Source organism: Sturnus vulgaris, chromosome 10, assembly GCF_052056855.1.
Source record: "Sturnus vulgaris isolate bStuVul1 chromosome 10, bStuVul1.hap1, whole genome shotgun sequence".
Taxonomy (NCBI): Eukaryota; Metazoa; Chordata; class Aves; order Passeriformes; family Sturnidae; genus Sturnus; species Sturnus vulgaris.
The window spans coordinates 22003343-22291700 of record NC_142252.1 but is presented as its reverse complement, the minus strand read 5'-3'; the positions used below and the strand labels follow the sequence as shown (position 1 = coordinate 22291700).

The 288358-nt window shown below is 42.9% G+C and overlaps 3 protein-coding genes across 6 annotated transcripts in view; 2 read left to right on the top strand and 1 right to left on the bottom strand.

Moving 5' to 3' along the window:
- LOC106858077 (uncharacterized) overlaps nt 1–4713 on the top strand; it is a 12929-nt gene extending 8216 nt beyond the window's left edge. The window contains exons 4-8 of one of the 3 annotated variants that reach the window (XM_088171054.1): nt 39–132; nt 1115–1233; nt 1791–1933; nt 2545–2742; nt 4121–4713. In XM_088171054.1, coding sequence (XP_088027180.1) covers nt 39–132; nt 1115–1233; nt 1791–1933; nt 2545–2742; nt 4121–4232 — 666 coding nt within the window. In that variant the 3' untranslated portion in view covers nt 4233–4713. The remainder of the gene's footprint in view (nt 1–38; nt 133–1114; nt 1234–1790; nt 1934–2544; nt 2743–4120) is intronic. The other 2 variants (XM_088171055.1, XM_088171056.1) reach the window with 2 other exon arrangements.
- Nucleotides 4714–21291: 16578 nt separating this feature from the next.
- On the bottom strand, nt 21292–49867 carry GOLIM4 (golgi integral membrane protein 4). 2 transcript variants are annotated; one of them, XM_088171045.1, is made up of 16 exons: nt 49610–49867; nt 37726–37800; nt 36475–36524; nt 35687–35740; nt 35062–35212; nt 33797–33879; nt 33160–33243; nt 30492–30671; nt 29333–29656; nt 27921–28147; nt 27418–27497; nt 26718–26830; nt 25454–25621; nt 24975–25043; nt 23464–23544; nt 21292–23131 (listed from the first exon to the last, which is right to left on the bottom strand). In XM_088171045.1, exons 1-16 carry the CDS (start codon nt 49794–49796, stop codon nt 22970–22972), a joined length of 2088 nt encoding a protein of 695 aa, XP_088027171.1. In that variant the 5' UTR covers nt 49797–49867; the 3' UTR covers nt 21292–22969. The 2 variants fall into 2 exon arrangements, with proteins under 2 accessions (XP_088027171.1, XP_088027172.1); XM_088171046.1 differs by lacking the exon at nt 33160–33243 and having other exon boundaries at nt 49610–49864.
- Nucleotides 49868–89810: 39943 nt separating this feature from the next.
- Nucleotides 89811–271389, top strand: LOC106858078 (uncharacterized). The gene is made up of 38 exons (XM_088171044.1): nt 89811–91134; nt 93015–93149; nt 93783–93892; nt 95321–95425; nt 182547–182669; nt 201689–201811; nt 208037–208162; nt 212311–212433; nt 214833–214955; nt 217552–217689; nt 219912–220034; nt 220899–221021; nt 221958–222116; nt 224366–224497; nt 226984–227112; nt 227791–227919; nt 229044–229178; nt 230103–230237; nt 230685–230810; nt 231132–231263; nt 232129–232257; nt 233992–234123; nt 237017–237145; nt 242897–243025; nt 248120–248248; nt 249833–249961; nt 250466–250591; nt 251541–251669; nt 251878–252006; nt 253463–253594; nt 258477–258605; nt 259453–259578; nt 260004–260132; nt 262277–262405; nt 262696–262824; nt 263499–263624; nt 266130–266258; nt 266669–271389. Exons 1-38 carry the CDS (start codon nt 91127–91129, stop codon nt 266746–266748), a joined length of 4707 nt encoding a protein of 1568 aa, XP_088027170.1. The 5' UTR covers nt 89811–91126; the 3' UTR covers nt 266749–271389.
- The last annotated feature ends 16969 nt before the right edge of the window (nt 271390–288358 follow it).

Genomic DNA, 288358 nt, shown 5'->3' with positions numbered 1-288358 from the left:
ACTGACTCTTTTATGTCTTTATTTTGCCTTTTTTAAAGCTTCCTTCTGACTCCTTCAAGTACCTTGGCTGGTGTGACATAGAGGAACATGATGTTCGAGGGAATCAGCTCCACTGCCCCCGAGTGAGGGAAGGTAAAGATCAAAAAGACACTTTGACATTTCAGCCCTAACTCAATAGAGTCACAGAGTGCATCCTTCAAAAGGATGAGCTCAAATCATGGAGTTTGCCATTCTTTTGAAAAGAGGTAGGATTTCATCTCATAGTGCCCATGCTTGCCTTTTATTTTTTTTTTCATCATTAGGAAATTACCCAAAATGAAAAACAACGGCCTGATCTGCAAATTGAGAATTTTTAGTATAAATGTGGTGCTGATTACTTCTCTCAAAAGTTCATTAACATTTGACTGCTCAGAATGCAGTGGCCATGTGCCAAACAGCCAAACAAGAAACCCAGTCCTGCAAACAGTGGCACATATATTGTGTTTTAAGGCTGAATTGGCTCAATTACAATCTATAGACACACTCAGGAACAGATGGGTTTTAAAATCCAGTGTTTGCATGTTTGGGAGTAAACAGTGGAAAATTTCCAGCCTGTCCTTGCTTCGATCAGGAATTTGAAGATATCCATAGCTCTAAACATTTCATCGAGCCTTTAAGTCTCCAGTGTGTGTCTGTGTCAACACAAATGAGCTTTGGAGTGGGGCTGCTGGTCCTTGTCACTGCTCTGGGAGCTGCAAACATTTTCCTTTCTCAGGACAGTCAAAGGCAAACTCACAGCATGGCAAGGAACAAGAAAGATTTTAGAACCCAGGTCCTCATGAACAACCCTTCAGAAATGGTTTTCATTCTGAGCTGTAGCAGATCTGTCATTTACCAGCCATGCACAAAATCCTCACGACTGTAGGCTGCTGGCTGAATTATGGGCCTGGCAATGGTAGAAAAATCTTCCCATTAATTTATATCTCAGAAGCCTGGAAACTTACACACCTATAATATTATATATATTTCTTCATTACAGAATCTTCCCAGCAATATGTAGATATATTCTTCCAGCAAGTGACTGAGTGCCAGTTCTGTATCACATCCTCACCTGTAAATCTTTTTCTCTGACCAGGGCCCTCAGAAGAAGAGCTGTTTTTCAGAAAGGAAGAACATACTCTGAAAAAAAGAAAACAAGTAACTGACACAGAGAAATGGGAAAAGAGGCTGCAAGAGAACTGGGAAAACTGTGCTGTAAAACTTTCTCATTAACACTTTGGACTGTAGCTGTAAAGAAGCCAAATAATGATGTGCTGGCTGCTCACTGCATTTAATAGGTTTAAACCTGGTACAAAGAAGGTGTCCCTGGCTATGGCAGGGGGTGGAATTGGGTGAATTTTAAATTCCCTGCCAACCCAGACCATTCTGTGAGGACTCTATGAATATTTATATCTGGCTGCTGCACAGCACTTTGGTGCCAGATGAGTTTAGAAGCCAAAGCAATAAGCCAGGACCACGTAGTCCTGCTCCCTCCCCACACACTGGTAACCCCACTCATGGAGAAGGAGGAGATGGACACTAAAATTCTTGCCTGAGAGATGTTTTTTTTTTTTTCCCTTCAAAGAATTAAGGAGTCCATCACTGTGATTCTGAGGTGAATTTGGCACTTGGTGCCACCAATAAGAGCAGCAGCATAAAATGTATTCTCATTTTAACTACTTCTGACTAATTCTATATTTAATGATACAACTATTAGAAAGCAAGGAAAAAAAACCAAAAAACAGTGATTTCTCTTATTTTTCCCTTCCCAGGAGTTGAACCTTTCCTTCCAGGACCTGGGTGATCTTTACCAGGTGGAAAACTTCAAAAGAATCCTCCGAAGATTAATTCGGGTGGAAAAGCTTTGGTTGGTGGACAATTCTTTGACAGACCTAAGTGCCATAAGGTTGCCAAGGTAGACAGAATGTCCTGTTTCTATTTTCATGTCATATCACAGAAATCGAAATTTTCCTGAGGTGGGAGCTGGAGCAGGCTCTTGGGAACTGCCAGAGCTGCTCTTGGGGGTGTTGGATTGAGAAGCCATCAGTTTATTGCTGTTCTGAGTCCATGTCATCATCCCCAGGCTGAAAACACCCAGTGGGATCAGATGGTGTCCCCTTTACTCCTGGGGAATAATCAATGAGTCTTGTCAGCTTCAGGGAGATCTGTGCCAACAGGGGAAGTTGTTGAGCACAGAAGGAATCTCTGGGAAGAGATGGTGGAACACAACCCAAGCAGAGAGGCCAAGCATGACCATGACAGCTATAAATTTATTTTATCATCCACCTGTTGCTACTCTGCTGTTGTGTATTTAGGTGTATGGGGAGTTGTAGTATTGAGAACAGAAATAATGATGCATCTGTTGTACAATATAAAGGAATTAGGGAATATAAAGTGTAGGGATCTCATCTGCAGTCCATGAATAGGCAAAACCAGCATAAATGTAAAACCAATGTGTAAAACCCATCCCTGCTGCAGAGTCTGTCCCAGATGTGATAGTGATGCCATACACTTTGTACTTTACAGATGCAGAGAGCTAAATGCAAATAAAAACCACTTTACATCCTTCAAACAGCTGCCAAAGATCCCTCAGATTCAGCACTTATCTCTTGCTGAAAATAACATCACGACCCTAAGTGGGATTTCAGACTTGAGACACACTCCACTAGAATCCCTCATCCTCAAGAGGAATCCCTGTGAGTTCCAGGAAAGATACAGACAACTGTAAGTCTGAGCCTCTCATGCCTAACAAAAGTGAAAAAAATTAAAAAAGAAATGTTTGTCAGAGTTTCAAAGGAATAGGATCTCAATCCAACAAGCTTTCTAAAGAAGCTTTTCATTTTCCCATAGTTTCAATGCTCTGAAATGCACCAGGAATGTGAGTTAGTGACCTATTATGTGATAAAAGCCCCAAAATATTCAGAAACTGCCTATGATGCTTTTTAATAGCATGACTGGCAGTTCTGGAGCTGAACTAAGCCCGTGGATCAGGTTTAGAGACAGCGAGCAGGGCAGATAAATTAAATTCCCTTTTATTAATAGAAACTATATTACTCAATCTCTCTTCAGTCTCATTGTATCCTTGGTGGGCTCTGCAAGGAGCCTGAATTGCATTACATGTCAGAGATGGAATCAGGAGCGTGTCTGGAAAGACAGGAGCAACAGCAGGGGAAAATTAAGTTCTCTTCATTTGATTTTTCTGGATTCCCCCCATCCCTGTGGAAGCTGCTCTGCCTTGAGCAGCCCCTCAGTGAAAGTTGTGCTGCAGGCTTTGAGATGTGCTGGAGATTTAACAGAGCAGCCTCAGGCACTGGAAATGGAAATTCTAATCCAAGACATTACAATCCAAGAAAATCCAGAGGAATATAATCTATTCTAAGTCTCAGTCCTAGAAAATCTGCATGGTTGCATGTTTTTTTTTTCCCCACTACAAACGCAGCCAGGTGTTGATATTTTAAATATAAACCTGGCAGAGTGTGTCTGAAATTGGACACATCTCCTCCCATTGCTTCCTGAGAGTGGGAAAAAAGAAAGGAGAAATGTAAAAGAAGTTTAATGGAAACCCTTCTGAGTTTTCAGCATGTTTTCCCTTCAGTCCTGCACCCTTTGGCAGTGTGGTGCTGATGCTGATCCTGGGGGCCAGGGAGGCAGATATCAGCATGGAAGGGGAAAAGTAAACTGTAAATGATGGATCTCACTTTTATTTGCTTATCTACAAGTCCAGGAGAACAAAAGCAGAAAACCACCTATTAACAATTCCTAATTGTGTTTCTTCTCTCAATCTTAAGGCAATTAAATACAGGTACTTTTTGGTATAACTCTGGGATTATGTTCCTTCTCAGTGCTGGAAGATAAATTCTTGAAGTGCTTTATTGAGTCTGATTATATAAAAGTGGTACAATAGAGTGAAATCTGAGAGTTTTAATTAGCTCTTTATCAGATAAATTCTGCAACAAATGACAAATCAAGATTTCCAAAAACCCCAATCCATTTTAGATATGTTTGAATCCACTGTTTCTTTTTTATCAGTGTCTGTTTTGTTTTCAACACTGCCCAAGATTATTTTTCTCAATTTCAATTTTTTCTTTTCTCTCTCTTTAAGGGTGTTTTCCAATTTGCCAAACCTGAAAATACTGGATGGTATCCCAAAACTGCCAGAGGACTATTCACCCCCTGATGTCAGGTTTTTTTACAGAATCTGCACTATACTCTAGCACTGTATTTTTGAAGGATCACAACTGTGCTTGCTTAAAAGAGACAATAAATCCTGCTTATGGAAGTTCTATTTTTTTTTTCTTTTACTGGTCAAAGAGACATTGAAACAGAAATAAAACATTTTTGAGTGCATTTGTGATACCAAGTATGGATGAATAATACATTATGTTATACTGAATATCATGAATTTGGTGTATTAAAAATAGTGTGTGATTTTCTCATCTAGGAACTCTGTGTCGACAACAACTCACAATTATTGACTCCCACTGCATTTAATTAAAACATATCCAATCTCAGACCCCAAGTTCATTGTGGGAAATGACACAGGGATGAACATCCAAAGAAAACGAAAACAAATCCCACAGCTGAATAAAAAGCCCCACCAATGTCCAAGTGCTGTTTAATGAGTTTTATACATGGGAAAAGCTGAGCCACCCCAATCATTCTGACCCTTAGAAATAAAAAAAAAATTAAAAAAGATCTTGCTCTGGAGTTTGGTGTGGTCAGAGAGCACTGGGGAGGTAAATCATGAAAAGGAAAGGAGTCTTTTGTCTCTCTGCTGGCATTATTTGGGGATGTCCTGTTGCTTAATTGAGGCTCCTGAAAGCAAAGCCACAGGAGGGAGAGAGCTGTGGGAGCCGACAAGGGAATTGTAAAGGCTCTCAGAATTTCTGGATGCAATTACCTTTGAGAGGTGTCTGTCCTTGGCTTTGATTGATTTGCTGCCCAATCTTGGGGGTTTTTATCCCAACCAGCACACAAATAGCTGTGCCACCAACAGAGCAGGGGGGGAATGACAGAGCCCTGAAAATGAAGCCAGTTAAGAGAATTGCCTGATTCCAGAGGCAGTCAGTAAATCCTCTGCTGTGTGCTGGCTGCAGGGGGGTTCAGCTGCAGGGAGGAGGAATCAGAGCTCAGCCCTGCAGGGTCTGCAGTGCCATGGCTCAGCAGCACAAAGGTCACAGCACCTCTGGTCAACATCTGTACTGCATCCAGGCAAGAGAAATCACCAGCTTGGAAAGTTCCCAGGCTCTCCCTTAGGGCTGTCCTTGCCTCTCCCACAGCTTAGCAGCCAAAACAGGTGATAAAAATACTGCACTAATGAAATAATAAAGTTTTAAATGTATTGCAGGATCTGGCTCAGAGGATTTTCTACAGCAGTAACAGGAAAAGGCAGTGGAGCACTGCAAAGAGGTATCAGCTTGTTAGTCATCCTCAGGAAATAATCTTGAAATTCAGAGCAGCAGAGCAGTATTTACATGCTCCAAGGTCCACCCCAGCCCTGGGAACAGAGCAGACTGTGACAAACCCCTCCATAAACACACCCCAGGATCAGGAGGGAAATTCAACAACACACAGCAAAGAGCTTTTACAGGTTCAGAGAGAGATTGTGGTTTACTCAGAAACAACAACACAAACAGGGCTTTGAAACAGGGAAACAGAACATTGTGTGCTCTACATGGCAAACTGGTCCAGAACCTTTGCTGTGGAGGGGGTAGGAACATGAAAGCTTTCTATGGGCTGAGGATAGTGATCTACCTCAGGTCTAGAAATGACTCCAGAGCACATTATCATTATAAAGAACCCCTGTTGTGCCTGGGAGGGGAAGGTTGAACACAAAGCATTAAATATATTCTTTTCAGCTGAGAACAGGTGTGAGAAAACGCCGTGTTCGTGGGAATGAGGCAGGGAGCTAGAGCAGGGGGGAAACAGAGCCTGAGGGACCAGCCTTGCTGACCACCTTACCTTACTGACCACCTGTCCTAGATTACAATGTAAAGATGTGCCCAAAGTATTTATTCTATCACCATCTGTTGGAATCAGCTGGGGCAGTGATCCTGATCTCTGTGGGAGAGACCCTCTGCTGATGGGCCACCTGTTAAACCAGTTGGGGCAGTGTTCTTTATCTTTTCCACATCCCATCCTCCCTCCAGGAGATATCTCCTGTTAATGGCCATGGAGTCTCACTGCATGACTGATAAAATTCCATCATCCCATTGGGAGATGCTCCACCCAGGGGGAGGAGCCAAGCCTTTCCTACCCAGATAAAATCTGAGATTTGGAACACCAAGGCAGCCCTTACCCACTGGTTTCCAGAGGACAAGAGTTACCAGATCTTTCTACAGGATCACTACTACAACAAGAACACTTCATCTGGACTGCCACCACCACCCTACCTAGCGGGGTGTCAGCTTGTATTCTGACTCTATCAGTGCTTTTCTTTTGTATTATTGCATGTATTTTATTTTTTTCCCTATTAAATTGTATTTCTGACTTGCTGTCACTCACTGGCTTTGCTTTCAAACCAGTACACCACCTCACCCTGGACTGACCACCTCACCCTGACTGACCACCCTACTGACCTTACCTGGCCAAGCCAAGAGCAGAGAGCAGCTGGACACTGCAGTGGGTCTGTGACTGGAAATAGGAAAGGGGAACAGGCTTTTCCCAAAGTGCCAGACCCCAAGGGGCATTCAAACCAGCACTGCTGAAATCACAGCACAAAGCACTCAAGGACTGGGCTCTGTTTCCAGAATTCAGCATCAGAAAGGGAGGCTGAGATGGGAAATTGCTCCAGACCCATGGGCAGATGTTTCAGCGACCAGCTCCTGGTAAAGTCACCCCCACCTCTTGCAGATTCAATTAGGAGCTGCTCCAGTCTCTCCTGGGAGCAGGGGCTCTGCTCCTTGGACCTGAGTGCTGGGTCAGTCACGAGAGAAAGGCACAGACACTGATTTATTCTTTCCAAACAGGAAGTTGGTTCTGCTCTCATAATTTTTCATTCCATTATTTTAATGCTCTGGCATCCCAGGGAAATATGAAGTAATTCTGGGGAGCCTTTCTGATTTTATTTAAAGTGCATCCAGGTACAAGAATGTGCTGGTGATGTTTGAGTCATTTTGCTGTGGAGAGATTTAAAGGAGATCAGAGAAGCACAGAATAGTTTGGGTTGGAAGGGACAGGAAAGCCCATCCAACTCAACCTCCTGCCATGGGTTACTCCAAGCCCCATCCAGCCTGGCCTTGGGCACTTCCAGGGATCCAGGGGCAGCCACAGCTGCTCTGGGCACCCTGTGCCAGGGCATCCCCCAACCTCACAGGGAAGAATTTCTTCCAACCACTCTGAAATGTAAAATAACAGCTGCCACCGGTGAGCCCAGTATCAGAGTGGCATGAAATCAATTTCCAATTACTTACAAAGATTCCTTTAAACCTGACATTTCATGAAAACTTAGCTAAGTGTTCCCAAAGTCCTGCTTAACATCCTAGGGCAGGTCCAGGGCTGATGAGCTCGAAACTGTCTCATTCAGCTGTCTCTTCACTTCTCATTATGTCTAAACCTCTCAATACAAATTAGAAGATTGAATAGAAAAATTTGAGCAATATCAAATAAAAAAACAGATTAACTAAATGAATAGAAAGAAAATAAGGTTTTTCATTCAATCATTTATTATGATCCCAGGAGTTTCAGAGCAGGATTTAAAAGATCTGTAATTATTCCAGTTCATGGGTCATGGAAGCAAAGTTGTACCAGAGAAGAAATCATCAAGTACTGATAAGCAGTTCAAAATCCATCTGCTCACTCACACTTCACTTTGCAGGATGTGAAGGACAAACACCCCATGCTCTTACTGGTCCAAATTATTTAAATCACTCAGGAAAGAAAGGCTTTGAGGCAATATCCTTCCCCAGGAGTGTTCATTGCAGCCCTGACTGGGTGTGAACACAGCAAAGAGGAAAGTTGGGGATTCCCAGGAGAAATTAATTCTTTTAGTGCCTCACACTGGGCTTCAGGAGCTGGAGAGTGCACCAGAGGCAAAGCAGAGCTGATCAACCCAGCCTGTAATTCATCCTCAGGAATTTCAATGCAAATCATTCCACCCCAAATTTCCACACTGCTGTGGATTAAATAACTTGTTGGTGAATCCCTTGAGCTCAGCCTGGCAGTGCTGGGACACAGAGCAGTCCTAAGGACAGCACAAGAGACTGCCTGAGGTCCTTGTCAGCTCTCAGGTTGTTGTATCCATGAGAAATGTGCCTGGCACACCCTTTGGGATGTGCTGTGGTCAGTGCCAGCTGTCCCCCCAGGGCCACCTGCACATTCCCATGGCCAGGAAGGGATTTTTCCTTTCCTTGTCCTTCCCTGGCTCCTGTCCATGGCATTGGAGTGCTGGCAATGCCAGGACAGGGGGGACTTGGGGTTGTGGGTTTTTTTTCTGTGACCCAGCACGAGTGAGGACCCAATTCCTGCCCAGGTTGGATCCACCAGCACAACTTCCAGGATTTCAGAGCTGCAGGAGCACATCTCCATTCTGCTGCAGGGATGGAAGGGAGGGAGGCACTCCCAAAGCAGGGACCAGGTCACCAACAAGGGCACTGTGAGCTGTTAACCTTGGAGGAGCAGAACACTCTCCCCTTCCCCAGAGAGCCTTAATCTGAATATATCAGACTCTGTTCATTCATTTCACCATTTCCTTCCTGTCTGATTAAAATCAAATACCTCCTGGTTTGTTAAGCAGCTTTCAATCATCACCACTTAATTTTTGCTGTCCAATAAAGCATTTTCAGCATTTTTGATTATTTCCTTGCTATCAATACCAAAAGGAAAAATGAATTTGTTGAATATGCTAACTGACACTTTGATCCATTTGGATACATGTATGAGACATGCAGAGGCACATGGCAGGAAGCAGGGTGGAAATAAGCTATTAAGATATCCCAGATCACTCATTTTTCATTTGTAATCTTTCATTCCAGACAGATTTGTTTTGGAATTGCCAGGTACACACTACATTATGCAATTGAAAGCCCTGAAGGAAAGGAAAGAAAGCCGTCAGCAACAAATGTTTTGGATAAAAACAGCCTTAAAAATAAATGTGATAATCTAAACAGGGATGAGAGAAGCTTGGACAGTAATGAACTGGGAATGAGCAGAGGATTGATGATTAGTCAAGTTGCAGGAAATGGTCCAGTCAGCCTTGGAGAGTGAAATCCTAGCCAGGGTTTGTTTTTGTTTTTTTCTGATTCTTTTTCATATTGATTATTTTATTTTTACTGTGTGATAACATATTGCCCATTCCTATTCTACACAAAATCTATTTTTTTCTAGAATTGTTATAATTTAATATATAATAGGTTGCTATAGAATATAATAGCTTGCTACAATTACTCTTTATAATCTGAGCACTGAACCAATTTAGGGGTGCTCCTATTAAGAGGTGTGGATGATGAAGTCAGAGTTTCTTTGAGGCACTTTTAATTTTCAGTATAAAATGTACATTTTTTCCATTTCCATTTATCTGAGCCCAAGGACACTCAAACAAGACAAGTGTCTGTTCTCAGGGCTCCCAGCCCTTCCTCAGCCACTCCCTGGCTCTCAGCATCACCCACCTTTGAGCCCTGCTCTGCCAGCCTTTGTCCTGCTGCTGTTTGTGTGCCAGCTCAGTCCCTCCTGTGGCTGCACAGCCCTTCCCCACCTGGGCTGGTGCTTCCCACCAGCCTCACACTCCATCCCAGGCTGGCTCTGGGTGCTGCAGGACCAGCATTTCTCTCCTTGTCCCTCCCTTGGTCCTGCCTGCAGCTCCCTCCAGGGCCACCACAGCGTTTGGGATTTCTGCTGCTGGAAACTGGTGGTGGAGCAAGTTCTGTGGGATTAAACAAACCAGGCAAACATCATCCTGTCTGTACAAGCTATCCCTGTTTACCTTTCAAAGGCAGAATTCCAGGTGAGGACAGGTGTCTGAAGCAGGGCACATTCTACAGCAGCGTGCTCAGCTCGGGGGATATTTGGAATCTAAAAGACAAAGAACAAGTTGCTCAGCCCCTCTGCATTTTTGGTACACAAAGTTGAATATTTTACCACTGGCTCCCACTCAAAGTATCAGCAGTTTGCTCTCCTCTGCTATTTTATTTTATTGTCTTCCTTTCAGCATTGCAGCAAATACAACCATAAAATCAGAGCTGAAGCTCCAAAGGGTAGATGAATGCCTGAGGAGAAAATGGAAAATAATTTAAATTCTACAGAGGAAAGTGCTCAGAGTGCTTGCCATGTCCCATGTCACAAATGTCCCAAGCTTTTTACTGTGACAGTATCACACTCAAGCACTCTGAACCTAGAACCTCACAGTATCAGAGTGCCTAATTATTCTATTTGGTGCCTAATACTTGTCAGCTGGAATGTGCCAGAATAAATCCAGGATGAAATTCCCTGCAGATATAATCCCATTTATTCTAGCTGGGTTTATTTACACCACAGATGTCTCAGTTATTGAAGAGGCCCTAATTCAGTCTTCCTTAACTCTGCCTTTAATTCTGGACCTTCACACCCTGGTTTAGTGCCATGCCTGGGTGTCTGAAGCAGTTTTGGTGCTGGATGCAGCACTCACCTGGAGGGAGCAGTTTGCAGGAGGAATTGTGCCCAGCTTTGTTCAAGTTCCAGCACAATTATCTGGCTCTGCAGAGCCCTGTGCAGCACTCTCTGGGGAATACACAATCATAAAATAATGGAATGGTCTGGGTTGGAACAGACCCCAAAGCTCATCCAGTCCCACCCCTCAGCCATGGGCAGGGACACCTTCCACCTTCCCAGGTGCATCCAGCCTGGCCTGGAACAATTTCAGGGATGGGGAGTCCAAAACAACTCTGGGGCCTCACCACCTTCACTTCCTCCTAATATCTCATCTAAACCTGCTCTCTTTTAGCTGGGATCCAGCCCTCCTTGTCCTGTCACTCCAGCCCCTTGCCCAAAGTCCCTCTCCACCTTTCTTGTAGCTCCCTTCAGGTACTGGAATGTCCCAAAGCCTTTCTTTTCCAGCCATTCTCAGCCTTTCCTTGCAGGAGAGATGCAGCACAAGGTAATCTGGTTATTACTCACTTTTTTCAGGCCATAAACGTTGGGTTATTAATTACTGAATGTGACTTTGCTGTTGAGAAGCAGCTGCTAACCAAGTTCTTTGAGATTTGCTGTAGGCTGACACTCTCCTTGCTTTTATCCCCTTTCCAGGAGCTCTGTCTGCTTCCAGCATGGACCTTTGTGCTGGGATTTATCCCCCAGTGCTGGGCTGGGGGTCAGGGGTGCCTTTCCTCCCCTGTGAGTAGCACACTGTGTTCCCTCTGCTGCCACTGAAATGTCCCAGGAGCTGTTGCTGCTCTGTTCCCATCCAACATCTCTCCCTTTTTTCTTTGTTTCTGATACAGGCTGGCTTTGGAGTGAGCGAATTCTGTGTGCTGTGGGGAAAAAGTGTCTTTGTGAAGGCTGAGGAGAGCTGTTCCCCCTGGGAATACCTGATGGAAATTCCTGTGCTCTTGATGCATGGAACCCAAAACTCTTCTTTCTGCCAGGACTGTGGGGCTGCCTGAGGACTGAGCTGAATCCAGCCTTCCTCCTCATGCTGTTTTAATTTAGTTGCAATTCATCTCTTTCTTTCCAACAGTTTTCCTCATCTACCTGGAGGTGCATCCTTTAATTCGTGCTGGGGCTGCAGTGTTGTGCTGCTTGCAGGAGAGCCAAGGTGCAGTTCCAGAGAGGAGGAATCACATCCCAGATATCCTCAGCTCCTGTCCTGTCCTAGGGGTGAGCTCTGCTGGCACCAGCTGGGACAAGGCTCATTCTGAACCATTTGCAACTCCCTCAGTACCAATTTCAGCCACTCCCTCCTCTCCTTTTCTTCATTTCACTGTGTAATCGTGTTTGAACAAACCCCATTATTGGAAGATATTCAAGAATTAGGGGCTCATCTATTTGATAGATGTGTGTCTGAGCACTGGGAGCTGTCACAGCCATTAATATTGTCTTGGGTGAAATAATCTGACCTGAACTATCCAGCAATGAGAACTGGAGAGAGCAGAGCAGCCACGAAACCCTGGCCAGTGAACTGAAGTGCAGCTGCCAGAAGTTCAAATGAATTCGATAAAAAAAAAGTGTTTTATTCAGTGGAATGAACTACAGCCAAGAGAAATACAGATTTCACAGAGAAATGCTGAACTTTTTGACAATAAGAACCAGCTGCAATTTGCCACTCTTTCTTCCTTAAGCCATTCTGGGTCTCTTGGTTGTTGAGTTTTTGCTGGAAGTTGTACCCAGCACGGCTGAAAGAGCCCCCCTGAGGGAGCTGGCACTAGGTCTTGGCTTTAAAGTGCCTTTTTTCCTCTTCGTGCTAATTTTTTGGGTTGTGCAAATTACTCTCCAGTGCCTCAAAGAATTCCATTTCATAGGATTTCTAAAAGGATAACATCCTCTTATTATGGAGCCCCTTAAAATTGCCCAGATGTTGGTGTGAAAAGTCTCTTTTGGAGTCACAATGTGCTGGTTCTGTGCAGAGGGACTCCCAAAATCCTCTGTGGGGCTGAGCACCCCACATATCCCTCCCAGGCTGTTTCTGCTGGGCATTGTTTAACCATTTCTTCCCAAGAATGATGAAATTCGAGGTTTACCACCTGGAATTTCACCTCCAGGTGAAGCCCAATGGATATTTTCACTCACTCAACAGGTATTTATTTACCCAGCGTTTTTCCCAGATGGAATAATGTCCAGCACAGCGTTTTTCATCCCCTCATCTCAATTTCAGCCCTTCATCCCAGGCTGTTATATACAGAGGAAAATTGTTCTCATAATCAGTTTTTGAGGGCTTTTGTTGCTAAGATTTTGTTATATGATGGACAGTCTATGCTGCTTTAACATTACACAATGTCTCAGCTCTTAATCCTTTCACAATAAAGCAAATATATTTTACTGTCCTGAGAGATAACAGAAATCCTGCTTAAAACACAAAGCAAAGCCAAACAACAAGAACAAAATTCTTGTACAATGAAATTGCATGAGCAGCACTGAGGAAGAATTTCAAAGGTAACTCCACAAAGGTAACTCCAGCCAGCAACCACTGCCTGCAGGAATGGTTTTAAAGTATTTCCACGTTTTTCATGCTCTTTTCTTTGACCTTTAGTGCAAGGCCATCTGTGCTGAGCAGCTGATTCTTGTGGTCCCTTGAGTGGCTGCCACAGATAGGCTCAGAGTGTATAATAAGGACTAAAACCTGTTGGAAGAACACATTTTTAAACCTTCCCCCTTGCAGATAAAGTTTGCAATAACTTATTTAGCCCCTGAAGGAACAAGTCTATTAGCCCTTTGATAGCTAATTTAATTCCTGATAATTTATTGTGCTGGGTGGGTTGGGAAAACAGATTCAAACGCCTTTTGGAGGATAATAAGAAATCATCAGGGAAACTAAAGCACTATGGAAAAGGAAAATAGGTGAAAAATGAGGCTGAGAGAGCTGGAAGTGCCTCCCTGGTGTGGGTTGTGTGAGGAAATTGGCAGCTTGAAGGGGGATCTGGAGGCAAGTGCAGTGTCTGGGGAGAGGATAAGGTGAAGGACCTGGCTTGAGGGAAAATAAAGTTTTTTAGGCTGGTTTGTCCTCTCAGTGCTTTGGCAGTTCCTGCTTTTCACTGTTAGATAAAAAGGTGTGTGATGAAGTAGGGGGCAGTGGTTAAATCTGAGGGGTTTTTCCATGACCTCAGGGATTTATGTCACTTACTTGATTTTTATCTGCTGTTCCCACAGACCTTTGTCTCCAGGTAAGGCCACGAGGTGCTGATTTGTGCAGATCCCCTGGTGGCGTCTGTTGCTGGCTCTGGAGCTGGCACTGTGCTCCCCAAGTGCCAGGAGGAATTGCCAGCATCAAAACAAGTTCTGGGAGTGGAAATCCAAAAGGAGATCGCTCATTATTACAGGAACTTTGCTGTGTTTGTGGCACACCAGGCTGGGGAAAGGCTCTGCCAGGGAGCTCAGGGAGAACCAAAGCTGCTCCATCCTGCATTTTAACCTGCAGCCATCCCACCTCAGCAGGCACAGCACACCTCCACCTCACCAAAATCCACCAAAATCTGTGTCTGTTCCTCCCCTGCTGGGTTTTTAGCAGCACAGCTGCTGCCAGCCTGGTTTGATGCCTGCCATGTGTGAGCAATTTCCCTGCCATGAGCCCAGCTGGAAACACTGCAGCCTCCTGCTCTGGTTAGGTCTGGAGCAGGACAAAATGTCAAGGCTTGTGCAAACCCCTCTCCTGTTTCCTCCTGTAGCCTTGTCACAGGGTTTTGTGTCCGTTTTCAGGCAGGGAAAGTTTTTCTCTCTGCCCCTCCTTAAGATACACCCACAGCATTATTAGGGAATAGCTGGGGAATAATTATTAGGGAATAACTTGTGTGCCTGGAGCAGAAGGTGCTTGGAGAGCAGAACACACAGAAACAAACCCAACATTTTAAAGGAGTTTTGGCACAGCTCAGCCGCTCCAGCAGTGTTGAGATTTCAGAGGGAAGAGCCCTGAGAGGTTTTCTGTCACCTGAATGCACTGAATGATCCCTGGTGGGGATATCCCTTCCCCTGGATGATTCTCCCTGTTGGAGAGGAGTGCTACCCACAGGAGCAGGTCCAGGGGATGGAGGCAGCCCCCAAAACCCAGTTCCTTGCACAGCTGTCAGGGCTGACAGGTTATTAGAGATTCATGTTCACTTATGAGCCATGAAATAAAGCTCATCTCCCCTGCAATTTACTGCTTTGCAGTGCCATTGATTTTTATGGGAGCTGCCTGGTGTTTCATAGCAGAGTGTAATTCTGCTCCTTTTTTCTTGGACATTTCCAATTTGCCCATCGTTCACTTAATGGCTCAGTCAAGAGCCCACTGAGCTTTTTATAGTATTTAAATGGGAGACATTAGCATAGCATGGATGCTTTAATACACCTATGTATGAATCTTTAATACATTCTTATTGATCAAGCCCTTCTATGATAACAGAGGACTGTGCTCCCTGTTTACACAGGCAGAAAACTCAGGCACAGAAGAGAAAATTATTGCAAATATCATGTGCAGGATTTAGCAACAGAGCACTCAAACCCACTTATTCTAAATTGTAGAATCACAGGATGGTTTGGGCTGAAAGGGAGCTTAAACATCATCCAGTTCCAACACCTTCCACTATCCCAGGTTGTTCCAAACCCTGTCCAGCCTGGACACTGCCAGGGATCCAGGGGCAGCCACAGCTGCTCTGGGCACCCTGTGCCAGGGCCTGCCCATCCTGCCAGGGAACAATTCCTGCCCAAAATCCCACCTAACCCTGCCCTCTGTCAGTTTAAAGCCATTCCCATTGTCCTGTCACTCCAGTCCCCCCTAAACAGTCCCTGCCCATCTTTCTTGAAGCTCCCCTCAGGTCCTGGAAGGTCACAACTGGGTCACCCCAAACCCTTTTCCAGGCTGAACAGCCTCATTTCTCCCAGCCTTTCCTCACAGCAGCCGTGCTCCCTCCCTCTGAGCTCACCCCTGCATCCTCTGGGAAGGTTTTTGTTGCTGTTTGTGTTGGAGTTTTTGTGCCCAGGAGCAGCCTCGTGTCTCTGCCTCTGTTTCTGGTTTTGCACAGCTCTGTCTGGGCTGGTGAGGTTTAACCCTGAGCCTTGATTTACAGTTAAATGAGAATTGTTGCAAAGGAGCTAAAACAGGTCCTAGGGTTTAAAAGGCCTTAAAGGAAATAATTAATTTACGAGGGTAAATTGTTGGTAAGATGATGTGAGCGTGTGGAAACAGCTCTCGAGGTCATTAAAAACCAAGAACAGATTTATTGACTGATCAGATGTCAATAAGCTTCCCTTACAAGCGTGGACATTGTATCCTGTGAGGGAGCTGGAGCAGGCAGGGAAGGGATCTATATTGCTAATACAATATTAAACAGAATTCCTCTCTACTTAATCCTCTTATTAGGTATTGCATTTCTTGGGCTGTCAGAGCTGGCTGCCTGGTGGGGAGGGTGAGGAAGGTGGTGAGCTGCCCCTTTCTGAGCACATTTAAATGGTTTGGGCACAAAGGGATGATGCAGAAATCCATTTGTGTCAGTGCTGTGCAGGAGGAGACACCCAAATCGGCTCAGAGCTGGTGAGGAACCGGGAAAATTCACTGGAGGTTTGCAATTCCCCACTCCAGACAGTGGGATGGGTGGCCTGCCCTGCAGAGGATGGATGTGATAACACAAAATGAGAATTTCCCTCCCTACCCACAAGGGACCGAACAAACCAAGCTCTTCCTGCCATGCCTGAACCCTCAATTTCTTGTTTTTTTTTTTTTCTGTGTTTCCCTTGCCTGCATTCTCTGAGATGAGTTCTGTGGGGTTGGGAGGATCCAAAGCCACTGCCCACCCCAGAGGGGTCAATGTGTGGCTGAAGGATCAGTCAGCACAAACAGGGAGGGGAATTCTGCAGCTCCCCTGGAACCTGACCTGGTGACACCTCCTTTGGGTCTGAGCACAATTATGCCGAGAAAACACCACCAGAAGGAGAAATGCAGCTTTGTGGGGGCCAGGAAACAAAACTGGGAGCTGGCTCTGTACTTTTACCCAAACTGGACGCTGGTTTCCACAAGAGGCACTTTTAGCAAAGCCCAGCTGCTGGGAACAGGAAGAGCTGATGTGGGGTAAGCAAATCACAGATCAGGTTATTCACCAACAGAATTGAGAGTTGTGAGATTGCCCTGTAAGGGAAGAAAATATTGATTTTTTTTTTTTTTTTTTTTTTTTTTTTTTGCCCTGTGCTGCTTAAAATGCCAGCAGCCCAAGCTAGAGCTCAATCTGTGATGCTGTACCTGCAATGGAAAACACCACATCTGCTGCACACCAAAGAGATTTAAGGCACCTTTCAAAAAGCCAGGGCTCTCTGAAATATTCATGAATCTTTAGCAGTTTGCTAAGATACAGAGGAATGTCAAATAATCTCCTTTTTCCACACTGTAACATTCAATAGCTTGAGCTGTGAAACCTTTGCTGCCCAGCAAGATGGAAATGCCCCTTTCCTTCTCTCCTCCCCACAGTGGCTGCAATTCCTGGGATGTCCCCTCAGGATGGGGACAGCTCAGCTGTGGAGCTGAGGTTCATTTGATGGGGATGTCACCTGCAAAGCCTTCAATCCACCAGGCTCAATAAAGCAGATTTTGGTGGCAAGGGGAACAGCCGAGGTGTCAGTGCCATTCACGGGGATCCCCTGGAAAGCCAGAACAGCTGCTGGAGGCAGGAAAGCTGAACAGGAGGAATAAAACAGGGTGGGAGAGGCTGGAACTGGGCTTTGTGCTGCATGCAGGCAGTGCCAGAGCAGAGCAGAGGCTTCCTTGAGGCAATGTGACAGGGAGCTTTGGATGGGGAATGCAGCAGGCACCGAGGTAAATTGTAAATTACAGATGTAGTGATGTTTGCTGTGAGGACAAGCCCTGAGGGGGTGTCTGACAGCGTGGAAACACCATGCAGAGTAACCTGGAGAGCTGCTAATTACAGCACAGCCCAAATCCATGTGGAAAGAGAGGCAGGATAAAAGTTATGGCTGCTCTTTCCTCATCCTTGCTTTGCTGAGTCCCCTTGCTTTGCAACACAGCCCCCAAAAACCCACAGAAATTCAGATTTTTGGGCTTTGGAGATCTCCTATTTGGATTCCTGAGGCTCTACACAAAAACACCATTCTGAACAACTTCCCAGTTTTGCAACTGCTGAAAAATTTTCCGGTATTCTAATTTTAAACTTTCTCCAGAATGAATCTCAATGTCTCTTCAGGAACAACATGGGTTGAGGCTTTGCAGATCTGTCACTGTGAATTATAACACTTCCACAAAGACTTTCTTCGAATCACAGCATTATTTTCAACAAATTTATTTTAAAACTCATCAAAATATTGATTTTTGAGGTTGGAAGCATCTCAACATTTTTCATTATTGCACCACATCCCTTCATTTCACAACCAAATCGATCCATTAGCACGACCATCTGGCATGGCATGAAACAGGGAGGGAACCATTTCCAATTTGCCTTTGTTTCCCAGAGCATTTGGCAGCTCAAGTTGGCTCTTGTGTGCCACATGATGCTCATGCTCCTCAGGGAAACAGGTCAGTGGGATACAGACATTCATAAAGGGCTGTCCTGGGTTGCAGGGGAGTCTGGAAACTCAGAACTGAGCTCATCCACAAGAGCCTTTTGCCCAAGGCTCAGGTAAACACAATTCTGCACAAATTACTTCATGTAATAGATGTTTCTGTATAGCTGTATGTTCACAGATTTAGAATTTCAGGATGGTTTGGGTTGGAAGAGACCTTAAAGTTCATCCAGTTCCATTCCCTACCATGGGCAGGGACATCTTCCACTATTCCAGGGTGCTCAAGGTCTTATCCAACCTGGCCTGGGACACTTCCAGGGAGTCCACAACCTCCCTGGGACTCCAATTTTCTTCACAGTGAAGAATTTCTTTTAATAACCAACCTAAATTTTCCCTCTTCCAGTTTGTACCCATTATATATATTTATATGAGTGTATATGTATGTATATTAAACCATCTCAGCTTAATGCATGGGAGCTGTCACATTCCTCACGTGTCACAACAAATGACTGGAAAATTGGCTGCCTGAAATGCAGGAATTCCACTGGAATGTGTGCTGTACACAAACAGCTCCAGGATTCTGCAGCCAGGAGTGCCCTGGGCCCCTCACCACAATTGCAGCTTTCCAGGGGTACTTTGCATTTCCTGCAGGGAAAGATTGAGCTTGGCTTTTCTGCAGGTCAGGAAGACCCTGCAGGTCTTGCCCTTCTCTCTGACACCAGTGGATAATGGATCCCACACAGGCTGGGAATTAATTCCATAATCTCCTTTTCACAGAACTGATCACTTTGTTCTGCTGAGCACCCAGCAGTAGCATTTGTTCATTAATTAAGGCTGCTGCCTTTTCCAAAGTGCCATCTAGGACTATTTTTTTATTCTCTTGGTACAAGACTGTGGATAAAACTCCCTGGGAGATTTAACCTCTCATTAAAGCTCACCTTTGTATAGTGTATACTTACCCTCATAACTGCACCAAAGGCAGCTCTCTGATCCTGTGGCAGCTTTTCCAGGCTCTGGGATGGGCATTCCCTGCAGCTCCCAGGGCACCAGGAGCGTGTTCCAGATATTTTTGGGGTGCTGTGGTCACGTACGTGGCTGACAGATTGAGCATTTGTGATGGAAAAACTGTCCTGATAGTTCTGCCACATCTGAAGTTTGGGTGGAGCATTAATTTGTGCAGTGGAAATGCAGATGTGGAGCTGAGGAAACACAGCTGGCAGCAGAGGGGAGGTGGGGAAAGGCCAGGAGCTTGTGCATGCAAGGGATGGGGATTAAAACAGTGAGAGATCACCCCAGGCCAAAACTCTGCTGCAAAATAGTTTTTTTGAACTGACAAAACCATTTTCTGTGTGGTTGAAAACTACAGAAGATGCAGTTTTATATTGGTGAGCATGATCAGAAGGTTCAGCAGGACTCTGGACCAGGACTCTGGGCCCCTAAATTTGGGCTCAGTCTGGAGGTTTCCTCTAAAAAAATCCTTGTCCAAATCCCTGTGCTGGGTTCTCTCTGCACCTCTCACTGCAATAGATCTCACTTCCTTAAAATGGTTTGAGAACAAAACATGCATTAAAGTCCAATGATTGTGTTTCAAGGAATGGTAAGTTATTGATGAGAATGCCTGTGGATTTTCTGGGGTGTGTTTCAGCACACAGGAACAAGTAAAGCTGTTCTTCTCATCATCTGACTGTAACACAGCTGATGGACACCTAGAATATGCTGAACTTCTAAGGAAAAAAACCCCAACTTTACCAGCAGATGCAGCAAAATTATTTGGGCTTTTATTCTCTTTAGTTGTGATGATAATGAAGAGTTCTGCATTTGAACCAGCAGGAAGGGAACTCTGGGGGCTGCTGCTATGTCAGATGTACCAAATGCAACTTTCTACCGTGGTGTGGATGCAGAGCTTTGTTTCCTCCCTGCCTCACCCTGCAGGTGCTGTGTGTGTCCATTTATCCCTGGTGCAGCAGAGCAGAGAGCAGCTCTGAGCTCTGTAAACACCGAATTTACGTGCTCAGACTCGCAAAGCTCAGGCAAGGTCGTTTGGAGCAGGGAGTGCCCCGAGGCTCCTTCCCTTGGAAACCGGAGCAGAGGTGGGTACGATGTGTCAGCCCCGAATTTGTGCTTCGGTGACAAACGGATTGACGGGCTGTGTTCCCAACCACAGCATTCCCTGTCTGCTTTTCACGGAGCAGCCTCACCCAGGTGAGCTCTGGAGCCACGCAACGAATTCCACTGGGTTTGGTTTTTTTGCATTGTGATATTTTTTCGTGTGTTCATGAGCTCTTACCATCCTCCCGATTGACCTTTCAACTTGTGGTGGGCAGATTTATCTCGTGGTGCCCCAGCTGGGGCTGAACCAGAGAAGATTTTCAAATATGTCTCGTGATGAAAAATTCATTGCAGCCTTTAAATTGATTGCTGCAATGACTAATTCACTCCATGAGCAAACACATTATTTCTGGTGAATTTTATGGTGGGTTTTTGTTTTGTGTTTCAGTGGGTTTCTGCCTCACTGGGTGTTTCCCTGTGTGTTCTCAGCCAAGGCACCAGGACTCTCCTGAGCTGGCTGTAGAGTGGATTTTCCTGCCAGCAGCAGAGTTTTCCCAGTGCTCTCCCCCTGCTCCCTGAACTGTCTCCAGTATTCTGAGGAGTCCCTGCCAGCTCTGGTCATGGGATGCCCACGGCTGCTCTGCTGCTGCCAAATCCCAAAGTGATGGAACATTTCCCTTCGAATTCCAACTTCCCCTCCCGTTAGTCCTAAACCAGAGCATCACGCTGGGATCACACTCTGAGCTGGAAAAATGAACAATTCCCCTGTGCTGCTCATGCTCTGCTCCAAGGCTGGGGCTGTGGCCCAGCTCCACCTGTTTTCAGGGCACTGAAACTCATTAAATTCTTGATTTAACATTCCCTGAATTCCAGGGATCCTATAGCAATAAGGACCAGTTCAGCTCCCCCATGGTCTCCCTGGGTCTGGCACTCTGACCCTCAGCAGGCCCTGAGATGGGAATTTCACTGACAAAAATATTCCACTTCCCTGAAAATGCTGCCAGGGCTCCATCCCTTCCCCTGCCTCTCCCTACTTCCTCTTTTAAAATGAAATCCAAACACCTCATTAGGAAAACTGACACAAACCCTCATGCTTGTGAAAGATCAGTAACTACATTCCAGTTTATTGACTGCAGTCAAGTTTTATTATGCCTCAAATAATTAAATACTGCAACCATGACATTAAAAATACAGGCCAATTTACCAAAATAATTGTATTCTGAAGATTATGTACATATTATACATTTTACAGTCTCATGTAAACTTTTTTTTTATACATAAGGTAAATCTGATTTATGGTAACTAGAAAACCCAAAATACTCACTGACAAAAATCTTCCTATGAAACATAAGCACTGGATCTGGGACAATTAGGAAAATTGCAATGAATGGAAACCAACTATAAAACATAATATAATCAAGTTAGTAGAAAAATGAATTAAATTACATTCATATAAAAAATTAAACTAAAAACATTGCTATGCATCATTATTTAAAAAAAAAAAAAAAAAAGGAAAAAAAACAACCCACTCCCTCTCCCTTTATATATTAACACAGCCTTTGATGGGGAGCTCCCCTGTGCCTCATTTCCAGCAATGGGGCATAGCCTGGGAAATCCAGATTCCCATTCTCCTTTAACATATATTAAATAACTAGTGTCTGTACCAATACAAATATTGTATAATTCATGCACTGGGATTATGTTCAGGGTAGCCCACACCAAGGCACCATTTTTGTGTCATTTCCCTCCCCCCCCTCAGGTTTCAGCATGCAGTGCTGGAGATGTTTCCTGGGCTAAACAACTTCTGTGGGCTTTGCCTCGAGTCTGAGTCTCACCCCGGGGCACACAGAAATCCTTCCAGCAGATTTTTGTAAATAAATAAGGAAAAGAAGGCAAAGGCCTTAAGTTCAATATCTTGCACCAACAGTGTCAGCTCAGCCACCACACCCTCCAGAAAACATGGCACTGAGGCAACATCACTCTGCTTCTGGTCAAATATTTTATACATCAGCTAGGACAAGGAAATTGCTGCTGCTGTAAATCTTCATCCCTGTGACAGCTGTAGTGTTTTGATTTGGCATAATGGAGCTTTCCAAGTCTAAATTGGTTTTTAGCTCCCAGCTTCTCTCAGCACAGCCCCATTTACATCAGCAGCCAGGTAGTGAATGTAATTGAAGTACCTGGGAATGCTCATTAAAATAAATGCATAATTGAACCGTATCTAAACAGCTGCCAAAATTAACAGTTGGTAACTTGGCTGCATGCTGAAGGCTTGTAAAATTTGCATATTTTATAACTGTTCTGCACCTAGAAAAGGCCTGGTCCTGCAAAGGGCTCAGCCCGTGCCTGACTTTGTGAGGTTACATGGAATAAGCAGCCCTTGGTCAGAATAAATCCATGGAAGACAACGAGCTGGAGTGACTGAAGTCACCTGGATTTAGGCACTAGGAATACTCCTTCAGTGTTGAGTGCACCTGACATGACACCAAACATTCTGTCAGGCCTGGACAAGGTGAAAGTGTATCCAAAATGGCCTCTATAAACCGTGCCCAGAGTTAGAAAAAATTCAGCCTAGAGGATGTCTGGTTATGTACAGCCTGGATAGAAAAGAAATCCTAATCTAGAGTATCAAAATATTGTATTCATATAAACACAGGACAGCACCTAATAGAAAAGTAAAAAGTGGAAAACACAAGCCTTTTTTTTTGAAATTAAATATCCTAAAAAAAGTTGTTTTTTTTTAAAAAAAAAAAACACAACAGGAATTTGTGTAATGGAAAAAGAAAAATGAAGGGAGGAACTACATCTCCCCTCGTCTGCGAGTTTTTGCTGCAATAGCTCTGCCTTCCTCTTCCTCCTCCTCCTCTTCCTCCTCATAATTTTCTTCATGAATTTCTTTCTGGTTGTTGTCTTCTTGCATTTCTTGCTCTTGGTCTGTCCCTCTGTTATTCTTTTCATCTGCCTGATTGGGGAAAACAAAACAAACTTACAATAGATTCAGTGCCAGCTTCCTTACAGCTTATTTTAGGGCAATGAAATGATTTGCAGCTGGAGTTGTGAGAGCTGATGGGCAGAAACAGAAAAAAAAAAAAAAAGATTTTTCCAAAGCCTCCAGGGAGCAAGAATTGATATAGAGATGGAAGGGTGAGCTAAAGGAAGTTGGGACAGCATGAAACGTTAAGCTCTGTGATCCAAAGCAAGCTAGAACAATTATTATGTCCCATCCCTGTGCCATGAGCAGTTGTGATCAGGGTTTGATGCTGTTCCTGACCCCTGGGCTTGCACAGGACTCACATTTTCCTCGTTTTCCCCATAGGGCTCCTCAGCATTGTGCTCCAGCTCTCGCTTCTTCTCTTCAGTCAGATCTTCCTGCACCTGCAAAGCACAAGAGATGTTCTGTATGGTTTAATTGCCTTTCAAAGAGTGGCCTGTGGCACAGCTGGGCACATTCTCACAGTGGTATTTTTACAGAATGAAGATTCTAAAGAAGGGAGAAGAGAGCAGGGAGAGGTTAAAGGAGGATAAAAAGAACCATAACCACCCAACAATCAGGAAACTCACTTCCTCTGAGAGCAACTAACTTTCAAAGACAATTCTCACAGACAATCTCTTCCAATGCTCTCCTTGGAGAGAGGAGATCATGCTCAATCTGTGTCCCTAATGTTCAGCTTTTGGATCTCTCATTCCTTTCTGTTCTGTCAGCACTCTCCCTCCACTCCATGCCCCACTTCCCACGTTAGGTGCAAATCTGAAAGAGGAATGTTTTGAAGTAAACTTGATTTCCTTTTGGGAAGTGCTGCTGAGCTTGTCTGCTCCAAACAGTGTCCTGTGAGCTGGGTCAGAGGCACCCATCACACCAGGATCACTGTGGCAAAGAACTGAACAGCAATGGATAATATCTGAGTTCACATACTAAAAAAAACTGACACCCACTGCAGCATCTTCTTTTCTCTCTTAATTGCTCACTCAGTCCCTGCTCCCTCTTCCCTACTTCCAGGTCAGCACAGTGGGCACATCCTTTAGGAGATGTGTATAAATTGCTTCCTGTAAGCCAAGGAGCAGCTGCCAAAGGTCAGCTCTGCCCAATTCCCAGTGCTCTGCTTAGATGTGAGCAGCAGCATTTTGCACTGGTGAATGCTAAGTGCAACCCAGATAATCCAAAGTGCTCCCCATGAGGGAGTGACAGCAGCCAATTTCAGGGCTTCTTTTTGAAAGGGATTTTGTGGGAAGCAGAAATAGGAATTAATCAGGTACTACTGAGGGGCTGTGGGGTGGCTCAGGGTGGTGCCTGCACAATGAGCATGACATGAAGGAAAAAGTCCCTTCCCTGCCTCTCTCCTCCAGCTCCACGTGCTGTCAGCTTCCTGAGCAACTCCATGAACTGCAGCTTGGATTGCTCAGGAGGAGCACAGATAAATCAAAGTCAGAGCTAAAGAGTAAGTAAGTGGCCAAGGAAGCAGTTTGCTCAGAACTGCAGTGTGTGATTAGAGATTAATGAGGTTTTCTGTGACCTTGAGGTTTCCAGGAAATTTTCCTTGTGTTGTGAAAGGCTTAATCTTTTCAATTATTGCACAATTAATGCTGTGTGGCATGGAAGAGTAATGGATTGCAGCACAGGAGCATGAGTAACCCTGAGTGTATCCAGAAGGGGACAGCAGAGTAATGGCAAAGACTTCCCAGGTTTGCTAAAGTCAGACAAAGTGATTTGGGTTCATCCTGCAGTTCTAGAAGACACCAAGGTTAGGTGTTAATGCAGTTGTGCTCTGCTGCCTGAGCCTACACCTGCCTTGGGTCTGTGTTCTTACCTCCTCTTCTCCCTCCTCCTGGTATTGTTCATCCACATTATCCTCCTGCTGGTCAGGATTTCCTGCCATCTGCACAAAGATCACATAAAAATTCAGTTCTATGAGCTTGCCTAATAACCAGAGGGCTGAAGATTAAAGCTTCTTGTTCTGGAACTAAAGCTCTCTGTAAGGCTAAAGTAACAATAATGGCAGGAGAAGTTTTAGTGCATTCATTAGCAGTGGTGAGAGCCCAGCTCTGTGATTTAAAATTGCCCTCAATTAAAAAATAGCAGGATGAATATAAGAAAAATCACTTCACAGAATAAAGCAAGACTTTCCATACTAAGCAGGAAGACAATGGAATATTCACTCCATTGAAGACCAATGCCATAAAAATTCAGACTCTCTGCCTGGAGGAGTTTACAGCTCCAACACAGCTGAAATGTGCAGCTTTAACCTCCTGAAGGAGCCCTAGAGGTGCCTCTTTTGCCTTTACCCACCACCAAGTGCTCCTCCATTCCTGGATGTCCTTGTTTCTGACCCGTTTCCTTGTGCTTTTCATTTTCATCAGGCAGGTTTTCTTCTCTCTCTTGCTCAGCTTCTTCAAATTCATCTTCTCCCTGATTATTGGGGTCATCAGCAGGATTCACATCTTCCATGGCTGCCTTCTGTAATTTACAGGAATGAGTGTTAAATACTTCTAGCTCATGGTCCAGCTGCATTTCCCTTGAAAGAACAGCAGCAGGGGCTGTCAGAGGCAGCTCCATGTCCACTGGCACCAGCTGGAATCTCTGCAGGATCAGGGCTCACTGAGGTACCCCAGCATGAGCAGGGACAGAGGTGCAGGTACCTGTCTGCTGAAGCTCACACAAAATCTGAGCACTTCTGGGCCAGAGGCTACTGAACAAGCTGTGTTTACTGACTAGCTGCCAGTGCCTGATAAGGCCATGTGAGCAAAGATAAGAGTTTAATGCTCACAGCTCCACACAGAGCTGATGGCATCATTCAGTATCAGCCTGTCCTGCTCTGTTGACCTTGGCTATGTCTACAAGAAAACAGAACACTTTTCACCTTTGCCATGCAGAAAAGGAGCATTTTCTGCTTATCATTCAATAAAAGCAGTTTTATATCGTTATAGACAACAAATTAAAGATCCATTAGAAATATTCTCCATACATCTTAATTTGCTGAATGGGAGGCAAGGAAGGAAGATGCACTTGATGTTGACAGCAGCAGGTAAGCTGGAGTTTGGCAGAAGGCATGGGGGGATTGTCCTGCCCCAGATCTCTGTGCAGTCGATATCAGGGCTCAGTTCAGTGCAGACCTACATCCTCTTTCAGGACCTCACACCTCTGCACTGACTCCAGCTGGTTACACTGGCTTTTGAGCTGGCCTTTAATTAATGACAGCATGAAAAATACCATCCCCTCTCATTTTGACTGGGCACTGCTGGTATTTTTTGAAGCCAAATGTACCTGTTCAAGTCCCAGCTAAAACCAAGTCCTTTATTCCACCAAAAGCACAGATCAAAGGAACGTGGAAATAAACACCTTGCTTCCAACAAGGAAGCTTTTTCCTTTTATTTCTTCCCAAATGAGCAAGGACACCTTTAAATGGATTTTAGACGTTGCTTTCAACTGCCAAGCCTGTCTCCCTAGCAGACCTCTGCTTCTCTCATTTCTAGAGGTGCAATTATGTCAGACAAGACCTGTGGGTTCTCACTTCAGTAACACTGCAACTCGCAGCATCTCAATTCATACTTACTGATTCATCAGCCTGCTGATTTTCTGCCTGATGTTCTGCTTCTTGCTGTTCATTTGCATTATTCTGATCATCATCTTCACCTTCATCCTGGTGCTGGTTGTCATGTTCATAAGCTGAGGAATTTTTGAGGGGATTATTGTTTTACAGCAGTTTTTAGTTATCCTTTTAAGAGTCTCCCACAGACAAGGTTCCACATGTGCTTTTAGCAGTGGGAAGCCTCTACATAAACAGATAATGGTCACATAATTGATTTACTCCTAATAGGAAATAGAAATTAAAAGACCAGGCCAGGCTGGATGGGGCTTGAACAACCTGGGCTAGTAGAAGCTGTCCCTGTCCATAGCAGGGGTGTGGAATGAGACGGGTGCCTTCCAACCCAAACAATTCCATGATTCTGTAATTTAAAGAGATCAAACAAACCCCTAGACAGAGCCAGGAACATAACCAAGCTCCTCAGAGCCTGGTAATAACAGCTCAATCAAAAGGACACTTCTCCTTTCAGGAATGTGGATATGATCTTCAGTAATCCCTCTATTTCAATCAGTCAGTTCAGCCATGGTTATTTGAGCTTCTGGTTTTAAATTGCAAGTTTATGTTTCACTTGAATCCAATCTGGATATGAAATGAATATTAAAGTCTCCCATGCAAGGCAGTACACAAGGAGCCTGTGAGCATGGCAGGGACAGAAATTCTCTCTTACCTCCTTCCTCTTCCTGAATACCTTGCTCTTCCTCCCCTTGTACAATGTCCTGGTCCATGTTATCATAATGAGCCTGTTGGCTGAGAACATTAAAAGCCAAGCATCATTTCAGTTTCAAAAGTGTGTTTTCTGCTTTAATAAACAAACCCCCCACCTGCAGCTCTGCCTCTCTCAGCAGCTGCCAGAGCAGGCCCCAGTTTCATGCTCTATTATCTCATATTTTCTCACATCACCTTTCCTGAGAAATGCTTGATAGAACAGAGACACTTGTGCTGCTACATTGACTTTGTGTTGTGTGTCTCTGTATGAGGAGTCTGCAGTCCTGAAGGATATGGGCCAGGCAAAGAGTAAAGTCAGGACTCTGAATTTCAGGGAACAAACCTCCAGCTCTTCAAGGAATTAGCCAACAGGACCCCCTGGAAATCTGCCCTCGGGGACAAGGGAGCAGAACAAAGCTGACAACACAAAACAGAGCACGACAAACTCATGAGGAAGAGTTGAACCTGAGGCGGTTTTTGTAGAGTTTCTCCCCTTGCTCTGCCTGTCTCTGCAGCTGGAGCTCTCTCTCCTGGAGCTGCTGCTGCCTCAGGAGCTGTCCTTGCAGCCTCTGCTGGTGCAGGGATTCCTGCTGCTGCTGGAGCTTCTTGGCCTCCTCTGCTCTCTGGGCTCCAAGGTGCTGCTGCTCCAGCTGCTGCTCGTAAGCTGCTTTCTGTCTCTCTGTTGGCATTACCTGTCACAGAAACGTGTTAGTCACACATTAATCATCGTCTCAGGGATCAGAAACAAGCAAGGAGAAACCTGCCCAGAGGGAAAAACAAGCTCCATGCAATTACAGCGAAGTTACTTTTAAGTTTTTGTGTCCCTGCTTGAAGTTAAAACATTTTTTGGACACAGACTGGAAGTGTTGGGGTGTTTGTGGAGTACACAGGGAAGAAAGAGGAGATTCTGGGCTAAGGAAAGCCATGCTTTTCCTATAGATAATAATAAAACCTCCCAACATATTACACACCAAAAGGAGGTTTTGATGACTGGTAAGACAGCAAAAGTTTCCATTGATTTAAGTGGTACTCTCAGGGGGAGTTGCTTTCAGCCTTAAGTGAGACACTGCACATCTTTTTATACTCAGCAATAACTCCAGTTTCACAGCTTAACCCATTGCTGCTGTTCTGACCCTCTGCACTCCTCTGCTCTTCTGCAACAGCTCCTCATTACACCAGAGTGACACAATTAATCTGCCAGGACAGAAAGTGTTTACAGAGCCTAAAGTGAGACCAGTGAAATATATTTCCACTGCAGATCCAATCGAAGATGCAAATCCAGGATTTGCTGGTTTTATTTAGAGCTGCACACTGATTTCTCCTGGCTATTTTAGTCATGTTTGTCTGGCAGTTAAAATTCCCTGTCAAACAACAGTGAGCACTGAGCTGGCAATGTGTTTGCAGAAGGCAGGTACCTCTGACAAGGAAACACTCTGCAATTTGCTGAGATGCATCAAGTTACCAAAGCAGAGCAGTTCTCCATCCCAGCCTCCCTCTCACCTGCTGAGTTCTTCATCAGCTACCACGGGCCTCAGGTTTGAAGTGGGAGACAGGATTCAGTCTGCTGCTCTTTTTTTTCTTTTCCATCTGCTGCTTTTTATCAGCAGAATTAATGTTCATTAAGATCTGGCCAGCACTGCAGTACAAGTGTGCTCAAGTTGAGCCTGAATCCTATTGCATCCAAGTGCTCTGAATCCCTAATTTTCTATAAATATGACAGTAATTTTATCTAAAACACAGTGAGTGCTCTGAATCCCAAACTCCCTATAAAAACTTTATTTTGCTTAGATATAGGTGACTGCAATACAAGGCCAGCAGTGATAAGAGAAGCCTCCATTCACACAGCAGATTGAATCAATTAGAAAAGAGCTCCCTACCTCTGACTGCAGGTGATCACCCAACATGTTGGTTTCTTCTTCCTTCTGTTCCTGCTTTTTCCATTCGTGCTCTTCTGGGACTTGGTCCTGTTCCTCCTCCAGGTGCTCAGGCTGCCCTGCCTGCTCCATTTCTTCCTCTTCGAGTTCCTTTTTGCGTTCTTCTTCCATCTGCTCTGCCCGTTGCTCCTCATCCTCTCCAGCTTCTTGCTGCTGCTGGATGTTCAGCTCCTTGGCATCCTCATGAGCCCTTCCCTGCACATGGAAAGGCTCAGCCCTGTCCTGTTCCTGGCTATTTGTTTCTTCTCTCTCCCTTGGCTTCTCATTCTGCAAAACAGACACAGGATTATGTGTGTACAACACATTTATGGGTTTCAGTTTCGACAGAGCCAAGGACAGACTTGGATCCTTTATGCCAGCCTGGAGCTGTTGTCAGGAGGGCCAAATGCCTGGTTTGGAATGAGCTCCTCCTGCCAAATGGGGTCATTACCTGGTTTGTGGCTGCACAGCTACACAAGGTGTTGTACAGCTCCACCATTGAGTAACTTAAGCCTCATTTTAGCTGAAGTGGAATAAAAACTCTTACAATTCTACAAAGCCAGCTTTGTGTTTTAGAGACACAGTTTAGTGCTGGCTTTGGCAGACCTGGGTTCACAGCTGGACTCAAAGATCTTAAAGTTCCTTTCCACCCTAACTGATTCCATGATTTTTATTTCTTGTCAGTTCTGCTGGCCAAAAATTCTTATAAAGCAAAATCACAACGGGTTTAACTTCTAGATTACACGTTTTCTGCTTGGACCTTGATGTGCCAATTTTAAATCCACTGATTTCAATGTGCCACTGGAACTTTATAAAATAAAAATTTCTTCAGAACTTCTAAAAACTTTCTGTAACACTTGAGATAGCTAAAATTTTAGATTTCTTATTTTAAAAAATTATATTTGGAGCAACTTCTTAAAACAGCTGGCATAAATACACTTAAAACTGGCCTGGTCATGTGAGAAAAGATCATCGTGAATAGATTCTTACTCAACAATTAAACCACTCCTCAGCGTTTTCCTGCAGAACTGACAAAGGTGCACAGTCAAACACACACTCCTAAGAGACATTCAGCACGTTTTGCTGGATCAGAACCATTCCAGGGATGTCTGAAGCCTTTTACCTGCTCCTGCTGCTGCTGCTGCTGCTCAGCCCCAGCTCCGTGGAGCTCCGGGGTGTGGCTGTTGGGGGATGGGCCCCGCACCTCGGGCTGCTCATTCCCTCCTTCCACCTTCTCTGTATCTTGGAAACTTGGGATTTTCTTGAGTGTGTCCTTCAGCTGTTTGTATTCCTCCACCTGAGTCTAAAGCCAACACGTTAATTACAGTGTGTCCAGATTAATTTATTAAATGTAGTCACCTTGGAGTGAAGTTGCTGGCAAGGGCACGTGGTAGAAAACTTGATATTCCAGGGAAGGGAGCTTTTAAAATATAAATTTTTCCTCCAAACATTAGATGACACTGATCCATCAGGATCTTTTCAAAGTGCACATGCATACAAAGTGTATTAAAAACATCTCTGTGGGACAAAGAGGAGGAGTTGTTTTATTCATGCCAAGCAGAAGTGTCAGAAGGGGATGATGCAGCTTTCCTGGCAGACTGAAGCGAGGGAAGTCGAGAGCACCACAACTTCTCCTTTGCTGGTAGAAAGAAGTGCAGTTCTTTCAGAAGTAGAAGTTTTAAAGTACATCTACACGACGTGAAAATGCCAAGTCCTCAACATTTAGACAGGTGTTAGACAAGACAACAGCCAACATACGGAACTGAGGCAAAGAAAGTCACAGTGGTGAAGAGTAAGGGGAAAAACAGAAGGAAAAAAAAAGAAAAGAAGTAGAAGGAAAATGTAAATTTCTAAAGGCTTCCTGAAATGCAACAGTAAAATGTTGGAATTTGATTTGCTGATTATCTTTGGACAGGATCAGGAAGCTTTAAAAGAAAATCCAGCAGGGTTGGTACCCCAATCCCTGGCTCTGCAGCAGCAGATTTCCAATTCAAGTGGATTTTTTGGGGTGGGCAGGGAGTATAAAAGCTGACCAGCTGCATACACAACAGGTGCCACACCTGAGAGTTTCCCTGCTGCTCTCCAGGGCAGGTGTGGGTGTGTTTAAGAACCTCCACAAGCCTATGGACCCCTAAAACAGAACAGCCTAAAGGGAAAGCAGAGTGCACAGTGATTACTCGTGGCAGTCCAGGGGGAAGCCTCTGCTCCCTGATTAACTGCTGGAGAGGACAAACCTCAGAGCAAAAAACTGGCAGAAAACAGAGTTTATTAAAATATATAATTAATCTGCCTGGCTGGGAAAAAGCACAAAGACTAAAATGCTTTAAAAATTCAGGTTAGTGCAGTATTGACTACTGGTGTTCAATGCCTAGAATACACCTAGAAATAGAGGGATCACTTATGGAGCTGGGAAAGAATCCCTTGGGGACTTTCTGCAGCTGGTTTGCAGGAGAAACTACACCTAAGTGTGAAATGCCCTCTGTTCTCAAGGCATGTGCAAGACCCTTCTCTGGAGGGTCCCCACAGGACAAATGGCACACCCTGCCTGCAGACAGAGAGCCTTTGTGTGACACAGGCTTCCTAATTAAAGAACTGAATCAAAGCCAGGAGTGTGGGGAGCTTCCCTTTGGGTTTGGTGAACCTTAAATCAGCCCCTCCACGTGGCCTTGTGGAATTTCAGATGTTATCAGCACATACCACACAGTCAACTGCAGCCAGTGGGAGAAGAGCTCAAAATTAGCTGCCAGTGTGGTTTAGTACTGCAGATTATGATTCTTCAGATATTCAGTCTATGAGGGACCTTCCTGATCTTATCCTATTTTTTGAATATCGACACATATTGACAGACACAACAAGCAGAACTGAGGAAAAAAATAAAAAAAAGATTCATTGCTTTTCATGCTGCTAACGATTTTGTGGACTGTGAAAATGCCTAAATGAAGAGAATCAGTCAGGAATAAAAATAACTTCACACTGCCTCATTGCCTTTCCCTCTGATCTTTCACCAAAAGTCTTCCTCTGCTCCAACATCACTCCCACTTTCAGATTCCCCGTGGTCTCCACAGCTTGAACTGGCACAGCTGACTGAACCTGCAACAGTTTGTGCTTCATGGATAGTTCACTTGAAAATGGCATTTAAGAAACTTAATGCTGCTGCCTCTTCTAAGAAATAATTTGAGTTCCACCTGGAGTTTACATGCCTCCATACACATCTCCATCTTTGTTCTGCTGCTGCTCACTGATCTGTATTGCCCAGAGCAGCTGTGGCTGCCCCAGGACCCCTGCAAGTGTCCAGGGCCACGCTGGATGGGGCTTGGAGCAGCCTGGGACAGTGGAAGGTGTCCCTAACCATGGCAGGGGGTGGCACTGGATGAGCTTTTTCCAAACCACTCTGGGATTCCATGAAATCCTCACCACCTTTCCAGTCACACACAAGAAGAGGTTTTAGACCAGCATCCAGGTCTAAGAGATAAATGTGAAGGTCAGAGTGCAGGATGCTCACAGCAGTTCCATCAGAGAGGACAGAGACAGAAAGGCACTGGCAGCTCCCAGGGAAGCAGAGTCTTTTCCCAGAACACATGCACTGCTGGGCTGGCCCCCAGCCTGCTCTGCTCCCTGAGCCCCGGGAGCTGCTGCTGCAGCCTCTCAGGAGCAGCCCCTCCGTGCCATGCACTTGTGGCACCCCCATGCCAAAGGCACATGCAGCACCCTGCAGCCAGCCGGGCCACGAGAGACTGGGGAGACAGAGATTTGGGGAGCTGAGAGCCGGCAGGAGCTGCCTTCCTTCTGACCTGAGCAGCAGCTAGTGCACTCTTGTGGTCTTCCAATGTCACCACAAGCTCGTTGTGCTGGGACAGTAAGTCCTTATGCTGTTGCTACACAAAAAAGAAGAACACCACATGTTTCACATAAAGTTCATTCTAAAGATCAGTTAGGGAGGCTGGGGGTGTTTGAACTAGGAAGATAATTCAATTTATTTTGAAAAGGAAATCCTTAGCTGGAATGACAGCACTTATTTATTTCACATGGAATGCATATTAAACAGGCAGAGGAAGCAAGCACACCAGGGAAGGCAATTTGGAGGCCAGGATTTGTGTAACCAAAATAAAATTAAAAGTAGGAGTAGATGCTGATGAACATTTAAAAAAAAACAGAGCTGGAAATCATCAGGCACTGAGTTTTGCCAAAACCCAATTTTAAACTTGTAAAACCAAATTCTGATTTCTATTCTAAATACTTTTTTTTTTTTTAATAGGCATATACCTGAAGTGCAGGTGGCCAGAGACAAATTCCAGTTTAGTCTATTCTTCTCCTTTTTCCCACATAACAGAAACTACTAGTTTACAGCACTGCTTGCTTTGGGCTTGGGAAAACTTGGGAAAATTCTTTCCTAATGATCTTGAAAGTTCTCCTCAGAGCAAAGCCTACCTTGACATCCTGGAGCTGGGTGTGAATGTCCTGGTGAGCTTTTCTCAGCTGCCTGTTCTCCTCCCGTAAGTTATACAGGGATTCTGTTGCAAAGAAATGAGAAGAAATACAGAGTTTAAACCTGGCTGGATTTATAACACCAGGCTAAGCACCAAAATTAAAACTATAACACAATCTGCATAAAATCCCACAGGAGTGCTATAGTAAAAATTAGGTAGAATAATTGTAAGGTTTGTTTTTCTTACCTTTCTCCCCAGCCCCATTAAAAGCTTTCCATTTTCAAGCAGAAAATAATAACATTTGGTGAAATTTTCTATCAGTGCACCCAACCTGCACCTGGAATTCTGCATCACTGCTCCTGCTGAGTGCTGCAGATGGCAAAATTCCCTATGGAAATCTGAATCCTGGAAAGGCAGAGAGGAAGGCACCCTCCTCTCTTTCCCCACATCACATCTGATGAGTGAGAATTTTCTGTCACAGGACCCAGCTATCGCTTTGGAAAGGATGCCCAGATGGCTCCAAAAGCTTCTGGGACCAGGGACAGAGGCTTCTATTCCCACTTTCCACATGATATTGATGTGGAGCTAAGAAACAACCTCTGCCTGCAGTACACACAAAGCTGCAAACAGCTCCAGAACCAACCCCTGTGCTAGGGACAGGTGGCAGAGAAGGCTCTGATGGACACAGCCCCATCCTTTTGCTCTTGGAACTGTGTAATGAAGATGGAAGAGGCCTGAAAACTGCCCAGGATCTCAAACAGGAAACTGGATGCCAAGAGTAAAAACTGAATTCATCACCTAAGTGTACAGGTGCAACGTGCTCCAGAGGAGCTGGTACAGAGAGGGAAAAAGGAGGTATAAAATGTAAATAAAGCCACTTCAGAAAGAGGCACAATTACATCTCTGCTAGCAGTGGCAAATATTCTTAGATTGTCTTTCAGTTACAAAAAAGAAGAGGCAAACCTTTTTTTTTCCAGGGTTATATCAGTCTTAGAATTACAAATTAAAGACTGATTCAACAACCTCTGACACTCAACAGGCTTTTAAGTGGATTTTTTGCTATTTCTGTAACCCAGACAGAAACACAGAGCACATATGAACAGATTTCAGAGAGAGGCCTCAGAAAATCATCAATAAATGTAACTTGTCAGAAGATGCATGAAGGACCTGTGAGTGAGAACAGAGGAAATGCCTCTCTCACACCACACAAAACACAATGCCAAACACCCAGTTTAATGTGGGCAGCCAGACAGAGGTTAAATTTACCCTTCAGCTTGGAGATCTCCTGCTCCTTTTCCTGCTGCAGCTGTAGGTATCTCTCCTTGTGATCACTGAATGTCCTGCTAAACTCTTCTCCCTGTTTTCGGTGATCTTCCTCAAGGTCAGCGTGCTGCTTCTTCAGCTCCTCGTGTTGACTCTGCAAATACCAAGTTGGGACACTGGAACAGCTCTGTATCTGCAGATCTGGCTAATATTGTCTTTGGCAATTTTGTTTGATGAATAGGAAGCATTCATAACAGGAAGGTTATTATTCAAAGCATGCACATTGCAGCTCCTTCCAAGCACAAAATGATCTCTGTGATGAGCAGGCTCCTGTTCCAGGGCTGTGTCACCTCACCCCAGAGCTGCACTGTCCCCTGGGAGCTGCTGAATGTGCCTCAGAAAATCCCTACGTGCCAAACTACATGGGGGCTGATAAGTCAGCATTCCCTACAATTAATTGAATCTGATAAGATTAAATTACCCACTAGAAACCCTGACTAGGAAAAACTGCAGAAAACCATCTTTTAAAAGTCAGAGGAAGGCACTGTCCACCCCCTGACACCCTGCAGTGATGGCAGCAGCCAGCCAGGCCATGTGTCCCCAGTGCTCTGCTGTCCCAGTCACCCACCTTCAGCATCTGGTGCTGCACGCTCAGAGCGCTGTATCTGCTGTTGGAGTCTTGCTGGAAAACAAAAGCATTGGTGTGAAACCCCCTGACACTGCCCCGAGCCCTGCACAGCAATTTTGGGAGTCACAGCCAAGGGATGCAGCTCCCCAGGACACAAACCCAGCTGTCCCCTGGCTCTGGAGCACAGCAAGCTCCCACACTCTGCACCTACTGCAGCAACAACTGATTTTAACTCCTGCTCCTCAGCTCCCAAACTGCTCCCCAGTTTCAACATAAAATAGCCATAAAATCCTAATTTACTTGCTTTATAAAGAGTTCTCTACAGGTCTCTGGGTCCTCTGCCAGATAGAGCTTTCCTTCTGGCACTTGGTATATAAAACAAAGTTTCTTGATGTTTTTATGCTTTCCAGTTCAAAGCCCATGTGTTAGAAAGCTGTCACTGTTCTTTTCCCTGGGGGCTAAGCTACAAAAAGATTTCTAACACCTTCTTTTTCTACTTTCCCCTTAAATAAAACAACATTACATTTGAACTACCATAATATAAACAGGGGATTATTTTCTAAATTAATTTTCTGGAGAGGTATTAGCATCTCCCACTATAGCTCAAATAATTAGGAATTGGAGAGCACTTATGAATGCAGAGTAGAACTGGGATAAGTGAGAGCTCTTTCAATTAGTATTTTGCAAGATCTCTTCCTTTGAACAGTCATAATTGCAAAGTATTTCCTTTTCCTTGCAACTCAAATAGCATCAGCTATTAAAAACTTGTACTAGGAATGATGACTTACCCTTCCTTTATTTAGTGTTTCCTGTGCTTCTAGTTTATAAACAAGAAAATCTGCAACATAAAAGGGAAAGTACTGATGAAAAAAAAACCATCAGGAAGATGAGAATCTGTGCTTGAATAACTTGACTGTTGAATACACAAATTCTCTTTAAGAGCTGAACATTCATGCAAGAAAGCATTTTCAAAGGATCTTAAAAAAAAAAAAGAAAGGAAAACAATCTATGGAGAATTGGACAAAATGTGCAAATTTTAAAATGCACAAACTTTAAAAAGTTTCATAAAATATTTTCACTTAAAGGTTTCACACTACAGTGAGAGATGCAGAGTTCAGGCTCAAATCTACAGATGGGTAATTAAATCTGATAAATGAACTCTCTCAGCAGAAGCCCAAGAGCATCATTCAAAAGGAAAGGGGCGTTTATAAATCGTGTATCCTTGGAAATAATAAAACATTTCCTCGTTTATTTCTCAACCTCTCTTTGCAGGGTTTGAAACCCCTCGGGTAGCAGCAGGACCATTCTACACTAGATGGCACCAGAAACCCACTGAGACCTGCACGGGGAGAATCATTTCAGCTTGTCAGCTTTGCTAAAGGCATATTTTAACTCAGCAGCTGACTCCTCAGTTTAAGAAAGAACAGAGGCTCTACCCTGAAAATTGCAGAGAATTTAGAGGCTGAGGAAACTCAGAGGATTGAATCCTGCTGAACTTCCTCAGAGGGCACACAGAGGTGTAAGAAATACAATTAGTGTTTGCCTCACACACACACCTAGAATTTAGTTTTAATCAAGAAAAGGTGTATAAGCATGTGCTCACCCTACAGCACATGTAAAAGTACTGATTTCCAAGTTTAATTTCCAGTTGATGGAATGCAGGAAAAGATGCCATGGTTTTGGTACAAGTTTTGAATTTTTGGCATGCCAGGACAGGATTTAAAGTGCCCATACCCCACATACATGTTGGGTTTGTTACATACCTGGATATAAGCATATTCTCTGTGTATATTACTTCATATTGCAGTCATCTAAATAGTGTTAAAAAGATGATTGCTTTTAAAAACATCTGATTAAAAAAGATTAAATAGAAAAGAACTACTAGAAAGAGCAGCACAGCTCTACCAGGTGGATTCTAATATATTCCTAATATATATTGCTTATATATTACCCACGTCATTTAAAATTGAAGAATAACCACTTGAAATTACTCTCTATTCTAATCAAGTTAAATGTCAAAGTGAAAAGTACATTTTTACCTTCTTTTGCTTTCTTATGTTCTAGCCTTTCCTTCTGCAATGACTTTTCTAATCTTGACCGGTGCTCATACACAACTGAAAAGGAAAATTTTGTACACAACTCATTTACAAAGTAACATACACAAACCTCACTATCCACCCCAACACACCCAGGGAATGTTGGCACAGAATGCACCAGGAAAATACAAGTGGAATGAGGTCATGGGATAAAGGGCTGTTTGTAACTCTTGTGGCAGTAACTTTTTCCCTTTTTGCATCCTTTATGGATCCCAAATCCTGGCTTGTTTGCATTGCCAAACACAGAATGTGATAACCAGGTGAGGGAATGGTTTGTGGAGGCAGAAAGCTGCGGTGGAGCTACCAAACCCTCTTTGCTTCTCAGGAATGCAGGGACGTTTTCCACGTTTCCACCCTCCCCTGCCTTGTTTGCACAGAGACAAGGAAATAAGAGAGGACAGCCCTACTGCCAGAGAATTCCTGGCAGCACACGAAGTGTGCCAGGGAGGGAAGGGAGATGCCCGAGGGCAGGACAGCTCAGGGAGGTGCAGCAGGGCACTGCTGCTCCAGCTGGGCAACAGAGAACCTGGGAACACCCTAAATTCTTCCAGGAACTGGGAACACAGGATTCCTCTGCACTGTCTCCCAGCAAAAAATGACTCCCAAACACTGTCCAAGCTGCCTACGATTGCTTTGCAGACACCATCCCAAAATGGGGTTTACATTTATGACTTTCTTGTATCCAGGTGTGTACCCAGCCAGCCCCATTTGGCTGCCAGTAAAGCAGGATTTCATCCAGCCCGTGCTTTGGACATGGAGTTTGGGATGTGGCACATCAGTCCCTATTTACCCTTTCCTCACCTCTCATCTGAAACAGCCAAGTTTGCAGCTAAGATATCAATTAAAACTCATGGGAATGTACAATTATACGTGTTTAACCTCAGTTTAACACAAGTATCTTTCACTGTCCAAATTACAGTTTGAATTCTTCTAATGAGTTACTAATTTTTATTAAAACAATGAGTGATATTTCCATCAAAACCAGGAAAGTCATTTTCTGAGAATAAACCATTGGTGAATGCAAGCCTTCAACAAGAAGCATCAAATAAAGATTTGCATCTTGGCAGCCACAGAAAACTTCTCTTGCACCTTAAAACATGTTCTTAATTCCACCAAGGTGCATTCTGCAGCCTTATCTACAAGTGTTTATGTTTTAGCTCTGAAGTTGGATTGCTAATCAATCCCTGGCTCCTATCTCCACTTTGCTATTTATCTGCTAAAGTCAAGGGCATCAGTCAAGATGAGCCAATGTATCAACACCCTCTGGAAGAAAACAAGCAGACAATGAATATTGAAAAAATCACCAGCAGGCTTGGAGAAGAGAAAAACAAAAGGCAACAATACACAGCACTACAGCAACGGTTTTATTCAGGCCCTGAAGGTGGTGAATGCTGAATTATTGTGCAAAAGGAACAGTGGTTGCAGCACAGCAGCTCAGGAGAGCAAAGAAAATCCATAATGGGCTTCCCCTCCCATGCAATCAGGGTGGAAAAGGGTTCCTGGCAAACACACCAAACCACAAATGCATTTGGAGGGAACATTTTCCATTCCACTTCTCCATCTGCAAGTGCACCTTCCACAGCTCCTCCCCGTGCTTTAACCAGCGTGGGGGGAACTCTGCACAGCAAACCCACCACAGGGGCAGGGGCAAAAGGGGCAGGGGGAGGCAGGATTTGGGGTTTAGGGACCTCTCAGACAATCCCTGCCAAGCTCCGGGTTTCACCCTGCACTTGCAGGGTCTGAACACGGCAGTGCATCCTCCCCTCCACCTGCTGAGTGCTAATCCTTGAAACACTGGGACAAAGCAGAAGTCCTAAAACAGCTCCTCAGTTTCTTTTTCCTCAGGAGGAAAAACCTCCTCCCTCACCTCTGCCCTTTGAGCCCAGTTTCTGCTTGGCCTACCACCTTTCTCTCTGATGAAAGTCCAGAAAGTGCAATGTACTGAAGGTGTTGATTAAAAATAATTATTAACAAAGCACAGCTCTTTGGGGAGTAGGTTGCAGGTCAGATTTTATAAATACATATTGGAGATTATCTCCCATAAATCTGAATTATTTCTACCAGTTAGGAATTTTAGGAAGAGCCCAGACAAAGGGCTTGTTACTACAGCAGGAATTTCTCCTTCTTCACTGCCAGCCTGCACATAAGATGTCTGAGCAAGAATCTGAAAGAAATAAACACACTGAAAAACAGGTTTTATAGAAAATCCACCCCAGTAGGGAGTGGAACCTATATAAGGAATCTGACAAAATCCCACTGCTGGGATGCACAAATCATTTTTCCTAGGGTAAGCTTTTAATTTTGCACTGATCTTTGCACAAAAAATTGAACTTTATTTCTACATTGTATTTAATAGAATGGTAAAAAAAGGGGGGGGGGGGGAATGTTGCTATTTAATGGCTAATAGGCATTATTCCAAAAGTGGAATTACTGCAGGTGTCAGCTTATTTCTTGAAATTACCTATAGAATGTAACCTACACAAATGAACAAAGACCCACAAACCCAGAGAGCCCAGAAACTCAACTGGTAACCTCACAAATGAATAAAGGACCTTTCACCTTCAACAAGGAAACACTGAAATCCCTGGAACTCCTCTCAATAAAATCAAGTCCTCAAGATTTTCCCCATGAAGAAAAAGAAGGGAGGTGTGAAATGCCCAGCGTGTTCCCACATTGCACCACTTCCACCAGTGCTGAACGTTAATTACAACACAGGAGTCAGGGAGGTGATGAAATGGAGATTATTTAACATTCAAGGTTCCTTCTCTTATCTTTGCCTCTCTAAGCAATAAAGCTATTATTAAGCAAAATAAGCCATTATTGTACATTTACAAGAAAGCATTTCCTAGTTTACATTATCAGCAATTTCGTGCCTGTGTTACTTCAGCTATTTGGTCTGTCAGAAGGATGATCCAGTGCCCCAGCTCCCTGGAAAATTAAGATTACATTGGGATTTAAACATACATGATACAATAAATTTTACTAATTTCAACATGACTGCTTTTTACACAATTCTGAAATCTTTCTCTGAGCTTACAGTAATACCTTTCATTTAAAACCAGCAGATTTCAGTAGTCTTGGCAACACTCAGTGTTGTTTTCCCTCACACTGTGGCAGAGTTGAAGTGAACCAGCAGCATGGGGTAACCCACACTGGCACCTCTCTAGTGACACTGTGAAGGTCTGCACAACACAAACTTCCTATAAAAATAGTTAATTCCCCATTCCTGTCCCTGCAAATAGAACCATTTAAAATGTGAAGCCATGGAAAAAGCTTTCCTGCTGAGAGTAAAGCACTTCCATGAGTCAAAGAGGAATCCCTTCAACATGGAGTGTAGGGTAAATTCTCTAATCCAACTACAATAATTAAAATTTTGACCTCAGATGACATTTCATGACTCCTCTGACACATTCCATGCTGGGAGGAGATATTATTATTGTAACAAGACCTGCTCCCCAAGCTTCCAGCCCTGTATTTAAACCAGTGAATCTGCTTTCAAACAAGATCCACTGATTTCACTACTGATAATCTTATCAGCAACAGATTATCAAACTGCAGCAGCAGGATTCCCCACCATGGTACAAACCATGCTGGCCTCAGCATCACAGTGTGAGCTCCATCTATTTCAGACACCCAACTGAGGGTTTAGCAATAAATGGATATTCCAGTGACACTGCAAATATCTTGGAAAAAATGGAAGTATTCTCACAATAAAGACTAGGAAATCTCTGTTTTAAGTACAGAGCAAGAAAACAACATTACAAAAAACATCTACTTATCACAGAGTGGTTTGGCTTGGAAAAGACCTTAAAGCTCAGCTTGTTTCACCCCTCTGCCATGGGCAGGGACACCTTCACTTCCACTAGAGCAGGTTGCCCCAAACCACAATATTTACAATATATTGAACAAAATATCGAAGCCATTTAATAATTTATGTCCTTGAAGTTTTCTGGTTTGAATTTCCACAAAAAGGGCAGAAATAGAAGCCAAGGTCAGGTGAAACTGATTGTGTGTGAGGCTTCACTGTGGAACATCCAGGCAGGGATGGACTGCTCTCATTCTGCTCTCTGCAAAGCACAGCTGGCACTGCGTGGACTATGAGAATTACTTTTACTTCCAAACAAACTCCTACACTTTGCAGTTTACTCACATGATCAAGTAATGGTTTTGTCTAATTACAACCAGTCATGTCAAATCCTCCTGGAAAACCACACCATGCATTGGCAGTTGTGCTTAAAAATGATCACTGCTATGACTGAATTCCTTAATCATTTATTTTGCTCAGAGTAGAAATAATTTGAAAAGTTTGTATTTAATATCTGGATCTTTACATTCAGGTGGGGTTTTTTTTTAAGAGAACACATAATGTGCTTTCAGAGATCCTGCAACAAAAATGAGCTATCAATTAAAATAAACCTGTTCCTCTGAATTACTCAGTATTCCAGGAAGAAGTTCAAACTAAAAAGTTCCAGTAAGCAGTTCTAGTTTTGCCTTCACTGCAGTTCTGAAAAATGAGAAATTCTGGAGAATTTGGCACATTAATGCACTTTACCCCAGAAACACACACTTGTATTTCTAAGAGATCATTGTGGCCTCTATTCAATTTTAAGGATGACAGGAAAATTAATTTCTAAACTGGAGCAAACATCTACATTTAATAGAATCCTTTTACTGCACCCAGTCTCACATTCTGCCTTTCTCAGAAGTTAATAACACCTCCAGGAAACAACAGATTTAAGATAAGTTGGGACAGAAGGAAGGATTTATCATGTTCCAGGAGTAAACTATAATAGCTGCTGCTAAATATAAGTTGGAGAAGGGGTATTAAATGTGATTAAATATTTAATCCCTCACAGATAGAATTCAGAGCTGACTTTTATCAGGAAGGAGATCATGTTTTCCAGAAATGATTTCCAGTACTCCACAAAAGGTTTCTTCCAAACCTTAGTACCATGGGTGGGATCAGCATCCCACCTGGCATTGCTGTTTTCTATACACCAGTAGATGATAAAGAGATTTTTTGCTTTTTTTGAGTGAAGATAAATGCAAATAGTGCAAAGAAAACCTGTGTAGTGATTTTAGACTAAAATTAGCAGAAAAACACATAAACATTGATAAAAGCTGCAGAGACAACAGTTTTCTTCTCACATCACCTCTGAATCTCTGGGTTTGCTCAATCCTCAGCTCCAGGAAAGAGGGGCCTGTTCTTTCTCTCAAAAAGTGTTTTACACTTTTTTCAATTTTATGGAGGTCTAGGGATTGCATTTACACGGTGTCAGGATGAATATAAATATCTATATTCAGAAATTAGTAAAAAACACAGCTTGGAAAAAAATGCCCAACCTATAGATGCACAAACTGCATCCAGAAATCAAGAGTATGTGATTGATTTTTTGACTGGAAATGGCTTTGTTGAGTGTGGTGGTGTGGAAAGCAGCAGGCTCCTTACTCTGCCCTCCAGGAGCTCAGGCAGCCCATACCTCTCTCATCATCTCTGGAATTAAGCCCTGGAAATGACTGCCAAACTGTGGGATCTGAGTCACCCCAGGAAAATAAGATAGCAGGCTAATTTCAGATACCTTAGGGGAGGGGGGAAACATAGAGGACGAGTGGAACAATTGCAGTTGCTTTTATTGATTAATTAAAAATACATAGTAGAACATTTCAAGAGGTTTGGGTACATGACCACAAAAAGATCAGAAATGCATTCAGCTCCCAAGACCATTCCTTAAACAAGGACAGCATCTGAACAGCTTGAATTCCTCAAGTGCTCACCCCAGGCTCTGACATGACTAGAAATTCATGCCCCTGAATCCTGAAAATCCCAAAAAAATCACCCAACGAAGGATTCAGCTTTAATTACTTGCCCTCTAGAGCTCATTTTTTTTCCAGTAATCTGATTTATTTAGCTTTCATTACCACCAAACCTCAAAGCAGCACCTGACTTTCAGCAGGGCAGATTAAATGACTTTTTCCCTGCAAGGATCCCATTCCAAAAGGAGCAAAGTGAACTCTGTTAGCCACAAATTGCTGGCAATATCCTCACCAGCACATCAGAGATGCTATAATGGGCACTCAAATCTCTGGCAGGGTGGAAGCCTTACTCATAAGGTGCCCCACCCAAAGTCACAGGCTGACAAGCAAACAGCCAGCCCAGTGAAACAATGTGCTTGGAACGTCATTTTTAAGGCTTAGGAATTCAGTGAGGCAGGAATATGTGGCAGGGGATGACTGTCCAAGAAGCCAGAATGCAAACTCACCACCATGAACCCATCCTGCCTCCCTCCTGCTGTCCCAGCTCTGAAGTGTCCACTCAGCTCCATCACTGACAAGCTTTAGGAGGCTTAAATCATCATCAGTAACAAATATTTGCATCTATTTTGCATCACTTTGGCCTTGTGTCAAACTGGGGAGGGGGAACAAACCCACCCCATTACCTCATTCTGCTCAATATTCCTTCAGACTGCCCCGAGATCCTCAGTCCAGCTGGGTGCAGAGGGAATGCTGCAGCACTGGGAGAAATTTATCCTGGAACTGCTATGCCCACGAGGAAAGGGCACTTGGGCATGGATCACAACAATGAAAAAATATAAATATGAGCACGTGCTCAATTTATCTTTCAAGTCAGAATTCAGCTGCTGGGCATGGAAATTCTGCTATGGACCTGGAAACAAATTTCCCTGAGTTAACTGCTCTGAACAGAGCTCCAGCTCCTTTTCTGTACTTGGGTTATGAGAAAAAGCTGGATAATTCCTGATAACCCAAAATCGTGAGGTTGAGCTGCAAAACAGACACATATCTACTTAGTTTATACATACTTACAGTACATGCAAATGCATATTTATATATAAATATACATTACACCACATAACTCTTCCATACTAAAATTCTGCACAATTTCAAGCATTTCATGGGTTTTAAGTATTTAGAACATTAAATACCCATTGAAAATGTGAATGGAGGTGCAACAGCCAGGTGCTCAGAGGAGGCTACAAACCAAAGCTTTCCAGTTCAGGAAGCCAGGTAGCAGGATTTGGGATGCTGCACTTGCCACTTCAAGGGAAGTACACACAGAACAAATCTCTCCTCCAACAATGCTACCATGGATCTCTGAGGCAGCAACACAACACTATCAAAGTGCTGCAGTGTTATGTGCAACCTGAAAGTCACAGGAATGAGGGGAATTCAGGATTCTGTTATTAGGAAGAACAACTAAACACACAGGAGCTGCAGCAGATGCAGCTCTACTTGTCTGAGGCACGTGAAAAAGAAGCCATTAAAAGCAGTGCTGCTTCTTCCCAGCTCTGCCAACTCAAGGTACAAGTTTAAGGCACTGTAAAAGAGAGTTGTAATAGCAAAGTACACCCAGAATGGTGTGATTTCAGCAGCTTTGGCATCTGTGCACTTTGCATATAGGTATGATAAATATTAACCACTAAAGTGACACAGAACTGTGTTCTAGATCAGTGCATTGTGCAATTCCACACACATAAAGTTACCATAGATCTGACCAGCTCCCAGCAGGCCACCCCCTCAGCGAGCCTTGATTTAGGACAATTGGCACAACAGGCACAGAGGAATCTGCATTTGCTCTACAAGTGGTGCTTCCTAGCACTGGATCAGAAAGCTCTGAGGAAATCCACACCTTGTCCACAGTAGGGAAAACTCTCAAGTCCAGAGTCCTTGCTGGGCTTGCTGCCAAGATCACAGGACAGTCTCAGGCCACACAGAGATTGCACAAAGCCATCAGACACGTTAAGACTCACAGGAAGAGCAGAAAAAATCCAGGTAGTAAGAGGCACTAACTGCAGCTTGTTATTAGGATTAGGGATTAAAAGAGATTAAACAGATTAAAATAGTACACGAGGGGTTACTTAACACCCAGAGGATGAGAAGAGAGAAGCTACAAGGGCTAAGAAGACGTTTGTAGATACTTTCAATCCTGCAGCAGTCACAGATACAACCAGGCTCACCTGCAGCTCTCAGTGTGGTTCTTTTCTAGCAACTGAAGCCTGTTCCTGCATGGCCAATAGCTCAAGACTTAGTTTGACAGTTTCAAAGAAGGCAAAGAGCATCAAGTTTTGCTTTTATCACTTTAAGAAATACTAAGTAAGATTATCTCCATGTTTCAAATGTATATAGTGCTCAAAGAATGAGACTTGAATATAATCAGCTTACTGGGAAGATCAGCTTCTCTATGAAAGACCTCAGAGATAACAATGACTTGAGGTTTTCTCAGCAGTCAAAAATTTTTGTGTCATCTCTAAATTTTGCCCCTGGTATTCCCTTTGTGGATTACAAAAGCAGCCCTACTTTCTCCATGCCCAGAAGAACTTTGTTAGAGAAAAATGCCAAAGTTTGATATTCTTCTACAAAATCCTCTCCAATCTCATCCTCTAAAGAGGCTGACTTTAAGAGCCCAGCCTTTCTAACCCAGTTATTGTGTTTCCCAGGTCTGCCATCCTTCCCTTTGTACCCTGGGCTTATTCCAAGGGGCACAAACACTTCTCAGCAGAGTGGCTGAAGCTGTGAACACGAGGGAGAGCTCCAAAAGCATGGCCACGTGCAGCTCTCTTCAGATCAGGTGTTTAATGATTCTGAGATTCTTCCTGCACCATGCCCCAGTGATCTGGGCTATTTCCACATGTACTCCTATTTCCACATGTATTCCCAGGAGACTGAGCCTCCTTCATGTGTTGCTATGCATGAGCAAAATAAGGCAATGAAAAAGAAAAAAATCTAAGACAGCTGGCTTTTCATGGAAAAACAGAAAGAACAGCTCATTCGGGCATGAAGAACTGGCAAGTACCAAAAAGAAGGTTGTTACTACCTACATGGATGAAAAAAACCCCATAAAAACATGAAAAATAGTAGAGGGGACAGCAGGGAGTGAAAGGAGCTGCACTCTGAGCTGCAGCTGAGGATCTTGATTCAGATTTTGGGCAGACCAAAGGCATACAGGTCCTAAACTGCCACTGTGTCCATAAACTCAGGAGTGCCCATAAACCTCAGGCATTTCACAAATGGACTCAAGTTGCACTCCCAAGCCCCTCTGTGTGCAATCAGGCAAGCAACTGCCTTTGTAGGCTCCAGCAGTCACAACAAAACCCTGTAAGAGTCAGACAACAGATGATACTTCACTGTCCTCCAAGAGATTCACTCCAGTCAGACTTCCAGGGGCACAGCCAGCCTGCCACAATACAGCCTCAGCATTCTCAAAAACACCACTTTCAGAAGTTCCCTTTTATTCTTGTAGTTTACATTTAAACCTGTAAAAGCCTTCTGATGAAATGGTTGTTCAGGAAATGTAAGTCCAGGGTATCCTGTTCTGCCCAGCTTTAAAGTCTTATTCAATCACCCAGGAGAGCTGTGAACACCAAGAAATCAATCCTTGTTGCTGCAGCACTCTTCTTTAACTTTCCCCTTTAACTGGTTTCTTTTAAAAAGATTTCATAGTGCTTCCATCATATTTCAGGCCCTCAAGTTATCTCTAGACCAGGATCTATAGAGAAACTGGTTATGCCACATGGGAAAGATAAGTTGCATTACTTTAACAACACAATACTTTAATTTTATTGTTCTCATATAGCAATAAACTCAAAGAATAATCTCTGGACAGCCAAGAGATGTAGATCAGATATTCACAGAGTTTGTTTTTTTTTTCTGGCAACAGGAACATTGTTGATTTAAAATCCAGGTCATTTAAAATCAAAAAAAGTTCAAAGTGCAGTCAGATACTGCACCTGCAAACTGGATTTGCTGTCAGCATTTTATGTTGTTTCCAAGTCTCTGCTTAAAGAAAACTCCTTCCTGTTTTTCCATAAGAAAGAGTTAAATAGGACAGGTTCAGGAATGGGTTTGGTGGTGGATATCAGACTCAGCTTGTGTCCCTCTAGGTGAGCTGGGTTTAGACACAGGCTCTGAATTCCCTGTGTTCTCCTTATTAACAAACTCCTACTGCAAAAACCCAGGTGATTGTGCAGGGGAGGCCATTGCAGAAAGGCAGGGAAGAAAAGTTTATTTCCCAGATCCTCTGGGGTCCTCAGGAATAACTTCCCTTTACTTTAGTGGGACATTAGGCAGCTAGGGGCTGCTGCTGCATTTAGTATTTCTCTGGGCTCTCACTCTCTTTTAGGTGTAACAGCTGCTTCCAGAACACAGGAAAATTTAAAGGACTGTTTTTTATTGTTACATTTTACTTTTCCTTCTATTCTGTGACTTAATTGCCAGTGATTATTTTTTTAAACAGGGTTTACTTCTACTGTACTTGCCATAGATAAATTCTCCTGCTTAATGGGCTTGATACACTGGCATGGATCCCAGAACCATGTGAGCTTATTGCATGGATCATCAAATTTATTAATGTTATCAGATCCTAGCCCATATTTCACATTTCTCATTGATGCACTCAAACAAGCAAGAGAATTACAGAAAACGCAGCTCCCACAATTGCCTGCTGCTTCCATGAACATGCTGGGATAGATGATGGCTACTCAAAATCATGCTTCAAGCATGGAAAGTTCAAACCAACATTCTAGACTTCACATACCTGATCCAGAGAATCTCTCCTCTGTGTCAGGATAAAGTTAGTTGCACACTCCTCTTTGGCAAAGCCGGAGCAACAGAAAAAGCCAACTTGTCAAATTTGAGCCTGAGAACAAGATGTTCCTGTGTCCTGTGTTGGCAGATGCACAGCCTAGCAAGAGTAGCCCTTTAGCCATCTGCCACACACTCCCTTCCCAGCCAAACATTTACACCTTTTCTGTGACTAAAATGAAGGTTTTTGGCAAAGAGCTCCCTGGTATTACCTGGAAACGGTGTGAAATTGAAATACTAAGTAAGGATGGTGTCAGCTGGTGACTAAACACATTGAAGGAAGGAATCACTGTAAGGATCTAACAGCATAAACCCAACTCTGTGCTCTCTGCACACAAACTGTGTGCTGCCAGGCATGCTTTGATGGATGCTTCCACAGGGAAAAGGATGCCTGAGGATTACTCTGAAGTTTAGTGCTGCTACAGCAGATTCCTCTGATTCTTCTTTCAAGCTATTTTGAGAAAGAAAACTTGACTTGGCTCTGGGCTTTGCCTGTGCTGACCTGATAACCTCACATTTAACAATTAGAGAGGTGCTGAGGTCTTTCACTTCCCAGGCCACTGATGTCTCAGGTACATCCCTGCTGCTTTGCTTCTGATTTTCTTGACATGCAGATGTCAGACGGGTGCAACTTTTCCTCTTCAACTACAGGACACCCACATTTGCTGCATCCTTAAACCAAGATACACAAGGATCTGTATTGATGTGGCACCTTTAAGCCAAGAAATTCAAAGTTATTCCAAAAGCAATAGAACAGTCTTACTCAAATAACTTACTTGAACTTTACTTTTAAATCACCCTTTAAAACCACTTTATTAGAATACTCTCCTCCTGGAGCTATTTAAGGTTTATGCTGCCCAGGAGCTGCAGATGGATGCTCAACATAAAACCCTGCAGGACAACAGAGAAGCCCACAAAAATCCCAGACTGGACACGGTCTGCAGTGCACGCCTGCCTTTCCCATTTATGCCAGGAATTGCCAAGTGATGTGCAGTCCTTTGGGAATAGGAGTCACTACAGGATGTGAGGGCAGGAGAGCTCTCTAGGAATGCAGGACAAAAACCTCACCCTGAACTCGGCGGGGCTGGGATCCCAGCGCGGGGGGACCCCAAAACCCCACAGGCTGGAGGAGAAGGGGGAGAACTTTGATAGAGGTTGGACAACCGGAGGAGGAGGAGGGTGTTCTGCAAGCCTTGGGGAAGGGCAGCAGAGGCTCCTGCCGAGGGAGTACCTTGTAACTGAGCCGAGAGCGACTCCTGATGCTGCTGGTACTTGAGCGCCGTGGCCTCAGCCTTCCTCAGCTGGCCCTGCAGCTCGTAGTAGAGCATCGCCCCGTACAGGAACCCGAACACCACGGTCAGCAGCAGCAGCGTCTGGAAAATCCGCTTCTGTTTCCGGGAGCACATCCCGTTGCCCATGTCCCCGGCGGGGTCCCGAGGGCCCCCGCCCGTCACGGCTCAGCAGCGGGCTGGAGGCGGCGGCATCGGAGGCCCCGGGAGGAGCAGGAGCAGGAGGAGGAGGAGGAGGAAGGGAAGGAGGAGCGGTGGAGGCGGGGCTGGGCCAGCGTTTCAGCCCCTGGGCACGGCCGCGGCGCCCGGGGCGGTCTCAGCGGTGCGGGCAGCAGCGGGGCTCATACCGGGGATGCTCCGTGTCCCTGTGGCCCGGGGAGAGCTGCAGGGCCGGAGCTGCGGGGAACAAAGGCAGGTCCCGGCCCCGAACTGACGTGTCCCCGCTCGGCCGCGGCTCCCCCGCCGTGGGATCCCCGAAGGAAGTCCCGCTCCGGGCGCGGCCTCATTGGGTCGGGCCGCGGGGCTCTGCCCTCCCTCCGGAGCGCATTGGGTGCCCGCCGCGTCCGTCCGCAGCGGGCCGCGCTTCCCGCCCGCCCCTCAGCCTCCAGCTGCGGCCCCGCAGCCCCTGAGCCCCGCATTGAGCCCCGCATCCTCTGAGCCCCGCATCCCAGCATCCCCATAGCCCCTGAGCCCCGCATCCTCTGAGCCCCGCAGCTCCGCATCCCCATAGCCCCTGAGCCCCGCAGCCCCTGAGCCCCGCAGCCCCTGAGCCCCGCATCGAGCCCCGCGTCCTCTGAGCCCCGCATCCCCTGAGCTCCGCATCCCCTGAGTTCTGCATCGAGCCCCGCATCCCCTGAGCCCCGCATCGCCTGAGTCCCGCATCCGCTGAGCCCCTGAGCCCCGCATCCTCTGAGCCCCGCATCCCTCATCTCCTCATCTCCTCCTCCCTTCATCCCCGCATTCCCCGGTGCGGGGCTGCCTCGGGAAGGGGCCTCCTGTGGTGATGAACGGGAGCTGTGACAGCGGGGCTGTGACATCGGGGGCTGACACAGGGCTGTGACAGCGGGGCTGTGACAGCGGGGCTGTGACAGCGGGGCTGACACGGGGGGTGACACACAGCTCGTGCCCCAGTGGCACCGCCGGGACCGTCTGGGCTCGGGGGCACCGGGAAGGCCCCGAAGAGCCGCTCGTAGCCAAACACCCGATGTGTCCATGGGCTCACAGGATGGTTTGGGTTGGGAGGGACCTTAAAGGTCATCCAGTGCCACCCCTGCCATGGCAGGGACACCTTCCACTGTCCCAGGCTGCTCCAATCCCAATGTCCAGCCTGGCCTTGGGCACTGCCAGGGATCCAGGGGCAGCTACAGCTGCTCTGGGAATTTCAGCCGCTCCCCACCCTCACAAGGAAGAATTGCCATTACCCCATCTAAACCTACTCATCACATTAATCTATTTATTTCATAGCTTGTTGGCTGCACTTTGTTTTGGGTGTTGATTGTCACAGCCTTCGCTGTCCTTGGTGTTTTCTTCCCCCATAGCCCATCCCAGGCCTCTGGTGCACCTCAGTTCAGGCTCCCAAAATTGTGCCATCCTAACTCAGTGCTCCCCAATCCCTGTGTGATGCTGAAAAACATGAGACAGGGCACATATACTTCATCAGCATAAATTCAGATTTAGCCTAAATACAGCTCCCTCTCCTAGTGTATTTTATTACACGGCAAACAAAACCCAACCAACTCTTGAGCTAAACTAAAAGAATAAGCAAAGAACTCAAATTAATATGCCAAAGTTATTTTTTTTCCTCAATATGTTTAACTCATAAATCTGTGTTTTGCATAGACATTATTCTGGCCTGAATAGAAAAACAACATCAAAGAAGCTTAAGAAATTTTTATTCAAATATTCTGCATATTCCAGTAATTAATAGCAGCCAGTACCTCAAGCTAATATGATTTCTACATGCATTTCAAATATCTGTTTGATATATTTTCATTTAATGGAATCCCTTGCTCTCAGTTTGAGAACCACAGTGTTTGAAATTATGAGTTAGACACCCCGGAAGGAACTGTAATTGCTTTGAAACAGTGATGATTTAAAAAAAAAAAAAATCATGACCTCCCTTGTCTTTAGGAAGCTTCCTGGGCTTCCTGGCTTTAAAACGATTTAAAATCTTCCATGTTCCAACCATGGGTGTTTCAAGTTGAGGTATTTTCACGCTGGTTTAGAGCATCCATTTTTTTTCACAAAAGTGTTTCTAGGAAGTTTCTTAATCACCCAATCTCCATCTCCCCTCCCTCTATCAAACTCCGTTGGAGCTGTCCTGTGCTTTTTCCATTTCCAGGCTCTTCAGGCTGAGCTCTGCTGAGTAAAATGAGATAATTCTTTATTTTTGGATGAGACTTTCAAATCACTGGGGGTGATTTATACTTCAGTATTACAGCTCTTCAAATAATTTAATTTTTTATGTTTCCACTTGTTGCTTACATCACCACTCATAAAACCAGTCTGTATCTCTAGTTTTGATTACTTTGCACTAGAGAACAATTGGCTGACATTTTAAAATGTTTAAAATGATAAAATGTAAATTTAAAAGGATGCTGAACCCACAGTGTTATTTAATATCTATTCCAAATACATTTAATTGATTATGGTGTAAATATACTTTAACTGCTAGTAGAAATTGGCAATATCATTAGCAAATACTAGGGGAAAAAAAGCAAATTACTATCTCATTTGGTTTAATCAAATATTACTTATATTCAGTAGCTGCTAGTGATAGATCTCTTCAGCTCGTGTAAATTGTGATTCTCCATGAACAAACCAATTAAAGTTGAAATGAGGAATTTATTGGGAGCAAGGGACCACTATACGAAGCTATTAGGCAAATTTGAATTGGAAGTCCCAAAATAGAAAGGTTTGGACCTAAAAGATGCTGTAATATCTTAAAAAGCATTAAATTAGTTGCTGGGAGAGAAATGTTACTTGGCCTAATCTCTGGATACATTACTGCTCGAATCAGGAGAGATGAGGGATGAGTGGTTTCCGAGCCGTGGGGAGCTGGGAGGCTGCAGAGGGAATTGGTGGCAGGAATTTACACAGAGCCATTTGTCAGCTCTGGTTTCATTTCCCAGGCAAAGGAAGCTTGTGCAACCCAACTGCCTGTGAGTTTGTGCTGCTCAGCACCAGCCCTTGGCCAATTCCATCAGATCTGACCAAGAAACGTTGAGCAAAGTGAAGTTCCTCTAAGTTTTGAGAAATGTGTAAATTATAACCCTGCAAGTTCCATGTTCCTAGACCTGGATAACTGAGAACCTGAGAAGTGGAGAGATGTCAGAAAAGTCCCATTTCCTTCAGACACAGGTTCTCATCTGGGACGTGCATCCCTCTGGAATTTGGACACCACAGAACTACATTTTTTGGTTTGCTTGTTTCCTTTGTTTATTTTCCTTCTCATAAGGTAATTTTCTTGTATTTTCTGTTATTTAGTTTTAATAAACTCAATCCCACAATTGTTACATCTCTAATAAAAATGATCACTGAGCAGCTTGGAGTTTTTCCAGAATGGTGCAATGAGCACAGCAGCTGAACAGATAAGGCAGAAAGTCTTTTATTTATTTTTACTTTATTTTAATCTTCCTAACCAATGTATCAGGGATCCCAAGCGATGGAAATGCACAGTGAGAGTTGTCCCACACAAGTCACAGCCCATTCCTTTGGCTGCCAGAAGTTAAGGAATGTCCTGGCAAGGAATCTATCATTACCTTTCCAGCTACAAAATACATTCCAGCTGCAGATGTTGAACCTTTTTGTCCAGTGGCTAAAGCTTACTAAGATGTACAAGGATTATTTTAACATGCAGTATCATCTATTAGTGATCAGGAATAAAAAGATTGGACTCGAAGAGGTGAATGCTCCTGAGAAAATTTAATTTACCCCTGCTTGAGGTCATAATTTTTGTGACATTGGGGGAAGTCAGGATTTTTATAGCTGAGCTATGTCTGAGTGATCAGTTGCACTCTTGTTTGCTGATGTCCAGAGTGGAGGTGAGAACAGGAGGGCTGTGTTTTAATATAGAAAGTTCTATGCTATTTAATTTTCTGGGGGAAAAATTAATCAAATATAAGGCATCCCAAACTGGACAGTCCAAGTTATCAGAGCTTTGACATTTATGTTCTGGTGCCCCCAGTTCTGGATGTGGAATAGGACATGATGATTGACTTTTACTTCATGGATGCACATAAGGACACCTTTCTGTAAATCCTTCAGCTTCATCGTGGGAATGGGGATGAAACATTGATGTGAGAATTCTGTGAGGTACAAAGAGTAATTTAAACAAGTCCCCACTGAGGTGAGAAATGTGGCTCTTGGTGGAGAGGACTGAGAAGGCTACACTGTGACTTTATCTTATTTCTGGTGCTTCCTGACTTAAAACAGTCTTGTCATTTTACTGGCTCGAAACCATTATCCTTAGTGAATAATTCATGCAGGTAAGTAGATGCATTCAAATGTACAGCTGTTGTAGCAGGGCTTGGAAGTAGTGTCACTGTATTTGCCACAGAGCTACAAATTCACTTTACACATGCAGGATGCACTGGAATGGCCATATGTGACTTTGTGTCACTGCCATGCAGTCCCCACAGCTGAACTTCAGAGTATCCTGTGCTGGAGCCTGTCAAAGCAGAACAACTTCTAAGAAACACTGAAATTTGATCAGCCTTTTGTTGCAATCCCCAGAGGAAAAAAAAACCTCATGCCATTACATGCTCCATTGTCCTTAACATGACATCTTCCATTAAAACAGTAGTAGCACCTAAAATAAAGAGTAGGATCCTATATATTTTAAACAGTGAATTGACTTTAAAGTGGTCAGGTCATTCACCTGATGAGAAATTCTCAATTGGAAACTCCTGTTCCCGAAGAACAAAAAAGAAAAATAGTAATGAATGAGTACTAATGATAATCTGGATACTCCTATAATTAAGGGGCAGGATATTTGAGCCTTCGGCACTGACCATATTTTGTGCATTTTCACAGGGATCTGTTTGTATTTTGCTTCTGTGTGGTTTTCTGCTGCTGCAGATCCCTCTGAACCAGTGGGTGAAATACAAACAACAGCTCGGGCTGCCCCGAGGATGAACAACTGCACATCAGAGCCCTGGGGCTGTGCCTGCAGCCAGGTAGGAATGGGGGGGAAAAATCGGAAATGGGTGAAAAATCCCCTGACTCCCGGGGGAGCACCAGGCAGGTGTAAGGACACGGACACGGGAGCCTGGTGGGTTCTCTGTGCCTGGAATTTTGGGGAATTCTCTGTCCTATCTGCCGGGGAAGGAGGCTTCCACACCTTGCTGTTTCAAAGGACAGCAGTTGCATTCCGCTTTTTATGAGTTGGAGGAAATTGTTGAGCTTGGGAAGGCTGACTGCAGACATTGCTACTGTCTCATACATGGGATAATCTCCAGTGATTGCTTTTTCCTGGTGCATTTCCCGTTGGGCTGTCCAGACTGGAGGCCATGGCAGATGCAGGAGTAAATAGGTCAGTGAGTTTTGAATTACTCCATCTCCTGCTTTTTCCAGGCTTGTCACACTTATCCACTTTTTTTTCCCCACAATCTTTGTTTTCCCAGCACCTGAATAAAAGCCAGGGTCTGATATCCCACAGCTGTAAAGCTGCCTGGCCTTCCAGAAATCCCATCTTCATAATTGTTTACATTATCATTGCACTGTAAGATAGTGAGTGATGAACTAATGTACATTCCTTGATGTTTATGTCTGGGATATCCTCGTGAATTTTAAAGGATCTGAAATGGAGACTTTCAAATGGAGTTTGGAAACTCTTACTCTGTAAAGTCAGTTTGAGGAGAGAAAAACAACCACTCTGGAATTTATGTTCAAAATCTGAAGAAATGTAGATAAAGAATTTTAAATGAGCTTAAAATGAACTCAGGACTTCAACAGCCATATCCACATTCATTTTCATGGGACTGTTATCTCTGTTAATGATATTATCATGGCCTGGCAGACTCAGAACCAGAAGCTGTTTTTCCAGTCAGTTACAGACTTATCCCCAAATAGTAATTTTAATTTAATTGGAGTTATTGACTTCTAGCTTCTTCCTATTCACCACGAATAGGCTGCTTTTTTTTTTTTTTTTTTTTTTTTTTTTTTTTTTTTTTTTTTTTTTTGTGTGTGTGTGTGTGTGTGTGTGTGTGTGTGTGTGTGCAGGCTTTTTTCCCAAAACATAGCTATCTTTCCTAATTGTTAGTCTTGGAAAGACTTTGCTGTTACATTACAAACTAAAATTAGTTCCAGTCCAAAGAAATTCTACATATTTTTTGGGGAACGTATAAGAGTATGGAGGAGTGGAGAAAAGGGCTGAATTTGAGAAAGACCTGCTGAAAAACCACAGTCTCTTCTGAAAGATATCCAAAATTACTTCAGTCCTATTAGTGAGAATTACTCTTTGACTACTTCCTGTTGAAATAATTATTGTGTTTTATTTGCTACCAAAGCCTCATTTGAGGCATTCTCTTATTTCCTGGAAGATGAATGGCTGCTGGCAGCTCTCAGTCACTGCTCCATCAGTTTTCCTCACAGCTTTCCCTGTTTCCCAGCTCCCTGCTCTGCCTGGGATCAGGGTGCTCCTGCAGAGGTCAGGTTTATTATGCACATGAGTGAGGATGACAAAGTAAAGATCCTCTAAGAATTCCAATGATGAAGGTCCTAAAAGAAATAATTAATGGCTATGCCAGTCAGACTCCCGAACCAGCTGTAGAAACCACACTGGAAATTGATCTTTTTTGTCTGGGAAAAAACATAAGTTGGCTTTTGGCTTGGATCCCTCCAGCACTGTAAGAACAGGAAAAAAGATCCCAGGAGCTGTTTGTTTTTGTAGTTATTAAAACCGATGAGCTCAGAGTTTGGAAATGCTGAAAAAAATAAAAAAATATAGAAGGGGAGAGAAGACCTGGAGCAAAGCAAGGGGAATTCACACGCGGGGTGGAGAGGGAATGTTGGATATCGGTGCCACCTAGTGGGAATTCTCCAGAAGATCAAGGAGAGCCAGGCTGCTGCTTTTCACCCTAAAAAAAATCTCTTAGAGCAATAAAGAAATCATTGATGATAGTGTGGGTGCTCCATAAATAAGGCCGGGAGTGTGTGAGATGGAGGCCACAGGTGGTGTATGGAAAAAGTAAAGTTAATTAAATCTTTGGTACAGCTCCTTATAAGGGGACCGTGTCTTTTAGAGCTGGGTAACAAAAACCCCCTAACACTGCTCAGTGGGTGCAGGGGAGCTCTTTGCTTGTGGAATATTGCCCTGGAAGGTTGGGGAGGGGTTTGAGACAGTGCACATGCAGGATTTATTAACCATACCTGGGCTGGAAGTACTTGGAGGCAATGGAGCTCATAAAGTTTTACAAGCATTTACACAGCACATTTACATTGTGAATAAAGAAGTGCTACAGCTGCTGGTAAGAACCTCTGTACAGAGTTACTGCCTTGTAAATAATGAGCCTTGAGAGCAAAATCTACTCACCTACAGTATCAGATATTCTTGTGCTCTGGCCATGATGATGAACAGTCCCTGAGAGCCATGAAGTCCAGCTCAGTGCATGCCTTTTCTTGCTTGAGTGAAAAAAAAAAAAAAAAATCATTTCCTTAGGAAATGATGTTGCAATCAGACAAGGGTGTTTTGTTTGTGTGTCGTTCACTTTCAAACCTTGCAAGCCGTTGTCTAACTCAAGCAGAGCTACCAGAGAGCAGCAATCTCAGATATGACATTCCTGAAAGTTTCATAAAAATAAGTGTCCAGATAGAGGAGAGTCAGCCAGGAGGAAAAGTGCCATCAACTGGCTCCTAATAACATGGAAAAATACTTAATACATACTGCTAGCACAGAAAAAAATCTACTATTACTTTTCATAATAAACTATAAACCACAAGATTTTCAAAGATAAGCTTCTGCTGGAAGCATTTGTTTAGGCAAAAGCAAGGGAAACGTGGTAATAAAACAGGAATGTGAGTGGGATCGAGGCACTGAGCAGCATCAGGGTTTTACTCCTGATTCCACCCTGCAGTGGGATGCCAGCACACAGCCTGGCACCCTGGCACCACTGAATGCCACGGGGATTCTCAGCTGGAATGCATTTAGATCCTGCCAGAAACCCCAAGTGTTTGCCTTACCTGGATGGCTCTTGCTGTTTCATATCAGAGAAGCCTGGTGCACTCTGAACACGTTCTTGCTGTTTGCCACTCGTTCTGCTTTAAATGTGAGATCACCTTGTGTCCAGGTAGGGCTCAGAACTGCAAGGTGTGGCTGCCAGAAGGGGCTGGTTTAAAAGGGGATGGCAATTCACAGAGTCCCAGGGAAAACAAAAAGGAGTGGCATGGACTCCTGATGTCTGTGCTGCCCCTGGGACACCTTTGCCTCTCTTGTCTCTGGGCTCAAAGGGGCCCTCCCTTCCTCCCCATTTGATGTGGAAAGAAGAGGATTTGTTTCATGGGCAGTTGGCCTTGCATCCCTAGGGGTCAAAGATGTGTTTGCAGCAGGTCAGGGCAATCCTTGAGGAGGAGAGGGAGAGAGGAAGAGATCCCAGAAGCCTGGTGATGCAGATCACAGGATCCCAGAATGGTTTGGGTTGGAAAGGACCTTCAAACCCATCCAGTCCCACCCCCTGCAAGGGGCAGGGACACATTCCACCATCCCAGGTTGCTCCAAGCCCCCTCCAACCTGGCCTGGAACAGTGCCAGGGCATCCATGATCAATGGGGACAGTCCACATGTTTCAGCAAATAATTCAAAACCCCAGGCTGTGGAAATGTGATTCTCTGTGGCTTCTCTTTGGATATTTTATGCTTTTTGGAGTGTCACTTTTGCTGACCTGCTCCAGGGCTGGGACACGAGACTTTGGAGAGGAGCTGCAAATGGTATTTCTTGCATGTTGTTTATCTTCAAAAGGAATCTCCTTCTCAAACAGCCCCACGGAAGTTCCTGTATTTAAAAATAGCAACCCTAAAGGGCTTGAATTTTCCTTTGGGCTTAGCTTCTTCCAGATTGCATGAGTCAAGGAAAAGCCTGAACATACAGAGAGGAAGTGACATAGACATATTGCTCATGATGAGAGTGCCCAGAGAATGGGAAACAGAAATTTGGCAGGGGCAGTAAGGAAGATTAAAATACATCTGGAGTAGAGCTGTGGTATTCCAAGGGGTGAAATAACCAAAACAACTGGAAATCAAAATGCATTATTGGATATTTTACCATTCAAATGCCAGCAATGAGGAGAGGGAATTTGCCAAATTTTGATAAAATAGTATTTTATTATGGTGAGCTTTCTGCAGTGGCTCAGGTAAACTTCCTGCTTGCTAAAAATTAACTTATTTTATCTCTAAAGAGACTCAAAGAATAGAGAAAGCTGCTGCAGCAAAGCAATAGAGTTTTTGAGTTCATGTAGCACATGTAGAAGAAACCTACTGTTAGGAAGAGCTGACGATTTTTCTCCAGTTTCAGATGGCAGAAATCTCCAGATCTAACAGTAAAATAATTGCTGACCTCTTACCCTGAAGAACGATTGGTTAAAAGTGCAATTCCTAATCAAATCAAATAAGAACTATGTTTACCTAAGGGCTGCACTTCTCAGAAGTGCTATTTAATGTGTATTGTGTGCATAAAACAAAGACTGGAATTCCTACAGACCCTTTTCTGGGTGACACCCTCCTTCTGGTAAAGCCAACGTCAGGTTATTGACTACAGCATACTCCAAATTTCACTTTTACTTTCTTTTCCCTTCACAATTTAAGAGGTGATTGCTTTATTTTGACTTGACTCATAACCTGAGGCATGACTAACGCTGATGTGCAACGATAAAACTTCCTGTTAGGGTAAATCCCAAGAAACTCGAGCAACTTTATTGTCAATTTGGACTCCTACCAATGCTACAGTGGAGGATTTTTTTCATTTTTATTTCCACAGTAAAAGTAAGAGGCCCCAGCTGAAAGATGACAGCCAGGCTGCATGTTAGAGCAGTTTAGGTCCAGGGCCAGACCTGTATTCTGCAGCCTGAACCTTTTTCTAATTAAAATACACTTGATCTACTGTTACAGTGCTTGAGAGCTTTTGAAGTCAGACTCTCCCTTTTCCACTTTTGCAGGGTATTTTGAGAAAAGAAGGTTGTCTCTGCTTTGGGACACATAAATGGAGCTTGGTTAATAGATGAGAGCAAGCATAGGGTAGATGAGGTTGTAAAATTCTTTTTCCTCTTTGATGTGTCCATCCTAAACCCTCGAAATTTTTGGTGATATATCAGGTTTAAGAGTGGGCTTGCTGTCTTTTTTTTCCCCCCTCAGCTCAGTGTCGACTGTCTTTTTAGAGCTCTCTTCATGTGTTTCATTGCAAATTTTGAAACTTGTTTAAGAAGGAGGTTTTATATGATTTTCTCAAGACGTGAAGCCTCAGAATCAGTCAGGATTACCCATCCTCTTTGTCACTCATAACCAAATTTGCCAGCATTCCTCTATAAATACCAAAGGCACTTGGCCTCATCTGAAGCAAAAGTTTTTTTAGATGGAAGATAAATTTCCATTTTTTCCCCATAGGAATTACAGTATCTAGGACATTTTTCTTGAAACAGATTTCTTCCCTTATTTGAAGGGAAGAGCTAAAGCCCTGAGTTTAACAAGTCTCACGCTGTTAGCAATGTGCTTTTTAGAGCTCACTCCAAAGCCCATGCAGATATAACATGATATTTAATATATTCATGTGAATGCAACACACAGCTGAAAAGTTCAGGTTCTCAGAGGCTGGATGACACTCCTGAGTGTCCCTTCTTGGGAAAACAGTTGTTCCAGAAGAGCAAGAATTGGTTTACACTTGATGTTTGGCATATGAACCTCAGAGGATGCTCTACATCAGCCTCACTTGGGTTGAGGGCTCCCCTGGATCCCTGGAAGTGTCCAAATCCAAGTTGGACAGGGCTTGGAGCCTGAGACAGTGAAAAGTGTCCCTGCCCATGGCAGGGGTGGAACTGGATGTGCTTTAAGGTGTCTTCCAACCCAAACCATTCTGGGATTCTGTGATAAACCTATAACACTTGGTTATGCAGGATTTCCTCTGGCAATAACAAACATTCTTTAAGGTACCAAAGCTGTTACCACTGGTCACAACTTCTGCATGTAAACATAAAAAACTGCAGAGTGCAAAGCCACAGACTGATGATCATCCTTGGGGCTTTTTTCACTCACGAATCTGTGCAGTTCAACCTGGATAGAGCAGTCCCATATGACAGGAAACTTCACCCAAGAGATCTTGAAATCCCTGGAAATCTTTTTAGTACTGCCTGGGCCCCAAACCCTCTCATTATAAACCAGATCCAGAATGTGCATCCAAGCCTTCTATCCTGTTTCCATGCCATAGTGCTTTGTTGGGACACAATTTAAATTCCTTTCACCTCAAATTCTCCTTGACTACAAGAAACATTGACTGGGACCCTGCCTTTAAAAACAGCCAAGCAGAGGAGGCTCTGTGCTCAATCCCAGCCAGGTGTTTGTGACCTGAGCTGCTTTCCACACCAACATCTACGGGAAAAGTGCATGGATAACACTTTCCTCAGAGGTGACACATGGAAGTTAGCTGCCCCTGGATCCCTGGAAGTGTCCAAGGCCAGGCTGATGGAGCTTGGATCAACCTGGGATGGTGGAAGGTGTCCCTGCCCACGGCAGGGGATGGAATGAGATCTTTAAGCCCTTCCAACTCAAACCATTCTGTGATTCTTTTCTATGGTTCTAAGACCAAAGTATTCCAGACCCTGGGACTGTTTTGGATCTCTTGTTGAAAAGTCTTGTTGTCATCCCAAGCCAGGTGGGGACTGCACTGTAAATCTCCATTTCTTTTAGGTTGGGAGAAGAGTTTCTTCCTTCAAATAATGAGCTGCTTTCACTGAAAAAAACCAACCAGGAATGTGCTCCTGCCAATTTAAGTTCTTTTTCTTTGCACCTAAAGATTGAACCTGGAAAAAATGGGGTTTTTTTGATGTTTTACTTTGATCATGCTGCTTCTCTGTCCAATATCTTATAAATTCCTTTTGCCTTGAAGTTTATATGGACTTCACTTCGAGACCATATTTACCCCTGAGATCCGGACTCTGTAGCTGAATGAAACTTGGAAAAGGGATTAGAAAATACAGGGTATGAGCACATGTGTAAAATGTGCAGTAAAGAGCTTTTAACTGGTGTCTCTCCATCCCTAGAGCCCCTCCAGGAGAGGCCAAGAATGCTGATAGCACTGAAGAGAATGATGAGGGGGACAAAGAGAGAAACAAAAGGAAGAGGCAAAGAGGCTGATTGATGATCCTCAGCTCATTAGAAAACTTTTTAAAAGGAGGGAAACACACCAAAAATTCCTCACTCCTGGTTCCCTGGTGTGTCCTGTTTTTTAAGTTCCTCCCACAATGCAGCTGCCTTCTGGACAAAGGCCACCTATGCTTTGCCACATTTTAGAGCTCTGATTCCTATTCATCAGCAAGAAGCTTATCCAAGCTTTTTTAGGAACCTCCGTGTGGATTGAGGGCTGTGTGACCTTTAACTTCATCTTTCCATGACAATAAGCACCACAAAAGTAAACGACTGGAGTACATTTGTGACAGTATTTGCAGAAACAAATCCAGCAAATCCTTCTGGGGCTCTTACTAACCTCTCAAATGCTGAATAATAAATAAGTCCTTTGAAGTGAGTACATAATCCTTTTTGGGGGTTTTTCAATGAAATATGACTTCATGTTTTAGACGTGGCAGGGAAGCCTCTGTATGCAAATCACCTTGTGCTGATGAGGTTTTGTTTTACTTTTTAATGAGGGGAGAAATGCTGACTGAAGTGCAGCCGTGTTCTACATTAAAAACGAGCAGTATATTTGTTAGCCAAATTTGACACCTTGTAACAAGAACATCCAGTGACAGAAATATTTCTTGCTAGTGCAGCCTGGTGGGAAATTGCTGAGGTGTTCTGGCTCTCAATTTGCACAGCACAGTTCTGCTTTCTTCGGGTATGGATGGGGTGGTTGCTCCTAAAACTATTCAGGTGTGGTCCCAATGTTCATTTTACGTTATTTTTATCCATTGCAGTCTAGGAATGGCACTGGCACCTGAACTTCTCTGCAAACACAGGGGCTGGAGCCAAGTGGGAGTTGATCTCCCAACAAGTGACAGGATGAGATGAAACAGCTTCAAGTTGCACGAGGGGAGGTTTAAACTCGATATTAGGGAAAATTTCTTCGTGGAAAGGGTTGCCAAGTGCCCAGAGAAGTGGTGGAATCGCCATCCCTGGAAATGTTCGAAGACTGTGTGGATGTGGCACTGGAGGACAGGGTTTAATGGCGAGTACAGTGGTGGTGCTGGGTTGGCACTGGACTTAATGACCTCAGAGTCATTTTCCAACCTTAAAGAGTCCATGGCTTTGTGATTCCTGGCTGGAAGAATCTTCTCCAGTCCATCTGGTGCTTCTCTCTGACACAATGGGGTTTTTTTTACACAGTTAATCTCTTCTCTACCATTCAGGCAGGGTCAGTTCGAGATTCTTTTTCTTCCTCTTCTTCTCTCCTTTTTCGGTGATCTTTAAGCCCGAATTATTTAAATTTCTCTTCTATTTACACTCTAATATTCCTCAGCAGCACCAGCCCGTGTTGGGTAACCCTGAGAATTTTATGTGCCTGTTCAGTCAATGACATTTCGGACCTAATGCAGGGCCAGGACCTTGGATGTTGTTCCTGCGAGGAACAGGAGCCCCACAGACGCCCTCCAGTCAAAATTCCAATTCCAGAGGAGGTGGGAAGGTGGGACCAGGCGCTTTCCTGGCATCCCGCGCTCCCGGTGCCTTTTCGGGATGCGACCGCCAGGTGACAGCAGATCCCTGATGCTGGGGGACATCCCGGCAATTCCCGCTTTTCCCGGGCATTCGCTGCTTTCCTGAGATTCCCGCACCTCCCGAGCATCCCCGCATCTCCCGAGCATCCCCGCATCTCCCGACAATTCCCGCACCTCCCGGCTATTCCTGTATTACCCGAATATTCCCGCACCTCCGGGCAATTCCCGCACTCCCGCACCTCCCGAGCATCCCCGCAGCTCCCGGCTGTTCCTGTATCACCCGGATATTCCCGCATCTCCCGACCATTCCTGCACAGCCTGGGAGAGCTGGGTCTGGCCCGGAGAGGGAACGCTGGGCTGAGCACGGAGAGCTTTGGCTCCACCTTTGTCTCCTTTTTGTCTGGCCAAACGAAGCCCCGGGAAGGTAAAACCACTTTGGTTTCGCTTTTCAGACTTAATAAAATGAACATTCCCCTACAGAGATTGAACTAAACTCCAAATATTAAACTTGAGTTCCCTAAGCCAGCACATTTGTTGAAGTGCTGGCTCCCGAAAATCTCCTGGTCTGAAGGGTCTTTGTGAGAGGCTCTTTGAACCCATCTGCCTTCCATATTCCAGAACACCTTTGTGGAAAAACCTTTTGCTCTCATCCTCCTATCCCTGGCTTCCTTGGCTTTTTGTGCCACAGAATTCCTTCAGAATTCCATGCAGCTGGATGGATTCTTCTCCTCAGGTGTTTGAGCTACTGCTGGTTTCCTGTTCCTCTCTCCACACACCTCCTGCTCCTGTGCATTCCAGGTGTTTGAGGAACATCTGGAATTTTACAGGGCCTACAGAACTTGGCTACTGAAAGAAACAGTATTTCCTCCTCCACAAATAGTAAATATTACACTGACCCTCTTCTGCTCTCTTCAGTGAGAGTAGAATCTATTCAAGGAAAAGTTAGTTGGGAACACCTGTCACGCTTTATTTCAAAGGGGTCTTTTTGTTCACCAGTTTTATCTCAGAGCCAAAAAATAATTGCAAAATAGAAAATAGGATAAAAAAAATCCTTGCCCAGTTTGTGACAGTTTCTTCACTGAGCTCAGAGATATTAATTATGTCACAAAACATCAAACTCTCTTTGATAATGTTCACCTAAGCTTCCCAGGATCTGCTGCATTGGCGTGGCACTCAGGATAACTGCTCTGAGCAGCCCATCTCATTGGGATGTTCACTCTGGACATGTCACAGGTTGTCTTTTCCTCCCCTGGGAATTCGGGATGGTGATTTTCTTCTTCCAACGTGGGGTTTATTTAAACTATAAAAATGTAATCTCCCACCGTATTTTTTACAACTGATCTCGTTTCAGTGGACATCCCTCAACATTAATATAATGGAAAAATATTTGCTGTGATTTTTTTTAAGTTGATTTTTTTTTTCTTTCTGTCTATGAATTGTTGCTAACATTCAGGAAAACTTTTTCCAGAACTTTTAGGCAGACTCTGCTGGAGGTTTGTAAAGTGTTTTGAGATCTGCAGTCTGAACACTCAAAAGTGCCAAGTAAGATGATTAACAGTGCATGTTTCTTACCTTGAAACAATCAACATAGTTTCATTGTAAACAAGAATAAAGTGTTTGTACTCAGCTGATGGAAACTAGGGGCTTAAAAAAACATTTTAATTCCCTTCTTCCCCCCTCTGCAGCTCTCATCCTGCTTTTCCTTGACCTGCTGTTCTCAGGGTGCTGTGAGTTGCTTATTTTCAGTGCAAATTTCATTCACACAGCCCAAAGTCTGCACTGGAAGTGAAGCACTTTGGCTCATGTATCCTCATTATTTTTCTCCTGGCACAAAGGGGGTTTTGCAAAGCTTAAATGAAACCAACAGGTACCTGTCTTGCCTGCTTTTGTTATAAATGCATACCTGGTACTGAGTTTGTGTACTTGGGCTTGTACAAAAATATTGATGGTAAATTGGTTTCAAACTTATTGTAACAGGGTTGCTGTGGCATCATAGGATTGTTTATGTCTCAGAATTTCGCCCCTGAAGGTCCAGGTTTTAGTTCACAACTAAAAATGCATCTGTTCATCTCTGCTAAATGGGCTTTTTACCACTGCACAGCCCCACAATCACTGGGAACTGCTCAAACTGGAGGCCTCAGTCAGGGCCCTAAGAGGAGAGGAAAGTGGAAATTTGTGTAAATGGGATTCTTCAGGGCAGCTCCAAATGGGGCTTTGGGTCACTCGCTTTTCTCAGGAACAGCTTTTATAGGAGATGTTTGTAGAGAGAAAATCCTGGCAATCTTAAAAGCATTGGAAACATGTTTTTCTTTTCAATGGACATCTGTTGTGCTGAAGGCAAAACAGGGTTAGAAAATAATGATGACTCTGTGGCTCCAGATCATCTTCACTGCTTGTCCATCCCCAGAACAAACCAGATTTGTCAAAAACCTCGCTGAGCATTAGTTAAGTGTTGATGAAAGTACAACAGTGTGAAGTGCGCTTGGAGAAATCCCATCACAACTCAGGGAAACGTGAGCCAAAGGCAGAGCATCCCCAGCAGCCTGGAGTTCACCCTGCTAGAGGGGAGCTCCAAATTCTTAGGAGAAATTATAAATGTTCCTGGAATGCAACTTCTGCAGCTTTAGTTTGTCATCTCTGAGCACGTGGGCTCTGCTTGATTGGCAATGAGAAGAAAGTCGAATGTGCTGGACAAGGTCAAAGCATTTTAAGGCAGCAATTTCTTTCCTTGGTAACATGAGGCAGAGATGTTTCACCAGCAAAGTGGAGGTCAGGATGATTCAGGGTCAGACTTAAAAGTGCCAGCCTTGAAAGAGTGATAAACACAGAATTTTCCACCGTTCAACTGGTTTTACAGCTGATTACTCCACAGTGAGCACAGGTAGTCAGTAATCATAAAAAACCCTGCTACTTTTACACCTGAGGGGAGGAGAACGTGCTGAAAGTTTCTTTGAACACCCATTTTTTTTGGTATGCTGTAAACATGTCAGGAAAGCTCTTTGCAGGGTGATATTTTCCCTCTGGGGTGCACGAGTTGTAAACTGGCTGGGCTGGGTAGTGACAGTCGTCTTAGAGCTTCAGCACAAGTTGGACACGGTCCCTTATTCCAGATAAGAAGATAACATTGTGGGCATTTTGTTTGTTAGAAGCAGGAGATTCACTGAGTGAGAATAATTCATGTTTCCACATTTCTTTAATATGCTTTTTCTACAGGCAAAATGTGTCTGTGTCCTGTCCATCATCTGTCCAAGAAATGGGAAAATGAGTGACAGAAACTATTTGTTAAAAATGGTTTAAATTGTTCCACAAATGCTACAGGAAAGAAACATTCTTTATGTAGTTACACTGTGATCTATGCTTAAAGTGAAATGTACTGGGGGAAAAAACGTGGTCAATGGGCTTAAACGTGTTAAAGGGCTTTTGTTTGCATGGATGATTCACTTTGCCAGCTCTCATTTATAAATCTGTGGATTCTGACTAAATATCCATTTGAATAGTATTTCCCCCTCATAACCACATACTAGAGCTGGAGTTTGCTCAGCAAAACTGTCACCCTCCAGCTCCAAAGATCAAATCTTTCTCAGCATCCTGATCTGTCTGGGGCTTAATGGGAAGAAATTTGTTTTACATATCTAGGGATAATAAAACAAAATCACTGCAGAAGGGAACAGGTGGAAACATTCATGTTCTCTGATGTTTAGACTTGTATATCACAACAGCTAGTGATTTCTAGAGACTGATGGTTTATTATTAGTTTATTTCTCATAATTAGGCTGTCTGTGTGCTCACACGGACTTTGTGAGTCACATCTCAGCTCATTATCTTGGGAAACAGACCTATTATTTTTGAAAGCCATCCAGTCAATAAATTAGCTTGGAAGAAATGATAGTCCAAAACACCTTTTCAATAGATTGCTGTCATGCTTGGTTCCTATCAAAGAGAAGGCTGGATTTTTTGTCATGACATATGGATTAACTGAGCCTTTCCTGCTGTGAGAAAACAAAAGGCAATTGGTGATGCATGGAGCAAAAAAAGATCTTAAAACAGAGACATCAACAAAGAAACACGACAGCATGAAAAGACAGAGTACAGTCTGCTGTCCACATTTACAAAGTCATCCTGCCTGCAGCTCCAACTCTCAGCTTTTGCCTGGTTTTGCCTCAAACGAAGTGACAGTGTTCCTTCACTCCAGCATCTCAAACCCTGCATCCCAGACAGGAGGGGGGAGATGTTCACCAGAGTTTTTTTGGCCTTGATGGTGCTTTCATGCTTGCTGTCGAGCCACAAGAAGCTCACCCAGAGTCAACAAGGAATAATTCTCCAGGCACAGCTCCTTTCTTTGCTCTGGCTTCCATTTGCTCTTCCACACAGCCGGGGCCATATGGAAATTTCAGTGGGATACAAGGGAACAAGCTGACTGCCGTATTTCCCCCTCATTATTTATGCATGAATATGGCTTTTACCTGATATAATTGTTTTCCTTGTGTTTTATGCAGTCCTGATGTATTTAAATAGCTCATTACATAATGCTTAATGTGACTTTGTAATTGCCAATTACATCTTGATGCTGGATGTAGATATAATGCAGAGATTTAACACAGCTGGTTCTCATCTGCTGTAAGACAAAGGCTCTGTGCTGGATCAGCTCACATCCTCACCAGATCATAAAATCACAGAATATCTTGAGTTGGAAGGGACTCACAAGGATCATCCAGTCCAGCTCCTTGCCCTGCACAGACATCCCAACAATCCCACCCTGTGCATCCCTGAGAGCATTGTCCAAAAACTCCTGGAGCTCCCAGGGGCTGTGCCCATTTCCTGGGGAGCCTGGGCAGTGCCCAGCACCCTCTGGGGAAAGAAACTTTTCCTAATACCCAACCTAAACCTGCCCTGGCACATCCTCATGCCAGATCCTGAGGCTCAGGGGTTGTTATACTGTGGGTGAAGAAAAGCCCTTGTTTGACAGGAGGATTTTCTTCCTGAGTGCAGCTTCAGGAATTTTGTACTTCCTGACGTGACATTCAAAAGTGAATCAAGTGAATCTTGATCATTATCTCATGTCCTTGCTCAGGTGTTCCGAATTTATATTTTGGTTTTTACCCCTTAAGGATTTAAGCATTTTTGTTTCAGTGTCTTTAGTAATAAATGCTTAGTATTTTCTTAGTTTTCAGAGAGGCAGATATTTTATCTACTATCTCTTTAAAAGTGTGTCACTTCTCTGAAATTCGGGCTATTTGTGTGAAAAATTATTCATCTATTGTGCAGTTGCTGTCTTTTTGACTATTGCTTTTAAGTGTGATTGATTCTTAAAGAACAGCTAATAGAGCTCTTTGCCCACTATCCTCTTGTCATTGCTGGTGATAGAAAGAACCCTTTCAGTGAGAGAAACTATTGATTTTGTAACACCTGGTACAGACTGCCATCAAAACAGAACCAGGGAGCTTGATCCTTCCCTTTCTTTTCCCTGTTTTACATTGGTAATTCCTCCAGCTCGTTTCTGTGAGACACGAGAGAGGCTCCCACAACCTCTGCAGATGGCAGGCTTGGAGCTGCCATCCCTTCAAACACTGTCCCTTGACATTACTCAGAAGAAAAGCGTAAGGACTGGGGGGCTTGCACAGAAACCCTGAGAAGGCAGAGGAAAATGGTCACGTCTCTACTTTACCCACAGAGCCTTTAATTATTGATGAGCTCTACCTGCTTACATAACTCCCATAATGTAAACAGACCTGCACATCACACAGATTAATGGATTTGTCCTTAGGCCACCTTGGCAAGGCAGGGAGAACTTAAAGGGAAATTTGAAATTAAAGCACAACCCCCCCTGTGCCTTAAGACGTGGAGGTGAAATACAAGTGCTTTAATCCTGGCAGTGCAGTGAGAATTGCCAGCCCAAAGCTCACAATGGCCGTGATTTTGATCGTGATGTTTCCCTGATGCTTTTAACAATCTGTTCCAGCTTGTGTTCAGAACTGCCTCTGTCAGAGCAGGGCTTTGCCTGCCCCTTGCTGACACCCCTCTGTGCTGCCTGAGATAACCTCTCCAGAAGTCATGGAGCCAGTATTTATCCTCAACAGGAATTATGCTGGAGGATACAGGTCTCTATTCTTGCCCAACAGTTCAGAAGTTCACATCCTTCAGTGCTTCCTGTACTTCTGCCAGTCTTCACCTTCAGAGGCACCTGGCAAAGGAGAAATTGGGATGAGAAATTGCTTATTTCTGGAAAAATGCTGAGAGGAAGAGGAAGGCAAGACAGGGATGGGAATGGGTGGAGATGCTCAGAGCAAGAGCAGAAGAAGGCACTGAGATGAAAAGGAGGTAACTTGGCCTTGACCCCTCATCTAAAGATCGCTAAATTATCAGTGATCACTCAACATAAAGATCAGGCTGCAGAGCCCAAACAGACAGGAATTTGTTCATAGTTCAGGATTTAAGGCTAGAGGAAAGTGAGATTTAGGACACATCTTTGTCCCTTATGTTTTCCTATGGGATAATTTACATGGCTTCCTTGTGGTGATGCTGTGCATCCATTTCTCCTCTGCTCCAAGTTTAGAAACTGCAGCTCTGCTTTAGGGGCTAAACAGCCTGAAGTTATCTTTTTTTGTACAACTTTACAACTCTTCTCATGACTCATGTCAGGTCACCTATGAGCTTTGGGAGCAAGCAAACAGACCAAATTCCTATAAACTTTTAATTCCTAAGCTGTCAAATTCTGGTTCCCACGCTGCGTTTGCTGACCTTTCAGTAAATAAAACCAAGCCCTAAGAAGGACAGAGTGATTTATCAGTAAATAATGTATATCTGAATGATATCACTGCTGTGCTCAACACTTAAACAGACAAAATACAAAAAACACCTTAAGTTTAAAGATTTTGGCTGCAACGGCCAAAATACATCCCAGCAGTTGGGAAGCAAATCCCATTTTCACTGAATATAATGTACACAAAGAGAAACTGCTTTCAAACTGAGTGTCAGTACAATTTGATGCAATTCCCAGTAACAGGAGCAGTGTCCTGTGGGGCTGCTGCTTGGTTCAACACACACAGAGTGAAGTGACAGGGGAGGAGCACCTCAGCTGCAGAGGCATCCCCCTTTATCCACAGGGCATCCCCTTTATCCATATCATGCCCACACCAAGCTCCGCCTGTCAATTTTGTATTGCCCTGGCCCAAATTAGCAGCTATAACACTAATTGATGTTAAGTGAATGTTGTCTGCCACACCAGCTTTATGAAATTAAATGTTTCTGTTGATTTTTCCTCTCACGACTTCAGTACCAAAGTGGGGGCAATGATGTTGCACAAAATGTTCTGCAGTTGTTCAGAACCACAAAATCAACTTTATAATAGCTGATCAATCCACAGCCTTTTTTTCCTGCATGCATCATTGCTGAGGATAAAGAAAATTTAGGAGGCAACTCGCTGATGTGATAAAGATGTGATAAAGCCTCTGACAGCCCTGCAGTGATAACCTTGAGCAGTAAATATGTGGGGAAAAAAGAAAGTGCTGCTACACTGAAAAGAAAGTTGGCACGTATTATTTTCTAATTCTAACTAAATTATAAAAACTGATAAATTTCCAATTTCAAGAACACTGCAAACAAGCTCAGCCAGCAGGTTTGGACTGCCTTAGCACCTCTGCTTTAGTCACCCCTGCTATCATGGTATGGGTGCATGCAAATTTACCTTTGCAAATTGCAGCTGTTTTTTGCATTTATTCAGCCTCTGGGTGTTCTTCTGTGATCTAAAAGACAAACACATTTCTCTGCTTAGAGAAAACATCATGGCATGCTCTAATGCTATCTATTTTTTGGTTATTATCTAGATTAGCACAAGGCTGACCATCCCCAAGCAAGGTGCAGGATTCTCTTGCACCCAGACACAAACCAAAAGGATTATTCTCATTTCAAGGAGCAAAAGGCTTAATTCTTGGTAGTCACTGAAAGTTAGTTAAATTTGCTTCTTCCAAAGCTATTTCCTGCAGTTACTTGAGGCACAGACCTGTTTTGAGCACAGGAGTTACCAGATCAGTGTTGTTCTTGTACCTGAGGCTGCAGCACACTTTGGTGATGTTGATAGGTTCAAAATTAAACAGCTGAAACACAGCAAGGAGGGAGGGCTTGAAAGGCCCTGCCTGGTGACCAAATCCAGTTCCCTCTTATCACACAAAAACATATTTTAGAATTCCTTTAATGAATTTACAAATTTCCTCCACGCTATTTCCTAATTTTGCTGCTATTGCTTGCATTAGGCTCTCCCAGACACTCAGTGCTCAAATATTTGTGGGGCTGCTTGGGGCTGGCTTGTTCTCATGCCAGCCTTGTCTTTTACTGTGCCAACATTCCTGGGTGTCCCTGACATTTATCCTGTCCCACGTCCCCTTCCACAGTGTGCTTTAAGACAGCAATCCCTATTTCCTCCCTCACCTTCATCCTGCTAGTTTAAACAAGGCTTAGTTTTCCTCTAAACAGATCAAATTCTTCTCTTTTCCTGGCTGTTGGGCTCATCCTAATAGTCCTGATCTACATCTGCATCGTGTTGAATTTTCTTCTCCAGCTCCTGAATAGTCAAAATTGGATGAGGTAGCTCAGAAGACCCCCCAGTAGAAGAAATTATTCTTAGCCCCCAAGTGTGTCATCCAGCTTTTCATGGCTTCAGATTCCATCCATGTTGTCCATAGACTTCAGCCTCAAAGTAATCTTGTTTTTCCAGCAGCAGATTCTCAGCAGATTCTCTTTTCCACAGCAAACTCCACTAGGCTGGGTCTATCTCTTATGCCAAGGGTAAATATATTGCTAATTTTTGCCTTGAGACTCATCACTGGAAGTTCATTAATGAGCTTCCCACGACTGAACAATTCCCCTTTTGACACAACTCACCATTATATCCTCCTTAGCTTTTCCTGCACAGAGAACTGCTCGAGGTTAGACAAGTAATTTTCCACATCTAAGGAATGCTTTGCTGAAGTCTGTGTAGATCAGAATTTGCATCTAAAAAGTCAATAATAGAAGAAAAATGTTGGGTTCGTTTGGGAAGGTTTAGCTTCATAAACTTTTCAGAACTTTACAGCATTTCTATTAATCTTTAATTATAGTTAACTTCAGAAATATTTTTGATTTTTGCACAAATTAGGAGGTCAAGTCTAAAAAGCCTGTAACTGCTGACATTGCCTTTTCCCCCTGTATATCTAGGTACTTAATTTATTGTTGTCTTGATACTTGAATTAATAAAACATGCTCAGTTTGCAGTACTCAGCTCAGCCAATGCTGATTTTCTTGGAGGGCAGGCTGCTTTTTTGGACTGCTGTATTTCTTTTTGTGTAATTCTTTATAGAAACGTGGGTTTCTCAGACACTTCTTGTGTAAGCCTTTGTAGGAAATGGGTTTCTCCACGAGTTAATCACAGAATTATGAGTTGGGGATTCCATCCCAACACCATTAATTGTTGCTGGATGTGGCCATGGTGCTGCAGATAAAGAGCCACGCAGGCATGTGTGAAATATTTAATTGCCACTTGCTTGCTGCAGCCCTGTGCTCGCTGCTTCCTGGAGCATGGGCAGCACAATTCCCACATGCACCATGATTTTATTTGCATTTAGCAACAAATACTGCTGATGCTAATATCTGCCTCCCTGAAGAATTTTAAGAGAAAGCTTATTAAACCATTTTCGGTTCATCAGCTCCCTGTGGACAGCACTGTTTAAATCCTGCTGTAGAATATGTAAATACCCATCTCTGTGTGCATGGCAGTATGGGGTTAACTCTGTGGATTAAAAGAGCTGTTCCAGGGCATGTAGAATTCCTTGAGAATAAAGGAAATTAAATACCTTTTCACGTATCAGAGTTATTACAATGACAAGAATACTCTATGCTGCTTAGATATCCAGGATGAGGAAAATGGGATCTGGGTACTGCTAACTTTTAAACAGTTCATTTATTCTTTTAGGAGAACTTGGTCATTAACATTTGAATGTTTATATTTCTTTTAAATCATGGACCCTGATGAGTACTTTTGGAATACAAATTTCAGCATGGAGCATTCCAGAGAAGCTGTGGCTGTCCCACCTCTGGAAGTGCTCAAGGCCAGGTTGGATTGGGCTTGGAGCAGCCTGGGATAGTGGAAAGTGTGGGACTGGATGATCTTTAAGGTTTCTTTCAACCCAAACTGTTCTGTGATTCCCTTTTCTCACATCCTTTGTCTCAGACTAAAGCCAAACTAACTGGTGGTGTTCAAATCATGTGTTCAGGCACCTGAGCTTGACTCATTTTGGTTAGGAATGAGTCTGGATAAATTTTGGGGATTGCAGATCATACAGATCATTCTTGTCTATGGAGAACAGACACAGTAAGAAGGAAGGAAAGAAAAAAATTCCTTCTTTTTATATCAAATATAGCAAAGTTTTCTTAATATTAAAACATCTGTTTTGTTCTAAAACCATCTGAAAATCTGGGTCAGGTCTTGCAGTTGCCACTCGCTCTGAATACACTTCAGTATGTGAGTGTCAGTAGGGGAAAAACAAATACAAAATCTTAGATTTCTTTTTTTCTTAGATTTCTGTATCACCATTCCCATGAAATTCTCCTGGTTTCTGTTAATAGTTGAGGAATAGATTTATAGTAGGTGAACTGACAGGAGGAAAAAGCCCAGACAAATGCTCCTTTATGCTACGGATAAAGCACCTTTCAAAGGCAATAAAAACATCAAGAATAAGGGAAAAAAAGCTCCTTTTTCATTTCATCCTTCCCTCCAAGCCACTACATTAATTAGCTCTCTGACTGATTACTCAGTCAAGGACTTAAAAGATCAATGGTGACAGTAGCCAGGCAGGTAATTTGGAGGAAAAACCAGTAAAGTAATGCTCTAATGTCTTTGGGAGAATGAAGGGTGGTCTAGTTGTGTCAGCAGAACAGACAGAGGGGGAAGTTACACACAGGAACACACTATTGAGTTTCAGTTCTGTGACAAATCACCTGGAAGTGTATTCCTGGGATTTCATTAGCTCCTAATTGGAGGCAAACAAACAAAGCATTTATTCCTTTGAATTTTAATATTTTAAGTCCCAGTGATGTGCTGTGTATGAGACAAAGGAGGAAGCTCAGGCAGCTCACATCAGATCCACGAGCAATTCCAAAGGGACGGGGAAACCCTGAGGAGAACCCGACTTCTGAGCCCTTTTTTTTCTTTGATTTATTTTGTGACTGCATTTTCAGTGATGTAGATGAAAATTACCAGCTTGAACATCTAAAACCCAAATTTTGAGGGGGCTGCCTACCCCGGAGGATAAATTAGAATGATTGAAGTATCAGTGCAGGCTGAGGTTGCTGGAGTGTTGTTACTGCCTGGTTTGTGTGATTGACTTCATCCCTTTAGTGTTGCCCTGGCACTCACTGAACTGTGCTATGAACCAACTGAAAAATTCATCAGGGGCAGCAAACTTCTTTTATCACATCTTTTTTGTGGGTTTTTTGTTGTTTTTGGTGGGGATTTTTTTCCATTTATTTGTTTCAATTTTCTTAGAGGATAACTCTTGGAAATTTCCTGTTCTCTGGATGGATCAGGAATATTTGATAAGCAGATTGTGTTGCTTACCTCTGACTGGCCAAGTCTCCAAGGGCTCTTTTATCTCCTGACTTGATGAGCCTTTAAACACTCCTAGCATAAATACCCCAAATTTGATTTCTCTGAATGCACAAGCATGAAAATACTCTGCTAAATTTTTGAATGAGTTGCTCCTTCAGCTTCTTGCAGGTGATGCTTTTTGTAGCCAAAAGAAGACCACTGGGAGAAAAAAAATTGTTAAAAACCAAATAAAATAGTTCCTCCTAGAAATTATTTAGTAATACACTGCTCTGCCAAAAAAATGGATTACTCTAAAGTTTCTAAACCCTAATTCTTTCCTTTGTGTTGTAATGAGGCTGGAATATCTGCATTAAATTTAGACTTACATCTGGTTCTCACCTGTGTAGGTCAGAGAAGATGTGACTTGCCCCCTAATGTGTGATTTTAATTTGAATGTACACAAGCACACCAGATTAGCCACTCATTGGAGTGTCGTTATCCCAAATCCAGAAATAGATGAAAGCACTCCCAGTTGGTATTGCCTGCCAACATAAAACTTATTTTAGGATTATATTGTCAAGAGCCTGCTCTTACCAGAGTTTTGGTTAACTAATGCTAAAGAGAAAAGCTCAGGAATGAGATCAGTGGTCTTTACAGAAGTAATTGTGGATGTGGGTAACGTTTTATTTTCCCAATCAGATGTAATAGGTCCCTACAGAAATATCCTCCTGACTTGAATATCAATGGGCTTCTCCTAATCATGTCAAAAAGAAATACTTTGTTTGAACATTTCTTCTGTTTGGAGAGACTGAGTGGAGTGAGGGGACACCTTATTGCCCTCCAAATCTACCTGAAGGGAGTGTCCCAGACACAGGACAAGAGGAAAAGCTCTTAAGTTTTGCCAGGGGAAGTTTAGAGTTGATATTAGGGAAAATTTCTTCATGGAAAGAAAGGGTTATAAGCATTGGAACAAACTTCTCAAGGCAGTGGTGGGGTCATTGTCCCTGGAAATGTTCAAAAAGCACCTGAGGACATGGTTTAGTGGTGAATGGAGTGGTGGTTCACAGTTGATTCTGATGATCTTAAAGGATTTTTCCAACCTTACCAACTCTGTCCTTCTATGATTCTACTGCTCTGAAGTTGAATCGTTCAGACCTTTTCTATTTTCCCTCCCTTCCAACTCCTCTTGCCCTCTCCTCTTGAGGAACGTGAACGAAAACCAAAATTCCTGTCACACTGGGAGAGTGCAGCTGGTGACTTGGGCTGGCAGGGAGGAGGTGCTGGGGAAGGAGCTGACAGAAAATTCCCACAGAATTTCCCCCTGCCCCTCACCATCCCTGTGCTGGCACTGCCAAGCAGTGTCCCAGTCCCCAGTCCCCAGTTTGCTCAGACCCAGAACTCCCTCCTTACTCTTGGTGTCTGTGGATGACTCTGCTGCTCCCAAGCAATGGGAGAGAGGGTCAGAGGGCAGGAATGCTCAGAAAGATAGAAATGAAGCAGGAATTTCAATTCAAAGCTAATGGATGGGGTTCGGAGGCTGCTATTAGCAGAAATTATCACTGTGTTAATGTACTCCGGGCAGCATTTTTTACAGTTGAATATGGTGTTATTTTCCTAGTTATCCATTCCCTGACAAGTGGATATAATCAAAGCTGTCTGTGAGCACTATTATCAGAAACTTACTATTATGTGCTGGAGGAAAAAATATCACAGGACGTTGCAGTGCCAGAAAACTACTGTAGGTTTTAAAGATCTACTGCAACACCAAGTATTTATTTATGTACTGCTTTTATCTCCTGTGGAAGAAAATAATTTTAACTTAATTTTCTTGTCTCCCCCAACTACTTTAGAAAATGCACCTCCCAAAATAAGTCCATAATTATGATTAACAACACGGGCTGGATCCTCAGTTGCTGTAAATTAGCATTCCCCCATTCCTTGCAGTGGAGCAAAGCCAATTCCTTGCAACAGAGAAAGCTTCCCATGCCCTTGGCATGCTGCTTTACATCTTTAAGGGTATCAACAAACCTCCTTTAATGTAGCATTGTACAGAATTTGCTCTGGCCAGAACAAACTTTTTTTTTTTTTTTAAAGGATAAATCTGGCATCATGGTCCTAAAAGTCTTGAAAATTATCTTGTAAATAAAATGAATCCTTTCAATATATTCTGTTGATGAATTAAATCAATGAAACTGCTACTGCTCTGTCATGTGACCTGGCTTCAGAGAACTTTATTTTCTTCTTAATTTTCAGGTTGGCCATATACTTAATAATATTACTGTAATTCTGGCACAGCTCTGAGAAGGAAGGAGCTCCAGTGAGACAGCACAGAAAGGAAGCAATTAACAACAAATGTTTATAACTATATCGTTGACTACAAAACATGAAGGAAAAAATCCCCTACCATAGGGATTTTGGGGTTTAAGGATATGAATAGGCAATGAAAATTTCTGCACTTTTCATTTAATAAATCCTCAATAATGATCAGATTAATTTGAGCATCTGACTAATCATTTCTGAAAACACTCTCTGTTTCAGGCTGCTCTGCCATGCTTGGTGCTGATGAAAATGATGGTCCAAGGCTAAGATTAGTAAAGAAAAATCCAGAATTCCTGAGGATACACTGATAGATACTTCACATCTGAAACAGGTACTATCCCTGCAACTCGTTCTTCCCAGATCTCCCCTCCTCAGCTTCCCCTCTTTTTCATCTTACACCTGGGAATTGAACAAACAGAGTCCAAAAAGGGTTTTGGAACAATCCTAAATCAGGGATACTGTGAAGACAAATGGTAAATGTCTGTTACCCCAGCTGCTAACTTAATTACTGTAATGGGAAACATCTTGACAGAAGCATTGCATATGGTTATTAGCAATTAACCCACCACTCCAAAAATCACAATTCTGCTAATAACAGAACAGAGCTCAGCCTTCCTAATTACAATCTCTGCACGAAAATTTCTTTATATCAGAAGGGACTGTTAAATCCTGTAACTAGCTACAATTTAAAAAGACTGGCAATGGAGATACCAAGAATTAGACAAATGAAAATAGAACAGGATGGTGTGACACTGACTCAAAGTTTTGGGCAACACTCGTTCATGCTTGGGGATACACAACAACTGTCACAGCCTGATTGTAGGAAATTACACATCAAAATTAAAATGCTAATGAGGGGGGAAATATGTTTTAAAGTGGAGAGGATGGGATGGAACATTGTGAGAGATAGCAAATCTTTTACAGAATTCATGATCTGGACAGTGTTGTAAATAATGTGCTGAATTTGGATTGCACTGGAATCTGACAGAACAATTTTCTGATCAACAAGAGAGGAGAATAATGCAATTTCCATGCCTTAGAAAGTCCTTCAGAACTATATGGAGGGCACGAGCTGGCTTTTTTCCCTAACCACTTGTACTCTAGGCAATTGCATCCCATTATAACTGCACAAAGCCACCAAGGGGAATTGGCACTTTACCTGCTCTGTTCAAAAGCTGGTTTAGCTGAGCAAGATGCAATTTAATTTATTCCTTTTCCCAGTCAGGAAGGAAGCTTTGGTCAATGTGTCCAGTGACTGCTTTGGTAGTGGTCAGGGTGTTGTTTGTAGGTGCTGAGGTCAAGGATGCAGAATTTATAGCAAATGAATTTCAGGACAGCAGGAACGTGCCTGGTTGGTCATAGCAAGGATGTGGAATATAAAGAACTCCCTTATGCTGTTTCCAGTGCCTTTTCTACCAGAGCCCAGTGTAAGAACTGGAATAGATGAGTCAGCTTCTACCTCTGTGTCAGGTCTGCAGGTTTAACTGGCTTGGGATCCCAGCAGATCAATTATCTCAGGAGGCTTTGAAACTCCTTCCACCAATGCTGCAACTCTACCCATGGGAATCATCCCATTAAAATCAACAGCTCTGCAGGATATTCTCAATTAAAACACAGCCGAGGAGAAAACATTAGATAATATTTGTGAGAAGAACACATTACACTGACTGGGTTGGTTTTGGAGCTCAGGGCAATGTCAAGGACACAGCAGCTAAAGCCTCCTGCCTGGAAAGCAGGGATTTTTTACTCCAAAGTTTGGCTGCAGCTGCATTTTGCTGTGTGGCCCCCAGGCAAAGGTCTCATCTATTAAGTGGCCTTCACTCTGCATTTCTGTGCCTCCCAGTCTGCATGTTGCTGGTCCATTACTCTTAACAACTGGGTATAATAAACGTTGTGTATGGTTTATAATGATCACATGCAGCTTTGAAGAACAACGTTGGATAGTTTAAGTTCCTTAAGATGGAAAAAATTAAAGTATTTTTAAAGACTAATTTACCTCTCCTGAGGTAACAACTGAGGAATGAGATCTTTTGCTATTTTGCCATGATGTGATCCTGAAAATAATCCAGGCTGGGATGACATCACAGGACATAATGAACACTCAGCCTTGACATAATGAACGTCTATTATTTTATGAAGAAAGATTTTCTGGGGTTTAAGAAATAAAATGATTAAAAAGTATGTGCTCTGTGGGAGGTAATGAGATTAGCTCAACACAAGGTCCTGTAGAGTTAAAACTACTCCAGACACAAGAAAGACTCAGCCATTCATTGGAAATTTCAGGGCACAATTATTCTGCTCTAAGGCCAGATAAGGGCTGTGTGTTTTCTTCCCCATGAAAAAGAAATCAGTTGATAAAATCTCAAAGGGATCATGTCCATTCAAGCTTCAAAGCAATGAACAATATAAAACCAGTTTTCTTGTTATGAATGGTAAATGTTTACCTACTTCAGCAAAGGCCTTGGAAAATAAAAACCATACAGGAAACCACTTGTAAAGCGTGTGTAAAATGAGAAGCGGGTGTATCGTGTTACAGGGCTGAAAGGGAGATAAATTATTGCTCTGTGAAACAGAGGCTGGCTCCTGACTGGTGGGGATGCTGGTACACCCATCCAGTTGTGTCTGTCACAAATTGGTGCAGGAGAATACTTCAGAGCAAGTGGAGACCAAGCCCATGCCATTGGAGTGGAAAGGAATCGCTGCTTTTAGCACTGGCTGGCTCAGGGCCCATCTGCTGTTCACAGCCCAGTGCCTGGTTAGTCACAGCTCTCTGGAGAGAGGGAAACCGTGCTGTAATGGACACGGAGACCTGCATTAGATCATAAAACGCTTAAGGTGTGTTTCTCTCATTTTTTTATTCGCTACTATGCACCGTTCCCTTTCCAGGTCAGTTGGTCTCCCTTCTCTCAGCAGCAAAGGGGAAGGAGTTGTGTTTTGACAGCAGTAAAGGTCTGGAGAGATCATAAAGGTGAGAGGATGGTCTAGAGGACGGCAGGCAGATCTGGGATTTAAAAACCGCTCCTCAGTTCCCAGTTTTATGCTCTTGCTGTCACTAACTCTCAGCAGTAGCGGTGTTATCCCTCCCTCAAGATGTTAAACGCGTTTATTTCACAGTTACCTCTCGGAAGTGCTCAGATATGATTGCAGTGGGCATCCTGCACAGAACAAAGAAGGACCAGAGGAAATAAAGAGCAGCCAAGATACGTCTCTGTCAGCGCAGCAGAACGCGCTTGGCATCCCGGCAGCGAAGGCAGAGCAGGGCTGGGGCTGGAGGATGCACATCCCTGCGCACGGACACTGCAAACACCCGCCCGCCCGCCTATCTCCTCCGCTCATCTCCTCCTGGAGCTGCTCCCAGCGGGGATGCGAGCAGGAGGAGCTCCCTCAGCAGCGGGAACACAGCGCTGTTCCCGAGGGGAGCTCCCGGGACCCGGCAGCGCTCTGCGCTCCCCGCTGCGGGCGGGGCGGGCGCGGCTCTGCCCGGCGGGGCGGGGATGGGGCCGGGCCGGGGATGGGGCCGGGCAGCGCGGCTGTGCCGCCGCTTTAAATGATTTGGGGGCTGCAGCTGCTGTTGCTGGTGATGTTGCTGCTGCTGCTGCTTCAGCCGGCTCTCCATCCTCCATCCCCCGGCAGCGCCATGCGAGCCGGCCCGGCGCTGCTCTCCGTGCTGCTGGGCTGCGCTCTGGCCGCGGAGCCGCGGCTGCAGCGGGGCATGTGAGTGTGCGGGGCTGGACGGGGACAGCACGGCCGGGACACACCGCCTGTGGCCCTGCAGGGAGGGTCCTGCCCCCCTCGGGCTCCCGGGGCGGCGGGGAAAGTTTGGGTGGGTGCGCCGTAACTCCGCGCGTCCCGCAGCGCTGTCCTGGATGGAGCTCCCGGCGGGCACGGAGCGCTCGGCTTGGCTTTGCCGCGGGAGGGGAAGGCACCTCTGGGGCTGCTGTGCCCTCGCCTTCAACCACAGGAGCATGGGGAGCTGAGTTTGAGCAGGACAAAGATCGGGGCAGCAGCTGGGAATCCATGGGAAGGGCAGGGCAGGGAGCGCGGAGCATCCTCCGGCCGGGAGCGCGCACAAAGAGCGGGGCCGCACGTGTGCGGCTGCTGCGCTGCCGGGCAACTTTCTCCGAGGGGTTCTGCACGAGCAACAAATGCCTTTTGTTGGAAACGCGCTGGAATGCTTGCGTCCGGAGGTAGTTTTCTGGTCGTGTTCTAAAAGAGAGTAGCTGGCCGCATGCATAAAATCTGTGGTTAAAGTTTTCGCGTGTTGAAATGGAATGTTGCTGGAGACTGTTTCCTGCCTTGTGTACCTTTCTCGTCTTGTGTTTTAAGGAATGTTGTGCCCCCCTGCTCCCTCCTCTCAAAGCAACCTGACAATAGCCTTTTCAAATGTCTGTGTGTACCCTAATTTCTAACCTCTTTTATCTTCATCAACTTCATCCCACTCTTTCATAATTAATGTCTTGTATTTGCTTTCAGTTTAGTTTTTCTTCTGTCTGAAAATTGAGATTTCCAAGCCTATTGCTCCCTGGCTTTCTATGCAATACATATTTACACGGTATTTACCAGAAGTGCTTTTAAGGTGGTTTATATTACTCCATTTTGCTGGAGCACGAAGTATCCATCACAGTGCTTAGAGAAGTTAAGCTCATTCTGTGGTAAACATTTTCCTTTGTTAAAAGTGCTCTGTGTTTCTCTCAGGCACGCTTTGTGCTTTCTTTCTGAGCAATTACTCTATCAGGAGGAGGAATAGCATTGGCCTACATTAATCTGTTTGCATTTGACATCAGTAATAACTATGATTCTGCACTTTTGAAGCTGGAGGTGCTGTTAACTGTGAATTGCCTCCAAACAGTTTTTGGTTGCTTTTACCTTTTTAAAGATTGTGTCACTGAATGACTCGAGGAAACATTCCCTTCTGGAAATGATGCTGTGTGAGGATGTTGCTGCTGGGCTGGAGTCCCTGGGAGCAGCAGTGCACTGTCAGCCAGCAGCAATCAGGAACAGCCACCCAAACCCCCAGAGCTGGGTCAGAGCCTTGAGTGCTTTTCCCAAGAGTCATATTCCTCAAATTACTGCCATTCTTCCTGCTTTTCCTGAGCTGGGGAAAGTAGAAGTATTACTCCAAACTTTCTTGCTATTTAGGGACTTTACCTTTGATGTTAAGCAGAAATGCAAGATGTCACCACCTTTTAGGAGTGAGTCTGCCAGCTTTCACCAAGAAACAGTGAAGTGTCCAGGAGAATTCTTTTCATAAATCACATTTTTCTAACAATTCTGGTTTGTTCTTTTGACGTTGGTCATCTGCAGTCAATGAAATCAGAACAGCAAATGTATCCCTTGGATCACACCATGCTGAGTGTGTTCTTTGCTGTTGTTTTGATTGAGATCTTATGTGGCTGAGGTTATACAGGATATTCTTCATAATTGTTTTCATTCCGTTGCTAACTTGAGCATTTTCTCCTAGCTAGAAATGTGAGGGATCTCTGTGGATGTTGGTGTTCTGCTTCCAAGCCCCCTGAGGAGATTTAATGTAGAACAGATTACAGAATGATGAGATACTTCTATCAACTGCTTTTCCATACAATTAGCCCTTGATGATCTCCTTGATGATGATAGAACTTCAGAGAGCTCTGGAATGACCAGAGAACAGATATGTCATTTTCATTGTAAAGCATATTTGGGCCTCTAAATGTGGATTTAACCATGTCTCATGATAAAAGGCACATTTTTAACACTTTGTAGTGAGCTCTCTAGCCCAGAACTGGGGTGTGTAGGACAATGCAGGTGTGATGTGTGGTTATCTAGCATTGGGCTTCACAGAAATCTGGGGGTAGTCATGGGACAGTGCAGAAAAGGGAACTAAGAGAAGAGGATTTGATTTGCTGTCAGAAGTGGTAAATCCTCTCCTAGAGAAACATTCCCCTGGGAGTTTGAGCAGTGCAGATGTCTGCTCGTAGTCAGTGATGCAGGACAGAGCAGAGGCAGGAGTGGTTATGAGGTATGTGCTGGGAACCCCCTTTGTGCAATAAATATCACCTTTCAGAGTCAGGACTGGGACAGGGCTCAAGAATGGATTCTTCTGTTCCCAGGTGAGACGAGTGAGGACTTCTTTGAAAGAGCCAGGAGATAATTTTTGTTCCTGTCAGCATTAAGCCCCTTGACTTACTCCGTGGGTTTGCAGGTCCAGGATGACCTCTAAAGGGGCTGGTTTGCTTTTAGAGGATCCAGTCTCAGTCTTGCAATAAAACTCTTTTGCTTAGGGTTTTTCTTTACTGCTCACATGTTGTATCTGCATATTTTCACTTTTTATCCATAAGCAATCTGGCCTCATTCCAAGGAACACCTGGATGTAGAGCTGGATTCCTGGCTCAGTAACTGTTTTCCAGCTTCTTCAATTCTATGGGGCACTATCAGCTTTCTTGGGCTCCTCCTGATAAATCACATTCCCAAAAGTGAAATCTAGCATCCACATGTCGTCTGCATTTGCAAACCTGGAGTAAACTTGGCCCTTCAGCTGTACCAGCTGTTGGTGCAATGACACAGGGCTGGTTTTGCACCACTGCAAACAGATGTGGCAGCAAATGCCATTTTCAAGTGGCATAAATAAAAACTCTTTTTAAGGTATAATTAAAAAAGGCAAAGTCCACTTTTTTTTTTTTTTAATGGAATGCATTTCAAGAATTAACTGCTGTTGTGCAAAGCATTTCCATATGAGGAGATGCCTCCGAGTTGTGATTGTTACAGTGGAATAAATTGCATGTCAGTTTGAATATTTGGAATGCAATGCAGAAAACAAAATGAGAAATGCTTTTAGAAAGTATATGGAGATACAACTTAAACTTGGAGCCTGGAAGTTTGTTATAATACTGTCCAAATGATGTGAAAAGTAGATTGTGTAATAATTTCTTGGTGAGAAATTGTCTCAATGTATTGGCTGTTTAGCCAATATACTTTATTTTCACCTCCAGTGATGTCAATTTGCAGGTGTGAGGACAACTTGTCTTCCTAGCATTAAATAAGGGCTTAAAGTACATTTACTTTTTTGAGCTGAACTGAATAATGTAGTGGAATCTCTTTCCATTTCTTTGGATGTGTTATCTTATGCTTGGAGGTTTTCTAGTTAAAAAAATTTGCAGGTTTTTCTGGTGAAAATAAGGTCTTGGTTGGCTAGTGGTGCATTTAAATTTGTACCATAGCTTAATTTTGTATTAAATTTGTACATCGAGTGAGATTAAGTATTTCTCTTTAAACCTTGGTTGAAGTGATGCTGGCAACTGAGAGAGTCATTGACAAATTTTGATTTAGGCTGCTGAATTTTACCTGTCTTGCTTTCAGCTGAAACCTCAAACCCTTCTTCCCATTCCTGCCTGCTCAGAATCCATAGGGTTGCAGTAAACCCCCACAACTGAACTGCAGCTACTCCAGCCTTTGAGGCTTGGATAATGTGATTTTAGTAAGCATGGTTTAAGTTTATGGTGGTTTCATCCCCTCATTTCCCCATCCCTGTCCCCCCAATCCTTTAATTTGCAGTTGAAGGCTGAGATGTTTCTCATCTTTGTGAATGTGAACATCACACTCACAAAAATAGTCTTTTTTTTTGCCTTGTGCACTACAGGATGTTGCCACCAGATAGAGCTCATGCTGGTCAGCACTACAGCACAGAATCCCATTTCTCAAGGCTTTGCACTAAAAGCTTCTGTTTCACAGTTCCTAGAGGAATATTAATTTTGAATTTAGTCTTTTAACAGATGGCAAAGCGCTCTTTTCCTCTTTTTCTGCCCCAGTATATTCACTGTCAGGAGACTTAAAGATAATGAATGAGTGTCATGGTGGTACTGTACTTTTCCTGATTTATGACATTTTCCTGCTCTTCAGGAGAAAAATGAGATCAAGACTTTCTCCTAAACCCTGAAATAGCTGTAAGACAGGATAATAAAATCTGATAGCCTGAAATTGTTGTATTTATCAAAGATGAACTGTAAATATTTTCCAGTTTTAGAAATTCCTGGGTTTCTATAAGACACATCATAAAATGGTTCAAAATCTCACAAGAGGTTTAGAAATTTCCTGCTCATAACCACAGTAGCTTACACATACTGTATTATTCTTAAATCTGGGAAGAAAGTGGGATCCCACTTTTAATGGGATTTGACTTCTCCCATTAAATCTCCAAAAATACACTCTAAGAGGAAAAAACTTGTCAGGCTTCCGTTTCTTTAGGTGTAATTGTTTTGGAATGTTGCTATAATTTAGTTATTGATGCAATAGTTTAATGTGCTTGAAATGTGTTTTTGCAGTATTTCTTGGGAAAATTGCCTGGGTTTTGCTTCCACTTTTCTTCTGCATTGTTTATATCCAGCACTGCCTGTTTTTCCTAGTTCTAGGCATGCCATGATCTAGGTATGACACACTGTGGAATATTTTTAATAAATTTGAAGAAACTTCCTGGTGAGGAGGGATGAGATGATCTGAGGTGACAGACCTGGTCTGGAGCTGACTTTTTAGCAAAACTTTGATGGAAGTGATGCTTTGGCTCCCAGAGAGTTAACAGCCCATATTGCAGATTTGTGTTATTCACCAATTAAATACCTTCTCTCTTTGAACACAGTTAATAGATTTCCTTCCTCTGAAATTCAAGCCTGTTATTGCTTACGTTCCCTCTCAAATCTATTGCTTTTAATTTATTTCTGAGGAGAAAGAAATTTCCTTTCATTACTGCGAAATCAAAGCATTCTAAAATGATGTACTGAACATATGTAGTTTGTGCTTTGGATCCCAGGCTAGTCTTGGTTTAAAACTAATCATTAATTGTTCCGGAGGGGAACTTGATATTTCTGCCTTTGGTGTGAGATGATTTGGGCTTTAATGTGTGCACTGAGCTCCATGTCAGTGCCTTTGACCTGTGGATGAACATTTGTGTGTGGAAAGGGGAATGTTTTTTTTAAATCAGAGTGCTGACACTTGTTTTTGTGTTCTTTCATAGAAACACCTTCCTGTCTTCCCTTTCTAAGTCAGAGCAGAACTTGGCACAAAATCTTCTTTAGAAGAGAATGCCATGCCCAGGCCATGTTCTTATGTACACAACCCAATTCAATATTGACAATTTAGCATAATATCTCAGGATGTGCCTGCGAAGAGACTTTGTAGGGTGTTCTGTACTGTTTTTTAACAAAGAAATCCCCCAAAATTATGAAACAATTGAGTGTTTTGGGCCTGGTCTTCTCAGGTTGGAATATTCCTCTATAGGAAATGAGTTTTTATACACCTCAATACTTAGGAGACTCTTCAGTGGTTCCCTTCTGTTTTATTGAAGGGAATTGCTGATGCTTTCCCTGCCTGACCAGTGCACCATCAATGGTGAAAAATACAGCTGTATAAACATATCTCTCATCTTTCTATTACTTCTATCTTATAATTGTGAGTCAAAGCCTGTCCAATTCTCTCTGTAGAGTAACACTAGGAGCTGTGGGTTATTTTGAACCTCACCATAAGTTTCTAATCCAAAAGATACAAATTGAGATTTTTCCCCCTTCTAGTTTGTCACTGCTGAACACTAATCCACTAATGCATGCATGTTATTTTTTCTGTGGTTAAAATCAATTAAATATTTAGCTTAACCAAGTTTTCTTAATGTTAAAACAAACAAATGAAAACCCCAAACCAAACAAAAGCCTTCAAAAACCAGACATTGGTATCACTGATATCATGCTAAGGATTTATAGGGGAGTTAAAGACTTGGAATATTTTAACACCTAAAATGTTGGCATGTAGGGGTTTTTCTTACATATATTGCATACATTTTTTATGTAATCCTGTTTGTTTCAGTTTGACTGGAAGTTATATATTACATGTTATTTTGAAAGTAAGCTCTGTTATTTTAAAAGTTCTGCTTTGAAACTGTTAAAATCTGGCAACCACCAAAAAAGCAGTTAACAATTCCTGGATAGGGTTGCTGAAATAGAGCTGAGGATTTCAGTACCTTCTAGCTCATTTAATTGTCAAGCAGCGTGGCACTTGCTGTAAAGAGTGAGCTTTCTCTCCTTTTGACAAAGTGGTGTGACACTTGGAATGATTTTTATGTAAATATTTTAAGATCAGGTCCCTTTGTGGCTTCCTGCTGAAAGAAGCTCAGGTGTGTGCACCTGGCAGATTTACTGGGGGTCCTGAGTTCCACACTCCTCTGCAGGGGAATGGGGATGGCAATGGGTGTAGTTAATGTGAAATTACACCTAGAGGTGGCTGCTGCCACTCAGGGCTTTCCTCTCTGATTTCACGCTTTTACATCCTCGGTTTAGTCTGGATTTTGGACCCTTATCTGCTTTGTCTTAACTATGAGTGCATGCCAGCTATTTCTTAGCCTCCTTTATGTGCTATCCTGTAGGGTTTTCTAATTAAGAGAGAGATCCTTGGGACAAGGGTCCTTATGTTTGTAAAGCAAAATTGGGGCTTTGCAGGCCTGGTCACTGGAGTGATGCTGGTGCTCTCCTGGATGTAGTAGACAAAACTATAAAACTGGATGTAGATTGAATCTAGATGACACTAAAAGAAAAAAAAAATCACTCCCTGGTTTTTAAAATGGAAAGAAAAAAAAGTGGCTCAGCTAATCATGGTTAAATGATCTGGATGTGCATGTTTATCTTGTGCTTTTCTTGCCAACCAAAATAGATTGTTGTGTCCTGGGGGAGGGAGGAGGATGGTTAAGTAGAAGGTAAACGACAGGCGCTGCACTTTGATAGCAGCAAGAACTAAAATTCTTATTGTTGTTATAATAGCTGAGTGTGTAATTAATCATCTCCTATTGATTTGCTCTTCATCTGGATGCAGGGCACAAAGGCTGAAGGAACTCTCATGTTATTTAGCTGCCCCATCTAATCAAAGAGAGGATGTGAGTAAGACACAGCAGTGCATTAGTAACCTGTGGGATGAGGGCAGCCTTGTGTGGTGGACCTTCATCCACAGAGCCAGGGAGCAGCAGTGATAATGAGACCTAATCTAAATGAGCTTGGTGCTTACAATCCATGTCCCAGAGGGGCTGTAAACATCACAAATATTGATACAGGATCAGGAGAGAGCAGGGATTGATTAGTGGTCAAGGGAGCAGGATGTCCTAATCGTCTCTGGTAGTGCTGATTAATTTTATCAGGGAAATGAGCCTTAAAATAGATTAAGGGTAGAAAGGGGAGCTTGGCAGTTGAAAAAATAAAAGCCTTTTCTGTCATTGTGGCCTTTGTGAATTATTGAGCAATATGTATCGAGAGACAAAATGTATGTATATAAATTATATGTAACTTGTTCTTTGGACTTTTCATTTCTGTAGCCTATTTCCTGATTTGACTTTTCTTTTTCTATGTTAAAATAAGATTTGTTTTTTTTCTCCTTTCCAGTTGAGATCATATAGATTAAAAACTTTTAATCAATATCTCTGTTGCATACAACATCATGCTGCTGGCTTTTTCTCCTCTACAGTGGCACATGTTTCCTCAGGGTGCCACCTTGTCTTTCTAGAGGTCTTTTTTATAAGACAATGGTGATGTTTTGCTGGGATGTTGGAGGTGTGAGGGGATTCAGACAGTTAACCCGAACAGTTTCTAACTAAATCCTTTGTAGCAGTGTACAACTATTTTCAGATCAGCATCAGTGTATCTCTAGTGAAAAACCAGTTATCATCACAGCAGTGGAGAGTTTAGCCCTGCCTGTAATCTTGATTCCCTTAAGGAAACTCTTATTTGATCTTTTCAAACCAAAACTGAATAAGCAGGCTGGGATTTTCTAAACTTTTAGTAGCAGCATAAGGAGAAGGAGCAGCAACCAATTAGTGTTTTGAAAATACAGAATTCCAGCAAGTTGCTCCTTGTGACAGGTTTCATCTATTGACTGATTTATGGGAAGATCAATAGTGTTCAGGCTGCAGATTCATCAGCTGAGGCAACTCAGGCTGCAACATCTCATTTTTAGGGAGATGTTAACAGCCATCTGACTTAGTGTAGAAGGTGGTGTCATTCACAGAGTCTGTCTGGAAAGACCCAAAATCAGACAGCCAAATTCATATTTGTAAATGTTTTGATTTAAAGTTTGTGCTGTTGAAAGAAATCTTTAGGGATATCTTGATGTGTGTTTGCTCTCTTGCTGCTGTTAAATCTACCTGCCTTTAGTTTCTTGTACTGAGCTGTGGAAAAAAGTATGTGGGTGGAATGAGAGATTTACTTTGGCATTCCAGGTGTTGGGCAGGAAAAGAAAGTATCCCTATCACAGAGATATGATGGACCTTTACAAATGGAAGTGTCCAAGGCCAGGCTGGACAGGGCTTGGGGAACCTGGGATAGTGGAAAGTGTCTCTGCCCATGACAGGGGGTTGGAACTGATCTTTGAGGTCCTTTCCAACTTAAACCATTCTGTGACTTTGTGGTAGATCTATTCCTTTTCTTTTTAAAATTCCAAACACAGGAACGAACTACATCCCGCCTGGAGATGCTTTTAATTTTCTCTGAACTTTTCCCATTGTGCAGTGGTTCACAGGCACCACAGCCATATGATTAGCCCAGGCTGCTCTTGCTCCGTGTTGGTCTAATTATCTGTTCATTAGCATCTCAAGTCTTGAGCTGGAAGTGTGTAGGGTGTCTTTGTTTAAAGGGCAGTCTCCTAATGCAAATATTAAGAGAGCTTTCTGCCTTGCCTGAGTCAGACTGACAAGCTAATAATAGCCTTGGTGTTAGCCTTGGCTAGCACAGAGCACCAGTGCAAAAAGGTTTTAAGGGACCGGTGTATCAATCAAATCGTGGCCCATAATATGCCTTTGAGTCTTTTGCTTGTTTTAACGCTTAAACTCCCATTAAGAAATAACTTCTGAATGCAAAGGGCATGGCAGTAAAATAGGAGCTGGTCTCTAATACACCACTACATCCACGTGGGGCTTCAGCTTAGTCCTGGATGGCCTCTCATTAGCAGAGTCCCACGGTGCTAAATTGTACCTTCACTAGCTGTAGCCTTGTTCCAGAAGCTGTTCTGAAGTTTAGAGGTACCAAGTGAGTCAGATGGCTTAAAAACTGCTGTGTTGACTGTGGGTGTGTGGGGAGCTGTGAAGATGCTGAATTGTTGGAGAGGGCATGTTTGATTCCCAGCTTTGCCAGCACAGGATTACATGTTATGCAATTGCTGCAATTTAATTATAGTGTTTCAGCAGTTTTGATATCTGCCTTTAAATTATCCCAAGGGCATCAAGGAGGAATGGCTTACTTTGAATAAATCTTCATAAACATATGAGTCTGCTGCTGGCTTGTTTTGTTCTGTGAACGTCATTTGTTCCCATTAACCATATCCTAGAAGTCAATACTGCTATTCCTGGAAACATGGCAATATCACATGAGGAGGAACTTGTGGGATGGGCTCAGTGTGTCATTACAACAATTGTCAGCTCCTCTCTTTTATTTATGGAAGAGCGATGCATATGAATGTACCTTTATCTGGAAAGTTTTAGGCAATTCTAATAAAAGGAGATATGCATGAATTATCAGAACATGATGTTCTATTCACTGGAGGGAGAATCATTTTAAAAAGCCTGCTAAGTGAGGCATGGTTGCTAAGTAAGGCAGGGGTTTTATTAGACCGACTGACGTAATGGAAAGGAAAAAAAAAGATTTTGGGCACACGAAGATCATCTTTGGATGGGAAACAAATGGCAGACTTTGTGTTAAGGATGGCTTGGGAACAATGGCTCTGAACTTCAGCTAAATATGTTAAATGGAGAGGTAATTCTGGAGGGAAGAGGTAGCTAGCACGCATGGGAAGGATTGCTAAGTAATGGAGATGGCATTGGGAGTGTGGGGGAAGGCTGGTTTCTTGAGGAATTTAAGGCAACCTGAAACTGGGCTGGGACCATCTCCTATTCTGCTTTGAGTGTTGGCACCCAGGGCAGAGCTGAGGAATGGGAAATGCAGAGCAATTTTGAGTCTGGACTGTGCATTAGAGGAGGAAGGACATGGAGGGATGTCCACTGGCAGTGTGGCTTAGGAGGATGGAGATGATTGCTCTAATTGCTCTAAAGCCTGGGAGAAGCAGATATTCTAGTTCAGGAAAATAACTTCTGTCAAGGTCAAGTGTTGCAGTAGAAATGGACTCTTTACTTTTTTTTTCCATGGTGATACAGGACCAGAGCTTACAGCTGTGGGCTTTCTTCTCCTAACTTCCTTTACATGGGCTACCTGAATTCCTGAGGGCTCTTTGGATTGAGTTTAAATCTGCTCTGTTCCTCCTCCTGAAGAGTCCTCGTTGGGCAAAGCTCCTCTACCCTGAGATGATGTCCCAGGTATTCCCTTGGGAGCTGTGGTGCCTTTGGGAGCCTGGCTGGATGTCCCATTCTCCAGGGGATAATGACAGTGTTCTGCACAGCACTGGGACTATTGTGCATTTGATCCAGGCAGGGCTTCTGCCAAGTGTTCAGCTCAGCAGTAAAACTGATCATGATTACAGTATTTTCTTGTTCTGCACAGGCTTAATTTAATGATATTTGTAAACTACTTGCAGACCTGTGGATGAAAGATGTTCTCTTACCTTGTGTGGTGTTCAGGCTTAATAGGGAGCCTGAGAGATGAAAAGCACCATAAATCCTGAATGAGATATTAACAATACCCAGTGTCAGTGATGATGACCAGCTGCCAGGCAGCTCTTGGGCTGGAACTGCTCTCTTATTAGTGCCACCCCCAGCTTTTCTGGCACAGGGTCTCTACCTGTGAGGAGTGACAGAGGAAACAAGTGTTGATCACTCTCTAGCTTGGAGAGGGCTCAGACTGAAATTTGGGGAAGGACTTGTCTGCTGGCTGGTGGTGTTGCCACAGTGGGTATAGAAAGTCCCTGTTCTCGCTGTGTTTGAATTATTGAGGGAAAAAGCCTCACCAGGGTGTCTTGGGGAATTGGTGATTAAATTATTGCACTAACGATCTATAAACTACTCCAGAAAAATCAGTGAGTTAATTTCATTCGTGTCACAACAGGTTCCTGCCTTAAAAGATGACAAAACCCCTCTTGCTTTATGGTTTTAGTTAGACCCTGGATGTTTGATGCTGTTTGTTTTCTGTCATGCAGAATTTCCTGATTTATACCAGGGCAAAGAAATCGGGATAAGGCAGACAAAATCTCTGCAAAACCATCAGCATGTAACCTTTTTTTTGACCCTCCATACCTCCTGCATTCCTGCTATTTTTGTAACTCTGGCTAGGTAGCAGGATGAAGATCACATATCATCCTCCAAAGCAGCGCTTTTATTTTGGTCTTGTTATTTTAGGAATAATCAGCAGAGAACAAGGATACTTCCTCTTATGAATTTTGTGTGTTTCCCTGAGGGGACTGATAGCGAGGGGGGCTCTCACAGAATATACAATTTCCCTGGAAATGGTTTAGATAAATCTCATCTGCCCTTGAATCTGTGCTGAATCTTTCATTGACTTGCATGGAGCCTGAATTTCAGCACATTGTTCACATGCTGCCTTCTAAGGCTTGGAGCTGCAGTGTGTTCAAACACCAGTAAAAATTCTGTTTCAAAATGTTACACACAACACAGCTTCATGCATATTTCTCTAGATGTCTAAATTTGGTGTTGGAAATAAAAATTACCTTTTTTCTTTCCCCTCAGGCCAAATGTGTGCCCAGTGCTGGAGCTGGTACTGGTGGGACACCAGGAGCCCTGCATTCAGTCCTTCAGTAGGATGGTCAAGATGTGGAAACAAGGCTGCCCAAAGAGGAGGTGGTGTGTGAGCTATGAGAGAAGGTAATCTATTATCTAGTGTTCTAAATGGCTTTCGTTGCTAATCTTTGTGCAAGTTCTTCAGCTTTTTTGAATTTTTCATTTGAAATGTGTGGTTATGGACATGGTGTCCTCCTGAGATTTGACTTGAAATCTGTTATTACTGAGTAGAAAATGTGACTTTTTAAATGTGTTTTGGGTTGCTCATGAGCTTCGTGGCTGGCTTTAGATTCAGAATTTTACACTGTCTGAAAATGTTCCTGTCTTATTCTTGTTCAGGTGAAGCCCAGCTGTCAAGTCATTGACTTTGAAAAATTGAACTTCTTTCTATTTCTGTCACATGCTTAGAACTGATGGGAGATCTGACTGCCCCAACAGCTAAACCCAAAATGGATTGGGAAAAAAAATAAAATTACTCACCATTGGCTAGCCTGAATACAAATTCTTCAAAATAATATGTGGACATAGCATATCAGAGCTATTGGATGTTATCAGGATGCAGTTTGCTATATTTGCTTCGTTTTTAATGAGAACTCCTGATGGAGGCTGAAAAAATGTCTCATAAATGTGAGATATGAGTACAGTGTGCTGCTGGTGAGGGGGCAGTGAGTGCAACAGGAGTTGTGATTGCTCTCTTAAACTTCCCTTTCCCCACAGGTCTGGCTACTACACAATTTACAAGCAGGTGTACAGGATGGAGCAGCAGACTGTCTATAAGTGCTGCCCTGGCTGGGCCCAGCAGGACAATGAACCTGGCTGTCTGCACTGTGAGTTGGGACAAAAACTGTGACAAACCAAGAGCTGACATCCCCAGGCCTTGCCTTCCCACTCAATCCCCACTTCTGGATACGTGGATTTTGTTTCTTGTGGTTTATAACTGGGATTTCTCCAGCGATGGGGGAATAAATGTCCTTTAAAAATACAAAAAGCACTCAGTAAAAGTAGAAAATAGTTCTAATTTTAATGCACACGGTGAAACAGTTTAGATTAACAGTCTAAACTCTAATTGGAGTTGTTGCAGCATTTTTGTGCCAGCCTGGTTTTGACAGGCCAACCAAATTTATTGCTGTTGCCCAAATTATGCAGAAAATCTGCACTTGTTTCTTGGGTGTAGAACTTGCTGTGGAGTCTGACTGGTTTTGGCATTTTCCCTTCTTCTGTTGCCACTGAAGCAGCTTTATTTCTACCCTGTGGTTCTCCATCTGATGAGAACCCGTTTCTGTCACTAATTTCTAATCATGATTGGATGTTTTCCTAAAAGATGGAATTTAATTTAAATGATAAGGCAGCACTTCAGCCGCTGTTAACAAGACATCAGTAGAAGATGGCAACCTACTCAGTGTTTAGTTTTGTTACTGTTTAGTCAGTAATTGCATTTTCTATATGAAAGTTAGCATCTGTTCTTATTTATTTTTTAATCTTCATACCAACTTCAGGGCTGCGTTCAGAGAGCTTGCTTTTATGGTTGTCTCTTTGTAGTTAAAAAACAGAAACAAGCCTGAGAGGTATTCCTGTTAGTTTCAGCCTGAATCTACATATTTAGTGTGCACCTGTTTAGTTGTAAGAAGTCAAAAATATGTTTACAGTCTGTATTTTAATCTCTGGTGTAAAGGAGTTTAAGGTATGTGAGCATCAGTGGCAAAATGAAAGTTTCTTCCTGAAAGAGCAGTGCAGACTTGCTTTGAATTCTTTAAGGCACCAAAGTGGTTGAATTACTCTTTTATTGATACTCTTTGCAAGTTTGGCTCAAACATGTGGAATTTAAGTTATTGTAAATAAAACTGTTCTGTGTTAGAGGAAGGGAAGAACTGTAATTCCCTCCACATATGTAATATCTCCCAGTGCATCAGTGGTTTTTAACCATTCCTGCATTATTGTCTGGCAGTTTTTCTTATTTTATTTTGGATTCAGGCAGTGCTTTGAGTCCTGTCTTCTGCCTCTGAAGCCACCTTCAAGTTAAACTGCAATATCTAAGTCTTATTTTTATTAAATTTCTTCATATCAGCAAGGTAGTTACACCTATGATACCAAGTCCTACTGCAGTCCAGCCTTTGCACTTAAATAAAAATCTGGGTTTCTTCTCATTTGGAAGGTCATGTTGCAACAGGAATATGTCAGAAAGGCAGCTCTGGAGGATCCTTGGCACAAAATCAGCTAAAATACCCATTTTGTCCCATTCTGTTTGTGTGCTCTAGTGCTCTGCACTGCTGGCACTTGCTTCAATGGAGGGAAATGCTCTGAAGGAGGATCCCAGGTGTGCCAGTGTCCTGCAGGATTCCAGGGCCCTCGCTGCCAGTATGGTGAGTCCAGTGGAAATTGTCTCAAGTGCATCTTGTGTTCAGATAAAATGCATCTTCAACAATAATTATTAATACAAGAATATTTTATTAGCGTTGACTTAAAATTAAGGATGCCTTTGCTGCACTTTTAAGTGGTTATTTGATCGTTCTCTTATTTTTCCAGATTTTTTTTTTTAATTGGCACTGGATTTTAACAAAGCAAGATGAAAATCAAATTTGATTTCTATCAGATGAGTGTCCATGGTGGATAATAATATCACTGAATATCAGCAGTGGTGTCCAGTGGAATATCTGTCTGTTGCCTCTCAGCTTGAATGTTCCTGTGGTGCTCTTACTACATTTCTCAGCCTTGCTTTTACCTTTGTGAGAGGAAATTCTGAGTCAAAGCAGGTGGGAAGCAGGTGAAGAACGCAGCAAATCAACCACTGTATTTGTTCATGTTTTGTTTTTTTTTTTTTTTATGCATCTCAAAATAGGAAGGTTTTATAGCTCACTACCAAATATTTCATAGTATTCCTGGAATAATATATGCACTAATCTTTCATTTCACTGTGTTCTAGCATACTATAGACTGAATTCTGTGTGACTTAGACTCTATCACCCACTCACAATGAGAATCTTTTTTGTCTCACACACTGGCTCACAATTTGATAAACCCACAATGGGTTGTCTTGCAATTTAACACACTGTGTAAAGCTCTCCAAAATTACAGAACTGCATCCATTTGGCTTCTTAAGGGAGGGAAGAAAGTCATTCCTTCAGAGTAGGCTGTGATTGGGACAAAGGATTTCTTTTGTATTAGGCAAATGATAATTTCCTTTTCAACTGAAGCATATTGTGCTTTGTTCAAAGGAAGGCAGATTTTTTAAGTGTTTCGTTTTTTCCCTTTTAAATTCTAATATGTTCGTGTCCTCACCTGGCTTGTCTGTCAGGCAGTGTGAGTGAGAAGGACTATAACAATAAATAAAACGCAGAGCTGTTTACAATGGAGCTGGTGCTGCCTGCAGACAATATTAGTTCAGTGGAGCTGTGATTGGGCATTTCTTTACTGCCCACAGAAACAAGTTTGTGTGGGTGAGCTGAGATGAGCCAGAGTGACACCAAGGCAGGTTGGTTGTGATTAACTTGCAGAGCAGCTGCTGTTCCAAGGTAAGCAGGATCACAATCTCCGAGAAGGCTTTATAATAAGCTTTTACCAAATACAATGTATCCCAGCAAATTATAAACTGTCCTTGCAGTTATAAATTGTCTTTTGAGACTCCTTTTTCTTGGAAATACCTGTGGAACTGAGGCATTCCCAGCAGGCAGGTTGTGTGGCTGCAGTGTGTGGACAGCACAGGTCAGATTTCCGAGCAGAAATGAGATTGTGCAGTCTCTATTTCACAGGTTGGTGACTGCAGCCCCTGTAAAAACAATGAGAGGTGTCCTGCAGTCCTTGCTCTTTGCACTTGGGTGGAACTTTTATCTTTGGTCGTTTGTCTGCTTTCTATTGATTCCTGAGGTTTGAATGGAATTCCAGTAGTCATCATTTTCAGGTTTATACAGCAGCTGCTATCGCAGCCTGGCAGGAGGAAGTTTATAAATTGAATTCTGAAGGGAAAAACCTTCTTTCAGGAAGAATGCTATGGACCATTCACCTGCCTAACAAAAGCAAGGTAATTTAGAGTGTAAGGCCTCTTAACTGTTGCAGGTGCCTCCAGTCAGGTTCTTCTGAGGTTTGTATGGTATTTGTGCAAGCAAAAGGAAGAAGAAATGTACTGTGGGACTAACAGCCATAGCCTCTGGTTTTCCTGGCTGATGTTGGAATATTGCTCTTAAAGTAGCTTGGATTTAATGTGCCTGCATTAATCAATACATTCTGGGCTTAAATGATCATTAAGCTTGGTCTGTCCCCTCCTCCCTACTTGTCTGTAAATTGGACAGGTTTCCTTCCATAGCCCGAAAGAAAAAGGGAATCTCTTCCACCAGCATCTTTTCCTTTGGGGATTCAGTGGCAGGGAGGGATGCCATAAATCCAGTTTGGCTTTGGAGCACGTGCTGTGAACTGTCAGTGTGTTAGCTGGCACTGAGATGTGACGGTGCTGTGTCACAGGGGCCGTGTCCCTGTGCCTGGGGACTGTCCCCAGCTGCCAGCAGTGCCCAGGTGCCCCTCTCAGGGGGAGGGAGGCTCCAGCTGGGTGTGAGCCCACGAGCTGCTGGCAGAAAGGTGCCCCTTGCCCGTTCTGGGTTGTCGTCTTGGCTTCTGTCACTTCTGGTATTGTGGCCTCCTGTCAGTCTCCTGACACAGGAGGAACCACAGGCATTTCAGAGCTGCACTTCAACTCATTTGAGCAAAATTGCTTCATGTATCCCATTTTATATCTGCCTCTCTCCAAGCTTTTTGCTTTTCTTCTCTGTTTCTGTCATCAGTGTTGACAGTTGATTCCAAAGTTTTATTTGTGCAGCAGCTCTCATGATCTCCTTGCTGGGTCCTGTGAACTACAAACAATAGACAAGAAATTAGTACACAAATATTACTAAATTCAATTACTCTAAGAAGTGAATGAGAATGTGCATCTCAAGACTCTTCTAATAGTTCCTCTTTTTATGGAGTTTATATTTGCCATTTAATTGGGAAGTAGGTCAGTGTCCTGGAAATGAAGTTTTGTCCTGAAGAAAGTTTGTGATGGATCCTCCAGAATGACTGGAGACAGCCCAGTGATCAGTGATCTCAGCAGAGATGATTATTCACAATTGGCATGATGGCAGCTAATGACTTTTTAAAGGAATCATGGGGTGTTTTTGCAGCCTGGGACACGATTTATTCCTGATGAGACGCTGAAAGGGTCAGGGCTCCTGATGTAATTGTGTTTAGAAATGTGTTACTGCATCCCTTGTACACGTCACTCCATAGTTTTATTATTTTACCCACACAAGCAGCAATGAAAACTTAGAGAAAGATTTATGAGTGAAATGTTCGAGTTCTTCATGCAGCCATTGCAGGGACTGGGTAACAGATTGAGCTGTCTCTTGCATTGTCTGCTGCAATTTGTCTTGTAATAATAGACTTATATCAATTACAATGTAAACTTGCAAGCTGGATTTCTTTCCATTTTTTTTAAACTTGTTTGGAAGTTGTGATCCCCATTTGTCCCAGTGTAAGGGAGGGAAAACCTGTAATAAAAAAGAGAGAAGGTAAAACTCAGTGCCAAGAATAAATTCTGCTGCAGTGCTGGTGTCATTGATATTCACTAGTTGTCCTGGTAATCTTGTTCAAGGTCTGGTAACCACCTGAGCTGGACATGGAAGTAAATTAATTTCATTTAGCTTGTTTAATTAATCCATGAGACTTTTACTTGGACATGCAGCCAGTGAAAACATTCCAAATTCTACAAACAAGGGTGTATTTATTTACTCCTCATGTACCTAGAATTGCTCAATGGAAAATGAGGGGTTAGTTTTGACTCTTAAGTGTTTTGTCATCAAATCTCAAATTGTTGCTGGTTTCACTGAGTGCCTCCTGATGGGTTTTAAAACAAAGTAAAAAACCAGAGTGAGAACTGAACAGGCTTTATAATTTCTTGACTGATACAAAATCCGAGCATGGTTAATGTTTTGCAAGAGGCTCCCATAATTAAGAAAGAATAAGTACAATTCAGTCTGAGACAATGGGTGCAATTGGAAGATGTTTAAAAATAGGTGAGGAAAGACTCTCAGGAAAGTCATCTCATGCTGACATGGTGTTTGTCCTCTTTAAAGAAGGCTGAATACAATAGTCCCGTGTTTAGCAGACAAAGTGTCAATAGATTCAATTTTTACACTGATGTTTGCTGTCCCACAAGTGGAATTTTAAGTTCTTTTGCAGTGCCTGATGCAGATCATTAAAGCCTGCAGTAAGTGCTTCCCAGGCACACATCTTGAGAGGCAGTGTGCTCTGCTGAGTGCAGTGCTCACCTGATAAAAGCTTTCTTTTCCACCTGCCACTGACCTTGGCTATTTAGTGCAGTAACTTTTAGCAAATTACCCCACTCTGCCTGGGCTTTGTTGTACATGAAATGTTGATAATGGTGGCTCATTCCTTTGTCAGGTGCTTTGAGACCCGAGTAATTAAGTGCAAGATAATAGCATTGGAATGTGTATATAAAGGCAAAATGCACACTGCATGGGTAGCTAAATGAAATGCTTATGAGGGAGATATTCATCAGTTCATTGACTAGCTGTCAATCTCTGCCTTCACTCTGGTCACACACTATTAAGATATTGAACTATATAAAGATTCTGGTAAACAAAAATGTCAGCACCTCCTAGACCAGGTAGATCAGAGTTTACACTATAAAACTGCTTCAAACAAAGGTAGAGGTTTTTTGTTTTTTTTTTTGAAGCCACTGATTAAAATGGCAGAAATTCTGATATATCTTCTTGCAAATAAAAATACTCTTTTCTTTCACTGAAATTTTCTTCCATATTCCTAGGAAATATTTCTTCCTGCAAAGAGCTGTTTGATTCAACTTCTGATTAATGTCCTGTCTGCCATCCTGGTTTCTTGTAGAGATGAAGATTTTCTTCTTTGAGGCAGAAGATCTACACAAACATAACAGAGCAGTGTAAATCCAGTGAACCAGTGCTACAAATTTTCCTTCTTTAAAATAGCAAATGGCAAGCTGAAAGCTCCCATGGATCTGTTGCCCATAGGGATGGCTTCAGTTTTCTGTCCCACTGAAACCATAAAATGTTTAAATATTTGTGGGGGTAAATTAGTTCTGATAGCTGGGCCCTCATTGTGCCAGGGGTTTTGGCATTTTGTTTTCATATTTTGGCTATGAGTTCTCTGAAGTCTGACCTAAGATAACCTTTTTAACTTGAAAATTTGCCATTAGCCCATAGGGAGAGTGGAAGAGGGTGGCACAAAAGATAATTTATGCTCAGATTGCTGTAGTTTGGTGCACATAATACCTTAAAGATACCAGGTTTGGCTTTTTTTCGTTTTAGCACAGTCATTCTCCTGCTCCAAATGACTCAGTCTCATTAGTAAAATGCCAGCCTGTCATGGCAAGGGAAGCAGAGATGACTGAGGCTGCTCAGGGTAGGAAGGTACCTGTCCTCTGGCAGCAGGAAACCTTGTGATCACCCCCTGTCCTCGTGGGACCCTCGCTTCTGTTCTTCCTCTGCTTCTTTTTGACTCCCAGGAGCAGAGATCCATCAATCCTGTGGCTATTTTTTTTTTTTGGGTACCATGCTCTTCCTGTGATGGAGAATTGCTGGCAGGCAGCACATGGGGAGGTGGGGACGCTTTTGGGCCCTTCCTGCAGCACTGAAGGAGCCCCAGTGAGCTCCTGACAGCTTGAGAGCATCCTGTGGGCTGGGAATGTGCTGCAATCACTTGTTCCTGCATTAGGGACTGTGGTAATGAGCCCTTTCTTAGCACTTGTCAAGGTAATAACAGTGCTGTGTGCTTGGAGCGTCCAAAACCCTTCCAAGGGAGTAAAATTTGAAAACACGAGTGTGTTTTGAACAGCCAGCAGAGCTAACAGGGTGTGTTGGTGTGTTCCATCTCATCAGAAGTTCAGAGTAGATTGTGGCACTTCCTTTCTGTCCGTCATGTGTGGAGCACACAGGAAACACGAGCAGAGTGAGGCAGTTTTGGATGATGGTGCTTAAACATCTTCACCTTGTACGTGGCAGGTGGGTTGTGGCCAGCAAGCAATGCTTGATCCTCTATTAGAGATGTAGCCACTGCTCTAAGCTCAGCCAGTTCTAGAGCAAATTGGTTTAATTCAGTGAAAAGAAACAGGCAGTGTAGCTTTTAAAGCTTAATATTAATTGGTTGTATTGCAAATGCAGAAGCCCTCGATTTCGATGAAGTGATGTGAGAGCCAAGTAAATATTTACCTCTTTGATATAATTCTTTCCTATGCTGAAGCTTTCAGACATTTAAAGCTGTTTCAGGTAACTTTTATTCAGTGTTTAAGAGTGTTCTACTGCCCAGCATGCATTTGAAAAATGCCCCTTCTATAACTTCAGGTGGTTTTGGATATAAAGCCTCACTTCAGTTGTCTGGACTACTCTGCCCTTGACTAAAACCAATGTAAAATAAGGATGACCTTTTCAAATTTCCCCTCTCAGTATCTCATTTCACATGCAAACATTGCTGTTTTCCCTGTATTGGCCCCCCCAGCCTGCATCTCTTCCTTTCCCAGGTGTATCTGGAGCTCACTGCCACCGGGTGAGCTCCCAGCAAATGCAGCTCAGTGTAACCCTCAGGGTGTCCCCAGCCTCTGTCAGGGGCTGGCAGGGCTGAATTGCTGTCCTGCTGTCACTGCTGCCTTCACTTGGATGCTTTTCCTGCAATTCTCCTCTTGCTGACCTTGGAGCTGCTGCCACAGCCTTTCATTGCCCCAGGTGGGACAGCAAAGCCTTTCCAAAGCCAGCTTGGGCCCTTCCAGGGGCACAGAGAGAAGGGGGAAAACCTGATATCTTTTTCTTTTAGTTTATAAGTAGTTTATCCAATTTATGGAAAGTTTAGATGTAATAAGGTCCTAAATTGCAGCCTTTTAGCTGATTCTGGCCTCACTGGAGAATTAGTCCTTCAGCACTCCAGTGACCTAATTGCCTCGAAATCCTGAGAAACAAAAAGACACTGCTTGGTATTTTTTTTTTTTAACCCCTAAACCTTAATGAAACCTATAAATTTCACATTAGATTTTTAAAATCATTTAAAGAGAAGAAAAAAAAAGATTTTAAGAAAAAAAATATTTTAAGAAAAAAATCTGTTTCTAATCTACAAGATCATCCCCATCATGTAGGTCAATCAAAAGAGTTATCTCCTCTTGGGTTTGGTCTCATGGTGACATACCTTTCTGTAATCTGTCTCCTGTACTCTGGTGACAACTGACAGCTATCCTGACACTTAAAACATAATAGGATTTCTGTATTTAAATTATAGACCTATATAGCTACAAATCAATAGGAAGGTAACGTTGGACCTCAATATAAAGTGTCACAAGTGTGGAGCTGATTAGAAGCCCATGAGAAAGATGAGTTTGGTTGTTCTTTTGGGCAGAGATTTGCAGAAGACAAATGTAGTGCACAGACCACTGCAGGAGGCCCAAGCTATCTGTAATATCGCAAAGAAAAAAGTTATGGTTGAGATAAAAATGACATTATCTGTTCTGGTGATAGATAACAATTGATTCAGAGATTAATTCCAGTTGTGAGCAAGGCAGGATTCAAAAAACTTGAGAGCGTGGCTTCCTCCAAACTTTCCATTCTTTCTTCTTTGCTTCCCTCCTCACACCCACCTGCTCTTTGCCAATATTGGCCATAGAAACACCTTTCATCACCAGTAAGACACGAACCTCTCCAGATGAAAAGCCCTTTAAAGCAGCCACTGAAAAGCTGCGAGGAATAAAAGCTTTGCCTTTCTAAAACAGGAAGGGTAGAAACGCTGATTGAAAAATCATGCCTGGCTCTCTCCTAGGTATGACAGGATATAATCATCAGCCCATCCTGCTGAAAGGCTCTGCAGTGCCTGGGCTCCTCTGCCATTAGCAGGGAGCGACAGGTAGACAGACAGCAGAGCTGGAGCTGCAAACAAATATGTCAGGAGTAAATGAACCTCGGAATAACCACTCGAGAGAGAATTCACCCCCGTTGTCTTTGCCACAAAAGGCTGTTTACTCTGGGCTTGCTGCAAAAGGGAAAAGCAAAAAATCACGGGGGAAGAGCTGCCTGGCTGCTGGCATTTGTTTGCTGTTGGGTGCGGGTCACAGCAGAGCTGGGTGCTGTGCAGAGCTGCTCTGCAGGTCCATTCCTCCACACACACGAACAGAAGGTGAATGAGCAGACGTGGAGTCTCTAGGAACATCTGGGTTCGATTTCATGACACCTGCATGGCCTCTGTGTGGCTGGGGGCAGATGTATTTGGGTTTCCAGCTTGCTTCAGGGATTCACAGTGGATTTGATCAGGTAATGCAGATGAATTTAATTAGCCCAAGGTACCATGGCCAAGCTCTGCCAACACCCAGTTCACACAGTGCTTATGTAGCTCTGGATGCAACCCCTGGATTAATAAAGCATCTAGACAGCATGGAATTTTAACTGATTTGGCAGAATATCCAGCAGATTGTTATGTCTTTAAGAATCTTTTTTTAGTGTTTTGGTAGCTTTTCAGAGTGAAGTTGGAGGTGGTTACTGTGCATTTCATTGTCCTGTCTGCAGAGAGCTCTGCCCTTTTCCAGCCTTCCAGTGCTCCGAGTTAGAGGTCAAACACTTCTGCTGCACTTTCCTTCCCATCCTCAAAAATCTTTGGACTGATGTGTGTTTCCAAAGAGGTACAAATAGCAGGAGAACCCTTCACAAACAAAGCTTGGCTGGCTGTTGTTTTCTACTTCAGTGGCATTAATGCAGTGTGTCACTGCTGATTGCTGCTCCTGCCATGAGATGTTCTTGAGGCATTGTCACTGCAGTGTTTCCTGTGGAAGGGAGGGAGAGGAGCTGCCTTGAGCAGCACTGCAAGGACTGTGACTGACAAAGTCAAATTTGGGTAGCTAATTATTTTTGCTGACCTAAACCCTTTGACACACGGATATGGACAGATTTGCACTGTAAAAGGAAAAAAGGGATACCTCTAGAAATGTGTTCAGTCAGGACTGTGTCATAGGTTTGGAAGAGAGAAATCTTTTTACCTTCCACTGCACCAGGTTGCTCCAAGCCCTGTCCTTGAACACTCCCAGGAAGGGGGATCCAAAACTTCTCTGGTCTGGTACCTCTAATCTATTTTAAGCCAGGAACAATGGCCTTTAAAAATTATTTTAGCATCACAGGAAAGCCTGTGGTGCCTGTCCTGGTTCCTTTCCAGCCCTTGTCTGCAGTTCTCTCAAGCTGGGTCTGGGTATGTGCTTTATGCCAGAGGCTGTGTTTTAAGGCTTTGGAGTAGATGTGTTAATGTGTATCCTGTCACTTTTCCTACAGCAGACTCCTTCCATCCTGTGCCTTGTGTCTCCTTGGGTGTCCTCTCAGTGCTTTTAAGGAAACAGCTATTTGTTATCAGCCATCACCCACCTAGAAATTTGTTTTCTCAGGTGTAATGACTGCAGCGGAATTCTTCAGCATAAATACTATTTTACAGTCATTTAACAGCATTTTCAGTGCTGATGTTTATTTCATCTAAAAGGGGCAAAAGAGTTAATTACATTGTCTAGAAAGGGAGGCAGAATCTTGCCAGCAACCACGAGGCACTGCTGCTCACTTCGATAGAACTGAACTCACAGTAGTGGCAGCTGGATTTAATTATAAGTTTGCAACCCTGTGGTTTCAGCAGCAGCTGCTGAAGAATGGATAATGCAAGTAGCCTTCGAAGCCATTCACATTAGAGATAAAACCTTGTCATTCACCGAGACAGCTGACTGAACAAGTATTAAAATGAATAAAGATTTCCCCAGGGAGGTTGCAGGATGAGGTTTGTTTTTTGTCTCGCTGGCTCTTGCTCAGATTTGTCAGGCATGCAGGGTTTTGCTCTGCTTCCACCCAAAAATATGAGACTACTCACAAATAAAAGTCTTAGATTATCTAATCTAAGCACTGGTTGTGTGATTAACCTCAACAAGCTAGGAAGGAAATACTACTTACTGGACTTTTGTGTACTTCTTTAGCAATCTTAAGAAAGGAATATCCCTGCCTGGAACAGGAATGTGCTAAAGATACCTTAAAAATTCACTTTATTTGTCATTTTATTCAATGATACGTCAGTAATAGACTACAGTAGCTGAAATGCTACGGAAAAGTAAGTGACTACTGAAGTAATATTTACATTATTTTGTTGTTGATATAGTTCAGCTTTTGTAATATGGAAAATCAAAAGTTTTAAAGTGAATTTGAGCCTTGTAAAACTAAAACTAATAGCTAGAACCTCCACAGGCAAATTAAAATATTCTCCAAGTCAGGCTGGAACAAGAACTTGGTCTAAATGATTTTTCCAGCATCATTGGTCAGTTGCTTCCTAAAATTACTTCCCATGCTCTTAAGTCTTGAGGTGATTTGGAGTATTGGAAACCTTTTTCTGTTTTCTCTACCATAAGATTTGGTATCCTCTGAAAATCCTGTTTGAGATAGATTTTGTTGGTCACATAAAAAGCTATGAAGGTTGGGTAAATTTCAGATTTGACTTTGAAAATTGAGTCTTTCTTAAGTGTCCTCTTAGGGATTTCCTTTTTTCCCCAGTAATAATGAAAGCACTGACTTACTCTGCTTAAAGGAAGTGCAGTTTTTACTTGTCTAGGCAGATATTCAACTTCTGCTTTTTCACATCTCCCATGGAAGAAGAGGCAGCTATGGATGAAGTGGTCCCTGGAGGCACTGGCCCTGTGATTCTTATTTCTTTCTTTTGTTTTTGAGTGTCTTTATAATTCTTTTTCCTTTTCCCTCTTCATTTTTTTTCAATTCTTGCTACTTTCCAAACCTCAAGTTGTGACTTCAAACTTAAAGTTCTTAAACTTTAGATCCAGTTATTTCAAGATTGTTTTCTGCTTCTTCAGGTACTTTGTAATAATCTAAGTATGCCAAAAGTTGAAAAGGCCAAATCTATTTCGTGACCACTTGGAATAAAAGTGGCTGCTCCTGTTTTTCAGACGTTTGAGAGATTCTCATGGTGGTGCTGAAGTGGGGGAATTGGTGTCTGTGCTATCCTTTTAAAGAAAACTTATTTCTTACTGTTTCCTTTTTTGTAAAATCTAATTGCTTTTGCTTCACCAAGAATTCACAGGCAATTGCTTTTCTCGCTGTTATCCATACTGCAAGGGGAGCTTTTGTGTGCAGGGTTGCTGACCTGAATCTGTTTTTTCTCTCTGTAATCTCACTGTTTGGGAGCTCAGAGAGCTGACAGGAGTTAGGGGAGGCAGTGCTGATCTGCTGCATGTCTGACATCGTTTCCTTCACATGTGAGCACTGGAAATCCTGTTAGTATTAACATAATGTAACATGAGGGGAGAAATAGCTCATTCCTTGGAAATTTTTATGGCTAGATTTTCACTTGTCCATCCATCTCTTCTTCCTACACCTGCTCCAATCTGGATGTACCTGCAATGTGACTTTTATCCTTCCCCACTGACCCTTTGCAGCTCTTAATGAGTCCTCTAGACCTGTGTGCTGCATTTTGTTGTCAATAATCTGGAAACTGTAAATGTAACTTTTTGGGGGTTGGGGAAAAAACATCAGCTCAAAATGATGATAAACTTCCTGAACATTCCCTCATTTTTCGTCTTGGTATCTTATGGAACATAGCCTTGAAATTGTGTGTAAGTCTGGTTTAACTGAATATCCTTATTTGCTTGTTGTGCTGCTGCTATAAATAGGGGCTGTTTATGTAAGTGATGTTTGCCAAGCTGAATCTGCAGTGTATCCTTTCTGGATCCTTGTACAGCCAAAGAAATCAAGAGTTCAGTTAAATCCTCTCTTCCCTGATTTCTGTGTTTTGTGGTTAAAATCTTTCATGCACTGGAAGGTGGTACTGTACGAATAGACCTGGGAACTGCATTTGGAATGATTTTCACACACAGTCTCCACTTGTAATAATCTTTCTTTGGTTTTATGTGTTGTGGGAAGCAACAGGAGGGAGAATGTGCTAACAGAGTAGATAAGAGAGAGATGTTCATCAGAGGGCAGACTTAATAACTGTGAAATAAGTGAATACATTACAATGCTTGCTAAATTCCTTGCATGGAGAGCAAATTCATCTGTGGCATGACTGTGCAATTATACATTGATTGCAGCAGAGTTGTGCTTCACATCTCTAGAGAATTTTGCCACAATTTGTTTCACATTCCACCTTTGTTCCAGCCAAGTAAACTCGAGACAGAAGAAAATTGCACAATACATGGGGAAAAATGGAAAAGGAGAAACTGTAGGTGTAGCTCTGAGCGTTGTTCTCGTCATCATCTTTGTATTGCAGAGAGCTTTGTGTGAGGATCCATTTATCCTGGCAGTTGTTCATTATCCTGCCAGCCCCTTGGCATTATCATTCATCCTGACAAGCACATAATAAAGCCAGGAGTTTCAGAGCTGATGAACAACTGTATCTGTGAATAAATACTTCAGGATTTTTGGGTTGAGCAACTAATTCAGTTTCACTGAAAACATTCTCTTGGTTATGTCTCATTCTGCATGGAAATGGGATGGCAAATAAGTTCACCAAAACCTGAAATGCCATCATTCCTCTCATGGCCTATGGACAGCTTGCTGGAGGTGAAGGATAAAGCTAACTTGCAATTTAGACAAGTGTTTGAAAAGTAGCATAACTCATTAAAATATCACAGAAAGTTATAGTTATCCATTCAGAGCAGTTCAAACTGAGGTTTGGATGGTACCTGCCTCGTCTCATTTTTCTCAAAATTTCTGTGTATTCTTAGATAAGTATTTGTAATGTAAGGGTACTGTTTTATTTTAAAAACCAAACAAAACCTTAAAAAAACCCCAGAAAAACAAGAAAGTGTTGTGCTACAAGCATGTTGTGTCAAAGCCTGGTCAGGTAATTTGTGAGCTCAGCACTTCAGAATTGTAACTGCATCCCAGAAATGGCTCTTTTCATTTCATTGAGTCTTAAAATAAGGGAGACTGTCTAAAGAGAAACAATTGAAATGCCCCAAATTATCCAGACACCTATATTTGTGAAGTTTCAGGTGCATCTGAATGCTTAGAAAAGGGAAATGCACAGGTTGGAGGGAGGGAGAATGCATGGGAGAAGAACTGAGTGAGGTTAAATGTGCTCTGACATGGTCTTGGTTAAGCAGCATTTTTTGAACCAGGACTATTAGTGCAACTTCTCTTTATTAATTGATATATTGCTCTCATGGCCTCTTCATAAATGCTCATTTACGTAGGCTTCCAAAAATGCAAATTCAATGCCACTATCTCTTTCTCTTATTTTTAACAGATATATCAATGCATCAAGATGAAAGTGTGTATGGCAACAGCACATTCCACCTTACAAATATCAAAATAGATTTAAAATATGCTCTCTGGGTAGCAGTGTGCCTTGGCATTCAGAAGCAGAACATGCCTGAAGTGTGGCTGATCCCAGAGTGTGTTCCCTCGCACCCACAGCCCTGGCTGGCTGCACTGCAGTTCATTCTGTCTGTACAGTGCTCTGGATATGATGCTGTGGGTTTTGTTTGCCCTTTACCCTGACACAGGTACTTAGTAACTATCACCTGATTTATTTTATTGGGCTTGTTCCCATCCAATATCAAATTTCCTGACTTAGGAGTTTTAAGCAGGCCATATTTTTTGCTCTGTTGGGAGGCCCATATTTCTGTCACCATTTCAAAGGTTTTCTGTGTGGTCATTATTAACCTTGTTCAGTGCTAACAGCAAACCTTGTGAGATTTTTAACTAGTGATGGTGAGGATCTCTTGCCTGCAAAACACACTGGCTTGACAGATGTGCCAGTCTCTTCCTAATGATACTCTGATGGCTGTGTTTCAGTGGCTACCTTCTTTTCCCCTCTGCCTTCACTCAGAGCTGAGATTGAAGCATGAGAGATGAATTTTTGTGTTGGGACTCATTGTTTATTAATTATTATCTATAGTACAGTGAGTGCTACAGCACTTCTAGATAACAAGCTAAAAGCAAAAAAATGGAGGGGTATCTCACTTGCTACAAGGTTTTTTAAGGCTTAACTATCCAATTAAAAGCTAACATCTGTATTATTTATACTTTTGACCCAATGACCAAACACCTGTGACCCACACTGCAGGATTTTCTATCCAGTCAAAAACTGCTACCTACAATCATGAAGAAGGAGCAAGAAGGAAAAAGCCAATGCCCAAAACCTCCATCTTGTCCCATACCTATTACTATATTGTAAAACCCCAAATTCCAAACCCTTCACCATGTGAAATCACACACTTCTATTCTAACTACACACCCGTGATTCTAACTCCATCACTCAAATTTGTAAGCCTTCTCCAAGGCCTCAGGTCAGAAGCAGTGTTCTTTTGAGGGTCAGTTCCAAAAAGCACAGAAAACTCAAAACTCCCAGGCTTCAGGGTTCCAACAGCTGTGGGCTAAATTAATTGGTGACCTACAAAGCTTTGCTGCACTGAAGCTGGAGGACAAAGTACGGGGATTGTACTCATCCAGAAACCACATCAGTGTCCATGTCTGAGAGTGTACACAGTCCTGGGGAAAAGAAAATAAATCTGGCCTTGCTGTTTGAGGGCAGAGTGACTGGAGGTTCCTCTCGTGCTGCTGTGTCATCCCATTGAGGGACAGAGGGGTCCTGCTTTATCCAGCACTGTCCTCAAGTCCCTTTCCTTCAGTGCAATTCGTGCTCACGTTTCATCCACTGCAGTGTTGTTTCTCAGTTCCCTTCTGTGTTTAGTGCTGCAGGATGTCAGTGTGAGCTGTGGGGCTCAGGGTGGGTGGCTGTGTGTGCTGCTCCCTGGGACAAGGATGTTGCAATCTCCTGGGAAGAATTCCTTGTGTTCATTGCACTGGAGTGTGAGTGCAGCTGGTGCACAACTTCTGCAGAGCTTTGTGAAGCACCTGGTCTGCTCCCCAAGCCAGGAAGAACCTGTTACCTTGCTGTAGGTCTCCAGGTCTTAAGGATTATCCCCAGCCCTTGGGGTGGAAGTGATGGCTTTAGGTTGTACCCCACACAACCAGAGGTGTGTTCCTCAGGAGCACTCGCCCCATCCCTGCTGCTGCCCAGCCCAGCAGGAGCTCTTTGTGTTGGCTTTGGCCTCTCACACCCTCTCTCTGAAGGTTTGCTGTGGCAGGTGTTTTGCCAGGTTTAAACTCGGCATCAGGCTCATTTTACCTTTCTAGAGAAAATGAACTCTCAACCCCACTACCATGGGTCTGTCCTTGGCTTGTTCTGTGTCTGGGGCAAGCAGCTTTCAGGCTTTCTCATCTTGCCCATCTGTGAAGTACATATTAGAAATGTCGATGGTTTATTTATCTTAATAATTGCAAAGCCTTTTGAAGCCCTTACAGAGAATTTCATCTGTACGGAGAAACACTCATTAAAAGCCTATTCAGGTCACAATGAAGGAAGTGAGATTCTGTGGTTTAAAAAAACACTCATTTCAAAATTCTCTTTAAAGTATTGCAGCAACTACATTAAAACTGAGGAGGGCTATTGATTTAATGCACACAATATGATATTGTGCTGTTAGGTTTTTCTTTTGGTAGAAATTTGCTATTGATTGTTTTCACTTTGACCAGATAGTAATGAATAGTGAAGTAAGTCTAGAAAAGTTGCCAATATAAGAAAAGATTTGAAAAGTTTCTTGCCATTTTTGATGTAGTGTACTTGTAATGATCTCATTCTTTCTCATACTTAAGTAAATCATTGTCTTCATTTTCTTGAGAATAGATTTAAGCTTAAAATGCAAGTTTATATAAATGGCAGTGTTTCGTGACTTGCTGTTGCAATTCATAGGCAGGAAAATGTGAATGTTGCAGATGCTTGAAGGGACTTTGGCTGAAATTACCCTGACTTAGACTCTTTTCAGCCCTGCTGACTTTGAGGGAGGGATATGAGGCAGCAGAAGACTTGATACACCATTAACCACACTAAAATAGAGGACCTTCCTGACTTAGGTACTTGCAGCTCAGACTGAAATCACTGGGAGGTTTAAATGTGAAACAATGCAAGTTGGGGTTGAGATGGGTGAACCTGAAACAAACTGCCCCAGCAGAATTTGGGAGAGAGCAGGGGCAAAGTGTAAAATAGCACTTTATATACAATGGCTTTGTCTGGCAGGGTCCCTCCTGACTGCACACACCCTAAGCATATTTAGAAGCTTCGTTATTGGTAAAAGATGTGCTGTCACCATGGAGTAAATGAGAAATGATCACCTCCTGCTAGAAGTGGTGGGAGACCTCACACACACGAGGTGTGGCTGAATCTCTCTGTCCAGGGACTCCAAGCTGGTGGCAGTCAGAAAGGCAGAATAAAAATTCATCCTAGTTCAGGTGGAGAGGATAAAGAACAGTCAGAAGAGAGGAGAGGAGTTCTGACTTCAGTGGATAGCAGTGTTAAGTGATGTGGAGTGGCAGTTCTGCAATTACGTGGATCGGGGACTATGCAGGCAGAGGGAATAGTCCTGGAGCCAGAGAAGAAATTTAGGAATAGAGGCCAAAAGAATGGATGATTGTTTCATTTTTAATTCTTATTATTTATACCATTAATTTTTTATAGATTTTTTTTCCCCCTCTGTCTGATGCCTGAAAGTTAGTGGTTTCTGCTATAAACGGAGGTTCTGGTCTTGGCAGTGAAATGCAGCTAGAGGATTTTGGCCGGTCTGCTTGCTTAACTCTGCCCATCTGTCATCAGCATCCTCTGTTCTGTGGCAGAGAGAAACGGGGAGTTTGACTTCAGAGATGCTTGTTATGCCTGGCATGTCACTGCTCCTGACAGATCTGATGTTCTCGTGTAGCAATTAATGGTGGTGCAGCTTTTCTTTTGGCACCATCATGCTTCGTGAGTTTTCATCATCCTGCATTTAGTTTGAAGTGAACAAAACACTGAATATTGGAGACAGAGAAGGCTGAGGTTGCAGATGCCTTTGCAAATAGTGTGAGAGAAGATGTGCTGTGGTGTAGGCCTGGCTGTGCATCAAGATTTCTGTTCTGAGCTTGTTTTCAAGATCAGAGAGATGTTTTGTCTTCATCTCGCCCTGACTTGGAACAGAGCAACAAAATTCAAGTGTTTATGGACCTGAAGATCTCCCTTATTCTGCTTCAGGTTGAGAACACCTGTACCTTCAGCAAAGCCCTGCCCTGGCAGGTGCAGAATAAATCTGCAGTGATCCTGGAATGAGGAGCCACCCAGCATCCCAGGCTCTGTGCAAGCCTTGCAGCTCGGCTGGTGCCAGCACAGCATCCCAAAAACATCCCCGTGCTGGGACTGAAGGAAACCCCTGGGGCTTTGGGGTCCATAACCCCTCCAGATGGGCTCTCAGGGCTGCTGCAGACCAGGGGTCTCCAGCTGCTCTCTGGGCAGCTTTGCTCTGCATGAGCATATGCCTGCTCCATGTCTCACCAGAGCTGGGTTCCAGCTCGTGTTTGCTGTGAGATACTTACTTTATTGAATGATCTAAAAACTAAACAAGCTTGTTTTTCTTGGAAAGGTCTCAATAGCCTTTATTGTAAATTTAATTCTGCTGGTGTTTCTGGAAGATCTGATTGGCACAATGCACTGTATTGGGCCTCTTCTCAGAGATGGTCAGCAGGATGGGTTTAGTACAGCATTAAAATCTCCTCTGCTGAGAACGTGACTGCTTCTATTCTAATGTAAAACTAGTACAATAAAACACTAAGTTTAAGCTACTTTGCCTCAGAATGAAACTCAGTATAAATATTTAGGCTAAAATATGAAATGTTTTACAGCGAGATACAGTATTCAGCATCTACTCACGTAAAAGAAGGTAATAAAACAAAGATAATCTTTATCTTCACCAAATGAAAAAAATCCACAACGCTGATCTCACTTAAGCCTGTATAAATAATTACTCTGAATTAATTTTGGGTTTATGTTTATTCTGCAATGTGATTGTCTGACAGCTGTTTATATGCAGTTGTAGCTTTATAGCCTAATTCAGCTGCTGCTGATGTGAATGTCAAACTCAGCTTCCTTCAGTGGGAGGACAGTTGGACCCATCTGAAGAGTGAAACTACAAGTTTTTACTTTATAAAAGTAAATTGTTACAAAGCCCTTTCCTGTCTGGGTTTTCAGTGACTAGAATGTGTTTTCCATATTCAAACTGTAACAAGTTAAAACTTGCATTATTATCTGTGCTGGTTTTAGTGACTATTACAGCATCTTTCCAAAGTGTTTTACAGGCATAATATTTCAGGATTTTGCTTATTGTTGTCTTTAAACTGAAAAATGGCCTTCTAGAGCTGAGCTGTCCAAGTCCAGCTTGGCAGCTGCTCTGCTGCAGACTTGGACCCGTCCCACTTCACATCTTGTCAATGGAGTTATTCCATATTGTATTACAGATTTCTTATATAAATAACTCCACAATCTCAAAGGGACTGAAGCAACAGTTCTGGGCTGTGACTTTTCTGATCTTTTATGCCTTTGCTGGCAGTGAGGTGTGTGTGGGTCCTGACTCAGCTACTGCACTCTTCTGTCTGCTTTTTTTTTTTTTTCCCCCTTCTTTTCCATTATTAATACCAGAGGATCCCTTAGGCACCTTAGCCTAGGTCTGCACACCCCATTTGCTGGCCAGTTTTGGTCTTCCAGCCTGCAAGGCCTGGATCATCTATGCTTTAGAAAAAGAATTACAGTAAATCTTTGATATGGGAAAAGAGCTGCTTGGAGCTTGGACTTTCTTATTTTATTCCCTTTGCCCGTATTATGTGTGACAACTAAAGTACCCAGTCATAATCATTTCAAACCATCATTATTTAGATTATTTTTCCCAAAGGCTATGTAATTCTTTCTGTTTCTCTGCTGTTGATAGGAATGGAAGGGACAGATTTTAGATGTGGCTTAGTCACTTTGCCATTTGCATACCAACAAAAAATATTTACTAAAAATCACCTTCTGCTATGCAATAATTTAATATACAAAAATGAATATCTTTTAAATACCTTGAAAAGCTATTTATCTCCAGAAGAGTTTAAAAATTAATTTTAAGCGTCAGTGCTGCATGCCAGTATTTTCACAGTGAGTATTTTTTTGTAGAAGAAATATTATTTTTAATGTCTTCTTTTGTGGATGGGGGGTGGGCCTCAAGATATATTTGTACCCTCTCAAAAAAAGAGTTTTACTAAAGTGTATCTGCAGAAAGGTGGTGATGCCTGTCATTGAACTGAGTGATTGATTGATTGATGTCTGTGGTTTTTAAAATACATATGAGGATATTCCTGTTTTTAAATAAGTCTTTCTGGTTTCAATAAAGAAGGAACGAGCTGCTTTTGGATGCTGTGAGAAATTCCAAACAGTTCCTTGATTTTCTTTTTCCCAGCCACCAGTGTTACAATGTGGGAATCCTGGTTTATTCCAGTTTTCAGGATAGCCCAAGGCACGTTAGTAAAGTCTGAATTATTTGTTCATAAATCTGGTGTGGATAGAGGTTGTCTCTTAATGAATATGTAATTTTAAGGGGTGTGTGTGCATGTCTATGTACACCTATTATCAAAGGGTAAGGAAGAAAAGGTTAATTCTGTAAATGTGTAGAGTTTTTTTAGCCAATCTTAAAGGTAATAATGCTGTTTTCCTGCTTTGCTTAGAAATTTTGTTGACATACACAAACAAATAAACTCCAAGTTCACTGTCCCTGAACAGTCTGGGCATTGTGAATGCACACAAAGACATTCTTTAAGGGGAGCTTCTTCCTGGCTATGCTCCTTAGAAATGCTCACAAGAAGAGCAGAACCTTTCCAGGACATGCTTTTTTCTGAGGAGCTGTGTCTCAGCTGAAAGTCCTTTAGGACTAATGCTTTTGCACTAGCCTGGATATTGAAATCTCAGCACCATTAGCTGGAGTGTCCCAATTACTTTAATTGACACAGACATATTTGAGGAGAGAGGCTGTTTCCAAGGTTACCAGGATTTGAATTACAGCATCACTTTTTAAAAAGAAAAAGAAAAAAAAATAGAAAAAAACCACCTTCCCTCTAAACTCCAGTCCTATTAAAAGTAAAGAAATTGTAGTAAGAGTGGAGTAGGCTCTTCCCAGCCCTAGTAAACGTGGTCCTCAGCAAAATTATTCAATGTCTTATCTGAAACTGTGGCCACTTTGATTTGATTTATTCAAAAAGTACCAGTGTTATGACTAAATGCTCTTAAAGGATCAGTTTCTGGATCTTAGCTGCAGCCACTGGGGAATATTGTGAAACACTTTCTTCAGTGTCAGGTCCATGTGCATGTCTGGCACTGAAAGAAAACACATCTTCTCTCATCACCTCTTTTCAGGAGAAATGTGTTGCAGTCAATAGAAACGAGAGCTGAGCCTTCAGCTCTGTTCTATATTAATGTTAGAAATGTTCATCTTATTATAAGTTGGCCTAATTCTAGAAATATCGTGTCTTCCAAACACTTTTAAATAATTCTTAAAAGTCCTCCCTGCTCCGTGATGCAACTCCTTAGTTCCACTGCTGCATTCCAACATCTGTTTCCCTTTAGTGGGAATTTCAAGCACTTTCCCTCAGTGTGCTGTGTGAAAATTTGAGAGTGTGATTTTATCCAGATCCTGAGGGCCTAACACTGGAAATGGCAGCAGGGTGGGTGTGAGTTTTAGGCTGTGCTGGAAGATGGAAGAGGTACAGGAAAAGTTAATGCCTAAATTGTCCTGCCCCACTGCTGCCACTTTATTGTGAATATTGCACTGTAATTCAGAGCAAGGCTGTGCTGTGCCATCTGCAGCTCCTTGTCAGGTTGGTGCCTTTCCTGGAGCCACCTCCCACTCTGCCCTGCAGACCCTTCCCTCTCAGGCATGGAAACCTGCAGGACCTGGCAGTGGTGCCTGAAAATGAGGACAAAACATTGGAAGGATGGAGGGAGAATGCAGCAGGGGAGAATCTATAAAATATACATTATTCTTTTTCCTCTGGCAGCCAGTTTTGCTTTTAGCTTTGGAGATGAGCACTGGGAATTGACTCAGCCAGTGCTGGAGCTGAGCACTTGCTGTTGTCTCCCCTTTCTGTTGTCTTGTGGACTAAGTTGTGCTCAAAAGTTCAGGGGATCATTTTGTTCTTAATTCTGTATTTTCTATAGTGGTCTAATGCAGAAAAGTCTCTTTGCCTGTAAGTTCAGCCAATTAACTTTCTGTGAACTCTCCTGCTAAATTTTCCTCCATTTCCATCACTGTAAATCAGGAGCAGCTTTACTGGCCCCACTCTGAAGTCTCTCTATGTAATTGAAAGTGGAGAGTTTGAAAAGCAGTCTGAAAAAGGTTTAGTGGCAAAAATTCTCATAAGAGAGGGAGCTTTTAGTCCTCCTGTGCTGATGCTATATCAAGCAGTTGCCTGTGTGTTGTGGAACAAGGACAGGTACCCAGTTAATTTACACCTCAGAGTCTCCTGGGGATGGAATTCCTCCCACTGGCTCAGCTTTCTGCTTGAGCAGGTCCAGTACCATTTAAAACCCATTTTAAAGGATGCTCTGGCACACCTGCATTCCCCAAATCCCTGCCTGTCTGCAGCACAAGGCACTGAGAGCCTCAGCCTGGTGAAAACCTATTGATAAGCATTTGGACATGGAGCCAGAGGAGTTCCATGAGAACTCCAGAGCAATTCTGTAGCTGTGATGAGTTTAAATAAAGTTCAGTAAGGCACACTGGACTCTCAGATCATCACTCATCTGTGTGGATGGGACTGCAATTGTTACAGGCATGGTGTCCAGGCTCTGCAATACTCTGCTACAGAACCATTCTCAAGGCAGGTTCATAATCAATTTTTTTATTTGAGTGAAACCAATTTTTTTCTTATTGGAACAGACTGTAAGATCTGTGGATCTTATCCAGCAGATTTATTCATTTCAAGCCATTCTGGATTATGTCAGCTTTATTGAACTATAACCATTAAAGAAAATAAAAGGCTGTTCTCAGAGCCCAAGGTCTTTTCATTAGAGAATTGGAAAATGGGTAGGAAGGGCTTGGGATGAATTTCCCTTCTAGTCCATGGTTCAGGTGTTTGCAAGAAATGATTTATGGGTGAATCCAGATTTCTGACTGTGTTTGGCCAGGAGAAGAGGCAACAACACCCTCTGAACAACATAATGAAAATAAGGCATTTAATTTTTCAGTATTTTCATTAAGCAAAGCCTGCCAGTTCTAGCCATATGTGCCATTACTGTTTTAATCATAGAAATGATACATACACAGAAATGATACACAACTCACACACTTGGAATTACTGAGTGTTCTTTATGCCACTTGTGTGAAAAATAGCCTTTTATTATAATCTTTTAGAGCCCTATAGAATAGAGAATTGCATTCCTCAGTGTTGAACTGGGGTTTTTAGTGGCTGTGACTTGTAGCAGGAGGGTTGTGCTGAGGACTGGACACATGATGAGCAGAAAATCTGTGGAGAGAAGGCTGACAACAAAAAGAATAATTTTCTTTGTGAAACCAAATCTACCAAGAACATCTACTGTATTTTTCTTAATTTTAAAATTCACTCACCTCTTTCATTCTACACAGAATTGAACACTTGGAATAAATGAATTGTAGATAAGGCCAGTTCTTTTCACTACATGGGTACAGTTTTCTCCCAGTGCCTTTATTCTGGGACCAGTACTGGTTTATGGATGTTGGGCTGGGACCCAGTGCAGGCTCTTGCAGCAAGGAGGTGTTTTGGATGTGTCTGGAAGGGTGGTGGATACAGACTGACTGTGGCAGCCTCATAGAAAGGCCAGGTAGGTGCAGAAATACTTTATAGTCTCATTAAGGGCTGGCTCAAATCCCATCTCTGGAACCATCCCATGCAGAACTCGTGTGGTCGTGATTTAAATTGCAGAGAGGCCAAAAGGGAAAAAAAAAATCAAACCACAGAGTGAAGTTGCAGCTTTTGTTTTTTTCCAAACAATATTGTCTAGAGATCTTATTTCAAGAACTTAAAAAATGGTAAAATCTCAATGAAGTGCTTTGTTTGACACTGTTTATTTAAGTATTGTCTCTTTGTAGTAAATGTGGTTGTGTGTAACACACACACACACGTGTTCACCTCACAGACATGCTGTAGGAGTTTCTTACCAAATCCATGGAGGCTGTTCAGTCACCCTGGAGACACCTCCCCATGCCCAGCCATGATTTTCTAATTCCAGTTATGCAAAAACCATTTTAGGGACACAGAGTGAGAACAAAAACTTTTGTTTTATTGTAACCCATTGAAGAATTGCTTTAACACACTTTTCATCACTTATCTCCTCGTTTGTATTCAGCTGCTGTTCCAGGATTTGCCAGACTCAAAGGTTTTTCATTTTACCATTTCTCTCCTTGTTTAAAGGAAAAAAAAGACGTAGTAGTTGGTTGCACTTAATAATTGTCTGGGGTGAAGCCATGGCTCCCTTAAAATTGATAGAAGAGAACTCATTGACTGTAATTAAACTGAGATTTCCTTTTGAAATCTGTTTTTAATTATGAAAACAAACCTTTCCCTTTTCTTTCTTTCCTTTGCCTTCTCCTCTCTACTCGATGTTGCATCTGTGCTCACTTGCAAGGTGTTCAAATGTTCTTAGTGGAAATTTGTAGTAACAACAAGAAACTTTATTTCTTTTGAATGACCAATTTATGGGACCCACAGGAATCATCCAGTCTAGCTCCTTGTCCTGCACAGACACCCCAACCATCCCACCCTGTGCATCCCTGGGACTGTTATCCAAAATCTCTTGGAGCTCTATAGTCCCAGGGCTGTGCTCATTCCCTGGGGAGCCTGGGCAGTGCCCAGCACCTTCTGAGGAAGGAAACTTTTCTGAAATCCACCCAAACCTGTCCTGACACAGCTCCAGACACTCCTTTGGGTCCAGTCCCTGGTCCCCAGACAGAAGAGGTCAGTGCCTTTCCCTTCCCCTCCTCAGAAAGTCGTAGGTTCCTCCAGACCCTTCACTGTTTTCATGACCCTGCATGTTCAGCTTCCCTCACTAATTCTTGTGCCTTTTGAAGAGGAGAAATAGCCCTTCAAGAACAGGTTTTGTTCCTGGCAGCAAGCAGAATGTGCTCAATGGATGCAGGTTGCTTCTTTACCCCTGGAGCTGTTCCTGAGAGGAGCTGCAAGTCCTGACTGAAGGTATCAGAGTGCATGGAAGCCTTTCAGATCTCACCCTAAACATCTCACTGAGCACTCAACTATCCTACTGAAATTAAAAATGAATTTAGCACATGCTGGAAGTTCTGAAGCAGGTGGTGGAGTTGAAGCCTGTTGTAGAAATATCCTGTTCTTCTTTCCCTGTGAAAGCCTTTTGATGCCTCCTTTGAAGAGCTGATTCTGGCTACAGTGGCCACCAGGTATTTGCAGGAACCTGAGAGCAGTGTTTCCTAAATCTGTGCACTGTAAATAAACCCAGTGGTTGCTTTAGCCAGCATTGTTGTGTGGTGAGCCCTGGGTTTGTGGGGCCTTTGTAAAGAGGGAATTGGATGTACAAGTTCCTCCATTGTTAGGTAACCTCAGCAACCAGCTCCTCTGACAGTGAACATGAAAGGGGCTCGTGTCTCTAGACATTGCCTTGCTGCAGTTGCGTTTCTATAACAACTTGAGGAATCATTAATAAATTTGAAACACAGCTTCTCCCCCAAAGCGTTTCTTGCAGCAGAATGGGGGCTTGTGCTGGATTTCAAAGAGAGCATCGTGTCTACAATTTATTTTCAGAGTAAAATGTATTTCTTTTTGAATCAGAATTGAGGCGATACGCTGAATTAAAAAATCCCTGATGGCTCTAAAATTTGTCCAGTGGGTAGCTTGCTTAAACAAGTAATTATTCCTAACATTCTGTAAATTATTAACTCCTTTAAGATATGAACACATTTATCAGTTGAACTGTTCTTGTAATGTTTTCCCTTCCTATGTTATTTTTCTGCTTCTCTTGTATCTGGAGATTCAAAAATAACTGAAGATCTTGCAGGTTTATGCCCACTTATTTTTATTTTTAGAATTTTGTATTGCTCACCTCTTAGGATTTTTCAAAGATTGCTTCTGAGAAAATTCATTAATGATGCTTTTTTGAGATACATATTTCATGGGATTATAAAAAGCAGCTTCTGAGCCCATTTCTTACAACCAATTTGTTCTTGGGGCTGTCAGTTAATTTGTCTGTTCCTCAGTTTCTGAAATAAAACTGAGCTTATCTTGTAATGAGGTGTTTGACAACTGTTACATAGCTAACGAGAATGAGAAAGCGTAGTCACAGAAAGAGCTTTAGAAACTTTGCTAACCTTGTGCATAATATAAATATATTACTTTTTTCAAAGGTTGTACCTCAGTGACTGCCATCCTTGGAAGTAAAAAAAAAAAAAAAAAGCCAGCATGTAGAAAACTGTTTCCTAGGTTTTATTTGTTGCATTGCCACCTGTAATCTCCACAGAAAAATTACATTAAGCTAAGTGCTCAAAGAATTTATGCATATTGCAGCATCTTCTTGTTTGTGGTTTGACCTAATAATGCTACATCTGTTCACTGGTTATCATTTACAGAAGGACCTGATTTAGGGCTCTAATAAATATTGGCCAGTGCTCATACCAACCTGGCTTCCAGTTAAAGTTATTCTTCCAATTTAATTTTTGAGATAGTAGATCTCATTGCAGGTGCATAGGCCTCCCCAGTAATGGCAAAACATCCTTGGTGCAAATGGAATGTTCTGAAGAGCCTGTAATTATGACAGAGGCTTGATCAATATTTATTTGCTGGAAGATCTACTGTGGCTTTCTTGGTGGAGGGCTGGTGAAGTGATTTACCTCCCGTTGAAACGCGCCGAGCGCGGCGTCGTAAAACCAGATAAGACAGTTAATCTAAAAGTCCATTGTGGAATAACAAATGTTATTATTATGGCCTGTGCAGAGCAGCCCAGTGTGTTCCTAGAGAGCAGCCTGGATGATTCATGTGGTCCTTGTTCCCATTCCAGCTGTCCTGGATGAGTAATGGTGTGCTGGCCAGAACATGGGATTTTCACAGCTCCTCCTCTTCGTGCAGATCTGGTGTTCCACACCAGCTCTATCTGCTGTTAGTTGAATGTCTCAAATCTCTGCTTTCAGAGGACAGAAATGCACAGGCATTGCTGAGTGGAATTGAGAGGAACTCTGCTAATTCTTTTCTAAGTTCATTCAGGCTCGTTGCTGAAATCAGCTCAGGATGCAGAGCCCAGGTCTGTCCAGTTGCATCTCCTTTGAATGTAAAACACCGACTGGGAGCTGTCTCTTGTTTGCCCTGTAATTTTCAGCCATTGACTCTGTTCTATGATGCCCTCAGGAGGTTATTAAGAAAGTAACTCATTATGGGAATCCAAAGTGTAGTGATAATCACTCGCCATAAACTGCGTAATGGAAGAATTTTATAGATTGTTAAAGCTCATTTTAACATCCTTTATTTCATCTTCTGCTTTGGGTTAATGCAAAGACATTGCAGACAAAGAAGGGATGATTGCTGCTGGATTGGTGATCTTGGATCAGGGTGGATAGGAGTTGATGAACAGAAGCAGATGGTTCCTATTGGGCAAACAGGGTCAGGGAAATCAAATTAGTGTGTATTTGTACTCATTTTTTTGCAAATAGTAAGAGCACCAGTCGTGATTTCAAGGTCTCTAATGTGCTTTTACCAGATGCTTTCAATGAGAAATTCTTTCTTTTTCTGGCAGTAGGATTAATGCACAGTGCCTGCCCAGCCACACTCTGTGTACTCCACAGTTAAAAATATTGCAGGAATAGAAAATATGGGTAATAAAACCATTTTAGCATAAGTGAGTGCACTGTCATTGTGATATTGAAAAGGCTTGAGGTGGTTCTCCAGAAAATACGATACTTGTGTATAAACATGCAAAGAACTGCCTCACACAAAGGTTGGGTGGGGGCCAGAAGGAAAAAAATAAGGATGCTCCTTGTAATTTGGGGGAAAAGTGACAAAACACAGGAGTCATCAAACTCTACTGAAAGATGTGATTTTGTAGATTTATTTATTGAAACGTCATTACCATGAAGTTCAGTTATGGGTGAGGTCCTGAGACTGATGAAAATATAAAAGAATTTTGCTTCTCACTGCTCAGAATTACACCTTAAATGTAAAAGACAGTAGACAGGTAGAAAACCAATGAGAATTTAGGATATTTATTGGGTTAGGTTGTGGGATTTTTTCATATCCACAACCTAATCTTAGCAGAGCTTCATAGTAACAAAGTTGTTAGAGAGGTTTTTGATTTAGCTTTGTTCAGGGAGAGTTGAGTCCCTGGTCCTGCAAGGTGAGAGACAATGTAAGACAATATGCAAGGAGAGTAGTTGCTTTTATTTTTATCATATGGGTAATGTAGCCTGACATCTTGATTGATGGGACAGAGCTGTTGGGGACCTTGGAAGGAAGGAAAGGCCAGAAAATAAATACTTGATGTCACAGAGATGAAGGAGCAGCAGAAGAAAGAGTGCTGAGATCTGGCTGCAAATGCCACTTACCCAGACTGGGGCTTTCCCAAGTCTCTATGGACATGAGCAAGGGAAATTGCAACACTTGGATTAAAAAAAAAACAAAAAACAAAAAAGTGCTGTGCAGAGTTGGAGGTCACCTCCCAGGACAGCAAGGAGGTGCCTGGTAGGCAAAAGAAGATGTGGCAGTAGCTTTTGTTCTCTCCAAATAATACCTAGCAGAAAACATGGCAGCCCTGTTCTCCCCACTGCAGTTAAATCCTCAAAGGAGTTGGAGTCTCATTAAAACATCAAAACAATTTGTTAATTAGCTAGTCCATTCAAAAGTGCATGCAAGGAAATAATTGGAATACCTGGAATTTGAATTTCTGTGGAAAAGCAGATTTAGAATTTTTTGTCTGAGTAAGGGCAAGCAGTAAACTAGCTGCTGTTTTGAGGAAAACCATGGGAGAACTAGGAAAATACAGATGGAGTTGATAAACCAATTATCAAGCAGTTCATTTAAGTGGAACAAGTTACCCCAGGGACTGGATGGGTCTTAGTTTTCCTGACTGTCAAGTGCAGGCTCCCTCTTGTTACCTGCACTAGGGTCGATCCTCACAGTATTTTTCTCCTTTTAATATTTAATTATTTAGTTGCTAACAATTATTTCGATCTCCATTTTTCCCCCACGTTGTCAGTTTGAGAAAATTAATCAAATGCCTGACAGTGACCAGAACTATTAATCTTTTGTGCTTCACTGTGGACTTTTTTTGTATCTTCTTTTCTGAAGCCAAAACGTGTTTAGCTTCAGACCCGTGTGGCTGACACATTCCCTCTCCATAAGGATTCTTTATTTTGGAAGTCCACTGAGACTTCCAAATAAATTGAGTTGACCTGTGCAGCTCTGTGTTTGTCTCCTGCCTGACCCTCCCCTCGTACAGCCAGCAGACAGATTGGAGTGAATATGATTATGCAGGCAAGCAAATCCTCTGGTTATAATTGCTTTTAATTGCTGATGCTTGACACTGGAAAGTGCCAATTCTCTTTTTTTTTTCTTTTTTCTTCCCAGAAATATTTTTTCTACAGGAACTTTTGTTTGAAGTGGAGATCTGGGTTGATGAGTGACTACACCATGACTAGATCCTGGCTGCTATAATTAGTATCTAATTACAGATTTTGATTGCATGTCTAACACCCCGTTTATTCAGAAACAAATGCACCTTTTCTCTGGCTCAGGTGAAATGAGTATCAGTGATTTGTTATTCTGCCCTGTGATCATGCCCCCTGCACCAGGAGCTTTCCCTTTCATGTGCTGTTGGTAGGAAATTTGTCTCTGTCAGCAGCATTCCCTCGCTCTGCATACCCAAGGATGTGTCTCTGTTTTATCAGGTGCTCAGAACTAGCCTGTGTAGTGGGGGAAGTCTCAGAGGAGGAATTTGTCCAGCCATTTGGGTCAGGAGCCTCTTCCCTGGGCAGGATTTTCAATCCAGCTATCACAACATTAATGCAAACACTTGCAAACTGGGAGCTGCAGCGTGCTGGGGACAGGGGGGATGTTTATTAATACACTTTGCCTGTGCAAGCTGTAGATAACAAACAACAATAACGATGCTGTGTCTGATACACAGCTGCCAGTAAACTGCTTTTTTTTGTGTAAAAAAGATGATCTAGATAACTCCTCACCAAAAAAACCACAAGGATTTTCAGTTTAAAATTTATGTGTGTCCTATCATCCTTAGATTTGAATCACTAGTTAAATACCTCTAATTTTTTTTGGTCTGTGTCACTCCTGATAGTGGTACTTGCAGGACAGTTTTCATATCTGAAACTTAGGAAACAGTCATTTTAATGAAAAAAATAGTTCTTTGCTATAATAAGATACAGTTTTGTTCTTTCTCTGCATAGACAGAGCTGAATTATTTTTCCTTTCAAGCAGCCTCCTCTGAAGTAGAAGAAAATGTTAAGTACTTCAGATATCTAGAGCAAAGGCAGAGGTTGGATGGAAATCTCTGCCTTGCTGCTGCTGACGGTTGTTCTGATATTTCCCTGGCACTTTGTTTACTGGATGGAAATATTTCATCACTGATACCTTTCTTTTCCTGTTAGTCACAAAGAGGAGAATTGGACTTCATCCCTTTTAATCATGGTTAGTAGAACTAATACAAGGAGAGTCATGCAGTGATGCTGAGAAGGCTGGTAAAGTTAGTGCTTATTTTTTGAAGAAAAATGAACTTACATATGTGAAAATAAAACTTTTTCTCACCTTATCTTAATGTTCAATCATAGGCGTTGCAGCTCCCATTTTCCCTGCCTGGTGCTTAAAGTTTTGATATGATAACTCACACTGTTCTACAAACTTGAAAGCTGAAGGAAATGCCTGTAAGCACATATTAATGATACACTTTTTCTGGATTAAATTCACTTACATCGTTCTAAAAAGAGGAGATAAGTTTGAACTGCTAAATCTGCCCGGTTTCTCGCTGGTGCAATGTTTTTCTGCCTCAGAGAGAGGAAAAGGGGGAGATGTGGCTTTATTTGAACTAAACTGAATATCTGGGAAAACAAGGGTGCTTGGAGTTTTCACGTGAAGAGGAGCAGACTATTTTACTGAAATAACTTGACTGTTACAGGACTCAAAGTTTGAAGACTTAACTAGTTGAATGCTGAATTGACAATGCTAATTTAGCCTGTGCATGTTTTTGCCCTAAGTATTGTCTTGAGTGTATTTTAAGCATTTGGATCAAGCAAATGCTCACAAGGACCTTACCATCATCCTTCAGAGTGAGTGCATCCTCCTAATTACCACCAGGAGAGCCCCATCAGCAACATTCAGAATGGTCACAGCACAAATCCCAGGGATGTTTAAAGCCCTGACTCTGCTGGCTCCACATTTTATTTTTATATAAGCATGATTGTTGCGAGAAGAGGAACAGAACTATGTGGAACATCAGCTCTGGGTCCTTCCATGTGTCCCAGAATGGGAGTAGGGATGTTGCCTTCCAAGCTGTGGGACCACCAAATGAGCCTCAGTCATGCTGTCCCTGGTGGAAATGTTTCCAAGCAAAGAGCTACCTTTGTTCCCACTTCAGGCTTCCAATTTGTGTAAATTGGGGTTATTTTCAGCCTGGTGAGGTATTAGCTGTAATCTGGGTAAAAGCCATTTAACTTTGGAACCAGTATTGGGAGAACAGGATTTATTTGACTGGGAACCATCGTTATGCTCAGCATTTGTAATGTAAAATAAACCTAACAAATACTGGTTATCTTTATTCCCTGCCACTCTGTTACAAACAGTGGTGCTCTCAGCACTGCACGTATTGCAAAGTTCAAAGGCTGTTTCACATTAAACAGCCTTATTCTCTGGAAATGTATTCTTGTACCATTACTGGAATCTCAGACCTCCCTGCTTGGTCATAAGTCCTCTAAGCTTCCATCACCTCTTTGCAACGATGCTTTTAATGAGACTCTGCAGTTCACATCTGGCTTTTACTACCGTGGATGTGTGACAGAATACAAAGGGTTCCTTGTTTAAAAATGAAGTCCTGAGGCTTGTAAGAAAGTAGTAGGAGTTGAAAGTGACTCTAAACAAAATCCATTCTAAATGGATTCAAGTCTGTAAGAGTGTTTCTTGTATATCAAAGGCCTTAATTTCTTGTTTATGATAGGTAAAAACTGTATAGACCATTGCTCAGTATTGTTTTGTCCTTATTTCCACTGTATTAATGCTTGGTTACTTTAGGGCAGCATCTATATTCCATAAATCTATTTATCTATATCCACAAAGAGCCAGTGGATATACATTCTCTGTTCAGGGGAGTACCTCTGTGTTTACACAGCACCAGGTATTGGTGTCCATTGGTGACAGATGATGGATAATATTTGCAGTGGGAGCAGAACACCCTCCAGGAAAAGGGCTGTGCCCATGGGAAGCTCCCAGGCACTGCCAGTGAGGAGCAGAGAGGGGCAGCTCCAGGAGGAGCTGATGAATCCAAGCAGTTGGAAGAGCCCTTGCTACTCCTGCAAGCCCAAACCTCTGGTGTTTTGGAAAAGGGGGAAGAGAGCAGGAGTTTGAGGGAGCAGCTTTCCACCTGAGAGCAGCGTCTGGGATAGCTCCTGAGCAGGAGCTGGGAAGATGCTGAGATCTCTTGTGCTGCTGAGCAGAAGGTGCCTGCACAAATCCCCTCCTGCAAAGGGGGGCAGAAATCTATCAGCTCCAGGCATGGTAATTTCCATACCTCACTGGTAACCCTGCAGAGTTGTTCTGGATCTCTGGGGCAGTCGGGGCTGGCGTGGCTGTAGCATTGCTGTGTGTGCTCTGTGTTGGAGAGCTCTTTTGGCTTTGCTGTGTTGTTGTTTTTCACCTCCTACCACTCCTTTCTGGTTTGTTTGAACTAATTCAGGATGGGGACAGTTTCTCACTGCTGTGTGCTTTCAGATGTGTTAATTTGGAATTTCCCCCAGACTCTGTTGCTATTTTTTTTAGCTAATTTTGCTGCTCTGCTCCTGGTACCTGAGCTAACATAATACAGAATGTGTGGGAAGTGTTGGAAATGGCAATTTGCTGTGCCATGGAGGCACCTTGCTTGCTTTTGTACAGGTTCTTACAGCTGAGACCTCTCAATGATACCATATTTTTGCTGGTTTCATACAGGCTGATTAAGATAAAGTCAGGTTGTGTCTCTTTGTGCTTTCCTTTGGTCTCTAATTGGACTTACCTCTCATCATTACTTACTTCATACAAAGAAATAAAAAGTGATTGAAATTAATGGCATGTGTAAAGCCATGAGAATGTGGTATTAAACTAATGATACTTCAGGGAAAATAGAAAATTTGTTATTGTGAAGTTGTATACAATCCTACTCAGAGTATACTGAAAAGCACAAATGAGAAAGCTAATCCTAGCCCAAGGTTTGAAGAAAATAACTTTTTTAAAAATGATTTTAAGGTATATTTAAAGTCTTAAAAATATTTAAAAATTATTTAAAGGAGGATATTAACCTCCCCAACGATTTAATAAAAAAGGTTCGTGTCTGGAGCAGATAAGCTCTGGTAGCTGATCCATGAGATTAAGTAATGAGGGGGGAAAAAAACCTCTTGGTTGGGCCACATACACACACTAATTTTGGTTAAGATCATTGTGAAGCTGGAAACCGAAAAAGCAGCACAGGGGAGAAAATGCTGTGACAGAGTATGTTCCTCCACAGATGGTTTGAGTTTAAAAGTGGCCTCCAGAGCTTTCCTGTCCCTGTTGTGGGTGCCAGGAGTCCTGGGTCTCTCTTGGCTTGCTCTGCTCAGCTGAAGCCTCTGCTTTGTTTGCAGTGTGGTGCTGACAAGGGCCACATCTGTGAACATCTGTGAGGGAGCTGAAGGGATTTCTGGGGCAGGTACAGTGCACTGCACCTGCACAGACTGCAAAATTCATCTCCAGCACGATAAGCTGCTCTGCCAGGGATTCAGGGCAGAGCGATGCAGAAACAATTTGTAGACAGACTTGAACGAAGCCTGAACAAATGAGCTTCACTGCAAAATTCCCGTGTTTGTTTTTCACCTGCACACCACTGATGGGCACAGTTTGTAGGCTGGGGTGTGAGTTTGGCTTGGCAGCTCGTTCCTGGTGTGCCTGGCTGGGCTGTGCCCTGCCATCCAGCACTGCTGCCAGCCTGACCTTGGCAGGACTGGCTGTCTCCAGCCCGGCTCCATCTGTGACTGAAAGCTCTGGGAAGCCTCTCTGTGCCCACAAATGCTTACTCTGCTCATCCCCACTTTTCTGGTATTTAACAGATGAGGTCCTGCAATTTTGTTTTCTTGGAAATGACATCGTGTTTCCTTTTTATTCCTGATTTACTTCTTGTATTTCTTGCCAGGGAAGGAAATTCAGAAGACGTGGTTTTCTAGAGCCAAAGCAATCCCTGTGGTTTGGCATCTGAATCTGTTCCAAGGCAAGAAAGGTCTACCCTCTCCTTTGGGTTTGGTCAGAATATTACAAGATCTTTCAATCCAGACAGAGAGAAACATTGTAAGAACAGTTTATTTGAGCAGATTTTACAAATGCAGCTTGCCTTATTCTTCTGGTGCAAGTGTGGTTTTTTTTATTATGCAAATTTTTGGGGGTAATAAATGTCAGAGACTTCCAGTATGCATTAAATTTTGTACTTCATTGGTATATTTATCAGGCAGCATGAGGTGCCAAGGAAGCATTTCCATCTTTTGTGGTATCTGTGTTCCTGTTGTGCCATTTTCTGTAGCACTGGTGTTCTCTGGGACTGTGGTGGTACATACATTTTGTACAAAATACTGCTCACTGTGAGTGAGGTTAGTGTAATCTGTCCTTAAAATTCAAGATAAGGAGTTTCAGCACCTCCAAGTCTGAATAGTTGCTTTTGTATCACCCAGTGTGAAGAGAAATGGAGCCGAGGCATTGAATGCAGGAAAGATCACCAAGGTCTAAGGGAAACAAATACAAGAAAAAATACTGTGCTGAACAAGCAGAAGCCTTTGCATTGAGCAGGCACTGGAAACTTTATCTTCTGGGGGCAGATTGTGTGATCTTTGGTTATCTGCTCCAGAAGCAGAGAATACTTTGTCCAGGAAGGTTTCTTTTCCCTCCATTCAGTCTCTCATTATGTGGCCTGAATTTTGTCTGGTTAACCTTTCATGCTCACACAAGGTTAGAGCTTCGAGGATATTTTTTGCTGCTCCCACAAAAGCTGCAGCACGAGGGAGGTGCAGAATGCAGCTTCATCTGCTGCAGCTCCTGTTAATCCAAAATGCTGCAGAGAGGCACCAGAACTGCAGGGCTGGGTGCCAAATTGTCTTTGTCTGCCTCTCCCCTCTCAGGGCTGAGTTACAGCCATCAATACACTCATGGTTTTTAAATGACAGACCCTGAGCACCCCATCTGTAAGCAGGTGGCTGCTCTGTTGTATAAACGGGGTTATAAGTGAGAGAAACCGAGGCATGTTGTTGTTCCCTGTTTGTGGATGTATGACTTGGTGGAAAGAGCAACAATTAAGCCAAATTTCCCTATCTTAAGTTATTTTTGTGACTCCTACGTGCTGGTCTATGCAGGGTTTAACCCTTGCCATCTATTTTGATGGTAACCTGCTCCCTTTTCTGAAGGGCAGGTGGCTCCTGGAGCTTGGCTTTTCAGAAATGCTGGCACCAAAACCATCTGGGATCTCATTTTGGGGTGTGTGAGCTTGACAGCTTTGAAAATGAGACTTTTGGGGTTGTAAAATGTTGTTCACAGCCTTCAAAGTCAAATCATAGAATGGGTCAGGCTGGAAGGGACAGAGCACAGGCACAGGGCACAGGATTGTGTGGAGTGTGGATGGCTCTGGAATATCCACAGAGAGGGACACTCCACACCCTCTCTGGGCAAACTGTTTTTCTCACTTCCAGAAAAGTAGTTTTTCATTGACTGGTGCAGTGGCAGTGGTAAATAATCAAATGTTCAGTGCTTTGGTTGGAGTCAAGTGCAGTGGGGCATAAATGAGACCTTAAACCAAACCTGTCCAAAGCTAAAAGCTGAAATACAGTTCCTCCCCCTCCAGATTAATGACACCATAAATTGAAACAAACCTGCAAATGTGCATCCAGGTCAGGACTTCTTTACCACTTCTGTCTTCAGTGTGAGCCAAATACTTTCAAGTCTTTCCATTGCTAGTTTGGGAATAGATCAGGCTCTAATTGTCCCTGTAATGAAAAGTTGACCTCTTGGACTGATTATTCTTCTTCTACTGCATTAATTTCTTTTTGTGTTTGAGCAGAGAAGAGACTTTGGATGCCACTAAAGTTGACTCTGTTAAATAAGGCGAACTGATATTTTAAAATAACAGTGATGATGCTTCTCTTGCACTGGGTTTTGATGTCCCCTGTAGGAACATTCTGGCACCATCCTGAGTGGAAATCAGTAGAGTCTTCCCATTAACCCCTAACCAAGGTCATACAAAAATTAAATACAATAGAATATATTAGAAATAAATAGAATTTCTTCATGAAGCTTAATAAAGATGAGCTATATCTTCAGATACTTTTATTTTATCTGCTTCTGTAGCAGCTTGGTAGAACTGTTGGCCACAAAGAAACGGAAATATTTTTGACTATTTTCCAAAACTGAAGTGTCCTAGATTGTTGGGGTCTTTTTGTTGAACCCTGACAGCATGAAAAAAATTCCGTGCTAATGTATGTATAGCTTTTATAAAAGAATAAAATTTTGCGTAATTATAAGTTAGCATTAGAAAAACACTCAAGATGAAATATTTTATGAGAAACTATTGTGACTGTGTGACATCTTAATGCTTCAGGTAATATTGTTTTCATTGAGAATTCCAGGAGGCTGGGACCCATGCATGTCTTTTATGAATTTTTCTATCCAAGGAGGATTTAGAGGTCACTCACTTCCTTGGGATGTCTTCTCTTTAGCTAAATCACAAGCATTGTTCTTTGGAAAGATCAGGAGCAGTAATGAGATGCTGCCTTCTTTCCAAAGAAATATGGAGCCTAGAAAGAAACTCTGTGGGGAAACCAAATGCAACCATCTAATATTTTATGAAGAATTATTTTTCCTCCAGGGTTACTATTTCATGTTTTTATTCTAATAGATCTTGTTAAACAATGAGGCAGGTAACTCTGTCCTTACTTTTAATGACTGCTTTCAAAAAAGTGCAGCTGTTCATCAAGTTAACTGCTTAATTATAGTTCCCTAGGCCATTTGCAAATATGCCCAGAAACAGTCTATCAAAATAAAGATTAATTGAAGTATTTTTGTTGTCTGGGGGAAATTTGAAGTAATTTTGTTGTCTAGAGAGAGTTTCAGAAAGTTTTCTCGATTTTTCCCTGGTTTTATGAGTGAGCTCACAGGTGAGGTGTCAGGGACTTGTGCTGGGGTTGTCATGTGTGACAATTTTTTCTCCAGCTCCAGACAGTCTGTCACTGTTTCTAAAACTATACCTCTGCTGAGGAGCTGCTCCAAAGTCTGTATCTCAGATTTTCAATCAACTCATGGCTGTGTGTTAGCTTCCTGCTGTGACTCAGAGGACCAAAAGAGCTTCCACTTCACTGATCAACAGGCTCTGATAATAAGGCAGAATGAAGAGACAGTGATTTTTCTTTGAACACCTAGCAAAAGTTGCTTCATTAAACCATCATCAGCACAAAAAAATACCTGTTCAAATAGGCAGTGCCTACCTGCTAAGAGGTTGGCATCCTGAACAACGCTTTACATTTGATGTATATTCTGCTTTTCATCAGTGCCTGTGGGCTTTATGAAGTGTTTATGAAATTCTTTGCTTCTCTCCTTGTGAAAGTGCATTAACCTGCAGGCTGGAGTTCCTCAGTCATTACATCACATGCTAGTAGCCTTAGAGAAAACTGAAAGAGAACTTAAAAAATATTTTTCTCCTCTTTTGGTAGTGTGTGAAAGTCGTGATCGTGCTCGGGCTCCTGTTTTGCTGAGCAGTGTAAAGCTACATAACAGGAAGGTAATTTATTTCCCAGATACAATAATAAGATAAATATAAACTTAACAATAACAGGTGGAGGCAGCAGATTGAGGGAGCACAAGTTAATGATGATGTGGCTATAATTAAAGTATTAGCAGTGGTTATTTTACAACAGCTGCTTTATTGTCTGGAACAACCTCTCCAGCTAAAGTAACAATGATATAGGTGAGAATGTAGATTCTAATAAAAAAACCTCCAAAAGGCATTGCCATCTTGTCATTAATGCCAACTCATCCTACCACTTCTCTGCATTCATTACTGATTTATAACAATTACTGGACCTCTTCAAAATCCGGTCCAGCAGATGTATCTTATCACAGTTGCAGAGCATTTAATGTCGTAGTGAGATGGGGATTTGTTTCTCACCCATATTACTTTTGGCATGTATTTTTGAAAAAATATTTTTTAAAATTAAGTATTTGTTTTTTCGAGAGAAATTTTAGATAGGTTTAAATAACTATTTTAAGGATTTTCCATTCTCAGCCACATTCTTAGAGTCTGTATAATTTTGAAAACTGATGTAGAGACCAGGGGAGTTCCCATATCTGTGGAACTCTCACAAAAAAACGAAGGTGATGCAGAAAGACAAACATCCACGTAATTTCTTGAAAAACTTGGAGATAGGAGGCCTGATGGGGAAGAAAACCAAGCTCAATAATACAGTGACAAATGTCCCTACAAGTGTATTCCAGCATCTCAGTTTTGATCAGAACTTTGTCACTTAAGAGGGGCTGTTTTCCTTTACAGTAAATCAGCCAAAGAAAATTAAAGCTGCTGTGGCCATAAAAACAGGAGCAGCTCTGAGAGAAGTTCCCCCTTGGACAGAGACTGACATTAACTGGATTTTCTTTCTGGTCATGCAAAAGCCACAGTCATGTTTCAGTTCAGATTTCAGAAGGGGGCAGGTGTAGGCAGCTGAGGATGAGGAGCACAGGACAAAGGGAGGTGAGTTCTGTGGTCCTCTTGCACTGCTGTGCTTCTCTCCAAAAATAGCTGGTGTAAAGTTACGACATAGAAAATGTTTATTATTGTAGTCCTTGCCCTCATTAAGGTCTGTCTGGGAAGCTGATACCTTGCTATTAAGAAGGCAAGGGAGCTTTCAGTGTGAAAAGCACAGAATCTTGCAAAACCTGGGAGAGTCTATTCCCACCAGGGGGAAATGCTTCTGTCCTCAGCCCATGGATTTGTGTGTAATAGATGATTGGAACAAACCTATCGCGAGTAACTGAAATATTCATCATATCCCATCCTAAAATAGTGACAACTACCAGCCTGAGCTGGTGGAAGATGTCCCTAAATGTGGCAGGGGTTGGAATGAGATGATCCTTAAGATTCCTCCCAAGCCCAGCCATGCTGTGATTCCATGATAATTCCTGGAGCAGTGCAGGGGAGGTAGAGCTGTAAAATACCCCCTCCTTAGATTGTGCTTTGCTCCCAAGCAGTGCTGCCACGGGGATCTGCTGAAGGTGAGCTGGAGAAGCTCCTGGCATCATTGTGAGCCAGCAGAGTCAGCAGGTGCTCATTAATCATCCTGACCTGCTCAGTCCTTGCAGCTCTTCCGTGGTTTCCAGGGCTCTCTGAGCTGCACCTTGTCCCTCTGCAAACAGAATTAAAGAAGCAGCTGTTCACAGAGAGCAATTTCCTGGGAGAAGAAGTATCTTAAGTGTGGAAATATATTTTTTTTTTCAGCACACTGTAGAAAAATAGTGTATTCAGGTCAACAATTCATTGGGAGAAATTTCTTGAAAAGGCAGTCTCCTTGGCTTTGAGTGATGCAGCTTTGCAACCACTACATTCTGCAGTGTAAGCTTGCAAGACCTCAAACATGTTGTCTTTGCTCAGCACATCACATGTATTAATAATTAAAGTTGGATTTCAAGGGACAACTGGGCTTTGATATGCAACTCCTCTGCCTCCTCCTTCTTCTGTTCATTAGGGACCTTTGGAGTGAGAGTAAAAGGGAGAGATTTTCATTCCACTTTTGCTTTGCACAGTGAAAGGGCAGTTTTTGAACTGCAGTAACAAATTTATTTTTTCATTGGTCTTGCTGATTGGATTAGCAATACTGCTGGCTTTATTACCCCTGATTAAAGTCAGGGCACTGGGGATCTGACAAATGAATTCTGTCTGTAGCTCACCCAGCACACACTGTTTAATCCTGTTGATTGCAAGGCTTACCAAAATTGTTTAGTCACAAAGCTGGCTCTGTAAGTCAGCAAGGAGAAAAAAGGTAAATAAAAGATGACTCAGGAGGAAATGTGTTTGCAAATTATATAGACTTATATAAGCTCTACTGAAAGTCCAGAAAATCAGAGTGTTAAAAAGTTAGAGCTCTGGGAGACCTTTCAGTCCTCTGGTTTGTGCCTGTACTGATGCTGGATTATTTTCTGTGCTGTACATCTTTTAAACATTACAGAGGGGAGATGATGTCTGAGTAGTCTGCTCATGAAAATTATTCAGTGGTGAAACAAAAATAAGAGCAGTGCATATTTCACTGCTTTCTGTGTTCCTTGGACCTCAGATCTCCTAAATGTAGAGGAATGATTACATTATTTTGCTTCTATAAACATTCTTTTTTCCATAAGACTGAATACAGTAATGGCTCTTTACTAACATTATTAGTGGCAGAAAAATTAGTAAGCTCCTATTTTTGGTTATAATTATCTATGGGGTTTGTGGCTTTCATTTTTCTCTAAATGCCTTGTCTGCAGCCCTTAATTTCTGCCACAGTTTTCAGGCTGCAGCCCTGCTTGGCTCCCACCTTGTGCTGTCAAGCAATTAGGCAGAATGTGCCCAGATTTTGTGGTGATCCTCCTGCACTGCCAAAGTTTTTGTTCAGCCTGGCCTGCTAGTCCCTGCTCCTGGCTTCTGCTGCTCTTTCACTGCAGGAGAGTCTGGTTTGGTGGAGTTTTTCAAAGTTTTGTTCTGCCAGCCTTTGGGAATTGTGAGGAGAAAAGACAGGTCCAAGCAGGGGTGGGAGAATAAAAGCTGCACAGAGCAGTTGGATGCTGAGAGTGCAAGTTGTACAGCAGGGATGATGTATTCTGTGACCTCTTAAGAAAAAGCCTAGTCTTAAAATAACTTGGCGAAGTCTAGAGGGATATGAAGAGCTTCACCTTAAAAAGTGAAGTTTGGAGTCCCTGTCATTCTGCAAGTGAAGGTCATGACTGGTCATTCCTGCATGGACTGTGTTTGTACTCCTGGAGTGAAAACTGGGAGGTGCATGAGAGCTTTTAAAGTCTTGGTTGTTGGACTGAGAGTTGGTCTTGACTTTTCAGTGTTGCTGCTTAATTCAGTACAGTAACATTGGAAATCTTCTCTTAGAAAACACTAAATTAGATTTTGACTGTAAATGGAGCTTATGTAAATGAGATGTGATAAATCAAAGTCATTTTTTTTAAGGGTGTAAATTGTACTGAATAGTCTTGGAATGAGTTTTGTGGATTTGGAAGCCGAATATTACAATTTCAATGTGGCAGAAATATGTTTTGGTGGGAATTAATCCCTGAGTAACAGAATTATGTTTGTCTACTCAGCCTCTCTTCTCTCCAAGGCTTATTCTCCTTCCCAGTTTTACATTTGGATAAAGTCCGAGTGAGAAAACTCTGGGCTGTGCTGTAGATCCTCCAGTAACTCAGGGAGCCCAGTTCTGCTGCAATCCTTCCCTGCTGGAGCAGGTCATGGAAGTCTCTGAGCACACAAATAGAGGGATGATGTGTTTGTCTCTCTAATCCTCTGACTTTTGGTGAGAAAAGATTTGCAGATTCACAGAATCATTAAAGTTGGCAAAGACATCAAAAAAATCACTGATTACAGCCTTATGTATTTACAACTTGCTGTGTAGCTTGACTAGATGTGCAGACCAAAATCCCAAAGAATCCAGGAGAGTTTTAAGTGCAGCAGCTTCTCTCGGTGTTTGAATTTGTGTCATGCTGTGGGGACAGGCTCTTCTGCCCTCGCTGTGTCCTCCCCAGGTGAGAGCTGTGGCCAGGCTGGTAGGAACGAGCTGCCTCTGCTTCATAATCCTGCAAAAACAAATCAGGAGAGCTGGGAGCACCTCTGCTCCTGTTGAGGTGGGTGGTGGTGTTTTCCCAGCAATGTTGTTTTCACCACTGCCTTGTCATCCTTTTCCCCTTGCTTCTCCCCGTCGTGTTTGGGGGCTTGGCTTCTGGATTTTTGTTAATAAATTGAAAATACACAGTGGCATTCAAATCTTGTTAAATGATGTTTGGGTTGCCTCATAAAACAAGATAATTGTGCAATCACAAAATGGTTTAAACATCTGATTTGGATTAGAAACAAAAATGCTGTGTAATTGCTCTCTGAAACTTGTAACTCACATGAAATGGATGTTATCAGGCAGATGTTCTTTTATTCACCAGCACACTCGGAATCTCTGGCTCCTAAGTGCCAGGATAAGTGAAACATGCTCAATTAGCTCAGCAGGCTGTGGCTAATCCTCTGCCCAGCCCCTGGCTCCCAGCTACAGCTCTGCAGTGGCTCCTGACAATCTCCTCATCCTCAGGTGATGGTGTTACACCAGTGCACTGAGCCTGGGCTGCAGGACACAGAAATGGTACAAGTTTGGGAACAACACCTCTTACAACTTCTCCCTGAATATGGAGGATTTTAAAATGGTATCGATCTGTAAAACCACCCACACCTTGCCATGGAGTTACTTAGATGGAAAACTCTCAACAAGACTATAAAGATTTTTAAAATCTGAATTCTTTCAGGAGTTGGACTTTAAAACCCAGCTTAATTTTTTGCTGTCCCAAAATTAAAGCCGCTCATTTTTGTGCATGCTTTCTCTTAGCTTTCGGACCTGTTTGCATGTTCTGAAGTAAATTAAGTAACATTTCCTAGGGAAGGCTGCAAACCTCCCAGGGGAATGCCAACTCTTCCACCAACCTGAGAGCAAATTCCAAAGGAGCTTTAGTCCTTAAGCAGTATGTGAGGGGGCTGTTGACAGGTCTGAAAGGATCATCCTCATAAAGTGCAGTTCCCAAAACCCTGAAATCTCTCTTCTGAGAGACTCTCAAGTGCTTGGAAGTTCTCAGTGGAGTAGGAAGTTAAAGATGACTGGAAAAAGTCTTTGCTAACCAGAGTGTCTTTTGATATTTCTGCTGCATGTTAGTGGCTTTCCCCTTGTCCTGTTAAGTGTCCTGTTGTTGCCAGGCCTTCAAGTCTTTCTTTAAGGCCAGGTTGAGGCAGAAATTGGTTTTTAAGGTAGTGTGAGCAGGGATTGTTTCTTTTTGTATTGAGCAAAGGCCAAACTCTGGGTGTAAAAGGATAGTGGTAGGTTTTAAATTCAAAACTTGGTTCTCATTGCCCTTTAATGATGTGTTGACCAGCTAATGCTGGGATGTTTAATTTGTCTGGCTAAATTTCCCTTGAGGATTCAAATTAGACTCTTCTCCCAGCTCTCTGTTGCTGATTGCTGGCAGATTTTTTCCTTCTATCCTTTTGTCACTAATGTAATAAGAAATTAATATCCTCAAACATAAACTCTTTTTATTGCATGGATGGAACCATATTCTTTCAAGTTCATTTTCTTTGTGGTACCTCAGCTCCTAAATGCATGGTACATGAGTCTAAAACAGAGAAAGGCAGAAATGGTGGCTGAGGTTTGCTTTACTCACCATTCTGAATAAAACACAGAACTGAGCTGGAGATGCACTGAAGCAGCACAAAGGGTGAATGTAGACATCTCTGTCTTCTGCAGAGAAGCTTCCAAGAATCCTCCAGGAGAACTATAAAATCCTGTTGCTGAATTAATTAATTGCTAGAAAAGGGAAGTTTAGGTCATAAAAGCAAATTAAAACCATAACCACCATACCACAAAGCACCTTCTAATTTTATCAGAAACACTGATCATACTCAGAAGCATTTATGGGATAATTTTTCAAGTAAAATTATGACAAACAGACAAAAGAAGCCATGTGCAAGCAAGGCTTCCAAATTAATTTTAGGAGAATATAACAATGAGCAGATCCCAGAGTGCAGCATGAGACTGTAAAGGGATTCTAACTTGTGTAGTTGACAGTCTGAGAACCCATGTGCAGTCATCCTGAAATATTGTTAAATTAACTTAAAGTTGCCTCATGACAAAAATTGATTTTTTTCCTCCTTATCAGACTTATCTTTCCGACAGGAGAAAAAAGCCATTATCATATTTGTTGCATTTAAAGCGTGCCTAGGTACCTTGAAATCTACTCTTTGGATTAAAATGAGCTAGGGATGGACACAGGTTTATTTCTGGTCAAAACTGAATTTTCCAGCTGAAATTTTGGTGTCTTTTTAGGGATCTGCTCTGGCTGTGCTGTACAAATCTATTGAGGGCAGCTGTGGCTGTGCTGTGTGAGTGTTGGACTCCTGGTTCTCATTAACCTGCACAGCATCTCTGACACAGAGAGTCAGATCATGGAAATATGGCATTGCCTTGCAGGACCTGTTTAATTAAAAATCTATAAAAATAGCCTGTGCACTTATACTGGGCTAAAGGGGGGGATTTAACCTTTCCAGCAAATTTGTGTTTATCTGGCAGTGAAATTGGGCCAAATCTTAGAAATGCTGTGTTTTGTGCAGTGTCACAGCTCAGGGCAATGGGAGGGGGAGCTGCAGGCTCTGTCCCTGGGCACCAGGGCTGGCTTCCTTTAACATTCCTCACTGGCACAAGATGAATTTCCTGGATGTGAATCCCACCTCTGGAATCAGGCTGCAGGACAGGAAGGTGGTTATGAATCTGTTGCAGCTGGAGGGCTAAGATAATTTTGCAGCTGATTTTTCTGAGGTTTTTAGTGCCTGATGGATTGCCTTAGAAAGAATTTAGAATGTAAAGTTTAGTTTAAGCCACTCTGCTGGTTCCTTTAATGTATTGTCTTCATCTGGGGTGGAAGAGGAGCAACTGAATTTGAGCACAGAGCTTGATATTCTTCAGTTCATGTGAGTTGTTCTGATGTTTGTGCAGTAAACTCTAAATTACATATCAGTATTTAAAACTCTTCCATCCAGAAGCTGTTTCTGAGCTGTTAATAAGAGTAGGAAGGATTCAGGAAGTAATTTTTATAGTGATATTGTGTGCTGTGATAAGGGAGTTACACTAATGAGGGCTGACTGAGATTCACTGATCTTGGAAAAGGTAGAGTTGGCAATTATTTCATCAGAGAGAAGATGAAACCACTTAGGGAAAAATGGTTGGTGTGGTGAGAGCAGCGTTCATGGGATCACGTTATAGAGGAACTCAGCATCCCTCCTGGAGGGTGGAGGGTTGGAAATGTGCTAATAGGAGAAGAGAAGGACGAGCAGCTGGTATTTGCTACAGTAAATAGCAATAGAAATAAAAGGGGTTGAAAAACAGAAATGAGGTTGTAAGGCCTGGGAAGACTTGAAAGCAGCAACTGTGTTTGGGGTTTCTACACTTGGGCAGAGCAGGGAGAGCCCTGCATGCACAACACTGTGCAGGTGTCTGGCAGCTGCCAGGGAAGGTGTGGAATTGGAGACTCCACTGGAGGTAAAACAAGAAAGGGAATGTTCCAGCAAGGAGACTTTGGGCAAGACTGAAAGGAGGGAACATGCCGTGGTGCCAGGCTCTGCTCACTGGGGCAACTGAATTCTCCTCCCCTGGGAGCCCAGACAGGCCTCTCAAACTCCCCCTTTCCTGCTAAAATAGAAAGATTTGTGTTTCCTTACCCCACAGCAGAACACTGATAGTAAATTAAGAGATTGTCATGAAATAACACAAACCTAGGACTGGAAGAAACTCCTGTGCCACTGACAGAATTTCCAGCTAGAGCGAGCAGATGTGTCTTATTAATCCCTCTATAAACTTGTTAAGCAATTGCTTTAAAAACCTTATGTTCTAGTATTTGTGTCTTCCTTTCAGATCTTACTGTCATTAAATATTTTTTTCGTTGCTGTTGCTGGTACACCATCTGGCAGTGGACACAGATTTCTAGTTTTTCTAAGGTTTTCTTCAATTTCTCTGCTTGGATTTGGGGTTCCTGGTTCAATACCAGATGTAACTGCAAACAATTGAAGAATTGAGGGACTAAACCACTATTAATGCTTTTATTTTATGACCCATGTGCAGGCAACACTCATTTGACCCAGAGACTGAACTTTGACTGTCGTGATGGAAATTTTGCATGTTCATATGTGTTTAGTAAAACATACAGTTCAGAGCACAAAATATTTATAGATCTTGGACTTGTGTAGTCAAATCCATGCATTTTATCTTTTTTTTTTTTTTTTTTAGGAAATAAAGTTAGATAAATCTGGGAAGGGCAGCTATAGGAGAGGTGAATCACAGGATATCAGGTTGGAAGGAGACCTTGTGATCCAACCTTTCATGGTTGAAGCAAAAAAAAAAATGCTGTGGTGATAATTAACAGGAATATCAAATGTGAGCAACTGCATTAAACAGGAAGGAAGAAAAAGTGATGGAGAACAAGGATGAAATTATGTTTGAAGACGTTATTTTGGTTGCTATGACATTTCATTTAAAGGACATTCTGCTGTAGGTAAAATGCAAAATATTTTTAAAAATGCAGGCGGAACTCAGGATGGTTTTGCACATTTATGGACAACTTTTCATGGTGTGTTTTTCAGTCTATTTACATGTAATTACACCACAGTGCATCAGTTCTGGATTTCAGAAAGCAGATTTGTGGCATTAATGAAACACTCCTTGTTACTATCTCACTTTGTTATATCTTAAATCCAATCATATTTGTCTATGGAAAGAAGAGGAATTAGCTGTGGTAGAAGACCTTAGGTCACATTTTTCCCCCCATATAGGCTTGAGTGCAGTTCGTTCTCCTCCTTCTCTCTTTCTGGTTCAAGAGGAAGCAGAAATGGCTGCTGGCCTCATCTCATTTCTCACCTCATCTTTTAACTGGCTATTTTATGTAAGTTCACTTTTACTTGAGGTGGTGAAGGTCACACTCCTCTCTGATGTCATTAACTGCATGACACTTCTTACCAACCTTCATTTCTGTAATGAATCTCAGAAATGCCAGCTGGAATGTGGGATAAAGTCCTTTTGCTGCCCTTCTGTGTTTGCATGCTTGTTTTGTGGGGACTGTAATTATTCTCTCTGCTTTCTTTGTTTACAAGGTCACGGTATGACCCATTTCCACCTTGCCATTCTGGTTGGAATTGCAGCTCCAGCAGTTAAGGTTGATATTAGATATATCTATTTCCCCTCCAAAGCTCTGAGAGCAGAGAAGCCAACTGAACACTGATATCAAGTTCTGTTGATGCCATTCTTTCTTCAGGCCACTTTGAGTCACTCTCCAGATAAACATTTCCATCCCAATTATTTGTATGTGGTTTCTATCCGCATAGCAAATTTTTGCTTGTATTTGTATTGCACTTTGATACCTTTATTTGAGGCAGAATTGGCTATAAATGTAATTCTACACCAAAAAAAAAGGTATTTTTGTGCTTCAGGCTGCATCAGTTTGTTAAGCATCCTGTCTGCCACTTGGATTTTGGATCCTCTCATCCAAACTATCTTGCAGACTGACACCAGACTTCCAAGAAAGTCTTGGTGTGAGCCATGCTGCCTCTACCCTGGAGCTGTGAGTTGTACAGCTGCGCTGATCCTCTGTATTTACAAAATGATCAATGTGAAAGAAGAGACATCCCTGTGGCAGCTGCTGCTGTTCTGGGTTCCTGGCCAGGATGGCAGCAGAAGAGCACATCAGCATCCTTGGTGCCATACGGCTTGAGACTGCTGTGTCGCACACCATGTGCAAGATGAGAGAGAATAATTTCAGCTGAGTATTTAGGGAAGGCTGCTGGGTATTTGAGTTGCCTCCGTGTCCTCGTCTTGACCCTTTCTCTGCAGTGTGTCTGCTTAGTTAAATCTTGTCAGCAGGAAGGTTTGCGACACAAACCCCTCCTTATGTCGGATAAATTAGTCTTGTGAGAATATTCCTCCCGTGATTGATTTTACCCCGTGTCTCCCTCTCACCATCTCTCCTTCCTGTTGTGAGCAGGCTTTACATCCTGACATCCCCTTGAAGTGTCTTCACAAATGAACTGAATTAACTTTCTTTTGTGAGTCTTACCCTGTGTGGTAGACAAGGCTGGTGCTGTTGGTGGAGCTGCTTTCTAGTTAAGCACTGGCATTTGATACCAAATGCCTCTTTTTAAAATGCAAACAAAACATATTCTGCCAAAATGAAAACAAAGCCTGGTTAAGCAAAGACCAGGCACACAGGGCTTGCCTGATGTTCAGAAATTAATGTTTTTTTTCCGCTGTGAAGTCCTGTCAAAGCCTGGAATCCATGAAAGTAAAAAAAGAGTCTTGATTCACTTCTCGTGCCCTTGGGGAATATAGATGGCAAAAAGATTTAAAATTCTGATCCAGCTGCTCCGAGAACATGGCATCCGAGATAAATCATTCTCACTCCACAGCAGCAAGAGGACTTTGACACTGGAGTTATTCCTTTTGCACTGGTGAGGGCTGTGCAGCACCGGTGTCCCCAGCCGTGTCACCGAGCAAACGCCGCCGCCTTCCTGGCTCGGGCTCGTCCCAGCAGCTGCCAGACTGCTGCCTGTCCTCTGCTATTGATCACTTGACTGGAAAATGAAAAGGGAATTAAGAGGCTGCAGTTTAATAGGGCATTGTTTAAAAAACAAGGAGAAGGCCTAGGTGGAAAGGGTTCCTGGTGGAAATCACCTGGAGATTGCATGTTTCACTTAACTGCAGATTTGCCTCATAAATCTTAACAGTTCTGTTCTGTATTGAGTGAATTTGGTGTCAGCAAATTTTAAAACTCTGTCTAAAGTGTCTAATGAATTTATAAGCCACTAGAGAAGATAGGATGCTTTGCTTGCAGCGTGGAGCTTAATTTGATATTCAAGGTCAGCACATCAAACTTCTTAATCAGGACCATAATGAGGAGAACATTCCTGCTCAAGCAAAGGAGCAACAAATAGGAGCAGTTCAAAAAGGAGCATTTACACAGCTGATTAACATGCTCTTGTTTTAGTCTCCTGTCAAAGTAGAATCAAAATTCTTGCATGCTCTTCCATTTCACTGGTGCATTAAAATGTAAAAAAGTTTCCAAGGGATTGGTAAATGGCTCTGAAACCATATCATCCCATTTTATTAGCAAGGTGACAGTGTTCTGCTGCCCTACATTTGGAAAATCTGAAGCCTTCCAGTCTTAATGCATTAAATGCTCTCGTAAATTGGGCTGCAGTAGAAGCAGAGCACGGGGAAGGAACTTTGAGAAAAGCTCTGCAAAGGAGCTGGGAGCAGCTTTGGGGAATTAGTGAAGGTATTCTGTTTATATTAGCAAATGAAGATAAGAACTCCTCAGTTCTTTCCTAGCAGAGTTAAAATCTCAGTCCTTAGGGCACTCTTTTCAATGGAAAAACACTCTGATGCTTTAATAATTTTATTTGTACAGCTGATAACAGGAATTGCTTCTGTCTTCACAGGCTGATGTCCAAGGGTTGAAGCAGTAGTGTTCAAGTATAGCTGCTTTCTCTTGAGTGCTTCAGGCATTTGACCTTCACTTTGCCCTTCAGCTGGGTGTTTTTGGCTCTGCATCTGCAGACAGCACAGGCGGAATGTCCAGAATTATTTCAGGCTGAGATACTGTCAATATGTCATCAACTACAGCCCTACTGGGGAGTTTTAAAATTCCTTCCAACACATAATGGATATATCTGTTTAAACACTTCTTAAAATTCTGAGGAGACAGACAAATCCGGCAGAAAATCAATAGGGTGTTGCTAGTGGCTCTATTATTTATTAATTTCAGCCCCATCCAGGACTGCTAGGTGAATACCAAAGGCCAGGATTTTTTTTTTTTTTTAGTACATTATGAAGATAATATCTTATGGGGGTGGGAGGATAATTTGAAAGTCTTTTATCAGATAAATATCTCCAGAGGGTCCATCAACCCAACTCCATTCCTTTTGAAGTCTGAGGTTCATTTTAGAGTAAAACCTGGGTATATAGACTAATATTTGCATGGATTTCTGTAGAGTTACTTTTCTTCACAGTGTTTTATTTTCTCTGAAATTAGAATATGTAACCTTTGGTGTGATCCTTGTGTCCATGATGTTCTGTAATCTTTCTAGGAAATGAAGTGAAAAGTCTGGTATATAGAAATACTTCCTTTACCTCACTGGGCTATCTGGTGTGCCTTATAAATAAAGATTTAAGAAAAGCTGCTGCAGTAAGTATATTTATATTGACAATAAATCTATTTTATCACAGTACAAGCTATTATTGCTCATCGTGGGTGTCCACTATAAATTGGCAATAGCTTGGGGCAGCTTCTCAATGGGAAATTGTGATTCTGAAGGTATTAAAGCCAGGCACTCTCCTCAGAGTAAGTAGGTGGTGATGACTCCATCTGACTTGCAGATCTACTTCCTGCAGGTATTAATGGTCCAGCCTGCTGATGGAAGGAGCTGAAATAGGTTCTGTTTGCTGACTAGCTCCTGGAAATGGAGCTTTTCTCAGGGCTAAGCAAATACACCCATCCTTCTTGGGAAAGCTCTGATAGCAGGATCTTTCAAGGCCAATAATATATTCAGCATAAAGAAGAAAATTGATAATGCTTTTAGATTCAAAATGAAATTGCTATGCTATTGAAAACCAGTGTGAGGAAGCCAATAAATTGATCAAAATAAACCTAAAGGTCTCTTGGGAATGGGACAATCTCCTGGACCATTAAAAAAAGTGCTGGTAGGAGGGAAGTGTATTCGTTTTTGCAAAAATGTACCATGGTAAGGAAAAATGTGGCAGGTTTTGTGGTTTTACCTTTCTTTTTCTAATGCAAACTGCAAATCTGAATTCTGTGCAGAGCCTGGTCAGCAGTACACAAGGCTAGGAAGGGAAGCTAAGTCTAGAAGTAAAAACTGATTTTTCTGATGTATTCCTAGAACCATGCTGAGGTAGGATGCAATGGCACTTTTCACCACCATGGGGGCCAACTGGAAGTGCCCATCTGGGGGGAATTCAGGGCAGCTGGATCAGTCTGGGTAGCCAGCTCCAATTTTCTGCTGCTTTGGGCCATCCATGCCACGTCAGATTTACAGATTTTTTTGTTTTCAGACTGCTGTTGTGTTCTCATTTCATTCTGTCCCTTTCCTGTTCTGTAATCAAGTGACCACTCTTGGATTCTCCTTTCCTGGCCACCATTCCCTGCTGCAGTCAGCAGCAGCTTGCTGAGCCTCCTCCCAGCTGTGAGAGTGCTCCCCATGTCCCCCAGAGCTGGCTGATGTCCTGCACAGTGCCCACCTTCACCTCCCTGGTTAAATGGATCAAGGGATGGAGCCCTTGGCTGAAATGAGCTCCAGGTGAATGGACCTGCCTTGTGGCTGCTGTTCAGCCCCAGAGCTCTGGGATTCCCTTGGTCTCTGCCCATATTGAGGTTAGTGGTAGGTGCCTGTTGGTGTCCACAAAGTGTTGATTAGTTATGACACTGAATTTCTGAAATGGTTCTCTGAGAACTTTCCAACGGGAGGAGAGCAGAGGAGCAGCTTTCAGAGCAAGTTTCACATCCCTGGACCCAGCTGGGATTCAGAATTTACAGTTCATCCTCACCCTGTGTTAGGGAATCTTGTGGCAGGTACAGAAGTGTTAACCTCCTTTTTAGCAGTAATAAGGTTGTTAACTAATTGTTTCTACAACTGGAATTATCCTCCTGTAACCACCTTAGAACCTTTGTCTTAGACCATCCTTTTCCTTCTGTGTATTGAGAATGGAAACAACTTTCTAGAAACTTTTTCTGTCAGTATAATAGACTGAAACATTCTCTAGTAAAATCATAGCACAAATTTTTAATACTGCAGTTTAGAAGAAAACTCCTTATGAGGATTTTATATTGTATTATTTTGATATTATTTCATTCCTATTGTTGGGAATGTGCCATTCCCATTTTGGCTTCCATGCTTGATCTGTTATTTGTAATGGGGATATAAATTCTGTTTGAACAGCTTTATGTTCGTTGTAGGTTCTGTGACTTAAGATATAGAAATAGTTCAAGCTATCTAAAACTAGTGGAATCTGATCTTGAACTGTGGAGTCAAAAGTCAACAGTAAAAATGGTTTTATTCTCACTTGAAATAAAATCATAAAGAGCACATGTGATAGTAGCTTTTAGAACCCTCTTTGGAGTTTGAATCTGAGAGTTGTTTTCTAGTGTAATGAATCTAAGTATTTTACTATCTATTCATGTGTTTGTATACATAAAATCCCCTTTAAATCATGCATGGATTAGGTCAAGTTCAGTCAAGGAAGAATCTTGGCCAAACACAGTAAATCATGAAGTCACACATGAAAAATAAGCTTTAATCCACTTAGCAGGTTCTCTGTACAAGAGCTGTGAACCATTTTATGCACTGAGTGATGGGGTGTGGATGTAGGACTCCTACGAGAAATTTATGAAGGGATATTTGGGAAAAGGTATGTGCTGCAAAGGCAGGAAATCTCATTCTAGTATTTGTGGTTTTAACAGTAATATGCATTTTCAGGGTTTTTTTGTGGGTATTTTTTTTTTTTTAATTCTGCAGGTGGTTTCTCTTTGCCAAGTGGACTGTGTAGCTGTCTAAGTCTAGTGCAGCTTATTGTTTCATTTGGAATTCCAATTTGCTATAGAAAGTAATTTCTTAATGTCAGATTTGAATTAGCATATTTTTCTGTAATATATTTGAGCATGCAAATATTGAATTCTAGTTTATGGTATCAGAATACCTGCTAAATACACTTTTATCTTCCCCTTCACTAGAAAAGTCATTGTTACCTGAAATATATTACTTTTGTTGGAGACAGATATTTTTCATTTTCAATAATTTATTACGTATAAATCTTTGCTTATAACTTCATGAAGCCTTCAGGCTGGAGGCATTGTTGAAGAAGAGTTATAGAAGGCAATAATTTTTTATATGTTCCTAATAAATGGAACTAGGCCAGGTAAGGGTATAAAAAAGTCAATCTGCAAGAAGCAAAGACGTGAAGCCAGTGGATTGCATTTGTGTTCTCATCTGAATAAGAAGTAGTGGAAATGCTACAGAGGGATCGAGTGAGGTTTGTTGTGCATGTGGGTAAATAAAAAACTCAGTGAAAGGCAAATTCTTACTCTGGGTGTTATTTCTTTCTTCCAATGAGCCCACAAAGGGGATGTGTCAATGGTTGTGTCCCAATGCAGTTTGGTTTTCTTGGGTTTCAGATCCAGAACAACCCCTTAGATCTAAGTTTGCAGCTGAATTGTGGATGCCATTTTTTACCAAATACACTTGAAATTATTTATATCTTCACTGTGTGAAGCTGGCTTTCCTCTTACAAACCCATGCACAGGGACAATTTCCATGTTCAACCTCACCATGTGATGCCACTCCACCATTAAACCTGAACAGTTACTGCTGAGTGACAGGGACAGAGCAGCCAGGCTTATGGAGCTGGGGGTATAAAATACAAATCAGATTCCATATCCATATATTTGTGTATTAAATAGCCCAAGGAGGACACCAACAAAAACTCCCCCCTCAGGACTTCTCCTCTTGCAGCACAAGCGTCTTCTTGGCTGCTTCTCCCAACACTTATCATCCTAAAAAAATTACAGGTGTACTCTGACACCACTTTGGTGCTCCCAGAGCAGCAGGTAAGAGCCTGCAGTGCCTGTGCAGCTGTGCCAGATGTAAAATCAGTGTCTCAGGGAGTGCACAGACTCGCCTGAACCATGGTGCTGTGTAAATATCCTGGGGGATAGCATCGTGTCCTGCCCTTGCCTGACCTGGGGAAGGGACTCAGCTCCTGGAAACCCTCCTGGCTGCATTTGTCAGGGTTCACTCACTGTTGTTGACAGCACTTGAGGACACATCCACTGCTGGCACTGTGACTGTCCCATTTGTGGCTCAGTGGCAGCTTCTGCTTGGTGCCTGCACAGCAACAGGAATCCTGGTTTGTTCTTAATGGGAATGCAAGGAGTTGAAAAATTCGGAATTCTTACTAGTGGAAATGATGGTTTTCAGAGAAAAATATGTTTGTGTTTGTGCTAAGGAGGGCACAATCAGGGTCAGCCTTGGCACAAACACAATTGGGAGCTGTGGGAGAGTTCAAGGCTCCTGGTGTTCAGGCATGGAAACAACACAGTGAAAGAATGAAAATAAAACTCCATCTGGATTGTTTTTTAGGGAAAAAATTGCTGTCTCTTGCAGATCTAAGAACTCTTAGACAGAAACAGGGTGAGTAGGAGTGTGACCTTCCCCAGTGTGGGGATGTCTCACCCATCTGTGTCTCCCCAAGTCAGGGCTTTGCTGTTGGGAGCAATGCTCAGCCTGAGCCACTACCTGAAGAGAAAGATTAATGTGTCAGTGCTGGCTTAAGTTGTCAAGCACGTAATATTTCTTTTTTTCTAAAAAAGTAATTACTAGTGAAGTAAAGGATGGGTTTAGGCGTCCAGAGGTTTGAACTGACATGAAGTATTTGGTGCTACTATTCCAAGAGGTGATTTATTCTGGTGGGTCCAGAAGGCTGGGGCAATGAAAATATTTCTGGTTACTTTTACTGCTTACCATGCATAAAAATCCCTGAAAGAGAAGTATCTGAACCATCCTGAAGAGTGATACTGGAAAGAAACCCAGGATGTGTAGTTCTTTGCAGTTTGTATTCATCATCTCATTCCCGTTGTTTTGTTACCTGGAAAATTCCAGTATACTATGAATAATATGTACTGCTGAAACACCCCAACACTTCCACTGTGTTTTTAAAACTACAAAGCTGCAGGCCTGTAAATGAAGTGAACTCAAAGATTATTTGGCTGATTACCCATTTTCACAATGATAGGTTTCCTTGTTGCGTGTGAAAACCAAATGATGATGTTTAAGTCACGACTGCACCTTGGCAGCCTTTGAATTTGGATGTGCAGAGCTTTCCTTGAGGTAATATCAGAGCCTGGTAGCACAGAGCAGTAATTGATGGGACTGATCTGCCAGTGAACCCTGCGAGGTGGAAGAGGAATAGCAATGACTTGCAGGAGCTGCAGCAATGAGCCAGCCTGTGTTTTACTCTGCTTTTCTAGATGTGTGCAGCTGCAGGTTGCCCAGACCAGCTCTGTGCTGCACAGCAAAGGGCATCCTCATCTAACCCCACAATTTCAGTTTTCATTCATTTCAAATAGATCTATCAATGGAGAGATTTTGTGGGCGGTATAAATTCTCTTGTATATACATTGTGCAAAAAAGGGAATTTTTTTTTTTTTCTTCTTTCTGAGAAAAATCCCTGTGGTATTTGAAGCATTGCTTTTGTGTTGTTTCATACCAGGTTACAGGATGGTTTCCTGTATGTAACAAAACTGGTTGCTTAACTTAGGCAGGTGTTTAAAAGAAAGAAGAGTTTCCTTCTGCTAAATAGTCCTTAAACTAATAAAGTATAACCTGTTATCTATGGTTTAGTATTAATACACTAAATTTAGCCATACTATTTCTTCTACTGAAAGAACTCTCTGCAAATAGCTGGCTTCGAGCAAGGGCTGCAAAATGTCAGACTCACATTCTCTTATTTTATTCCCTATATTTCAGATTTCAAATGATGCTTTTGCTTACTTCTTGACATGAAACACTTCACTTGAAAAGCACCTCTCCTTGGCAGTCACTGCTGAGGTGCTTCTGAGGCCCCTGCTGCTCCAGGAGGTGCCTTCCAGCAGGGCTCACCTGGGCAGTGCTGATGTTTAGCTGATGGTTCATGGTTTCAGTGTGGGGAATGTGGAGCTGTGGTGGGATATTTCAGAAAAAAAACCACCAAGTCTCATAGACCATGTTGAATGAGATGTTTACTCGTGGCTTTTTTAATTCTTATCAGTGAAAGTGCATGTGGAAGTATGATGTGAAAGCAGGAAATTGAGGGGGATTAATGAAATTGGTAACAGTTAAACTGAACGAGCCCATCTCTCTGCATGTTGTGTAACACACCAACGATGGTTTGCGCAGAGCTCTGCCAGTATGAGAAAAGTGGATGTTTAATCCTTGATTTTCTTGGTTTTTTCCCTGTCCTTTCCAAGCAACTCCAGCCACTGCTAAGTTTGAATTTGTTTGTTTGCTAGAGCTAAGGTGAGGGGAAGGCTGCTGGAGATCAATGGCAGCACTTTCATTGACTTCCATGGGGTGAGAAAACAGCACCCAGGAATCAGGGATGGGGGAAGGAGTGATGGGCCATTACTGTTTGGATCTGAGGGGAGGTGGGAGTTAAAAGGGTCATGAAGTTTATGCATTATTGACAGAATACCCATAATGACTCCTTAGGAGCTATTACACAGTGATATGTGAAGGCCTTAGTTGGGGATGGTTTAATTTATGAATCATTTCTGTGATGGATTGCCTGCTCTGTCAGCCTGGCTGCTGCACTAACTCGGGGTTCTTAATTCATTATGGAAGATTTTATGCAAAGTAATTGCTGTACAACACCACTCTTCAGAATGAAATAACGTGGCTGCTTTTTCCCCCTCCTGCTGGTGAAAGCTTTTGTTCACGTTCTGAGCAATGCCCCGTTTGTGAAGTGTCATCTGGAAAAGCTTTGCAAGGGAGCAGCTCTGCTGAAGAAAGGAGTTCCTGAAATGCCCAGGTTTTTTGTTTTTTTTTTTTGCACTTACAGGTCTAATCTTTCAGGTTTCAGCTTCACTTCTGTCTAATGAAGTTAATTCCGGCAGAAGGAACATATTGAAATTCTTCCTTCACAAATCCTCCAGGGGAATTCAGGGCTCGTTCTGAAATATCAGGGGTGAAATTTTAAAAGGTCTTTTTATTATTTTGGTGGTTTTCCTGGCTCATAATCTTTATCTGCCTTTCTCTTCTTACTGCAAAATGAAGTTGCCCATGTGTCCTTATTTTAGAGAAAATGAAAAATTACTTTTTCAAGCAACCCAAACTGAGGGAACTCAGTTTTACAGTGTGTGGAGCCCCAAAAAAGTACAAATGAGTTCTGAAACAAATTCTGTTCCCACCTGCAACACTTGGATTCTGTGGGCTAGGTGCAAGTTTTGTCTTGGTAAATCTCAAAAGAATACGAGCAGAGTTTCAAAGGATGGAGCACCCCTCCTACAAGGAAGGGCTGGGAGCATTGGGGTTGTTCTGCCTGGAAAAGAGAAAATTTAGGGTAATCTCACTGTGGCCTTCCAGCACCTGAAGGGGCAACAGGAAAGATGGAGAGAGGCAATTTACATGGGAGTGACAGGGAATGGCTTCAGAATGAAGGAGGGCAGGGTTAGAGGGGTTATTGGGATGGAATTGTTCCCTGTGAGGTTGGTGAGGCTCTGGCACAGTGTCCAGGGAAGCTATGGCTGCCCCTGGCAGTGTCCAAGACCAGGTTTGGACAGAGCTTAGAGCAACCTGGGACAGTGGAAGGTGTCCCTGCCATGGCAGGGGTGGCACTGGCTTTAACCCAACTGGCTTTAGCCCAACCCAGGCTATTTCTTATTCTTCCTTTCCCTCCTGATGTGCTGATTTCCCAGTCATAGCCAGCCAGGCCATTTCCCAGTGTGAGGCAGCCAGGATGCTGCCCCAGGTCAGGCTGGGACCCTGAGGTCCCTCCTTCCTTCCTTGGTTCCCCTGTGACCCTTCCCAGCTCCCTGCCTTTCCTGGAGGGCAGGGCAGCAGGGTGAGGTTCCAGTCCTGCTCTCCGAGGAGGAGCTCATCTTCTACACACAATGCAGGGATGTTGGAGTCAGCCCCAGAATAAGAAGCTTGTTAATATGGCACATGCTTAATTTATTCTGCTCCTCAGGGGGTGAGTGGCGAGTCATTACTGAGCAAGAGCACAAACACTGAAATCCAAGGCATGGTTTTGATAGTTATTTTAAAAATCTTAATTCCTTCATTCTGCTTTCCTAATTCAAAGCAGGGATGGAATTGTGCTATATTCTTCTGGGAAGCACAAAAACGGATTCCTCTGGGGGAAAAAATTCAAATTTGAATATAAAAATAACTCGAGTGATCCTTTTTCTTTCCATTAATATGTCCTATTTTTGAAGTCTAGAGATGAAATCTTGTAAGATTTTTTTTTTCTTTTCCTTTCAAATAAATGGATGAATAACTTAAAAGTGCAGTCCCAGAAATCTTGTAAGAGGGTACAAGCTCTTCTGTCTTGGACAAGATTGATGAGGTTAACCTGACTGGCAAGTGTGCAGTTTACATGCTAATAGCAAGTGGGTTGTCTTGCAGGGGGGAAAATACATTGCAAAGTGAGTGTGGAATGTTTATTAGTCCCAGTAAAGTGCAGTGGAGACAGTACAGATGATGTAAGAGGAATGCTGTGCAGGAAATATCAGTCACAAGATCAGGCATGTGTGTTTCTTGGCCAAAACCCCCTTGTTTTACAGCAGGTCTGCAGACAGACATCACCCTCATCATCCTCACCCCAGGCTGGGTGCAGACCCTGCCCAGGCAGCCCCGTGGCTCCAGAAATCAAGGGTGGGTAAGACCTCGTAAGCAAACTCTAAGGCGACCCATACTTGGTTTCAGGGGCTGTGGGGTCTCATCTCTGCTGGGTTCTGATGCTCACCCCAGAATTTCTGCTCCTCCCCTGCTCCCAGCAAAGGCTGGGACAAGGAAAACTGGCATGGAGAGAGGTAAGAGCAGGGACGGTTTGAAATCTCACCATCCTTTTTGTCACGTGAGTTGTAAATTTGAAGGAGATTTTAAGGCACAGTGACTGGAAACAAAATGAAATTTATCCTGTCCTGATGCCTCACAGATGGCTCTTTTTTTTGTGAAAGCACCTTGGTGTCATTGGCTGCACCAATGTTGATTCCTTCTCCATTTTACGTTACCTGCTACTTACTAAAATCAAAATGTGATTAATTTATATTAATGTAATTTTAGCATGTGGTAGGGGATCACTTTTTTTTTTAAATGCTGTACTTACTTTTCTCTAAATTTTCTTCTTGAGTAAGAGAAAATTCAGTTAATTTTCCTTTCCTTGGTTTTATACAAGAAACCCATCAAAAATACCGTGTAGTTAATGACTGGTTATCTTAACCTTCCAGTAGCCCAACTTCATTTTTTAATTTTGATGGACAAAACATTCTAGTTTTCATTCAGCACAGTTAAAGATTTACCCACATTCCTGTTTGCCAAATTAGAATGGAAATTTCCAACAAACTATTGTGGTGTTATCAGCTGCAGATAAACCAAAGGAAAAAGCTGGCAGGAAGCAGAAGGATGCCTGGTATTGAAAAAGGTTATTTTTCCCAGTGAATGTGGTTCTTATCCTTGTTGATATTTCTCCTGGTTGTGGATCTGACCATATTTATTTGCCTGTGCAGGTGTAGCTGTCTGCACTAATTATTCCAATATATCTTGTGTTTTGAGTCCCTTGAAGCAGGTGACAAATGTGGTGGACCAAGGAATCAGCACTTTGCTAGAGAAAATCCACTTCATGTCTTTGGGTTTTTGGTTTTGCCTCGGGGTACAGATAGAAAAATAGAAATCAAGGAAGGATGGACAAATAAAAGCATCTTTTATATGATCAGTTGTTGAAAATAATCTCAAACAAAACAAGCCACCTGCTCTAAATATGCTCCAAAATTCACTTATTAGTGAATTTTATTCCAAGCTCCAGCACTCAGAAAATAAAGAAATAAGGGAGGCCTTAAATTGATACTTCACTATAGAAACAGAAAACTGGAAGACTCTAGCAAGATTTTTAAAAATAAAGAAATAAAATCACATCCCTGCATGCCATTTATCCACATCCTTCCTTATTTGCATACTGGCAATCAAAATAACCTGCTCCCCAATCCTCTGAATGGGCTCTTCCAGACTTTTTTTTTTCTTCTATTTTTTTTTTCTTAATTGCCCTATTTCCTTCTGGCATGTTGCACAGGTTATTTATTGACTTTTTTCTAACCTCATACTTGAGGTGTGGTAATTGTCATAGACATGCTTTTCTAGAAATATAAAATTTTGGGTAGTATGTTTTAAAAGCTGATTTGCTGTTTTTCTTTTATTAGCTTAAGGGTTAGAAGCTTTGGACAGATTTTTAAAGTGTTTGATCTTTTTCTGTTTTTTTTGTTTTGTTTTTTTTTTTCCTGTGAAAATGACAGTTCATGGCAATCAGTGAGCTTTATCTTTCTGGGTTTTCTACAAAATAAATATTTCTTTATGTGAAAATGCAGTTTCAGATTTTAAACAGTGGCCATTTCAGGAAAGGCCATACTTTAAAAGGTTTTGAAACAATGATGATGATGAAAGATAATCCTTAAAAAATAATCTAAACTTCGTTCTCTCCTTTTTCTCAGTGCAGATTTTACAGTTTGTAAGGAGAGAGCCAGTGTAATATCTGGGATTTGTAAATCAAAGCAGGAGGTTAGGAGTGCTCAGGAGTGTGAATGGTTGTTGGTCATGGAGAGGACTCATAAGAAAAGAAAATATTCTTATTTACAGAGGTTTCATTCTTTGTCTGTGGACATCCCTCTGTTTTGTATTTGGAGCACAAATCTGCTTTGCAGAGGTTTCATTTTGGGTTGCAGCAGATCCTGCTCTGGGTGCAGCTTTAGTGACTCCAGAGCTGTTCCCAAACCTGGCACTGCCCCAGGGCAGGAGCTGCAGGGACAGCCTTGGACAGTCCCAAGGTGAACATCTGAAAGTTCACTGCTTCAATTTCAGCAAGGGAAAACTACTCTTTTTCTACTTAAAAATCAATTTTCTTCCGGTTCCCTGCTTTGCTTCAGCACCGTGTCTGCCGAGGTTTGTCCCCGACTGTCTTGGGCTTTCCTGTTGTGTTGTGTTGTAACTGGAATATTTCTTTGCTTGCCTATTGAGCCCCTTTCCCCCCTCTTTTACACTTCTCCTTTTTTGTTTTCTGTGTGCTCAGCCCTCCCTGAATGTTCCTGTTATTCCTCACCCAGGATGGAAGGACCAGAGAAGTTGTTCACTGTGACAAGGCAATGCCTCTCATCTTTTGGGTGTGGATAAATAACATTACATCCACAGCTGTTGGTATCTATGGAATCTAAGGAACATGGCTAATCTAGGACACAACTAATTTTTTTTTTTTAAATTTTGACTGCACTGAAGAATTATTTGTAAGAATGAATCCCATTCCCTTTTTCCCAGTGATAAGGGGGAGAGTCTGTCTTTCCTCTTTGGAAAACATTTAACCATTCAATTAGCAAGTTCATCTGGAAGCATGTGAAAAAAGACACAAGAATCCTCCTGGGCATGCTGGATGAATACCAGTATATTAATTAAAATCTACCTAAATATGTCAGTATTGTGCAGTTAGAGCCATTTCACGGGGCCATCTTTTATCATAAATTTCCACTGTACACAGACAGCATTAGGTGTTTATCTTCTAAAAAGCACTTTATTTCTGGGATATGTGTGTAAAATTCTGGAAGGCTCCTGGGTTTATAAAATTGTCTCATTTCTGCAAAGAACCATATTGTCATTCCAGCAGGGAGATCTGCTGGGATGCCCCACGCTGGGCCCTGGAAAGGCAGGGTCTGTTTGGGTTTGTCCCTCTGGCCTCCCTTCTTTGTTTAAACTATGAAACAACACAATGTAAACACACGGCTGAAATAGCCAAACCCAAATGTAATCCATTAATTTTGTTGCTTTGGGCTTAGGTTTTTAAAAATGCTCTGGAGTGCATGTTCCCAGGCTCTTGGACTTTGTTCTGAATCAGCAAATCTGCCCCTTTCTCCTCCCTCACTGCAGTGATCTGTTCCACCAGGCTCAGGTCTTGTTGTCACCTTATCTGCTTCACTTTCTCTTACTTTCTCCTGTTCTTTTTAATTATCCTCCCTTTTTCTCTAGAGAACTTCCTACTCAGCTTCTAAAAAATTGCTATTTTGGGACCCCAAATTCATGTGAACTTATAGCTAGAACAGATGCTCATGCTTCGAGTCCATATTTCCCCTGACCACTATTATGAAAAAAACCCTGAAAGATACTAAAACCCAGGATTTCCCTACTGGCTACTGGCAGGAATCCAGGAGAAGAATTTTTTTGGGGAAAATTAGAAGCTACTGCAAGGCTCATGTTAAATTCCAAGGGTGGGTAACCTCATGTGATACTCTCAGTTGTGGCTTACAGTAGATAGGAGGGTGTAATTTAGGGTGAAATTGTGTGCTGTGCTGGAAAATATTTAAAACATGCTGGATTTTATATTAATTTAATATTAATATGTGCTGAAGGTGTTTAAAAGATGTATGGACCTGGCATGTAGGGACATGGTTTAGTGGTGGGCTTGGCAGTGCTGGGTTAAAGGTGGGACTTGATGAGCTGAGAGTTGTTTTCCAACCCAAAAAAATGATGATCCTGTGGGCAGGAGCATCAGTGCACCAGGTCACACATTGAGTAACCAATGCCTGTAATTAGTGCCACATCCCTTTGCTCCTTTGTCCCTTTGGTGCAGGGGATAGGGAGCAGGACACAGATAGAGGTGTTCCACCTGACAAGGATGGTGCTGCTTTGTCCCCTCTCCCTTTAAGCCCTTTGTGCCTCCTGTGCTGCTTTATAAAGTTCATAAAGTTTTCCCATTCCATTTGCTGTTGCTAGGTGCTGGGATTTTTTTTTTCCATTGTGCTTGTTATGAAGAAGCCTTCAGCAGGCTAAGAATATTTTATAAGGTTAGAAAATGGTGTTAAATGTTAATTAGCAGTTGCATAATCCCAGGTGGCATCCTTTCACATGCACTCGTCAATTTTTAATGAGTGTCACTCGTGCACATCAAACTCAAAATTAGCTTTCTTTCCCAAGTACTCTGTTTGATTTTCACACTCACTTCCCCTCCCCTTCTCCTTTGATGTTTCTGACACAATATATCATGCTGGCATTTGCTTTGGTTTCATCTCCAATGCATATTGTCATGTAGCTAGTTAGTTATCTGCAACATAGACACACACTCCTACCCGCAGGAGCGCCCTTCAGAGAGGCACAGGATGAAGCTTGGCTTTTATTTTTCCCTTCTTAGGCGTAGCCTCTTGTAACTGCAATAAGGGAAACCTGATGCAAAGGCATTTCAAGTTTTGATCTGAGGATTCTGAGTGCTGGAGCTGCTCTCTGAGCTTAGCTGGAGGTGCCCCTCACTGATCTGCTCTGCATCTGGGGGTATTTCATCCAAATTAAAAATTTGGAGCAAAAATCTCTGTGTACACTGGAAATTTATCACCAGCTAAACACTAAAAAAGTGTTGTACTTCCATTTTTCTGATAATTGGTGGGACAATTCCCCACTTTATCAGTGCATTGTGCTGCTATAAAAGCACGGCTGCTCAGAGGTGGAAGGGAGATTTTTATCCCAAAACCACCCTGAGTGGGGTGGTTTGGTTTCTCAGAGGGGTCAGGGATGGCAGTGCCCAAGCCCAGAGCAGGTTTGCAGGTGGAATAACCTGGTTGTTGCTGCTCTCAGGGGCAGCTGAGCAGGCTGGGGCAGTGCTGCCCAAACAGCTGGGCTGGGAGGAGCTGCACACCTGGTCAGGGCTGCAGATCAAAGGGCAGCCAGGCTGGGATGATCCCAGCTCCTCTGGAGTCCATCTCTGGGCTTTCTCAGTGCAGCAGAGCTGGAAACTCAAATCTGTTCGGTGGCTTCATGGTAAATAATGGGCCAGCAGAACAGAAGCCCAGCTAACTGAATTTTCACTGCTGATCATTGCCATTAGTCTTCTTGCTTGTTAAAAGCAAAACTCCATTCCCTTCCCCTTCCCCCAACAGCACATCTTGGCCCTTAGCTTCTGATTTGATCATGGAAGTAATTTCACTTTGGTCTGCATTTTGCTTTGATTTTTATTTGTTAAGGAAAGAGTTCTTCTAAGCATTGGGATGATTTTGTTTTGTTAAATGGAGTTGTTAGCTCACTTGGCAGGAGGCTCTGTACAGACTTTGCTTTGATTTCCCCTAAGAATACCATGTGTTTGTAAAATATTGGCTTCTTGACACCACAGTGCCAGTGACCTCTCTTTCCAATGAACAAACTCAGCTTTAAATTATTTTTATTAATCAAGATTTTATCTCTTACCAGAGATTGACAGTTTTCCAAAATCTTTTTGACAGCTACTGATACATGCAAGAGGTGAACCAGAATTAATGATCAAGGGTTGGAGGGGCCTGATTCCTGCTGTTGCTTCCCAAAACGTAAATGGGGGGAAAGCTTGCTGATCCTCCTGTGCTTACACCAGCACAAAAGAGATTAGAACCCAGTCGTGTATCCAGGAAAATGAAAATGTCACGGCAATGACTTGTGTCCAACTTGTGGAATAAACAGATCAAGCAGGAGTAATTGCGTTTCTCTTTCCCCTGCTCTGCACACAGATACTTTCCACTGTCCTTTGATGATCTCTACAGAAAATGTAGATGATAATAAATATTTCCACACTCTTTGCTAGTTTGCAAGAGCAATGTAGCCACTTAGAGAGAAGAAAGTGGCAAGATAATACACAAGGTGTTGAAGTGCCAAAATACCAGTCTATTTTCTGAAAGCTTAAAACTTTAACTGTGGAGTTTGCTGTTTGAGGTTTTCTTACATTTATTGTAGCAAAGAGGAAAAAAAAAAGCTGTTTGGTTTTTCTGGTTTGGGTTTTTGATGTGTTTTCTTTTTTAATCCCAGCAGTAGAGAGAAACCCCAGTCCTGGACAGACCCCAGTGCTGGCACTGTCCAAGGAGGCAGCAGGGATAAATCAAATGGTGCCACTCTGCCAAATCCCTCAAAGCTGTCCTCCAGAGCAAGCAAAGATACAAAATTCTCAGATGTGCCCACTGAAACACATTGTGCTTTCATCTTAGAGCTCTTACTGCACACGAGTCTTAAAAGATGTCTCTAATATCAATTAACCTGCTTTTGATCCTTTGTGACAAAAAGCAAGCTGTTGTGATAGGAATCTAGCCTGGAACTTCCAGCTGCTCTAGACCCATCTGGAAACTCAAATGCAGTGGATGACTCGAGGAGAGAAATGATCACTGAGTTTTTTCCCCAGTCCAGATCAGAAGTTAAATGTTGGAAATGTAATGAGGTCATTTGCTGTGGTGGGATTTGGAACCCCAATGGAGTTTCTTAAAAGTTCTGACCAGGGCACAGCATATCTTAGGGCTGATTTTGGGTTTGTTTTCACTCTCCCTGTCACCCTTCAGGTTTTCATCCTTTCTTTTCAAGAGCTTTGGACTGTCCATTGAAGCTTTGAAGAGCTAGGTACCATTAAAGAGGATGTGGCTTTCAGGCTATTTTTGTTGGCACACCATCAGACATAAATTATCAGCTGCTTCTGGAAGATCTCCAGTCATTTCATGTGCATTTGTGACCAGGCATGCACTGCCAGGCATTTGCCTCCTGAAAGCAGCTTATTCTTCTGTGTCTGCTAAGCCTTGTGCATCAGCCCTAAAATGCTGCCTGAAGAGCCTGGGAGAAAGCAGCAGAAAGGTGCTCTCAGTGCATTACTTCATGTCCTGTTTCCTGACTCACAATTAGGGATTTTTTTCAACACACATACTATAATAAGTGAAACCTATTCATTTGGAGGGCATGGGGTTTTTCTTTTCTCCCCCTCCTTGCTTTTGAATTATGATTTACTTAATGTAAGATACTCTGCTTTCCAAGAGACAGGAAATTGGTTGCTTCTGCCAATATTTGGAGTTACAAACCATTGCTTAAACTTTATGATGGCATTAATCCCAGTGTATAGATTGTTACTGTGGTTAAGGACTGTCTTATCAGCTTTAACAGCCCTTGGAGTTGCTTCAGGCCATTAAGCAACAAATTGTCCGTGAGAAATAATTTGTTGCATTTCTCCTACCTTGTTTCATAATGAAAGGTATTATATTTAATGTTATGCTTGCCTGGGTTCAGTTGTCACCCCCAGACAATGCCACCAGCTCTTCAGCCTGTGTAACTCCCCAGTTATTCCCTCTCTTGGGAATATACCTTGGAGGAGGTGACGTGGATTTTAAAGTATTTTGGAATAATGGCTGAGTTTGCTTGTTGAAATTCTGAATCCAGCAATCCTGTGAAATGTCTGTTCTTGTGGTTGGGTTTGTGTTTTAGCCCATGACGTGGAAATGCAGACTTCTGATCATCCATTGGCATGTCAGTATTGAGTTTTATGAATGCATATGCTGGCTTACAGAAAGTTGTGACAGAAGAAGGATGTCAAAAGACAGAATTACTGCAGAAATTTAATTATGGAATAAAGTTATTCAATAAAATTAGAGATGTAATAAGAGTATGGAGATGTTTCATGTCATCATCTCACTTGTATTGAGCTAAATCCTATTAAATCAAACTCTAATTGACTCTAAGCTTGTTCTTGGTGGGTTTTGTTCTCCATGTTTACAGCTTGTTATGCCAAAGAGAGGAGTAAGGTCTTTTTCAGCCTTCATAAGTTTCATTGTAGTTTAAAGGAGGAAAAAGCAAAGGCACAAATTGTCAAGGCACAGGAAAATGAACAGAACTTGCTTAGCTACGGCAATATTGACTCCCTGTGTGTGCTGGTGACAGCAAGGTCCCTCCTGCACATAAAAAACATTCCTGTCTCCATCCAGGCACTGGTGGAGCAAACACTTCTCTTTAGCCAGTCCTCAATCACTCTTTCTCGATTCATTCTGTGGGTTCATTAGAAAGAATTCAGTTTGTCTGGAAATAGGCTGAGAAATGCCCCAGGTGCATCTCTGAGGAAGGGCTGGGAGTAATGAACAATTACACTGCCTTGCATCAAGGATCCACCTGCAGCTGGGAGATCACAGGGGTGGAAAATGCTGTGAGAAAAGGTAGGAGATGTATTTGATGGTTCTTTCCTTCTTCCTGGACCGTCTCCTAGTCTGGCTTACTTTGAAAGAAAGGCTGGATTCCAGCCCTGCTCCAGACAGGTGTTAGCATTTCACAGTTACTGATTTGGGCAGGGTGATTTAAAAACCTGTTAAAAGCCTTTTCTCCTTCTGCCTTGGACTCGAGGAGCCAGCAAACCCAAGGACAGTGCTGTAGAGAGAGCTGTGCATGAGTGAACTCCATTGATTTTGATGGAGAACTCCATCGATTGTGATGGAGCCACAGTGACTGACACCACCCAAGGAATCTGCCTGAAGGGAGACCTGGATTGGATTTTTTTTTTTTCCTTATTAGTTAGAGAATTGGGAGGGTTTTACATTCTAGTTAGCCCAGAAAGGTGTAAATTTGTTGAAAGCTTTTGGTGACACAGGGAACAGCAAGGATGTAATTTGGCTCTGTGGAACTTTCAAGCAGGAAGGTGAAAAACGGAGGGGTTTGATTTTCCTTTTAGGGGAATGTAAATCAGAAATAAGCACTGAAATCAGTGAGCTACACAAATGTAAAAAATGGAGAAAGGAAAAGCAAGTCTATCCCATTAGCATTTTACTTGTAAACTCAATGCATCTGATAAAAAATCATTTAGAAATAATAAACATGCCATTTTTGCAGTCACATTTCAGAGCAGAACCACACTTTGAGGGCTATAATTGTGACCTACATTTTGAATTATTTGATAAGGCTGACCCCCCATGATGATCTCAAATTAAAATCTTATAAATTACCACTTTCTGGCAAATAGGCTTGCTGTTATCATTTCACTCTGACATTTATTCTTTGCTATGGGTCACTGCTTTATTACTGTAAGAGCTTTTGGCCAAGTGCTGTTCCCAAAGCATAGAAAAGACGTTAAAGGTTAATTTCTTGCAAACTGTGAGAAAATGTTATGTCTCATTCATTTAGACTTGCATTACTGAATTTGCATTCTTTTTATAGTATGTGTATTAGTATGTAGCTAAAATCCCTCACAGCAAATCAACCAATAAATTGCACTGAATTGCAGTGCAGTAATGAATTGCTTGTCATTTGGTTCCTAACAACAATAACAAGAAGGATTTTTATGCTCTTGGCCAGACAATTGACATATTCTCTGGTGGTGTAACTCTGGAGCTCTGCCTGCAGAGAGCTTGGCCCAAAAGTTGCAAGAGCCATAAAAGTCCAATGTCGTGTCTTCATCTGAGTGTGCCTGGGGCTGTAGCCTTGCTATAAAAAATTATGATGAAGAGAGCTCATGTTTGGTTCCACTCTTCACTGGGTATTCAAATGGACAGGCAATTCCCCTGGAAATTAGCAGCTGCACCTCAAAGGTAAAACCATTCCTGGTCGGCCAACACAAGACCAGATGGGCTAATTCCCCCCAGGAAGAGCCCTGTGAAGTGTTTGTCCTGCATGTAAACAAGATTCGTTTGGGATTTGACACAGGGACTGTGCATGGAGGACTTACTGGGATTTATCAGACCTGCCTTTCAGGTGGTGACAAGGCCAGAAGGCAGCAGGAGTGATGTGAATGTGCAATTGCCTCCTGAATACAGTGTGTTCTTTGTGAGGGTTTCTTTTTAAGGTATTGTCTCCCTTCCCAGTGGGAAATGCTGTGCAGGGAGCTGTTAATTGTCTCCACACTCAGCTGGTACCAAGGAGGAGCTGAATGACTGTGATACCTCCGTGTTGCTTGTGCAAACACTTCCCTGGGGGAGTGAAATGTCCTTGGAAAACAGGGGCTACAGCACGGGGGTGATGGCAGTGAAGGCACCCACACACACCTGCATCCTTTTGGTGTTACTCAGAGGAGTTTGGCTGGGAAGAGGAGGAGGGAGGGAAACACTGACACAGCTTTTCACCAGACAGAAATGATTAAAAAATGAATCATGGTTCTACACTGATCACTGGGAGCTCCCCGAACAAGTAGGTTAATAAAGTTGTGGCCTGATTAAGTCTCAAATCTTTTTTGTCCTTGCCCGTTGGAGTCTGACACCTCCCAGCCTTTGCCATGGCACCAGCCCCTCGTGCAGGACAGGTGAGGTGTTTTACACACTGAGTCACTGAATATTCCACTTTTGCCTTGGTTGTTGACTTGTGTTAGCCAGTTTGTTGTTTTCTGGTTGGGTTTGCAGGCAGTTTCTGCTCAGCATCAGGAAACATCTGTGGGATCTCTCCCAAGGCTTTTCTCATTACTGCACCGTCTAGTCCTAATTCTCCCCAATTATTTTGGCAATCATGCAGTCTCCCTCTGCTGCCAAGTTTGGAGGCTTCAGTAAATAGCAAATTAAATGTGTAACCTGTGTGCAAGGAAAGCCTATATATCATAAAGGCACAGCTTTCCTTTGCACTGCATGACTCACGGTGCAGTCAGGGGAGGATGAGCTGTGTTAGGATCATGCAGGGTTCGCTTCGTGCCAGCTCTGAGTTACTCATAATTTTGAGTTCTCAGGGAGGCTCTCCCTGTGCCTGATACCAGTGTTTGATCCTGGTGATGCTGGGGTTGACTCTCAGTGAGTTTTGCAGCACTTCAGTACCAGAAATTCAATTAATGCCTCATTCCTGGTGCTGGATGAGGTTCACATGCAGGATAAAACCAGTGAGATGTTCCCAATTTGTATTGTGCTGTGTTGATACACAACAGGGAGTGCATACACAATATGTGCTCACACTCTACTCTTTCATGACTTCACTAGGGTTAAGATAGGAATTGGAGCTTTATGTATGTCCCTATTTAACCATAAATTAAATCTGACCTTGTGAGATTTTATTTTCTTCAGTGTGTAAGCATATTGTGTCTATGCCTTCATTCTGACTCGGAGTTTTGAGTTAAGCTCTCTGATAGCTGTCAGTGAAGGATGTAGAGCCATGGTTATGAAATTCAATAAGCCACTGATATGATTATAATAGCCTCAGCAAATAGCTGTGACACTTAGCCCTCACAGAGCTCATTTTTTCATTCTCATTCTTACCTAAAGAAGTGCTAATGAGAACATTTTGGAGTGACTTCTATAACTTTTCTCTGCTTTCTTGTATGAGACTTGGAGGTTTAGTTTGGATTTGTAAGACAGTTTTTTTTATGAGATTTTTTTTTTTTTAACAGAGGAACATCAGGGACTGCAAGGAGAAAAATGATAGAAACATGTTGGAGATGAAAATAGATCAGTATTTGGCACTTCATGCTGCTTAATTAGGAAAACATTTAGTTCTTTTTAATTTAATTATTTGGTTGATGTAAAGAACTGTAAGGATTTTGCCATTAAAGATCTCATTGTACATCAATATTCTCATTGATTTTTGGCATAGTTTGAGATCATGCACGTTTTCTCCAACGTATTCCTGGTGCAGATCCACCAGACGTTGTATCTGTGCCAGTCTAATTGGCAAAGGGGTCACCTGGTGGGACCTTCTGACTCCAGGAGATTCAGCTCATGTGGGGCAGGTATTTCCTTAAACTGTCTTAAGAGCTCAGCAGCTGAGAAAAGAAATACATTTGGTGATGGATCATCCAGTCCTAGTGCCATATTACAAACTGTGTTACAGAATAATCAAAGAAAGTGCCTTGAGCTTAGAATTTAATCACTTTGATGACAAAATTATCAGTGCATGCTGAGTTGCCCATGTCAGTTGTGTCAACTCTAAATTTGGAACTCGCTTTGCTGTTTAAGTAGCAATAGCAAATAATCCTTTTTTTAACCTTAGTGGTAATTAAGTTTATCTGATTTAATTCTAATTGTTTTAAAGCTTTGTCATTTAAGTATTAATGCAAATTAGCCAATTTTTCCATTGCTAAGGGGATATACAATTGTCTTACAGCTGGAAGAAGTTGAGTTTCCTCATCTTCTTGGAGTCCTCAGCACAAACTTGCCATAAGAGAAAAACTGTCTGGATTTAATTTTAAAAACAAATAATGAATGGAAAACCCCATTCAGCTCCTTTAATAAGTAAAAATAACTGATAAACGATACCAATTGAAAACTGGTTTGTCACGAAGTGTATGATGTGAAGAAATTTATTTTTTTTTTTTAGAAATGAAGTGTGATCAAGACCTTAAGCCAGGAGGATGAGGGTTTCTGTGTGCTGTAGAAGTCAGGCTGGTGAAAATTGTCAGTTGAGTGAATTAAGGAGAATAATGAGTGTCTCCCCTCACTCTGTTCTGCTGCATTGCTCTCCAGCTGCTCTCAGCCCCTCACTGGGGATGTCTATTACCTGTTTCATTGTATGAATCTGTGCTCTAGGTAAACACATTTCTATTTTAAAGGGTGCAGAAATTGTGCCAAGTTACAACTAAATGATCAAAATGTGCTCCCAGCTCATGGTGTAATTTTTGGTTCATTGATTTGGTCTGTATTTGGCTGCAGCAGATTTAAAACCAGAGGCAGTGGAAAATAAGAGATTATCCTACAGTGGCATGGGCTGGCCAGATGATGCAACAGGTTTTTTCCTGCTGCAAATCCTGACATTGTCCAAGTTTAAATTAAAAGGGAGATTTCAATTTACATGTTAAGTAGTGAGGACATAATGTGTAACTTCAAAATAAAAAGGCAGAAATACAGTATTAAACATAAGTATTCAGTGTTAAGGCTCCTGAGATGTTTGCCTAGGTTATTATTCTTCTAAGTTTAAATACACAGTAGTACTTTTGGAAAATCACTTGTACAGACATGCTATTTCTCTTTGGGTAATGATAATTTACCACCTTTTATTTTATCTTTTGGGTGTCCAGCATAGTAGTATTGGCACACTGAAACTAAATCACATTTCTTACAACCTATTTCATTCTCTTTAATAACATTTGACAAGACAAAGAACAGTACATTTCCAAACTACAAAATACCCATATGTCCTTATGAGAATATTATGAAACTAATGAGGCACATTTCAATAACTTCAGTCACGTACTCAAAGGAGGCAGAAGCAATATATTGACTAGTGAAGTACTTATATAAGGAAAAAAAAAATGGCACTTACTGTGTTGCAAGGACTTTATGACCATTTTATGGAGATTTCTGGACCCTGAGATTTAATAATCTTTTTGATTTGTCACTCCAGTGGAATGACTGTGCTCATGAATTTACTCTAAATAAAATTTTCTAATCATTCTTAGGAAAATTAGAAATATATGGCAGATTAAGGAAGCAGCCATTCATCTGCTGGGTTAAACGTACTAACATGAACTTAACAAGCGATGTCGTCTTTTAACACATGCAAAGGACCAAATTATCTGCTGAAAGACTGACATTATGTAAATGTAACATTTGCTGGACCTCTAAACCCTGTGATTAAATTACTGTCTAAATTATTCTGCAATATGAATGTCGCCTACAAAAAGAAAAGCTGTAAAAGAGACGGCTGTGACATCTTTGGGGTTTGCAGTATTTCCATAATGAGTGTTTGAGATGAAGGGTTTGTACGTATAGCTCAAAATCTTAATGAAATAAGGAGAAAGAAAGGGGAGGATGTGATGTGAGGAAAAGTTGCTCTGCAAAGAGGTAAATTTATCCCGGGGTTTCCACAAGAATTTGTTAGCAGGAGAATCATGGCTTAATTAAGAGGGGAATTTAATCCACAAATCAAAACTTGTCACTGGAGAGACGTTTCCCCTACTTTCCTCTGTGGGTGTGTTGGGTGATCAGTGGCAGGTAATCTGTTTTCACTTAGTGCTGTGAGAGTGACACTTCTGTACAACAGCAAAAAATAAAAAAGGGAAGAGTGTGCTGAGACTCTGGTATTGCAAGTAATTATGGCCCTGAAAGGCTGCGTGCAAATTGTTCCCTGCAAAAAGCCAGAACAACCCATCAGTTAACTTGCACTGTATCATTAACTCACGTAAATTGTCTTAACTCCTGTTTCACTCATTCAAAAAATTAAGATCTAGCAGAACGAATGTGCTTCAGCAAATGGAGGAATTGAATGTTCTGTTAATTGGCTACTTGGGAAGCTGTGTCAGCAGCAGAGAGGGGCTGCACTTCACCCCCTGGCACCCCTGCGAGGTGGAATTACTGACAGCCCTTTTTGGGTTACCTGGCACCAGAGGTCACAGTGATGAGAGCCAACACTTCCCTGAAAACCCATCAAGGCCAGGGGTTTGCTCCTTTAGCATCTGCATGAAACCCCAGGAGTCCAGAACAGATGGAAAGCTGCAAGACTGAGATGCTCAGAGGAAGCCCTTGGTATCCACCTTCTCTGGCAGTTAGGGATTTCTGTAAAGCTCAGCTTTATTTCTTTGGTGGGGCCCTCCTTCTTTCTCCTCTCTGTGCCTCTTTCTTTCTCGGGCAAGGGATTTGGGGAGGACAGGGGAGGCTGTGGGATGGAAGGGCAGCTCTGAGACCTTGCAGAGGGAACACTCCTGCTCCTCTCTAATTGGCAAATATCTAACAAGAGATAAAAGGAGACAAATACATGCTCATTTGGCTGAGGTGGGCTGGTACATTGCTGGGTTTGGAGTGCTTGGTTTGAGCTTGCACTAGGGAAGACTGGCAGGGCAGTCTGTCTTTCTGAAAAGACAGAATATTAACAAATCAGTATCAAGCAGACACTGGTTTTCTGTGTTTTCAGGTTTTACAAACCAACTGAAGCATCCAGAACAGACTATCTCCACAGAAGTTTGCAATACACCTTGTTTTATTCGTGCTGCTACCTTTCCTCCCTTCCCTATCTTCCTTAAAATAGGCACTGCAAATTTTGTTTTACCCCATAACACTATCCCCTTCCTACGGGAGATTTTTTTGTGTGTTTATTCACAGATCTTTATTAGAAAAGACAGTCAGTATGAGCAGTGCTGGTTAATGTCAGTGACTCAGCAGATTGATCTGGGTGGGTCCTTTCTCACACAGATTTTCACATCACTTTACGTTTCTGATCAGTTTTGTCTCAAGGTTTGTTGTTATCCTAAGGGAAGCTGCTCCTCATCTCCATCATCCTTAGTGATATTTTTATAATTGAGAGGGCAGGTTCCAACACATGGATATTCATCCTTGTTTTCTCAGCAGCTTGATGGGCTTCTTGATTCTTTTTATGACTATTTGTGGTTGTAATGAACAGAAAATGTAGTGTGATCATTTTACCTGCAATGTTACCTCTTCTCAGACAGCAGCAAAGTTTTCTCTCAGTGCTGTTTTCCTGAGAACCTTGTTCCCTTCTTGTTTCATGTGCCAAGTCCTGTAACAGTTCTGTGTTTCAGACAGGACCTTTTATTTCAGATTCTGGGGAAATCAGATGTCTTTCTGGATTAGTTCAGGTTTCCACGATCCAGGCAATCGTGCTGCTATTTCCAGATGAAACAAATCTCTCTCATTCCCACAGACAAGAAAACTCTCCTCTTCTCCCCATTGCCTCTGTGTTATCTTGTACAGTGAAATCAAGATGGAAAAGGGTTTAATTTGTGTGATTTTGTGGTGATGGTACCTGTTGCAATGTAAATTGCCTCTTAAATGGTGTCTGATAGTTTATTTATTTTTTCTAGAAGAAGTTTGTTTTTTTTGTTGTTTTCTTTTGGGTTTTTTTTTTGTTTTTTTTTTGTTTTTTTCACAAAAGAAGCCTGCAGTTGTGCCTCTAGTTTCCCTTCATCCAAACCTTCCTGGTGTGTGGGAAGAAAAGCAGAAAAAAAGAATAATAAATGTAATAATAATCATAATCATAGAAGAAACCATTTAAAGTGACCCACCTCCCCAGACTAATTACAGATTCAACCAAAATGACATGTGAGTGTTCTTTTTTATATATGTCTCCTCTCCACTGGCCCTTACTAATGTAGGCCTGCCAGCACACAGCTGGGAGAATGCTCTGCAGAGGGACTTACTGGTTGTAGCTTTTCTTCTTTTGAAGTGGAAATATGATTTTCTGTGCAACTGTACCGAAATTACCTGCAGGATTTGCTTCAGCTTTTGTTTGAAAAGGAAATATTTTAGGTTTTCCTCTCTCTGTTCCTGTTTGGTCAATGCCCCATAAATACATCTGAAAACAGCCTCTGATCTGAGCATTTCAGTTTGTAATTGAAAATATGAGGAAAATAGGAAAGCATAGAAATCAGTGGCATGTGTACTTCTTGATTTTTTTAGTTTATTCATATTCTGAAGAAAATGAGTTGCAAAGGTGAATAGCTGAGTTTAAATGCTTTGGGGGCAAGGGCTAGTCCTATGTTTGATTATCTCTGAAATATATTGCTTTTATTCATCCCAAAATCCATGGTACCTGAGAATTTTCGTCACATCTGGCACAAACATAAGCAGTGCTTCAATTTCTTGTCATCCACCTTAAATTACCCCAGGTTTACACTTGTGTAACTAAAAACTGAACTTTTTCATTAATTTTTCAGCATTAAAAAGAAAAAGTAGGCTAAACTTCAGCTGTTGTAGATGAAGTATTTAGAATAATTTCCCAAAGCCCTTCATAAATGTGACATTGATTCATTGATATACAGACCATTAGCAGTTAGTCTCCTCTGTTCATCTATCATTTCAATTATCTCCAGACTTCCCCAGGGTCTTTGACAAATGGGAGACAATTTGCATTTTGTACATTAATGACCTTGGTGGAATTTGTAATTTTATTCCCCCCATCTTATAATTATACTTTAGCATAGGAGGGGAAAATCCCACCAAACTACACTGGTCCAGTTCTTAATTTAATTGGAAGCATGGGACCGTCGAGGTGAGGGGAAAGGAAGAAATAAGGAAAACAAAATGTTTAAAAGTATTTTGCACCTTGTGAAGAACTTTCACCTGGAGGTGAAGCAGATTGTTGTAAGTTCAGCTTGAGGTCTGTCTTGCAGGGGAATGTTGCCTCTCTGGGTCACAGGCTTAGGGGAGCAGTTAAGAGCACAGCCTAAATCTTGGCCTAAGGAGATTTGTTGGTCTTCTCCCAAACCAAGTGATTTCTTCCTGGAAAAGCTGTCTCTTGGTTCCTTTGATAATGCACAAAAGGAATTTCAGAAAGTGATCCCTAAAAAGAGAAAGATGTAAAGGAAAAGGAGCTGTGTTTGAAGATGTGCATTTCAGAGGTCTATGGTGTGGCTGGATGCTCAAGAATCTTAAAAATTTCCATTAATAATTTTGGGTTGGCTGATACTAACAAATTATCCTTCTTAGCTTTATGTTCTGCAGAAGTTTGTCCATTAAGTTAAACTATTGATTTCCTCCTCTCCCATCTTTGAGCCTCTGGTATTTTGTCCTAGTGGTGTAATAACCAGGTTTAACATCACCTGTGTTGGTCACCATTCACACCTTTCCTGTGTTTAAAAAAATAAATATGGAAAAATACTCACACATTATCTGCACTTTTCACTGTTTGCTAATGGTCACAATGCAGGTATCCTGCAGAAGAGATATAAGTATTTAGTAAAATTGGGAGGTATAAGTATCCAGCAAAATTAATAATTTTACACTCCTGGGTAGACGAAAGAGGCGGTGCAGTGTGGGCAGAAAAGTGAAATTATTAACTAAAGTATCCTGTAATTAAGAAATAGTTTATGGTCTTGCTGCATTCATTCCTTCAGCAGAAAACTTCAGGCCAGCCAGCTGTCAGGGTTTTGGGGTGGTTTGCTGTTTTTTGAGTCACCCAAGGAGGCACACACAGCGGCCGCATCCCACGTGGGGAAGGCGATCGCTGCCTTCTCCAGGAACATCCTCCAGGTGTTAAACTCCCCGTGGCCAGCAGTGACAGCAGCGTGGGATCTGAGACACCAGAGGCTTTGCCTTTCCCTCTGAACACGAAATCACTGCAGTCTCTCAGACAACATTAGGTGGTAACTGTTGGCAACAGCGGCGATGTTGGGAGCGACGTCTGTTTCTGGCTGCATTTCCAGAACCATCCATAACGCTGTGGTGGATGTACTTTGCTCATAGATCACACTTCCCCTCTGTGCGTCACAGGGAATTTGGCTGCCTCTTCCATGCAAAAAAGTAATTAGCCTGGGTTGAATGTGAGGAATTTATTTTTTGATTGGAACTGAAGGGTGAAATTCCAAACGGGGAAACCTGAGCTGTGAACTGGCATCGACCTGCTGCCGCAGTCCTGCCTTGTTGCTCAGGTTTGGGGGTGTTTTATTCATATAGCTGGAAAGATCTTGGTTTTAATCAGTGCTCAGGCCAGGCTGTTCAGCCTTGGATTCCTCTGACAGGCATTGTAGGACTGTTTTCTGTTTTTCCACCAGCTGAAGAGCCGGCAGTGCTGGGTTTGAAGAGCTTTGGTTAAATGAGATGCTCTAAGTGGTCTGTAAGAGTTAGCTAAAGATCAAGGTAAACATATTCATTGATTTACTTCCTCACTCTCCTGAAAACAGGACTCAGACTCCAAACAATACACATCTGTGGAATATACTCGTCTTTGTCTACATTATGTGAGCTGCACACAAGTGTGTGCAGGATATGTATTTATTTTTACACAGCCTTCTGGCTCTGTGTGAATATTTCTCTAGTAGTATTTGCCCTTTGCTGTCTGTTTTTAATTTTTTGAACATTTTCAATAGCTGTTTAAGACTTAGAGTGTATTCCTAATGCACATTCTGTTTAACAGATTTAAATTTAATGCTTTGACCTTACTGTTGCTCAAAAAACCAGAGTTTGTTATCCTAAACCAAACAATCTTATAGGAGTGTAGTGTGATGTAATATTTTATTATAGTACACATTTTGTTAATAGGAACGTGAAAATGCATGTCAGCTGTTTGCAAGGAGAGAGGTAGAGGAGCACATGTTTTAAGGTGTAAAATGATCATCTATAAAAAGACTAAATCATGTAGTAACTTTGAAGTTTTAAATTATTAAAGCTGACGAGACGCTGATGTCTCACTGAAAACATAAATGCAAATTTCTCTTTGGTTATACCCCCTGAAAAAATAGGGTATGGCTTTCCATCAAGACCAGATGCCTGACATCCAGAGAGATTTAAAAGGCAAATTTAGTTTGTGTTGAGAACCAGAACGTGAAGTTTGGGTTACATGAAACTGATTCTTCCTGCTCTGGTACGAATTAATTTCAGCCATGCGGAATTAACAATTTCAGCCCTCTAATTTCTGCCTGTGATCACCTTTGACATTGGTCTGTTGGAAAAACCTCGGGATCCCGTATTTTCATAAGCAGAATTCCCGGGGTGTGGGGCTGAGCCTGCTCCCCGTGCTCAGGCAGCAGCTACACGTGGTGAGCACCTGTGTGAGCAGGGGCAGGAAGGTCCCAGGTTCAAATGCTGCTGTCAGGCTGAGGGAACTGGCTGCCAAATTGTTCCTTCTGCAGAGTGCCTGCCTTGCCCCACCACGCTGGGCTGATGTATTTGCTTTAGAGGAGTTTTCTGTGCTGGTCTCTTCTGCAGGGGAAGGCCATGAGAAATCACAGCTGTGCTCTGCTCCTCATTGCTAATTTAACTGGAAAGAGAAAATCCTATTTCAGTTCTGTGCTTAGAGCTTGTCACTGGTGAAATCTGCATGAAAGTTAATGGTTTGTACATCCCTCTTTTTTCAAGCTCGATGTAACTCCATATTCAAATTTAAATGCCCTGGTTGAATTCCTTAGTGGGAATTCCCTTCCAGTTAAAGGATGCTCACCTGGCTGCTGTTTCTAATGAGCAGGATTCAGACTTCTCTGCAATATTCAGCTCCTGTTCAGCAGTCAATGCCATCTCTGCCTTTTCAAGAGACTCCCTTCCAGCAGGGACAGTAAGCAGTAATCACAATAAGCAATAGTTAATGAGCACCCATTGGTGTCAGAGAAGTTGGAAGGATTCATGAGACAAAATCGGGCAATGGAGTCTCTGGGAATAATCATTTCCCTTGTGTTTCTTTGCAAATTAAGCTGATGAAGATTTAATCTTTCTTTTCTTCCCATGGGTTGCTTTGCCCTTGACACACATGATGAGTTACTGGAAGGCACAGTGACTGTGCCGACACTTCTGCCTGTGTAAACTGAATAACCAGTTCCCATTTGTGTCTCTTGTAAGCCTGGTTGTGTGGTTGTGTTTCAGCCATGCAGGGAATGATGACAGAAATGTTATTTTCTGTAGTAGGAAGTGGAGTGAGTTTACATTTAAAGTTAGCACGGGATTTTTGTCAGGGCAGTGAGTAATTCTGCCCACAGAACTGCTAGAAAGATCTTCTAGAAATGGAAAACAAAAGATGGAAGAGAATATTCAGGAAGATATGGAAAGAGAGAGAAATTTAACCCATTTCAGGACATAGCAGAGGGTGTTTGATCTAGCCCCAGTCTAGAGCTGATGATGAGCAAAGTTTCAGATTAGACTGGCAAGGACAACTATTAAGAAAAATAAGAAAAGAAAACAGGAGCTTCCATTTAAATCTCCATAATGAATTCTTATTCTAAACGAGAAGCCAGCACACATCATCCTTTCTCTGCTGAGAAGTTTTTTATATTCATTTCTGTTCGTAATGGTTTGGGAAAAGAAAAGAGAAGAAAGAAGAAAAGGTTTTCATTATTCATGTGAAAAATGAACTCATTTGCTCACATGCTTAGTGCTGGGGTTAATTATATTATGAAAAAGCACAGTTTGTAAGGAACTGGCTTATTACAATAGGAATGCCCTGAAATTTAAGCTGCCTAATTTGTCAGCTTTCTCAGACCTCATACTATTGTAACTCAGCCTGTTTGTAGGTTAAGCAGCAACCTCTGGGCTTGGGGTCCTGGTCCTGCACTGACACCTGTGGGCAGGACATTTGACAAATTCCGTTCTGGGGGGTTCCCCCGTGGCAGCACCATCACTCATCACCTGCAGTCCTGGCCGCTGCTGCATCAGGGACTGCACCCATGGCATCAGGGACTGCTTTGGACCAGGGAGAGCTGCTCTGGTATGGATTGAAGCACCAAAACTGGTTTTGGAGTGCTTCAGGTATCCCTTTCTCAGTGTTGTAGTGGACACAAGGACACTCCTGGATTTGAGACATTTATTCTACAAAAGGAGACATTCTCTACTCAGATTGATGAGTTCTTCTGAGGGCAGAGTAAAGACAGGGACAAAGCTGGAATAAACACTTACTTTATTCTGCACTTAGAACATGACTTTTCTTTGTTGTCTTTCCTGCAGCTAGAAGCTAAAGCTGTGATTTGTGTCCTTTCCCTGAATGTTGGGAAGCTGATTTCCAGATAAGCTGTTCTTGCAGCTCTTGTTTCCCCGTTCCTGCATCCTGCTGGCTCGAGCTCATCCTCTCACACTCCTGCTGTCACAAACTCAGATTGCTGCTGTACACAGATTTTCTGGTAATATTATAGCAGAGTTTCTCAACACACCCCATTGCACGTGGTATGCCACCACTAAATTGGTAGAATCTGACCCATCCTTACAGGTTTTACTGGAACAAGCATTTATTCCTGTTTGAAATTGTTCGTTCACCTTTCATCCTGGGGAGCCTCAAAGGCATCACCAATGTTCACATCTGTCTTTATCTCTGGTTTTGTTATTGCTGTGTTGGATCATTGCCGTGCTCTTCATCAGACCTGACATCATAAATCCCTTAAAAGTGCAGGTTGAGCAGAGTACACAAAGTGCTGCCTTTGCTTCTTTGCAGTTCCTTTTTGATGCCAGTGCTGTGGTCTCTGAGCTTGTGTTTAGTCCTGAAGATGTTGGCACTGGCTAACCCATGGGTATCTTCAGGTTATTCACACTTTATGTGACACTGGCTGTCACTCTCCAGCTGTCTTAGCCTGAAAACCTCCATACGTTTACATAGCCTTGATTTTTTTTTTTTTTTTTTTTTTTTGGTGCTCCTGGAGATCTGTAAAAATGACTGTAAATGCCAAGCTTTTAGAAATGATCCGGCACATTAGATTTTTTTCTATATCCTTTTCAATTCAGTTCTGCTGACCTGATTTATAGATGTTTACAGGAAGCTGGAGAAAGAGCAGAAGTTCATGTAAATTTTTTTGAGATTGAGAAAGAAGAGTTGGGAATAATAGAAAATATTAGCAAAGAGGCAGCCTTAGTTCATGACCAAGTGGTTTACTGACTTCCTCCCCCAGGAAAGCAGAAGGCAGCAGGGTGCAGGGATGTCTGGAGTTCAAGGTGTATTTTGTGAACTCACCTTTGGGTGCCAGGACTTGGCTTGGCTGGAGTCAACTTGGGGCTTGTGTTTGGGGTTTAGCACTCAAAACATCAATCCAGTTGCTAGGAGTCCTGAAGCCTCACTCCTAGTCACTGCCTTGGAAATGATGTTTGAAGAGTGTTTACCTGCCTGCAAAAATACTAAGGGCTTACATTGTGGAATCAGACCTGGAAAGTTCAAAGCCTTTCCGTGTTTGTGTGTGTGCATAACCAGCACTTGTCGGTGCTGGAAGTCAGGTACACTGCAAAGAGACTGCATTTCTAGGGCAAAAGCACTTATAGACAAAAGCAAGAGCTTTTAAGGATGTCACTGCAGAGCCCTGAATTCTTTCTAAAAGGGTTCCATTTTGTGGCAAAAAAAAGTCCAAGCAGAAAGAAACTCATCTCGGCAGAGCTCTGATGTGGGGAAGGTGCTGTACAGCCAGCCAGGCTTTCTTTTATGTTTTGCTCATAACCATCATAGCAGGGAAAGGCAAACACTTGTCTAATTTGATAAAATATCTTTAATTGCAGCAGCAGTACTTGAGGTTTGGGCTGGCTGCATCAGCTCTGTTTGTAATCACAGCTCCAGCCGCACTCCACAATCAGCGCCAATTGCTGCCAATTAGCATCCGCTAGGCTGGTGTTGCTTTATTCAGATGTTCTGGGGTGTTTGGTTGCATTATTCATACCTTGCCTGGGAAAACATGGCTTAAAAATGAGCACCATTACAGGATTTCATTGTGCTGTGATAGACCTTCTCCCAACTCCACCTCACAGTTTAGTTCTAGTTAGTGAACAGAGAAAAAACTTTGGGCATCATTTAGGTCCTGCATTTCACTTCTAGGAAATAGTGCCTGCTTGATAGAGAATTTTAAAGAGAGATCGAAAGAAATCAAAGCTGATGTTTTTTCATGTAACAGTTTGATTTTGGAAGTTGTTGTTGCAAAATGTTATCAATGTGCAGGACATTAGGAATAAAAAAGAAGAAAAATTTTTAAGTGAGCAGGCATGTATCTGGTTATGGAGGACTGCCATGAGCAGGGACAGAGATTTTAAAAGACTTTTAAGTGCCAGTTTCAGAGCTGAGTGTGGTCTGTGCTGTAGGAAAGCTTGGGGTGGAAGGGGCCATCTCTACCTGCAGCAGGTACAGCGTGTTCTCTGTAGTGGCACAAGATGAACTGCAGGTTCATGTGCCAGCATCTTGGGCTTTAAGAGCCTGTGGTTTCACCTGTTTATACTTTGAGACTGTATTTTCCCCCTAAAGGATTTTATTCTGACTTCAAAGGAGTTGTTCTTAATGCGAGCAAGTGCAAATGATTGATGAATGTGTTTGTTTTATTTTCTTCAGATGATGATTTTAATAAGGAGAAATGAATGCTGGCTAAGTATATTTAACAAGGAGCTTTGTTTGCTTTTGCTTTTGCATCTAAGTTGAATTAAATGAAATTTTTTGAAAGCAAACCATGGCAGAGCCCCACATCCCTGGGGAACAGGGGCCATGCACACACTCGTTATGTGACGGATGCTCTCTGCACATGGGAATGTGACATGGGGATAAAGCGGAATGAGTGCAGCAGTAATTTCTTTAATTAAAAAAAAAAAAAAAAAAAAAGGGAAAAAGGAGGTGATAACTTGTGGAAGCACAAGGATCACGGCTGCCAGCAGAGGCAGTGGCAGTGATGGGTGTTAGCTGGGAGGTGACGCTCCAGGATCCTGTGCCAAACTCTCAGATAAGTTTGCTCCACTAATCAGGCACTTGTTAATAATGACTCAGATTTACGATACTTCATAACAGCCCAAGAAGAAATATTCATCCTGGTATTGACTTTGTGGGGGAAGAAAACCTAATAAAGCATTGAGAGTGCTTAATCAATAGCCGGGCAGGGCTGCACTGACTATCAGAACGAGCAGCTTTGTTTGCTATTCAGGCGGATAATTTATGGTTAGTGCTGGAAGTGATGTATGTAATTTATGTTTTAGAGACAATTACTGCTCAAAGACAACTGCTGCAAAGCTTTTTGCAGGAAACCAAGAAAAAGACAAATTCAGTCTTTGGGGTGCGAGTGTTGTGCCTGGCAGCCTGTCCAGTGTATTTGTTCATTACATTATAGTTATGTGTAATGTTGCCATATGTGCATGTGTGCTCGTGTGAGCTGTGTTGCATTGTAGCAGTGAGTGGCCTTTAAAGTTCAAATCAACTTTCTCAGGTTTCAGGATTTTTTAGACATATGGTTTTGGTTGCAGACCATCCAAGCTGTAATTAAAGGAGAAAAAACCGAACTGTGTAAAACTTGAGGGAATACTTAATTTTTGGATCTTCAGATTTTTTTAAAAAATTCATTCCGATTATTTAGATCAATTTAAGAGGAGTTGTCAAATGGGCATTGTGGTTTGCAGATACTTGCCTATAATACCTCCTTATAAAAGCAAATTGTAAGATAGCTGCAGTTCTACACCTTTGTATGCCAGACACTCAGATATATTAAAGTCCACATATAGGAGCATTTCAGGTGCACATGATATATTTAGACTTTGATCCTAGCCATTATGAGGGTTTGGTTTTGTTCATTTTGCCCAACAGCATTTGTGTTTTCTGAGTTAGGAATTTACATCTCTAAATTGCTATGCAAGTCAATGTAAGCTGCCAGTCCCTGTTAGAGAGAGGAATCAAACTGCTTTCTTAAAGATATTTAACATTTAGATTCCTGAAATCAGCCCATCTTCATCACAGACTTCAGGAGAAGGTCCCAAGTGTTGTTAATGAAATGTTGTCTTCCCTCTAAATAAATACATTGTGGTTGCTGTGACCCCTGATTGAAGCAGGGTTTGTTACCCTAATGCTTTTAAACTAATCAAAATCACCTCCTCACTCCGTGCTGGTGGGCTTTGTTCAGGCAGGATTGCAGTAACAATGGGAATGATTTTACAGATTTTATTCCACTTCAGTGATTTATTACAAGTCCAGGGAGCTCAGACACGTGCTGGAGTCAGTGGCTCACGGGTCAGAGCACGGGTTAGCCCCAGAGCTGGGCACCCAAATGGCAACTTTGCATGTGGCTGCCTTAAATAAATAAAGTTGCTGCTCATATACAGCTGATAAATACAGAAAATGGGTTTTAAATACTGCGTGGCAGTTAAGAGATTCCTTTTGTTATCTTAAAAATTAGTCTTTATATTAATGAATATGGCATAAACTTGTTGTATGGGGAAAATAAAAATACCTTAGCCTGCAGGCAGTGAGTAAACTGCTGTGTTCCACTGACCTAAACACACAAACTGTTGCCAGAATTAGATGGTGTTTCACTCCCTGGTTTTCCTGCTGCAGAGCTGAACCCCTGATCCGTGCAGGTGCTTTCTCCTTCCCCAGCTCTGGGCAGTTCTGTGCTCAGGGCAGGTTTAATCCCTCACTGGATTTTAGAGATGCTGAATTGAGCTCCAGAGCTGCAGCCCTCACCAGCAGCTCAGTGGAGGGGAGACTTCTGCCCCAATGCCAATTCATATTTCTGCTTTTCACACTGGTTTTTCTTCACCTGCTTCCTACTTTTGAGAGCTAGTGATAGAGCAGGTCGCTGCTGTTAGATTTCAAGCTGGAATAACCAATGAAGAGCACTTAGTCCAGTGTCTGCTTTTACATAAAGCCTCCATTTATTTGTAGGAAATCTGAAATCACCTACATTTTCATAAAAACTTGGTGAAGGGCTGTTTTCCCTGGAGCTGAGGATGTGTGGCATTCTCAGATGGAATAGCATTAACAAGAAGAGAGAAGTGAAGGGATTGGAATTGTCCTTCTCTATTTAGCATGTAGCTCCTAGGCAGAGTTAATTGGGCAAAGGTGGTCTGCTTCATGAAAAAAGGTATGTTCCTTTCCATATCAAGTATTTTATAAAATTTTTGGAGAAAAGACATCTTTTCATGTAGCTCTGTTCTGTAATACCATGAGTGCAGGGAGTGTGGGACATGGGCACATGTCAACAATCCACATTTTAACATACTACTGGATTTAAAATATATTGTAGAATATTTTTCCCCCTCACATGTAAGCTAGACAGATCATATATAAAGTTGATATCAAGTTAATCTAGATGCAAGGTGTTTTCAATTATTTTTCCCATGGCAAGATTGAAGGCTCACATCCAGTATGTCCCATGGATAATGTTTTTGTGTTGCAACATTGGCTCTATAAATAAACGTGAAACATTGCAGTAGCAAACATCACATTTTTATTTTTTTTAAATTGCCTACAGCATGTCATTACAGATGGATTGATAGGCTTGATAACATTGAACTTTTGTCAGACCTAACGTGGCAGACTTGTTACGTGTCAGAAATTTTCTGTCATTTTTCTCACTATTCAAAAGGCAAAATATATTTGCAACCTTGAGTGACATTGAATATGGAAAGCAGACAGAAATTTATCATTTGACAGAATTGTTTTTGTTGAGTTTATTTTAACTTTCCTTTTTTTTTTTTTTTCCAAGTGGCAAAGCTGTAATCAGATTTTAAAATCCTGACTACTCTGTTTTAGGAATGTGGAACAGCTGATTGTGGCTTGTAAAATCTCTATGACCCGGCCTTTTACAAATGTAAACCACATTCTTTATTACTTCACATTCAGATCATTTATTTTTGTGCTTCTTTGGACTGAGGCAACATCTGACCTTTATTATGGAGTTGCAGCAAACAGCTTGGCAGGGAGCAGGCAGTGGGGAAGGTCTTGAATAGGAGACAGGACAGCAAAAGATGCAGATGCTCAGAGAGCAAATTTTCATAGCATTAGGGCTAAAACTGGTGAGACTTATTCCCATTCACTGTATTCCTTCAAATGTGATTGCTCTCTAATAAAGCTGTATCAAAAACGCTTTTTTTGGTGTCTTAACTCAGAAATTAAATCATAGTTTATTTTATGATGGTTTTCTTTTAACTAAGGTGCTTGTTTTAAAGACACATGGAGATGGAAAGTCAGGTTTTGTGAGTATAACAGAAGAAGTGGTGGGTTTCTGGTGTAAAAAGCAGCAAAGAAATGCATGAAAATATTTCATCAAATACTAAGGCAGAGACAAGGAAATCCTGGACAGAGCATGAAGAAGGTAGGGTTAGAAGAAGGAGAAAATGAGGTTTTCAGTCACACAGCACCAATAGCTGGACCACAGCGTTTTATGCTGAACAAGGAAGGAAAAGATTTTTTTAATTGCTAATAGGAACACTCTGCAATCAAAGGAGAAACTTCCTATATATTAGCATGCAACAGCCCTACACTTCCGAATGGTGAAATCAAGGGGATAATAATGAGCTCCTCAGCTAGAAAGGTTTTATTCCAATATTTTGGTTCAAAATATAGACACTAGTGTTAATAAATCAGGCTGTATATCCTAGACCACCTCACCCAGTTGATATTTTATGCAAGGAGGCCACGTAGCATTGTGGGTGCTAAAGAACAAAAGAACAGTTCTCCCCTTAGTTTTGTTAAAAAATTAAAAAAAAAAAAAAGAGCAAGGAGGTTTTATTAGTTTCCAATCCTGCTAGTATAAATAGAAGTGGAAGCTGTGGAGCTGGTGGCTCACTGGTGTTCATCACCACGAGATGTCTGTGAGCTGGGGGGAGTAAATCCCTTGGAAGGGGCGCGTGCGGCGCCGGGCGCTCGCGTGGCTCCCCCAGTGCTTGGAGGAACACGTCCAAAATCTGTCTCCTGTCATATGTTCTCCCTGTTTCTTGCCGAGGAGAAGCGAGCAGACGCACGTTCTTATTTTGGTGCCTCTTGTTTTTGGAGGGGAGGGAAGGGGGGGAGTGTTTTTCTCGGGGAGAAGTTTCTGTTTAAATCACGTCCGCGTGAAACCGAGAGGAGCCTCGTTGGCTTCACACGGGTTAGGATTTGGTTTGCTGTGCAGCTCTGAGATAACTGAATTCTATTTTATTTCTCTATAGCCTGCCAGTGTTTCCCAGTATCGCTGAGGACAAAGAAATTATCATTTTGTCGGTCATTGCGTTGAATCTAAAGCTGTAGAGAAATGAGTTGGGTTTAGTGGGTTTGTGCCTCTTCAGCTACACTTCAGCAAATGTTGGTGTTTCAGGATACACTTTTCTTTTAGCTTTTCTAATAGTCTGAAACCTCCTCAAAAATTTCTTTTAACCTGTGGCTTTTAGCCAGGATCAGAAATGAACCAGTCAAGTGAAGCTTGAGCTCATCAAAGAACTAACAAACCTTGGTAAATCTTAGTCTTTAATACGAAAAGGTTGCAGTTGAAAGGCTCTCACCCCTCTTACATGAATGAGAAATTCTTTTTATTATTATTTTTCTTTAAAAACTAATTAAATGGCTTTTTTTAAAGCCTCATTTCCCACGTGGGAATGAAGAGTGCCAGTAATACGAAGTAACTACCTGTGGTTTTTTCAGTCATGATGATGCTTATCTTCTGCTGCTTAATCCTCCTCCTCCTGACTTTGCTGCTGTCTCACTGAAAGCAATGTGAGCTCCCTCCCAGTGCCAAAGGCCTGTCAGATCTGCCACCTGCACCCTCAGCCTGGGTTTGGAGGAGGTGGGGTGTCCCCTCATCCCTGGCTCTGCCACCAAGGCAGATCAAAATATTTGCCCAAAAATTGAAGCCAAGCCACGCCTGAGCCCATTTTTCTCACAGGTCCATCCCTGCTTGCCCTTGCAGTGCTGGACTGTGTGTGTGTGGGACATGAACACTTCAAAGTGAAGGAGAAAGAATTTCCTAAGTTCAGTGTGCATGGAATCAGTGCAGCAAATACCTGCTGGGCTTGTTACATTTGCCATCCCCTTTGAACAAATTTTCTATTTCAGAAATCAGCTCCATACTGTCTGTTGTCTCTGCTCCTGCTCAGCAGAGCAGCACTGCTGGCCTGATGGTTTCTATCATATTTCTTTGGAAATTTTTATGTAAGGTATTTAAGTAGATATGTAAGTGAATGTCTTTGCTATTGATTTTTTCCCCTGCCACTGGCTGTCTATTTAGTTATTTATTTTTAAATTTAGTTCTTTAATGTTCTTCATTTGTAATGTGTAAAGTTCTATTTTGCATGCAGGAAAACACAAGCTTACAAGGTGGATGAGTCAGGTGTGTAGATCACAGCACCTGACAGAAAGCAGAACCATAATTGATTTAAAATCTTACCATCTTTTAGAGGTTTCTCATCTCTGCCACTGCTTCTAGAAGCAACCTAGTGAGGCTGCTGGAAATGACTGTACAGAGGTTGTTCCAGAGGTGGAAGTTGGCAAGCTGGGTAGAGCCTGCAGCCAGAGCCAGGTGGGCTCTGCACTCACCTTGTGCAGAAGGGGAGGAGGAAAATCCCACCCTTGCAACTCTTACAATCACAGAATCTTTTAGGTTGAAAACACCTTTAAGACCATTGAGTCCAACCATTAACCCAGCACTGCCAAGCCCACCACTAAACCATGTCCCCAGGTGCCACATCCACTAATGGCTGGGCTGGAGGATCTTAGAGGTTTTTCCCAGCTGTAATGATTCTATGAAATCTGTGTTTTAAATCCCTCTAGGAATGGTGACTCCACCATTTCCCTGGGCACCCTGTTCTGTGCTTGGCAATCCTTTCAATGAAGAAATGTTCTGTGATATCCAATCTAAACCTCCTCTGGCACAACTTGGTTGGGTGGAGTGGCTCAGCAGCGGAGCTGGGAGTCTGCTCCTGGGCTTAACTTCAGGGTCCTGAGATGTTTATCTCAGAAAGTTTCTCATTTTTTCGCATCAGTCAGACACAACTGACCTCAGATTCTTCAGGTGCTGTGGTCAGTGCCCACTGTTCACTGCTTGCTTGTGCTTTCTCCTGGCAGATGTCAACGAGTGCAGCACTGAGAACGGGGGCTGCCACGACCGCTGCTGCAACACCATCGGCAGCTACCACTGCAAGTGTCCAGCTGGCCAGAAACTGGGGGAAGATGGAAAATCCTGTGGAGGTAATGCTCTGTGCCATGTCTCACTGCTGTGAAGGAAATCAGCAGACTTAGGAGGGGGAAGGAAAACGCTGGCTTTTATGTGGAGCCAGCTGAAGAGCGTGTGCTCAGAGTTGTTGAGAGTGCAGGTCTTCTCATGCCTGGATTATGAAGATGTTACTGTAAGAACACTTCAAAGGGTTGGGGTTTTGTTTTATTTTGTTGAAAAAAATGTTATCACTTAACCTGGATTGGCTGTGCCATGTTCTGATTATGGGATTTCCGTCATCAGTGTAAAAACTTGAAGAAAGTGAATACGCTTGGTAATATTTCATCTGTCTCTAAAGCAAAATGGTTCTTATCAGAAAATACACATACATTTTCACATTTCAATCACAATTCCACAGCTAGAGATTAACTGAATAAAAAAGGATTTAAAACCACATGCTATGTAAACCCATTTGTCTTTTTCCTAAGGGAAATTTAAGTCTAGTTAGTGCATGATAGGGTAAAATTCATTCTTATGCAAAAACTTATATTAGAACACATATTGAATTATGGCCAGACTTCCTAAAGGTGCACTGACAGACAGACTGAGTGTAAACAAGCCCAGATGATGTGCTGACCTACAGTCAGTGCATTTTGTGCATCATCAGGTGCAGCAGAAGGTCAGGTGTTAGATACCCAAGGTGTGCTGTACTGCAGGGCAGAGCAGTTCCTTCTTCCTGAGCTCTCCCCTGACACAGGTAATGGGGATGTGCTGCCACATGGTCAGGTGTTCTCTGCTGTGTGCCTGGATTGCACCTCCCTGCCTTTCAGTGCTGTAGTAAATGCATCAGAGATGATCTTTTTTAATCTCAGGGCAGCTTTTCATAAACTGTATTATCATCTTTTCACATGAAACTGTGTTCTCTGGCTTTTCCCATTGGACAGTATCTCACAAATTCCTTTCTTCCAAGATTTCATTTTACCTTTGTCCAACTCCTTTTTAAGGTTTGTATAAAGCACTGTATTTCTTGCCTGTAGTCATATGATTTACCCTAACTTTATAATATATTTGGCTGCACTCCTTTTTTCACTAAAAAATGATGGAATTGTTTTCAATGGCAACCTATCAGTTGAGATCCACCTTGACAGTGTAAATAAGCTGTAGATGGTTATTTTATTTTGATTTAAGTATTTCATTATGGTCCTCCATGTTTTCATTTTGGCCTTTGGAGAACTCAACCCAGGAATATCATTTATGATTCACAGATCTCTGCTACTTCACTTCTCTTACTAATTTTGAAGACTGACTGGCAATATGCCCATGAGCCAGTGCACAGGTCTGTGTTTTGATGACTACTTACTGCTTTCAGTGCACAAAAGTTGTCCAAACCCAAAGGATTTTGAAAGCAGGAGTCCTACTCATCATAATCCTTAGCATGCAAGGGTCATTCTTCCTTTAGACTAGTCATATTTTAATAAGTTAGTCAAATTAGTGCTCCTTCTGCACAATTCAGTTCTTACAATACGCTTTACAGTCTAGCATTTGGACAGTCTTTAAAAACTCAAACAGAGATCAAGGTATTTGATTTTTTTACTATATTTTATCTGACTGGGAAATGCGGGGGAATATATTATTAGCTGTTTTGAAGCCATTTTTTGTAATCTTCAGGCAAAAATGGAAAAACACAATGAACTGAAAACACTCAGGTCATAGAACAGAGTGAACGTGGTGGTGTCACTAAATACACCTGAACTTCTGCAGAGGTGACAATGACAGAGAGAATTTGGCTGTGCTGACCTGCAAGGAGGCCAATTTCAGCCAACTTCTGGCCATCAGGTGTTACAATATGAGTAACTTAGTGGCTGGTTACTACATGAGGGAAAAGTGAGCTCCCAAACAAAACTGTGTGGGCTGCTGTGAGGTCTTCTAGGGCGTGAACTGGGGTTTTATTGATGCCTCTGCATTGCTCAAAGGAGTAATTTTTGCAAATAGGAGTAAAACAGATCCTCACTCAGGTTAACCAGTGGTTTTGGAGGAATAAAGTTTATTGTTGTTCTGTGTTGTTCCATTCTTTCTGCCTTTATAGCATCATTGTGCTTTATGTTACCCCTTAGTCTAAACTCAGGCATTAAATAGATGTGCACTATTGTTCTGCTCCCATTATTTGTCTCATGGTTGGTTTTATTTCACTGGTGCCTGCAATGATCGATCAGTGTACAGGGTTTTTTTTATAAGCCAGGGTACAAATAAGGTGTATTGTTAGAAAAGCAGCATGGAAGTAGCACAGACTTTATTCAGCGAGTCATTATTGCTGGAAAGATTGATTGTGTTTTTCAGAAACAAAATAGAGCATCCTTCTGACAAAAGGGAAAGATGTCAGGAAAGAACTGTTGGGTTTTTAAAAATATTTTTTTAGCCATTTGTAGCTGTTTAATGCTAAGGAAGGGAAAGTGGATAAAGATTCACTAACAAACAACGTACTGAAGTGCACTGATGTTTTGATCAAGCATTGCTGGGGGTTTGTGAGCAAGTTTTTTTTGAGACCCGAAGGCCTAATTTCACAGCTTGAACAAGCTGACAATGCTCAACATCTCCCCTTCTAGAGGTGTGTGCAAGACACAAGGCTCCATGAATATGCACAAGACAACAGCATAAAATAGGTGAGATAATCTTAAAATAGTTATTGCTATCAGCTTTGATTAAACCCTCACCTTCTTGAGTGATTCTGTGGCTGGTTGGACCCAGATGGGGAAGGGGATTGAGCATCACAGCCTGGGACACCCCGTGCTGTGGGGTCTCTCCTCATTCCAAGGGCTGTAGGGATATTTCCTGGCTATTTGTAGGTTCTTTTCTGGCTGTTTGGGGGATTCTTATGGCAGGTTATGTCATTCAGAGTTACGGAGTTTGTAAAATCTTACTTCACTTTGGTGAGGGATACTCGTATTGAGAGGCAAGATGTGGTGAGCTGAAAGCCTGTTCATCTCCATAGAAATGCCAGCCAGAGCAGTGACCTGATTAGCCTTTCAAAACTAATTATCTCCATGTTGTACTGCAGCTTTCACTCTCCAGCCTTCATGCTCAGAACTTCAGTTTGCTTCTCTGACAGAGAAATATTTCCTGGCAGCTCCTCACGCAGGCATTTCAGATTGTGACAGAAAGCTCCTGCTTCCCTCCCGCCCCTCCTGTGCCTGATGGAAATGAGTGATGAGACGGGATTTGGCTTTAAATCACTGCACAAATAATGTGACAAATTAATACTTGACATTTACTAGTGTAGGACTGTCAGGCTGATGCTGTGCCCTGTGCATCCGTGTGGGGCAGCCTGGGCAGGGACCATGGCTGGGTTTGCTCAGAGAGGTGTGACCTGGTCTGAGGAAGGGAGAGGAAATGGGGCTGTGTCCAGTACCTCCTTGTTTGTGCAGTACAGGTACCACTATTTCAGCGAGATAGGCTGTGAAATGCAGAGATATCCTCATTTCATATTTTATTCTAATGCAAAGCGGTTCTACTCGAGCATCACAAAATGCAGAAATGGTATTTTCTGAACATAAATACCATTTTAAATGGTATTTTAAATGGTAATTTTAGAGCTCAGTTGTTGGCACAAGTCCAGATCTGTAAGGGATGCTGAGGCTACAGCTACAAAAGCGTGTTTTCACACATGAATAAGCTGCAGAAGTCAAGTAGAAAAAGGTCGTGACCTTATGTTAACCTTCTTTGGTAAACTGTCATTTCTTATTTATATGATTGTGCTCTCATCTGTCTAGGCAACTGAAGGAACTTAGAGACAAGTGAAGTCCTGTGATTAAGTTTTGATGAAAAGGAGCTCCTATTTTGTTGATTAGAGTGATATTGCAATCACTGTAAGCCCATCCCTGGGGGTTTTGGTCAAACCTCGGAGCTCTGGCAGGTCTCCTGACTTTTGCCAGGGGGGATTTGGGAGCAGCTGCCCCCAGAGCCAGAGTGTGACTGTGCAGGGCCACCACTGGTTACCCCAGTAAAGAAGAGTCACTGGGGTCACTGCTGGAGCCTGATCCCAGGGCAGGGGGACTCTCCAACACTGTGTGCTGCCTTGGAAGAGTTAATGGTGGGCTAAAAGGAATACTGAGGGACATGTCTGAGAGCAAGAGAGTGTTTATTAATATGGTGACAGCATTGATTCAGTTAATAAGTTCTGAGATATAACATATTCTTGTCAGATTCTGGTTTTGTTGAAGAGAACAAATGTTAATTCTGCATTTGGGCTGTTTTCCCTGCCCAACAAATCAATGTACAGGTGTCTGCCATGTGGTAAAAAACTGGAGGACACAATACCACCCACTTCAAGGGAAATGCCAAAGCATTTTTATTATAGTTATTTCATTTTTATTAGATCAGGAGAAGCGAGTCTACTGGAAGGATTCAGGATGCTTTTGCATTTTCTTAGCTCTAAAAGTTGCATTTGATTCAACACACAGTGTTGGCAGGCCGTGACACTGAGGTACTTATTGCCAGGAGCACTTCAACAGAAGTAGAACAAGGAGAATATATTTTACAAAATTCAAACGTACCAGTTCTTATTCCAGGTGCAACAAGTACCACACCAGCTGAACTCAAATCTTCCAGCACTCAAGTGAAGGCACCCTTAGATGAGGTGAAGCCACCCAACCCTCTTCATCTTTCTCTATTTCAAGACCTTGTCTTGAGACACAGAAATAAATCCAGTTGCAGGAATTGTATCACAATTATCTCATTATCTGTAACTGAATTACTCTGTCCACCTAATGTCTGCCTCCTGGAGTGAGGGGAATGGACAACTCCACCTCATCACCTCAGCAGACCCTGGGTGAACCATCCTGATAACTGAGGCATTTCAGAGTATTGGAATTTCGCAGCAATTCTAAAAAGAAGTGAAAAAGAATAGGCAAAAGAAAAAGATTTGTGAGAGAAGGTAAAATCTAATTTCTGATTTTTCCAAACCTGTTGTTGGTGGCTCTCAGGTATCGTGGGACTCCAGCTTGGGTTTTTAGAGCTAAGTCGGATAATTTCAAGTAATTATGTTTCAAAGTATAAAAAACCTGCAGTAATCTGCCAAGGGGGTCGAAGAGTAAACATTTTCTTCTCCATCTTTGTACATCCAGAACACTGGTAAATGTCTTATATTTGAAGTGAATTCAACAAGAAACAATATCTGTTTTTTACATTTAAATATTAATTATGACTGCTCCTACCTGTCAAATCATTATTTGTAGTCATGAGTAAAAAACTTAATAACTACTTTTCATTTCAGATCCCAGTTGGTAATAATAAAAAAAAAAGGTTCCTCTACTTCTCTTATAGTATTTACTGAGATCAAGAATTAATTGTGCATTATAAACACTCAGACTTGTGTGGTTTTCTGGAGACTGTTGGATTTGGGCAGGGGCACTGTGTGATTTTTGTGCATGGCTGCGGAGAAGCTCCAGGCAGAAACTGCTGGAGATGTTCTACATTTGCAAACTTGATGGGGAATCTAATTTTATTTCTACTCCCAAGTCATTCTTTTGGAATTCTCAATTTCAGGCATTTCTCTGAGAAGAAATGACAGCTGGAGGTTGTTCCTGTGACCTCCCTCGTGCTCTCCCATGCCGTGTTGGATCTGGCTGGGATCAATAGCTGTGTGGAGCTGTTACCCTCTCCCAGGAAAATTGTGTCATCTGTCTGCATTTGTCTATTCCTGCTAGCTCTACAGCAAAAAAGGCTCTCCAAATAAGTAGCAAAAATGACAACATGTTCCTAGTGAGGGTGACACTGACTTCAGCTCGTTGGACTTTTAAAATGAATTACCTGAGTACTGATTCTGAGCAGGCAGGAACCTGAGCTGAATTTCAGAGGCTCATTCCAGGCTGGCAGTGGCTTGGTCTGGGCAGTCCCCTGGCTTTTTGGGAGCCCTCCCCAGCAAAAACCACTCAGCTACACAAACCTTCTCGATCTTATTAAAATACATCAAATACTAAATTCAGCAAATCCCAGCATTTTTTGGTCTGTTTCTCTTCAGTCAGGGAAGGGACACGTTGCTTCAGCAGACACTCTCCCCCTGGTTCAGAGCATTTCTCTGTCGGTCAGGGCCAAGAAGAGCATCTGATGCTCTGATAACTGATTTATTGTTGAATTTTAATTGCCGTGGTTTCGTTTCTTTCCTGATTCCTGCCTGGCTGTTGCTGAAGTCTCCCCGCTCCTCCCTCACACACCGAACAAAGGCGGCTGGGAGCTGAACCACCCAGTTTCTCACATCTGCCATCCCTCGGGGTAGACAGGCTCGCAGTTATGACAGCTCCCTCCAAAGTGAGCTCTGCCATTGAAGGCTGAGTTTATCCTGTGTGCCTGTTTTCACCGATGGGAGCTGAGAATGGGCTGAGCCAGTTCGCAGTCACTTTTTAAGCAGAAGTTTTATGCACACCAGTTGGGTCAATGGTATTATTATTCTAATCCAAGGCTCAAAAGCAACAGTTAAAAGAGTCCTACCCAAAAGCCCTTGACTTTGGGGAAGACTGAGACTACTTCTGTTTCAAGGATTCAGTGATTGTTTCCAGATAATCTTGGTAAATCTCCTTTTCTCCAAGGAGCTTGTTTTTTGGTGGCTAGATTTTTGCCTTGGGACACTTAATTCAGCTGCAACGTTTTAATAACAACCTTTTGCATAAACAACCCGTGGAACTGGCAGTTTAATTTTCAGGTTATGTCAGGATTACACAGGGTTGGGTGTAGTGCAGCTTGTCGCCGTGTCATACATTCAACTTCTGCCGCGTTCCAAGGCAGCAGCATCGTTTTAAAAAGCACAGTGTTGCTCATACCCCATGGAAAACTGGCATCTTTTCACTTTGCGTTTCAGTTATGAGATGAATTATTGATCACTGATCTGAAGGGGAAGCCTTGTTTCTGGGTGTCACAGGTAGCAGCAAACGCAGAGCCCCATCTCCACGGCGGCTGCCGGTGCCGTCCATACGGCGCTGGCGGCTCCCCGTGTGTCACAGCTGATTACAGACTCAGCATGGACTGCTTCCCCAGCCTTCCAGCTCCCTCTTCTTCCTCCAGCTCCACCAGCTGGAAGCAAATATGGAGCAGGAACCTCGACTTGGCATTATCCTTGAGAAGGATTGTTTGTGGGACGTGCGGGGACAGCGACCGTCACCCTCTCCGTGAGCGACTCCAGGTCTCGCAGTTGTGAGTTTGTGCTCACAACAAAGTTGGGCATGGGCAAAAAAACCCCAAAAAATACTGGCCTGGAGAATTTCCTTTGTCCAAACCACTTGATGCATAAAGCTGTATTAATCAGCTTTTGATAGTGAAAACATTTAAAGTTCAGCAATATTGCAGTATTTGCCACATTACTCAGGGACTTAATGCTTTTAATTAATGGAGGAGCTGTGAAGAGTTGGATGAAAAGCATTATAGAACTATATGAAAAGGCTGTTATTGTCCAGATGAAAGATAATATTTGGAAATAATGTGACAAAAAATGATAGACTGCAGTACAAATATGTTTTGAGATATTTCTAGGGCTCTGATTAGTTTATATTAGCTAGTTTTTTGCATTTATGACTATGTCTGAAAGGCAGGTTATGGAGAATGTTAACATTCCAGTGGTCTGATTGACAATAATTAGTTTATTTTGAAGGAAAGGAAAGAAGCACGGTATTGTTGGAGCTGACTAATGTGAATTAAAAGCCAGGTAATCTTTTCTGCAATTACAGAGATACAATGATTGCTGTTGTCAGAGAAGAAAATCCACTCGTACTTTTAAGAATCATTGTGTAGGAAGAGCTTTGCAAGCCTGAAATTGAAGCTCTGGTCATGATCTCCAAAATTACACTTAGTAGTAATTTTATGCAGAAGTAAGACTTTTGAATACTTAAATTATAGCTTGTTTGTAGCAAGGTATTTACCAGCAAATACAGGCATCTTATAAACAGCACATGAGTCATCTTGGTGTTCATTTCGAACACATCGAAAATGCAAATTGCAGCTGAATTATTCTTGTGTGGAGAGGCAAGTCTTAGAAAAACCTTAAATTCGTACTTTAAATGGAAATTGTGAGAGGAAAAATGTGCACATTTGCCTTTCAGAGGAGGGTATTGTGCAGGGTGGCTACATCTTTTTCTATAGCTTTGCCTATAGGCTGCATAAACAAGAACTAATGACAGATACAGGGATGGGAAAGAGCACAGCTCCTGAGAGGTGTTTATGTTCCTCTTTGGGAGCATTTAATACTGTTCTTCACCAGGACAGTTGATAGAACTCCCTTTTTTTTTTTTCTTTTTTTATTATTGAAATGCCTGTGGATTTTATGAGCCATCTGATATAACCTTAAAAAGCTTTAAAACAATTTGTGATAAAATCTAAAGCAAACAGAAACCCGTCAGCTTCTCTGTTCAAAGCCTTGGCCCAAAGGAAGCGATCCAGACATGACTGTCAGCGAGATAGCAACTGCTGGGAGAGCTACACTGCATTATTAAAAGATCAGTAGTTTGATCAACATCATATTGGATTACTCAAACTTCAATTACAGGAGTACCTGAGGGCTTTAGCTGGGATATATTAGAAGACCAACTTGAAGTAAGCCTGCTGCTGTTGCATGCTGGCTCTGTGAAAGGCCCACCTGAGAACCCTGTGAACAGTTCTTGTCCCTAAAGGATTCAGTGTCAGCCAAGGAGTTCAGAAACGACTAATAAAAATGGAGCAATCAACTGATTAATTTGATGTGAATTTTAATCTCAGGAAGAGGAAGGAAAACAAGGAAGTAAAATAAATTCTTCTGTGCCTGGTGACGTTATTCATGCAAAGACAGGGTGAGAGAGTTGGGGTGGTTCAGGCTGGAGATGAGAAGTGTCTGGGAGATCTCAGAGCCCCTAAAGGGGCTCCAAGAGGACTGGGGAGGAACTTTTAGCAAAAACATGGAGTGATAAGACAGAGGGAAATGGCTTCAAACTGACAGAGGGCAGGTTTAGGTCAGATACTGGGATGAAATTTTTCCCTGTGAGGATTGTGAGGCACTGGCACAGGTTTCCCAGAGAATTCATGGCCTGGAAGAGTTCAAGGTGGCAGGTTGGGCAGGGCTTGGGGCAGCCTGGGCTAGGGGAAGGTGTCCCTGCCCATGGCAAGGGAATTAGAACTGGTTGATCTTCAAGGTCCCTTCCCACCCAAACCATCCTGTGGTTCATGATTAGGATCCAGCTCTGGAAGCTGGCATGGATATGTTTCAGAGGTGTTAATGTCACTTCTCTCTTCTCCTGGTAGAATCTCTGCAGAGAGATTTATGTCATAAAGGAAGCAGAGCAAGACAATCTGTGTAAAATGCTGTCCTTTGCTGGCTGGCAGTTTATTGTCTTAGACTGTCCTGAGCTGGGATGGCTCCAGTGGGGGATCAGTGCCTGTGGTGGCGCCTGGATTGTCAGTCCATGGACTGATGGCTGTGGAGCAGTGCCAGGAGCCAGCTGTGGCAGAGGGAGAGGAGGCTGAGCTGTGGTCTCAGTTTTGGACTGGCAGAGGTGGAGCTTGGTGGCTGAATGGTGCCTGTGCCCTCCCTGTTCTCCTGGTCCTTGTCACGAATCACATCTGTATTTCCAGCCAGCACAGCTCATGTCCTGTGAGCTGGAAACATCCGATTATGAAGGTGTTTGCATGATTATAATTTCCTTGTGCATGTTTTACCTGCTGTGTGTGGAAAACACATTTCTCTGCATTCTGCTGTAGTAGAGACACGGAGCTCAGCAAGTGCATTAATATTGCTGCTAGCAAAATCCAGGTGCTCTCATCACATCAGGCATTTCTCTTTTTATTCCATAACTACTCTTGGAAACTGCCATATCCTGCCGAGAGAAGATGCTGATGGCCCAACATATAAACCTCCTTAATACAGCTCAGAGCTGAGTCCACACAAGGAGTTTGGGCTGTATCATGCTGTCACTTATTAAGTGCAGCTCCTTGTAGAGATCCTCTCCTCCTTTGCCACCCTCCCACCTCACAGCAGGGCCCAACTGGGTTGTGCTGAGGAGCTGTATTTAAAAATTGATAGACCCATAACAAATATTCTCTCTGCTGTTCCTCCCCACATCAGAAAATCTTGCAGGAGCGTTGCAGTAGCTGCTGATACCGGTGATCTCAAAATCTTTCTCCTAAGCAGAAATCACCTAAAATTTTGATTGTTATCTTTAAAATGTTCCCTTCCAACTTCCCTGTTTATAGGCAGTACATTTACCTCTTTCCTACTGGAAACAGTGGTATTAATGAAGCTGGGTTTTTCGGTGTGTAAATGTTTTTTTAGGAGCCTAAGTTACCCTTTTATCTGGTGTGTCGTTCCTGAGTTTGTACTCCCTTGCTATTTCATGTGGTCATTCACATCTCCTGGCACAGTTCTCTGCTGAGAGTTTGTGTCCATCTGTGTGGGTTTCGTGTTGATGGGAGTTGGAGTCGTCAAGGGGGTGCAGTTGCCAAAATATCTATTAGTCTAACCCCACGGTGGAGGCTGGTAACCCAATCACTCTTCCTTTTTTGCTTTTCTTTGCTGAGATGCTGTGTGCTACACTGGGATCACAAAATGGTTCATTATCTTTTGTTTTAAATACTTAGAGTGGAGAAAAACATGCAGAACTGCTTTGTGAAAAGATGGAAAAATGTATTTGTGAAAACATCACAGTGTTGTCTGAGGTCTGTCCGTGAAATTGTCATGTTCCTTGCTTTAATTCTATAGCCTGGTTTTCTTGCAACTTGTCTGGTTTCAATAATTGCTTAAAACATGTATTTATATATAACTATATCTATCTATATCTATATATGTGTGTGTCTCTGTGTGTATATTTAATGAAGAATTCCTTGAAACTCTAATTAGGGCTGCTTGACTCCAAAGCAGTTTACATATCACAGGCTTACACAGCTATCAAACAGATGCTTCTCCTTTTTTTTCATTCAGCTGACATTTTCATTTTCTCTGCATATTTTGAGCACTGAGCAGTGATGTGTTTTGACTCCTGAGGCTACAGATGATATCAAAATGAGGATTAGAAATGAAGCTTTACCTGTCAATTAAGTTGTTAAGCTTGTCCTCCACAGTGTCTACACTTTGAAATGGCCTGTTTATTGAATTTGAAATAGTTCTCATTCTTGACTTTGTTTAAATTGAATGGACAGTTCTAATTATAATCTTCAGGGTTTTCATCTGCAACATATGGTTTGCATTTAGAACTGTGGATGAGGGGCTCTTGGATGTTTATTGAGCTAAACCACTGTTAAATATCTCATGAGAGAGTGCCATGTCAGGCATTGAGAGTAAGCAGAAATGGGCAGTACAAATATTGGCCAATTTTCTCTTTTCACATCACCCTGTCCAGGAGATCTCCTGTGGGACAGCTGAGAAATGAACTGTGGTGGCAGGGTCCAGGTATTGGTGAGGAACAAGTCACCAATTTAAGTGGTTGCCTTGTGCCAGTCTTACTTTGAAAGCAATATTAAAAGCAAGCAAGCAAGAAGTCCTAGAGCATTTTTGATATATTCCTTCCCCAGTCCTCAGTTCAAATTCAATGAATTCAAATTACCAGGATGGTTGTCAGGTCAATGTTGTTCTTTCCAACCACCTGTGGCCCCCACTAACAGGGTTCCATGATATCTCATGGCAGTTTCTTCACCTAATTATTCTCCAGTAAGGCCAGTGACAGACCAGGAAATGAAATCCAGGTCTCTCAGAGGTGGTAGGGTAGATTGTCCCTTGCAGTGCTCACAGAAGTCTTCTCCCCAAAAGCAGGTTGTGGGGCAGCTCCTACCATTCCTGCTCCATGGATCTGTTAAAAATGCCATACCTTGGACATGCCTCTGTCCTTTTCCCTTGAAAACAGGCATCAGGAGATGCATCTCCTTTCAGATCTGAACATAAATATTTATTAGCTAACACAGTGTCCCATTGATGACTCTGCTGTTCAATGTTCCACATCCTTTGGTGTTTTCTGTATAGAGAGAGAGGAACCTGAAGGAAAGAACTGAAACCTGGCCTTGACACAGCTGGAAGTCCTTAAAACTACCTGGGGAAACCTCTGAGGTGTAGGGCAAGGTACCATCTACAGGGCAGAGGATGCCTCTCCACAATGGACCAAACCTGCAGGGAGGTCTGGAGGAAGGACTGACAGACAGTGAACCTGGTACAAAAAGCTCTGGTGGTTTAATGCCGTTTTTATCTTCCCCATTTTCAGGGGCAGGTAAATAACCAGATTATTTGTAGATCCTCTTTCCATGCCTTCAGAATGGGTGCTGCTAAAAGTTGCTTTGTCCTTAATCCCGAGTGAAGAAATGTAGTAGAAAACTGGCTGCTCCAACAAGGGTCCTCCTTCATTGTGAAATCAGTTTGCAAGGGCTAAACTGGGCGAGGAATCATTAACCTTGCCTTTTAACCAGTCTCTTACCAGCTCCTTTTGGTTGGCTGAAGCCATTCCTGAATGAATCCTGTTGGAGCAGCCTTGCCTGGGACACCTGGGAGTGAGGAACGTGAGGAAGCTGCAGCTGCAGTCCAGGGGCTGACCTGGCTGGCTCAGAGCTGGAGCTGACAATGGATGCTCATCTAATCCATGGCAGGGGCCAGCAAAGGGCAGAACAAATAGCTGAGGAGCAAAAATAAAAGCCTGGGAGCACTAACAGTTCAAAATGACCCAGCTGGCTCTGCAGGAGCACATTTATCTATGCTGAAAGCTGTTTCATGGAGGTGTTTTAACACCAGGTTCTAGGAAACCACTCAAAGGAGCTTGTAGCATATTTGTGGTGTTTTTTGAAGCATTAAAAAAAAAAGCTCTAGACCAGGAGCTTTGCAGTTTAAAACCTTCCAGGCACCCAAAATTCTCAATCTTTGCTGCTCACTTTGGTTCAATGAAAAAGAAATACGGTTTTTATTAATATGAACTGATTTTTTTTTTCTTTTTAAATTTTAGGTTTTGTTTTGGACCAGACTTGAAACTTATATTTTCCTTTCCTAGAATCAATACCAATGTAAAACTACTTTCATTGTGGATAAGGTGGCCAAATATTTTTCTAGCAACAGGGGTTTGAAACCCCCTCCAATCAAAGTTTCAAACTCTGAAAATCATTTTAGTGTTAATAAAAGAGGAAAGATCCTTTTCAAAACTTCTGCTGCAAGAGCAAATTATGTCATGCTTAGTAGCGAGTGCATTTGTGAGGGGATTCGCACTGGTTGTCAAATTTTGGACATTTCCAAGCTTGAGACTTGAGCAGTTCTGTGATTTAAAGGAAGCTGTGAGTTGAATCTGTTATAAATTTACCTACTCACAGCAATAACAGGATCTTATATTAAGTTTTACTTTATAGAATAATTTCTGACTTTTGGGATCAGCTTAAGAATGTCTGGGAACCAAGCCTGTTTCCCATCCTTCCCATGAGTTCATAAATTATTTAATTGAAAAACACACTAAATAATGTGCAAAATCCACCATGTAATTAGTGGGGAAAGACCATATGATATTTTCACTTCGTAACTTTTGTGAGGTTTAAACACCCTTTGGAATATAGAAAAGAGAGTAGTAACAGTGTAGTTACAAATAACAGAAGGCAAAGCACTGTCATGCATCTTTGTTGATTTAAAATACCACATTAAATAGAAAACAATCAGAGTTTTCTCATCAGATGTAAGAAATAATCTGCAGCTGAAGAGATTGGGGGAGCTGGTTGGGGCAAGGGAGGGGTGAGCCAGATTGTTGGAATTTATTTCCAAATCTGTGTTGGAGTTGAACAGTTTATCCACTTGTGATAATTTTAAGTAGAGCCACTTAAGGTTTCTTGCTGTGGTACTTCACTTAAGATCCAATCTTCCCTCTTTCTCTATCACCATCATTCCTGACTGATCCTCACAATATTTTTTGGGTGCCAGTGGCCTCCCTGGGTAAAGAGGGGTCAAACCCTGATTTTACTGTATTTTAAGATAATGCTGCAAAGACTAGACCATGTTTCTTCTTTTTGTTCAGGATTTTTTAAAATAAATAGTCATTGTAATTATTTTCAATTATAATCTGACTTTCAAACCATCAGCATAAAGTGAATACAAGTAAGGGTTTGTGTTTCCCTGCTTCTGCTGGTCTCATCCTTTCTGCAGCAAGCTGGGGGATTGTGGTGGCTGCAAAGAGGTTTGTGTGTCATTCATTCCTGTTTTATGTAGGATTTCTTAGGCCTTTAGTAAAAAAGGTGTAGTTGTGCTTCTGTGAAAGTCATTTGGGCCAGATCCACAGAGGCTGTGGTGGGGGTTTGGGTCCCTGTGTGCAGGTGCCAGCAAGGACCCAGAAAGGGTTCTCACATCAGCTCCAGCTGCACAGGAATCTTTCCATCCATGGGAAGTCTCTGGTGTTTGTGGGGTGGCTGATGCTCACAACCACTTGGTCTCTGCCTCTCTGTGTTGTTCTCTGCTTGGCAGAGTGAAGAGATTTTGTCCAAAACTAATTAATAAATAATCCCGAAATCATACGACCAGTGAGGTTGTAAAAAAACCTTCAAGATGAAGTCCAGCAGTCTTCCCAGTGCCAGCACCGTGTTCTCAGGTGCCACATCCACACTCCAGGGATGGTGACATTTCTATCACTGCCCCAGCAGCCTGTTCTAATGCTTTACAGCCCCTTCCAGGATGATTTTTTTCTTATTATCTCTTCTAAATGGTAAGGTTGGTACTGTGCAGTTCTGGTTTCTCTCTCCATCAGTGCCTGGGCGCTAGGAAGGGGAAGGGTTTTGTCTGCTTATCTCTCAGAAAATACTGGCTCTGAACAGTTCTCAATCTGCAGATTTTAACAGTGAAGGGAGGGAAAGCCTGTTCATTTGTCACCCTCAAGAAATGCCACTGGCTGGGGGAAGCTCCTTGAGAGGCAAACCTTGCTGTCACCCTGTGTCACATGGAGCTCTTGGCAGTGTTCTCCTCAGTGAGAATTCCATCCCTGGAATACCTTTGGCACATCATCCCTCCTCCATTCAGGATTATCAAAATGGAGGCTTGTTATCCTCCCATTTTTTTTCTTTTTTTTTTTTGGAGTTCAGTTCTGTATCTTGTTTGCATTTCTTAGTGGTCTAAAAAGCAAAGCTTTCTGTTAGTAGAGAATTGATCTGGCAGGATCTTGCTTTCTTTCTTCCTTTATAGAAACCATGATTGCAGGTTCACTAATTATCCGTGTTTATTACTGCTCTCTGTGTATTTTTGAGGAATTGATTGATCATAGCTGTTCCTGAGCATTTTAATAATGATATGAAAAAAGCTGCTGATGTGACAATCCTGAATTCCAAACAAGCAGTCACACAGCTCTGTACTGAAACAGGTTTTGGGCAGGGCAAATGGACTTTTGTCAGTGTGGTTCATCAAATCAATTAGGGACCAGCCTCTCTGGTAATTAGCAGGGCCCTCAGTCAGGGGTATGGAGGATTTCACAATCTGGAACTTCACCTGTAGGATCTGCCCTTGGAAAGTGGGTTGGGCATTCGTACATCACATCCTTTTATAGGAATTTCAGGTGTTGGGGTGCAGGAAGGGTCAGTCCAAGTGCACAGCCCTAAGGAGCATGAAGAGCTAAAAAAGATGTGTGACATGGTGTCTAAAATATTTAACGTTTTGGGAACACACAGACTTTGGTTTGTGTGATTAAGTATTAGATAATTCCTGATGAAAGGTAAATAAACAAGGACACGGGAAAGTACCTTCAGTGGGGAATTCCCCTGAAAAGCATCTCTGAAATCTTCTGAAGGTGAGAAGGAGAATATCCACACCACCTCTGCTTTGTTCACCCAGCAGTGTAATCTCCTTGGCAAGACAGCCTGGGGACAGCACACAGCTCTCATTTTCCCTCTTGTCTCCATGGATTGCTCTCCCTCTGTCTTGTGGGGATGCAGTTGCTTTCATCACGGTCTGACTTGTGATAAGCAAGCCATAAGTGGCTTGAAATTCAGGTTATTCAGATAAGCATCCTAAGCTGTAACTGTAGAAAGTCGAGCAGGAGGTGTTTCAGTTTGATCTGCGCTGGAAACTAATCCAAATTTAATCACAGACACAGATACAATCTTCCATAATCCTGTGATGTTCTAGAATTGCAGTGGAAGGGATTTATATTTCAAGAATACTTTTAAATATTTGTATACATCTGCTATTCTAGAATAATTTCATTTTTCTATAACTATTTCCAAGTAGAAAAAAAAAATGGCCACTTGTGTACCTACAATAGCAGAATCTGTTGCTTTGGTGCTATATGTGTCCTTTACTGGTGCATCAATTTGAAAAGTCCAAATAGTTTGGACTTTTAAACCTTTCAAATGCAGTTCAGGCATTTAGATCAGTGTCTGCTTTGCAGACTGCTCCCCAGACAAAATAATTAGGGAATGTTTCTGCTGTAACTGGGGGCGAAGCTGTTTCCTGGCCTTGAGATGGAGGAGACGTGGAAAGGCGACTGCGCCCTGCATTTCTCTTGATTTTATCTGTAGGATGTGAAGGAATCTTTCAGCATATAATCCTTAAAATATTGATCTTGCAGAGGAAGTCTGGGGCTGGAAGGGATCATCTGTCATCGGATTTGCTGTTGATGTGGCGTCGTGCAGCTGCATTTCCATCTCCTGGGTTTGCTGCAGGGAGTCTCAGGCTAGGGCTGGGTCTAGCTCATGTACACAAGTGCTTCAGGATCTTTTATTTTGCATTGAATTGTGTTGCCTTTCAGCAATATCACTGTTTTATGGCCCTTTGGGATGTGCCAGCACCAGGGAAATGCCACTGAGGGAAGAGCTGCTGCTGGGTGCAGAGCTCCCCCATAAACCAAGTCATTCCTTTAAATCTCCAAATGGAGACTAACAAATATCACTAACTCCCAGCTCGCTTTTATTAGCTGGACTATTTTTTATCCTTTGTAAGTGCCAATATCCGAACTTAAAACTGTGTTTGGTATATGAGAGAAATTCTCCAGCTGATCGTAGCCTGTAAAATTAAAATATTGAAGCTCCCAGTGTTTGAGTTTATTGAGGTATAAATACTAGAACGTGGTGTACTGTGTGGTTCAGCTGCTTCCTTGTTCTATTTTTCTGAGTCTTTTTGCTTATTTTATTTCTCTGACACTCCATACAAAGAGTTTCCTGGGTTTGATTTCGTCCTGGCATTTTTCAGGAGTCTGGTTCTTAGCAGTATGGAATTCAACAAGGTGAATAACATTTTCTGTTTACTGTTTACATTTTCAAAAGTAAAATTTCTGTTTAAAAAAAAGCATATTCCAGATGTGTCCAGGCAGTAGGACATGTATGTAGTATACAGTCTAATGAAACAACAAATACAGCAGAAAGATCAAAAAGTGGTGCATGTTAGCAAATGGTCGGAATTTAAACACCAGTCAACACCAGGACTTCATTCTAGGTGAGGGAAATTCACCTGTGAAGTATTAAAATTTAACTTCAGAAATACATTTCCTCAGGAGCGAGATGTTGTGCATTTCCAAGTCTTCTTTAAAGCTTCCTCTTTCAGTTAATTTTGATTAGATTTTCTAAAATGGAATAAACATAAAAGCATTTTAAAAAAATATGTAAACCATGAAAGTTAAATGCAAAACAGATACAGCCACAGCAAAGATATGAAAGCCAGACCCCTTGTTGCTCAAGTGCAATGTGGGAGGGAAATTCCTTCACTGTGGACTTGCTTCCCCACAGGAGCAGTTGTGGACTTACCTCCCATTAGATGATTTCAGAACATCATCTAAAGAGCAATTAAATCCACAGGAGGCTTCAGTGTTGAAAGGGGGGTTCTTTGGAGATGTCTGTTACAGGAGGGAGGCTTGACCTGGGGAAGAAAATATCTTTGGTATTTGGGATAATTTGGGACCAGCATCGCCCCTGGGGGAGATGGTGGGAGGAGGAGTTGTTATCCCCCAGGGACTGCTAAGGAGAGGACTGACAAAATCTAGGCAAACATCTGCCAGGTGAATTTTTTTCAGGGAATGGCCTAATTGACCCTTATTTCAAATGACCCCTGTGCTGATTTTTAAGGTAATGGTGTCAACCTGTCAATCAAATGCTATTTATAGTAGCCCAACATTGCTGAAGAGGTGCAAAAACTGCTTATGAGGTGATTCTGGAAATTCAGTTTTATGATTCTGTCTTAGACCTTCACCTGTTTACTTAAACTCTTCTTGATCTTTGTCCATCATTGTCCATCATTTTCAGACAAAACTTTACATCAGTGTTCTCAAGCTGGTTTAATGCTTGTTTCCCTCTTCATTTGACTGAATGTAATCCTCTAAAATCCCCTGAAACATGGAATGATACCTGCTTAGCTTTGGAAAAGGTATCAGCAGGAGCTCACATCATTTTTCTGGGAGGTCATCTGAGAAGATGTTTTGAAAATTTAGGTGAGCACAAGGAAGAAAAAGGGACTTCCCTCCCTGGAAGTGTCCAAGGCCAGGCTGGATGGAGTTTGGAGCAACCTGGGATGGTGGAAGCTGTCCCTGCACATGCCCAGGGGGTTGGAATGAGATGAGCTTTAGGGTCCTGTCCAACCCAAACCATTCTATGATTCTATGGCAAGAGACACAGAAAATGTAGCACAAATTCCTCACTCTTCTAAAATTTTGTATTTAAGCTCTCTGTGCTTTGCATGGTTGAAAATGTAATGGTGATGGAGAATGTGTCTGTTTTCGAGTCATGTCAGTTGTACCTGCTTGTACCCCCAAACAAATAGGATTAAAGGCCTGATGCAAAAGGAAGTCTTCATAGAGCAAGTTTTTATAAAAGATGTGTTAACTAACCCTAATTCTTTCCCTGTATTTTTCTCTTTGACTCAATGAAAGAGCCGTGTCACAAATCACTCTAATTAACAAGGACTTCAGAAGCAGAGACTACAGAGGCAGTGCCTGCAGGAACTTGGAAAAATACCATAAAATCACACTTTTCTTTGCTGCCAAAATGAAGAAAACAGCAACAACAACAACAACAACCACCCAGCCCGAGCGCCCTGGCTGCATTATGGATGAGCCATGCAGGGCAGCCAGGGTCTGCCTGTGCTGGGCTCTCCTGTCACCCTTCCTCACCCTGTTCCTTCCTTCTGCAGACGTGGATGAGTGTGAGGTGCTGAACGGGGGCTGCCAGCAGGGCTGTGTCAACACCCAGGGCTCCTTCCAGTGCCAGTGCCAGGCAGGATTTCGGCTCCACGCCGACGGGCGCACCTGTATTGGTAAGGAACCCTCCCGTCCTCCCAACACTGGCTTCTCTCCCAGTGCCAAGATTTCCAGACTGAGCATACTGGACAGCCAGGGAAAGGAGAAGCCTGGGTTTTCTAGATTTTGGGTTTATGGTAGTTTTTATTATTGTATTAGCTATAGTAGATTTTATTATTGTACTAGAAATAATATTTTGTAGCCTCTTTCAAGAAAGAGCAGCAAGGTGAGAATATTCAAGGTATCTTCAAGTCTCTTGAGTTGTGTTTGTCCTCCCTTGCACAGGGCCCTGCAGTGGACTACAAACACTTCTCTTTTTTCCTTTTTTCGAAATAAAAAGGGGTGACTTGTAGAAGCCCATGGGAAAGTTATGTGTGAACACAGAGCTTTCCCATGGGCTTCCACACCAGACTTCTCCAGTCTGAGTTTTGACTTAATACTATTACCCATTCTGTGAGGATTCAGGTATTACCAAACTTACTCTTTATTTTGTTTTGGTTGTTTTTTGTTTGTTTTTTTTTTAATGGTGTCTCACGTTGGTGAAAATTCTTTTGCAGAAGGCACTAAAGAGCTTAGGGGCGTCTTCTTTTCAAACTACAACCTTTTTTGAATTCTGAGTGGTTTTTCTTTGTGCCACATCTCCCTGCAGGGTTCCAGCACTGGGACTTGGTGATTTTAGAGCTTGTTTCCAAGCTAAATGATTGTGATTTACAAGGTGGAGTTACCCTGTGTATGTTCATGTCAATGAGAGCACCATGGAGCTCAGCCACGACACATTGGCTGTTTGTGTGGAGAGAATTAGCAGCTCTGCCATTAGAAATAAACCCTGTGTTTGTTAGGTTGGACTCTAAAGCCTGAAACGAGGCATACCAGAGTTAATTCTGTGTGTTGTTAAAAACAGTAATATGAAATACACAGTTCTTGTATTGCATTTAAATCAGTACAAAAGTCAAATTTTTGAATTCTGCAGAAAGGATTAAAATGTTATTTCACTTGGGAAGAGGCAAAGGGCACCTTTTGTTTGAATTTTTGAACCTGATTTGAGGTAATATGGGAAAACAGTCAAGTCCAGTCAGACCACATCTGCAGAATAAGTTCACTCACAGTTTGGGCATTGTTTTAATTCCTGCACAAAGTCCCTTGGTTGTGCTTAACTTCAGCCAGAGATGTCATCAGTCATTTCTGGAATTATCACAGCAATACATTTACTGATACAACCAGGACACAGGAGGTGCCAGTGCTCAAGCTGTGGAAATAATGGATTTTTTTATTTTAAAACTTACTCTTTTAGGTTTTTTGGGTTTATCACACACAGAGATTTTCAGTGTTTTGGTAATTAACTGCAATTAAAAATGTGATGAAGTCTCAGTCTTTTCTTGATTATCTTAGTTGGTGAAGGACTGGACAAGGAAACACTATAGTGAGAGGAAAAAAAATAATATAAAAGCAGAGTGGTTCATAATTAACTAGAAGCAATTGTGGTTTTCTGTGAATTAAAAGAGAAATTAATCTCACTCAGATCCAATCTGACCAGGGAAGACCCAGAAGTGAAAGATGTGTTGTTTGAGCTACATTACTCCCTCTGAATACTCTCATTTGTGGTAGAGAGGGAGTTTTATATGAAAAGGGGCACTAAAGAGACTTTGAGTAGAAAAAGAGAAAGAGAACTGTGTGATAAAGGCAAAAAGTAGGTGTTAATGGCAATTAAATTAATTTACTTGTGTAATATGTCAAATGTTCTGTGGACATAAAATAGTTGGGTTTCCTCTTACCTCAAATAATCAGAAAGCTCAGCTTAGGTTTGTCCGAGCTGTGAACAATACCAGAGAACAAGTTCTCATTTCATAAATGTAAATATTCTCAAGAAGTTATTCAAAATTCTTCATACAGTGAGCAGCTTTGTTGGCATTATCTCAGAAATTATCAAGGGGAAAAAAAAAAATCCTAAGATGAGAGACAGGAGTTTCAGAGAGCTCTGCTATCATGATAATGGATGTACACGATACTGAGGGAGGATATTGAGTCCTGTTCCAGCTGTTTAGACAAGACACCAAAATAAATGGATATAATAAGCTGTCATGCATTGGAGAACCAGACAGTTACTAATTGATGAGGAGAGGGAGAAGCATTTCATATAAATCAGGAGTGCCTAGGATCAGGATTTGGGCAGTAACTGCTTGTTGGGCATGGAGAGTTTGCCCCTTGCATAGCACCAGGTTGTACATCCAGCTTCCATCACTCATCTGGTGAGAAGCAAACCACTAATGCCCCTCTCCTTTGACCCAGTGCAGCTAAGCAGAACATCCAGCATTTCAAACAGGCTTGGATTAGCAATGGTATTTATTCCATGGATACTTCAGAGGATGTAATGATCTCTCCTGCACGCTGAGAATGAAAAGGGACCACATTCTGGCACTGAGCTGTTTATGGAAGGTGATTATCTCAGCTGCAGAAATAAGAAACAAGAGTCCCTTTAGACAGGCTTTTCAGAGGAGCCCAGCCCAGATTGCTGTTATGTTCATTCTTTCCACGTCTCCCTTTTCTTTTTTGGCAACCCTGTGTTTGTGGGAACAAAAATGCCAAAATCATTTGAGGAGAAGCAGATTTTGCAGCCTGGATGGCTTGGAAATCTCCCATACATAAGGAAGTGGATCTATCATCTTAAAAGATATTCAGCCTACATCTGAGGACTCAAAAACCAGGGATAAGATACTTTCTCGTGTGACTCATTGAATATTGCTGAACTTGTGCCACAAGTTTTCCAGTAAATCTGGTCCTCCTGCCACCTCATCACAGGGTGTTTGGGATCCTCACTAGTTGCTGGTGGTCCATCCCTCCACTGCCAGTGCCTTAAAGCACGTGGAGAGAGGAAATCTGCTTTTGTCGTTCTTTCTGCTCTCACTGGAAACTTCTGCTCATACTCTAAGGCAGAGTAATCTACTCATACTCTGCTCAGACCCAAAGAATCTCCAGAGTGGGTTGCCTTGTTCAGTATGTGAAAGTAAACTACTGAATTCCTGAATCCTTTGACATTATCCAATACTTTGTGCCATGATAAAATCCCATCTCTTTCAATGATCCCTTTCTTCCTTCAGCTTTTTGGTCCCACAAATTTTGCTCAGCATTGAATTAATTTATAAATATGCGTGCCAGACCAAATATTCACTGCAACCCTGTCCAAATTTTTTTTTTGTTTGTTTTGTTTGTAATGCCTTGATTATGTTAATGCAATGGATTTGACTTCACTGGAGTTTAACCAGCTGCTATCTGAAAAGCTGAAACTCAGAAAGAACATGTTTATTGTAGTATGGGGCTGTGGGTTTGGATTGTTGTAGATTCATTGTCTTCAGTGGAATTTATTCCTCTTTGAGCTCCTAGAAGTGAAAACAGGGCACAGCCGTTAGACCCTGATTCATCTCTGGTGCCAGCTGTTACCTTTGATGTCTGCTTTATGTGGAGAAGCTGTTGAGATGCAGGGTTTTTTATGGAGATTTTAGCACACTAAGGCTCTTAATAGAGAAAGTAACAAAGAAAATATCTCTACAACTCTATAATCTACGGTTCCCAACGTAAATATAAGCCCTGTACATCTGAAGTTACATTTCTTATAATTGCCAAGGTTGGATTTAAGGTGTTGGAAAATGTAGGTTGGAAGAGATTGCATGTTCTAACCCCATGGCTGCTATGCATGCATCCAACTATGGCTTCAGACCCAGCTCTTTGTAAAAATATCACCTTTAATATAAAAAATAATGGGCTGAGAAATGGGAATTTCTTAACTATTATCAGATCAGGGACCTGCAAGAGAGCTTTGGGGACTTTTTATGTCACATGTTGTGACAGGACAAAGCAGAACGGCTTTGAATTGACAGAGAGCAGGATTAGATGGGATATTGGGAAGGAATTGTTCCCTGGGAGGGTGGGGAGGGCTGGCACAGGGTGCCCAGAGAAGCTGTGTCTGCCCCTGGATCCCTGGCAGTGTCCAAGGCTCAGTGGGGCTTGGAGCAGCCTGGGGCAGTGGAAGATGTCCCTGCCCATGGCAGGGGGTGGGATGAGATGATTTTTAAGATGAAACCAAACCACTGTGTGATTCTGTGATCCTTGTGTTTCTCACCTGGTGTCTCCCTCCCTGCCCCCCCTTCCCAGATTCCCCCTCCCTCTCTTGGCATCACCTGGCACCATCCCCAGCCTGTCTGGAATCCACATCAGGGCTGGGATTCTACCAAATTTCAGGAGTAAATTCTACCAAATTTCAGCCCTCCAGCCATGAGCCCCTTGGTGACAGATGGAGTCAGACCCACGAGCTGCCAAGTCTCTCCCTTTCTCTGATCAGAGAAGTGTTCCTGGCCTGGCAGCCACGAGCACAATCCGCCCTGTCCTGTCCCTGGGGGCTCTTCTCCTTCAGTCTGGCACCTCCTGTCACAGATCCAGCGTGGTGCCTCAGCAGCAGCCCTGACAAACCTGCCCTGGCTGCTCCAGAGCCACCCCTGGCTGCTGGCAGAGCCACACCCCAAATTGGGATGCAAGGTCCCTCCGGCACAGGATTTCACACCTGTCGCCTCCCACCTTCAAATCCTCCAAAATTCCTGTCACAACAGGTTGCTGCTTATCTCCCCTTACATCCAAATGGGCTCGTGCCCAGAAACAGAGGGAGAAAATGGCACTTTTAAAAGCAGACGTGTATATTCTGTCACTTGGATTTAAGATGTTTTTCATCTTCTGAAATATTTTCATCTTATTTGAATATTCTTGCTGAAAAACAGGTCTTTGGATACAAATGTGCAGGGAGCTGGAAGCTCAGGGTGGATGGGGTCTGCTGTCTCCTGTGTAGACATGAGGCTGCTTTCAGGTTAGGTCTCTGACAGGGCAGGAGCTTCGTGGGCACAGGTGGAGATCAGAAGCCAGGGTCAGGTTTCTGTGCAGTGAGGTGCCTCCTGCCTCCTGCTGTGTGTGCAGCCAGGAGAATGTAAGAATTTGCTTTTCTTTTCACCTTTTTAACACATACTTGACTGCACAAACTCAGTGTTTGCTAATTGGTGGCATAGGGTGAAACGAATCCTGCAGCAGGTTATGCAGCTAACATTTACTAATGTCTATTAGAGATAAATGAAGAAATATGAATATTGCTAAAGTAATTGTGAATAAATAAATATCAAAGCTCTTTGCTGACTTCGTTGAGTTCAGAGTTTGGTGCATTCTATGAAAGAACAAATAGTCTTTCCAGTTACTCATAGAGAGCACAGAATCCCAGAATGGTTTGGGTTGGAAGAGACCTTAAAGCTCATCCAGTCCCACCCCCTGCCATGGCAGGGACCCCTTCCACTATCCCAGCTTGTTCCAAGCCCCAGTGTCCAGCCTGACCTTCAACATTTCCAAGGATCCAGGGGCAGCCACAGCTTCCCTGGGCACCCTGTGCCAGGGCCTCAGCACCCTCAAGAGTGAAGAATTTCTTCCTAATATCTAATTTCAATCTCTCCATACTACATCCTTGCTGTGGAAATGCATCTCGATGCAGCCCTGCACACACACTTCCATCAGCACAGCACAATAGCAGCACCAAACCAGCACTCTTATTTTTACATGCAGCGTGTGAATAGGTGTGGGTGTGTGTTAACATGTTTTGTCAGGAGGGGAAATGTTTCTCCAGAGGCCAGGGATATGTGTTGAACAAAAAAGAATATTAATTTGCTTGGGTGAAAGAAGCAGCATCATTAAAAATGTACAGAGTTGTAAAGATGTGAAGATGCCCTCTGTTCCTGTGGTTTGCTGTGTGAGTCTGTTCTGCAGAACTTGTGGCTTCTGCTTTTTGAATTTTTTTTATTTATGAGGCTGAGGAAATCAGCCTGAAAGACAATTACTATTTTTAATCAATGAAAGCTAGGAGACAAAAAGATAATCAATGGGCAAGTGCCAGCAGGGCTGTTCTTTTTTTCCCCTCCTTGCCTCGGTGGATTGGCAGGGCTTTGGTGCTGTCAGATCAAAGGGTGCTGTGCTTCAGTCAGCATTACAGCCCTTAGATCTCACCTGCCTCTCCCAGGAATCAGGATTTCACTGCTCTGGGACACTGTGCCAGCCAAGCTCTGTGAGCACAAGGGAGGGCAATCACTCAGGGGTGGGGACAGGTGCGTTTCTGAAAGCTGCTCAGCGAGGTTTGCTTGGTTTTGCTGTTTATGTATTTAAAATAGGAAATAGGTTCTCCCAGGTTGTTGACATGCATTCCTTCACTGCTTCCTTGGCTCCAGCTGTCAATTCCTGCAGCATTAACAACGGGGGCTGTGAGCAGGATTGTGTTCAGCTCAGTGAGGACCACTACAAGTGCCAGTGCCAGCCAGGCTACCAGCTGAAGACAGATGGCAAATCCTGTGAAGGTGAGTCCTGTGCTACCTGCCTGAAGACACACAGTAAAGGCAATTTAAAAGACTCCAAGATAGTGTTTTGGGTCACTGTGTTCATTCCTATTTCTCCCTGTGTGCCAAAAGCAGCTTTAGGAATGGCTCATTAACAGGATTTTAAAATAGCACGTGTTTGAGGTGTGAAGTTCACTTTGAATCACAACTTTGAACAAGATTTTGGCCTCGTAGATCCCTGGCTGTTCCTTGCATAATGATGGTGATGACATAGGTTAGGAACTTAATCATGATTTAATTCTAACATTTTATTGCTCATCAAGTTGTATATAGAGCTGGCCTGCATTACATGTTTTATTCTACAAAAAGTCTTCTCTTTATCTCCTTTTGGCTTATCACAATCTGATTCATTCTTCCTCCCCTTCAGGTTTCTAAGCACCCTCTCAAGCAGAACAGCAATGCTACCTTTGGGTTTGATTGTTGCTTTTCTTTTCTTGTATATCTTAACATATTCATCAATGTTGAAGGCAACCCCCCCATTCCCCAACACAAGCACACACACACACCCCCTTGAACATGCCAGAGAAAGATAGGGCCAAATTTATGGATTTATTGAGCTGAAATTCCTGTCACAAAACCTTTTCCATATGGCTCCTCTTCTGCTCAGAGATTTTACAGGCTGTGGATGAAGTGTAAGTAAATCCTGCTGTTCAGATGGCTCCCAGCTCCTGCTGGCTGCAGAGAACTCTTCCCCTTCAGTTTGGGGATCCTGCCCCAGCAGGGGCTGAGCCTCAGGGAGCACCCACAGCCTGGTGGCCTCTGTCCCACGGGGTGGCCACCATTTGTCCCTGAGATTATCAGGAAGAGCCAGGAAAGGGGAGTTTAGGGAGAAGGAGGTGTCAGACACCTTCTCCATCCTGTTTCCAAGCATCTCGGGGTGTGTTTGGCCAGCTGGCTGTGCAGAGCCTGCACAGGAATTTTGGGTGGGTTTTATGGAGTGGTGGGACAGAGGTTGGGTCAGAGGGGTCTGAGTGTGGCAGTGCCAGGTGGGGTGGGAGCTGTCCTGGAGTGGCCACAGCACAGTTCAAGCTTTCATGGGCCACTTCATGCTCTGTCTCAGCTGGGACCCCTAAAGGGGGAGGTTCTGCCACCACTGTTCACCCCCTCACATGGTGAAGAAGAGAGTTAGCCATTCACAAAGGCAGTGGTTTGTCACCAGCCTGTGATTCCTGAGCACTGGAGAGGGGCAGGGTCAGCCCTGTCTGCATTGCCTGGGTGCCCCCTGGGTGCTCAGGGTGTTTCAATCCAAATAAATAAGTGCAGCCCTCCCCCAGAAAAGCAGTTGTGCTGGGGGGAAGGAGGATCTGTCTTGTAAGCAGAGCTCAGCTTGTAAAATGAACACTGAGTAGGATGCTTTTTCCCCCACAAATACTTTAGTACATGAATACCTGGGAGAGAAAAGTGCTAGGTAAGCCCATGGACAAGATTTTTACAGGAACAAATAAGGGTGAAGTGGTCATGAATGCATTTGGGTTGTCAGTTCAGAGATATTTTAAGTAGAAGAGGTGGGAGGAGGTGAGTCTGGCTGTTTTTTGTTTTCCAACCAAAGCTTGGCTGCTGGATTGTGGTTTGGGTGGAGAAAGCACAGTGTCATGAGAGTGTTTGCCACAGCAGGTGCAGGTGTTGTGCAGGTGTGGATTCATCCCTGTGGACTCCTTGGGAGTTAATACTGCTCCCACAGCCCTGAAAGCCTTAGAGAAACACTCAAACGTGGCAATTCTGCTTTTTATCTCTTTATATTTTCTCCAGTATGAAGTCATGGTTGCTGTGAACAAGAAAATTAATTTGATAAGGCCCAAATCTCTTTTCTTTAGGTGCTCTAGAGGTCATGGCAGATAGAACTGGAGACCTTGTTGTTTACAGCCTTGCAGTGAAGGATTGGAAGGTCTGCCCCATCCCTGGAAGTGTCCAAGGCCAAGCTGGATGGGGCTTGGAGCAACCTGGAATAATGAAAAGAGTCCTTGCCCATGGCAGAGGGTGGAGCTTTAAGGTCCCTTCCAACCCAAACATTCTGGGATTCTGTCCTGAGGCACCTGGGAAATGAAACCATGCCAGTAAATTTTTCACCATAGTGTTTAACAGCTTGGAGTAGAGCTTTGTAGGATGGGGTCTGTTATCTACTAAAGTTATTAAATGAACCAGTAAGAGGCAAATGTGTGAAAAAAAAAACACTAATGAGTTATTTTTGGCTTTTTCTGAAACCTGCTTCTAACAGGAACATACACATCACTGGAAAGCAAGTCAGTCACTGATTGCCTTATGTCCTGAAGATCTTTCTTTTACAAATTTGCCTCATCCAAGGATTTCCAAGGCTGCTACCTTTATTTGAATTACTATGTTTTACTAACATCCACCGTGTAATTTGTTGTTTGCCTGTTGTCATGTCACAGAGCATTACAAGCTTTACTCCGTGCTGTAATCATTCTCAAATTAAAGCTTTAGCTGCTCTGAAAACCTTCATAATATGCAGGTTTAACAGATGCTGTTTGATAGTGATTTCATTTAATTTACCCAAATAGAAAAGGAATCGGCAAATAACTCAATATTTCATATCAGCAAGGAGTGAGTTCTTGCTTGGAGCTAAATCCTTTGTAGACTGCAAATTGTTGAGCTGCAGAGCCAAGTTGTCAGCCTTGGAAGTGTCATGCACGATGAAGAGCTGCTGTTCCTTGGAAACCTATTTGCAACCTATCGTGTCAGAAGTCCAATTTCAGTTCTACATCCCTAACTGTGCTTTTATTTTTTTTTTTTTTTTTTTTTTTTTTTTTTTTTTTAATACTGTCAAGTCAAACTCAGCCCTGCAGCCTGGAACCGTCTGTGTGCTGTGTGTTCTCGAGGTGGCAGGAGGTGACATGAAGGAGTTTGAGGGTGATCTGTGGCAGCTTCCTCCTTTACCAAATGGTGGCACGAAATGCCATTTGGCTGCACAGAAAAGTGACCAAAAAAAAAGCCCTGCTCCTTATTTAAATCCACATGAAGTAGAGGTTTTTCTCTCCTATTTCCTTCTGTGTAGCCAGTGGAAGAGCAAAAATCCCTCAGCCCTTCCCCAGGGCTCCTCAAACCCTGACTCCACTGTTGTTGGACTAATGAGTGACTTTCCTCTGGGGCTCTGAGAAAATCTGGCTTATACAGAGCAGGGGAAGAAAATGTTAGGCTGGAGGCAACTGAGGAATATTGGTCATCTGTCTCAAATCAGTAATTAGTAAAATTATGCTAAAACTGAATTAGAGCTGTAAGGAAACAGTTAAAGCTTTTAAGAAATTTTATTCAAAGCTAATCAGAACTGTAGAGGACACATTTTCAAGGTGTCCTCCAAATTTACCTGTGGAATGTTATTCACCAGAATTCTGGTGTAATGAGTGCTCCAAAGCAAATCCTCAGCCTGGTGCACAATGTCAGATCTTAACCCAAGTCAGACCTGTCTGAACAGTTGTGGTAGGTCTTTTTTGGGGTTTCTATTTGGGCAGTATGCTTCCAGCAGGTACGTGTTCCAGAAATAAACCCATAAAACACAGTGAAATCTTCGAGATGGAGGCTTCTGTAGGCACTTCATAAAAGTTTTTCCAAGTAGTTGCCACTTAGAGCAGCTTATCCTTGAAAAGGCATGTTATTGTTCAAGAAGAGGAAAAAGCCTTGATGTAGAACATGAATGGCATATGTTTATAGACTGAAAGATGTCTTTGGGGGCTCTTCAGTGTTTATTTCCTCTCAAGCCTTTTAAATATTCATTGTTTTGTGGTGAACTCCATCATTGTGTGTGTTTATGGATTCACACATACTGGAGTGCTAATTGCTGTTGTTTAGAGAACTCTTGAAATCTGTTCAGGTACAGCAAAATAACAATAAAATGTACTTTTTTGTCCTACTTCCAATGTAATACAAGCTCGGCTTCCTGCTGTTTAAAGCCTCGTTGCTGCTGTGTGAAAAATGTTGTCCAGCAACAAAGAGCATCCAGAAAAACAGCAGCTTTACTCACCAGATGCTGTCACATTTTTTTCCCAGTCTAATCTCTTACAGCTACTTCGTCATTAGTTGTAACAATGGCAGGTAAGACCATTTTCAGGCAAAAAGTGACCTTTCAGTTGACAGTGTGCTCTAATTGGTTTCAGAGATAGACCCCTGCACAAGTGGGAATGGAGGATGCTCACAAATCTGTCAGAATGAGAGAGGAATTGCAAAATGCGAGTGTCATCCAGGGCATTCTCTTTCTGCAGACAAAAAGTCCTGTTTAGGTAAGAAACTCTGCACTCTTTATTGTGAAGAAAGTTATTAATCAGTGCTCTGGCTTACTGAGCTGTGAGTGGGAAGAAATATGTTACACAAATATCTGTGTGCATTTTGGAACAGCTTTTCTCTCTGTGATATTCAGCCCATAGCCTTGAAGGACTTTTTTAGTGATGGAAATTCCTCTGTGATCTCCTAAGTCATGCTTTCTAGCAACTGGGTTTGTCAATGCTGTAGTGTTATTCTTGTAGGGTCCCTTTAAAATAATGTCCCAGATACAGCTCCTGGAAAATTGGTTCAAGTAAAACTCTGAACCAGGTCACTGAAAACCTATTTAGAATTCAAAGGGCTTTTTAGCTGGAGAACTGTTTCCATATTAATGGAGAAACTACTGTGAAGGAAGAAATCATGATGTGTAAGATTTCCAAAGAGAGGAGCTTGAAAAGTTGAATTCTAAAGTCTTGTATTTAGTCTGGGGTTGTCAAAAGAATCTGTAGCATTTCTGACTCAAAATTTAGCAGAATTAGAGATCAAAATACCTGCTTTTCTCTTTTAGTGAAACTCTGGGAAGATAGTTTAGCAGTTTTACCAAATAAAAAACATTCGTGTACTTAAAGGTGCACAGATTTTTAACAGCCAAGTCAGGATCAGGGTGTGTACATATATATATATATAGACACTAATTTTACACTCCTCTTTTGAAAACTTGGCCAAAATCTTGCTAATATTTAAATTATTGTCTCATATAAAGGTGAGTGGATGGAAACAACAGTGAGTTTAGCAGTAGGGTCAGCCTGTTGTTTGTTTTATTTCAGATACACATTGATATTTCCCTTGATTTATGTATAAACTGAATCACTGAGTTAACTTGCAGTGTTATATATTGGAACAAATTTTCTCTCCAGCCTCATGGCAACAATCTTTTGAATCATTAAGCAGCGTGTCTTACCATGGATATACAATTATTGTTTTTTCTCCTAGAAGTTACTCAATGTCTTTTGCAAAATTCAAGCTGTTTGACTCTCTGGAAACTGAGCTAGAAGGAGACAGAGGGCAGCTGAGGTGTCATACTTCAGCTATTAGCTGTAGGACAGGAAGAAACCTGTGCAGGATGGTGGCTGTGGTTCAACTTCTTATTTTTCTATTTAAAAAGAAGAAGAGAAAAGAGTATTTACAGCATTGGCCAGTACAGTGTTCTCGCAAACTGACAATTAGAGAAAAAGGAGAAATAACCCATTTTATTCTAAGCAGCAGCTGCTCCCATGGCTGCTTCAGAGAAGCTGTCATTTGTTCTGAAATTTTCATGAGCCAGTGTGTGGTGTTTGCACTGCCTGGGGCCTCTCTTTGCAAGGAGCCTGATTGCATCCATCAAACTCCTTGTGCTCAAGTGCAGGGGCCACGAGCACAGCACTGGGCACAGCACATGTGGAGGGACAAAACTGTTAGAAAGTGATTTTTCTGGGATAAAAAAGTGAAGAGCTGCACATCAGATTGCTCCTTGCCATTTTCAAGACACTGACCCATTGGCGCAATAAATAATCTGCATTTTGCCAGAAAGATGTCAGAATGGGAAGGAACAGGAGATGGATCAGGGGTTTGCCATGTGTGATTTTGCACAGAAGTCAGTGTTCTGTGCAGCTATATTTAGTGTAAATTCGTGTGGGTTTGTTTCGTTTTGTATTTTAACTAATTACTCCTTAAAAGTACTTTTATGTTCCACTGAGATTTTTAGGAAGATGGACACTTTTGTGGGCATTGAACTCCAAAATACAGACCAGCAAGTGTGAAGCTGAGGAGCTGATGGAGGACTGGGGGTAGAGCAGCCTCCCCACTTCAAGCTCTGCACCTTTTCCTTTCCTCACAGGGGTGGTGAAGCTGCTGTGGCTGCTGCAGGAGCAGCTGCAGGATTCAGGGATGGTCTGTCTCCATCGTCCCTGCTGAAACCCAACCACCACTTAATCCAGATCATTTGGCATTCAGAAAATAAGCAGCTATTTCCTGTTCCATTAATTTAACTATAATGGCTCAGAGGGCATGAGTCCTCCAATTTCAGGGTTTTGGGAGTTTCTTCTCAGTTCTTCCCACGAGATCTTCTTTTGCCACTGCACTTTTTACAGGAATAATAAATAAGTTGCTTTGGCTGATACTGCAAATATAGTGTTTGATATTGTAAATGTTCACACTGAGAAGTTCAAGGTCAATGGTGCTCGGAAAAAAAAAATATTGTTGTGGAGAATAATGTGAGTATAATGTTCCTGGGTTCATGGGGTGCTGTCCTTTGCAGGCTGACACCAGGATAATCCTTGCAGCAGATATTTGGAATATTGGAAATGCAGCCGTGCCCACGTAGAGCAGCATTATTTTTTCATTTCAATATCCATCTGAAGGAGTTTCTCTGTGCTTGCAGACGTTGATGAGTGTGCAGAGGGCAGAGCCAGGTGTGCCCATCGCTGTGTGAACACCCCGGGCTCCTTCAGCTGTGCCTGCAGCCCTGGCTTCGAGCTGGGCGCGGACGGGCGGCAGTGCTACCGTAAGTGACCCCAGCAGTGCTCTCAACCTCTCCTCTCTGCTCCCTGCTAGGCCTCCCCGGGATTAGCATTCCCAGCAGAAAAAAATGTGTGCAAAAGATCAAGCTTAATACTGTTTTCTTCCTCAGCTGCTGCTGCTGGGATTGCAGGGTGACACGTTCCTAAGCCTGTGTTCACAGACCTTAATTACTGCCTTTCAAAGAGCAAATAGCCCTGTTGGTTTATCTTCAGAGTCTGGTGAATTGTGCTGCAGAGCTACCAGAATGCTGCTGTTCTGTGAAATGTATTCATTCCTGCCCTCCTCCTCCTTCTCCTCCCGGCTTTCTTACAGACCTCATGCAAGAGAAAACCAACATGATGTTCTGCTCTTGTCTTTACCTGTCTGGGTTTGCTTATGTTTCTCCTGAGATTACTGACACTATTAAGAGGATGCTTTTTTAAAAAAAGGAACAAAAAAGAAAGATTTGGAATGAAAAAACAGTTGAACAACTCAAACTTCCCAAACTAAAGCGAGCCTTGTTGTCTTTCCTCACATACTTACCTCTTGCCAGCGGGGTTTCTTAATCAACACAGCTTTTCTGGAGAGGGGGACTGACTGACTCCCAGTGCTGTTAGCTGATAGGTGATCCTGGCCTGCCCTTGAGGGCAAATTTAGATTAATAAAGGAGGTGATGTGGAAGAGTTGGGGTTATTATGGACCTAACATAAGCTCCCTGGAATGCAGACAAAAGCATGACCTGTTTTAGCAAAGAGGTGGGCAAAGATCATTCAATCTAATAATACTGTGCAAGAGCTTTCAGCAGAGCTTCCTTAGGAAAATATGCTGCATGCCAGAGAATGAGTGCTTTATTTAAGAATGTGTGTGTAAGAAATAGTTATTAAGAATGAAATCCAGTTTCAAGGCATTAACATACATTACAAACAAAACCCAATTATGTGAGAGACATCCTGGAGAGCTATTTCATAGGTGATGGGGAACTATGAGTGGTGCAATGGCAGAGGAAATGTGATTAATATACAGATATGAAATCTTCTGTCATAGGCATAAAAAAGAGGTTTAGACCACTTAGATTTCATTGTGCTTTTCTGATAATATTTTTTCTGGATGTTCAGCAGATCTCAGGGGATGGTGATTCTCTGTGCCTCATGTACAATATTGCAGAGCAAACAATAAAAATAAAAACATTCTGCATATATTTATGATCAGGATTATCCCAGTGTTTGAGCAATTTACAATCTTTGTTTATTCTTTCATTTCCCCAGTGGCTGGGGAAGAGCTGGTATTTCAGTTTTACCGATGAAGAACTGAGACAAAGTAAATGATGAAGATAGTGTATAAAGTCAGATTCTGCATTTAATCGCTGGGTTTACTAAATCCCAGCTTAACACACTGGATAGAAAACACGATTTTTTCTCCCTGGTGCAAATAATCAGATTATGCATGAGATGTAGATATATCTATTCTCTTAATTTATACCCTCTTCCAGCTGGAATTACATTTCTTGTTGGCAAGCAGGGAGCACAAAGAGGGGTGGGACCAGAGCCCACCAGCACAGATGTGTCTGGGGAAATTCTGTGCCAGATCTGATGGCCACCACTCTGAGCTGGGACGTTTCTGGAAGTACAGTGGCTCCTTTACAAAAGGTGTTTCTCAGTCCCCCTAGGTAGTAGGAGAAATTTTTTCCTCTAAATAGCTCTGTAACGGGACAAGCTGGCTTATCCTTCATGAAAAACTTGATCACTGGCTCTATGGTTTCTTTTCATCCTAGAGAAATCATCTGATGAAGTAACTGGGTAGGAATGAGGTGGCTCTTTTTCATGTGAGGGTTCCCATTTGAAATGGCCAGGATGTTCTGAGGACTGTCCATATGAGAGGCAATGGAAGTCTGTCAGGGTAAAGGGGGCTGGCAGTGGCACTGTGCCACCCTGTCTTAGCTGCAGGGGACAAAGCAGAGCTGCTGTGTCCTCCTGGAAGGGACATACAAGAACCAAAACCTGGAGATTGTTTGGCATTGTGGCTGTCTGTTTCACCAGCAGGACTCTGCAGAGGAGGTCTCAGTGCCTTTGTGTTTGGGGGTGTTTCAGAATCCAGCTGTTTGCCATTCCCACACAGAACTCAAAGCAGCTCTTTGGGGAGTGTGTCAGGCTGGGTTCAGGGGCACCACCTGGGCTCCTCAGATGGTTCTGTTCCCCTTTGGGGCAAGCACTGTGTCCAAACAAAGCTTAAACCTGAGGAACCCTGGCAAGGCTCCTGTAGCAGGACCTTCTAAACGGTCAAATGTAGGTTATTGTGAAACAGAACATTTTTGAGGGCTGGTGGGTCCTTGCTGTTGTTTCTTTTCATAGAACCATACAGCCACTGGAACACTGAAGCAGTTTCACATGGCTGGATTTGAGAGCATCCGCTGTTGTGACACAGAGACCAACACCTGGAGCTCAGTGACTCCACAGCCTGCTCTTCTGGGAAGGGATGTGAGCTGATTATACTCACTGCCACAGCACTCATGACTGCTGTTTTTACAGCAGGCTGATCCTCCAGCGACTCCCCCCTCCCTTGAGCTTGCATTTTAACATCCTTTTGATTTATTTCTCCGCAAGGCATCGAGATGGAGATCGTGGACAGCTGCCGGGAGGGGAACGGGGGCTGCTCGCACCGCTGCGAGCACACGGCAGCGGGACCGCGCTGCTCCTGCGGCCGCGGCCAGCGCCTGGCCGGCGACGGGAAAACCTGCTCAGGTAACCGTGCCCAGGTGTGCGAGGGCCCGGGGAGCCTGCGGGAGTGATGCCCAGCAGGGAAATCAATGCCTGCCCTCCTCCTGCAGGTGTTAATTGACAGCGCTGCTCCGGCTTGCCTGGCTGCGGGAGCTCGCTGGGAAGGGGAGGGAGTGGAGGTGACACTGGTGCCATGGCAGTGTCACCGTGGGCAGCCCGAGCATCGCAGACCTGCCCTTGTTTGCCTTCCCTTCTCGGCTGGTGGCAGCACAGCTGCTCCCCAGAGCTTCACTCACAAACTCCTCCTCTTCGTGCTCCACGAGTGTTGCCATCGGGTTTGCTCGGTGATGAGGTTACACTTCTGCCTGTGAGAAGTCTCACTTGGGAGGTGAAAGCAGCAGAGTTAGATTTGGGTTTATTTCGAGACAAGAGCTTGAAAATTCATTCATGTTTTAAGCAACCCTGCTAGGAGATTTTTTTTTGTGTGTGTGTTCGTTTTATGTTTTTGTTTTCTTTATGGCTTTTGCCATGCAAACTGTATCTCGCTCTGCTTTGGGCGTGCTGTCACTATGTCATTACAATTTTTAAGAATAGCCAGGAAGAGAGGGGAGCTGGAAAAAGAAACAGGCACCACAAAGCAGTGTGGTGAGATATGAAATGGTGAGGAGAGGTAGAGTGGGAGCATTGATGAGTGTGAGAGGCATCACAGACAAAAGGAGTCTGCAAGGGAAAAAAGCCAGGTGCAGGAGAGAGGAGGAGCAGGGGAGGAGGGAAGCATTGAGGGCTGCAAGGGCAGGTGATGATGGAGCTTAAAAAGCAAAACAGAAAAAGTTTGGGAGGCAGATTTGGAGCCAGAGCCTCACAGGGGTGGGTGGGTTACACAGTCTGTACATCTGACAGGAGGCAAAGCCTCCTGCCCACATCCCAGCTCAGTGACCTGCTGCTGGGGATTTCGGGGGAAGCAGATACTACAGACACAGCAAGGGAAGGGGGAGAACACAGAGGAAGGCTGAGGACATGAAAAGTTGTTCTTAAAAGCAAAAATCTCCTTTTTGTTGGATGCTGATTTTGCATTCCTACACAAACAAGGGGCTGTTGCTGGAACCCAGAGCGAGGCATCACCTGATGTACTGCAGAGGAGCTCAGCTTGTGACATTTCTGGAAAACACTGCCTTCAAATAACCTGCATTAATCATTTTCACACTGACCTCCTCACCTCGATTGATTAATTACATTTTCTTTCTCCTGTCCGTGTTTCCTCATAAAGTTGGTGCTCCTTCCAAGGTTAATTGAGACACTGACCTTTCCCATCTGCAGCTGCTCAGCCAGGCCACGTTCAGAAGCATTTTGCAGACTCAGCATTGACAAGGTGGCCCTTGGATGGCCACTGACCTGCTCAGCAGCCTGACAGCAGCCAGGAGCCTGCAGTGCACAGATAACAGCTCAGCTCTCCTATCTAATCACCAGAACACTGGTGTCAATGATACCAATTTCTGAGTGTGCACAGAGCAGGAGGAGGCAACAGGAAATCAGTTATCAAAAACTACAATTGAACCTTTCCAGGCTGCTGCTGTCCAGCAAGTGCCTGGCTGGATCAGAGCATTGTTAGGTTGAATTGAATAAAGTTGAATGTGAAGAAGTCTAAATGGTCAAATGTAGGTTACTGTTAAACAGAATGGTTTTGAGGGCTAGTGGGTCCTTGCTGTTGTCTCTTTATGTAGAATATTCTGAGTTGGAAGGGACACACAAGGATCATGGAGTCCCATTCCTGGCCCTGCACAGACACCCCAACAATCCCACCCTATGCATCCCTGGGAATGTTATCCAAACCTTCCTGGAGCTCTGGAGCCTCGGGGCTGTGCCCATTCCCTGGGGAGCCTGGGCAGTGTCCAGCACCCTCTGGGGAAAGAACCTTTCCCTGATACCCAGCCTAAACCTCCCTGACACAGCTCCAGCCATTCGCTCGGGTCCTGTGTTTGTCACCTGTGAGACCAGCTGGTGTTTTGTAAATGCCCCCATGGCAGCTCAGACTTGTAGAGGAGATGTCTGTCCCAGGATGTGGAGGGTCCTGGCTGCTATGGGAAGGAGTAGAAGGCAGCTGCTGTCAGGATTCAGGATTCAGACCGTGTTCATGTGGTTGAAGGAAGGTGTAAAGCAGTGAGTGCTGCAGCACAGTAGCTCTGAGCAGAGCTGTGGCAGCAGCTCGGGGTGTCTCAAAGGCTGAATGTGCTGCCCTTTCCTTGCAGAGGTGGATGAGTGTGAGACTGGAGAGTCCTGCTGCTCCCAGTTCTGCATCAACTACGCTGGGGGCTACGAGTGTGCCTGCAAGGCAGGGTTCCAGCTCAGCACCGACGGCTGCTCCTGCGACGGTGAGCACGGGCTCGGGGGATGGGCTGGGCTGGAAGGGACCTCAAAACCATCTCATTCCACCCCTGCAGTCAGCAGGGACACCTTCCACTGTCCCAGGTTGCTCCAAGCCCTGTCCAGCCTGGCCTGGAATATATCCAGGGATGGGGCAGCCGCAGCTTCTCTGGGCAACCAGAGCCTCACCACCCTCACAGGGAAGAATTCCTTCCTAATATCCAATCTAAACCTTCCCTCTGTTAATCTAAAGCCATTCCCACTTGTCCTGCATCATTCCATGCCCTTGTCAAAAGTCCTTTGGTACCAGTGGCTCGGTCTAGCTAATCACAGCCCAGGGTAGAAGAAATGCTGTCAAAGCCCTTTGCAGGGCTTTGTGAGCACTGCCCTAATGAGAGTCACTGACCCCATGCCAGCTTTGCTGATAAGGTTTTACAAACGTGTAATTTCCACTTTGTGAGGCTGGAATACAGGAATAACCCAGCATCCAGTCTGGGGAAGTGGGGATGTGGGAAATGAGCCAGCAGAGAAAAACTTTCCCTCCTCTCTCCATGGATGCTGTATATTGATGTGTGTTAAAACTCCTTCCACAAAAGAAGAGCCCTCAAAATAACTCAAAGATCAGCTGATCTGAACAGCTTAGAGCATCTGTTTTCACTCGAGACAAGAACATCAGTGAAATAATCTGCTCCCTGTTGCCCTGAAATGTTTTCATACCTCCAATACCAGAGAGAAATGAAGAGCCCCAAAACACGTAAGAAAAATTGTGTTTTCTTATATATAGAATAATTTGTCAGGTGCAGCTGGGCACAGCATGGGCTCTCTAGCAGAAGTGCTTGTTCCTAATCACCATTTATGTCTGGATTTTCTAGATGTGGATGAATGTCGTCTGGATAATGGCAACTGTGACCATTTCTGTGTGAATTCCCTGGGGTCATACGAGTGTGCCTGCAAGGAGGGTTACACACTTGGGGATAGCAGATGGGCCTGCGTGGGTGAGTTCTTCTCAAAGCTTGAGGGCCATTAAGCACTTCCCACTGATTTAAAAAGTGATTTTGGAATGGGGATTTTCACAGATCCTGGGGTTTTGGGAGCCCAACTTGAGCCATCTCTGAACGTGGCCAGGGTAGGGCTACGTGCAGTGCGTGGATCCAAGTTCATCCTCCAGTAATGGCTTTTGCTGAAGATTAATGGCAGATGAGCACTTAAATCCCCTGGACATGTTTGAAAACCTAAAGCTCCTGGTTTAGAAATAAATACTATTTTGACACTTTTCTTGTGCTATTTGATGAAGTTTAACATCCTGTGGAAAAAAAAAGGTAGCCAGATTCTTCTTTGATCAACCATGGCAAGTTTTCCATTAGTCAGTGACGTTATTCTGGATTTCTGCCAGTGTAACCAGTCCAGAGTTTAGCAGAGCAACTCAATTTTATAACCAAGTTTAGCAAGTGCTAAACCTTAAGCCAGAGTTTGATATTCTAACCAACACCAAAAAGAAAGCCAACTGATTTCCCGTCATTTTAAGGCTCAAATTTTAATGTTTCTTAAAATAAATTGCACAGCCGGCCTCACTTTCTATTTGTCATCTCCAGAACGAGCAAGAGTAATGACCTTCATTAACTAAAAATAATCTCAAACTTCAAGTGAGGAAAATGAATCTCCTCATTTAATTTTGATTCTTTGGGAACAGAGTTTTTTTCCAGAAGAAAGAAAAGGGAAATATGGGGTGGGGAGGGTGTCTCCCTTTTTCTCTTTATTTTTTTTTTATTTTGGATAGCAGAATCTCTGCAAGTAGAGATGAGAAAATGCCTGGGCTGGGAGTGCCGGGCAGAGGTGTGGCTGGAACATCTAATGGCATCATAATAGTAAAAAAAGATGTAAATGAGAGGCTGGGGAGGCAGGCTGGGGTGCTGATGGGTGTGTTTGTGCAGCCCTAGGTGTGGAGGAGGTGGATGCAGAGGAGGCAGCAGGGCTGGCTGGGGCCCCAGGGCTGCAGTTCCGAGGGCCCCCCCAGCTGCTCCACTACGCACTGGGATCCCTGGCTGAGGATGGAGACCCCCGAGGAGAGCTCACCCTGGTGCACAGGGTTGGTGAGTGACCAGCAGGGCCCTGAGCCAGCACAGCAGACTGGGGGATGGTCTCAGGGACAGGATTTGGGGCTGGGCTGGCAGGGCTCAGCATCAATGAGGAGGGATGAGCGTTAATCCTGCATCCTGCCCGTCTCCATGGTATGGTCCATCCCAAATGGGACACGTTTGAGGAGCCAGGAGGCTGCCTGGATGCTCTGGGAGGGAGGCAGGGGAAAAGGGAGCAGCACAGCAAGCAGTGGCTGGGAGGCTGCTTGGAAAACAGGGTGTCTGCACAGAGCCCCAGGGACAGAGCTCATTGTGACAGGGCTGAGAGGGTGGCAAGGCTTACTGCAGTGCCCTAAATCCCTGGGGAAACAAAACACTCCCTTCCTCCTAGAGCTGGGAGCATGAGTCCCTGTTTACAAACCCTTTTATAACAACTGGAGGCTTTTTGCTTAAGATAATTTCTTTTTGCCTGTGTTAAAAAATCCTCTAAAGATTCAGGTTTCCCTTGACTCTCTGGGAAAAGCACCAACCCATCCAAGTACTGCTCAAGTGGTGGCAAACAGCACAGGAGCACCCACTGTCACAGGAGTGGATGCAGAGCAGCTTTGCATGGTTCAGTCTTTCCACCTGAAGGTGCAAACTTCACAATTTTAAGAGTATTATGAGGTGAAGCCCTGTATTTGCTTTGTGTTCAGTGCTGGTGGATCACCGGGGAGGATTTCTTGTTTTTTCCTATGTGTGTCCTGTGATTTTTATATAAACTCTGTAATTATCCAACTGAGGACTGTGCCCTACAGGCAAAAATCAGGAGCTGGTCTTGACTTTAATAAAAAATTAATTTATTTTTGTGAACAAAACTGTTAAGACCCTCCCAAATCATGCAGCATCCAGCCGGACTCAACAACACCGATATCCAACTGGGAAACTGATAAATGAGATAACCACAGGCAAAATTATCAGGCCTAGAAACCACAATCAAATATTTATTGACCACTTTTTGCATGTTTTATTTATATTTAACTACAGAAATTGGGGTGTTATCAGTCACAGCTGAGCAGCTGCACTTTTTCTAAGGCTCAGGCTTTGCAGCATGCAGTGGTTTGTATGAAAAGGTGATGGAGAAAAGGAATTTTAAATGGTTTAATAAGTTCTTTTACCTCCCAAATAGCAATTTATTCCTTGTATTTTCAGACACGGTTTTGTGCTGCTATCTAAATTGTAAAAAGCCTGCTTTAACAGTAAAGCTGGTGCAAGTAATTAAATATTTTCTATAACTTGAATGACTCTTTAAGGTGGAAGCATGATTTTTTAATGGTGGTCCGTATTCTTCTCCTGAAGTATGAATTTGTACCCTGTTCCAAGTGGGAGCATTGGGATTCTGAGTGTCCCTGAAAGCTTGGGCATTTGTTCAGTACAGAAAAGAGAACAGTTGGGTGCTCAGACCTAGAGGAAATCTGGCCTCACACAGAAAACTGTTGGTGAAATGAAACCAGCCTGTGAGTTACTGTAGGCTGAAATAAGCTGCCAGCTCACTTTCAGGTGCTGTTAAAAATCCCCTTCCAAAAAGCCTCCAGCCACAGCCATGAAGCCTTGAAGGCTCTGTACTGTGTGGATGGGATCTTCAATGCCACTGAAGTATTTTATCAGACAGTCACTTTATTTTGCATGCCTGTCTCAATAGACCCCACAAAGAGAACATGAGGGTGCAAGGGATAAAAGGAGGGTGGGGAAGGAAAGGGAAAAAAAGCATTTTCATATCAGGTATCCTGTATAAAACCCTACATATCCATGAAGAGAAGAGACATGATGTGTATTTTGCTTTGTTTTCCTAGAACACTCAAATTATGTGGTTGAAATATGACTGAACTATGTTTCAGTAGCACTACATCCACTTACTGCAATAAAACAACAGGGATAGCCTAGCAAGGAGAGAAGCAAAGTCCCAGTAAATTCTTCTCATTATGTACAATGTTATCAAGCATTAGCTGCAAATTCACTTTTTCTGAAGGCAAAACTCTTGCTTTTAAAAGTAGCTCGAAGTGCTCTTTTCTGGAGAATTACAGCATTTAGGGGAGTAAATTCCAGCTGAACACCCAGCTTTCCTTGCACTTGGAGTAAAAAATGTGAAGAGGGACATTCAGGAATGCCCATTTTGCCTTTTGTGCCGAACCGGCGGGGTTTGCAATCCAGCAATCGGTAAGAGCTTGTGGAAGCATTTTTGTCTGGCTGCTCGCTCAGCCCTGTGTGTGTTTTTTTGCTGTCAGTGTGCCTGGGTGACACGTTTGGCCAGGACTGCAGCCTGAGGTGTGAGGATTGTCTGCACGGGGGCAGCTGCAACAGCGAGCGCAGCGGCTGCGTCTGCCCGCCCGGCTGGGCTGGTGCCATCTGCAATGAGAGTGAGTACGGGGCTTTGGAGGGGAATGATCCTCCTGCAGGTGGGGAATGGGAGTCAACCTCTTGTACTTTCCATCTGTGGAGCTCCCAAAGGAGCACAGCTGTCTCATAATCAAATTTGTTGTGCTGGGGCACATTAAGTAGGAACTGTAAGTGATGCCGCAGCACACAGAGGTCCCTGCACTCCAGAGAAGGTCAGGACAGAATCATCTCCCTGCTGAATATTTGGTTGTTGTTCATTCCTATTCATTCTGCTGCTAAAAGCTGCCAAAATTTGCTGGCCATGCTTTGTCCCACAACCTACCTTGGTTGATTTCCAGAAGTCTGTTCCAGAAATCGGTATGACAGTCTAGGTGGACATGTATGCTAAACTTGAGTTTTTCCATTGTAGCAGTTTTAAATTTTTTTCTTATGTTTTCCATTTTTTTTTTCCTTATCATACTTTTTATTATCACTTTCTTGGAACAGTTAATTTTTCATATTGGAAATGGTATTTTTCAGAATTCTGTTGCCAAGTCATTGCCCTTTATAATAGCTTTTCACTCTCCTTGCTCCTGTTTCCTGGCAGAAGATCTTTCTGATTCAGAAGTATGTGTCAAAACCCATTGGAAAGAGAGTGGTGATTTCTTGATGTGCTGTTCTTCATCTGCAGTTTGGCAAAACTTGTCTGCTGCTTGTCTGAGACATCATAGAGCAGATTTCCTGTTTGAGATGGGTCCCTCTATTTCGTGGTGCGTGACATGATGGCCCATCATTCTCAGAAAGTCTTTGCTGTCACTGGTGAGACGAAAAGTCAATGAAAATTTATTACTTGACATCAGTAGACAGCACTCTTCAGGTTAATTGCCATCAAGATTGTTTAGGGGATGTCATCACATGGACAGATATGTAGAAAAATCAAGCAAGTGATTGAAACCAACAGTCTGCCCGTGATTATTTTGGGAGACTGATGGTGGATTTGGTTTGTAAACACTGGGGGCAGCCAAGAGAATAGGAATGGGGAGGATTAAAATGATAATTTCCAGTCTATCTAAGACAGTTCAAGTTATCAAGGTGAGGATATTCTTACTTTTATCCCTGGTGTGCTACTAGTTCAGGATAGATTATAAAAATTTCAAGGCAGTATCCAAATTCTTTAGTTCATTTCATAAATAACAGCGTTTATGATGTATATTTGCACTAGATATCCATGCATATAGTCTAATGAAATTCACCTCTGGAATTTAAAGAACTTTAATAGGACTGTGTTATTGAGCTAAACCTGCTGTCTGATGAAATCAGCAGGGACAGTGATAAATACAATATCTAATCTGTATTAATTAGTCATATGTGATTGCTTTCATTCTTTTCTCTTGCATTTTTTAATAAACAGCCCAGTTCATGGGTTTGGGGTAAGCAGGTTTAGGGTAAGCTAAAAAACAGTGGAGAAAACTGGAACTAAATTTCTCTAATAATGCACCAAAGAAGCCAAATGGAAATTGATGTGAAATGTCAACTTTCTTAATGTACATTGATAAAATGTCACTGAAGTCAGATGACTCCAGCAACTGTATTCACTCAGCCAGCTCAGGCTGCAAACAGCAGAGCAAGGCTTCATCTCACAGTTTGTTTTTGCTGTTGTGGATCCATTGCTGCCATGATTACCTGGGGAGTTTCAGAAACTAGATTTGTAAAACAAGATATTATTTTTGTGATAGCGTTTGGGAGAGAAAAAAGAAAGTTTAAAATATTTTTCTCCGAGTATTCAAAGCTGTCCTCTGATGTTTAAGCTTTGGACTTGGCAGGCAGTGGTTTTTGAGCCTGTGCTTTGTGGGGAGAGGAGCATGTGCAGGGGAGGGCTGGATACATGGCAGTACTTCCCAAAGCTTGGTTATTGTCCTTTGAGATGTCCCAGTAAATAACAGGTGAATGTGCTTTATAGAAGAATATAACTTTGTTTAGAACCTGCTCAATTAGAAGGACTCTCTCCTTGCTCCATTTTCACAGAATCAATTAGGCTGGAAAAGACCTTTGAGATCGAGTCCAACCTATGGCCCAACACCACCTTCTCAACCACAACATGGCACTGAGTGCCACATCCAGTCTTTCCTTAAACACCTCCAGGATGGTGACTCCACTTCTCACCAGGGCAGCCCATTCCAATGCCCAGTCACCCTTTCTGTGAGGAAATTCTTCCTGATGTCCAACCTGAACCTCCCCTGGTGCAGCTTGAGTCTGTGTCCTCTTGTCCTGTTGCTGGTTGCCTGGGAGAGGAGATTGACCCCCACGTGGCTACACCCTCCTGTCAGGGAGCTGTAGGGAGCCATGAGGTTTCCCATGAGTTTTCCAGGCTGAACACCCCCAGCTCCCTCAGCCACTCCTCACAGGACTCATGTCCCAGACCCTTCATCAGCCTTGCTGCCCTTCTCAATGACCAAAGCCTTATTTTCACCTTTCCATCAGAGGGGAAGGATGTGTTGGTGTGTTCACTCTCCCTCTCTCTCCACAGCCTGTCCCCCCGGGACGTTTGGCAGGGGATGTGCTGGTGTCTGCCAGTGCCAGAACGGAGGCTCCTGTGACCCCAGCACGGGGCAGTGCCACTGTCCCCCCGGTGTGCTGGGACAGCTCTGCGAGGATGGTATGGCTCCAGCTCTGCTTCAGCCTCTCCCCTCCTCCCCTTGTACTGGTCTGAAAGCAAAACCAGTAAGAGACTCCAAGTCAGAAATACAATTTAATAGGGAAAAAAATAAAATACGTGCAATAGTACAAAAGAAAAGCACTGATAGAGTCAGAATACAAGCTGACACCCCGCTAGGTAGGGTGGTGGTGGCAGTCCAGATGAAGTGTTCTTGTTGGAGCAGTGATCCTGTAGAAAGATCTGGTAACTCTTGTCCTCTGGAAACCAGTGGGTAAGGGCTGCCTTGGTGTTCCAAATCTCAGATTTTATCTGGGTAGGAAAGGCTTGGCTCCTCCCCCTGGGTGGAGCATCTCCCAATGGGATGATGGAATTTTATCAGTCATGCAGTGAGACTGCATGGCCATTAACAGGAGATATCTCCTGGAGGGAGGATGGGATGTGGAAAAGATAAAGAACACTGCCCCAACTGTTTTTAACAGATGGTGATAGAATACTTTTGGGCACATCTTTACACTGTAGCCATGGACACCTCTCTTGCTCCTTTATTTTAAATAATGAGCAGAACAGAGGGTGAAAAAAGCCAGTGGCTGTTGAGGCTGCACAGAGCCCCAGATTGGCCAAAAACTACTTTGATGAACCGTATCCACTGATGCCTTCCTGTGTTCGTGCACTTCAAAGGTTGCCCAAAAGGTTTCTTTGGGAAGAACTGCAACAAGCCATGCAACTGTGCCAACAAGGGCCACTGCCACAGACTGTATGGAGCCTGCCTGTGTGACCCCGGGCTCTACGGCCGCTTCTGCCACCTCAGTAAGTCCCCGGCGTTTCTCGGGTCTCTTCAGTGTGTGCACAACGTGACAGTCTGTAAAAGATCCCACATCACCTAAAGGGGGCTGACAGAAAGGGAGTGACTTCTTGCACAGTCAGTCAGTGCTAGGACAAGGAGGAATGGGTTTAGTAAAAGAGTAGAGATTTAGCTTAGATGTTAGAAAAATGTTCTTTGCTGAGAGGGTGGTGAGGCCCTGGAAGAGAGAAGTTGTGGCTGCCCTATCCCTGGGAATGTCCAAAGCCAGGCTGGATGGAGCTTTGAACAACCTGGGATAGTGGAAGGTGTTCCTGCCCATGGCAGGGGGATGGAATGAGATGGACTTTATGGGACCTTGCAACTTAAATAATTTTATGATAAAATGAGCAAGACTTTGGGTTCTGCAATGGGCTGGGAGTAGCAGGAGGATAGGACTTTTGATATGTTCCAGGAAGCCCCAGAAGCTTCATTAATCTTTTTCTCTAGTGATTAATCTTTACCATAAAGACTGAGATTTACTGATGCTCAAAGGTGAGGATTATAGGTGGAGTCGGCCTGTTAACATCAGGGTTATTGCTGAGGTTGGAATCTGGTTGGAGCTGGTTAGTGACTGCTGATGAGTTGGAGTGGGAGCTGGGGAGCAGGGCTGGCTGGGACAGGATGAAGATCAGACATTAAACGGAATAAAAATAATTAAAACAAAAACTTTGCAAAATAGATGATGAAGTTTCTTTGTACTTACAGGTGTTGTTTGTAAAATCTGTGCAAGATGAAAAATCTTTTGTGTTTTATTTTGTTTTGGGTTTTACTATGAAAGCTTTTGTCTTGGAGTGAGCCCAACCTTTTTTCGTTTGGAAAATCAGCTGAGTTTGCTTTGAAATGTTTCTGGTTCTTGCATTCACCACGTATTGCTTGACATGAAATAAATGACCTAACACAGGAATCATGTAAACTCTTCTTTTACCCACCCACACATGAACAGGTGCTGCTGTAGGAGCAGGGGATGTGCTTGCTGATAGCGAAACAGAGCTTTTGCTTCTTGCAGCAGTTGCATTCTGCAGCAGTGTGCCGTTTCAGCCGGCTCCTGCATTAATTACAGAGCTGATGCTTCCTTTTCTCGTGGCTGCAGCCTGTCCCAGGTGGGCGTTCGGCGCGGGCTGCTCGGAGGAGTGCCAGTGTGTGAAGGAGCACACGCTGGAGTGCAGCCCCAGGAACGGCTCCTGCACCTGCCAGCCTGGCTACCACGGCAAAAAGTGCCAGAAAGGTACCACACCCAGCCAGCTTCCCCACCTCTGCTTGTTCCTTTGTCCCAGTAACTTCTCCTTCTTCTGCCCCTCTGCTTTGTTTGGCTCCTGCCACTCATTTCTTCATACCCTGCTAATGATTTTGTGGGGTTTTAACCCTGCTAGGGTTAAAAAAATCCAGAAATCCAGAACCCAAATCCTAATGCAACCTTAAATAATGAAGATCGTGTGAGTTATCATTTCTGTGCCTTTCTGACACAGTCAGTAAATAAGTAGCAAAATCTGTGTTTTATGGCAGTGGGGTGATTTGTAAACAGGTTCAGTAATGCTGCTTTGCCTTCAGATTTGCAACTCTCTGAAATCAACCTACTCTTTGTAGTTTTTGGGGGTAGTTCAAAGAGAATTATATCCCATATTCATGTTTGCATGTCTCAGTAGCCCTTTCCAGACAGCACTGGAGTAACACAATAAAGATTCTCCCTTCAGATTTTTCTCTGGACAGACATGACTGTATTGGATTTATGGCAGTAGTTCTGGTGGGTTTGGTGGAGAACAATAATGACAACATTTAATATTTTTATCACTCTCGACAGTTCTGACAGGGAGCATGCCTTGCCCAGCACTGGCTGTGCACCAAGGGAGAGAGCAGCAGAACTTAGACATATGAGAATTTCATAATGTATTTAATTGAATGCATCCTCAAGTATTCTAATTGAATAAATCTTTAAGCATTCTTGCCACTCTGTTTCTGGGTTATATTTAAACAGTAACCTCTTTGAAGTGTAAGCATTTATTAAGCATTTACACTTTGTTAACAACACCTCTAAAATGTACATTATAATATATTCTCTGCAAGTTTCTGCCAAATTATTTTCTGATTTTTGTTCAATTTTTTTAACTTTTCCTTTTTCTTATATATGTTCTGTATCTGCTTCTATTTCCAGAATGCACCCCAGGGTTTTATGGGTCTGGTTGCAAACTGAGGTGCAGCTGTCCTCCTGATGTTCCGTGTGATCCTGAGACAGGAGCCTGCAAACATCCGTGCCCAGCCGGGTTTCATGGAGAAAAATGCCATTTGTGTAGGTACTCACTGCATGTTTCCCTGGGAGACACACTTGAGATGGGAAAGCTTATTCAGGAAGTTTAGGTTCAGATATAGAAGTTGCAGAGAAATGGGAACATTTGTTGTTGATAGGAGTTGGCAGTTCCCCACTGAAACCAGACTGGTATTTGGAGCCTGGCAAAGGCTGTTTCTCTCCCTCTCTCTCTCTGCAAAGGTCAAGGCACAAGGCTGAGGCCAGTTACCCAAACTAACATTTGTCCAGGTAACAACAGTTGCTTTTAAAGCTTCAGGCACAGACTTTGCAGGGCTCTGCTGCAGTTGATTTCAGACCACCAGTTGCTCAGACAGTAATGTTAACATTGATCACTTCTGCCAGCACAGCTCAGTTTAAAATTGGTGGCCATGGTATCTCCTAATGTCTTCAAAATGCTCCTAACCATGACTTTGGGTTTTTTTTTTCCAGCTTGTCAGCCTGGCAGCTTCGGGGTGGGCTGCAGGAAGAGGTGCAGCTGTGGAGGAGCCCCTTGTGATCCAAAGACAGGGAAGTGTGTTTGCCCAGCTGGGAAGACTGGTGCTACGTGTGAGCAAGGTGTGTGAGGTGCTGGACCAAGGTACAGAGTGCCTGGCTTTGGAAGATGTGATAAGAAGTAGAATTTTGCTCTTTTCCAAACCAATAAACAGACAAACTGTGATGGAAATTGAGAGAGAGCCTTTGATCTCTCTTTAGCTGTGTTCTTGTGTGCTGCAGTTTAATGGCAGGGCTGACAGGGATGTTGGTCTCTAGAGATAATATAACAATCCAGCTCAGTTTTACTATTATTTTTAAATTCTTCAGGGTAACAGCAGAAAATGTACAACTGTTCTGAAACAGAAAATGGCAGTGGTTGCACCTCTTGTGCTTTTTCTCCAGATTGCCCAGATGGCCAGTGGGGACCAGACTGCCAGAACTCCTGCGAGCCCTGTGCCAACGGGGGACAGTGCAACAGGGAAACTGGAGCCTGTGACTGTCCCCCTGGCTACACTGGGCCATCCTGCTCTGCCAGTAAGTCCTTCCCTCAGCCTTCTCCACGAAAAGAAAGTCAGATTGAAAATTCAGGTTATGGTTTGAGTTCTGCCTTCTTATTCTTTTGTGAGATAAAACATGCTGATCTCAGATTAAGTGCCCTTCATCTCCAGGAATTCCCCAGGTTGGATTTGACATTATTTGTGGGAGGGAGGTTGCAGATAAAGGCACGTGATCAGCTAAGCTGCATCCCAAATGGATATTATCATTAGACCTAATTTATGGCAAGCTGTTCTTGGAAATACAGTGTTTAACAACCACAGCACTGGTGGTGTAATCCTGGCTGTTTGGCAAGAGGTGTGAGCAGCTGGCCCACATGGCATCAATCTTGAGTTATGCTTGCAGCAGCACTCCTTGGTGTAGATCATTTAGGATTAAATAATACTGAAATGAGGGAGCAGTATCAGTATCCCTGCAGCCAGAGACCATGGGAATACATTCAAGGAATTGTTCTGTGCTGCTCTTCAGCCTCTGGGTGTTCAAAGGCTGCTTGAGTGTGGCTGTAGAGCTGCACAGAAGCTCCCAGGACAGCTCTGCTTTGTGCAAGACCTTGGTGGTGGCACATTTTTAATTCTCATTAGTCACAAAATGGCTTTTTGAGGCTTTTCTGAGGAAAAAGCCTGATGCACGGGAGTACCCAAAAGTCACTCAAGCTATTCCCACATCCCAGGACTCAGCCCCAGACACAGAGGGTGCAGATCCCAGATATGTCTGTGTGGCTGTTCTGATTCCTGGACTCAGTTAAAGCCAGTTTTAGGGGCTGAGCTGTCGCTGTCTGTTTGGGAAGATGAGCCTGTGGCTGGGTTGTGAGCTGGGGGAGGTCACAGGCTGTCTCTGTTTGCAGCCTGCCCCGATGGGCACTATGGGCTGAGCTGCCTGTCGCTGTGCAGCTGTGGCAGCAGTGCTCAGTGTCACCACGTCACTGGAGAGTGCTCCTGTCCCCCGGGCTGGAGTGGCCACGGCTGCACACACCGTAAGTCAGGGCACTCGGGATCTCCCTGGGGCTGCACGTGGAGGAACAGCTCTGTTTGCTCTTAGTTTATTACAGTTTTTTAATATAGTTTTGCTAATCTTACTGCTTCTGAAAAGGCGTGTTTGTGGGTTTGCACAGCCTGGGTGGTTATAATCCTTAATTATCCAGGTTCAAAGCATGAAATAGATGGCTGATGAAGCGCAAAGTATTGATATAAGCTCTTATTTCAACACTATGGATCCCTTTGCCCAATACCATCTGTCCCGTCAGCATTTTGACTGACAGACAGTTTTGTTTTTCATTTTCAGTGCAGATTAGTTTTGAGATTAATTCTCCATTTCTCATTTTGTTTGGGGGAGATTTATTCAACAAGTGAGTGGCATGTAGAGTCGTGTGTCTAAAGGTCACTTTTTAACTTGGGAATAGAAATGCTGTGAAAAATTCTGTTCTCTGGAAGAGCAGAGCATCCTTCTGTTGACTTTAGCACTGTTCTCCATATTGGTGGTTGTGTGAGAGAGTAGATTTGCCCTTTTTGGATGGCACCATATAAATGTGAAGCCATCCTCCTTGATTCCTCCCTTTTCCTGTGACACATCTCTTCTGTTTGATTCATTGTGATGCCTCTTGCAAAAAGCCAACAGAAGACAAACCTCTTTCTAAACTTGGTCTTAAACACATAAAATCATTTAATTGGCAGTGTTGACAGCAGCAGGTTTTGCACCTGACTTCTCAGGCTCTGTACTGAAGAAAATGCTGGGAAAATCTGAAGTTTCCACCCATATGCATATTTTAAAAATCAAACCAGTTGGTAGTGTGTAGAGCCACTGAGATGGCTTTTCACAACTCCCTGGGCCGTCTAGAGAACTGAGATATCATGACAAAGAAAAGCTTTTATTTCTATTCAGTGTAAGATCTGAGAAAAATTGTTTTGCAGTGGTATGTCAGTAAGGCAGCTTCCAGCTATTGCAGACCAGGCATTAAACAGATTCCCAACTCCAAAACCAGGTTTCTGTTGCCCTAATTGGCACTTTCATCTTCATCCTTTACTTGAAAGAAAGGAAATGCTGTGGTACATTGTAGTAATTGTGTCAGTGCTATGTGATTTTAGGATGAAAGCACTAAGTTGCTTTAAAAAACATTGTGAGATTTCCTTTGTGTCTGTGCTGCATTTCCCAGTACTCACTCTGGTTAAACCTACTAACTATTCTGGTTATGCAGATTTTCGTTGAGTGAATCAATAGCTGATATTTTATTTCCATGAAATTATAGATTTGTGACTGATTGGTGTGGATTCACAAAATCACAAGGTTGGAAGAGACCTTCAAGATCATTGAGTCCAACCCATGCCCTAACACCTCAACTAAACCATGGCATTGAGTGCCACATCCAATCTTTTTTTAAACACATCCAGGGATGGTGACTCCACCACCTGCCTGGGCAGATGATTCCAGTGCTCGATCACGCTTTCAGTAAAAAACTTTTTCCTAACATCTAACCTAAATTTCCCTTGGCCCTGCTTACAAATGATTACTTTTATGACTAGGAATGATTACCTTTATGTGGATGGGATATCTGCCTGTGTCCAGCTGAAACAGACCACCAAAAATAATCTTTATTTCCACGATTCACACCTGTGCTGCAGCTGGGAGTGCCACGTTGAGTATTCTGTGTTGTGTCTAGAAGTGCAGCAGGGTTTGGGGGTGGTGCTGGAAGTGACCCCATTTCCCTTGGCAGCCTGCAGCAGTGGCCACTGGGGCCAGGACTGCGCCAACTCCTGCGCCTGCGACGGCGGCGACGGCGGCTGCGACCCCGCCACGGGCACCTGCTCCTGCCAGCCGGGATTCACCGGGCAGCACTGCCAGCTCCGTAAGTGCCCAGCTCCCCAGCACGTGGAACTCCCAAACCCCAGCTCTGGAAGTTGTGTTTTCCTGGTCATTCCCTGCAGGAACGCTCCCAAGCTGTTCCGCCCCCGCTCTGCCCCACGCTGCGCTCTCGCGTTTCACCGGGGTTAGATGCTTTCCCTAATTTGATTTCCAGAAAAGGTATTTTCAGCCTTGTTTTGGACCCAGCAGCTATTTTTAATGTTAGGATTTCATGAGAAGGATAGGATTGATGTATATTTGGGTTGTGGCATAAGAGTTTCCATATTGGTTTTATTTATTCAGTTTTAGGGCAGCACTTACCCTTCTTAGATCTCTATTTCAGGTCAGGCATGTAGAAATACTTCCTATGTACATAACAGAAGAAAAAAATGGAATATTTGGGAGTCCTGTATTTATTAACAACAAAAATGTGCAATGGTCTTATCAGAGGCCCATGACCCTCACCTTAACACTCACTTCTAACTGAGGTCAGTAGCAGATGCTTCAAGCATATGAAAACAGGCTCACAGTCAGTTCCTCATATGCCTCCCCAGGTACCATCAATTTCTCATTCAGGAGCTTCTGAAGACAGAAGCAATATCTCTAAATTTAATACTGCTTGATTTTTTTTCCAATTAATGTGCCTATTTTCTTTTTCATTTCATGCAAGCATTTGGAATCCACTTCATCTTGTGGCAGTAAGTTGCGTAGTTAAGCTGCTATTACTATTATTATTGATTATATTGATGTTGTTAAATAAAATAAACATTTTATCTACTAGTTTAACAATCTTACAGTAGCACAGATGTAGCTACCAGAATCTCAGTAGCGTGGGCAGGATTAACTGCTGGTGTCACACAGAAATGTCAAAACAATTAATCTGGAACCGTGACCTAAGACAAGAAAGCCTGGAGAGTTGATCTCGCAGCCCTTGTTGCTGTTGGCACAGAGGGACTGGAAGGACAGTGTGTGGGGAGGACCAGCTCCCAGAGAAGGAGCTGCCAGCTCTGCTTCTCTTTCTCTCTTGATCTCTCTCAAAATAGCATCTCTGCAGAGAGAGAGTGGCCAAATACTGCTTATAATCCTCGCTGGGAAGGGAATCAGCCAAGCCATCACCACTGACAAAACATCTAGCAGCCCCTGAAGTTCTTTCTGTGGGCTTTCTGTTCTATTCCGTCTGCTTTTTACCCTCTTCTGTGTGTATGTGTATATATATGTTTAAAATTGCACATATCTATACGTGTGTGTGTGCATGCACACAAGATGAGGGAAACCATAATTCTCCTCATAATTTCGTGCTGCCTTGGAGGTGAAATCTTCACTATCCCTGGATATTTCCTCTGCTCCCCAGGCATCCCTACCCTCTCCCTGCAGGTTGGGCTCCTTCCCCCTGGCAGGAGCTCAGGTTGTCTGTCGGGGTGGCTGGATCCTGACACGCATCACAGCAGCCTGTGCTTGCTGCAGCAGGGGCAGATTCCCTGTGCTGTGGACTGTGAAATCATTTGTGAAGTGCTCTGACCCTTTGCCATCACCTTGAAAAGCCTCAGCTCTGGGCTAAACACCGTGGGTCTGACAGGAGCTCTGCTGAGAGCCCTGCACCTCTTGCTGCACTGCAGCACCATTTCCCTTGCACAGATCCTCTGACTGAAATTTCACCTGAAAAGGAAACGTGGAGAAGCTTTTGAGGCACAAGCGCATCTCTGTGTGTTTGTTAAACAGTGATGTACAGCTTTGGGAAGAGGAAGGGATTTCACCTGTAAGTGCAAAAAAATAGATTCTAACATACTAATATTTAAACAACATCCCATTTTTGACTCTTTGAAAGCAAATAAGCATTTAAGGTACCTTGCTCATCTCCCATCCCAACTCCTCTGTAAGACAAACAGTTGGCAGAGTCACTGAGTTGCAGGAGCACCTAAATTCATGCCAGCTCCAATCACTGCCCACCCATGGCACCAAACAAACAACACCAAACCCACCCTCCTATTCCAGACATGGAGCTGTCTTTGAGAACTCTCGTTTTCTGTTCTCTTTGATTTCTTCCAGATTGCCTGAAAATCACTTTGTTGCTGTAAATGCTAAAATCATGGGCTTCTAGAAGAGGTCTGGCAATAATCTCCATAACTCATTTAGAGAGATGTTCACAAGACCTTCAAACATAAGTAGAGGCCTTGTATTTAGCCAAGTCTATCTCTGTGTTTCAGCCTGTCCAAAATATCCAATGTGAATTAGGCAACTGGCCCTGTTCTTAATTGATTTTCCTATAATCCTGGAAGAAATTATTTTCATTCTCAAATGTTTTCTTTCTTCTAATGGTGAGTACCATGCAAATCTTTTAAAACTCCTCACATTAACTGCTGTGGAAATGTAATTGTTAATCTGTCCCCCAGATGTAATGTTTTCTCTTGAATTTTTCAAAGCAGAGCATGCAAGTAGAGTGTGCAGCATTCAATTTGGAGCTTTGTGAAGAATACCAACACATTTTGTATTTTCTCCAGCTTTCTGGGGAAAGAGGATTTGCAGGAAAACAGAGGAGCTTCTCCCCTCCCAGTTGATGAAGTCCCAGAGGGGATGTGCACATAAGTAACTCCAGACCAGTGGGCAAAGTGTCATCATGCAGAACCTGTGAAGTCTCGGGATTTGCAATAGAAGATGCTCGTTTTCTGTGCAGAATTTAGTCTTTCAGCACTCTGGAATTTTTCTAAAATAGATCTTAAATGTAGCCCAACTTACCTGAGCCTCAAGGGGAACACTCAAATCTTAGTTTTTAAGCTGTTAACTTTACGCCTTGATTTTTTGGGAGATTGTCAGATTTTCCACATATGTAAAAATTCCCCATTGATCCCTGATCTGCTCTGGCATTAACCCATCATCTGGTTGTGATTCCTGTGCTGCAGGGTGCCCTGAGGGGAGCTTTGGCCCGGGCTGTGAGTCCAGCTGTCAGTGCCAGAACGGAGCTGCCTGTGACCACGTCAGCGGAGCCTGCACCTGCACAGCGGGCTGGACAGGAACCTTTTGTGAAAGAGGTACTGCTGCTCCCCCTGGTCCCTTTAGGATTCATGGAGAATTTGCTTTGGTTTTTATTCAGAGAGCAGGTTTTAAAATTGACAGCGTTGGATCTAAATGAACCATTGAACTTTATTGGAAGCCAATACCAATGTGAGCTCCCCTCCGAACTCGGCAGAGCATCATGCTGGGTGCCAAATGTTGGGCACGTGTTTTCACATGGTTAAAATTATATATATGTGTAAGGCTTGTGCTGTATCACATCTTTATGAAGACTCCTTTCAGGCTATAGTCCCACTATTTGAGCACTGAGCAGGGAGATGCTTGTTCAGCCTTATGCTTGCTTGTATCTAGTGCCTCCCTGAAGCGATTTCAAGAAAAACATGGATGTGTGCATCATCCCTGTGGAACTCTTTAAGAACAGATTCACTTCTAACTTAAATAAATCCAATTCTATTCTATCCAGTCTTCTATTACCTAGTCATTTGGTAAAGTGTTGGAAAAGTTGGACTGGATTCTTTAGCTACATTAAGGTGAGTCAGTCTGTGGCATTATCACAGGAGGTTGCTGTCGTGCTGCATCATTTTGCAGATTTTTTGTATAAAAAATACAAGAGAAACAACACAGGGCCATTCAGGCACTGGGGAAGTTAAGTGTAGGTGACTGAAGATTCTGCAAATTATGGTACTTGAACCATTTTGCATGGTACATTTCCATTTTGCATGGAAAGCAGCTTTATCAGCCAGTTTCAGCAGCGAGGATCGAGGGAAGTGGCAGCACTCGCAGGCAGCTGCTGCCCTCTCTTGGGAAGGAAGATGCTCCACAGCCTGACCAGGAATGTGGCAAGGCACCCACTGGTTGGAGTTGATATTGCTTGTTGTTTCCCTCTCATTCTTACCAGGGACTATTATACAAAAGATTCTTTCCAAGATTCTGCTGCAAATTGCACCTCATAATTCATAGTATCTCCACTATGTCCCTTTCTAATATAATTTAGCTGAAATCTGTTTTCCTAAACCTCCTAATATTTTTTTAATCTTAGTATTTTTATTGGGAAAAAAATGAGGCAGGTATCTGTGTTGTGTAAATCTCTTCATTCCAGCAGGAATGATAATGGGAACCAAGAGGCTTTGCCAGAATAGGTGTGAGGAATATGGAGAAGACTGGGTGATTCTATTGATGGGGGGAAAAAAAAGAACAAATCTCAGCTTCCAAATCAGTCATGTTGGACATTTTTATCTTTTTCTAATTCCTGAAAGAAGATAGTGGAGGGGAGAGTGAAATGTAGTGCTTTGTAAAGCACCGTTTTAAGCGTGTTTTCTCTCAAGAAGGCAGAGTGTTTGCTCTCAGCTGACCTGGGTTACCTCTTAACTTAGGAAGTTTTAACCAGAACAGTTTGGCAGCTTCCAAAAGACGCCGAGGGAGGAAAACATGTGGGTGGTTTGCCCTTGGTAGACCCTTCTTGGCACCTTCTCTCGGAGGAGCTGCAGTGCTTCTGTTTCGAGTGACTGGGAGACTGGCAGGGTTTCCTTCTGGCAGGGATGTGCTTTTTGCCGTCCTCTTGGCAATCCACCCACGCTGGCCAGGCTCTGTGCCTTGCAGGCAGGAATTCACATCGAGCCCTGGCGCTGCAGAGTTGCCTTGGACTTCAAACATCCTGCTGATGCCTCAGCCCGTGGCTGGGAAGGACTTCTCTGACATCACAGAAATGTTGAAACTGAGAATTTTGCAGCCTTCAAAGTCCTCGGAGAAGACAGTCTCTTACAAAATCTGATCTTGATTGATATTAATAATTAATATTACCCCTGTACAGCAGAGTTTGAACCTGTAGTCATTGCTTTTGGTGTTGTGCATTGTGGCAGCACAGGATCTGGATTCAAGATGAGGCTGCAGAAATCCCAAAATTTGCCATCAGATTTTTGGTTTTCATTTGGGAAAACTTTCTTCCCATTTTGGTGGGAAGCTGCTGTTTTTTTTTCATTAATTTGCTACCCTCACTATGAATTAAGGCCTCATAGGTACCAGCCCCTGTTGCGAAACACCACTTCAGTGACCATTTCCAATCATATTTGCCACAAATTTCCATAGTCTCTTATTAATATTTATTAGAAATGTTAATGCAATTTTAGTCCTTGGTGAGTCTCAATCTACCTATATCATCTGTCAGTAACACAGATAACATCCAAACCCACACCATCATCATCATCACCCACCAGCACAGGACAGTTTCCAAGCTCACCCATAGCAGGAGACACTTTTGCTCCAGGGCTGCTGTTTCACGAGACCTTGCTGTGAATTATTCAGGAGCTGACTGAACTTCTGTGCTCTGAGCCACAGGATGCTGACAAAAGACCTCACACTCTTCAAAGTACTTTTGTCTGTCCATCAGCATCTCAGTTCTGCTCTGCCCTCAGTCACCTTTGATCAGCTGCTCTTCATCTGGTACCACTCAATGGAACTGCTGCCTCTGCAGTTGTGCTGTGGTCACATATAATAATGATGGGGAAGAATAAAGCTATCAAGATAGTCTCTGAAAGAAAATTAGACGTTTCTTGAAAGTCATGCCTGCTCCATCTTTCAGCCCTGCTCAGTGCTTTGTGAAAATGAACCTTGTGAATCTTGTGATTCTTTCAAAGGAGTTTCAAAAGCAGCAAAACTGTTTCAGTTGCAGAGAAGGTAACGATTGCAAATGAGGCTGAAAACAAAATAATCTACAAAGAAATGATTTCAGTCTTTGAGAGCAATCTAGGAAAGGCTTCCTTTGAATTTTCTTGAAAGCAGCAAGTGATACAAACGGAACACTGATGAAATAATGTATGTTTCTTCACAAGGTCTCGCATTACCAAAGGAAAATGAATCATTTTTGGTGGATGTTGCTAGCAGTGCCATCAGCCAGCTTCCATACCTGAGTGGAGAATGTTATGTGCTTGGGCAGAAGGTGTCAGAGGGACACAGGGAGTTCTGTCTGTTCCTGAACTCAAGCAACAGTCAATGCCTCTGCTTTCCTGGGCTCTGCAAGGGCAGGGATCACAGCAAAGGCGACTTTGTAAGTCCTTTCTGTCCTGTTTGAGCACAGACAACCTAAGTATCATCTTCTCCAGAAAAGATGCTTCTGTGTTCACCCACTGCTGCAGGACTGAGGTTATAATGTAATTCTAGCTAAACAGGCGAGGCAAAAAAGCCCAACGAAAAACAATCCCAACCCCAAAACCAGTCATTATTGTGATAAATAGATAAATATATCAATGTTTCTCTAACTAAATGTAAGAATCTGCCACGCAGGAAGCCTGAGCCATGGGCTCCTGACAAACCCAGAGGAATTCAGGTGTGTCTTGATTCCCCAGCCACACTCACAGCTCTGTTACAGATGCACCAAGTGAGCTGGGACACCCTGCCCTGCACCAGAGCTGCTCCACTCCTCTTTGGCAAGGCAGTTGTTGTAATTGATTTAATTCTGTCAAGTGCTGAGCATCTGCTGCTCCCACTTTGAAGGCTGCAATTGCCTTCCCTGCACTGTAATTTTGTTTAATTCCCTTCCCCGCTGCTCTCTGGTATGTGCTGTATGACCCACGGCTTGTGTCCAGTTTTGGGATCAGGCCAACAGAAGAATTACCCAGTTCATTGATTCATCTGTCTGAATATCCCAAAATGCCAGACAATTAGTGCACTAACTGGAGGCAGCAGGAGTCTCAGAGCATTACTACAATATATTTATTAATTGATGCATTAATAATAACAACGTATCGCCCTTGTGGAGCACAGAACTTGGCTTTTGCATCTGAACTGCTGCGGGATCAGCACTGCCAGAAGATGGACAGACTGGACTCTTCCCTTGGGATTTCAGCAGTTAATCATTACCATGAAGGAGGCCAGCAAGATTGCTGTTTTGCTGAGATAAAAGGGGAAAATGAGCACACTGCACGCCGAGGAATAGCTGACAAGGCTGTGCAGCCCCTGTGTTAAAGAAGAACTTTGTCAGCCTTTGAAGTAACTGAGAGTTCAGCAGGAGGAGCCCATTCTTGTGCTGTGCCATAGCTGCCACTGAAGCAGAGTAAATGGGGGATAGCAGATTAAACCTCACCACGGTGGCTTTTCCTTGCACGTTGATATCAGCTCTCTTCTGGTGAGCGCTGAGCAGAGGCTGATGGATGCTCTATTGTCATGAAGCGTTTTCCTGAGGCAGCACAAACCTGGGAAGGGCAGCAGATTTCCCTCTTGTTTGCCAGGGAAGAAGCTGCAGCCTGGACAGGACAGAGGGAAGAGCAGCCTTTTGATTTTGAGTGGATGAAACAACCATGTGTAGTCACAGGCTGAGCAGCAGAGCAGCCAAAGCAGATGTTCAGTGTTTTACACTGTCACTGTATGCTGGTCCAGGTTTTTCCTAAAGCTACAGATACAGAATTCCCTCCACTTGTAGCCAAAGCAGCCAGCAGTGCACACGGCTGGAGAACTGAATTTGCATCTGTGGAAGAGGCACTGTGATAGATTGGCACAAAAAGCCTGGGCATGAAGCAGCCCCAGGGCACAAAGAAGGGACAGAAGAGTCCAACAGTGGAAGATGCACATGGGGAACTCACTGGAAAGGCCAGGCAGATGATCTTTAAGGTCCCTTTCAACATAAAGCAGTCTTTGATGACACCAGTGTTACTCTGACCTGGTGGAGAGCTGTGAGTTAGTGTGGAGGGTTGTTGGTCAGTGTAGATGATGATGATAATCATTGTAAGATTTCCTTGAAAATCCAGTCATTATGATTCCATGGTAGAAGTGTGAGGATTGGATTTTAAATATAAGTTTATATTGAACAAGGAGGACAAAGAGCTAAGTTTTACTGAACTACTGCTTATTTCATGAGCACCATCACTCCTGAGGTTGATTCAGGGATTCTGTGAAAAGAATGATGTACAGTTGTGTATCTAACAAATCTTTGTTATTACTTAGTGTAACATAATATACTCTACTGAGTGACATAATTTATGCACTTATATAAACTAAACACACAGGGGTTAAATTAAGGCTACATAGTTCTCTATGTAGAGATATTTTTAAACTCTGCATTTATATCTATTTATATTTTTAAAGTCTGCATAGCAGCCTTAGTGTTCTTGTAATGCAGCATTTGGGGTATGATGTGGCCCACTGACAAACACTGATCCTTACTTTCAGTGCTGTTGGCACTGGTGCAGATAAAAATTGAATCCATGGGGCTGCTCTTCCTTAGTCCAGGTTCAGTTCCAGATGTAGATGCAGAGCCCCTTCAGCCCCCTGGGGTTGTTTTGCTACGTTTAATTTGTTTTGGTTTTCTCTACTCATTCACTTTGCCAGTTTTTCATTTCAGCACTGAACTGCACCACTGTGGCTTGGGTTCTTGTTAAAGAATCTTTAGTAAAGTGTCAGGACAGTAAATGGGAGCAGAAGTTTTGCATTTCCAAAGGGAGGCAGGTCAGCAGGGATGGCCCTGGAGTCTTGTATTATGTTGGATTATTTGCTCTGTCCATTACAGAGGCACAAGGAACAGCTTGTGTGAACCCAGCTCCGTTCTCTCACTTGTTTTATGGCTTTTCAATATTCTCAGCCCTGTTTTCCTGTGCAGAAATCTGTTGCTTGTGTAAAAGGGTCGCATTTTTCCAAGATGCATGCAGCAGAACTGGGCAGGCTTAACCCTTGATGCTACTACAGTTCTTAAGCATCTGTGAAAAGATGAGATGGAGTTTATGCAGAAAAAAAAAAACGAAGCAGGAACTATGCTAAAAAGGAATGTTTTGCATTTCCAGCTTGTCCAGACGGATTCTTTGGGATTGACTGCCACCAGGTGTGCAAGTGCAAGAATGCTGCTGGCTGTGACCACGTGCTGGGCTCCTGCCACTGCCTCCCAGGATGGCTGGGGGAGAGCTGCGAGCAGCGTACGTACCCCCCTGTCCCAAACCCCAAACCTCCTCGGGAATGGGGATAATCCCGGACAGGGTAAACCTTCAGACAGGTCACCTTCCTTCCCAAAGATGCCAAAAAAGGGAACCATTTTTGGTGGCTGTGTAAAATCATCAGCTCTTTTTAATTTATTTTTTTTTTTAACTCGTCAAACATGATGAGCATCAGGTTTTAAATAGCAGAGCCATCTCCTGCCATATGACAACTCCCTGCTTTTTTATTTTTGTGTGACATTAAGAGATGAAATGTTGTGTATCTGTTTCTGGTGTATCTCATCTAATTGTCAATTATAAAGTGTCAGATTACAAATGCACAAGGTGGAAAAATCAGAGCTGTAACTATTTTGTTATTTGAAGATGACAAAATAATTTTTAAAATAATTATTAGAAAAGTTATTTGGTTTAAAATAAATGTCAGCTTCCTAGATGTTCCTAAGTATGGATTATGCCACAATCTTTAAGCTAACAAGGTGCTTGTGTGTATACAGATATATAAAATTGGCTATTCTGAGAAATTTTTCACTGAATTTCATGGGAAATTATGTTATTTTCTTTAGCTGCGTGGTTCTGTATATGGAGATCACTGAGCCTCCTTGCGCAGTTTAACAAATAAGTGGGGTTTTTTTAAGATTTTCAGGTTTTAGCTTCTCAACTTCCTTGTTTTCCTTTAGAATGATGTCATGGTCTAAGCTTCCTTTTGAAAATATGAGTGCTGTCTGCAGGACTGGAGAGCAGAGCTGGGCTCCAGGGCAGCTCCACAACGAGCCAGCTCTGTTGTTCTGAAGGGAACACTTCTTTAATCCATAGGTCATGGCTTTCTGCAATAGAAAAGTGATTTAATTTAGAAAATGGAGAGAAATGTGGCTTGTATTGAGGCAATGTTGTTCTCCAGCCATACACTATTTTATCATCAGCCCTGTTTGAGGTCAGTGCTTGCTCTCCATGATATTTTCCCCTCATTTTCCCCCACCACTCGACAGCACATCTTCTGCAGGCTTCTCCTGCAGAATCTCCTGCTCTTTTGTTTACAGGTAGGTCAATTCTGCTGAATCTTCCCAATTTCAGACACTTTTCCTAACATCCCACTGCAGTTTTTTGCCTCCTCATGCCCTCCCACAGGAACACTTGTCTCTGCATCTCCCACCACCTGAAGATGCTGATGGTACACAGCCTTTGAGTGTAGATTAATGGAGTGAGCACAGAACAAAAGTAGACCAGAGTCACTTACCCACCCCACAGATCAGAAGAGGTGCTGCTGAACAGATACAATATTTGATTCTTGGTCACAGCCCATTTTTACTGTTGAGCCACAGCATTGGTAATGTGTCACCTTGCCCCTTCCCCAATCCTTAGCATTAGGCATGGGAAACTTTGCTACGTATTTCCTTGAATTCAATTAAGAAATGCAACTCTTTCTTCATGGCCTCTGGTTCCCTGCTCTACTCACATTAGGGAAAAACCCTGTTTATTATCTTATGCCAGAGCCATTAGAGCTTTGTGCTGGGTTGATTTTTTCCTCCTGCTGGTGAAGGTGCCAAAGCCCCCAAGGCCTCTGAGAGTGAGAGGTCAGTTACCAGTGCAGGGTGTCTCCTCCTTTTCTCTTGGCTAAGTGAGGGATCTTCATTTTGATTTTACAACTGGACCTCATCCACGCTGCTCCAGAGCTGCTCAGATCAAGGCAGCTAGGGGTGGGAGACAGCTCAGCACTCCCCATGCTCCCAGGGTGTTTAATATTCACCTTGCCTGTTCCTGGGACCCGCCAGCTCCAGCAGCTGGAAGGACAGCACTCGTGTGGAAGTAATCAGATTGCAGGAAATGTGCTGGAGGATATTGAGGAATAATTTTGGCATCATGGGATTTGAATTGATCCTAAGCCAGCCATGCAGTGAGTTTTATACTCTGCTATCTAATTACAGGCAATACGGACAGTGATGCCTTTTGTTGAAGCTGCCTAATGCTTTCCATTACCAGGCCGTGGGTTTCAGTTGTTTGAAAATGGATTATGTTAATCTGGGGTGAAATCTGCCAAGCAAGCTCTGTCTCAGCTTCAGTTTGTGCTCGGAGATTTTATTTGGGGATTTTTTTGAGTGTCCACCTGAGGTATTTTAGGTTTCCAAGAAAGAGGCTTAGGAAAAGTATGTTGCCTATTCTTTTTTTTTTTTTCTTTTGCTTTTATTATTTTGTTTTGTTTTAATGAACTGTTTCACTGAGTGCTGTGATACCTCAGTGATACAGAACTGAGGACCTGACATTTGTCATTTGTGATAGAGATGTAATCCTCCATCCCTGAAAGTGTTCCAGGCCAGGTTGGATGGAAGGAGCAGCCTGATGTAGTAGTGGCATCCCTGTTCATGACAGGGGGTTTGGAAATCGATGATCTTTAGGGCCCCTTCCAACCCAAACCATTCTGATTCACTGCAAATTCATCCAAAGTTTACAAACTTAAAAAACCCAACCAAACCCTCCAAAAATCTCATGCTGCATATGGTCTGTAGCAGATGTACACAATTCAACATCTGAATTTTGCCTTAATTCTGTCAGTACTAGACATGCCTCTTTCTGGAGCTGTTGGAGCTCAGCAGAATCTTCACTGAAGTGGCTCCTTGTGCTTAAAAAGAGACCACACTGGTTTGAAAAATAAATTACTACAGAAAAATTTGCTCGGCCAGAGGCACTGATAACAGGGGTTTGACATTTCATGGTGTGTGAGCACTTGAATTTGCAAATTCCCTGTTATTTTAAAGCTAAAGCTTCATTTTGTGGAGAATAATCCACAGAAGTCACTTGAAATCAAAGATACTGGTCACCCTATAGAACATTAGATCCCATCATTTTTCCTGGGCTCCTGGGCACTTTTGATGGCTGTTGACTTCTAGTCTGGAAGGAAAGTCTCCAGTTTCATATGTTCCTTACTCTGCATGCAAACAGGGATTTTAAAGACTGCAAACAAATAAATCCTCCTCTTGCAGAGGAAAGACACCAAGAGAAAAATTTTGAACCAGGAAGAAATCTATTAATTTAAACCTTTGGATTAAGTTATCCCTTTTCTCTCATTGTGAAGAAAGAAAAGGCCCACGGATATTTGTACATTCAGTTGTGGAACTCTATGAAATAGCTCCAGTATATCACTTTTTTCCTTAATCTTCAGAAAAGTACTTTGAAAATCAGGATTGTCCCACCAGGAAGCAAAAAAACCATTTGTGTCTACCCAATAAACAAGTTAAAGTTTTCTTCTCCAGAGATTTCTGCTTTCTTACCAGAAATTTCATTGAAACACTCTATTGTCATTTGGTAAGTGTAACAAACTTTGCACACGTACTCCAAAAACCTCACACAATCCACTGCTAACCAGTCAGGGGATCTGGTGATGAGCTGGTTTTTCCTTTGGCTTGGTTGTGCTATAGTTCTGGTCTGTATTGTGGAAATATTTAGTTCTGCTCCCAAAGACCGAGCCAGAGCTCTGTAGATGTGTTGAACTTTTCACTTGGCAACCAAACTTCATTTGCAGAACAAACTTTTAGCTGTGATGGGACTGAGCTCCTGCTCTTTCTTGTGGTTTCAACATGGATGGGGTCCAAGCAATGACAAGAACGAGCAGTGTGGAAAAGAAGTCCTGGGAGAAATGGTGTCTGAGAACCAGGCTGGGAAGCTGGAAGCCCTCAGATGGGGAGAAAAGGGCTGGGAATGGGTCAGAGACTGTCAGCCAAGTTCACCTCCAAGATCAAGGTGGTTTCACACCTCTCTTCTGTCCCCAGGGACTTGCTCTCCCACAGCACTGCATCATGTTCACCGACACCCTGAAAGGCAGAGAGGTTTGGTGAAATTTCACTGTTTGACTGTGAAACATGGAAGATGTCACATTCAACGAGTGCTGGACACTCTCCTGCATCAGGGATCCAGGCTTTTTCTGCCTCTCCAGTGCATGCCAGAAGTGCTGCAAGGATGAGAGGCTCTGACAAGAGCCCTGTAATGCAGTACAGAAACCATGCAAGGAAGCAATCCAGCTCCATCAACCCCTCTTGTATCATTTTGGATGCTATCTGAAGAAAACAGGGTAGCAGAACTGTCTGTTTGCCACCATTCAAAGCTATCCAAATCTTCAATGCAATGGAGACTTCAGGAATTTTATCACTGCCATTTTTCACAGGCAGCAGCACTGAAAGCAGAGCATTTGCTTGCGAGATGACTGCGTTAAGTTTTCACCTGGGAGCCAGCTGCTTAACCAAACTCATTGAAAATATCACCCCTCTCTGACCAAAAAATGAGAGTCTGAGTGAGCAGAGGCACCCAGCTGTGAAAAATGAACACTGAAAACAATGAAGTTGTCAGTTCTCTTACCAGGATGCAAATAAATACCGAGGCTGTCAGGCTGGCAGTTCTGCTGGACCATTAGTTTAGCACAAAGACGTTCTGCAGAGCAGGGGATGACAGCTGATCCATCACCCCCAGTGATCCAGCCCCTTGATAGAAACCTCTTCAGAACGGGCTATGATACATATTTTTAACCCACATTATTATGTTAGGCCTTCATAAGACACATTATCTCTAGACAGTGAGTGTTGCAAAGCAGTTTCAGTTTATATGATCTTAATTTTTAGAGTATTTTTTTTAATGCCTTTTGCAGTTTATATATTGGCAGGTATTGTGGACTTAGCAGTGCTGAGTTAACAGTTGAACTTGATGATCTTAAAGGTCTTTTCAAGCCTAAATGATTCTATTATTGCTTCTAGAGTCAGGCATGATTATTATATGGAGTTTTATATATATATTTCCAGGGATGGTGAAGTCACCATTCCTTGAAGTGTTCAAAACATGAGTAGACACAGCACTGTGTGATTTGGTTTAAGGATCATCATGGTATTTGGCCAAAGGTTGGACTGATGATCTTGAAGATCTTTTCCAACCTTAATGGTTCTGTGTTCTGTATGTACTTAGGCACCGTTATGATGTGTAAAGTGTCATTGGAGCACAGCTCCAACCTGATGTCCCTGGTACTGCATTGTGTCTCACGCTTGCTCTGTGCTTCCTTGGATGTTTCCTGATGGGATTTTATGGAATTTTGTCTTGCAGCCTGCCAGGGGAACAGCTATGGGCCAGGCTGCAGGAACACTTGTCACTGTCACAACGGAGCTCGCTGTCACCACGTAACTGGGATATGCCTTTGTAGTCCAGGCTGGAAAGGAGCCACCTGCCAAGAAGGTACAGTTGGAAATTCAACCCTCTGCCTATGGATTATAGGAGGGAAAAATAAAACCTGTGTTTGGGGAAAGCTCAGTGGTGTTTCAGCTCTCAGCTCATTGCCCTGTGTTGTCATTGGGTTTGGATCCACAGTGACGTGAATTGCTCCATTAAATTAATCCATGACACTGTGTTGTAGGATTCTAGTGTGCACAGGGCAGAGGGGTGAAACAGCCATAAACTGGAAAGAGAGCTGATTTTGAAGGCTGATGAAGGGAGAAAAGGTCCATAAAACTCCCAATTATGACGCTGAAATGAAGCTCTGTTTCTTTTCTATGGGCTGCTTTACTGTCCCATGCACCAGACTGATCCTCAGCATTACCTTGTGCTGTTCCAGACAGAGCCTAAATCCAGAACATGTGAAAGGCATTGAGCCTTCCAGCCTTGGCAATCAGACCCATACGTGAGGCTTAAACACAAGCCCAGCTCCACAGAGCCTTAAGAAGAGGCTGGCAAAGAAAGGCTGCACTGCACATCCTAATCCATGCACCCCAGGCAGTAGGAAAAGTCTGTCCATCCCCATTGCAGAAGCTCCTTGTCCTGTGCCTTCCCCACGAGGTCTCTGGGGTGGCAGCAGTCCATGGAATGCTGTGGGTGCCCCTGGGTGAGCAGGGGCTTGGAGTCAGAACCTCCACTCAGACTCTGCCCTTCAGCATCCCAAGAGGATTGCTAGGAAAAGGGGATGAAAGCTGGCAGGGGTAGAGTGGTATTTAAATTTAGCACATTCCCCTTTTAAAACCTGCTGTGAAGAGGCCTTTCCATGGAGGATATAAAATTGAGAAGGCACCAAACTGTTCTTGATGACATGTTAGGCATGACCTAAATTTTTGTGTTGTCCAAAGGCCACAAATACAAAACCAAAATAACAGTTACAAAAACTTTCAAACACACCTTTTCTCTTTAAATACATGTTTGGGGATTTCTTTTCTCTTTGAAGTGAGGAGGTAGAATAATTGTGAGGCTTGAGGAGCCATCCTCTGGTACCTATGCTTTTCCAAAGTGAGAGCTTGCCCCTTTTTCTGTCTTAAAGAGGTGTCACTCTGGCACATAGCAGAGGTGTGTGGTTTTTTTGCCAAAAAATTAGATTCTATCCATAGAAAGTGGTTGTGATAGGAATTTATAGACTTGCCTAATTAAAATTAGGTAAATGGTGAAGTGTCATCAGCCAGCTGTGGGCAGCAGGATCAGTTAGAGAAGGAGCTGTAATTTTAAGAGGACTGTGCAAAGAAATTTGGAGAACAGGGAAATCAAGAGCTGCATTCCCTAGTGCTGAGAAAGCTGGAAGGAAACAAAAATTGGGTTTTGTAGGTACAAAAGTCTCAAGGTTATTTGGTGGGTCACTAATTCACTTCATCACCTACTTTGTTCGTTGTTTGTACAATAGTCTGAATAATTCCCTATTGGTTGTGTCCCTATTTCTGTTTGGTTGTACCTCCCACTGCATCTTCCAGGGTCAGATGGGCTGTAAGGTGGGAGAGGTGGTGCTGAACCTGTTTCCTTTTCCTACAATTCCTGATGGAAGGTTTTCCCTGCCTCCCTTTGCAGCCTGTCCCCGTGGGTGGTATGGAGCAAACTGCCTGCAGCGCTGCCTCTGCCACGGCCAGGCCACCTGTGACCCTGTGAGTGGCCAGTGCCAGTGTCCCCAGGGCTGGACGGGGACAGCCTGTGAGCTGGGTGAGTCTCACCACCTCCTCCACCCCTCCAGCACCTCAGCCAGTCACTCTGAAAGGAAGGTCAGTTGTGTTGGGGTCTGGTTTGAGACAGCCCAGAGGAAAAAGGAGGCAGAAGGATGGAAAACACCAGGTGGGGATGAGTTCAGGATGGGGTTGTTCAGTCAGAAATGAAAAGGCTGAGGGGAGACATGGTATTGGTACTTGAACATATAACATATCCATAGTGCTGGAAACTTGCTGGGCAGAGGAGAGGAATAAGCTATTCTCTGTCCCTTGGGAACTGGGCAGATAGGTAATGAGCTCCATTTAAGGAGAAGGAAAGAAATGCTAAAAGAGGAAAATGGTGTATTTCTAGAGAATTTTGCCAAAGGAGGCCTCAAAATTCCCTTCACTGAAGGTTTTTAGGCCCAGTTTAGGTGGCTTATCATATTGCAGAGGCATGAGGGTGTTCCTGCTGGGGTTGCTCCAGCCTGGCCCCCCATCAGCCTCCCCCATCCCGTTTCAGAGTGTGGGGCTGGGCAGTTTGGAGAGGGCTGTGAGCAGAACTGCAGCTGCCAGCATGGGGAGTGTGAGCAGAACTCAGGCAAATGCCTCTGCCGTGCTGGCTGGACCGGGGACCGCTGTGATGTTGGTAAGGGCAGCTCCTTCTGCAAATCCTTCATTTTAACCATCTGCCATTTCTGCCAGTTTTCTATTGTCTTTCTTAAATTCCCAGTATTCTGCAGGCCAGTCAGGATTTATGCCCTCTCACCCCATCTCAGACCCACAGGCAAGTCTCTCCCCACCCATGCCCTTGTCCAAACTTATCTCCTCCTACATCTGTTCCCTGCCTGCTAAGAAAATGAAGGTATTGCTCTGCCTTATGCACAAAAGCAAGAACACATGAAAGGGAGGGAGTTTTAAGGAGAATTTTCCAGATGAGCCACCTGCTGCTCATCTCTGTGGGTCATTGAGGGGAGCTCAGCAAACTGGACTTTGATGGCTCAGATAGTTCGGATCTGGCACATGACCCACATTTGACGCAGCTGTTTGGCACACTTAGAGCCATCTGAATCCCTGAAATAGGGATTAAATCTCATACAAAGGTGACTTAAAGCATGCTTTCAGCTCAGCCACTGAGGTGCTGTGCTTTTAGCGAGCCACAAGCAGCTTTCTGAGGTCTCCTTAGGCGCTGAGGACTCTCAAAGCCTCACCACCAGTGCAACCTGTCAAACCTTCTCAGTGCCCACGTCCCTTCCTTTTTGGTCACTTTGCAGAGACCTGGGAGGTTCTGGGCACAGTTCCCACTGCTCAGAAAGCTGTCCCTGTATGCATCAAAGCAAACAGCATCACCCTCTCCATGGACCCCATCTGGATTCACACTCCAAGCTGTGACTTTGCAATCTTTCCTGTGCACACTCATAAGCAGCCAGCGTTAAATGCTTCTAATGTTTTTAATATCTTCACTGATGTTTTCTGGCCACACACTCAGCTAAATATCCTCGTGAGCAGGAGCCCAGCAAGGAGGATCCTGGCTGATGGCCAGTGGAGGCTGCTCCCAGGCCAACAGGTAGAACATGGCTCTCTCTGCTTGTCCCCAGCCTGTCCCCGGGGATTTTTCGGCACGGGCTGCGAGGACCGGTGTGACTGCGCCCACGGCTGGTCCTGCCACCCCCGGACTGGAGCGTGTCACTGCGAGACGGGGTGGCGAGGGCGGCACTGTGACAAACGTGAGTGAGGGCTGGCAGCTGGCCTTGGGCTGGGCCGGCAGCTGGCCCTGGGCCGCGCGTTCCCCCCAAAAACCCCGAGGCCGTGCCTGGATATTTTCATGGCCCCGTTCCATGGGGTCGGGCTGGAGGTGTTCTCAGGGATGGGTGTGTGGAGGGGGTGGCTTTGTCCCGTGCTGCTGGCCCTGACAGGGTTGGTGTCCCCCTGCAGCCTGCCTGCCGGGCCGCTATGGCGCGGGCTGTGCCCGGCGGTGCCGCTGTCCCCCAGGAAGGCCTTGCCACCACCTGACGGGAGCCTGCGGATGTCCCCCGGGATTCACCGGCCTCGGCTGCGACAAGAGTGAGTTTGTAAGATGTGGTTTCTGTGCTGAAAAGAGAGAGAAAGGACAGCAACACACAAGGACCTCTTTGGGGAAAAAAGGCCAACTTTATTGTACGGACAACCAGTATTTAAAGTGTGTTACGTGCAGCTGGGACAGGACAGTGTTCATTGGACAATTGGGAAAAACATCCTTGGGACAGCACCTCAGGATGTATCCCACGGGAAAGACACCAGGTGTTAATCTTTATGATGAATTCCACTCTGTTTGTCACCATGTTATCACCCTGGGAGACTTCCTCCCTAACTGAAGCTGCAGTCAGCTTGTCAGCCTTGGAATGGAGCTGAGAGTCAGGAGAAATCCAGGCCTGAAAAGAATTTCTAAGCTGTAATTCCCCAGCTCTCTAAATGTGTGTGTCCACAGTAACACAGCACAAATACTTCCCTTGTCGATTAACTAATACATTGATTTATTGAATCAAAACGTGGTGATGTGTTGCCTGAAGAGGGGAGAGATGATAACCTGATGGGAGGGACGATGGCCAAGGGCTGCTTGTCCCTTGCCCAAGTGGCTTGGCCAGTTCTGAGCTCTGTGCCAGCGCAGGTTGGGCTGCTGGGGTTTGCCCTTTCCGTTTGCAGCTGTTGGACTGGCAGGGAGCTGAACTGGACCCAAACAGGCTGAGGATGTGCCAGTGGAGCCCAGCCCTGTGCTGTGCTGTCAGTAAAGCAGCAGCTCAGCTATGGTTGTCTCTGTGCAAGGCTTTCTATTCTTGCTCTCAGAGCTCATGGAAAGGACATTTTCTGGCTTTTTTTAGCATGGAGTTTGGTCCTCCAAAGGTCTTTGGAAGCAGGCTCCTGCTCTGACCCCAGCTGCAACACTCTGATTTTGTTCCACCCTACAAAACTGCCTGATCCCTACTTTAGCCAAGGGAGAACCAGCAATAAATAAGAATTGAAAGGACTGACATCAGTGTCCCATATCCTCCACAGAGGACCAGGGCACAACCAGGGCAGCTTAATGGAAATGAGATGTAAGAATTAAATGTGGAAGGTCCAAAACCTGTAGGCAATGTGGCTGTCAGGAGGCAGAATGAAACCTGTAGAGATGTTGATGTTGCAGCAGCTTTGCAAGTTTAAACTCTCTGCAAAAGGTAGAATGTCTTTATCCATATGCCTGGTCCCTTGGGAATTATAGTGTTATTTTAGTCAATTTTACCTGACATTTCCCTATGATTTTTTTTTCTAGTGACAAGAAAATTGTATCTGGCCCTTGACAGTTGGGCACAAATTGACTGAACAAAACAAAATCAAGCAGTCAAGTAACCCCCAAGTAAATGTAATAAATCCAATGTCCCGCAGGAGAGCGTCATTCCGTAGGCAGGGATTTTATTTAATAAATCTCAGCCCGCTCTTTGTTTGAGGGCTATATTTACCAAGACAAATTTAATTTATTGGTTTGCATTTCTTCTTCCCAAAGCTTGTCCACCAGGCACGTATGGGCAGGACTGTCAAGGAGTGTGCCAGTGCTCTGCTGAGAATCAGGAATGTCACCCTGTCACCGGCCAGTGCTCCTGCAGCCCGGGCTACCATGGGGCCCACTGCCACCTCCGTGAGTATTTTTGGGGGTTGTTGCCTTTCTGACAGAGAATTGAGTCTTGCAGGATCATCTGCTGGTGCTTTGGGTTAATCTGTGTCAGTACAGCGGTGACTGAGAGAAGTAGAGGTTAATTATAAAAGTTATAGTATTAAAATAAGTTACAGTATAGGAAGTAAGCATAGGGTGGGTTAATTTACACTAAAATAAGTTGTTGTATTATTGCAAGGAAATAATTTTTAAAACAATTTTCTAAAAAAAAATCATTAATAATGTTAGTTCAAAAATTTAACTAATTCAATTCTTCAAATTAATTTTTTAAACCACCAGATTTACCAGCTAAATTCTTTCCAATATCATGCCATGCTAAAGAATGTAAAGATCATTCTCTGCATTGCATTTCTCAGCTACACCTGGATACTGTGCAGCTCTCTCATTTCTAAATACCAAGTCCAAAATACTTCCCGAAATCTCTGCATGCTCAAGTAAGGACAAATGGTTATGAGAAAACAACAAGCTGAAATTGGCAATAAATCCAAGTGATTCATAAAGTCCTTTCAGTTGCAGAGCCTTCTGAGGAACAATCAAATTAAACCAACTGTTACTCTGGATTGAAAAATGGTGACTAGTGTAGAGGACAAAATGCCAACTGGCCCGATGCTCCATCATAAAAAATATTCCCAGATCCACATGGCTCATGCCGGTATTTTAGGACATCTGTAAAGTTGTTTCTGGTGGAATGTGGCAACTGATAAGAAACATATACCAAAGCAGCCAATAAAGGAGACAGTTAATTACCTTTTTATTTACAACTTTAATTTTGGTTTTACTCCATGGCTTGTAATAGTCTCATTTAGAGGAGAAAAAAAGGGGAAAAAAAACCCAAAAAAGCTGTTGTCTTTCTTGCTCAGTTTTTTTTCTCTTTGGCAAGTGCTGATTTCCCTTTCTTGGGAATCCAGCACAGCTCTGTGTGTCTTAATTGCTTTTTGGGATGACAATTTGGATACAAAAGCCAGCTGTGACATGTGCAGCTCTAGTAAGGGTTAAACCAGTTTTATTCCTTGAACAGAAATAGGAGAAAGACTCACTTTGAAGATGGGCCTTTGTATTGCCATCACGTCATCACAAGTTATTCTTTAAAATATAAATTATAAATAAAATACAAAGGATTGATTCTGTCCTTTGTGCATCAGTTTTTGCTGTAAGTGAGATCGAAATCTGGCCTTCAGCACTGGGGCTGGAGCCATCTGGATCCATTATACATTAGATTATAATAAATGTTATAGTAGAGCAGTAGTGAAGATCAACTATTTAACAGGATCATTTTAAAAGACTTAATCATGGTCAGCCTATTACCTTTATGTAACAATTTCTCAGTAGTCATTACCTGTGTGTGTAGCACTAAATCTCTCATTACAGTAAATGTCCTCAAACTTACTTAGATACTTCAGGTTTTATTTCAGAATTTTGAAATTTAAAGCATTAACAATTACACCGAAGTTCTGATAGAAAAGATATAAAAATATTAATTGCAAAATAAAATCCATGTTATGCTGCGTTCAGGGCAGATTTTTGCCATGGATTTCTGTGTAGCTGGGATTAAACCTAAAGAGTATGAGATTTGAGTTTTCATGGTATTTTGTACTCTGAGATTCCAAAAATATACAGCAAATTCTTAAACACAGGTTTGTTAGATGTTTATTGGAGAAATAATGAAATTATGGAAATGACAGAAAAATAGTCATCTATGGTTGTGTTGTTCATATTGTCCCCTGGGCCACTTGTAGACAGACACACAATAAAAGAAGGAAAACAGTTAATTGTGAGTTATTTGAAGTTTAGGTTAGTGGAGGAAGAGATTCTGGGCCTGATTCTGCAGAGGCTGACTGAAAAGCAAGGATGGTTTGCGTGACTTTGGTGGGAATACTCCAAGTTCCTGCTGTCCTCACTGCAGGGAAAGCTGGGGCTGCTCCAGGGTGAAGAAGCTCTCGATAGAATATTAAAACCAGCACAGGGAGCCGCTCCCAAACGGGCTCTGGTCCAGTCAACATGTGGTTAGATGCTGCTGGAAACAGTTTCTGGCAACTGCTGCTGTATTTATAGTACAGTGAAAAAAAAAGTTCAAGAAAGTATCTATAAAAGGTGTAGTTGGCTGGGAAGTCAAATTTCCAGGAGCCAAGAGCAATGGGGCTTTCATGTTCTCAAATTTTGGAGTGAGGAGCTGAAAAAGTCTCTTGGCAGGGTCCAGAGGAAGCAGACAAAACTTGCAGTAAGGTTCCCATCACTTGTCCATAACTTGGTGGATGGGCAGATCTACTTGTTAGAGGGAGCAAAAAGCAGTAAGTGGTGGTGAAATGATTTTCTTTAAAAGAAAGCATGGCATGTTTCTGTGACATTGACTGGTCTGGGAGCACCCAGAGCCAGAAAGATCTCACCAGCTTCACTTTCAAGCTGTAGGTGACAGGATGTGTCAGAAGGGATTATTTGACAATGCGATTTAATAGCATTGGTCAGAAATGCCTCAGTGTGTGCAATTGCTATGGAAAGATTTAGGAACTCTTGGTCATGACAAACCCACTCAAAGCAGAAGGAAAATCAGGAAATGAGGTGGAAATCTGGCTGCCACTCTTTTGTTCACAGAAAAAGCCATCAGTCAGAAGCACAGGAAACTGTTAAATTAGAAAATGTCTTTATGAGATAACTGGTGGTGCAAGAATAACACCAGCCCTCTTTTGCAAAGGCAGAGCCTACTGAAATGGCAGGACATGGTGCAAATTGCCCTCGTTATCTGCATCAAAATTCTTCTGTAAAGTACTAACAGATGAGGTGGCCTTGTTATTGAGCATGTGCACATTGCAGCAGCTGAACATGCTCTGTGTGTGCTGCTCCTTCTCAAACCAAAATACAAGAAATTCTGCAAGGACAAAGAATTTGGTAAGAAGTGAATTACTGCATCCTGTTCAATAGTGGAGCAACTACTGCTAGCCTTGAGCTAAGGAATAGCTCTTAAGGCTTTGCAGCATCTTTTGGAGTCTGGGAGACAGAATTTTTTAAAAAAAGGAGAAAATCCAAATGATGACCAAAAGGAAAAGAAGGAGGAAAAGAGAAACTCACATGAATTAATTAAATCACTGAATCTGGATGAGTCCTTAACTTCAAGTCTTGGTGGGAATGCAGGGGGTGTTGCAGGGTTCATTCCTTGATGCCAGGGCTTGCACGTGAAACAGATTTTGCATCCTGGCAGATGGAAGCACTGATGACAGAACATTCATTGAGAAGAGTCTGTGTTTAAGAAGGGCTGGGGAGAGTATCTGTGTTATAAAAGTGTGTATCTGTTTAGTCCTGATGATCTGCTATTCTGGTTTGAGCAGAAGCCAATGTTCAGTTTTATTTTAAAAGGCACCCCTTCAAAGCTTCCCTATAAGCTCTCCCTCACTATTGAATAGTTCAGAAAAGCCAGAGATTTCTCCAGCCACTCAGGCCATGCTTTCATGCCTTTAGAAAAGACAAAATACGTGAAGTTATTTATGCACAGATTGCAAGGGATCTGTTGCTTGGAGACGTGAGCAACTATATTTTCAACCAGGTTTCTAAAGTAGCCACAGACTTTCTTTCTGCCAGGGAAGAGAAGGAAGGGGAGAGCAAAGAAATGACATTTAGAGGTATTAGCACAAGTGGAACTGTTGGATAATGACCATGCTGCTCAAGCACACACTCATTCTCCTGGTATACTGGAAAATTAGGAGGATAACCTGCATCTCCATAGTTCAGAGGTGGCACACTGGAGATTCACTGGTGCCTGTGCCCAGAAGCTCTGCCCAGCTCTTCCCCTCAGTTCCAACCTCCATCTCTGAAGATCATCCCAAAGATGTAAACTAAGCATGGCAAATGCATTTACATCTTCCTGATCTTTTGTTCAATTCTCCTTGAACATTAGCTGTCCAAAAAGAAACCAGAAATCCTCACTACCACCTGGAAAACCTTTCCATAGGCAGTTTTTTGCCATGTAACACTGGCTCAGCAATCCATCCAGGTGTAATGATTCTTGTGGTTTTTACAAAATACAGCTATTTTTTTTTCTCAGAGAATTTTCTGGCTTTGCATTTAAATAATGTTCCTCCCGTATCTATTTTCTGGGAAGGTGTCTTTTGAAATTCTGTGTTGCTGTCATGTGCACATTTTCATTGTCTTCCATCCACAGGGTTGGAAGGGAACTTAAAGCCCATCCAGTTCCAGCCCCTTCCACTGTTCCACGGTGCTCCAAGCCTCATCCAACCTGGCTTTGGACACTTCCAGGGATGGGGAATCTGCAGCCTCTCAGGGCAACCACTAACAATGCCAGCTCCAGTTTGCAGGGAAGGAGTAGATTACAGAGGAAACCAACTTTCTCCAACTTTCAGATTTTTAGAAGATGTGACCTACCCCATATTCATAAAAGTTGCTAAAAGAGGCAGAAATAGCTCACAGCTTCTTGCTGACTTGGGCAAACCAGGTGGCTGCTGCCCAAAGGAAGAGGGAGAATGACCCCATCTCTCCTTCTGTGTAGGAGGGAAAGAGGGAATACATTCATTTGGAATAGAAATACCAAGAGGAAAACCTCTGTGGAACATGGCTTGCTTTTCTTGCTACTGTCACATGAGGGGAATGGGAGAGCACAGAGTGAGGAGCAGCAGCACTCAGTCCAGCTCTCCAGGATTTGACATTACAGTCAGTGCTGTCCCATTGTCCAAAGCAGCCATCTGCTCCTCAATGCCTACTACTGGCCCTCTGAAAGTGGATAACATTAGAAAATTAAAATAAAACTTTAACTGAAAGCAACAAAGTACTTAAGACATGAAATGCAGCAAGCCCAGTAGCAACCTAACCTAATTCCTGGGTATTTTTTCTTTTAAAACAGGGTGTCCAAAAGGTACCTACGGTTCAAATTGCCAAAATCCCTGTAAATGCATGAACGGAGGCCACTGTGACCCCGTGACAGGAACGTGTGATTGTGCTCCCGGTTTCATCGGAGCCAACTGCAGCAAAAGTAAGCCAACATTCATGTTCTGCTTCTGTCAAAACACAGCAGAGAGCATCATTTGCATAAGAGCTTGTCAGAAGAAAAACAGACAGATCCCAGCTACCTCTTCCTTGAATTGTAAATCAGGATTCCAGCTTTGTAAAAAATCTCTTGCAAAATATTTTCCCTCGCTTCTACATGCATAGAAGCAAGGGCACTTACCCCAGGATTGCAACCTGCTTGCCCAAATTTATTTCTAGAGCCAGCTCAGCGTGAATTGCTCAAGTTCCTTCTTCCTGTCCAAAATTTGGAGGTTGAGAAATTATCTCAATATTTTGCTTCACACTATGGTGCCATTAGTTTCAATAAATAGGAAGAATATCAAGTTTTGCCATGGCAAAACTGGTAAAGACTCCATGGCAACTCTACTGTTACTTCTCTGTTTCAGAGCTAAATGGTGTAGCTGAATTTCTGTGCTGCTTCAAAAGCTCTGGACTCTGTGAAGTTCTCTTCAGCTTATTCACAGAAAAGCAATGTTTGAATGTTTCGTTGCCTATAGCTTTGCTCTTTGGTGTTAGGCAGCATCAATATTAAGGAAGGAAAGATGTTTTAAGATAGAAGGATGAGCAGCTGATATTTCAGTTGTATATTCACTCTTCTGATAGGAAAGACAGTAAATATTCCATGTGAAATCATAATCACAAGTGGTCTCAGAAGGTAAAGCAGTCATGTCTTTGGGTGGGTTTTGGCTTCATAGTTGATGCTTTGAAGTGCATTAGGTGGAATAAAAGCAAAATCAGCTCTTCCCCTAAGATTGTGGCTAAGTTAAAAATGAAAACGGCTGGGTGTTTAACAAATCCTGTGTTCCCTTCAGGTTGCCCCGAGAGCCGGTATGGGAAGGACTGTGCCCAGGTCTGTGCCTGTGGCAAAGGCCAGTGTGATCCACGGACTGGCGAGTGCACCTGTGCCCCTGGCCACACAGGACCTGCCTGTCAGCAAGGTAACAAAGCAGAACCCAGGTCACCTCACCAGAGGGTGACACACTTCAAATACCCAGCAAATAAACTCAGTGCCAAACATTGTTCATAGCCACGTTCCCCAGGGCCTTTGATGATAAGGCTGCAGTTTGGGGTGCTCAGCCTCTGTCTCTCCACGCTCCATCACCCAGCCTAATCCTGCCCACACCTCCCTGCCACCCTCCTGCCAGGGCACTGGCTTCTCCAGGAAGCTGAGGGGATATGTCAGGACAGAGTGTTTGGGTGAAACTGATAATAATCATAGAGTAGTATCCCACCACCCTAGGGAGACCCTAATTACTTGGGACACATATGGGGATCATGTGTTTGTATTTATTCCCTGTCACCTTCATCCTTTTCTTGGGGTGCTAATTTTTGGGTTTTTTCAAACTTTGTTAATTCTCTGTAGTGTGTCCCCAGGGACAATATGGCCCCAACTGCCATCTGACATGTACCTGTCAGAATGGTGGCATCTGTGACCACGTGGATGGCAACTGCACGTGTGGGCTCGGCTGGACAGGAAGATCCTGTGAGAAAGGTGATTTCCTGCTTCGATGGCAGTGCATTTGTACTCTCAAGCTGGTGTTTGCAGTGTCCCCACACACCCACAGACAAACAGTTTCAGAGCTGTCCCTAGTTAGAGCTTCAGATCTTTTTTCAAAGACAATTTCCTCCTGAGTCTTGCTCATGAATTCCCTGATTTCTTCTTCACTCCGTTATTTCTTCTCCTGTCCAAATTTTGTGTTCTTTTGTTCATAGGAATGTTGGGTTTTTTCTTCTTCCATGTGATCCTCAGAAGCCTGTCTTCCTTCTCACTGGTTATGTTCTTCTCTTTCATTTGCCTCTGGACTGGAGTTGAACTTCCCAAGTATTGACTTCCCAGGTGTTCTGACAACATCTGTCCAAAGCAATTGAGACTGTTCTGCTCTCTCACCCTTACTTCTCCATGATAGCTGTCCCTTGTGCAAGACAAAGCACACTAACAGAATAAGCTCATATCCTACTCCAGAATCTCTCCTGTCAGCCCAGTCTTCCCACAACTGTCCTGTCCATCTCCCAAAAACCATTCTGCATTTCTGTGTTCCTATTTTTCTCTGTAGGTAAGAGATATCTGTATAGTTATGAGTTAAATGTTCGGGAAACTACAAGTTTACTCGTATGAAATACAAGTAAATAGTTCTGAATACACATTCAAGGCAAATGTCATCATTTAATCATAACTGCCATGGTTTAAGCTCCCCAACACCCTCCCAGGCTCTTATTTACAACACTTCTGTCCCTGACACCTGTAGAATATTCACTTCAAACTCCATATATATCTATACCAAGAACTGTTTGTTACAGGGGAGTGTCCCTATATAAAAGTGTCATATAGAAAGGACACTTTTTAGCAGCATTCTGAGCTGCAGTTGTTTCATTCTGCATCTGAGGAGCCTCAGAGCCCCACCGTGCATCTGTGTGCAGAGGAGGAGCAGGGAGGAAATGGAAGATGCAGCTACTCACAGTGTGAATCCCATGAGGATTCAGTGGCAGTGAATGTTCTCTGTAGATAGGCTGTAAAACATTTGCAGTGAACCAATATCTGGGTGACATAGCAAAGGCCACCTGTGTTCATCTCCATTTATCTGTTCCTGGAGAGCTCTGTAGTCACCCACAGGCTGCTTTGGGGCTGCCTCAGCAGGGTGGTGCAGATGTCCCCACATGGAGCAGTGGCTTGTGGGTGTATCTCACAGATAAAACATCTCTGGAGTGGAGCACAGGGGGCAGACATGCACACATTGTATAACGGACTGTGTGTTGTATCATTAGAGAGAACTTCACTATTTGTCTTTTGATGGAGTGAAATTATTGGAAAATTGAGTCTTGATCTCCACAGCAGTGTGGGTTTGAGTGTGTTGTGACTGGAAATCAAAGACAGCTAATCAGGCATCCTTTTAATAGAGATTAGATATGATGTTCCTGGAAGATCCTGTCTGGCATTTGCCGAGTTCTCAATCTGATTATTTGGACGGCCACGCTCGTTTAAGTTCGTCTGCCCAGATTCAAATTATCCCAGCAGTGGGAAGTTAACTTATTCAGAGATGATGCTGAGGTTAATTATATTGGCACAGTCCCTTCTGCATGACTTGGCTTTCAGTAATTTGAGACGTGTTTAGTTCTGTAAAAGCAGATAGCTCATTATACATGGACAGACTGTTGCTATGTGTGAAAAAGATCCTCCTAGTTTTATTAGGAATTCAAATAGTGTGAACTCCAATGATAACACAGAGGAGGAAAAGCTTCATGTTTTCTTTCACACTTTTTAAGTGCCTAAAAGAAAATATTGCTGTAGATAAAGAAAAAATAAAAGAGAAAATCTAATTTATGCCATTCACTACAAGGCTTTACGATACATAGTTCAGCATTGAGTCCATGAAGAGACAAATGGAAAAAGGCAGATGGTTAAAACTATGAGGAAATTGCTGTTCAAACATCTATATAACATAAAAGATTTCTCACCAAAGTATGTAAATGCATCATGGTTGTGCAGAATTTCTGTGTCTTCATAACAAATATTCTTGGGTCTGCAAGTCATTCCCCGGGCGTCATTTCTGGGCAATGCAATCTATCACATATGAGTTTTTCTGGGTGAGGGCTGTGATTGATTGTTTGTCTGTTTGTCTGTCCATGTCCTGCCAGCAGAATGTCTCCCAGGAAAGTATGGGGCTGGCTGCTCCTTGGACTGCCTGTGCCAGCACAGTGGCACCTGTGACAGGTTCACAGGCTGCTGCAGATGCCCCGAGGGTTTCTACGGCCACTCCTGTGAGCACAGTAAGTGGAGACACTCAGGGTCATTGTCACAGGTTTGGAGCTTCATAGTACTCAAGAAACACCTCACTGGTTCAGTTCAAAATTTTGGGGATGTCCCAGATCATCCAGCTCCTTCCACATCTTGCATGTCTCTGAAGCTGCATGGTGCAAGTTTAAAAGTCCATGGCATTATTAGAGTTAAAGATAAGTATAATTTTTTGTTGGCTGCCAGGGAATGCCACAGAGAATACAGAGGATATTAATGGTGTGTACGATTTTCTCCATGAACCGTCTTCATTTTAATTTTTCAGGGTGCCCCCTTGGATTTTATGGGCTGGGCTGTCTTCAGGCCTGTGCCTGTAAAAATGGAGCAACCTGTGATGCAGTGACAGGACAGTGCCTTTGTCCTTTGGGTTATCATGGTGTCCACTGTGAAAAAGGTACTGGTACACGTCTGATGGGAAAGAAAAAAGAAAAAGTAGGGGGAAGAAAAGAAAAAAAAAGCAGAACTCAAAAAACTTCATATAATTACTGAAATATTTGTTGGGAGCCACCACTTCCATATTTTGAGCTTAATGAATATCCTGAAACACTGAATTTGGGACAGATTTCTTGTTATACAGCTGGGTTTTCCCATTCCCTTATAAATTAACTAATCTGGTTCCAATTAGTACAGTGAAAGTCTGGGTCTCCATGATGTCTTGCAGCAATGAGTTCCACATGCCATTTATTAAAAATAAGTCCCTTTTACTGATTCTAAATTTGCTTCTAAAACTCCAAATAAGATTATTAAATAGGTGCATGTCAGACCTGTTGAGTGTTATGGAGAGGTCTTCTAGAGAGTTCTAATTAAAAATAAAAATAACTGCCAGCTACATTTCTGGGACAGATTTACAGATACCTTTGAGAAGTTAGATTAGACAACCTCAACAGAAGGAGAGCTTATATAAATATTGTGCCCATTCCACTATGTTTGATTCTTCATTAAGCTTGGCATTTACACTGACTTCAGCAGAGAGTTTATGAGCTTTCCTCTGAGACATCCTGGGAAAACTCTGGGTTTAATGTGCATCTTGCTACTCAAAATGCATCTAAAGGGTTCTCTTGCTGTCAGGCTGTGACAGGGGCTGGTTTGGTGAGAGGTGCCAGAATCAGTGCGACTGTGGAGATGCTCCTTGTGATCCAAAGACTGGGAAGTGCCTTTGCCCACCTGGGAAGACTGGAGACAAGTGTGACATTGGTAAGGGCAATATTTTTAAGGGCTGGACTGTATATAGTTAAACCACTCTGACCTGTTGGTTTCAGAATAACTGTAAAAGGGCATTTGCTGGTGTTCAAGAACACATTGTTTGTAGAAAATTGTTCTTTGGGGTTATCGACACCTTTATCAGCAGGCTTGTACCTCTTGATTTAATCTATATTTAAATTGATATACTGATAGGAAAGCTGTTCATGGGTCAGCTGTAAAATGTCATTTGCCTTGAATTTTGGAGAACACAGGCTGGGGAAGAAGAGACCAAGAAGTTTTGCAAATGCAGTGGGGGAGACTCCAGAGGGTGCAGTTGGGCACTAAGGGCTCCAGTTGCTGTGAGTTTTGTCACACTGACATTTGTGACCCTTTTCAGACCCCTGCAAAAGTATGTCCAGCTCTGGATTTGCTTCTCCTGGAAGCAGGATGGAAGCCCCACAGATGAGGGTAGTGGAGCTGCCCCAGCTGTGTGTGCTTGCTCCTGGCCTTCAGCAGCAGCTCAGGAACTTCTAACCCAAATTTAATTCCCTCCTTTGCAGTGCAGGCACTTGGGCTGTGTGTTGGCCCACAGGAGCAGAATTCTTCCATAACAAGGATATAAAAATAGGTGAGAAATTTTTCCTGTAGGGAAAGCCAGCCCCACTGCTGTACCCTGATGAGGCTGGGTGCAGGGTTGAGAGGAAGAAGTGACAGATTCCTGAGCCAGTCTCTGGTCACAGCTGTGGCTCTGATCAGAGTTCAGGGCCAGGCTGGAGCACCAGGTCTGGTGAAGTGTCCCATGCCCGTGGTTGGAATCAGATGAGTTTAAAGGTCCCTTCTAGCCCAGGCTATTCTGGGATTATGATGGAGCAGTTTTAGGGTAAGCACTGGAGTAAAAGGAATTGCAGTGGTTTAACTGAGGGTCAGTGCTGTGACAGACAAGATAAAAGGAGTGAACATCCATGTGCTACAGTGGAGCTTCACCTGGAACCAAAATCCTTCTGAGCCCTTGAAAAAGAGGAGGAATATTATTTCTCCTTTTGTTCTAGGATGGGGCAGATATAGATTTGAATAGGCTGTTATTAATACAAATTGCTGTGATCTTAAGCATTAGTGCAACTTGCAAAACTAATTTGACTCCCTCTGTGCAGTGTCCTGTGGTCAGGAAATGAAGCTCTCAGTCTGCAGCACTGTTCCAGTGGAAACATGAGCCACCCTCACTGCCCACACTGCACTGGGCCCATGGGCCTTTCCAGACAAATTTTAGGCAGAAGTGGAACGCAAGGGGGAAGCTCAGCACCAAAAATGGGAATCGAGGTTTTCCTCCTTGCAAACTCTGCGAGTCATTTTTATTTTTCTTAAATCAGCTAGGGTAGCCCCCATCCATGAAAAGCTGTTATGGGGTAGGTTTTATTTGCATTTTTATTTTCAATTAGACTCAGTTCATCTGTGATATAACTGTGAGCAGCTGTGACTATGCAGCAGCCATAAAGATAAAAGGCCTGATTTTAATTTGAACTCTGGTAAAGCACCCATTAAACAGGCAAAATGTTAATTAAAAAAAAAAAAGAGAGAGAGAGAATATAACAGACTTTTATGGGCATTCTTTTTCTGTAGTAAATTAACATTGCAGACTTTCAAACAGATGTCTTAAATACACATTGTTATTAACATGAAAATGTGGTATTACATAAATTAAAATCAGGTCCAGAGGTGTTTGGGGAGACCTTTTCTCATAATATTTCCTAATTGAAAAGGCCAAGTTCAGAGCGCATGGGGCGAGTTCTCCCACGTGCTGGGGCTGCAGCTGATGCAGGGCTCAGCAGGACTTTATTTACCCGAGGGTGCTCGTGGGAGAAGGCAAATTCCCTGGTTACAGGGTTTTTCAGCGAGGTGAGGGAGAGAGGGCCATTGTTTGCTGTGTGTTTCACACCCTGCCTTGTGACCCTGCTGCTCACTTTCCTTTCCTGCCTGTCCTCTGATGCATAAAAAATTGCAGTGAGCATTTACCAGCCTAGGTATGAAATCTATTTGCGTATGGAAGTGAGATTTTTTTTTTTGTGAGTTTAATTTGCCAGGAGGCAGCAGAACTGTGCAATCAGAGCAAGACATGAGTATCTCTAAAATGGATTCTCCGTGTCACATTCTGTGAGGGAAGGCTCTTGGCCAGCAAACACTGACAGGAGAGACGGGGCAGGAGATAGTGTGGATCCAGGATGCTGACAGCAACTTTCCTGAACAGATCCCAAGATGTTCTCTGTTGAGCTGTCAACCCCTGTTTTTACACCAGTAATGATTTCCATTCTGGAACCTCTTCAGGACAGCTGGGCTGCAGCTTGGGCAGAGCATGTGGCAGACAAAACTTGATGGCTGCCGCGCTTTGCCAAATGCCGTGTTTTAATGTGAGCAGATGAAGGTGTCTAAGCAGCTTCCTGATCCCACAGAAAGGCGGGGAGGGGACGGGGGGGACTACCAGGAGTGTCCCAAACCCTCTCCCAACCCCTCGTGTCCTTGCAGGGTGCAGGCCAGACAGGTATGGCCCCGGCTGCTCCCTGCGGTGCCAGTGTGGCGGCAGATCCCGCTGCAACCCCCACAACGGCAACTGTGCCTGCCCAAACTCCTGGATGGGGCCAACCTGCACAGAAGGTAACCAGCCTGGGGGCTGGGGGCTGGGGGCTGCAGCTTTTCCTGCTGGGATAAAACACGTGTGGCCCATGCTGGTGGTCGGTTTGGATGGGAGTGTCAACCCACTGGGTTGTTTGGATAATTTCTCTTCTTAATAAAATAGAGTACGGAGGGAAAGTTTATTCTCACTTGTAGTGTAATCACAATTCTGCCCTTAGTTTAGGAAAAACTTTGGGAACCTCCTGATTTGGAGGTGTTTTACAGTTTTGCCTGTGCCCTGCCTCTGTGAGGAGGCCACTGAAACTCCCTCCTCTACCTTCTTTTCAAGGCTACCATTTATTGAATTATTTAAGTGTAAATTGTATAATCTATGTAATATTTCAGTATTAGGTTATATGGACCTGAAACTATGTTTCTACTTAATTCTCTAGGTGGCCCTCCTAAGCTTCCTTTTTACGAAGAACAAGCTCAAGAGAGAGGGAGTATTTTTCCAAGAGCTCTACAACAGTAACATTTGGACTAATAAATGAACTGTTTTATATGCACAGACGGTATTTGAATTTGGATATGAAAACAGTTATTCAATTCAGCTTGAATTGTACTGAAGTATTCACACTTCTTATGGAAGACTACAGAGGCCATTTAGTAGCTGGATCCTTTTAAAAAGTTGAATCTGTTTCATGTGCTCATTCCTAGCCTCTTGTCCCTCCATTAATCTACTCTGGACATTCTTTCTGATATTAATATAACTCATTGCTTGAAAGCCTGGACATGTTTTTAATCAGACCAGCTCCAAAGAGTATCAGGATAAGCAGCGTGTAACACATCACCATGGAATGAGCCACGCTCCATATCAGGGACTTTCTAAACCCACTTGACAACCAGCACCAAGTTTGAAGAGTGTTCCACAGATTATTTCTCTAGAGATTCACTGCAAAATAACATTGCACAGAAACTAGAGGGATTCATCAAGTTAATTCCTCTTTAAGTAACATTGTGTGTTCTAGAGAAGCATGCAGTCGAATTTTAAACTTGCAGCTGAAGAAGAATCTGCCACGATCCTACAAGAATCCTTAATACATTGTTAATTTATTTAAGAACATCTTCTGCATTTCTGGTGTTGTTTGACTGATTGAATGGTCTCTGTCTGAGTCTGTCTTCCAGAGAGCTTGGTGTTATCTGCCAGACTCTCCTGGCATTCTGTGTTCTCACATCTTACCAGATGAATTTCTCAGTGGGTTGTCAAGCCAAACTGTGCAACACTTCTCATCAAACAGTATCTGCTAATGCAAAAAAAGGTTTAATCCTAAATGGAGAAAGCAGGTAGTAAGCAAGGAGAGATGCTTAAAGATAATATCTTTGGGGTTAGTGCTTTTATTGAGCAATTTTTTTTAATCAAGTCATCTCACAACAGTCCTGATCTTATTCAACAGCTGCTGGTGGCCACCTCTTAGAACAGAGACATTTTGGTGCTATTTTGTCTGTTTAGACAGGTTTACTTTGGTATAGAACTACATCATTATAAAAAATTTATGTTTTGTATTTTAATATTTTGAGTTAATCTGAGACTGAAACATTTCAGAGTGCCTCTTTATACCTCTCTTTAGGTTAGGAGTTACAAAATCTGTGTACTAACCACTTCATTCTGACTGTATCAAAAGTGCACTTGCACTTAAGAAGGGGCATCAGGACCGTGGTAGACACAGAGTATGTGCAGTTCCAGCTCTTGTGCTGACACTCCATTCACCACCAGAACAAATTGCAGGTTTTTGTTTTGCAAGAGACAAAATTACAATAATTGTTGGTAACCTGGGATTTTTGAAGAGGTTTGTTGTTGCGGTAAGTGATGAGTTGGTGAAGCAGGATCCAGGAGGTTGGATGGGAAGGTGAGGTAAAATTTTTCTCCCGTGGTTCACCCCAGGTCTTAAACACATCTGCAGTCAATGACTGTCCACACCAAAGCAAATGGCACTTGCTCCCCTGGGAGTTTATTTCAAATTGTGATCTATGGGAGGCAACACAGTTTTAGGAGGTGTTTTCCAAGCTTCATGGAAGTCTTATTGTTGTTATTCATCACTTTGTAGGTATTGAAAGTAAAAGTATTTGTGAATGTGTCAAAGTTAATTAACTAACTGTGCTTTCAGGCAGAAAAGCACTGGGGCTGATGCTGATCCCTTTTAATTTCTTCTGTAGAGCTCAATGAATGTCACTGAAAAGTTCATTCAATGTAAATGTGGCAAAATTATGGTTCCAAAAGCGTGTGACTCTAAGCAAGGCAGTGACATTTAAAATGCTCTTTTGGAGCTGTGATGGCCTGGATCTGATCTGACAATTATGTGAATTTGGGGCAATTTCACTGAACAGGAACCTGTAAGGTAGATCTCCTGTGAGACAATGGGAGATAATCTTAGCAACTGCTGGAGAAGAACAATTCAAGTTGAGCATTTGACATATTTTTGTTTTAGCTCTGTATTTACTGCAGAGCCAAACTACCGCAGTAGTGCAAGTGTCACACTGTACTCAAGATTTTTGTAGAATTGAGTGAGTAAAGCTGTAGAATACCTCTGAAGGTCCAAGCTTCCCTTTAAAGCCTGGTCAGCTTCAGAGTCAAATGGGTCAGAGATTTATCATTCAAGTCAAATTTCAGAGATTCATCCCACCTCGTTTTGAATATCTCCCAGGATGGAGATCCCACCACCTCTTTGAACCTGTCCTAGTGGAGATTTCATTTTCTTCCTATTTTTCCCTGGTTTCTAATCAGAATTTCTTGAGTTTCATCTTTGGTCCACTGCTTCTCATCCTTTCAGTGTGGATCTCTGAGGAGCCTTTGTCTTCCTCTCCCCACAGCCCCCATGGGGTAGTTGGCTACAGCCTTGGTCTTTTCTTCTGAAGACACCCCATTACCTCAGTGACCCTCCACTGGCCACATTCCAGTACATCAGACTTTCCAGTTCATTCCAGCTGCCCAGAGACTGGTGTGGTTACTCAGCAGCTCGTGCATAAAACCCTTGACACTGCTGTCAGACAGCAGAATGTATGAAATGTACTGTTTTTCTCTTATTTTTGTAGCTTGATGTGTGATTTGAGCAGCTAATCAAAGGGGAAACCTTTCTCAAGCCATATTATTTACACCTGTGTATACTGGTTTACATTTTCCACAGTACCTTGATAATAGAATTGTAAATATGTAGTATAAGGAAATAAAAGATTTTTGTATTAAGTGTTTTTCAAGGATGTCACGATTTTAGGTACATGATGGAACACATATTTGAAGTGACTGATACTGAGCCTGTGCCAATGAATTAAGAGGCCCAAGTAGATCTGCTTTGGGAAATATTTCAGCAAACTCTTTTTTAAAATAAAAAAATGCCAATTCATACAAACCACTCCATATGCATTAGACTTTTTTATTCAAAATGTTTCTTGGCTTCTTTATGTTATTACCTTGGGAAAAGAAGTTCACTTCAGTGCCATCAAACAGAGCATTCTGATTTGTGGCTCTTCATGGCTTCTTGTTCCAAAATAAAGTGCAGTCATACACAGGTAAAATTCAGAATTAAGATTTCAAAAACGTTAAAAAAGGAATTTTGACTGGGGTAGTTGGAGTATCTTATCTTGGTTCTTATTTTTTTTCATAAGGCAGAGAAAATGTTTACAGGATTTTGTTTTCTAGAAGAGCCACACTTTACATTATTAACTATTAATTAAGGAAGTTTCCTTGCTTCTGATATTATTGTTCTGATTCTGCTCCTTACTACAGTTTAACACATTTACCTAATTCCTTGCCTACAAAGTAGTCTTTATTAGACAGGATGGAGTTTTTTTTAATGGAAAACTGACTAAATCAGCTTTTCCAGAGATTAATTTTGTGGCAAGTGAGTATAGTCGCTACTAAATTAACACAACTTTGCTTGTTTGCTTCATCAGATTCCAGTGAAAGAGTGTCAGGCTGATATAGTCCTGACCACAGCACTGGGGCTTGTTGAAAATGAAAGTGAAAAACGCAGTGAAAACGGGGTTTATAGTTAAATTGATGTCCATCTTCCTCTTGGTGGAGGCATTTGCTGGCTCCCCATTTCCCAGGAGGCTGAAGTTAATTACACTTCCTTGAAGAGCGCGCTGTGTATTCCTCTGTAACACACTTGCACGTGCAGATAACTCCTTTCAGAAAGACATTGGAATTATTTCAGCCATGCAGTTCCTGTGCCAAATCCCCCTCTCTTACCTTGTATGCTCCAGATAACTTCAGTTTGAGTGGGAAGGAGTTGAGTGTAACTCAGTGGGCCCAGCAGAACCTCGCTCGCTGCGAATTCATGAAACCAGAACAACATGTTTTAAGTTAGACCTCACTAACACTATCCTCATAGGAAAACAATCAGAATTTTAAAAATTCCCCGCTTCCCCTGCCAAAAATTATTATTCTACTTTTATCCTTTTTATGTTGAAGAACCATAGCTATTAAAGTTTGCCCAGATTCCTTGCCAACCATATTATTTTGATTGGCTGCAGGTTTCTGTTTGTGTAAGTAATAACCAGCATAGTGTCAGGAGTTGCCAACGGGACAAACATGGAAATAATACCTTCATGTCCTTCCCAGAAGAGGCAAAGACACATTTGGGAGCCATCGTGGCTTCATTGTGCAGATCAAACAGTGACTGTTAGAATTTAGCTTCTTATCAGAGCAAAGTAAAGCTTAGGAACAATCTTTGAGAGTGCTGGTGGACCAAGAAGCCTCTGTTCTCCCATCCTTTTGTTAATATTTTTATATTTAGGCTAGAAACCTTCTCAGTCCCCAGTTTTAGAAGGACTTTTCCTTCAGTTTAACCTGTGGCTGATTGAGCAGTTCCATGCATGGGCTGCAACTGTGCCCAGTAATACTTTTGCAAGGTCACAGCTTTAAATTCTGACACTGTGTAAAGCAATTTCCAGCAGTAAACACCAAATCTCAGCCTTGTAGAGCATAAATTGTTCATTCTGTTCTTTCTATTGCTTTTAATAAGCACTTGCATAGCAATATTATGTCTCTGAATTTGTAACACCTCTTCAAGGAATGTGTGGGATGTATCTCAGATTTGTGCTGTACTTTCTGTTGTAGACGTGTTGTAGTAAAAGGAGGCTGTTTTTTTAATATAAACATGTCATTAAAACTTGGTCTTGTTTTTCTACTATTGTTTGTCTTGAAGCAACAGGCTTATGCTGTGGATGAGACTTTATTCTGCTGAACTAATTCACATTCAGAGCAAACAGGCTGAAATCACACCCGCTTTTAGTAGTTTGTATAGAATAAATAATGGCCTGTGCCCAAATGGGTTTGTATATGATCCCCGACCAGGGCAACCTGGCCCAGTGTCTGAGCCTGACAAATAGAGCTTTCTGGCACTCAGACTCCAGAGTATTAGAAATATTCAAAACATGGCATAAATCTTGCTGGAAGAGGATGATTATGAAGTGTAACATTTCGGGAAGGCTTGGGCACGGAGCACTTTGAAGGCATTTGAAACCACACACCTGCAGCCTCCCATCAGCCTGCTTGGGCACTTCCCAGAGCCCAGTTCTGCCAACAAATTGCCTGGTTCACCTTCAGGGTATTGTCTTCTCACACTGGCAGGAGCTGAAGGAACACGTGTGCCTGCTTAGTGCCAAATAATGCAGTAGGAGTGTGCTGGTTAATTGGAAGTAGCAGGCTAAATTGAATTCAAAATGTGTAACAAAGGGGGAACGGTAGATCAAGCTGTCAGAGAAAAAGTGGACAACTCTGGCTTGCTGCTTTCTGGGAGAGCAGGCTTGGATTCCTTTTGAAATTTCAGGGCAAACGTTTTGAATTGAGCTGTGTAATACTGCAGGGTTCTTTCTGTCTTGCGTGATTTACTTCACTCTTCCTGCAGTTTTCAACAAGGAACAAAATAATTAAATTCATTTGGTTTGTCATCTTTTTGACACATGTTCTAAAAATAATTCTATAATCCTTGCAATTTATCCGGTAATTTCTTTATTAGAAGCCATATTTAAACTATTCGAAGAAGCTGTTGATGTTATTGCTATTAACCTCTCAGATTGCTGTTAAAAGCTGATCAAAATCTAGACATGGAGTATTAAACCAGAATATTCTTAATCTCTGCAGAGTTAGCATTGATGTGTGTTTTAAACCTTTAAAAAGCCATGCCTCTGCAGCACTTGAAATGTTCATAAATCATGGAATGGTTTGGAAGGGACCTTAAATTCCATCTATTTCCAGCTAGATGTGGGGCAGACACAACTTCTCTGGGCACTCTTTGCCAGTGCCTCACTACCCTCACAGTAAAGGTTTTCTTCCTGATATGTGAGCTATGTGGGACCAGAGTGACCTTGTGACTGTATCCAGGGAGCACTGTTCCATGGGATGGTCCCTCAGCACCTTCAGAAATCGTTATCCCAGTCTGCAGCCAGCAGTGCTTATCTCTTCTTTTAGTCAGCACTAGAAGTTCACAGGGTGCTCATAGAATATTCTGTATGCACGCAATAAAAACAACCATCCAAAGCCCATGAATGGTTTAAAAATGACTTTAAAGTGCTGCATGATAAGGCACTGCTTTGTTGATTCCTTCAAGCATGGTAGTTAAAAAAAAAAAACACAACTCAGTTGTGTTGTTTTATATATGAATAAAGATGTCAGCAAGTAGTCATCTAACTGTCCGTGCCATTTGGCAGTATCTAGCTTCCTTTTCAGTAATAGCCCAATAAATCTTTATCTTTTACTAAGCTGATGACAGCAAAACATCTTGAGAAGCTGCATGTGGTGTAGATATTACAGTTAACGCTTAAATGCTTCATGCCATCGTCTACTGGGTGTTTTTCCTGTCCAGATGTAACGTCCTGGTTTAAGGCATGTGCTCGCTTCTCCCTCCAGTCATTCCAAGAGGCCTAATGATCATTAATTAATTAATTAATTAAGGTCTGTTATCCAAGACCACCATGCTGGTCCACAGTAACTGAGATCCACCTGTTCAGGTGACCTCGCTGACCTCTTACCAAAAGTAAGAGGTACAAAAGTAGCAGCTTTGCCATTGGGAGCAGGTTCTGTACTTTGTGTTTTCTTTCTGCCTACAATTCCTTGGTTCATCCAGAAATCCAGGGGCTGTCTCACCTCTGTCCCCTGCTTTGGAGGTGGCCATGGAGGCCTCCCAGTGGGAGCAGCACTGTGAGCTGGGCTCGTGTTGGCTGGGTAAGTGAAGCCACGTTTGGGGTAGAAATGCTCCATGTCCACTGATTCTAACCTGTTCCCATTAAAACCAGCCTGTCATTTCTTTGTTATTTGGTAAGTCTTAAAGTGCCATAAATTACTTACAAAGTGACTTACTGAAAATTCTCTAATTTTTGCAGCTGGAGGAAGCTTTTTTCAACCAGAAATCCAGATTTTAAATGATTTATTTCTCCTCTAAGAACCACATTAGGATTTCTTGTTGTACATCATCACCCAAGAGCGAGATTGGTGCAAGGAGAAACTGTGGGGTAATTCATGCCTGTCCATTTGCTTTTTTTCCCCTTTCCCCTGACATTTCAGCTGTAGTAGCTGTTGTGGATCTTGGCCTTGTATTAACAGGCACAGGAGAAGGCTGCTCTTAATTATTACTTTACATTAAGGGTATCTATGAAATACCAAGCAGCAAACACCATCACATTAATTGTGGGCTGTATCCCTGGGTAATGAGGGGTGGGAATGCTGCAGGAACAGCAGCCACTGATGGCATCACTCTGCTCAAGCCTTTTTTGAAGCCCTTCACCCTCTCAAAAGTAAGAGGTTTGAACAGGCAGCTTGAAGGATGATTAGAACTGCTCACAGTCATAGTTAGCGTGTTAAAATATTTTACAAGAACCAGTGAATTTGATCAGAAAGTAGTTATTTTTGGCTGCCAATGTGGCAAAACCACTTAAAATACAAACTCAAGAATGTGTTGAAAGGAGTCAGTTTGCCAGCACAGCTATTGTTGTAGCAAAGTCTCTCCTCTGATCCAACGGGAATCATCTCCTCAAGTTTTATTACTTAAAAAGTTAACGTGGATGTCAAGCACCTGGAAATCTTTATGTCTTTGAAAAGAGCATTGGGAGGGGCTGGGTGAGTTTGGTTTCTTGTTGCAAACTCTGCTGTGGGGTGTTAGCTGGGGATTTTCTTCCCTTGGGAAGCTTTGAGGATTGATTTGGTAGTTCAGTGTCACTGCTTTGATGATGTGCTCTCTACAAGGGGTAACAAGATGTGTGATTTGATGCATAAGTATTTGAATTTGCAGTGGATTTTCTCTTGTTTTTTATTTCTAGATTAGAAAAAAAAAGAAAAAAAAAAAGCCTTAGCTTTTTTTGCCTTAAAAAAAAAAAATGTAAAGCACCCCAACCACCACAGATGGATTCTTTAGAGAGACAGGGCTGCCTCCTTTGAGAAAAATAAAAAAATGCCTGTAAGCACTCAGGACAGAATTATTTCAGCAGCAGAAATCCATTTTAAGGCGTGTCTCAGTGAGGGCTTGTGCAAGCAGAAAGCCCCTGGACCCTTCAGGAGCTGGAGAAGGGATGGATCTGCAGCCCTTGTTATCTCAAGTACATCAGTGGTGCTTCAGCCCCTGTGCTGCAGCATCACATGCCAAGGCAGGGGAGATGTGAAAAGCATCATGACCACTAAATTAATGTTTTACTTCGAGTAGGTGTGAAGGAAGATGTTGAAAACTGGGTGTTTTTTTCTTCCTCTGCTGCCAGCAAAACAAAGTCCCACACAAGAGAGTTTGAAGGTCTCTGTGGGAAAAAATGTCACTGCCAGCTCCACCAGAGTGCTTTGTCCAAGTTGCCCTGAAGGAATCTCTGCCAGAAATACCTGTTAACAATAAGGACCTGTTAATGTTTCACAATTATTTTCCCAAGTATTTAATTGCTGCACCGGTCCCCAACACAAGAAACTGGCAGATATTAAATACACAATAACTCTGGAAACCTCTGGTCTGTCTGCATGTGCCAAGACCAAGACAGAGCTGCACATCTGCAGGTCTGGTGAGGACTCTGTGTGCAATCAAGAAGAATAAAAAGCTGGGGCTCTGTCAGTCATAACTACAAGTTTTCCAAAGAAAATCAATATGATTTTCATCTTTTGTGGAAGGAAGCTAAGCCACAAATTACTCATGGCAGGCACATCCCAACTTTTCTGCACAGAGGCTGCTCTGGGTTGAATTAGTGTTAGTGGCCAGTCAGGAGGGATTGTTTGTAATTCCCCATCCCCATGAAGGTGTTGCTTTGTCAGTGGCTTCTGACCAGATAAAAACTCATGATTTACCACAGGTGTGATCTTCCTGCCTCAAGGTGTATTTACAGAGTTCTTGCTTGGCTTCCCCTTGTGGATGACAAAGCTGACCAGGCTGTTTTTTACAACTGAAAAAACCCCAAAAATTGCAGCTTCTCTGCCTGATATCAAGGGAACATTGAAGCTTATTTTGATAGTTTATCTTCCCCAAGTGAGGAAACTGCAGCACTGGCACAACACCTTCAGTATTTCTGCCTCACTCTGCAGGATCTTAAAGACAAGGCTGTGCCTTGATGGATGTCAGAAAGAGACGTTGGCTTTTGAAGTGGTACTGAGAGCCTGTCTTCATTCTTGAGCCTTGATACACCTTTTCAGCTTGTAAATTTAGCTATCTGCCTAAATTTCATCTGCATGATAGAGTTTATGAGCTACTTGACAGCAGACCTTCCCAGCTCCTGACAGGTTGATCACTGACTCGGGACCCACGGAGCAGTTCCAGCAATGCTGCTGGATTCTCCTGAATTGTGACATCCATTGCTTGCAAAAGATATTCGTGGACTGCCACAACACAGACTGATTCATTTTGCTTGGGTTTTCCACAGGAATAGGTGGGTTCAAACCTGCTGGGGGGTCAAGGGGGAGCTGAACTGGAGTCTCCTACACCCTGGGAAGAGCTCCAGTCACTGAGTGATTTGATAACCAGAACACTCCCTATGGCTATCTTCCCACAGGCTTACAAATATAGCTGGAAGGTTTGTTTATTTTTAACTGGAATGAGCATATTGGTAATTTGCATGACTTTTTTTGGCCTCCAAAAATGTTTGAGCGACTCAGTAGGTGGCACCCTTTCTATTCCTTTATTTTCCACCAAATGTCAAAAATAAGTTGGAGCTGGAGCCTGTGAGTGTGTGTGTGAAACAAGTTCAGTAAAAATGTAAATGCATATTTGTCTCCTTAATTGAACATAGTATATTGTGAAATCATTACTGTCAGGGCACACTTGGGTTTATACAAACGCTTAAGTAAAGAAAATATATAAACCTAGATTGACTAGAACAATTTGAATGTGATAGTGGACATCTGTGTTCAATAACATCACTTTGGTAAGCGGTGTTTAATATTTCATGTCAAAGCAAGGAGAGTAATAGAACGGGGTATTTTCAGAATTCTTAGATTGCTGAAGTTTATGGCATGGCATAATATATAATCTGTCCTTTGTCAAGCTCACCAGAAAGAGCCCTACTGCAGCTGAAGACGTAAAGTGCTCTAATATATATGTTTCTAGACCTCTCCCTGCTTGAGGAATTAATCTTGGGAGGTGCTGAGTGCCCTGAAGTGCCAGTGAAGTCAGTGGGATTTGAAGTTGCTCACAGCTCAGAGAACAGGGATCCTTACAGGGGCTAATCACTCTCCTCCAGTCCAGGCCAGGAAAGCCCTTCAGAGCTCCTTAACTTTTAGTGTGTGAGGAGTCCTCTTAAAACTGGCATCAAGAATGCTGCTGGGACAGTGTCCAGAGGGCACTCCTCCATCATCTGATAAAATGAGAGCTGCTCCCCTAGCCTTGGGAATTCAAAATTTGGTGGCAAAGAGCTGAAAATGAAAAAGTTCCTTGCCCAGGGGCAGATCTGCCACCGAGGGCTGAGCCCAGAGTGTCCCAAAGCAGATCAGAGCCTTATCTGCTGGGTTTGGGGGGTGGAGGGGGAGGAAAGGGACACCCCCTCATTCCAAGTGAAGTCCATGCATGAGTACATCACCAGCTCAGGGACTCTGTTTGGCTGCAGAAAGTTCAAAGGAAGAGAAACATTTTTAAGTATCTTCCAACTCTCTTATTAATGAGCAATTACACTGATGTTCTTGGATGAATTTCCACAGAGTAATTCATCTACAAACAAATCTTTCTTTTGTATTTCTCCCACCCCGCCCCCCCCCAAACCCCAGTCTTTTGTATTTCATTTTTAGGTGAAATTCTGTAGTGAAAGGGGCCAAAAGAAACATGCTTTCCTGAGCCTCATGCTGAATGTCTGTCTGGATAGTTTCATTTTAACTGCAGCTTGGGAAAAAAAAATGTAAACATGGTGTGAGTATCGTTTTTAAGCTGAAACTGTTTTTCCCCCATGTTCAAATAGCATTATAAATGTTTGCTCAAAAGAGGCATATTTATTCATCTAGCCTCTGAGAGAGCACTGTGTGCATAGGTAGCAATAAAAATGTGTTAAGGGCTGAGAGAGATTCCCCTGGTAAATGGCTTTTCTCTTGACCTCCTCTTAAGCATCTTAGCGGAGCTCTGCTGCTGCCTCTCTGAGGAAGTATGTTTGCACTGGGGAGGAAGAATTTTTAAAGTTGCAGAGTGTTACAAACAGTGAGCAAATAACTGTGGGGGTTTGGATGTTTGGTGTTTTTTTATAATGTTGGGAAAAAACTCTTATGAAATAGACATGAGATGCAAAGCAGTCACACACATTGAAAGTTGTTCCCAGCTGGTTATATGATTTCTTGGAAGAAAGATGATTATACAATTGTTATTCTCTAATTTTTTTCTGACTAATTCCTCAACAAATCTTTATTTTGATGTGACTATTCAACACTCCTGTGTTTGATACCTGCATCTACCTGCAAGTGTTGTTTAGTATGGAGAAAAGGAGGATCAGGGGGACCTTATCACTTTCTACAACTCCCTGACAGGAGGTTGAACCCAGGTGGGGAGTGGTCTTTTCTTCCAGGTAGTGAGTGATATGGCAAGAGGAAATGGCCTCAAGTTGTGTCCAGGATAAGTTTTAGATGTTGGTTATTAGGGAAAATGTCTTCTCTGAAAGGGTGGTCAGGCAATGGAACAGGCTGTGCAGGGCAGTGGTGGAATCACCACACCTGAGTTGTTCAAATAACATGTAAATAAATGTGGTGCTTAGGGACAGGGCTCCTGGTGGAATTGGCAGTGTTGAGTTAATGGCTGGACTCGATGGTCTTAGAGGGTTTTCCAGCTAAAATGTTTCTCTGATTCTGTGCATATTCAGATATGGATCAGACACTCAGCATCATGTGCCTTCTCTGGCACACGAGGTTGCTGTCCCCTGAGTACAAACCCGAGTATTTTTGTGTGCAGAAATTATTTCCAGTGACTCTTTTGCATGAGACCATAGAATTGCTTTTCTGTGAATTTGGTTCACTCAAATGTTTGTGGAAAGGAAACACAAAATAAGGAGGGATTGTAGCAGAAAGAAATTCATCAGGCTATTTGTATGAATAAGGGCAAGGCTTCCCTGCTTTGCTCACCCAACTCTCTCTCCTATCCAATTAAATGTGCACTTGGCAGTTGTCAGACTGAATAACTCAACTCACCACAGAAGCTGGAGATGGAAAACACCTGCTCAGAACATCCCTGTCCGGTGTAGAGCCACTTCCCTGCAGGACATGGGTCATCCCTAAATCCTACAGCTGACACACAATACACAGCCTCAACTGGCAACATCCTGTCCAGAGTTGCACTTCATAAATCAGGGGCAGGCCCAGTAAATCAGCAAGGAAGAGCAGTAACCAACGCTGGATCTCCCCGTTTTCAGTTTTCTTACGTTCTGAGGAATCAGTGGCATGTCAGAAATGATTCTCTTACCCAAGCACTGACCAGTATCTCCACAGTGCTGTATCTTGCCAAGCAGGAACATAAGCAAACACTCAGGTCTGCACTGGGGACTTGAGCAATCTCCCTGCACGGCCAACATTCCTCCCAGCTGTTTATGTGTCCGTCACGGGGTCGCTGCTGTTGTTATCGATAGCTGATGTTGTTGCTGCTGCAGCACTGTGTCATTTTATCGTTCCTGGGTGGGAGGATGAGTTAAATCTGCGCATATTTGTCACGATGGGAGCCTCCAGATCGCCGTGTTCCTATGGAAACCTGGCCCTGGTTTAGCTGAACTGGCCCCATCGTGGGTGCTGAGCACTCAGAGCAGGAAAAAAAGCTGGCGCTGGGATCCGCTTGGAAATCTGCTCCCAGATGTATGGATGTTTGTTTATTTTTGCATTTAAAAGATCTAGAAAACTGCACCAAGATGCAAAATAGCATGGAAGAAACAGTCTGCAAAGACTAATCTTCACTGATTGGCATAAAGAGAGTATGTGTTCTTTCCGTAAATTTTGGGTAAGATTAAATTACAAGAGGCCTAAAAGGAAAGATTAAAAAAAAAAAAAAAGCCTAACTTGGCCAAGATTGTTAGTTTAGAATATATGTAGTGCCAAAACAATACAAGTTGCACAATTTCATCACACATACCCATTTCTTAACCCATTCTGGCTTCATCAAATTCAACAGAAGTTGATAACTCCAGTAGACTAGGATGGACTTCACACTGGGCTGTGGCAGCTGATGTCCTGCTTCTGGTTATGGTCTGTTGACCTCAATCAGGTAATATTGGATATTGTAGGGTTATTTCTGCTTTACCTGGTGAGTATTTTGAGTACAGAAATGCACCCTCCTCTCTGCTAGATGTGGGTTGGAAGCAAGCTCTGCTGTAAGGCTGCTGCTTCACTTTCTGAAAAAGCCCAGTGTTATTTTATGTGCCTTGCCAGGCTTTGAGATGAAGTTTTTCCATGTGGTCTTGAGATATCTGTAACATATGGTGACATTTTCAAATCCTCACCATGCTGGAGAGTCTGTGCTGTAATGTCACTGCCACGCCACAGGGATGCTGGGGAAATGGCTGGCGGAGCAAAGATTGAATTGCATTGCCCAAATTTTAACAAGTTATCACAGCAGCCCTGGGAAAACTTCAGCCATGTGGTTCTCTGAAGACTTTGAGCTATTGTTAATTAAATGACTGCTTTGCTTTTACCTCTCATAAAAAAACCCCAAAACTTTGCCTCCCATAAAAGGCTTTTAGCTTGATGATGCATCAGGCAGAACTCCTGCCCAGTGTCTGCCTTATATTGCTGCTAGGGCTGTGCAAGCAACAAAGCTCCAGTGCCAGCACCCCAACCCAACTGTGTCTGGCTGGAAGGGCCCCGAAACGCCAGCCCTGCCTCCCTTTTGGTCACGAGGGAGACAGTGGCAGAAATTTTCTGGCTGATGAATGCACCAGGCGAGATGGGAAGGGCATGAAAACATTCAGATTGCCATGAGTGAGAAGCAACACAACATCCATATTGCGACTCTTGTTCTTGGCATTGCAACAATGCATAGTTTTCTGTTGTCTCTGGAACCACTCAGGCCTGTAATGAATGGAGTACCAGTGATTGGAAACGGTCCTTTTAAGCGGATGTTTCCATTAATTTGCTTTCCTCCTTAAACCTTATAATGTTGTTTTTTTCAAGTGTCAGCAGAAGGGCTGAAGCATCTCTTGATCTTGCAGATTGTGTGTCCGTGTGGACCAGCCCAGGCACTACGTGGAATTTCCAACACAATATCCACTTGTTCTCCAAGCTCTCGATGTTTTGATTAGTTCATTTCACTGGTACTAAAAAGGGAAGACATCCAAGGTCTACATTTTTAAAAGTGACTGCAGACAGCAATTCTGTTCACAAACATGGTATATGTACAGCTGATTTTAAGAAAAGCTGAGGTCACCTCCTTCTCCATGACTTCAGGCAAAGTTATGATAGTTTGATGTCTCAAAGAACTGAAAAAAATAATGATCACCCTTTAAAATATCAGTCAAATGTTTAGAGTTGATTAGAACACCTCAAGTAAAACAAATGTTTATAAAATTATTTATCAACACTAAAACCCTGTGAACAATCAGATCCATCCCTTACACTGTCTCCCCTTCTTACCCAAATCATAAGAATTCTGCTGGTTTGAACATCTCAGTGGTCAGGAGAGGTCACATATGTGAGAACTGGGATTACAATCTTCAACGGAACATGTCTGAGCAGTGATTTATTCCTGAATTTCCCACACCCAAAGGCCCAAATTCCAGGATGTTAGCAAGATAGAAAACGTTGTCTGGCATCTATCTTGTTCTGTTGGAGAGAAAAAGGTGGAAAAAGAGAGAAAGGGAGAGAAAAAGCCCTTGGCTTCATCCTAGTGTGGAAACCTTCTCCCATCTCAATTTGGCTGAAAAAAAGAGCCAAAACTAACAGCCAATCCTTAGTAACATAGGGACCCCATTCAGAAAACTGTTTAATCCCATGCTTAAGTGTACCTATGGATATGGGTTCTGTTCAAACTTGCATGTTTTGCTGGATTTGGATGGATTTAGATGGAAACTTGAAGATCTGGAGAAGTAAGTTTGTATTAGGATGGTTGTTGAGGCTGCCCAGAGAAGCTGTGGCTGCCCCATCCCTGGGAATGTTCGAGGCTGGGCTGGACAGGACTTGGAGCAATCTGGGATAGTGGAAGGTGTCCCTGCCCATGGTGGGGGGTTGGAATGAGATGGACTTTAAAGGCCCCCCTGCAATTCAAGCCATTCCAGGATTCTGTGATAAAAGAGGGATATCCTGGATCTGATTTACTTTTGCACCACTTCAGGAGAGCAGCCCCACGTTCCCATGCTCCCAGACGTGCTGGATGTGTTTTGATGAGCTCACAGAAATGTGGGATTCGCTGAGACCTGGGAGGTCACTCAGCCAAGCTGCTGCACCGAGGCCAAGACCATCCCTGACGTGTGTTTGCCTGCAGTTATTGCAAACCTCTTCCCAGGGGACTCGCTGACTTCCCTCTTTGCATTTAGGGATTCACAAAGGTCTGTGGTTGGGAAGAGCTGCCTGATGTCCAAGCCACCCCTGCCACAAACCCTGTGGGATGCAGAGCTGTCCATGCCCTTTCCATCGCCCCCTGGAACTGTGCCCTCTGTCCCATCCCATTGCTGGGACCCAACAATTCCTCTTGACCACTCTCACAGCTACACATCAAGTGACCCTGAGCTCTTTCCAGGTCACTTTTCTAGATTTTGTCAGACTGTATTGAACAGGGATTCTCAAAATCCTCCCCAAATCCCCAAGGTCCAACGTGGGGAGGTGCTGGAGGACCTGCAAATCCCAGTGGCCATGTGGGGTGACCCATTACCTGGGGGTTCCCACACTGATATAATGGCATGGTTGTTAGTACAAGAAATATGCTGGGACTCAGGCATGACTCTGCCCCACAGGATCACAGAGTGATTTAATATTTTAAACTACGAAACTTGGCTTTTAACAGTTTTTGCAGGGTGCAAGGGGACTTACAAGATAGCACTGTATTATTCACTACCATGGGCCACCTTCTGAATATTATAAACCTTAATTTACTTTTTTTATAATCTGAATGGACTTTTTAAGTATATCTAAGGGAATTGGAGTGAGGAGAAACATTGCTTAATTCAGCCATTGCATCCTTAAGCCAGATTGGAAACATGGAAACCATATGTGAGCTTTTAGCTAATAAAATAAAATGCCAAAATCTGGCGGCTGAAGCTATTGCACCCAAAATATAATTGCACATATGCTCATTTACTCACTTATAATCAAAACATTAAAAAAAAAAAAATCTTTGATACTCAGACTAGGTGTAAGTGTTGGACTAAGTTATTTTACAAAATTATTTTACATGGAAAGAATGTGCACGGCTTTTTCTAATGGCAATATGAAAAGCAAACTGTATAAATACAGCCACACACAGCAGCAATTGATAATGTTTCACCTGAACACAAAAATGTCCTCAAACTCCTTTAGCAAGCCTAATTTCTCTTCATTTTACTATAAGGTAATCTTACTTTTAGATAGCTCTAGACTACATATTAATGGTAAATGTGTGTTTTATGCTGAGTGTTGGTTTTCTTACTGGAACATTCATTTTTTCATTACTGAGTCCTAAAGAGATATTTAGCCTTGCCAAAGGTGCCAGAACTGAAATCATCTCTTTGCTTTAACACTTCATCCCTCATGTCCTGACTGTCTCTAAAACATTAGTTTTAGCTGGTTTTAGCCTTTCTTCAGTCCAAGTTTTACTGTCCCAGAGATGATTGGAAGCCTCACGGAGATGTCAAAAATGGTCTGTTTAAAAATCAGTCAGAGAAGACCCTGCTTCTCATGCAGAGGTTAAGGATCATATAATCCTTTTCCTCCTCCCATCTTTTGCTCTGATATCACTTGCCTGAATCCAAGGAACCTCAGCTCAGTTGGGGCAGCAGAAAGGGGATTTGCAGCACGTGGTCCCTTGGGAGATGTTTGCTGAAGCCACGGAGGGATGGACAGAGAACATTGGTGGCATCAATCTTGGACGCCGAGGTGTAGTGCAGGGCTGAACCACTGATGGGGCCACAATAAATTCCCTTTTCCTGTGGATTAGCTGTCAAGAGTGGGAAGCAGGAGGAGCAGCATTGCTCTCTCTGACCGATAGACTGCACTAAAACTTGTCTGAGCATAAACCTCAACCCAGGGTGCAGTGAGGTGCCGTTGTCTGGCTGGAAATAACAGGAGCAGCTCTTTAATTTTGGCAGCAGTGACCTTCCTGGTGCTGCCCTCGCCACGGGCAGCCCCCATGCCTGATCCCAAGGCCAACACAAAGTTCCTAGAAATTAGCCAAAGTGACTGAAAAAATACGGGACACTCATGAAGAATTTGATGTTTCAATCGCCAGCACTTTATTTCTTTAGAAACACGAGAGAATGGGGTAAAAATTATCATGTGCCTCCTAAAAGGATGGGAGAGGAAAATTAATTAGTAGGGAAGCAATTGGATGGGAATGTGGGTTAAGTGGCTGGCTCTGCCACTGGCTTCTTTCACAACCACGGCCAACATCCATAATTCTTCCCCTCTCCAACCTCCATGTCCCTCCTGCCCCCATGCTCCATCTGTACAACAGCTCCCATCTGTAAAGTGTTTCCATTGTTTGTCTCAAGGGCTTGATGGCTTTTGACTCTGTGCAGCGCGTTGCACAATGGCCTCTGGATGCGATTTTATAAACAGCAAATATAAATAGAAGACTTTTTAGGGGAGACTAATGAAAAAACTTTAGGAATAATCTGTTTAGAGTGAATTTGAAAGTGAAAAGCTGACATGCAGATGCAGTGCTGGGATATCTTTAAGATGGGCTAGCCAAGGAATTGGCCCTTGTTTATTTTCTTATGTGATAAGTTTGATAGCAAAAATGTTGAAGGGTTTTTTTTTATAATTATAAAATCAGATGGAGCAGCCAAAGGAATGAGTGAAGTCAGATCAAAGATGATAAATTGAGTCTGATGAGATGAAGACTTTACCTATTTCAAATACCCAACTGAAAGTCTAATTTTGCAGAAAATTCTTTCATTAAAAAAAAAAAAAAAAAAGAGAGAGGAAGAAAAAAACACAAGAGAAATGAAAAGAAAAACATGCCATAGCCAATAAGTTGTGAAAAACTCTGGAGACTGGCACTTTCAGATGCTTGGCAGGTTTTTAAGCCAATTTTTATTTAGTCCACTATAACTGTTGGAGGGTCTGTGATTCCCAACTGTTTCACATCAGAGAATGAAAACAACTATAGCCCAGCCAAGACCACATTGGTGACTGCCAGCCCCTTTATGTGCCAAACATGAAAGCAACAAGTCCAGATGCTTTGATCCCAGCATTTTTGGATATAGCCCAGAATGTTTTTAACTCATGTTAGGACAACATACATTATAACTGGAAATCAATCAATAGCACTGTGACCTTCAAACGCAGTAAATGTTTGGAGTTAGTTTCTGAGCGTGTAATCTAAATTGGGGATTGGAAGTTGGAAGCAATCCTAACCTAACAGAAAAAAAAAAAAAAAGTGTATAGTTTTAAAATCTGGAGTTGCAAGGAAGCAACAAATGAAGGTTTAATTGTCTAGGGAAAGATTATCAGGCACTGGAGATGCATCTGATGTGGAGGGAGGGCTGGAAAAGCCCAAGGAGCAAAGCAATGCCACCCAGCCAAGCATGGTGGAGAAACAATCAATGGGATAATATGGGAGAAATAAATATGGATAAATAAATAAATATAGCCCTTGCCCACTCTGGACGTGGTTGGTCTTCACTCCACACTGAGGGTCTAGAGGGCAGGGTGGCACAAAAGGGTGAGGAGATGCCTACGGGGAACAAGCATGGAAAACCCATCCATGCATCCCAGGAAAATTCATGCCCAATATCTGCATCCTGGACATTTCACATGAGTCCTGAGTGACAGCCTCACACTGGGGGACTCCTTTGACAAAGTTTGTAGCAAGGGGGAAAAAAAAGAAGAGATTTATTGCAAATATAGCCATGTTACAGGCCAGGCTTTAGCCTGTCTTTTAAACAAACACATGATCCCTTTAACCTTCACACTGCTGCTACATCAGTGGACCAACACTTGATGTGCACTGATTTAAATCAAGTTCTGACCTCTACAGGGAAGACGTGGCTTCAAAAGGGAATTAAAATAACTTAATCTCTTTTTCTTTTTTACTTCTGAAATATGATTTAATTGTATTGCCACTAAATACCAGTCTAGACAAGGTCTTGTTAAAAGCTTTAAAATCCCCGAGAAGTTTTACCTATTAGTGATGGTGAGTAGCTGTTGGCATGTAGACCAAACTCACACAAAGCTCACTTTTAGTAGTGCTCTCAAACCCTATCACCAGCAGTAAAAAAACACCCAAAAAGACAAAATGGGGGGGGGGAACCATTCTCCAGCTAGAAAAGCAAGCTACTCTTAGCAAATCTGAAATCTGCGATAATGCAAATCACAAATTGTCAAACAGCTGTGTCAATAAAACACCAACCTCATGCCCAGCCTGGTTGTCACCTGCAGTTGTGGGGACACAGTGGTGATGGCAAAAAGGTGTCAATTGTAGTGTAATGTAGGGAAAGGAGAGAGCCAGGTCAGTGGGCACATGGAAACCTCTGGGAGAGGACACACTGTCCTCAGGCTGGAGTGTCACCTGCTGGTGGGAAAACCTTTATTCCAGTGAGCACAGGGCTGGGGAGTGCAGGAGGTCCTGAGAAGGGATTGTGGGGGCAGGCAGAGGCAGCCACACCCCTGGGCTGAGCCTGGGCATGGCTTTGTGAGCTCCAAACCCCTGTCAGAAGGGGCTGACTGCAGGAGGACCGTGTTCTTACTGGTTTTGTTTTTACTTCTCACACCTGGACCTCCCACACCTGTGCTCCTCACACCTGGACTTCTCACACCTGTGCTCCTCACACCTGTACTCCCTTTGCCCTCCAAGCACAGCCCATGCCTCTCTCCTTTTCCAGTGCACCATGTTCTCAGTGGCCCATTTTTAAGAAAAGGAAAGGTGTCCCAAGTGTCACAGGGAATCCAAAAGTGTTTTCATGAGCCTCCAGCCCTTCACTGCCAGAAAAAATGTTTTTTGTCAATACTAGGAGAAAATAACCTGGTGGTAGATAATTGCCCTCATTTGTCAGTCTGAGCTGATGACTTTCCCATTTCATTTCCTCCTGTGTAATGTTACAGGGGACATATATGAGATATTCAGCAAGGACTGAAGCAGGGAAGTCTGCAGGAGTGTTTAGTGGGAGGTCAGGAATTTTTAAGAGGTATTATTACAAGGCAGTGTGGTTTGGGTCATGTTTCTTGTAGACATCTTGTCAGGAAACTTTTTGAATAATAAATTATAATCTTTTTATATATTCTACAAGCTTATTAAACTTAATCTTCAAACATAAAACTGAATTTTGAAAAATATCATCAGACAAGCTCAGAAACTAAACAAATAACATAGAAACATAAAAAAGAAGAGAAATAAAACATATGCTGGCCAGAGTTTTAGAGACAGTAGCCACAGCACAGCAGATTTTAATTAGCAGCTACCTGCAGTGGCAGTGGCCTGGGATGAAATGTTTTGATGTGTGTAAATGTTTCTATAAAACAGTTGAAGCTTTCTTAGATCCTGTATCACTGTTTTCCTGAGCATTGTGGTTTTCCAGCATGGACATTTCACAGACTGGGATCTCAGGAAGATCTAAAGTCTTTGCTTTCTGTCTTTGTTTCTCCAATTGTAAATTGAGAATACTTACATTTATTTACTATGAAAGGCTCTCAGTGCTTCCAAAAACCCAGTATTTAATGGCTGGGTAGGACCAGCAGTTGTGGTAGCAATCACTGAAGGCACAATCTTGCCATAAATCCTGCTCACACTCAGACTTGAAAAATAACTCCATATTTAGTGACACAGAATTCCTCTTTGAAATATTTCTGCTGTGCCATCTTTTGTTAAAAACATTCTTGAGCTTAACCGGCACCGTGCTTTTCAGAAGGGTAAAGCAATTTCTGTTCATTCTGCCAAATGCCTGCTGCAAGTGGCAGGGCACTGCTGAGCCTGACTCACCCAAGGCACTTCACAAACCGAGTCCTTAAAGGTGGCTTGGTGACCAAAGCTCCAGCTCTGCAGGGATTTCCTCATGGCAGGACCTCAGCTCTGGTTTGCATGTGGAGAAATTTGCTTTATCATCACCTCTTCCCTTCCAGATGGGTCAGAATCACCCAAAATCATGGCAAAAAGCAGTGATAGAACCACTGACATCACTTTGTGTCCCAAAAAGACGTGGGATGATGAGGTAGGTCTTGAAGAGCTTTTGGAGAAGGAAGACTGCCCAGCACCATGCTCATCCCAAGGGACTGAGTTCATGGCACAGAAAGAGATGGAAAAGCAGGACCAATGCAGTCTGTGAGTCAAGATTTCATGGTGAGGGCTGATAATGTCTGATAAAGTCAGGAGAAAGTCTCCCTTCCTGAGAACAGCCTGATTCATATAATTTATAAAGGCTGAGGTGTACTTGGAGTCCTCTACATAAATGCTGCCCCAAGTCAGGCGGGTGGCTGCTGATTCTGTTTAAAGGAATGTCTGCAAATTTTATGCCTGGGATATCCCTTAATTCATGTGCACTGTGACTCTAGATGGGAGAGGTAATCTCTTTAAGTGTCTATACCTGTGCCCCACCTTCTGTGCCCGTGA

Coding starts and splice junctions, on each gene's coding strand:
- GOLIM4 (XM_088171045.1), bottom strand. CDS start 49,796: ATGGGCAACGGGATGTGCTCCCGGAAACAGAAGCGGATTTTCCAGACG. Junction 30,672..33,159: donor GTGCACTAGCTGCTGCTCAG/GTCAGAAGGAAG, acceptor TGTTGGCTTTAG/ACTCAGGTGGAGGAATACAA. Junction 23,545..24,974: donor AGGAGGAGGGAGAAGAGGAG/GTAAGAACACAG, acceptor TGTGCTTTGCAG/GTGCAGGAAGATCTGACTGA.
- LOC106858078 (XM_088171044.1), top strand. Junction 93,150..93,782: donor TGTGTGAGCTATGAGAGAAG/GTAATCTATTAT, acceptor CTTTCCCCACAG/GTCTGGCTACTACACAATTT. Junction 220,035..220,898: donor CGACGGCTGCTCCTGCGACG/GTGAGCACGGGC, acceptor TGGATTTTCTAG/ATGTGGATGAATGTCGTCTG.